Source organism: Zootoca vivipara, chromosome 4 (assembly GCF_965207765.1).
Source record: "Zootoca vivipara chromosome 4, rZooViv2.hap1.1, whole genome shotgun sequence".
NCBI classification, from domain to species: Eukaryota; Metazoa; Chordata; class Lepidosauria; order Squamata; family Lacertidae; genus Zootoca; species Zootoca vivipara.
In genome coordinates, this window is record NC_142587.1 from 20,653,760 (window position 1) to 20,908,648 (window position 254,889).

The 254,889-nt window shown below is 41.7% G+C and overlaps 2 protein-coding genes across 4 annotated transcripts; both read left to right on the forward strand.

Moving 5' to 3' along the window:
• The first annotated feature begins 11,256 nt into the window (after positions 1-11,256).
• TM9SF2 (transmembrane 9 superfamily member 2) lies at positions 11,257-39,090 on the forward strand. Its single transcript, XM_035115436.3, has 17 exons — positions 11,257-11,545; positions 17,986-18,053; positions 18,817-18,910; positions 23,977-24,104; positions 24,734-24,863; positions 25,922-26,046; positions 26,777-26,891; positions 28,397-28,476; positions 28,574-28,682; positions 30,124-30,256; positions 31,225-31,344; positions 31,965-32,022; positions 32,609-32,768; positions 33,157-33,308; positions 33,853-33,964; positions 34,577-34,748; positions 37,799-39,090. The coding sequence occupies exons 1-17, from the start codon at positions 11,417-11,419 to the stop codon at positions 37,864-37,866; spliced, it is 1,953 nt and encodes a 650-aa protein (XP_034971327.1). The 5' UTR covers positions 11,257-11,416; the 3' UTR covers positions 37,867-39,090.
• Positions 39,091-44,433: 5,343 nt separating this feature from the next.
• Positions 44,434-237,518, forward strand: CLYBL (citramalyl-CoA lyase). 3 transcript variants are annotated; one of them, XM_088667547.1, is made up of 9 exons: positions 44,434-44,521; positions 147,580-147,736; positions 161,357-161,543; positions 208,727-208,915; positions 212,961-213,062; positions 215,022-215,115; positions 217,427-217,594; positions 226,293-226,417; positions 237,135-237,518. In XM_088667547.1, exons 2-9 carry the CDS (start codon positions 147,699-147,701, stop codon positions 237,228-237,230), a joined length of 999 nt encoding a protein of 332 aa, XP_088523673.1. In that variant the 5' UTR covers positions 44,434-44,521; positions 147,580-147,698; the 3' UTR covers positions 237,231-237,518. The 3 variants fall into 3 exon arrangements, with proteins under 3 accessions (XP_088523673.1, XP_034970360.3, XP_088523674.1); XM_035114469.3 differs by lacking the exon at positions 147,580-147,736; XM_088667548.1 differs by lacking the exons at positions 44,434-44,521; positions 147,580-147,736 and adding an exon at positions 134,754-134,927.
• The last annotated feature ends 17,371 nt before the right edge of the window (positions 237,519-254,889 follow it).

The window sequence follows — 254,889 nt, forward strand, 5'->3', positions numbered from 1 at the left end:
TCAGGACACAACTGGGCAAGTTTGAATCCTATGAACCACCTGGGAAACTCTTGTGTTAGAAGGTGGTAGATGAATGCAGTAAATGAATGAAAATATTGGGCCACAGGACATTACCAGTAGGATTTCATGTGTTTTTCAAATTGTCATTAATGGGTCCAGTAAACATTTAGCAATTTTCTTTCTTTGTCTTGAGTTTCAAAACTGGGTCCGATGAAGAAGTTTTTATTTGCCTTTTTTCCACGAGGCAGAAATCCCTAGGGTTGTCTTTTCCTTTGCTAATTTATAGGGCCATGAGTAAAAATGGACAATGCCAAAGTGGCAGAAGAAGAATCTAGACCTGCAGTGGCACACATCCAAATCGCAAAGCTACTGTTGCTGTCTGAACGTTGCCTACAATTCAGTATAAATCCAGAGACCAACACATCAAATTTCCTTCAATGCCACTAGAGGTCATCATTTCACAAATTCCTACAGCAGCACAAGAGAAGCTTGCTACCTTTTCATTTACCTTGAGGACAACTACGGATAACTTAAGGACCTGTGGAGAGCATGGCATTTGATTCTTTGCATGCATTAAAGTAGTTATAACTTCATAGATCCTAGGTGTTGTTTTCTTTTAATGCATGCCAACGATTTTTTATAGAGGCCCCCAAAGGGTGGCTGGGAGAGGAATACTGTAGTCAAATGTGAGTACCTATTGAAAAGTCGAGATTGATAGATTGATTTGCATTTTTATCCCAAAGAGCTCAGGATAGTGTATAGTTCCATATGCGCACACAGCATTTTTCTTCTTCACAACTCTGGCGTATGACATCAGGTGCCTTTGAGCTAGTGACCGCCCCAAGGTTACCCAGAGAGCTCCATGGTCTGGACATAAACAGAAGAAATCACATGAAGCTCATTGCAGGCTTGTGTACAAACGACACCTTGGATACAGAAAGCCCTTATATCAGCACAAGCCCAGTGTGGTGTGACTCTGCCCTGCCTTAGAAGAAATAAAGAGAGGAACTAAATATAGCTTCTGATCCTTAGACAACTCGTGACTTCTTTCCCCCTTGGTTGGTGGAGTATGGCTCCAGTCTTTCAGTAAGCAGTCTTCTGAATTTAATGGCTAAATCATAGAATTGTAGAGTTGGAAGGGACTGCGAGGATCATCTAGTCATCATCTAGCAACACAGGGATCCTGCCCATAGCTGTCCCTAGGTGGGCTTGAACCAACAGCCCTCTAGTTATTAACAGCCAGGTGCACTGACTCATTTGCGCCATATGTCTACAGACACAATTGCAGGGATAATTTGTAGAAGGAAAAAGTGGTGCTGGGGTTTCAATCTGCCTTGGAAATCTTATCCTCCACTCCCAGATATTCAGAGGCTGCTGGTGAGAACGGTGCTGTGTATTTTACAGATACAGTACTGTATTGTGGTGAAGTGGTGGAGGAATTCGCTGTACAGAATTTGGCTTGCAGGCAGAGGACAAGCCCAAGGAAGGGGGAGTGAGCCTCACTGAAATCGACCTACTTCAGGGCCCCCTCTCCTACGTTCCCTTGGCACAGGGCTGGATTTTAAAGCTCTGTGTCCAAGCGGTTTCTTTTGTTTTCTTCCCCTGATGCTTTCTGTGGGAAACACCACATTTTACCACTGAACTGGAGCAAATAGCAATGGACTGCAAGTTACCCTGGTAGACTGGGGCACTGCATCATATGGCAAGCAGGAGACCAATGTGAAGGTGGAGCTGCTCTAGGGTTCGTTTTTATTTTCCTTCTGCATTGCATCCCCCACTTTGTATTAAATGGTGAGCCTGTGGGCAGGGGGCAGCAGGGGCTGTCTTGTCTTTTAATGTCTGGGTGAGCTCCTGTTGCTCGGTCCCTGCTCCTGCCCACCTAGCAGTTCGAAAGCACATCAAAGTGCAAGTAGATAAATAGGTACTGCTCTGGCGGGAAGGTAAACGGCGTTTCCGTGTGCTGCTCTGGTTTGCCAGAAGCAGCTGTCATGCTGGCCACATGACCCGGAAGCTGTACGCCGGCTCCCTCGGCCAGTAAAGCGAGATGAGTGCCACAACCCCAGAGTCGTCCGCAACTGGACCAAAAGGTCAGGGGTCCCTTTACCTTTAAGTGTTTTAAAGCCACATGTCTACCGAGACAGTATCTAGTGGTGCTCACAGAAAGCAACAAATACAGCTTTCCCCAATGAGGAAAAGTATAGTCTTATTGATTGTTGCCTATTAATGTTTTTGTTAAAGGGCTAGCCTCTGTGGATGCATTTTTTTAAAAAAAGCATCTTTTATCTCTTTCCCTTTCCCTCCCTCTCTTCCAGGGACATTCACACACAGACATTACTTTGCTCCCTCTCACTCTCTTAAAACATTCTCCCCCAAAGACCCAACGTTCCCTGGCATAGCATCGTTTTCCTCAAAGGCTATAGAGAGCAATTCTTAAAGGGGCTAAGTGTCCTCGTCTCTTGTGCTGGCATCATGCATCCTCTCTGTTGTGCTGTCTCACTGCTGCGGCTGACCATGCTCACGAGAAACTGCTCTGTGGGAATAGCCCTCCTGCCATACTGCTTTGGTGGAAAGCCCCTCTGAGGCACGCAGCCTTGTGTACTTTCCCTTGCTGATGAGGCTTGAGGCTGAGACTGGTGCAACCAATAAGAGAAAATGAACTAGGAAAACCCAAAAGTCATTTATGCATGGAGGTACTGTGTGACCTTTAGGCAAAAAGAAGTTTATCTATAGTAACAGTACTCTTTTTCTAGAAAAAGAGGTGCTGGAACTCACCATGAATGCCTCCTTTATTCTCTAATAATGGCAATGGCGCCCACCAGAGATGTGCCGGAACTTAATTACAGCTGAAAAAAGCCCATTATTATTATTATTATTATTATTATTACTTGGGGCACGGGTGGCACTGTGGGTTAAACCACTGAGCCTAGGGCTTGCCGATCAGAAGGTCGGCAGTTCGAATCCCTTCAACGGGGTGAGCTCCCGTTGCTCGGTTCCAGCTCCTGCCCACCTAGCAGTTCGAAAGCACGTCAAAGTGGAAGTAGATAAATAGGTACCACTACAGAGGGAAGGTAAACGGCGTTTCCGTGCTCTGCTCTGGTTTGCCAGAAGCAGCTTAGTAATGCTGGCCACATGACCTGGAAGCTGTACGCCGGCTCCCTCGGCCAATAATGCGAGATGAGTGCCGCAACCCCAGAGTCGTCCGCGACTGGACCTAATGGTCAGGGGTTCAGAGTGGGGTGCTAACTGTTCCCTGTATTGTTTTCCTCATATGCACTGTTATCCTGTCATTCCCACAGCTGCTATTAACTCAAAATGGTAACAACGTACAGGTACACATTATGTATGGCATTTTTAAAAGGCACCTCTGCTATTTCTGCAAAATAGGCACATTATTTTACTAGGGGCTAGTACCAGAAAAAGGGGGGTGTCTCTAGCAAAGAGATGGAGTATATGTGATCTGTTGGGCATAAATTCAATACAGTCAATAGCAGTGGTGCATAGACTAATGTCGGTTGCTCAATAATATGAGTCTATACATGTCTACTTGGAAGAAAGTCCCTACAAACTGAGCTAAACATACTCCCAGGCAACTCTGTAAAGGATTGTATTATAAACTGCATTGAAATAAATAGGATATGAGAAGTTTTAACTGCATGCAGGGCTGTTTTTTTTTGTGTTTCAGTCTGAAGTTCTCCAAAATGCACTTTTTATGTGCTGATTTCCTTAAAATAAAGCGCTTAGTGTACATCACTGGCTGATACCATGGGCAAGACATGCCAGGGCAGAATTATTGCTTCTCTTGCATAGCAGGTTTTAAATGTTTTAAGAGTTCAGCTTTACTTAGGCGATAAACTTTTATAATGAGTCTGGAACGCACCTTACGAAAAAAAAGTAGTGGCTTTATTTTTAATCTCTCTGCCTGTTTATTAGAAATGTGTTTTGGTTTATCAGAGCAGTGCAGGAGGGAGAGCAAGGAGCTATTCCACCTTAAGAATCATAAAATGGTCTCATGTGCAGTCAGAGTCTATAAATGTTAAGTATACTTAATTTACAAACTGAAAACATAATGCACATCAGAGCTTTCCTGATCAGCGCTCATGGCAGGAGGCTCCGTCATACTTTCATAAATCCATTTCTTTCTTTGTCTCTAATGGCAGGCATTTATGATTTCCCCTGCATGATGCTTAGCCAGGTTTCATGAAATAAGGGAGCAGGGGAAATGGCTTTATATTTTGATTTTTTTTCTCTTCAAGATGGAGAGTGGGTGTGTGCAGAAGTCACGCTTTTAAGAGGATCACTTTCTAACAGCAAATAATTTATAAATCTGTATTGGAATTAAATGGGAAACCAGTCCAGAACAATTAATTAATTACAAGAGGACAAAATCTCAGGGCAGCTGTTCAGTGAACCACAGAAATGGCCATCAAAATAAGAAGGGCGATTCATTCTTTCTCCCATCACAGTAATTTACAATGAAGGTAGATGACTTGCTCTTTTTTTTCCATATTGCCAGGTGTGCAGTGTTGAATGGCTAGTTACATCTACTGGAAAGGGAAAGATAGGATTATTAAGAAGCAGATTAATTATTAGGGTCTGCCTTAGGGCTGGATGAGCTGAAGAAGGCACCAAGCTGATGCTTGATGGCTCAGTGTTTGTGAACCAGGGCAGACAGAAAGACAGAAAAAAAGCAGAAAGCAGTAAATGAATTTAATCTTTTTTCAAAGTTCTACAGGTCGGATACTAATTTACAAATATGAACTTCTGTCAATTAATCTGAATGTTTTATTAAAATAAGTGCTTCTGCATTTGATAAGTATCCCACAGCCCTCTAATCCTTACATCCAGGCAGGCTGGGGGGGGGATAGGCTTCTTATTGATATTCCTATTCATTTATTATTGCATTTATATCCCACCTTTCCTCCAAGGTACTCAAGGTGGCATTCATAGTTCTCCTCTTCCCCATGTTATCCTCACAACAATCCTGTGAGCAGGGCTGGCCCAGGACGTTTTGTTGCTTGAGGCAAAATAGAAAATACGTCGCCGTCCCCCCTTCCTTATGCCGCCGCCACCACCTAAGTCAGGGGTGTCAAACTCAAATTCATTGGGGGCCGCATCAGCAGTTTGGTCACCCTCAAAGGGCCGGTTGTATCTGTAGGACTATGTGTCCACTCTTTATTATCATAAATTATTGTCACTGCATTCAATTATTACTGTTTTTTGTAATAATGTAAGTAATAACTAACATAGTCAGAATAATGGCAAGTAGATATTCAAATGTACAATTATTGTACAATTTATTGAAAAATGATTTTTCGTAACTGCACTGGGTGGTGGAGGCTCGCTAGGTTTTCATGCAGGAGCTTTCATGCAGGCTCGCTAGGTTTTCATGCAGGTTTTCATGCAGAGCTACTGGTACCTGGAGATGCTGGGGTCCTTCTGCATGCAGGACAGATGTTTTGCCAGTGAGCCACCACCCTTCACCAAAGGGACTGGCTGAGGTTGACTCACTGGAGCTGTTCTCCTGGTTCCAGGGTTTAAGGGCCAGAAGTATAAAGCAGCATCCTATGTTTCTGAGGAGAGGGAGGGGAGGGGAGGGAGGGAGGAAGGAAGAAAAGAGGGAGTGGGAGGGAGAGAGGAAGGAAGGAAAGAGGGGAGAGAAAGAAGAGTAGGAAATAAGGAAGGGAATAAAGAAGGAAAGAAAAAGAAAGAGGGAGAGAAGACAGAGATAAAGAAGGAAGGAGAGGGAAAGAAAGAATAAGAATGAGGGAGAGGAAGAAAGATGGGAAGGACGGAAGGAAGAAAGGAAGGAAGTAAGGAAGGAAGTAAGGAAGAAAAGAGGGAGCAGGAGGGAGAGAGGAAGGAAAGAGGGGAGAGAAAGAAGAGTAGGAAAGAAGGAAGGGAATAAAGAAGGAAAGCAAAAGAAAGAGAAGACAGAGATAAAGAAGGAAGGAGGAGAGGGAAAGAAAGAATAAGAACGAGAGAGAAGAAGAAAGAAAGGGAAGGGGGGTCGCCGCCTTGATTCAGCGCCAGAAAAGAGCGCGAAGGGACCCAGGGGCAAAAAGCATTTCCCGTGCAGTGTGAGGCAGCGGGTGTCCGTTTTAGGAGGCGTGCATAAAGCCTCAGAGTTGCACATTCGTGAGGCTGAGCCGCTGCTGAGCTCACGTTCAAGAGGCTGAGCCGCGGCAGGAGGAGGAGGAGGTGAGGCAAGAGGAGGAGAAGGCGGCGGCTTGCCGGGTTGGTGCCCGGCAGCACCGTATGGAGAGTCCCGAGCCTCTGGGATGCAGCAGTGCTCTGTAGCACTTTGAATCCTCCTCCTCCTCCTCCACGCGGCGCTGCTGGGTGCTTTGTCTTTGCTTCAGCAGCAGCAGCCGTTTCCAGGCGCCGAGCCGTGGCAGGAGGAGGAGGATTCAAAGTGCTACAGAGCACTGCTGCGTCGCAGAGGCTCGGGACTCTCCATGCGGTGCTGCTGGGCGCTGACCTGGCAAGCTGCCTCCTCCTTCTGCTGTGGCTCGGGGTGCTCCACGCAGCGCTGCTCCAGCCGCCTTTCTACACCCCCCCAGGCCCCAGCTGTTTGTCGGCGCTTTGTCGGCGGGCCACATGACGAGGTCTGGCGGGCCGGATTTGGCCCCTGGGCCTTGTGTTTGACACCCGTGACCTAAGTTGACTGGAAGTGGCCTGGAGATGCCCCAGGGGCAGGTGGAGGTGTGTGTCTGTGGTGGAGGTGGAGGAGGGATAGGGGACAAGGGCAGGAGGCAGCAGGTGGCAAATTCCTTGGGGGCCTAGATCTGCTGCTCCTCCCAGCAGCCCCCAGCAGACTGCCTGAGGCGACTGCCTCCCTCACCAAGTTTCGTGGGGGACTTGAAGCCTTGTCTCCCATGTCTTCCACCTTCTGCCTTACACCTTGCTGATCAAGTTCTACCACTGACTGGAATGCACCGTCAGACGCAAAATTCAAGAGGCTTACCTGGACATGTCAAAACACGGCAGGGTGAGGGAGTTGTGTGTTAATCTGATCGGATAGTCTTTAAATTTCCATAGATATCTTTTTTTTATACTTGGTTGCAATCAATGCACAGAAATTAAGACTGTATTTCTAATTGGAGGGGAAGGGATAAAACATTTTCTGGTGTTTTACTTTTGATATATGCTTTTTCTGCTCAATGGGACTAACTCCCAAGTAAGTGTGCATATAGCATAATGTGCGAGTAAGTTTTGGCCCTCAACTACAACTCCTATCATCCATTGCCATTTGCTATGCTTGTTGGAGCTGTTGGGAATTGTAGCTGTTTTTGTTTTTATTAGGTGTTTTATGGTTTTTGTTGTGTAGTGGGTCTTCAGTGATTTCAGCTCAGTGCAAATAAGAATCAGGAGGCGAGGATCTGGTACAACATCTTTTTACTTCAAAGAACAAGTAAGAGCCAGAACACAGGGAATGGGGAAAACTGGGACTTATATAGTAACAGAGAACTAGCAGGAAAAAGATACATTTTGGCGGGAACCAATGGCAAGGATTCCCTCCAGCGTAAACCAATCCAGCAGTGGATCCAAATCCTGCACTCTGAACCAGCAAATGATATACGTTCCCGCTGGAACTTATGCATTCAAATAAACTTTGCAATACAATACAATAAACTCTATACTATATATTATATTACAATACATACTTGGCTGTGCTATTACTTTAATACACAACAGTTTTATATCTTGATTTTATTCTGTGAACCACCTTGAGACCCCTGTGTATAGGGCAGAATATAAATTCTATTAACAACAACAATAACAATGGGGTTAAATGTTTCCCACCCTTCGCATATATAATATAGACTATATTACCTCTAGAAGTACACACTGTTGACAAATAAAATACTGCTGGGGGCAAAGATACAACCGCAATGTTTAAGGGCCTACTATTTTTGCGCAAGTTGAGGATGATGATGAAGACCCATCTCATCCAAGGATTGCTAGCCACCACTGCTAGCTGGAGTGCCATTCAGGAAAAAAAACTCCCAAGGAAAGGAAATAGAGTCTGGTCCTCAGATCAATTATTCACCACCAACAGTACTATCCTGTAGCCTACTTGCAATCCTGCCAGTATAATGTGAGACAAGTACTTGCAGAAGATGCAGTAGCAACTTCTGCAAGCAGGGATATTTCACAGAAGTTGCTGCCATGTAAATTTCACCAATATTACACGGCTCAAATGAGGCTCCATGTCAGCAGGAGCCATCCTCAGGCAGCTGCCAGGGCCCAGTACAACAGCCTCTTAACCTTGTTTGATTTAACAAGAGTAATTATTTTAAAAACCACTTAAGGATCCAAGTAAATCATTTTTTTATAATCTCAGAAGGCTATGGTGAGACTATAGAAAATTAAAATCAACCACTGTTTTAGATATGGAAAATCTTTAGGGCATATTTGGTACACAGTTATTGTACTGAATGGAGACAAGTACAATAATTTAAAATGAAGACACTTTCCAGCCTTCTGGGATAGCGTTTGTATCATTCTTAACATCTAGATTCAGGATGCAGTTAGGAAATTGTGCTTATTCCATCGTCGATAATAATTTGGTCAAAATGGCCACACATTTTCAAAGCCAGGGAGAAGCGGGGGTGGGGGGGTGATGACTGGAACAATTTATCAGAAAATATATTAGAAAAATCAATAGGAAGGCCATCTGTTCCTGGTACCTTTCCACCTCTCAATTATCTAATTGCTCCCGATACAATACTTTTGAGAGCTCAATCAAAGCACCCAGCCAGCTGCTTAAGTGGTTGGGAAACTGAGGACAAATTAATCTGTTCTAGCTCATTTTAAAAACATTTGTTGCAGCCCATTTTATTGCACCCCTTCTTAGCATCTATTGCAAAAAAGCACCTCTCTTGTTAGGCTAAATGCCTTGGAAACTCATGTTCTTGTTGTCTAGTGCACAAACAGCACATTATCTCAGTAAAGGTGTGTTTCCAAACATGAGATCGGGGAGCATTATTATGAAAGACAGATACCATGTATACTTTTGTGCAACCTCTTCCTCCACCCACCCAGTCTGGACTTATTTCTAGGCTAAGAGGTGATTGTGTGCATGGGGCTATTAAAAAGAAAGCAAGTCAGAGGTTTATGGGGGAGAATCGCAGATAGGCTAGTTAGAATGCCAAAATATATGTAAGCCCGGCCCTACCATTGGGCAGCAGATGCTGAGGGATAGGGAGAGGCTGCAAGGTTTTGGATGAGCTGTGTGAAATACTATAAAACAGAAGTAAGAAACGGCATCTGCAGTGATGCTCACAGTGGATATGGAAACCAATATCCAATGTCCAGAATCTGCCTCCCTTTTCTACAAGTAAAAATACAGTTTACTGTAAAGCTACTGGTCTTTTGCTATTTTATGTGAAGTACTTGTATGCTGTGCAAAGCAAAAGCATCAAAACCATGCTGAAAATGTATTTCAACACCTGGCTTATTGTGTTTTTATAACTTCCGGCTGTAAAAATATATGAAATGTATTGACACATAAAAATTGTTTGACCCATATGTACTTTGTAATTTCAGTTTATTGTCTTAAAAAATTCCCTTCCTCCTGCATTTTCTGGATGGTATTGTAATAGGCAGACCTAATTTGACTAATTAGTTGGCTAATTTCTGGTAGAAACTGAGTGCCTGTTTGTTAGATTCTTGCAAATAATGCTAGACAATGTGGACCTTGGCCTGATTCAGTAAAGCAGTTATTAAGCAAGAATGAGATGTAGGAAGTTACCTTAATAATTTAGATCATTGGTCCATCTAGCATGAAGTCCAGCATGTGTATATAGACTGGTCTTTGCAATTGCACAAATATTCTAATTGCAGAATTATTAGTATATGTAGCCTACCGAGTAGAATTCTAAGCATATGTACTCAGAAGTGAGTAGAGAAAGGCTATAGCTCAGTGGTAGAGCACCTGCTTTGCATGCAAAAAGCCCTAACTTCTATCCTTGACTTATCCAGGTAGGGCTGGAAATGTCTGCTGCTTGAAACCCTGAAGTCCCACTGCTACCGTAGTCTGTGAAAAGAATACTATGCTAGATAGATGAATGGTCTGACTATAATGGTCTTTCCTATGTTCCTAGTAAGCGACCTAATGATTACAGCTTTGTTTGCTGCGATCCTTAGAGGTCGGAACACAGAAAATTGTGTTTTGTTTCTTTGAAGAAGTACGGTATTGAGGCAAGTGTATAAGGTTATAGGCAGCTTTTCAATCTAGATGAACTGTTGGTACTGACTCAGTATAAATTAACTTTCTGTGTTCCTAAGTGGTTTTGAAGTGCTTTAAATTAACAAAAGCAAAACAAAATCTCATATGGCTTAGGACCAGTGTGCCTCAAGGACTTGTAACCAAATAAATTGATCTAGTCCTCAGGGTAGTTTTTTTGCATGCCACTACTACCCAAGGCAATACGGGGCCTTTTCAATAGTGGCCTCCTGTCTTTGAAATTTCATCACCAGACAAGCTTGCCTAATGGAAACTCTATGATCTCAGTGCCAGATTAAAGATGATGATGGGGATGATCATACATACTGCACCCATTACTATTTATACCCCAGACACTCTGGGCGGCTCCCAACAGAATATTAAAAACACAATTAAACATCAAACATTAAAAACTTCCCTAAACAGGGCTGCCTTCGGCTATCTTCTTCTTCTGATTATGATGATCTTGCCCAGGACTCTCAGATGTTCCGTTACTGTTTTAGCTTTTAACTGCTGCTCATCTTCTGTAATGGTCCATTGCTTAAAATGTCAGTTAATCTGGGAGCACTTTCAGGAATATGCATACAGTATAAGATACCTGCGAATATTGTTTTCATGTACGAACTGTATTTACATCCCACCAAGGAGTAAAGCCAATGAACATAGTTTCCCCCTGCGCAACTTTATTCTCACAACAACCCTGCGAGGCGGGCTAGGCTGGGCTGAGAGAGCAGCTGGCCCAAAGTCACCCAAGTACTCTTCATGGGGACTGGAGCCGGGGTCTCTTCCCCAGTAACGTCAAACATGTCCTGCCGTCTGAATGTTGTACAGTATTTTGAAAAGGACGCGGCGGCGACCTCAGGCCGCGCTAGGCCCAAAAGGCCTGCCCTGGGGGGAGCCGCCTTATCCTGCCGTTTCTATGGCAACCGGGGCAGAAGGGCGAGAAAGAGGGCGGAAGCGATTCGGCCGCGCGCGCGCACGCACGCACTTCGTGCCTCGCAGTTCCGTGTGCGCGAGCTGACGTGTCTGAGGAAGCCGGAAGTAGCGGCTGAGGAGGCTCGGCTCGGTTTCGTGCTTGGACGCGGGGGAGGGTACCGTCTTTCCAAAAAAGAAACCGCCCCCATATCCGTTCTCTCTGTCACCCCCACCCCCACCACCCTCCTACACCCCACCCGCCTTCCCTTCGCCATGACTGTCGCGCAGCTGCTGTTGGCCGTCGCGCTCCTGGTGGCAAATTCGCCCTCCGGCTCGGCCTTCTACCTGCCCGGCCTGGCGCCCGTCAACTTCTGCGACGAACCGGACAAATACGACTGCAAGGTCTGTAGGGGCGGGTTGGGAAGGGCGGTTGAGTCCGGAGAGCGAGGCCTGGCCGCCCTCAAATGCCGGAGGGGTGTGTGACAGAGTATGAGTAATGTCGGTTAGTGGGGTGTGTGTGGTGTCATGTCATAATAGCCCCCCTCCATACATACATACTAATCAGCTGTGCGGTGACAGGGATCCCCCCCTTCAGATCGAAAGTCTTTCCTGCCTGCTTAGGCTTTCTTGCGTTTGGGATGGAGGAGTGGATTGGCTGGGAGGAAGTCTTCCAGAATGCCCTAAACTGCATCTTTTAATCTCTGCTTTTGTCAGTGCCTGCATACCCTGCAACATTTGTCCAATGAAAATAGGGACATCCTATTCCATTTCCTCCCAACATTTCTCCCATGAAAACAAGGATATCAATACAGTACCCTCCAACATTTCTCCCAGGAAAATAGGGACATCCTGTTCCATATCCTCCAACATTTCTCCCGGGAAAATAGGGACATCCTGTTCCATACCCTCCCAACATTTCTCCGATGAAAATAGGGACACCTTATTCCATACCCTCCAATATTTCTCCCAGGAAAATAGGGACATCCTATTCCATACCCTCCCAACAATACAGATGTCCTGAGGAAAAGTGTGACCTTCCAGGATCAAATAAGAAACCAGGCAGTAAATCCAGGATTGTCCCTGAAAAATAGGACATTTGTAGGGGTCTGCGCCCAGGCATGTGTAAGGTGATGGTGCCAACAAGCTGGTCAGGCCGCTGCGGCTTGCTCATTGCCTTAGACCTTTATGTTAGGATTCAGCAGCTCCTACGATGGGCGCTCAGAAGTTGGAGAAAAAGAAAGTAAACTAAAATAAGGATCTAAAGCTGAGCTCTATGTAGCTGAGAAAACAGAAACCCCAACTGTCTGGGGCTGTCCAGGGAAAGCAGGCTGGCCTCTCCCACAAGGAGGATCTTCAAGAACCTTGCCTGCCCCATCAGAATGGGAGCAGAATGCTCTGCATTTACCTCTGGGGAATTTTAGAGTTGGAATGGACTCCAACGGTCTTCTAGTTCACCTTCCTGCTATACAGGAATCTCAACTAGATCATACAGGACATGTGGCCATCCAAACTCTCTCTCTCTCTCTCTCTCTCTCTCTCTCTCTCTCTCTCTCTCTCTCTCTCTCTCTCTGTGTGTGTGTGTGTGTGTGTGTAAAAAATGTGGTGGGATTGGCAGCAGCCTAACTTGTCTTATCCTTCTCTTTGGTATTCCTTCAAACCCTTCCTTTTCTTCCTTTCTTTTTTACTGTTAATGCTGCTTCGTAAGTAAGCCACGTTTCATTGAATAGTTGTGTAGGGGTACATGATTGGGTAGGTCTGTGTTAGGTAACTTATTATGTTCTAGTGACTGGGGTCTTTTAGAGGAATATTTTATTTTATTAATGAATTGCTTAAAGAGATTGCATATCCCCAAGATTAGCTCCTCTTCTCTCCATCCTGAAGAACCGTTATCCTACCTTCTCCTTCTCTGGAGTCATAAATTGATGAAGGACATGCCTGAGGTTGAAATAATAATATTTGGCAATGGAGTATGATTACCACTTGTGCTGCACATGTGGTTTAGGAATAGTAACTTTGGAACTGAAACATGAGCTTGCATTTTCCCTCTTCCTTACCCATCCCTCTTTCCTTATGTGACATGTCTCTTATATAGTACCTGCTCCTCAGTCTTAAACTGATTTTTGTAAGCTCCTCTAGGAATACTTTTGTCTAAAGAGGGGTAAACATGCTTTAAGTAAGATGGTGATGGTGATAAATAAGTTCATGGTATTATGGTCCTTGCAGTTTAAGCTGCCCTTAAATTTCATACAGCTCCACAGAATTTAAATTAGAAATTATACTGTATGTTTAAACTGGTGGTTTAAACTGGTGATAGCCTATGTATAATTACATGCAACACCTTCAGTGTATATGGAGCAAGGGGCTTCTTCGGCAAGGGGAAAACAATACTGCCACCTGTAACCTAAAGCAGAGCACTCTATTTATCACCTGAGGATTTTGCCATCAAATCGTGATGCTTGCATTGATCATGCCATAGTCTGCGCATATGGAGTGTTATGCGGAAGTTTTTAATGTTTGTAGAAAGTTAAAACAACAATAATTTCAATGTGATGAATACTATGTTTGGATAACTTGATTAATCCATTCATGCCTCCTTAAAGTTCCTGGTTCTGTGAAGGGCAGACTACAGTAAGGGCAAGAATAGGGTTTCTCTCCAGTATGAAGGCACTGCAGTGAACCTAGGCATGTAAAGGTGCTACCACATTGTTCTCAGTAGAAAAGGTGTTCTCCATGTGTCTTTTCAACCTGGTCTATTGGCTAAAGGCCATACCACGTTCTTTGCATTTGTATGTCTTTTCCTTCCAGTGGATCACTTTGTGTTTGAAAATCAAGTTAAGATTCCTGAAAGCTTTGCTGCATATTGGGCAGAGTTAGCATAGAGTATAAAGTGTATAAATTCAAGTATTATTATTACTACTACTACTACTACTACTACTAAGTATAAAACAGCAGAAGTTGTGGGAAAAGAGATGTAAGAGTAGCAAAGCAAATGAATGTTGCAAGTGCACTTAAACGTACTGTCGTTGTTGTTGTTGTTGTTGTTGTTGTTGTATACTGCTTAATTGCCAAAGTTATTTACAATTATAAAACATCTGGGGGATGTTCCACTGCTTTGTTTTTCACAGAAAATGTTACAGGTAGGTAGCCGTGTTGGTCTGGATCGAAGTAAAATAAAAAAATTCCTTCAGTAGCACCTTAAAGACCAACTAAGTATCTGAAGAAGTGTGCATGCACACGAAAGCTCATACCAAAATAAAAACTTAGTTGGTCTTTAAGGTGCTACTGAAGGAATTTTTTTATTTTACAGAAAATGTTCTATTTCATAAGTACATGAAATAAGAATAACAACAACAACAGGACAACTGCAAAAAATATTAGTTTTGTTGCAGATCAGATTTATTCATAAAGTCATTTACCATTGTAAAATACAACTGGAGTACCAGACCCCAAACATCATGGATATTTACATACATAATGTAATATAATCGAAAAAGATATAGAGCTTTACATCCATTTCAAACTCACTCTGAGATCATCTGAGCCCTTATCTTGATCACCAAAGTTTAAAAATGGCTACAGTTCTTATAACATACCGTACTCACCTTTTTCCTTCATATGGAGTTCTGACATCAGTTAATATTTAATGCTTTAAATATGGGAGGATCGGATGCTTCCTAGCTCTGTTATGTTTGCAGTGAAACAGAACATGACTAATAAATTTCTGACAACCCTCATTGCAATGGTGTACTCTTTCTTCTAATCAAGTTCAGTTAAATCTACTTTCCATTAATGCTCCTGGCAAAGAATTACAGCGAACCAGCATAAAAGCTCTTTGAGCTTTAGGAGGGTTATGAGGGCTGAAAATACTTGTACTGTATATCTAATAACATTTCCAGTTATCCAAACCCAAATAAATTGGGGAACAAGTTTGACAGAAAAGGCCTTCAGCTCCTTAATTCTATGCACACCTTAGCTTCCTAATGAAAAAAAGTGGGGATATCCACGCAAAAAATTCCAAAAGGTGTATTTTATGCAGATTCCACCCCAGAAGCTCATGAAAGAATCTGTGACTATCAAACCAATCAACTGTGTAAATTTCCTAAAATGGATATGAAGCCAATAATTGCAAACAGTGTTCCATGCTACTGCTTGGAGGAACCTAAAACCCACCTCAATATGCTCTCCTTACACATTTAAGAGTTCCAAAAAATTTTCAAAAAATTCCCTTGTACCTTCTCTCTAGGGTGCCATCAATGTTCCTTGCCCCAAAAACAACTCCAAACAATTGTTGGGCTGCAGTCTTGACCCTAGAGAGACCAGAGCTTGCTTTCTTGCTTGCTTAATTAATATACTGCCCTATACCCGCAGGTCTCAGCTTTCCAAACTCTGTGTTGCGGCATGTTAGCGTGTCAACTGCAGTGTGTAGGTGTGTCGTGCAAATACTCCCTGCGCTCCTCCCGGGGCTGGAAAGGGGTTAGTTTAACCTCTAGTTTCTTTGTAAAACTGAATTACTGTGTCATGAAATGATGCATGTCTAAAAAGTTTGTCACCAACATGAAAAGTTTGGAAAGCTCTCCTATAGACCTGGAAGATGGCTGGAACAAACTATCCACCTTTAGAATAACGAACTGTCCACCTTTAGAACTGTTCACCTTTAGAAACGAAAGCCTGAGAGGTACATAGCTGCCAAGTTTTCCCTTTTCTCGCGAGGAAGCCTATTCAGCATAAGGGAAAATCCCTTTAAAAAAGGGATAACTTGGCAGCTATGGAGGTAGGAGATTCCATTGCTATAGCCTGCTTTATGTGGGTCTTCCATATCAATGGAAAACAAAAAAAGAATACCAAGTACCAAGAGGCTCTCAGTTACTCCAACAAATAGTCATCCATATACCACTTAGAAATCAATCCCCTTCTAGAAAACCAATGACAGCAAGATCTTAGTTCTAATCACAACCATATTTTCACTGTTTCTCTATGAAGAAAATTGCTTTAAAGCCCTTCTAAAACTTTTTGTTAAAGATAGCAATACAGCACCATCTGCTTACAGTAATATACAGTACTAATGGAGGTGCTTTCCAATTTGAGGGCAAGCACCTCAAGTGAATTGAACTTGAATCATACAAGGACAGATCAAGCAGAAAGGGAGCCAAAGTACATATCTGACTCTCCTCCTTTGATGCAACAATATTATTGAGAGCTGACCTCTTGTACTATAGCTGGCTTGTGGGGATGTCTTCCAGTAAAACACCTAATCAGAAATAATAGACTTTTGTCCGCTGAAGACTTCTCCAGGTTTTTCCATAAATGATCATGTTGGACTAAGTCAACAAAAGCTGGATAAAGTTCATCCCTGGGTGTCTTGAAATATTCCTCTGCCAAATGAGATAAAACAAGGTAGTAATCCAAAAGACAGTATCCTCTAAAAATAATCTGTTTCAAACCTGGAAAAAATTATAATTCATTCCCTCCGGGAAAACACAACACAATGCAGTTTGGTGGAAAGAGGCGTTGGCTTCATGCTATTTTTCTAAGTTTTGTGGAGGTCCGTGATGTGGGTTTCCCAGAAAATTTTGAATGGGAAAACTTTTCTATACAAATTAGGGCAATTTGCCTTGAAAAGTTGGTGTCCTAGGTAAAGGTACTGTAAAGGGACCCCTGACTCTGGGATTGCGGCGCTCATCTCGCATTATCGGTCGAGGGAGCTGGCGTACAGCTTCCAGGTCATGTGGCCAGCATGACAAAGCCGCTTCTGGCGAACCAGAGCAGCACCCGGTAACGCCGTTTACCTTCCCACTGTAGCGGTACCTATTTATCTACTTGCACTTTGAGGTGCTTTCGAACTGCTAGGTTGGCAGGGACCGAGCAACGGGAGCTCACCCCATTGCAGGGATTTGAACCGCCGACCTTCAGCGCCACCCGCTAATTTGGCATGTTTAGTTTCTTTGTATTCAGTAAACAAAGCATAATACTTTAAATTGCCACGCTTTCCTGGTACATTTGCTATTGGCATCCTTTTACCTTTTGAAATAGCAAGTTTCAATGGAAGCTTTAGCCTAGGGCTGGTATAGCAAAGTGGAAGAAGACCTGCCCCCTACCACCACCTTTTGCCCTGGCATGTGCCTTCAGGACTTGGGGTATGGTGGTTGATCAGCCTCTCCGCTCTTCCTGGCCCCAAGTCAGGATTGTAAGTGTAACATAATTTTTCCTATTGGGAAGGCTGTTTTGCACTATTAGCCAAATTTTCATTTCCGATATACTGTAGTTTTCCTACAGTGTATTTGTATTACATACTCTTGTTCCCTCATTGACTTTCTGTCACTTTAGTCTAAGTAGTTTAGTTGCATGTAGTCTTCTGTCTATTGTTTATTAAATCTTCCCTATCTCAATTCTTTTTTACTACTTGTACTGTTTTATTTTATTGTTTGATTGAGCAACTATGCAGATGGCAACTATGCAGAGAGCTGATATACAGTGGTTTTAAATCAAAATAAGTATTCTTTATAGCTACTTGTAGAAGTCACATAGGCAAGCTTGATTATATAATGCTAATTGCATAATGTAATTCAACTTTTGTAAGGAAGGGCAGAGCATACACATTTAGAATAATGGTCAAAATACTCTAATTGCAGTGTGTATAACTTTGATGACAGATACATTATGTATATATCTTAATTCAGTGTAACCTACAGTACTAACATTCTGAAAGTTTTAAACACTTGTTCTTACCTGTTATTTACTGATAAGCGGTTTACAAAAAGAATTAAAAAAAGAATTTAAGGTTTTATTACAATGACGTGTATACATGTTAAATATATAAATAATGTCTTGTTGTGTTTTTGCAGCCTGTGATAGAGCTATTTGTGAATAGACTAGACTCTGTGGAATCAGTCCTTCCATATGAATATACTGCGTAAGTATATGAAATATTATTCTTTGATTTGTAATGTATAAAAACTTTGTTGAAAAAAGGATAGGATAGATTTCATAGACAAGGTTATGATTGTCCAAGCTGCAGTGTCAGTGGTACTTGGTATTTGGTTTAGTTGCTTTGTACCAAGGTTTAGCTTGTTAAATCCTGCTCCTGATATTTGCCAAGAGGCTAGAATTCCCTTACTCTGTTTTAGAAGTTGGTTTTTTGATTCAATTATATATTATATATTTTAAACAAATCGACTTGGGAAGAATTTTGAACTAATGGTTTTTGCTGGCTATAGAAGTTTCAAAACGTAGAATCCCAAATTTTGCAATTTGCACTACTAAGCCAATCTAAAAATTTTGGATCCTTGTAAAGAATGAAAAATCTTAGTAAATCATCTTTAAATGGCATGCAGAAGTAACTTAATTAGATGTTGCTTTGGGGGTGATTAATATAGACCAGTATTGTTGAACTCCAACTCTCATCTGTTGCAGAAGGCACGGCTAATAATCAGGAATGAAGGGAATGAACAAGCAAATAATTTGTGTGGAGCATTATCTCAAATATATTGCTCAGTGATGCAGACATAAGCGCAACTTAGTGAAAGTCAACTTAGTGAACATAATTGTCAACAGGGAGGTTTGTTCAAATAAGGGAACTTAAATAAGATTCAAAAGTTTCTTGTGAAATTATGTAGGTATGCATTTTAGATATAGAATATAAAACAGAGTTCAAGTTTTGCTTAATTTGATTTTAGGTTTGATTTTTGCGAAGCATCTGAAGGGAAACGTCCATCTGAAAATCTTGGTCAGGTGTTGTTTGGAGAGCGGATTGAGCCCTCGCCATATAAGGTATTTTAATTGCTTTAAAAATCAAAGAATTTGCATAATCTAAGCAGTGAATCCCAGTTGTTGGCATGTTTTGATTTGTACAAATGGATTGAAGGTTTTTAAAACTTTGTTAGGCTTTTGGTTAAGCCTGCCCTAGCACATGACATTCTTGAGGAAATATTAGGATCAGGAAAGGACCCACTGGGTGTTGCTTCCCCTGCTTTACCTTTTCTTCACAGGGGTCTCAGCCCTAGGTGGGTAAATTACAGTAGATCATTTACATTTTCCCACACTGCAGTTCCTGCAACATCAGCATTACATTGTTGATATTGTTGAGTCCTGCTGCAGAGGCCCATTGCTGCTGAGCTGCCTACTGGACAGTTTGCCTGGCAACAAGGAGACAGCCTGCTTCATCTCTAACAGGAGCACCAGCCCCACACTGCTTGACTTATTAATAATAATAATAGTAACAATAATAATAACAATACCTCGCCCATCTGGCTGGGTTTCCCCAGTTACTCTGGGCGGCTCCCAACAGAACACTAAAAACACAATAAAACATCAAACATTAAAATCTTCCCTAAACAGGGCTACCTTCAGATGTCTTCTAAAAGTCAGTTGTTTATTTATTTGACATCTGATGGGAGGGTGTTCCACAAGGCAGGTGCCACTACAGAGAAGGCCCTCTGCCTGGTTCCATGTAACCTTCCTTCTCACAGTGAGGGAACCGCCAGAAGGCCCTCGATGTTGGATCTTAGTGTTGGGGCTGAACGATGGGGGTGGAGACGCTCCTTCAGGTATACAGGCCGAGGCCATTTAGGGCTTTAAAGGTCAACACCAACACTTTGAATTGTGCTCGGAAACGTATTGGGAGCCAATGTAGGTCTTTCAGGACTGGTGTTATGTGGTCTTGGTGGCCACTCCCAGTCACCAGTCTAGCTGCTGCATTCTGGATTAGTTGTATTTTCCGGGTCACCTTCAAAGGTAGCCCCACGTAGAGCGCATTGCAGGAGTCCAAGCGGGAGATAACTAGAGCATGGACCACTCTGACGAGACAGTCTGCGGGGAGGTAGGGTGTCAGCCTGCGTACCAGATGGAGCTGGTAGACACATGCCCTGGACACAGAATTGACCTGTGCCTCCATGGATAACTGTGAGTCCAAAATAACTCAGGGGCACAGTTGTCCCATTCAGGAACAGGGAGGATCCCACACCCACCCGCCCCCTGTCCCCCCAAAACAGCACTTCTGTCTTGTCAGGATTCAACCACAATCTGTTAGCCACCATCCATTCTCCAACTGCTTCCAGACACTCACACAGGACCTTTACCGGTTCTGATTTAAAAGAGAGGTAGAGCTGGGTGTCATCTGCATACTGATGAATACTCAGCCCAAACCCCCTGGTGATCTCTCTCAGCAGCTTCATATGGATGTTAAAAGGCATGGGGGAGAGGATGGAACCCCCAGGTACCCCACAAGTGAGAGCCCAGGGGTCTGAACACTCATCCCCCAACACCACTTTCTGGACACGGCCCAGGAGGAAGGAGCGGAGCCACTGTATAATAGTGCTCCCAGCTCCTCTAGATGGTCCAGAAGGATGTCATGTTCGACGGTATCATAGGCCGCTGAGAGATCCAGCAGCAGAACTAGGAAACAGCTCTCACCTTTGTTCCTAGCCCACCATAGATCATCGACCAGCGCAATCAAGGCAGTTTCAGTCCCATGATGAGGCCTAAATCCTGATTGGAAGGGATCCAAATGGTCTGCATCCTCCAGGCATGCTTTGAGTTGTTCAGCAACCACCTCCTCAATCACCTGCTAAATGGAAGATTTGAGACTGGGCAATATCGCAGGCGTTGCATTATGGGGAAATTAAAATAATAGCTGGGCTGGTGATTCCAGTTGCATAGCTCTGGCAGTGCTGACAAGAGTGACACTCGCTCCCCCAGCCCCCGCCTACCATCTGGTTGGGATTCAGAAGCTTGGTCAGCTTAGCCATCTTAGAAACATGTCTGGCTATGCTGCTCATAGGCATGCCCTATGTCTGGCCAGACCTCCCTAGAAGCACGCAGCCTTAGTCTGTTCCCAGGCTATTCAAAGGAAGGGTCCCAAGCTATAGAAGAAAAGGGCTTGCCTGGATAATATATCTGCCTTAGAAACAGTTGTGCTGGCTTCCGGTCTGTCGCGGCGGAGAGAAGGACGCAGGGACTTTGCGTGCCGAAGTCCCTGGCCTCGCGGAGGGGGGGGGGAAGTCCGCAGAGCGAGCGGACTCCCCGTAAAAGCACCGGGTAGAGAGTCCCGGTGACTCACGCGCCCAGCGGCTGCTCCGTTTTGCGGATCCCCCGCTGCCCGAGAGCTCAGTAGAGCGATCGAGAGCCGGCGGGGTGGAACCGCGGGAGCCATTTTGGGCTATATCTTACCTCCGAGAAGCGAAGCTCCGAGTCCTGACCCGGCAAGCGGCGGATTCTTCCGAATAAAATTAAAGGTTTCCATGAAGTAAGTGGAATTTTGATTTGGACTTTAAATTTATTAATTGGAAAAATAGGAGAGACTTTAAAGAAACGGAAGTCGGTCTCTTCCTAATGGAAAACTGGGAGGCGCTTTAAATAAACCTAAGCCGAACGACGAAAAAGTATTTGGGACTGTGGACCCGAGAGGAAAAAAAAGATCTTTTCGAACCATCTCAGCTCCCGAGTCCGGCACCCCTTGAGGCACAGCATTATTAAGGGGAAGAGCGCTTTGACAGCTGTCAAAAGCTGTCAAACTGTTAAAAGACCGGGTGGATTTATTGCATTGCTGTGAACAGTAAAAATTGATTGAAAACGTGGTAGAACTATTTAAATTGGAATTAAGAATGGATTTGTGATTGAGTTAAAGAACAAAGGGAAAGAACAGCCAAAATGGAGTCGATCGTCTGAGGAAGGAATTTTCCAGCACCCTTTGTTCCCTACCTCCTGTTTGTCTGCGGTTAAGAGAAGTATGAAAACAAAGTACTCTCGAGCCTTCCAGGAGGCTGTGCTGAACTATCTACAAACATGGGAGGACATTTACAAGGAACGGCAACATCCCAATTTACCATCAGTTGAGGTTGAAGTCCAAGTTCAGGACTTAGAGGATAATTTGGATTTGGAGACTGCTGAGTCTGAGACTGTGTGTGAGGAGAAACAACTTGATGAAAGTATTAAAGAGGACTTGGACTATAACAAATATGTTTGGGATGAAGCAAAGCATGGATTTCAAAAGGAAGAAAAACAAGCAGAGCAAGAAATTGAGAAGCAAAGGAATTTAAAGATCAATGGAATTGAAGATCCTGGAGGGGTTAAAATGTGGGGTGGTGTTTTTGTGGGATGGGAAGGACAGGGACGGGGGGGGGGCAAAGGCCTGGAGATGGATTTGGGAAAGAATGGGTGTGGGGTGAAAATTTTAGTTAAAAGGTTTTGTCTTGGCTTTTGAAAGACGGTTTTCGAAATCTTGGCTTGTTAACGGAAATGCTGATCCAATTGGGGGAAAAGACTTAGGGAGAGGAGATGGAGTGTAAAAAAGAAAGAAAGAAAAAAAAGCTGTGTTTTCTTGAGGGAGTTATAAGAATGGCCTAGGAAAGAATTTTTAGGTTGATGCAAATTTTTGTAAGTTAAGATAGGTGTTTAGGCAGAAAGCTGCCTACTCTCCTCTCCTTACTCTGAGATACTCAGTGGCAGGGGGTACTCAGAGGGGTGAGGAGGGGATTTAATGGAACCTTGGAAATGCTGTGCCCTACAGGTTCCTCTTGTGGCAGGAGGGGGCCTGTGGGAGGGCAGCATGGAAAAGGAGGAGGATTGAGTTAATATTATAAGAAAAGGATTTTAATTTGGAATAGAAAACCCGCCATAAGCAATTAGAGTTTGTTAGGAAAACCAGGAGGAAGAGTATTGAGGAAGTCACAATTACAATGTTAAGATAATAAGAATTGGGGAGTTAAAACTCTTCCCTATTGTTGTTATGTTTATATTTGTTTATGCATGTTTATGAAAGAGCTGGGGGAAACCAATCCTCAGAGCTCCTCCATTCCTGTCCTTTCAGTGGCAGGGGGGGATGTGGGGGGAGGAGGGAGGGGGGAGGCCAAACCCAACTTACAAAGGACCCCTTTGATTCTTAAAGCTCACGGGTACCACTGGTGGCAGAGGTGGACCGGTGGGTGGAGGGAAAACGAAGGGACAGTTTTATATTGTATGTTTGTTTTGTTTGTTTTGTTTGTATAAAATCAATAAAAATTATTATTAAAAAAAATAGAAACAGTTGTGCTGCATTGGAATTGCGAACATGTTGGCTGCCAGTTGATGAGATTAGGAATGTTTTTTTAAAAAACAAACAAACAAACTGGGAACATCTCACTTTGGTGTCCTATATTTTTCATTTGCACCAACACACATTCATTCATTTGCACCAAATGTAATGCTTTGTTTGCAGCTACAGTATTGCTAGAATCGCTCACTAAACTAAGATGGGTCCTGCTTCTTTTTACCCTCATCTTGCTATATAGTTTTCAATTACGTCATGCAACCATATTTGGCAGTCTCTTAAAGCATCTTAGGACAGAGAAGCCTAGTATAAGATCAGTATGTATAAAAATTCACTCAGGTAATATTTTAAATGTGCTTGTGGTATTACTGCCATGTAGAAAATTCTGTTGTTTAGAAGAGGCAACCTAGCCTATTCTACCCATAAACTTTAATTTATTAAATCCTTCTGAATTAGCCACCTGAAATGTTTTCTCAGTTCAGGTTGTTAAAAGACTTGGATCAAAATTTCCTTTGGTTTAAGGTAAAAGAGAGAATAGCTTGAAATAGTTTTCAGTTCCGGTATAGTTGGACTTCTTAACACAATAAAAATTGCATTGAGAGTTTGGGTTTGCTGTTGCGGAGAAAAAAGATGCTATTAGGCACATGGTAAAATCGTAAGTTAACTGAATTACTGTATGTAATAATTTGAGAACTTGTGCATGTGTGCATTTTGATGTTCTGCTGTTGTCTTACATTGAATCTTTAAGCAATTTGAGTGAACAATGTGTAAAAAGGAGACTTGTTTCTAAATTCTTTCTCATTTTTTTTAGTTTACCTTTAACAAAAAAGAGACGTGCAAGCATGTTTGTACAAAAGAATATGATTTGAAAAACCCAGATCACAAGCAAAAGCTAGATTTTCTGAAAAAGAGTATGCTACTGAACTATCAGCATCATTGGTAGGTTCATGTTTAACTTTTAACTACCGTAATTGCGTACTTTTAGTAGAAAATACAGAATTGTGGTAGCTTATGATGAGAAATGTGGGACATTCATGGAAAGAAATGTAATGTTTTCTTCCATTTAATACAACATAGTTCTAATTTCTTATTTCTTTTTAAAAAATAAAAGTATGGATCTGCTGGAACAGCAATTCTATATCCTTTTGTGTATTAAAAACTATAGAGGCAAATGGTGGTGATAGTGCGAATCATCTGGAGCAGATTTGGGGAGGCATGCAGGAGAAACAGAGAATCTGTTCCCCAATTAGATATCACCTAAACATTACTATTACTAACATTACAGGTAGGTAGCTGCGTTGGTCTGACGTAGTCGAAACAAAAAATAAAAAAAAATCCTTCCAGTAGCACCTTAGAGACCAACTGAATATCTGAAGAAGTGTGCATGCACACGAAAGCTCATACCAATGACAAACTTAGTTGGTCTCTAAGGTGCTACTGGAAGGATTTTTTAAAAAAAATTTGTTTCTATTACTAATGATAAAGTTCTTCTCAAAATTTATAGCTGTGGTACATCTTTAATGATACAGGCTTCATCTGAAAATACTGTATTACTATTCATTTTATAGGATTGTGGATAATATGCCAGTAACTTGGTGTTATGATGTGGAAGATAACCAAAGGTTCTGCAATCCTGGATTTCCCATTGGTTGTTACCTAACAGAAGATGGACACCCCAAAGATGCCTGTGTTATCAATGTATGTATAAATAAATTTTAAATAATGCATGCAAGATTACCATGCTGCTTGATTTCCCCCCCCCCTAAATTTTTGCTGTTATCAGTCTAAGTATGCTATTTTTAGGAGCCTGCTTTGACACCATTGCAATGACTGAGTCATCATGGAAAAGTAGAAGGAGGAATAGATGGACAAAGGCTATTTCTAATAACAATAGGCAGCTAATCTGCTTAATATTGTTCTTCTCAGCCTGACATCTTCCTCCCATATGCTAAGTATGCTCCATGAAACCATTAATTTCCACACCTTATGCCTTCCCCTTTTATTAAAGCAGTTGGTGTTAGAACAGCATAAAAAGAACATAGAAATGAATTGTTGCATGAAAGAAAAATTGGATGACAGGTAATGTTATCCGTTAGTGATTCTGGTGAACTGGTTTGAATTTTCAAACTAATCTGCAGTCTCTGCATGGAGGAGAATTTGTTTCTGAAAGACAGAATATATTTCTTTGGAGTTGGATTTCAGCTCCCATAAAATTTTATATTGTTGTTCATGAAAGTTTGGCTGTTGGGATATTCGCAGCATCCATGATTCTATATACAAAGTAAGCTTAGTTCATAAATTAACATTAATGGTTAATTGTAATGCTGTTCCTTGTACTGCAAGGTTTTAGACTTAATTTCTTAAACCTGAGAAATGGGATCAATTTTTAAAGCTTGGACTGTGTAAAAATGGGATCTTATGAAATGGCTTTTCACAGTTACCTCGTTTTTATGTATGGTATGAGAATGCAGGAAGCAAACAGTGGACTGATGTGTTCCCCGTTCTGTGGAACTATAAAAGGAGTTTGGAAGTTTTTGCTTGCATTTTAAATGAAGTGCAGCTTGTTGTGATTTTCAAACCAAAATAAAATGTGGTTAATCTTATCTATGGTTTGTTGAAACAAGCGGCATATAAATTTTAATAATAACGATGATGATGATGATGATGATGATGGGGAGGGGAGTTATTTTATAGCCAGTTGTGCGCTGCTCCATCCACCTATTTGATTAAGTTTTTCCAAAATATTTTTTCTGTAGTCTGAGTTCCATGAACACGACACCTTCTACATATTCAATCATGTGGACATCAAAATAGTCTACCACGTTGTAGAAAATGAAGCTCCCAGCGCAAGACTAGTAGCTGCTAAACTTGAACCAAAAAGGTGAGCATTTAGTTTTATTACTAGATCTGCGTGACATCTTGGCAATGTTATAACTTTGTTTGAAAGATATAAGGGAATTTAACATACTCCTCACAGTGGACTTCACGTTGAGTGGAAAGTATAGGAGTGGGAGGGAGGGAACACCTAAGATTTTTCATTCTTAATAGGAAAAATAATAATGGACAAGTATATACGATACTAGTTAGTAAACATTGCTGCCATTGTGATCCCATTTATATATAGGCCCAGTTCACACATAACACAAACTGCACATAGTTACAATTTAATCATGGTTTTGCTGCCCCAAAGTTCACGAGTCACTCCTCCGCTGCTTATTCCTGGTAGAAGAGATACCATGCCATTATGTGCAAACCAGCACTTGAGGTTTGTTTTTCACCTAAAAAACATGAACAGACCTTGCCTTGTCAAGAACAGACCTTGTCTTGCCAACATGGTTTGTTAGGGGGGAAAGCCCAACCACAAGTGCTGGTTCACACATAACAGCAAGTCATTCTCTGGTTTGGTACAGCCCTTATTTGTTAAATGAAGCAGTGGGGAAATTGAGCAATGTGCACTTTAAGCCATTTCTTATTTAAACTATGATTTAAAGCAGGGGGGCTAGTCTCTTTCAGGCCACCAAATACCCTCCTCCTAGTTTTATTATTTAAAATCTGTTGCCAGAACGACTGCATTTTGCACTCAAATCTATTGTCTTTGGTTTTTTAAACAGTTACAAGCACACTAATCCTGACAGCCCAGACTGCACGGGACCACCTATGGATTTAAGTAACAAGCTTGCTTCTGGAAATGTCAAAATTCCCTACACATATTCAGTTACTTTTGAGGTTGGTATGCTTGCCGGCTTTTCCCATTTCTTTTCCTGGAGAAGGTGTGATTTGGAAAGTACTTTCTGAGGTTTTAAAATAACACCCTGTTGGTGATTCTTGTACCAGAAATTCATAGCAGAGTTGGAAGGGACCATGAGAGGCATCCTGTCCAACTCCCTGCCATGCAAGAATCTTTTTGCCAACATTGGGCTGAGATTAAGAGTCTTACGCTCTACTGACTGAGCTGTCTTAGGTGAATTTTAAAAAGTATCATTATTAAATATTAATGAAAACCTAATAAATGTCTTAAGAAAGGCGATTCATCTAAACTTTTTTATTGCATTCTTCTAGGCTAACTAGGGAAATAACTTTTGTAGAAAATTTCATAGATGTTACTCAGTTAAAATTCTTTGGAATCCTAATAAAGGAAGACAGCCAATGATGGCCACTTGCCTGAGCGACAGAAATCTGCTTGCTTTCCGGAGCATATTTTGTAAGTGTGCCAGAGAGCCATAGTGGTAGGAGAGGAAGAAGTCCCACTGGGTGAGCAGACCCCTTGTTGCTCTATACTGTATTGGATCTACACTAAAATGGTATTTGTGTACAAGTCTTAAAGTTCAATGCTATGCATGTTTACTCAAGAATGAGTTCCACTGTGGTCAGTGAAACTTACTTCTAGGCAAGCACATAGCTCAGATGGTTAGAACACACTGCTGATAATGCCAAGGTCGCAGGTTCCAATCCTGTATGGGACAGCTACATATTCCTGCATTGCAGGGGGTTGGACTAGATGATCCTTAGGGTCACTTCCATCTCTACAATTCTATGATTCTACATAGAGGATTGCAGCTTCAGTGAGAAGTCTCTATGCAGAATATAGCCTTCAAGAAGTATAGAGGCAATGGTAGCTGCTTGACACCTTTTATTTGTTCATTATCATGTCTGATATTATTTTAGTGAAGCAATTCCTTGCTCAATAAGAATATGTTTAGCTGACATTTTTGACATTTGATGTTGAACGTGAGAGAGGTGTAGCATGGTGAGTTAGAAATCCCCAATTCAAATATTGTGTCTGTCATGAACTCACTAGATAAACTTTTAAGTAAGGCACTCATAGCCTTAGTTGTCCTTCCTCACCATTATGGTGGGTCATAATACTGATTTCACTCTCAGGGCTTGCTGTAAGGATTATAACAAGATAATGAGCATATTGTGAGCATCTTAGAAGACCTGAAAGTATTATATAAATATTTAATTTAATGACGAAAATCATAATGATGTTGGTTGCCAGGAATCTTGGTGATTTCTCGGTTCCACTGAAAATTGTGATAATATTCTCATTATTATCTATGTAACTAAGATCAGAAGAAAATAAGTTGTTCATTATCCCCAAGAATTATTTATGCTACACACACACACACACACCATAGTTATGTTGCCATTCCCAGTATAAAAACTTGGCAAGTCTGTTATAATTTTATTTTAGTTGTATGACATCTAATAATTAACCATTTTCTCTTCAGAAAAATGATGAAATCAGGTGGGCCTCCAGGTGGGATTACATTTTAGAATCCATGCCTCACACACATATACAATGGTTTAGGTAAGGGAAATGTTTTCATTTTGTAATTCAACATATTGGAGCACTTTTTTGGTAAAAAAATAGTGGTTTGACAACTGGCCATTATGTTTCCTTTTAGCATTATGAATTCTCTTGTGATTGTCCTTTTCCTGTCTGGGATGGTTGCTATGATCATGCTAAGAACTTTACATAAAGACATTGCAAGATATAATCAGATGGATTCTACTGTAAGTATAAGTTTTTTAAAAAAACAAGTTGGAGAAGAAATGTTTTAAATTTTTCAGGTCGCTAATACAACATTGTGATACCTTCTAAATATTCATGTTTAGAAATGTTGTGAATTTCTTTGCCTCAGTCATGTTCTGATAAGCACATTGGCAACCTAACTCTTTATCTGTATTATGCCCAAATAGCTTTTATGTATATTTATTTTATTAAAACATTTATATGCTACCCTTCAAGTATAAATACACCACTCATTGTGGCTTACAGCAAATAAGAACCAGCTGATCTCGCAACTGTATTAACTGATATAAACATACTCCTTTTGCAACAATAGTTACTGACAGAATTTTGTGTTAGGACATCGAAGCATATAATATTGTCTAAAGGAAAGGTGAAATACAGTCTGTTCAATTTCTGTGAAAATAATACATATTAATAAGGATGCTATTAATCTTAAGTCATACTCAAGAGTAGATCCATTGAACTCAATGGGCATAAATAACAAGTCCGTTGGTTTCATTAGATCTAGTCTGAGTATGATTAATCTTGGATATCATAGGCATCTTGAACACCTGAAGGAATTACCATTGAGACAGTTAACTAATAAGAGGCCTTCCCAGTTGCAATAACTGCAGCCCACAGGGGATCTGAATTGCGAGCCTTGTCCGTACAGAGCCATCTTAATATGTTTTCCGTAAGGTAATGCTGGGCACAGATGCAATCCCTGCAAAGGTTACCCAAACAGACCAAGAGGAGCTGGGTGATTACCATGATTTTGCTTACTTCTTTTGATGAATGATGTATCCCAGGCTTCCTCAACCTCGGCCCTTCAGATGTTTTTTTGGCCTACAACTCCCATGATCCCTAGCTAGCAGGACCAGTGGTCAGGGATGATGGGAATTGTAGTCTCAAAACATCTGGAGGGCTGAGGTTGAGGAAGCATGATGTATCCCATGAATTACCCTGCCAAGACTAGTGATATTTTCAGATTGTCATCCCAGCACACACTGGATTTCTTCCTGCTGGGGAGTGACTTTGTTTACAAATGATTGCATGACTCAGGGAATTCTACCTTCACCTTGGCCAGGGACAGAACTGGGGAGGAGCTTCGTAGACCTAAGACAGCATATAAAGAGTTCTCACACTTCCTTGCCTTCCGGGGCAGCAGTAGGGCTTGCCCATTCCTTTCTAAATGCTCAGTTCACCCCCAAGAATATTCACACTAAGTGTCTAACTTGACTATCTCCCAAAAGGTTGAAAGAGATCTCATTTGTATGTTACTCATTGGTTTCTGAGTTATAAAGATTGAATGTTTGGTGTCGTTTGATATTTCAGTATTTTATATAAACAATACGCAGAGTTTTTGTATCTGGAGGGATGAAGTTAGATATATATATATATAATTGTGTGTATAAACCCCTCAACTGGCTCATTAATTTTCAGGAAGATGCTCAGGAAGAATTTGGTTGGAAACTGGTTCATGGTGACATATTTAGGCCCCCAAGAAAAGGAATGCTACTCTCAGTGTTTCTGGGCTCTGGAACACAGATTTTAATTATGACTTTTGTTACTCTATGTAAGTATAACATAATGGGATGCCCCTTAATTCTATAAGCTCTTCTGCCTAACCTTGGTTAGATGATCAACAATGCACAATGTGCTTGATGTGCTTGTTCTCTCCTCGTCCTTCCCTTGCATGTATCTAACCCCCCCCCCCACCGCCTTCCTGGTTTGAGGCATGTTTGCTGGTGCTGGATGTTCACAAGGTCCTGAAAAGATACATAAACACACATGGGAGATTTGACTCTCAAACCACTTTGATGCTGAGAGCTAGAGTGGTGAACTGATCAGGACCCAGAAGACCAGGGTTCATGCAAATACCCACTCAGCCATGAAGCTCTTTGGCCGACCATCAGTCAAGTCACATGCTTTCGACCTAATACACATCACAGAATTGTCATGAGAATAAAATGTGGAGGAAACCATGTGTACCACCTTAAGCTCTTTATCGGAAACATGGAATCTAAATGTAAAAATAAAATAATAAGAATTCTGGTTGGTAACTACTACTGCTATTATTATTATTATTATTATTATTAAATTTGAATGCCGCCATATACCCGCAGGCCTCAGGGCAGTTCACGACATAAAATCGCAATAGCGGTATCAAAACACAAAACACATGATAAAAACCAAAACAACCCAATATTCCCCCCTCCCTAACACATTTTAACACATTTTATGCCAGTGAAAATGGATGTTGTAGGAGCCTGCAGGAAGTTCACATAGGTGATTTGCAGTATTCTTCAGGCTACTTGTACTGTAGATAGATGAAGAGATCAGGGACCATTATGTCTGCACAAATCCTAAATATATTGAACTTCACAAAGTAAAAAATCCAAAATCTCTGGGGGGAAAGGGGGAAAGATAGTATTGTGCCACCACTCCTAGGTACTGTGCACAACAGATGTGAATAAGGTAGTCCACATGTGAAGCACACACATCTTTAAGAGGCCTCTAAATATTATATATTTCCTTTTCCAGTTTTTGCTTGCCTTGGGTTTTTGTCACCTGCAAATCGGGGGGCATTAATGACCTGTGCTGTGGTCTTGTGGGTGCTGCTTGGAACCCCAGCAGGTTATGTTGCTGCCAGATTCTACAAATGTAAGTACAAAAGTTCATTTAACGTGACAGCACTTAAGTTCATTAGTCTAAATTATCATCACAGCAATGATTTCCCCTCTGATCCTGTTTGCCCTCTGGGCAAGATGGAAAAATGTTTTAAGACTGAAGAGAGACTACATGCAGGTTTAGATTGTTCTCAAGCTAGCAAACTTTCAAGTTGGATATTCTTTTATTGTATTAACTCTAACGTCAATTGTTCTTACTTGGATCTACTTGCAGGGGAAGAGGTAACTGACATATTGTTATGGAAATCAGACTGTCAGTGGCTTTTGAAATTGCATTTTGTTTGACATATGAAGTTTGATCCAGCTTTTGTCTGCTTTGGTCTATATGTATTTGAAAGGGAGAGAAAATGAAAGTTAAACCTATAACTGCTTTACGGAGCTTCTCAATCAGTGTGCACTTTTAGTATTATGCAGTACAGTATGTTGAATCAGTCTAATTTTTTTAAAATTTTGTTTTAATAAAGGTGCAGAAACAAATAACAAAACTGAACTTTAAGTTCAAGTGCATGTCTAAACTGTTCTAATAAATAGGGAATTATGTTTGTATAGTACCTGTCATTTAATTGGTGCTGGTTTGGGTTTCTTTTCATACAGCATTTGGGGGTGAAAAATGGAAGACAAATGTTCTGCTGACAGCCTTCCTTTGCCCTGGGTAAGTCAATTTCTATTATTACCGTTAAAATAGGTATATGAAAAGGTTGGCTAAAACTTGTGAGTCTTCAGCAACATAAGTAAAACACAGCAACATCATTGCATCTCAGAGCTATGCACAGTTTGTGCCCTTTTTTGGTTTTTGTAAACCTTGTTTCCTTCTGCCACATGAAAAAAAGTTGATTAAGCAGTACCAGCATGACAGAAGTACTTTTTAAAAAGACAGAGGTGCTCTTCATTGATTCTTGCTTTTACTCCTTAGGCTGCTTCTCAGACCACGCTGCATCTGTGGTGTCATATACTGTACAATGCCTATGTCAAATCTTTCTGCTTAATCACAGCAAGCAGTCATCCCCTGAAGTGGAGCTAAGACAGACATATATTTGGAGCTATTTAACTGAAACGTCAACTCCTGCTGGAGCTCAGTCCTGTTAGATTAAGGAAGAAAGGCTTGCTTGACCTCTTTGCCTGATATTTTCTACATGTCACCTGGGCTTAACGTTAAGCTAGACATATAGTGATATGATTTCAATAACATTGAAAATAATCAAGTGTGAGTTAATTGTTAAATCTCGTTTCTCTTTTAGCATTGTGTTTGCCGATTTCTTCATCATGAATCTGATTCTCTGGGGAGAACATTCCTCTGCAGCCATTCCATTTGGTACTTTGGTTGCTGTTCTAGCCCTCTGGTTTTGCATATCTGTACCACTGACGTTCATTGGGGCCTACTTTGGTTTCAAGAAGAATGTAAGTTCTTTGTCTTTCTGATCTTACATATTTTACTCACCTCTGCACACATATCTCGTACCTTTTGAACTGCCTGAAAACAAATGGTGGGTCAAGTCCTTTAGAAGGCTGTGGATATTGGGGTCCTGCCTGACTTCAGTGATTGAGTTGTGTATATATAAAGCATGGTCAAACAATAGGATTCAAAGCTAAGAAAACCATTCTGAATGTGGTAGACCTCGTTAGATGAGATTTAGCTTCTAGGTGTAGTTTGGATTTCCTTTATTGTGCTAGAAAGCCATAGGATTGTAAATTCTTTTGTGCAGGTACTTCCTTCTGTTTGTGGTGTTTAGTATAATTTAGATTATTTAGTAATTCTCTCCTGCACCTTTGTTTATATCTTTTAAAGGCCATAGAACATCCAGTTCGTACTAATCAGATTCCTCGTCAGATTCCTGAACAGTCATTTTACACGCAGCCATTACCTGGTATCATTATGGGAGGCATTCTGCCCTTTGGATGCATCTTCATACAACTTTTCTTCATTCTTAATAGCATATGGTAAGCCAGTATGCTTCTTGAAAAACGTTTGATGCCTTCTAAAGTACTTTTTCAACTTGCTGGGTTTTTTTTTAAGAGCTTGTATTTGTTTTTCTGCACTTCTCTCCACTTTCTTCCATTATCAAAGCTTTTGACTGTTCTGCTTTAATGTCATATAAAGCCTGTGTTAGCCTTGCAAGTATGTAGCTGTCTGGCCATAGGCTTTTGAAACCATCCAACCAAAAGTTGCCTGATGCAGGTCTTGAGTGTCATGACACCTCTGTCTGACATTGGTTTTAGTGTTCTGATGTCACAGAAGGTCTTACCAGTCTTATGTGAAACAGTTTGTTGGTGGGGAATCTTTGCCTATGTCCCTAAAGTCCATGGGCAACTTTGACATGAATTAAACATGGGAGTAGTTTTATGCCATAAACTTTAATGGATAGAATTTGGTTGAGCAGTCTTCAGATGCTGGAGTTCAACAATATTTGCTACTTGTACGGTAGAATAGCCAGGTAAACTTCACCAAGACTACTTTTGTTGTGCTTAAACTTCTGTTTTCTAGGTCTCATCAGATGTATTACATGTTTGGCTTCTTGTTTCTGGTGTTCATTATTCTGGTTATCACGTGTTCTGAGGCTACTATTCTACTTTGCTATTTCCACTTGTGTGCAGAGGTAAGCCTACAGAATTCTTTCTTGCAAGAGTCCTGTCTTGGGGGGATTTAATTTATTAGCAAAAAGGATCCGATCAATGACTTGGCTCCTAAGTTACTATTCCTTTTACACAATGATGGAGGGAGATTTCATAAAGTGCCTCTGCCTGGTTATGTTTGCATTGAGGACCAGGATAGACTTTGGTATTATGGTGCCCAGAGTGAGGCCAACCCCCCCCCCCCAAAAAAAAGAACTTTGAGTAGGTACCCATATAAATACAGTGGTTCCTCGGAAGTTGAATGGAATCCGTTCCGGAAGTCCATTTGATTTCCAAAATGTTCGGAAACCAAGGCGCAGCTTCCGTTTGGCTCCAGGAAGCTCCTGCAGCCAATCAGAAGCTGGGTCAGCCACGTTGGATGTTTGCGTTCCAAAGAACATTTGCAAACTGAAATACTCACTTCTGGGTTTGCGGCATTGTCAACCCTGTAAATGCTTATCATTATTAGATAGAAATATATAGTCTATGTTGCTTTGGTTTGTAAATATTCTCCTGCATGTAAGTTGATTGATTGTAGCCCAGAAGGTCTACGAGTACTTAGCAGGTTTTTCAACCATTTCTCTCTTTTGTTCTAGGATTATCACTGGCAGTGGCGCTCATTTCTCACCAGTGGCTTTACCGCTGTTTATTTTCTAATATACGCAGTACATTACTTCTTTTCCAAACTTCAAATTACGGGTACAGCAAGCACCATTTTATATTTTGGATACACTATGATAATGGTACTGATCTTCTTCCTTTTCACAGGTAAATATAAATATATTTTTTGGTACTGAGACTTTATGTTAGAGTGCTTCACACAATACAGTTTAAGAGTTCTAGAGCCATGTGCAAACTTTTTTCATGCTAATGTTTGACTGACATCCCTACGGTTGCTTGTTTAAAAAACAAACAAACTTGTGTGCCTATTTTAATGTGGACTATGGACCTCAAGTTGTTGTGACATAAAGCTGGGATGTTTAACTGTAGTCAGGACATTTTTCTGTTCATTTCCCTTCTCCTGCTTTCTACCTGCAGCTTTAGCTGCTGAATGTTGGCAGTCATCTGTATAATTCCTAACACAGTTAGGGGCCATTTCAGAATTTGATTTAAAATGTAAAATACAAACCCTTCCGCTTTTTTATCTGTATTCTTGCATGTTTCCATTTGTTTACCTATTAAGGACTGTTAGAAGTTTTATACAGAGAGAGCTGTACCATTTGGAGGACATCCTTTTCTACTTGTAAGGGTTGAGAGAGAAGGTGTCAAAACCTTGATGGCTATAAAATATAAGAAGTTAATTTGATTTCATTTTAGTATTTAATTTTTTTTTTTTTGCACAGGTTACTGTTGCTTTCGGGAATAGTTTTTGTAATGTTTTCCAGTTTTATATGCTGATAACTCTTTATATGCATTGGGATTCTTCTCCCTCCCCCCAGAAATGTAGCTGTTTACAAGAAAAAAGAGGCTGTGTATTAAGGGATACGTACATAGTAAATTTCATTAAGCTTGGATGAGATCATTCTAGCAAGTGACCAAAATTACACACACAAGCCCCGAAGGCATCTAGCTTCCTGTGTCAAGATGATATAAAAGCTAAAAAGAGAAACTCATAATTGTTGCATCAAAACTATTATATTGCTGCTTACTCATCTGTTAAAAATGGTCAGCCTCAAGAAGGGTTCTGACGGTGCCCTGCTGCTGTGACGGTGTAGCACATGCTTGGGGCACTTGCTTCTCACACTGCATTCCGGGTCATTGATCAGACGCAGCAGGCAAAATACTGGGAGCTATGTGACAAATCTGACTTACAGCTGGGCCCACAATACTGTATCGGAGTAAATGAGTCAGTTAAACATCAGTGGCTTAGCTACTACGGAAAAAAACAATACGATGTCATTCACAGTTCTTGCTGAATTTTTTCATCATGAATGAACCATTGCTAAATCTTCATTCTTCACTACAAATGCACACATATGCATAACTTTGAATTAGAACCTGATGCATAAACATAGAAAAGTTTTGCAACATGTAACGGAACAATACCTATCTTCAGTCATCTAAAGTTACAAAAAGTTAACTCCACACTCGTTAATTCTCAGTTACATGAAATACAGACTTCAAGTGACATTTTTTAAAAAGTCCATTTGTACATACTTTTTGCGAACACTCAGGTGCATAAAATCAATGTGCCATTGTCAAGCAGGTTTAGACTGCTCAGGAATTTATATATTCAAAGGGCTGTAAAAGCAGTATTCTCTGTTGGTTTATTGGAGCACATGGTTATCTTCCAGCCATGAACACGACTTATCAAATGTTCCACTCTCCAATATCCTTCAGATACCCTGGATTCTAAATCAGCCAAAAAAAATTGAAGTCAAATAGTCTGGTTGGTTGTGCTTTGCAGCATCAAAACTATGTATATATTTACCAAAATAACAAAATATGCTCAGACTGCATTGTACCACCCTGCATACATTACTTTGGAAATGTTCTTGTTTGAATTTAGTGGGGCTTAATTCTGAGTCCCACTAAATCATTTAGAAGGAGGCTTTACAGTGTGCCTTCACACTGTGTGAAAACATAAAGAGGAATGTACTCTCCCTCAGAACTGGTCAAGCTATTTCTTCATAATTTGTGAGTAGGTACAGACTGTCTTAATACACTCTACATATAGACTCAAATATGCGCTAATTGAGGGAGATAACTAACACTAATCTCCTGGCAATTTAGGATGTTGTTACCCGGAGATTTAAAAAAATTAAATCTGACTGGTACAGACTTCCCTTTAAAATAAGTCAGGACACTCCAGCTTCTACAGCTACCGAACCCATTAAGCCATTGAAACAAGAAGCTTCTGTGCCTGAAAGAGAAGGTATTGTGTATTGCAAAATAGGGTTGTGTTGATGCACAACACTTTTTTTTTTAAGCGCCGGGTTCTTTTGTGGGTGCCACTGAGTGGTGGGATCCTTTGCGGCCCTCAGCATCCTGTCTTGGTGTTTTTAGCGGTGGGGTTTTTTTTTGTGGGCGCTGCGTGCTCCGAACGCTGGTATCCGGTCCTGTCCCAAGAGGTAACCTTCCTTAAAAGGGCAAGCTTCTGTAAAAAGGTCAATAACTTTGGGGTTTCCTCCCTAAAAAAAGGTCAACAACTTTGGGCAACTATAGTCCGGTCCCCAACAGTGCCTGAGGCACAGTGAACTGGCCCCGTTTATAAAGTTTGAGGACTCGTGTTACAGTATCTAACCAAAATATAAACTCATCCTTGGTATATGTGGTTTCCACACTTTCTTCAGGCCACATGGATCCTTTGCTCATTTGCATCCTTGTGCTTCAACAGCTGTGTTGCATCAACACAATCCTATTTTGCAATACACAATACCTTCTCTTTCAGGCACAGAAGCTTCTTGTTTCAATGTCTTAATGGCAAGGAGCCTGTGCTGCCCACCATTTTGTCACCCCGCCCCCCAGGCTGGCACTGCTTCCCACGCACGCACCCACCTTCCTATGTCGCGCCAGGTTTACCTCAGCATGCTTCAAGCTGCGGCGGCTCTGCCTCAAGCTCCTCCACGCTCCTTTCCCCTTTTTGGAGACTCAGGAAAAGGAGCATGGAGGAGCTTGAGGCAGATCCTCTGCCGCTTGTGGCGCTGAATGGGAACAATGGGAACAGCCGCCCAAAGACCTCGCCGCCGGCTTGCAGGCTGGATTCAGGAGCCTGGTGGGCCGGATCTGGCCCACGTACCATAGTTTGAGGACCCCCTGCTGTAATAGATCCATTGATGTTTATTCTGCCGGTTTAAAATTCATGTTCTGTTTTGTAGGAACAATTGGATTCTTCGCATGCTTCTGGTTTGTGACCAAAATATACAGCGTTGTGAAAGTGGATTGAAGAAATTGTAAAACACAGGAGCCACCATCCTAATATAATGATATGCTCCTGAAGAAGAATTTAAGCTTTATCTGAAGTACCTTGTGAATGATACTGAATATACATTTTGCCCACCCAAAACATTTGTATTATAACTTTGCAATTTGTTTTCACTTGGGTGTTCTTACTGAAGGTTGAAGTTAAATATTGTATGCGTTTGTAAATGTTGCTTATAGTAGGACTTTTAAATTCTAAATGACTGGCTAGAAGTGAGTACATTACAGAATTTTTAATGATACTTCTAAATAAATAACGGGTGTAAATACAGTTTTCTAGGCTTGTTGAGTGGGGTTAATTATTCCCCCCCCCCATGAAATAACTTCTTTCCATCATGACTTGGAAAGTTGACTCATGTGTTGCTTTTGATTTTTTTCCTGATTTTTTTTATACTGGAGTTATGGCCATAAATCCACCTCACTTTTTCTGTGACTTCATTAGGTTCCAGTGTTGTTGGCCTTTGGAACCTTGTGTCTCTTGAGTCTTGGGAATCTATCCATTCATAATTGTAATAATTACTATCAGCATTTTCAGTGGATCATCACATATTATAAATAAATCCATGAAATTTTGTAAATACAGATATATTGATATGTTTTAAAAATATGTAGATTATATTTGTTAAATTCTAGGTTGGTTTAACTTTTTGTTTTTTGTTAATCTGCTCTACCCTATATAGATGTAACTGTTCATAACTGTACTACACTGTCAGTTCTAATCCGCTAGCATAACTAGATTAAGAGACTGGATAATATGTTGAGAAGATCTGCATACAGACAAAGAAGATGCACTCTCAAGTGTGCTCACAACAGATTTTAATGATTCATATTATGTAGAATGGATTGTGTGTGGGCGGGGGGAGTGTTTGGACATACACAAGCAAAAATGCTGTTTGTCTTGTATTAATAGAATGGTTCAATTTGCTAGATGTGGAATTGACATTAACCCATATGCATCCTTGGAAAAAAGCAATGGAAACATGTTTATCATGTTGAGTTGGTTTGAGTTTACGTTAATGCCTGCATGTCTCCCACAAGAGCATATCTGCAACCAAGTTAAACTGCATGTTTTGGGCTCAGACATTCTGATTGGAGAAAAGAACCTATGTTTTTTCTAATACGTTCTTTCTAAAGATCATAAACTAATGCTTGAATATTAAAATCCAATAAAAGTATCTTTTGTTAATAACTTTTGAATTTGGTCTTGTAATCTGGCATTACAACTGTATAATTAAACTTGGTATGTTACAAAAAGCAAAAAGAAAACATGCAGCAAATGTATATTCTGGTTTAGTGAACAGCCAATCTCATACTTTGCTCTATAGTGTAGGGCTGCTGTGGAGAGTTCCCTCCCTTCCTTTAAGTCTTAATTGATGGGGAAAGTGTGAACCACTCTCTGCTTCTTACTGGAGCTGTTTCCCTTTGCATTTATGTGGCAGTTTGTTTTTACCATATTTTTATCTTGCTTTTTGGTTTCGACCAAACTGGTAAAATAACTTCTGATAAAAATAGCACACAAGTTAAACTCAAACCACCAAAAAAGCCCACTGGCCAAGCAGTTTCAAACTTCGGTCAAATACCAAAAGTCTGTCCTAGGTCCTAACCAAACATAATTTGACCATGTTCATGAATGCAATGAGAAGACCTGGTAAGCTACCCTAGAGAAGGTATTGTAAAAGAATACCTGGCTTCTCTGGCATTGCCCCCAACTGATTGTTCTGTTCTATCAGTATCTTGCTATGCTTAAAATTCTATCCATTTCATACCCGCATCCTTTCCCCATTTCTGTCCTTCTGCTGCTTCCGTTTGTATTGTTCCAGCCATCATTTTCATTTCAGGTCTCTGTCCTGTCTTGTTTTAAGAAACCTCCTGACCCCTGGGCTCCCTTTGCCTCTTGTGTCTTCCTTGGAAACCTTTGAAACATGTTTTTCTCATATGCATTAGAGTCATGTAAAGTCAGCATTACCATGAAGTTGCCAGTTTTCTAAGTTGGAGCTGTGTGACAAGTGAGAAACTAAGCTTTACGTACTTCACAAATCAGGTTTTCTGAGGTAAATTCTTTTCCAGAATATGACTTGGGTGCGCTCTGGGAGGTGAGTTACATCTCCTTTAAAAGGTATAACCTGAGTTTGTAGGAGAGATGGAAATGAGGGGAGACCTTTGAAAATTCTGCGGATCATTTTGAGATCTTTTCAGCCACAGAAGTTCTGTTGTAAGAACCCAGCTATATTTATCAGAGGCCTGAACAAAAATATTTGATGAAAAAGCTTTTAAGAATTAAAGAAAAGTTTTCACCCTGCCAACTGTCACCAGGGACAGACATTTTAGAAGTGTTTCTGAAACTTAAAGTGTGACGTTACTCTTTCCCTCCTCTTCTAAAAGCCTTTTAATTTAATTCTATTTGCATCAAATACAATGTGAAATACTGACTTTGTAACAAGGGGGAAATGAAAGAAACGTTTGAAGGAGTCTTAAATGCATTAAATCTAAAACAGCTATGTTCCTTGTTGTCGTTTAGTCGTTTAGTCGTGTCCGACTCTTCGTGACCCCATGGACCATAGCACGCCAGGCACTCCTGTCTTGCACTGCCTCCCGCAGTTTGGTCAAACTCATGTTCGTAGCTTCGAGAACACTGTCCAACCATCTCGTCCTCTGTCGTCCCCTTCTCCTAGTGCCCTCCATCTTTCCCAACATCAGGGTCTTTTCCAAGGATTCTTCTCTTCTCATGAGGTGGCCAAAGTATTGGAGCCTCAGCTTCACGATCTGTCCTTCCAGGGAGCACTCAGGGCTGATTTCCTTAAGAATGGATAGGTTTGATCTTCTAGCAGTCCATGGGACTCTCAAGAGTCTCCTCCAGCACCATAATTCAAAAGCATCAATTCTTCGACGATCAGCCTTCTTTATGGTCCAGCTCTCACTTCCATACATCACTACTGGGAAAACCATAGCTTTAACTATACGGACCTTTGTCGGCAAAGTGATGTCTCTGCTTTTTAAGATGCTGTCTAGGTTTGTCATTGCTTTTCTCCCAAGAAGCAGGCGTCTTTTAATTTCGTGACTGCTGTCACCATCTGCAGTGATCAAGGAGCCCAAGAAAGTAAAATCTCTCACTGCCTCCATTTCTTCCCCTTCTATTTCTCCATGGACAAAGACAACAGGCTATGTTCCTAGCATACATTAAACATTTTCAGGAACTTCAGAAATGTGCATATAAAAAGAATATCATGGGGGGAATAGGCACAATTACTTCTGGGTGTTCAGCCTGTTGATTTGACAGGATATATAAAAGGTGAAAACAAAACATTTGATACCAAAATTGTGCTTATCCTTAGTCTGCTGGGGAAAAGTATTTCATGTGAAAATGACACACAAATCCTTTCTTATCAGGCAATCACTTTCCTGCTAAGCCATCAGGCTGATCTGTGGTATGTATATGTGAACAGTGAGCCTGATTCTGATTTTGGTTACAGATCAACATCAAAATAGAGATTGCATCAGTCACATTTACCAGTCTCGGTTTTTTGCATCCTGCAGTTCCCACCAGAACAAGTATGAAAATCAAAAGGCAAAAAGGTCATGTTATATTTTAATAAGACGTTATTTCCTTTGGGTTTTTAGGAGAAAAATAAGTTCTTTATAATAAGGCATTCTAAGATTACAGATTTCCATAATTATTTTCAAGTGTGGGGCTGCATCCGTTTACATCCAGTGCGTTCCCACAAGTTTGGGAAGTGGTGTATGCATTAACAGCCATTCTCTGTACCTGTCTGGTCATCCTATATAATAAAGTCCCTGTGTCTCTGCGTCCAGTCCCTGTGTCCCTGGGTTTGCGCTACTGCGCATGTGCCCCACGGACACAGGGATTGGATGCAGAGACTAGACGCACACACTGCGCACTCTCCCCACCGATGAAGAGAACCAGAACCCAGTAAACGAGCCACTGGCAGCTTCTCCTCCCGCTTCCCGTTCAAGAGCGGCTGCTGCTGCTGCAGGACAGTGAGATGCTCAACGAAGCCGCCGGCCTTGCCGGCGCCATCTTCCCGCACCCCATTCTCCCGCCTGCTCAGCGCTCGGCCTTTCAGCTGCTTGGTGGTCCGTCGGGGGAGCCTGGGGCCCTCGGTGTACATCCTCCTCCTCCTCCTCCCAAGCCTCCCTGGCCCGTGAGAGGAGCGACGGGGCCGCGGCCTTCCCTCCCTCTCTGCGCTCGGCCGCGGGGCACGGCAGAAGAGCGAGTTTGTTTACTTGCGTTCCTGGCGCGCCCCGCCGCTCCTCTCACATATGTTCTAGCGCCCGTTTATTTAACAGCCTCAATGACACTAGTGTTCCTATATTACATCAACATGGTCCCAAAGGGAAGCACTGCTTACAACCCTGGTGGCCACATTCTGCTGTCAGATTATCTTCACAAGTAGATTATCTTCACAAAGTGCAATTTATTTCGCAGTAAACATGCTAAGGATCAGACTGCAACTATGTATCCCAGGCAAACTTTTCATAAAGGCTGTTCTGCCTTCCTTGTGCAGATATCAATAGGTGGTCAATATCTCCATGGTGTGAAAAGTTTCTCTTGCTGATTTCTGTGTATCAATCTGTTCTGACGGAACAAGAAGCGCCAGGCTGCTAATACGACTTTATGTTTGTAACACAGCTAATTCACTGTTGAAAAAGGAGATGAGCGCAGAAGCACTTTGCTTTGCCATTCCATTATTTTTAATGCTTTCTAAGTTTTGAGGTAATATTACTGGTGCTTCTGTGTACTACCAATGCACAAGGTAAAGCTTACAAGAACAGGAAAATGTTTCTCCTTTGAAGGATCTGTATTGGAGCTGTTTCGAAAGTGACTTTTCAACTCAAAATGTCAAAAATATTTTCAAGATTGACCTTGGCAGCTGTTTGTTTCCTGATTTTGAAGAGAGAGAAAAAACACCCGCCAAAGAAAATATCCACTTACAGATGGTCAGGTGTACATCACTCTTTGACTGCCAAGATGCTCATTTCTCTTTCATGATTCATAATTAATAAACATCAAAGAAATGTTAATATGAAGCTGTCTTAACCCAACCTGAGGCAGAACAGGAGGTCATTTCTTATTATATTCAAAGCCCAATGTTATGATTTGTGTTAATCTTTACCTTCGAGGGTCATTAATAAATTCCCTATTAATGTTTTTTTCTCAGTGCCGTGCACTCTTCTGTTCTTTTTGCAAGACTAACTGCATCTGTTTGCAATTTTGCAATATTTTATTCATTTCTTAAAATATGAATATATATGAATCCTATGCTCACTTCCTGATAATCTCATTTGAATAATGGGGAAATAAGATTATTTTCTTGCTGAACCCGATTGTTCTTACAAACATGTAAACCATTCCTTTTAGCTTAAAATGGTGTTGGCATTATAAACCATGAAGGATCCAATCCGCTATTCACTTATGATCAGCTCCCTTATTGTTTGTTTGGATGGATCTAAATGGGTTTTTTTCTTTCAGATTTCTTGTAACTGAGGGGGTAGATTAGGTGACATTTTTTGTGGAGAGGCTGACAGGAATAGAACTCTGTTATTTTATTGTTGCATTTGAGTGGTGTAGATATTTTAAATTGATTTTTAATTCGCTATTCATTGTATGCCACATTAAGAAAATACTGCAGGTTGAAAGGTGGCTAACAAGTCTATTATATTAATCAAATAAGTCCCATTGGGCTAAGTGGAAGTTAATTTTATGAACTGATATCCTTTGGGCACATGAAAGTATGGACCTTAAATTATTTGTATCCCACATGCTCTAAAACAACTTAAACTTGATGTGTTTATTCATGTTATGTTAGAAATCAAGACTTTACAATATTCTAGGGGTGTTTCCAGATGGAGGTTTATTGCTCCTCATCATGTGCACAAGTTTTTATGCACATTAAAAAAATGGCAGCCTACACTGCCCCCCCCCATTTAAAAATGGATTTCCTCATACAGCGAAAAAACCCCACTGAATATGTTTTTAAAAATCCATTACACATCTGCAGTCAGTAGTATTGTAGTGTGGAAGCTTGATATTAAACTTTACGGAGTGGGTAGTTTGCCACATCTGTAGTTAATGTTTCAGTAGATGACCTCAAACACACCTGTATTTCAATTTGCTCCCCACCTGAACGCAGTCTAGTCATTTGTTTGCAGAAGCCCAAATGATACGCATTGCCTCTTTTTACCAATTGCTACATGCTGAAGGCACTTTCAAATTTCAATAAGCGCAAGACATCCCTGCACTCGGGGCATAGCAGATGACCTACGAACTGAGCTACACCTTTCCTGCCCCAGAAGACCTTTCCGACGACTAGGCGTCCCAGGCCCCACCCCTTTAGAATGCCGGGACGGGCCCTCACGCGCCTGTAACACGTGAGTAGAGCTTTCCGACGACCCGGCGTTCCAGGCCCCGCCCCTTTAGAACACGGGTAACTTATCCAACGCGAGGCGACAGAGAAGCGGCTTCCCTCCGCTCAACTCCTCCACCAATGGGAGCCGGGCGTGGGCGGAGCCCGGAAGAGGCGAAGTGTGGCGACGATGGCGGCGGCGGCGTTCGGACTGCGGCGTCTCCTGGCGGCTGGTCAGAGCCTGAGCAGGCGGGGAATGTGAGTGACGGCGACGTAAGGAGGCGGGAACGCGCGCGGGGGGGAGGCATTGCTCCCCCCTTCCCTGAAGATGGGGGGGGGAATTGGCGGGGTTGTGAAGAAGTTCGCAGAGTGGTTGCTCTCCTCCCCGCTTTTTACTGCCACCCTTGCAATAAAACACTTTCACACGTGCACCCACACGCGCGTCTCTTGTGCTGCTAAGTTCCGAATAGCTACATGGTCTGGTAAGCGTTCGAAAGGTAGAGCTGCCCCTTAGAGAGGGAAACAGACAAACAAAACAAAAACCCCACAGCCCACTCTTCAACCTTCATTAAGGGCACTGAAGGGGAAAGGGACGCCGTGAGCTCCAGCCCCAGCCAGGGGTGGTGGGAGCTTGGAGTCCAGAAACATCTGCAAGCGCCACAGCCTCCGCATCCCTGCTTTAAAAGAAGGACCGTCAACCCCTGCAAGGAATAACAGCAGCCTGATCTTACTAAGTAAATCCACCAGAGTTCAAAACATTACAGTCTTCTTCAATGTGGGGCTGTTGGGATTATTTCCTAGCCACTAAAGTGGGATTTATCCCAAAGCACTAAATTAACAGGATTTGTTTGTATGTACTGTATGTTTTGAGCACTTCTACACCACTCTTTTGAGTATGTAACCTCCTAAAGCAGTTTACGAAATGTTGAGGTGGTAACAGTAGTGATAAAGGTAAGTATAATGTCCAGAAAAACTCATCTGTCAAATTAAAAGTCCAGGACCAAGGTCATTAGTGAGCATTGAAAAGGCCAACTTCCTTAGGAAGTGAGTTCCGAAGGCTAGCACAAGTCACCCTTGGCCTCAAGGTGTGGGGACATGCAGAATGCCTCTGGTTAGGATCTTGATATATGGGCAAGTTTTTTTTGGGGGGGGTGAGGGGTGATAGTGGGCTGAATGTCACTTTGTTTCACTCTCACTTAGTTGCGTTGCCCCCACCTCTCTGAACAACCCCTTTACCCTAAGGTTTAAAACTAATACGAACTATTCCAGAGAATCTGTGGGGGACCTTTATGAGGGGATAACCAATAAGTTGGAGTCTCAAACAGGTGTACTACTTTAAATAAATAACAAAAAATATTTTTAAAACCAAGGTAGCAAATAACATAAGGGGTGTGTGTGTGTGTGTGTGTGTGTGTGTATTCCTTCTGAAAATTTGTCAGCATTTTAGTAAAAAGTTTTGCAAGTAAACATTTTTATATGTCACGTACACATTTGTTGTAAAGCAGTTTCTCCTAATTTAATGCACTTTCGTATATAATGCACTTTTGTATGTTGTTTTCACTAATATGCACATTTCCATCCACACTTTAATATATGCAATTTAGCGCACAATTGCTGTATTTCAGTTTGCATCTTGATTCAGTAAGTGTGGAATTGGTAAGTTTGCCTTTAAAATGAACTTTTTATTGAATCTCTCTCCCATCCCTACTTAGATCATATCATAAATTGACAAAAAATAAAGTTTCTGGTTCCCCCGCCTTCCACGGGGGTTGTTGGAGGAGGGGGAGATTTCCCAAAATCAGGTTGAGATCCACCCAGTTTTGGTCGCTCCCCCAGGAGCACCTGGTTCAGGATGACCCCCTGACCCTGCAGCATGAATTTTTGGGGGGTGGGGTGGAAACATTCCTCCCCTGACTTTCTCCAAGTTGATGTGTGATTGGAAGAGGGAAGATCGGGGACATAATGGGGTGGGGTGTAACAGGGTGGGGCACACTTAATCACACTCCGCCGACTTATTCGGAGGGCGGGAACAGAATCCTTGTGCAAAATGGCTATCACCTGTACAGTGAGCCTTATTTCTTCTGAGTAAGAATGCTTAGATTTGCATTGCAGAAGTTAAGACAGATTCATAGCATCCTTTCAATTACATTGAGCATCATGGTTTGGTTACCTGAACACCCAAAGCCCTTTTACAGAGCTGCTTTTAGCAGAAATTCTGTCCACATTGGATGGTGGGTTGGACTTGGCAGCTGGAATTAGGACAGTTTGTTAACACGCTCAACCTTTTCGTTGTATAATGTAGTAGCACTGTGGGCAGAACAGAACAGAACTTGGCTTTAATTGGGTGGCCTTTTCTTATCATTGTCCCTAGTGGAGGCATATGCCAATGAATTGATAAGTCAGGGTAAATATTTCAACCTCCATAGTCTGTTACCTTCTTCTGTTTGACTAGGAAGTCACAGTTAGAGCCCCTTTAAGCTGTTACCAGGGACGCAGGTGGCACTGTGGGTTAAACCACAGCGCCTAGGGCTTGCCGATCAGAAGGTCGGCGGTTCGAATCCCCGCGACAGAGTGAGCTCCCGTTGCTCGGTCCCAGCTCCTGCCAACCTAGCAGTTCGAAAGCACGTCAAAGTGCAAGTAGATAAATAGGAACCGCTCCAGCGGGAAGGTAAACGGCGTTTCTGTGTGCTGGCATGGTTCGCCAGAAGCGGCTTTGACATGCTGGCAACATGACCTGGAAGCTGAACGTCGGCTCCCTCGGCCAATAACGCGAGATGAGCGCCGCAACCCCAGAGTCGGTCACAACTGGACCTAATGGCCAGGGGTCCCTTTACCTTTAGTAAGCTGTTACCAGTGTTGTGTTTTCCTAAATTGGACACTGGAGGGTGCTAATGCAACAAAAGCTGAAATATAGCCAAACACATTCTCTTTGTTAATCAGAAAAGTTTCTCCCTGTCTTGCAACATTTTAGAAGACACAAGTCTTGAACAGATACAAGATTTCCGTTGACGGGAAAATAAAATAAAAAATATCTGTGAAGATGAGGTATCTCTTTTTTACCTGGAATTATTATTATTTTGTTTCTTTAACAATTGAAACATTGCTTTATACAATTGTTAAAAGTTGTTCTTTAAGAATGAAATCTCTCTCTCTCTCTCTCTCTCTGGTGCATTTTGAGGATTTTGGCTTCAAAGACTGGTCCCCCCATGCCTTTGTAAAATCCCTTGGGTGTCTTTGCTGTACTGTTTCATTTTAAATTAATCTTAAATTTATTTTATTACTATGCAGCAGAAAGAGATGAAAATGAAATTGTGTTGAGTTTGTTGTTTATAACCTTGTTGGGAAAATGTTCATTTGAAACCACCACCTCATTTTTCAGGTTTTGAACAAGTTTGTTTGTCAGTGATTTATGTCACTGATGTTCTTGAGAATCAGGACTGGCTATTAAGGTAAAGGGACCCCTGACCATTAGGTCCAGTCGTGGCCGACTCTGGGGTTGCACGCTCATCTCGCATTATTGGCCGAGGGAGCCGGCGTATAGCTTCCAGGTCATGTGGCCAGCATGACAAAGCCGCTTCTAGCAAACCAGAGCAGCACATGGAAACTCCGTTTACCTTCCCGCTGTAGCGGTCCCTATTTATCTATTTGCATTTTGACGTGCTTTCGAACTGCTAGGTTGGCAGGAGCAGGGACCGAGCAACGGGAGCTCACCCCGTTACAGGGATTCGAACCGCCGACCTTCTGATCAGCAAGCCCTAGGCTCAGTGGTTTAACCACAGCGCCACCTGGGTCCTGGGTTGAAATGTGTTAAATTTGACAGTTTTTGCAAGCTTTTTGTGTGATGTGGGACTTAACAGGAAGCGCGTGTGTGTCACTGCACTCGTGGTGGATAAAGTATTTCATAAAGTATTATTAAAGAAGAAGGATGAAATATAATTGGCAAAGTAGCTTAGGAGCAGCAGTTGTTCTTTGGGGCTGTGCCATGCACTCTGATTCTGCTAGTCTCAGATAAGTGCAGTTCCCATATTCAGCTTGTATTGTTGTCAGGTGTAGCTCACGCTCAAGCTGTAGGACTGGAGTTTAAGGTCGCTCGGCCAGAAAAGATTTACTGGGTCTAAAGTATTATCAATCAAGGCAGTCTTTGCTTGCTACATATCTGTTCCACAGACTTAAAAACAGATTTAATAGCCCTTAGTCTCTAGGAACCCTTAGATGTGTAGTTCAAGGGTGGAAAGCTAGAGATCAAGATTTGTAACAGAGAATTTCCAGCATCCCTCACCAAAGTTCCCATGGTATTTGTTTTGGTTGTGGTGGTGAAGACATAACTAAACTGGCATAAAACAAATAAACTTAGTAGAATTGATGTGCTCAAACTTCAGGAAAATATATTTAGCATTTCCCCTGAATAGCTAGGAAGCTTCCCTAACATCTAAATCCCTGAAATCTGTTCCGTTGCAAGTAATACCAGTGTTTTTGGTCCTGAAATTACTCAAATAGAAGAATCCTATGAATGCTAGGTACTGATATTCTTTTCCCAGACAGAGTTGGCACAGTATAATAGAATCTAGGGGAACTTAAGAAATATATAATGACAAGACTACATCTACTTGAACTCAGGTGTAAATTTGAATTACTTGTTATCATGGTATTAAGGACTTCTTTTCTTCCTGTTTCTATAGTACAATGAAAGAACATCTCAGCTGGTGATTATACAACTAATTGCCTTTCCTTTCATATTTTTTATTGTAATGACATGACACAATGGCTGGCCATTGTGAAGTCTCTTCCACAGTGAAAAGGAAGTGATGAAACTCTGAAGAATTTGGGACACGCCGAGTCGATTTTCTAAAATTTAATGTACTCATTGTAGTTAAACAGTTAACAGAGACATTTTATATTGAGCTTTCAGGTGACCTAATTTCCCCTAGTACTGTACATTTAGCTTTATACATCTGCACCTAATTTGTAAAATGGACTTAATGAGAAACTTCAAACAGTTTAAACATCAATTACAAAGAGGGCAAGGTTTTAAAGTTCCAGTAATCTGTCCATATTGGTCATTGAAACATGATCCCAGCTGGATATAATTCAAGGCAGATGCCATTCCAAAGCCTTGAAACTAAGGACACTAACAAGCTGTTATTGTAGGTTGAAGCTCTACTTGGTTTGTTTCACGAGAGCACAATTATTGCTTTCGTCCACTGTAGATTTAATAGTACTAAAAGTGTTTTTAAATATTCTCTACTCCTCAAAATTTCAGCCTTAAAAAACCACCAATACCTGTACGTAGTACGTGATGTGATGGGCATGTCATAAGAATGGCTTACAAGGTTGTGTCATGGCTTTCCCTGAGGACTCTGATGAGGACAACTAGGGGGAGGCCACGGGTGAGAACCTGCCCCTGACTTGGGCCTAGGCCTTCCTGTTGAGACTTTCCTCTGGAAGTCTCACACGCCCACTTCCTTGGCTCAGGAGGAGGTGGGCCCTTCCAGTGCCAGGGAGGCCCCTCCTCTGCTAGGGGAAGAGGAAAGGCCACGAGCCCACAAGGAGTGCCCTGCTTCAGACAAGGAGTTCTCAGTAGGACAGGTGAGCAGTTGGACTTTCCCCGTCTCTTTGCATGGTGGGTAGGCTTTGAATTGTTGGAGCATATTCCCATCCCTGTACAGTCTCAGATCACAGCTTCTGATCCTGGGCCCCTGTCTTTGTCCCTGAACTGTGTTTAGGGAACCCTGAAGCTCCTCTCCAGAGTTGCCTTGATCCTTGCCTCATTGTTGGTGCCTCGGGGCTTCTGGACTAATTTCTGCTTATACACTATCTATTTCTGATTATACACTATCAGTCTGTCAGAATAAAACTTGACTACTTTATTTACACTGAAAGTAAAAGTGTCGCCATACTTGGGTAGGAGCCAGGAGATATTTATGTTGTTAATTCCCAATGTTGACATCTAATTTTATGACCTGATCCTGTGGGTTGTTGTAGCAGCAAATAACATGACTAGAATAGAGAGTAGTAGTAGCAGTAATGATAACAACAACATCAACAATTATTTATTTATTTATTTCCCACCCATCTGGCAGAGTTTTTCCAGCCACTCTGGGCGACTTCCAACAAATACAAAAATACATTAAAATATTACAGATTAAAAACTTCCCTAAACAGGGCTGCCTTTAGGTGTTTTCTAAATGTCAGGTAGTTATTCATCTCCCTGACCTCCGATGGAAGGGCGTTCCACAGGGCGGGCGCCACTACTGAGAAGGCCCTCTTTCTGGTTCCCTGTAACTTGCAAGTAGATAAATAGGTACCACTACAGCAGGAAGGTAAACGGCGTTTCCGTGTGCTGCTCTGGTTCGCCAGAAGTGTCTTAGTCATGCTGGCCACATGACCTGGATGCTGTACGCCAGCTCCCTCGGCCAATAATGCGAGATGAGTGCCGCAACCCCAGAGTCGGTCACGACTGGACTTAATGGTCAGGGGTCCCTTTACCTTCTAATTGAATTGCAGAGAAAGGGTGGAATCTCATGTTTTGTGAGTGAACTTGCGCAATGCAACATCAGTTTCCTCTGCTCATCCCCTGCAGCCTCCCTTCACCATGCCCAATATCAGCCCTGGAGAGCCTTCCAACCCTATGAAGATTGAGGTTGTGCAGAGTGTTGCAGGGCAGAGGAGAGGTAAATCTTGTTATACGTGGGGGGTCTGTTCCACTCATGCGCAGTGTTGGATACAACTTTGTAGGGGTCTACATTGCAACTGAAGAATAAAACACTTCAGAGCTTGGCTTTTCCTTCACTCATCCCTCATGTAGGGATGTCTGAAATGGGAGTGGAAATTGCCAAATTTCACTTATTTATCTCATGTCCAGAACAGAAATCAATCCAGTGAATATGATAGGTGTATACTGTTGTTGTTTTCAATCTGCAAACAATATGTAATTGATTATGCATTACATATCCTTGTTTGTAAAGGAGAAACTATTCATGATCCTGGGTTTGGATACAATACTAAGCTACCCCTTTCCTGGTTTTCTTACCTGCGTGCCCAAAGGGAAGAGCAAAGTGGGGACAATTGGGCTGCATGCAGTAGTACATACCGGTAGCTTCTGTAAGTATGGTTTAAGTAGTGTTTCTTGGCTTATCATTAGGTGTGAACACAGCCAATATGCCTCGTGAGTCTCAGATACCAGCGATTCACAACGGGGGTGGACATTTGCAGCATGCTCTGCTTCTGAACCTTTGCAAGACACTTGGCTTGCCTAGTTTTGGAAGGCAGAAAGCGGAAGTAGATAGATCACTGATTGCCAGTGCAATTCGCCAATCCTGGAGCTGTAGGATGCGTGTGCATGGTCTCATTGAGGAACCAGTAATCAAGGTTATAGTGTATAGGATTAACACAACAAACTCTGTAGGTATCGGACTCATTTTAGCTAGAGACCACCAAAATACAAACCAAAAATACCCAAAGAGGTCAAAGAACACTTGCCGCAAGCAAGCTAGCACCTCTCACCACCTGCTACCACACAGCTAATATATCTAGAACTCCTCCTCCTCCTCCTTTTCTTCTTCTTCTGCTTCTCCGTAAACGGTTTTAACAATGAGTCCGCAAGTGACTGTGGAGGCCAATTCTGGATCCGCACGCCCTTCCACACTGGGGACATTGGTTTCTGGGCGGGAGTTGATCACGGTGTGGATTTGCCAAGCATGCCTTCCTCTTAGCACGTTTCTCCCTTGCGTCCTGAGATCGAGTGCCTTCAAAGCCCATGACACCTTTGGTAAAGGCTGTTCTCTAACTGGAGTGCTCACAGGCCAGTGTTTCCCAGTTGTCGGTGTATATACTACATTTTTAAAGATTTGCCTTGACAGTCTTTAAACCTCTTTTGTTGGCCACCAGCATTACACTTCCAATTTTTAAGTTCGGAATAGAGTAGTTGCTTTGGAAGACGATCATCAGGCATCCGTACAACATGACCAGTTCAACGAAGTTGATGTTGAAGAATCATTGCTTCAACACTGGTGATCTTTGCTTCTTCCAGTACACTGATATTAGTTCGCCTGTCTTCCCAAGTGATGGAATCTTTTGAGCAGTTGGAGATGGCGTTTATAAGTGGTCCATGTTTCACAAGCATATAGTAAGGTTGGTAGTTCAATAGCTTTGTAAACAAGCATTTTGGTTTCCCTGCGAATGTCCTCAAACACTCTGCACTTCAATCGGGAGAAAGCTGCACTCACAGAGCTCAGGCGATGCTGGATTTCGGCATCAATGTTGGCCCTTGTGGAAAGGTAACTGCCTAGGTAGGAGAAGTGATCAACATTTTCCAACGTCACACCACTGAGTTGGATTTGTGGTGCTACAGAGGGGTTATTTTGTACTTGTTGGTGCAACACTTTGGTTTTTTTGATGTTGAGTGATAGGCCAAGCTTTTCATAAGCTTCTGCAAAGATATTTAGGATGGTTTGTAGGTCATCCTCTGAGCGTGCGCACACTACGTTGTCATCAGCATTCTGAAGCTCTATGACGGAAGTTACGGTAACCTTTTTGCTTTCAGCCTGCTCAGATTGAAGAGCTTTCCATCTGTTCGATATATGATTTCTACTCCGGTGGGGAGGTTCCCTTCAACAAAGTGTAGGATCATGGCAATGAAAATAATGAACTCATACGTTCCAAGTGTCCCTATTTTCCAGGGACTGTCCTAGATTTACAGAAGCCGGCTGAGTTTCTGATTTGATTCCGGAATGTCCTGCTTTTCCTTAGGACGTCCCTATTTTTATTGGAGAGATGTTGGAGGGTATGCAGAACTCACAATCAGGGAGTGGTCTCTTAAAAATACAGCCACTCTCTTATTATAGCATATCCCCCGCTAGCCCATGGGCAGAGAAGATACACACAAAAATCGTGTCCTATGGACTGTCTCCATCGGACCTATTGGAACTAGACCTCGCCTCGGCCAAGAGAATACTTATGCAAAAACTAGATGAGTTTGACCTCCAACAAAATGTCATAATGGGAAGTGGTACATGTTCACCGCTGAATCTTGGTATACGGCTCACACCGCAGATTCCATCTTATTTGTCATCTTTATCCGTTGCGGCTCACATATTTGCTTTTACTAAAGCAAGATTTAACGTTTTTCCATCCAACGTTATGGGCAATAGGTTTACTAAAGGACAAATTTCAGCATTATGTGCATGTGACAACAAAACTGTAGAATCTCTCCACCATATATTATTTTGTTGTCCTTTGCACACAAACTCCCGGACCAGATTTCTATTTCCCTTAATAACAGAAAGTTTGACTGAGAACTTGGAGTCTCAGTTAACATATCTGCTACAAGACAGCGACTCTAGCAGAACACTGCTAGTAGCAAGATATTTGGTTACAGTTCTCTCATACAAAAGGAAAAATGGTTTACTTCATGATTATTGAAAATCTGTTTTATTACCCGATTTATAGTGGAAATTGTCGAAACAAATGTACTGTTCCATCTATTTTAGCCAAGGAATTCTTGCAAATTATATCTGCCTATATGTATTGATTTTTTAAAACTTTATTTACTCTTGCTTTATTTTATCCTGTCTTGCCCAGTGTTTTTGTACATTGTGTTGCATAAGATTATATTGTGGGCCTTTGGCCGAAATAACAATAAAGTTCAAAGTACTAGCATGTCCCCCAATTCACCACAAAGACATGCTTTTTTTTAGAACACCCACAACTGCTGGACAGTCATAGGGTCCATAGTATGCCTACAGGAAGATGCAGTAAGAGTTCATACTTTTAGTACACATACATAAGTGCAGCTGCCACTTTCTCTGAATATTAAGTGAGTAATATATATTGTGTAGGTATGTAAGGACAGTGATACAAACCAGTGTCAAAGTTCTAGAATGTCAAAGAAATAAACAACTATCTGACCTTTAGAAGACATCTGAAGGCAGCCCTGTTTAGGGAAGTTTTTAAATGATTGATGTTTTAATGTATTTTTAATCTTTTGCTGGAAGCTGCCCAGCTGGTGGCTGGGTTTCCCCAGCCAGATGGGCGGGGTAGAAATATTATTATTATTATTATTATTATTATTATTACTACTACTACTGCTTACTACTACTACTGCTAGAATTGCAGCATCCAAGGTAGAAATGTTTGTGCAGTTTGTGAAGTCCTGAGAATGGATTGTCTTGCGTTTTCCGCAAGCAAGGTGGCACCAATATTCTACTACTGCCTTTTAAGCTTGGGTGCATTTTTGGTTCCTTGGGAAAGCATTGAAAACATATGTGTGAAGATGTGTGTGGCACAACCAGCTAATGAGACTGACTGGAGAACACACATTTCCTGTTAATTCCAATGTCTCATACCTAAAAATGTAGAGGATCAGTGAAAGGCACTAATTTAACTGAAGTGCCTTGAATCAGTGGGATTTTGTTTTGCCCTCTAATTGAAAGAAAATCGAGCTCTGCAGTAAAATGTTTTTAAAACATTTAATCCCATTTCCTGATTGGGGAAGATGCAAGTGGTGTTGGCACACCCACAGCCAAGCTGTAACTGTGCATGAATCAAATTAGCAATTTTACTTGCATTTTACTGGTTTCTCCTTTCATTTGCTGGCCTCTACTTGGATTTTATTTTTATTTTTTTTTAAAAAAAGCAAAAAACCTAAAGCTCATTAGCACTGTTTTTGGCAAGTCACGAGTCATTAAATTTGGAAGCAATTTGTAGCATTTCAAGACTACTGTCCACAAAGTCCTTACTCCAGAAAAGTCTTTTAGATTAATCTTGTAGATTGAACTATGTTGTTGTTTGTAGATTGAAGCCCAAATGGTTATATTTCTGTCCTCATCAAAGCTCTGAATATCACTTCCTGTGCACAATGGCTCTATACTTACTAGTTTAAAAACAACAATAACATGCAATTCCTGTGGTTATTGAGAGTTTGTTTATTTTGTCGGGGTTTGTGCATGCAGACTCAGAAAGAAAAAGTGACTCATGGGACAAATCCTACCCATATATTCACAAGTAAGTCCAGTTGCGTTCATTGAGGGTTACTTCCAGGTAAGTGGATATAGAGTGTCAGCCTTGTTTATTCATTTTTGTGCAAAAAAGTTTTATTCACTTTGGAGGTCAACACATATTGATCTCTATTCTCCCTCTCCCCCTTTTTCTTCCCGGAGGAATTTCTCCATCTGATTTACTTCTCACTGCTGTAACTTTCAGGCTACAGACTTTACATTGAGAGTTCTATTAATCGTTCAAGCAACGGGTGGGAAAAATTTGCTGCACCTGGAAAGCTCAGAGGGACAAAGCTCAAGACATCCTTTCCCTAGTGGTTCTTCACCTGTGAGTTTGCCCTGAGATGGCCATAAAAATTCTGTGGACCTCGTTTTATGTGAGACCATTAGGCAACACGAGAAATTGGGACTAGCTGCCCTTCCTTCTTTGGGACACTGAAAGGTGCCATTTACAAGCTCTAAGCGCCTGCAGGAAAGCAAAACAGGCTTGTAAACTTAAATTCTACACCCTGGAAGGTCCCCGGTTTGTAATGGAGGCTACAGGCCTAGATTACTAACACTGCAAATGTGATTTACGTTTTTTTAAAGAAAGCTAGGAAACATCTGCCTGCAGAAAGTGGACAGGATAGCCTATCCTTCCATAGTTCTTTTATTTGGGGGGGGTATGATATTGATAATGTATTTTTGTGAGAAGAAAGTAAATGAATATAATCCAATGCTGTGGTCCCCTACCCAATATTGAGTTTTCAGTTTGTTTCAGTGGATTTAAATACTTACATTTATACCACATTTCTTCTCTGTTAATGACCATCCCAGACTAATCTGCTCAGAAGTAAGGCCAATTTAATGAGTTTTACTCCCGAGGGAGTGTATATATATAGGAGGGTAGCCTTTGTTTACAGGCTTGAATGTTTTGTTTTGTTTTAAATCGAAGAGGAATCTTTTTTTCCTAAAGCACTTTTCCAGTATACAAAGTGATTTACGTTTCTCTCATTTGTCATCCCAAGAAGGCAAGTTAGGCTGAGAAATGGCAACTTGCCTACAATGACAGATTCATGATTCAACAGGGTTCTGAACTTGGGAACCAGCACTCTGGCTGTAGTTCATCTGCGGGTGGTTTTTCTTGAACTATTGACACCCACGAGCAGTAGTGGAATTATTGGTGTGAGTAAAATTACTTGAGCCATATCTTCTGCTAAATTCCAACGTCACGTTGTTCTGCTTGCTCCCAAACGCTGCGTAAAACTTTGTCAAGTATGTTGGGGTTCACTGTGAGTCCTAGGGGTAGGGTGTGACCTGCACAGTTTGCATTCTACTGTCGCAGCAAAAGGACTGAATGAATGGTTGTGGTGAAAGTACCCGAGGAAAATTAAGGTGCGGAAATAGGTAACATACGGCCTCTGTATTGCCCGAGGCTGTTTTGTACGGCCCAGGGGATTCATTTATAATCTTGAGACTCTCCTCTGGCTGTAGACCTAGGCAAGACAACATGATGGCAATGTGCAGTAAGCCAGAAGTATAATCAGTTAAAACTGGATTCCGAAATATTGCTCTCCGGTCCTCTTGTTTCATAAAATGCACATGTTGATTTTGGATGGCTTGGCTCCAGGGCTCTTCACATCTGGAGCTAACAATCCCAGAATTAAGAATTTAACAGAATACATGAAGCATGTTACTTGGTATTTGTAACATTCATCCAAATGATATGCAGATTTTGGAAGCAGCATGGAATTGGAAGGTACAAATTAGATGCAGCTCTCTGGTTTTTAATGTTTCCGAACCCGTTCTTTGTGGTGGACAAATTGCATTCTTTTGGGTAAGGGCACATGCAAAAACTTCCTTTAGCATCCTCTGCCTGTATTTTTAAGATATAGTGGAAATAACATGTTACTGCAGGCCTCCCCAAACTTCGGCCCTCCAGATGTTTTGGACTACAATTCCCATCTTCCCCGACCATTGGTCCTGTTAGCTAGGGATCATGGGAGTTGTAGGCAAAAACATCTGGAGGGCCACAGTTTGGGGATGCCTGTACTAGTCCAACAATATCTAGAGGGCACATATTGCCTATATTTGTGGTAGGTCAGAACACAAAGACTGCACCTATGTCAGTTTATTCTCCAGAAAGTGATTATCTATTTTACTAACGTATATCCCACCCTTCAATATATATATACACATATAAAAAGAGCATGCTGTATTAATATTGCACACATACACTCAAAATTAAAAGGTCTGAGAAAATAAGATTGTTGCGTGGTGCCAGAAAGATTTCACAGCATGCATGAGTCAAACGTTCCTAGGACGAGCACTCCAAAACAAGGGCACCACAACAAAAAAGGCTCTGCCCCCATTACATGCCACATCTCAGCCAGTGGGGGAAAGTCTAAAGAGGAATTATGATAACAGGCAATGTATAGGAGAAAACGATCCTACTCCCAGCCTATGCTTGCACGTGTACTTGCTATTAGATTTTAGAATTAAGAGGTTAATTAATAATACTACGAAAAACAAGAAACTTCATCATTAATGCTTATAACAATGTACCATCCATTTACATTTAGCTATGCTTCCACCTAAAAAGAAGTGAAGGCTAAATTTATACAGATAGCTTAAGACCATCAGCTTGGAGGGAAAGGACCCAACACTCACAGATGTTTGAGAGGGCTTGAGTGGGAAGAGAACAACCAAAGTGCTTTAAAAAGAGCTCACTTCTCAGGGGTACAGGCAGAGTTTATCACTTAATGCTATCTCAGTGTTTCCAGTAATTATTTCTGCTGCAAGGCATCCAATAACACAGGCACCCCCAAACTGTGGCCCTCCATATGTTTTGGCCTACAACTCCCATGATCCCTAGAAGATGGGAACTGTAGTCCAAAACATCTGGAGGGCCGAAGTGTGGGGGGTGCCTGGACTAGTATTACCATCATCCAAGACCACATTCTGTGGAGGCTGCAAAAAGAATTTTAAAAATTCTCCATCTCTTCTGCTTATGAGCCCAATGACATTCCAAGTGTTAGTGTGGAGAACCTCCACGTAGTGTCCAAGATACAGGTATTAATCAGTAGACATTGTGTTGAGCCACTGTCATCGCATGTTTCGGTGTCCTCCAGTCAGAGAAGTGATGCATACTTTTAACTCTTGTCCAAGTTTAAGGCCGGTCAAGACAAACAGGGATAAAGACAAAAGTGGATTAAGGACAGCCCCAAACCAGACTATCCACCTGCTCCTTTCAGGGCAACCAATCTGGAACGGACAAATTTCCCAGTTCCAGGACCCAGGGAACTACCTATGCACAACTTCCATCTTGTTATGACACAGCTTCAGTTTTATTCATGGAAAAAGCTTGACTGCAGCTGAAGAACTATTTTCATGCTCTTCCAAGCTGCTGAGAGATGTGAAAGATTCAGCCCTCCCCTCACCCCACCCTGGGGCCATCTTTCTCTTCTACCCTGCCCCTTTCTATATGCGAGCGTCAGAGGAAAATATTCCTATATGCTGCAATATGTCCCGAAACACCATCGAGCTACTGAGGTACCGTCACCTTTAAGGAAAAATTGAGTGTGGGTTTGAAGTCGACAAGTGATGAAAGTAGCCCTGAGGTTGTCAATTAGGGAAGCCAAGGCCTGGAATTGATAAGTTATGGGGCAGTTCCCCTTCGCTCCCTCCCTCCCTCCTCTTTCTAAGGTTTTGTCAGATCTTTATTGCTCAGGATATTAAAGAAAAAAGAAAGAAAGAAAAAGTCACGTCGACCTGTTTTCTAAAACGTATCCCACAAGCAGTATTTGCTCAAATCCCTTTTGTCCTCACTTGACTTACAACTTTCTTAATGTAAAAGGCTAAAAGTACAGTAGTGGCAACCTCCCCCCCCCCACAAAAAAAACCTCCCTGAAAGCACAACCAATCTCTCCACTTTTTTTGTAAAACGTGAAGACTTTTGGAAGCAGATTTCTCTCCTCAGTGATAAGACTCGGCTGGTTTTTATGCATCATTTTCATGCATATGGAAATGGAATGGATTATTCACTGGGAGTTCTGGAATGGCTTTGTGTTTCTAGAATCTTCTCTTGAAATAGGCTTGGGTTGCTTGGGTTGAAGTCAACGTACGGTTCTTCATCAAAGACGCCAGCCTCCCATCTTCCGCTGCTCTATGCTTGCAGCATAAAAGTGGGTTGAAGAGGGGAAATCCATGCTTCAAAGTACCTTTCCAATACATATAATTAGATTATAACTTGAACTCTTCCCCACAACACTTCAGTATTGCCCTAGCTGCCTTTCTCCATTGAACCCAACTCTGCCTGTAAATGAATTGAATATAAGTATTTGCTTGGCTTTGGAGGGTCCTACGGCAAAGGTTTACGGAAGGTTGGATTTACAGTGTGAGACAACTATATTTTTTTAATATAACGACTGTACAGTCTTTACACTGCATTGAGAGCCTCTTCCCCTTGACTCTGTTTCCCCCTGTCTAAAATAAGATTCTATTTTCTTTTCTCTGTATCCTTGATGGGTTTAATTGCATTTCTATCTCATCTTTTTCTCAAAGGTGCTCAAGGTGGCTCACATGATTCTCCTTCTCATCATTTAATCCCCACAACAACCTTGTGAGGTAGTTTTAGGCCAGGCACCCCCAACCTGCGGCCCTCCAGATGTTTTGGGACTACAACTCCCATCATCCCTAGCTAACAGGACCAGTAGTCAGGGATGATGGGAATTGTAGTCCAAAACACCTGGAGGGCCGAAGGTTGGGGGTGCCTGTTTTAGGCTGAAAGGTAAGCTTTGTGGATGAGTGAGGATTTGAATCGTGGTCTCCCAGGTCCTAGTATGGCTGCTGTTCCTAGACTACAACTCCCATCATCTCTTACCCATTGGCCAGACACTTGGGCTGATGGGAGTTGGGGCCAACAAAGACTTGGAGAGCCACATGTTCCCCATCTCTTCTGCAGAGCCCAAGTGGTTCCCTCAGTTGACAGTTGTAGTTTGGCGTGTGGTGTCCTCAGTTCCAAAATGTTGGGTGCACTCTGCACCCAGTTAAAATCAATGCAAAAGTCCAATTTGGTCCAGGAAGTCAGGGTTTATAGCTCTTGCTTGCCCATGCATACACTGGGAAGTTTGGGCAAGTCACTCTGTCACAGCTGGTTCAGATGTTCCTGCAGCTGCCAAACCTGTAGAGCAGCGACCCTGCTGCCCTCCAGATGTTACTGAACTCCAGATACTGTCAGCCTCAGTCAACATGGTGAGGTTGTAATATATGTAGGGCCACAGGTTCTCCGCACCTGTCCTTCACCTCTGTCTGGGTCAGGCTTGGATTGTCAGGCCCAATATAGGAAAGGAAGGAAAAAGAAACCAAGGGGTGAAGGCAGATTGGTGGGAACTGGGGCTGGAGGAGAGGAGCTTTCCCACCTGTGCCTCAACTTGAGCCACCTTAGAAGGGACAACAGGGATTTGAGCTCCAACCTCCCGGCAGAGTAGAGGGTCTCTCTGGCAGTGAGGAAGGGCTGGGGGCACCTGAGGGGAGAGGCAACTCAGGAGGCAGTGGCATTACTCAAAGCATGAAGAGGGAGGGTGGAGCATTGTTGCCTAGAACTGGGCCGGCCTCCGCAGAGGGAGCCCACCCCAAAGTAGTGCTCATTTGCAATCCCAATATTCACATATAGTGAACAAATCTTGCCTCATCTTTAAAAGCTTGGTGGATGTGGAAACTCTTCACAGAATTGCAGAGTGGGAAGGGATTAAGTCTCATGCTGTACCAACTGAGCATCTTAGTTGCTTCTGTCCAGCCCTGAACATCTTGCCTGTTTTCCTGAACTTCTGAATCTTGACTCCTGAACTCTTGTGTCGGCTTCCAAGCCTGTGTTGAGATTTACCTGAATAAAGATCTCTTTATTACTTCTACCTAAGAGCCCTTGTCTGTGTTTGTTCGGCATAGAGTGTTGTTCAAGCGTGTGGTGTATGCTCTTGAGCAGTGTAATATCTGAACTGAGGAGTGACAGCAAACCTCAGCAGGTACTTAATTCTGCGGTTAGGGAAAACAGGGCAAAATTCTTGGGGGGGGGGGTTTCCGCAAAAGTAGCTGCCGTGACTATTCTCTTCCATGATTCCCCACTTCAGTGTTAATTGAAACTCAACAACAAATAAACAAATGGAATATATTCAGAAAACAACGTCTGCACTGGCTTCCAGCATGAGTTCCCTTATTATCTTCACTAGTCTCATAGGGCAGAAGACATAAATATTGTAAAGCATTTTGAGATGGTGTTTCTAATGATATGTTGTGCGCTTATTTGCAATGCATTCATTCACATAAAGAAAACAATTCTAGTATCTTCATTTAAGCTTCCTACAAGCATTTAAGAATCTGCTTGTATTCTAGTCCTGTTCTCAGTAATTATCCTTTTTTGAGATAAGTAAGCTAGCATTGTACAATTATGCCACACGAGAACCTAAAAAACCCCCATAGAATCTTAGAGTTGGAAGGGACCCAAGGGTCATCTAGTCCAACCCCCTGCAATTCTCATCTTTTTACTAAAGCTGCTCCAGGATCACAATATTTCCTTCCTGCCCGTTTCAGTTTCCCCTCAGAACCATACCTTCCCTTTCCCTCCCTCCCGAGTTTCCTCCTCCAGGACTTGGCCACAGTACTTTGTGCTCTGGTAACTTCCAGATTGGATTACTGCAATGCGCTCTACATGGGGCTTATCTTGAAGATGACTCGGAAACTTTTAATTAGGCCAAAATTACTGGCTGATCTTCCTTTTAGAACTCATATCACCCCTGTTTTCAAACAGTTTGCTGGTTCATTTCTTAGCCCAATTTAAGGTATAAACACATTGGTGTTTTAAGCCCTATATGACTCAGGTCCCAAATATCTTTAAGACCACCTCCTTCACTACAGATACTCTTGGGTTTTAAGATAGCAGAGGAGGCCTTCTCAGTAGTACTTCTGCACTCAGAGGTGTGGGGTGGGGTGACCTAGGAGAGGGCATTTTCTGTGGCAGCCCCTAAGTTGGGGAATTCCTTCCCCACCAGGCACTTTCATTGTACAGCTTTCATTGTATGCTGAAGATGCAGCTTTTTGCTCCTGCTTTTGACCCTTCGGATATATTTATATATTAGGACACTGTCTAGTTGTGATTGTAATTTGTTCTAAACTGCTTTAAATGCTGTAGTACTAATAATAGTACTTTGTGGGCACACTTTCAAACAAGCAATTCCTTCATGTTCATTCTAAATTAGTAAAGCCCCGTATGAGGACTGTACCATCTCAGGAACAGCAAATTTGAATATGGTATTGGCGTTAACTCTCATTAAGTGTTATACCCATGGGGAGGACCAATGGGTGGCAGGGAAAGTGGCTGAACCAATTAGAGCCACACCCCCACGTTGCATGTGCCAACTAACTCCGCCCTTGCCATCCACGCATACAGCTGTACATGTGAAGTTTATGCTGTACATGTGGCTATCAGGTGGGCGGGGCCATAGCTGCCAAGTCTCCCGTTTTCCCCGGGAAAACCCCTTTTTTACTTACTTTTTCCCGGTGGTCCCCCGTATCACTTCGTCTCCAGTTTTTCTCCGTTATTTTCTCCTGCCGGCGGCCATTTTTTTTATTTCCGATTTGCCCTTCTATGGTCACCCAAAATGGCCGCCGCCAGCTTCAAAAGTAACATCTACGCATGTCCGGAAGTGCATAGACGTGACTTCCGGTGTTGACGGCGGCCATTTTGCTGCCCATAGATGGGCGGAGCTACACCGGAAGTTGCGTCGCACACTTCCTGACATGCGTACAAGTGACTTTTGAAGCCGGCGGTGGCCATTTTGGGTGCCCATAGAAGGGCAAAGCGACACCGGAAGTTACATCGACGCAACTTCCGGTGTCAAATGGCTGCCGGTCCCGGATTCTGCAGTCCGGAACTTGGAAGGTAAGGGCGGGGCTAGGCAGCAAACATGATGGCAGCATTGGGTGGTTGGCATGGCCTTTCTCATAGGTTGACCTCAGCTGTGAGTAAAATGCCTGAATAGAGCTATTGTGTGTTTAATATCTGATCTTAAGCATACTTCGTTATGAGTAAAATCAAAGAACTTCACTTCCAAGCAGTAGTATCTAGGAGTAGAGTGTCTGATTCCCCCACCTGCCCTATTTTTCATTCGTCTTACAGTTCATGAACCCCAGCTTTCCCTGATCTTGTTTATGTGCTATGTTGTAGCCTCATTTTTCCTGTTTTGTTGTCGATTATTACATTGATTACCTCACAGTAAGTCTTCAATCTGTTGTTAGGATTGCCACATTTTGAAGAGCAAAAAAGAGGACACATTTGCCAACTTCGACTTTTAACAATGGATCACTATGGCTCTCATTTCACATACCCGTGAAAAAGATGACATGTCCTGGGAAAAGAGGACATATGGCAACCCTACCTTTGGTCATTCCTGTTGATGTTCTTTCATTATGGACCCTTTTGGATAGCTAGCATCTACTTAATATTTCATATGTTGTTGTTTAGTCGTTTAGTCGTGTCCGACTCTTCGTGACCCCATGGACCATAGCACGCCAGGCACTCCTGTCTTCCACTGCCTCCCGCAGTTTGGTCAAACTCATGTTCGTAGCTTCGAGAACACTGTCCAACCATCTCGTCCTCTGTCGTCCCCTTCTCCTAGTGCCCCCCCTCTTTCCCAACATCAAGGTCTTTTCCAAAGATTCTTCTCTTCTCATGAGGTGGCCAAATATTTCATATAGGGTTATTAAATTAGCATCAGAATAAGTTCTAGGAAGCCATCACAGTTTAGGGCAGGACAGACTATCCGAAGAATTGTGTTAATAGGCTTCCATATATAGTTGACAGCATTAGAGATTAAATCAATTTTCTGCTCTGGCATATTAGTTGCCATCTTCCAAGAGTCTGAAGAGAAATGATCCAATGCTGTGGACTGTTGTCCACTGCTTGTATTCACAGTGGAGTCTTTTCTGTCCGTAACAAGCAAGACAACAAGTTCAGTCTATCTTTAGACAGCTGGACAATGATTACACATTTGTCTGCAAAAATCCCACTCCATTTAAAACTCAGTGGGAATTGTGCTGTTAGGTAGAGTTAGGTACAGACAAAGCTTGTCTGTACAATTTGAGTTTATTTTTATATTTAATTGAAATCGCAACTTCTGTCCCAACTGTATTATAATCCCCTGTCTAGAATTTAGCACAGGCACCTTTATAGGCAGGACACCCTGTTTTTAAAAGCGCTCCCCCCATTTGCTTTTCAACAAAGAGGGATGCAAAAGTAAAAAAGCCACCTTTTAATATATAGTTTTATATGCCTGTTGTCTTTGTCCATGGAGTTTTCTTGGCAGGGATACTGGAGTGGCTTGACAGTTCCTTCTCCAGGTGGATCACGTTTACTCAAAACTCTTCCCTATGACCTGTCCATCTTGGGTGGCCCTGCATGGCATAGCTCATAGCTTCTCTGAGTTACTCAAGCCCCTTTGCCACGACAAGGCATTGATCCATGAAGGATCCATGACAGTGTTCTCGAAGCTACAAACATGAGTTTGACCAAACTGCGGGAGGCAGTGCAAGACAGGAGTGCCTGGCGTGCTATGGTCCATGGGGTCACGAAGAGTCGGACACGACTAAACGACTAAACAACAACAACAATATATAGTTTGCTTACAGAACGCTGGGCTCCCTGAGTTGTCTAGCTCTTCTAAGTACCTTGAAAGTTCTGAGAAAAATATATTTGAAAAACATTTCTAAACTGAGAAAACAGCACTGCAAGGGTTGTTACTAGAGGCTGATTTCCACAAAGAAGTCAATCTGGAGGATTTCATCTCTGTTAGGATTTCTAAAATCTACCTCGAAATTCTGCATCAAGATGAAGGCGAGAGAGATGATAACAGGAAGTCTAAGACCTGGAGATGTAATCTGTTTCTGCACATTTTGAAGACATAGGATTCCCCCCCCCCCCGTGGGGTTGGGAGAAAATGGAAATTCAGTAGTGTTTGATTATAATACATCTTGCCTATACATCCTTTAGGCTCAGAAACAACACATAAAATCGACCCACTGTGACATTTTTTTCTATAGCTACACTGTAGAGCAGGCACCCCCAAACTTCAGCCCTCCAGATGTTTTGGACTACAATTCCCATCATCCCTGACCACTGGTCCTGTTAGCTAGGGATCATGGGAGCTGTAGGCCAAAACATCTGGAGGCCCGCAGTTTGGGGATGCCTGCTGTAGAGCAAACCTAGATGCCCCTAAATGTATTATTTATTCTAGCTATAGTTTATCAATGTCTCTGATCAGGGATTTTTTTTCAGCCGGAACTTGCTGGAACTCAGTTTTGACCCCCTTTTCAGGTGGTTGCCATCGTTTCGGCACCTCTTTTTCTAGAAAAATAATACTGCCTCCGCTAATGGAGGTAGAACATAGCCATCATGACTAGTAGCCATTGGTAGCCTTGTGTCCTTCATGAATTGGCCTCGTTCTCTTTTAAAGCCTTCCAAGTTGGTGCCTCCTGTTAGAGGGAGTTCCATAGTTTAACTGAGCTGCAGTTCTGAACCCACTTCCTTGGAAGTAAGCTTCATTGAGCTCACTATGGGACTTACATAGGATGCACTGTAAGATACCCATACTGCAGAATATTTTTGAAGCTTAAAGCTACGGTATATGGGAGAGGGGAAATGCTACCAAACCCACTTCCATTACAAATGGCTTTTCCCTTTCCTTTTTGCTTCATATCCTCCTTTCCTGGTGAGCAGCTTGCTTTTTATCTTCTTTTGCATGCTGTAGAGTATGTAAATTTTATCCAGCATAATAACATATAGATACTATATGTAAGACTGAAATCTGTGATCCTGGCATGTGGGGGATTTCTTTCTGTGCGCACACACTCCATAATTAACATAGTTTACGGCTTTTTCGAGGCTAGTTTCCTGGACAGTTGTGATCACAATTGTTCACTGTGTCAGTTTTGGAAAGCACATATAATTTCTCTTGTCCTTTTGCCTAACAATAAATAACAATAATAATCATTAAAAATAACAATAAAAATAGTTTTAAAAGAGGGCTTTAAAAAGTCTGCTTGTGACTGCATAGAGTGCCAGATTTTAATTACAGTTGGCATTTCTGAGTGTATTGCTGGCAGTGGAGACAATCTTACTGAAAAAAGGCATAAATTTTGACACTGGCAATATGGGATCTCAGCGTAAGAGACTGTAAGCCGAGTAATGTTCTGCTTTAATGTACTGATTAAAATATTCAGTGTTAAGTGCAAAACTGTGCTAATCTCAGGCTTGAATTGTGTAATGATTTGGATTGTTACAAAGCAGCATATGTAATAGCTTCAAATAAGCATTTTTAAGGGGAGGAAAAATAGGATGCGGCATTGCAAGAAATATGGTTGGCATCTACCAGGTTTTCCATTAAGTTCCAGGTCACAGACAAATAAAGGAAGCATGTTAGGGGAGGAGGGGGAAAACCCTTTTAAAAAATAATTAGGGAGATGTCTGTTTTGTTCACCAGATGGAAAATCAGTACTTGTGGGTGGTCTGTGCTGGATGGGGCATCTCGCAATTGGCAGAACTATGCCTTTAACTTTTAAAGTCCTGGGACAAAATGGAAAAGTAATTGACTGTTGAAAATGCTCCCTTTCTGGATACATATCAACCCTATTACATGTGAAGTTTTGGTGAGTTTCTGCCATTTCTTATACGAACACACTGGCTTTTAAAACTTATTTTATTCACGCCTGGCTTTTCGTTTTTGGTAGTGATTATGAGGCACTTTGGTCGTAGAGTTTGGGGTGCATGTTTTTTATAAATGGAACACACACACCAGCCATACCTGAAGCCGCTCCGCTGTTCGTTTTACTTGTGGCTTTCATATTTTCAGCCTTCTCAGTGTCGAGAGCATTTTGTAACTCATTGGTTAACATTTCTCAAAGGTATTTCCACGAAAACCAACTTAATTTGCATTTCAGAGGACACAGCTTGTCTTTTATTTGTATGATCAGTGAAACAATAAAGGCATTGCAATAGAAGAGTAAAAGCGATTGAACTTTTAAAAGTTCATGCTATTTTTGTGTGTTGATGATTATTTTTAGAATACATGTAGAGATTTTTAATAGATTTCAAATTGTGTTTTTTATTAGATGTATTCAGTTAACAGTTTTTATTTCGCATGCAGTTGTAGTTTTTCAGTAAACATTACAAAGTTTCTTCCAATTAAATGGTTGATGCGCAAGCAGTACGCTTCATCCCACTGATAAGAGTCTACCATCGTTAAATGTCTTAAGAGTGGAACCCCAAGTATACTTATCTACAAGTAAGTCCCAATGCACATGGTGGCACTTGCATCTTGGTAGACATGCAAAAAATGGATTGTTCTGCAAAGTTGCATGTTTGCACATGACTTAACTCCTGTCAAAATCAGGGATATTTAAGCAGCCTTCAGCCAGAATTGCTGTCTGAACAAATAAATAAATCAATAAATAGTGAAAGGGTGCAGGGACGACCAGTTTCTTATATACATGGAAATGTTAATTGGAGGCATAGCATAAGAAAATCAGCAGAATCGAAGGAATCCTCATAGTTCAGATTTTAGATCAAGGGTAACATTAACCAGTATAGGGAAATCACTCACCCCAGTGACTGTTTCCGAGTGCAATGGAGGCAGGCTAAAGAAAGTGCAGTTGGCTCCATTGTAGTGGATGGGTTAGGGTATCTTTGCCTCTGAGCTCAAGTCCCTCTGCCCCCTGTGCTTGCTTTGGAGAAGAAAGGATGGCTCAGCATCTTTGCTGACGAAGAAAGAGCTTATAAGGCCACAGACAACATAGTGTGTGTTAGTTTCTGAGCCGATGCCCCCCTCCGGGGGTGGGGGCAGAATGGGCTCACCCAAAGCTACCACAGAGTACATGAATTATCACTCTTTGCGTGTTGGCTAAGGGAAGGGCTTTGCTTGCCAACCCCTTCACCCCTGCTCAAGGCTAGAACCTATGCAGAAACACTGTGTCCAGGGATATTCCAGACACTTCCACCAGCATAACTGGAGCCCACTTTTTTCAGCGGAGAGGGGAATATTGGGCCATTTCACTTGGTTCCCCCAGTGTTTTCCTGATGCAGTGGGGTATCTTTGATATTGGAATAAACCCTCTCCTCCTCCTCTGCCTCTCCCACACTTCCCAGTTTGACTCCTGCAAGTCCATGTGTGGAGAACCTGCTTTTAAAAACAGCTGGTAACACTTGCCTGAAAGCTGGAAGCGAGTTTTGAAAGCTGTACTGAATCTTGCATATTTGGGGCTCAGTTCCTGATCTCCTGATCTGTAAGTTGTGAAGCTCCATGGTCGAATTTTGTATCAGCTGTGAACTCACTTCATGTAGGCAAGATGCTAACTCTCAGCCACAGTCTCTCTCTCTCTCTCTCTCTCTCTCTCTCTCTCTCTCTCTCTCTCTTAAAATATGGTGATAATAAGACTGCTCTGCCTTTCGAGATCCTTGTAGGAATTCCTGAGGGAGTTGTAGAAAGCTTTTTGAATTACGTTTTTTTAATTACTTAGAGTAAAATAAAAAATAAGGGGAGAAGGGAAATTGCCTCAGAGAAGTGTTTATGGTTTTTGAGTTATATGTTACCAGACGGTATATCTGTACATCATACATTTTCTGAAAGCTCTGGCATTAAAAACACTTGCAATTCTTCCTTCTTCATGCCTAGATTTTGTTCTTAAAATGCAACATAACAGGGCTAATCTTTTGGAGGTAGTGGTTAACAAGGCTTAACACGGTGTAGTGGGAAGTTCATATGTCTAAAATTGTTTTGAAAACTGAGGAAGCTATGCAGCTCTCTGGTAGCCTCTCTTTATTCTACCTTCCTGAAGAGAAAAGAATAAAATGAACATTGTATTTGTGTGCCCTGCCATTGTTTTTAAAGAAAACATATAGCCCAGGAAGGGGGGGGTGTCACAAGATTACGGCTCATTTTGGGATTTCCACTCTCATGTTTTGGTCCTAAAGGCTTCTTGTATTATCACGTAAAAGCAAAAAAGTAATTTTATTTTTACCCAATTTTCCCGCCCCAAATATCCCAGTGTTTATTATATTTTGTAAAATGAAGCATTTAAGCTTTTGCTAAGGCAGAGCCTTCAAAATGAAAGGGGCCGCAATAATAGCACCCAGATCAGATAGCAATATACCCAGTTCTTTCCAGCTACAAAACAAGCTAAGCTGTACTTTGCTCAGTAAAAGCAGCAATTACTTAATGCTTCCATAGTCTCCCACTCTTTTCCTCTGCCCCCCTCCATTCCCCCTCCCAGTGCCACAGATGCTTCACAGTCTGTCCTCTTTTCTTCTGGGCACAGCATACGGATTTTTTCAAAATACAACTCAAATTTTTGATGTGTGTGTTGTACTATTAAAAGCATAATTTAGACATTCATGACGGTTTACTACCAGCACAAAACAATGGTGTGCTGGAAGCAACCAAGACTGTGAAAATGTTGTTTAACAGCTTCTATAATGCAATGTACAAAAAAACATTTGGGTGCTTTCTTTTTTTCTTTTTGGAGCTGGGGGGTGGGAGTAAGCAGCTACTCTACCCTTACAAATCATGCCAACAGTAGCCAAAGCAGTATATGGTGAAATTAAGGTTGAAATAAGGTTTTACTGGAAGAACTAAGCCCCTCTGCTCTTTTTCAGAGGGTGGTTGGAACAGGGTGATCTTTATCCCCTAATCAGGGGATAAAAATCAGAAACATATATTTTAATCCTGTTATAAGGGAAGGGGTAAGTAACATTCTCACCTTTTTTGCAACACTTATCTTTTTATTTAGAGGTGTCAAGTATGGTCATGTGGTTTACAGCAAAGCAAGTCGATATAAAACAAGATATAAAATAAGCAAGAACATTAAAATAATTCTCAACAATAACTAAACGATTAGCAATATCATGATTTAAAAATGGCTTGGGGAAACAGAAGGAAATGTAGCCATGGTAAACACTTAATGCCCTTAGCATTGTAATCTAAGAAATGCACAAACCTTTTCTGCCCACAAACCATCTTTGCAATGCCATTTCCCTCTATTATAGGAAGCCTTCAATTAACCATAGTTTCTTTTTTCTTCTGAACCAAGAAACTATAGTTACTAAGTTAGGAACAAGCCAGCGTCTTAAACCATTTTAAGGGAGACTCACCTGGCACCTTCGTGACATATCTTTAGAAGCCAGGCAAAAACATTCCTCTTTTCCCAGGTCTTTGGCTAATTTGACAATCTGTGGCCTTTTAAACCGTGTGAGGGAGTTTTATTGTTTTTGTTTGTTACTGCATTGTATATTTTTGTATTGTAAACCACCCTGTGGTGTTTGGATGAAGGGCAATATAGAAAGAAAGAAAGTAAAAATAAATAATAATAATAATAATAATAATAATAATAATAATAATAATAATAATTTATTTATACCCCACCCATCTGGCTGGGTTTCCCCAGCCACTCTGGGCGGCTTCCAACAGAAAAATACAATACAATAATGGATTAAACATTAATAGCCTCCCTAAACAGGACTGCCTTCAGATGTCTTCTAAAAGTATGGTAGTTGTTTTTCTCTTTGACATTTGATGGGAGGGCATTCCACAGGGCGGGCGCCACTACCGAGAAGGCCCTCTGCCTAGTTCCCTGCAACTTGGCTTCTCGCAGCAAGGGAACCGCCAGAAGGCCCTCAGTGCTGGACCTCAGTGTCCGGGCAAAACGATGGGGGTGGGGACGCTCCTTCAGGTATACTGGACTGAGGCCGTTTAGGGCTTTAAAGGTCGGCACCAACACTTTGAACTGTGCTCGGAAATGTACTGGGAGCCAATGTAGATCTTTCAAACCCGGTGTTATGTGGTCTCGGTGGCCGCTCCCAGTCACCACTCTAGCTGCCGCATTCTGGATTAATTGTAGTTTCCGGGTCACCTTCAAAGGTAGCCCCACGTAGAGCGCATTGCAGTAGTCCAAGTGGGAGATAACCAGAGCATGGACCACTCTGGCGAGGCAGTCTGCAAGCAGGTAGGGTCTCAGCCTGCGTACCAGATGGAGCTGATAGACAGCTGCCCTGGACACAGAATTGACCTGCGCCTCCATGGACAGCTGTGAGTTCAGAATGACTCCCAGGCTGCGCACCTGGTCCTTCAGGGGCACAGTTACCACATTCAGGACCAGGGAGTCCTCCACACCTGCCCGCCTCCTGTCCCCCACAAACAGTACTTCTGTCTTGTCAGGATTCAACCTCAATCTGTTAGCCGCCATCCATCCTCCAACCGCCTCCAGGCACTCACACAGGACCTTCACCGCCTTCACTGGCTCTGATTTGAAAGAGAGGTAGAGCTGGGTGTCATCCGCATACTGATGAACACCCAGTCCAAACCCCCTGATGATCTCTCCCAGCGGCTGCATGTAGATGTTAAAAAGCATGGGGGATAGGACAGAGCCCTGAGGCACCCCACAAGTGAGAGCCCAGGGGTCCGAACACTCATCCCCCACCACCACTTTCTGAACACGGCCCAGGAGGAAGGAGCGGAACCACTGTATGACAGTGCCCCCAGCTCCTAACCCCTCTAGACGGTCCAGAAGGATGTTATGGTCGATGGTGTCAAAAGCTGCTGAGAGATCCAGCAGAACTAGGAAACAGCTCTCACCTTTGTCCCTAGCCCGTCGGAGATCATCAACCAGTGCGACCAAGGCAGTTTCAGTCCCATGATGAGGCCTGAATCCCGACTGGAAGGGATCCAAATGGTCCACTTCTTCCAGGCATGCCTGGAATTGTTCAGCAACCACCCGCTCAATCACCTTGCCCAAGAATGGAAGATTTGAGACTGGGCAATAGTTGGCCATATTGGCCGCATCTAAAGATGGTTTTTTAAGAAGCGGTTTAATAACAGCCTCTTTCAGCGGGTCTGGAAAGGCTCCCTCACGGAGAGAAGCATTCACCAACCCGCGAAGCCTGTCACCCAGCCCTTCCCGGCTCGCTTTTATGAGCCAGGATGGGCAAGGATCAAGGAGACAGGTGGTTGGTTTCACTCGTCCAAGCAGCCTGTCCACAGCCTTGGAGGTAACAGATTGGAATTGATCCCACGCAACTGGACTAGACAGAGCTCTAGCACTCTCCTGCCCCGGCCCTGCTCCCATGGTGGAGTATACCTCTTCCCAAATCTGAGCAACTTTATCTGCAAAAAACTTTGCAAAATCGTTGCAGGAGATCATGCTGGGCCCCGATGGAGCAGGTGGTTCCACTAAACTGCGAACCACCTGAAAAAGTTTCCTGCTGCTGTTTTCTGCAGATGCAATAGAGGCGGTGAAGAAAGTCTTCTTCGCCATCGCTACCGGCACTTGGTAGGTTCGACGTTGAGCTCTAACCCGTGTCCGGTCAGATTCAGAATGAGTTCTCTGGCACCGGCGCTCTAGCCGTCTCAACGATTGTTTCATTGCCCTCAGATCCGTGGAAAACCACGGGGCTGTCCGGGCTCCATGCAATCGAAGAGGGTGCTTCGGAGCCAAACAGTCAATAGCCCTGGTTAACTCCACATTCCAGCGGGCCACCAGGGAATCGGCTGAAAGGCCATCAACATGGGATAAAACATCCCCTACCACTCTCTGGAAACCAATTGGATCCATTAAGTGGCGGGGGCGGACCATCCGAATAGGCCCCACCTCCCTGCAGAGGGGAAGGGTTGCGGAGAAGTCCAGTTGCACCAGGTCCAAGGTATGTCCGTGGCTATGAGTTGGGCCCAACTTATTCAGGGACAGCCCCATGGAGGCCATGCTTTCCACGAAGTCCCGAGCAGCCCCTTGTAAGGTCGTGTCGGCATGGATATTAAAATCCCCTAGGACAACCAAACTAGGTGTCTCCAGGAGAACGTCTGCCACGACCTGAAGCAGCTCGGACAGGGAATCCTTGGTGCAGCGGGGAGGTCGGTACACCAGAAGGAATCCTGTACTGCCCCTATTGCCCAACTTCCAGAACATACACTCAGAGAACTGGGTCTTCCCAATAGGACGCCTGGTGCAGACTAATGACTTCCTAAAAACCACTGCAACCCCCCCTCCCCGCCCACAAGGCCTGGGTTGCTGTACGTAAGAGAAACCTGGTGGACAAGCAGCAGCTAAAACAGGCCCATCTGCTTCATCCAACCAAGTCTCTGTTACACATGCCAGGTCAAGTCCTCCATCCACGATCAAGTCATGGATGGCAGTTGTCTTGTGAATCATTGACCTGGCTTTGCACAGCAGCACCTTCAGGTCATGTGGGTATCCCTTGCTGATTCCAGTATCCATCCGGTCAGGACCAGACCCGGAGGCAGGGATAGTCTTCAAACAACGACTAAGCCTGCCTCCTCGGTAATGACATGGTCTGGTCTTAGCATAACTCCTCCTCCTACCCATGATCACTGAGATCGGTTGTCCCAGTGCATCCCCCCCGTGGAACCTGCCCCAGCCATTTTGTTGGCTGGGACCCACTCCCAGGCAGCCCTGACCCCTCCCCTTAAAATCATATTAAAACATATACAAAAAACAAACAAAACAATAAAACAATAAAAACCAAAAACAGTAAAAGTTACAAACACATCAAAATTAAACGACTAAGCAGCAGCAGCAATGTCCTGAGGCCTCCTCGGAGCCTTATGAGCTGTGGTGGAGTATGGGGCCCGCCCCCAGGCCCAAGATAGAGAATGGGCTTCAGGGGGAGCTGTCCTCCCCAGTACTCACAGGCAGAGCAATGTTGTTGTTATTATTATTGTTGTTGTTGTTTAAATATATGAATAAATCAACATAAGTAGGAGGAAATTAACACTTTTTTATCGCCAATTTTCAGTAAAATATTCAATTGTAAGGTAAAGAATATAATCTGGATCAAGAGGACAGTTGTCGTACTTTAGTCCCAAATAAGTCAGTGGAACAAGTTAGTCATGACTAACTTTGGCCCCATTGATTTAAATTGGATTAAAGCATGACAGGCTTTCTCTGGATCCAGTCTATTGTCTGCATTGTGGAATGATGGACATTGAATTATGGCTAAACTTTGTACATGACGGTTTTTCATTAAGAATGAATGTGCCTGTGCAGTATCTTAGCTTTTGTGTTGTTGCTTTTGTTGCATTATGGCGTGGTGCTGACTTCCATGTGTGAAGAAGCCACTGCAAAAGAGAACATTTATCTAATTTAATGTTTTTCAAGGGCAAGGGTTCCAACAACTGGGTGAGAGTCTTAAAGGGATGGAAAATCTGTTGTTGTAAATGAATGTGAATTGGCCCCAAATCCATTGACATTTAGATTAAGTCCAATCCCATTGCTTTGAGTCAGATTGAAGCCCAATCCTATGCATGTTTCCTCAGAAGAGACATTGCATTCCAAACATACATAAAGTAAAATTAATAGGACTTTCATAATAATAAAAATAATTAATAATAATTGTTTATAATTTTGGACTGCTAGAGTTTTTCCACACTCATTAATTGTGCAGCTGCACCAGTATAAATGGGATATACATATCTCTCAACACCGGGCGTATGCCTTAAATACAGGCAGAGAAAACATCAAGGTTTTTTGAGCTGCACAACACTGCATTTTTAAAGGGAGTACGGTTGTGCTTCAAATGTTTGTGAAGCGCACTTCATCTGACTTCGAATCCCAGATGTGATGGGGGGGGGCTCGTTATTTTTTAGTGTTGGTGAGAAAAGGCACTCTGCACAAATTTGGTCTTGGCTACTCTTTCATGTATACGTAGTTGAACTATGAATGCTGCACCCCTCTCTAGCAGGAGGTGGGTCAAGTGAGTGTGTGCTGTCCAGTGCTGCAAATACAGTTTTGATATCTCTGCTGCCATTTGGCCAACACTTTCCTTTATTGGAATCCTTTATTGTGTGTTCCTTTAGGAGGAAGAAACTGACGGGTGCTCAGATAGATGGGGAAATGCCTTGGGTTCACCCTAAGTGCTTTTATCTGAGTCTAAATGATATAGAACTGATTAGGAATCCACACAGGGTCTCTTTAACTCAGGAATTTTCAGATTATGCCATCCTCTAAATCAAGAAAACAGCCATCAAGAATGCCATCACTTCTGCCTACGATTCAAAGGAAAGCAGGCAAGAGAAGGACTAGGGATGATTTAATCTGCCTTTCAAAGAAATCCAGGAAAGCACAAACCATTCCGCTTGCTGAGGATGACAGTGAAGGGTGTGGCAGCCAGCCAGCTATCTATTTTACATGGAAAAGGATGCATTGAGCTGGCACTGTTGTTTCTCTAGCTGAAACGATAGAGAGGTGTTAAAAAAATAGGGATGCTCGAGGAATTCAGTATCTGTGAATTCTGATGCAAACCAGCCTGATCTGTGCTTCCCAGACTAATGTGCAGATCAGAATGTAATTATACTTCGGATTTCACACCTCTCTGAATTTTGTAACCTAGTTCTCGGCTCAAAAAAATAGCAAAATGCATTTTAGAATGTGTATTTTCCGATAAAATATGTTCATAAAGATATGCATTGAGATTAAAAATGCATATTTAAATAAGTACTTCAGCATGAATATTTGCGCAGATTTTTCTTAAAAATCAAATCACGGAATAAAGGGGATGGAGTAGACTTTTGAATGACCACATGCAAAACTGACATAGACTGTAAACAGACTGACCTGTGATGGCAATAGTCTCTTCTTCCATAATGTGGCTTGCCTTACACAGCATCACCCGCGTCCCTGAAGCACTGAGCTTCTTGGGCTTGCCGTTTGGAAGGTCGGCGGTTCGAATCCACGCTATGGGATGAGCTCCCGTTGCTGTCCTAGCAGTTTTAAAGCGGTTTAGTCATGCTGGGCACATGACCTAGAAAGCTGTCTGTGGACAAACACCGGCTCCCTCGGCCTGAAAAGTGAGATGAGCACCACACTCCATAGTTGCCTATGACTGGACTTAACCATCCAGGGGCCCTTTACCTTTTACACTACTACAAATGTATCATATCAGTAAGCCCTAAGATTGACTTCTACTTATCATTCAAACCCGTGGAAAATTATGGCCTGATCTTAAATAAAAAAAGGACACATCGGTGAGACAGGCCACAAAGGATGCTGGACTAATTCCACACAAGGAATGAGATGGAGGCCCAGTGAGCCTAATAGCGGATTCCACCATGGTCAAAATTCCATTTTGTGAATAAAACCGTTATTAAATATTTGGAATCCAGAACCCTGAACAATTGCTGAATTCAAATAATAATTGTGACCTAGATGCAATATTGCATGATTTGGTGGGAAGCATGAAATGTTTAAGCACTACACATGTAACAAAAATGTTGAAATGTGTAAGTACTATTAGGAATTATTCGTTTTCAAACCGACTTAACGTTCTTGCAGTCAGGAAATGCCTAAAAGGAGCTCACTGATGTTACTCGGCGTTAAAGGTATAAATCTGTAAAAATACGTGGGAATATTTTAGAATGATATTAGAAAATATATATATATATATATATATATATATATATATATATATATATATATATAAAATCAAAAATTATGGTTTATAGCTATCCACTAGATGGCAGTCACACCTTTCCTTTAAAACCAGGGTTGTACCATAGACAGCAAGAGACTGCTAGAGATTTTCTGGTGAAAGCCTTGATGCTTTGATCACTATTGATCATGCTGATTTTTTAAAAAAAAATATTTTCTGCTCTCAAAGCAGCTGAAGATAAAAATAACAAAACATCTTTGCATCCTTTCATCCCATTGGCATAAAATGTATTAGTTTGACATATGAAGAGGACGTTGTGCTTTTATAAGAAAGGTGGCTAACCTGTAACCCGCCAAATGTTACTGAACTCAAGTTCCCATCATCCCTGACCGTTGCCTGTTCTGACTGGAGCTTATGGGAGATGCAGTTCACCCACAGGTTAATGGGCCCTATTTCATGGACAAAAGAGCATCTGCTTCTTTTCTTGACTTTCTTTTTCTTGACTAGAAGCCATTTTGGCAAGTTATCAGTATATAAATCAATAATGATGATAATGATGATGATGATGATGATGATGATGATGCTATTCTGGGTGGCAAGATAATTAGCAATAAGGGGTGACAATAAAGGTTAAAGCTGCTTTTCTCCATTTAAATGATGTATGTATGTTTACAATGATTCCCAAAATGAATAAATACTCAGGAATCATGACTGAATGTTCACAATCAGGTGCATTTTTTGTGAGCGTCATATATTAATTATATTGTTACACTATTGAATGTACAGTGGTACCTCTACTTACAAATAACTCTACTTACAAATTTTTCTACTTACAAATGGAGCTCCGTCCGCCATCTTGGATGCGGTTTAGATAGGATTTTTTACGAATTTTTAGATAGGGTTGCTTCGACTTACGAATTTTTTCTCCCAATGCATTCCTATGGGATTTGACTTACAATTTTTTTCGACTTACAAATGTGTGTTCGGAACGCATTAAATTCGTAAGTAGAGGTACCACTGTAGTGACTTTTAGTAGAGCTGTTCATATTCTCTTCCAGATGTGTAAAGGATTAGTAGAGCTCTTCATATTCTCTTCCAGATGTGTAAAGGATGGCTAAAAACCCTTGTGTGATTGTTGAATAGTGTGCTTCCCTAAAGTATCCTAGAGACCCTTGGTTCTTATTTGAAGAGCATCACAATGAGATAACACTTGGAAAGCCTCATGGTGCTTATTCTGAAAGCAGCCCCCCCCCCCAATAATATGTCTGATTTTTCACCATCAAGGGAGGTGTAGTTTGTGATATCCAAATTCTTTGTTGCATAAACTGATGATGAGAAACTGTGGCTGCCATGCCTCACATAAGCCTTTATGTTTGCCATGGGAAAAACATATCTCTGTGCAGGCTCCAAACAATGTGATGGTTTTTCTTTCTGTTGCAAGTAGTCCAATTGCTATTTGTTATCCTATGAATTGAGCTCCCCCAGTCCTATGCACCACCATGTTAATAACTCTATAAAAGAACCAACCACCTCCCAGAGTCTATGCTGTAGAAAACCTAAACCTACTGGCTTTAAATTAGACATTGTTATTTACTAAGGAAGCCTAATAACAAGTTTCCAGCCTCCAGCTCTCAGAGGATTCAAATTTTGTCTATTAGTTTTGATTATGCTGTTTGGTGAAACGCTCAGAGCGCGCACGTGAACCCAATTCAGCTTTGTGTTTCCGAGCTGTGATAACTGCCTTGCAAACCCTATTGCAAAGGTTAACCTGTGCACTGCATAAGGATAACAGATGGAGAGTTTGGTGTTCTGCCACTGCATGTATACACACACGCACACACACTCATTCCAAAGGGAAAAGGATCTTGTATTTCTGTATTTAAACCTTTGATCTTTTTTCACATCTGAGGGGAAGAGTAGCCCTTTTCACTGGAGACACATGGCTCTGCATCTGTAAAAACACAGCTGTCTATAGCAAAACAACAAACCTGGCTCTTAAAAGAAAAGACAATGGCTTTGCTGTGTCGGTTTAGCTACCCATGTTAAAATTCTTCATAAATATTGTTTTAGATGGATACTTCTAGAATCTCTGTGGATTTACACCAGCATTTGCTGAACTCTTCCCCCCCCCCCCATCATATTCTCTGCTCCCACAACACGTTTTGAAGTTGATGGAAATGATTGACGTTCTGAGCACCTGATATCTAGGTGGTTTTAAAGAAGTTGCTAGTTAATAGGGTAAACCTTGCTTAAATGAATGCATGCAAAGTATGATGAGAAAGAAAGGAGCCCAACCCATTATTGTTTTCAATATTTCTTTCTATATTCAGGTTTCCCCCCCATAATTTACTTGTGATTACCTTATGCCTATAGACAAGCGCATTCTTGTCCCTTTCCTTTAGAGTTATCTCCTTTTACTTCATTGTTACCCTGTTTATTTCAGGTTTGGGTTCATCATTTGTTCTTTGGCATCATTACCCCTTTGTAGATGATTATCATTTCGTGTACGGCTTCAGAGCATGTTTGAATGGGCCCATAACTCAGCCGCAGAACACATGCTTTTCATGAAGACGTTCCCAGCATCAGTTTCTGGCATCTCCAGTTGAAAGAATCTCAAGCAGTGGGGCTGCCTGAGAGTCACAATTAATCAGAGTAGATGAATGGACCAGTGGGCCAACTCTGCAAAAGGCAGCTTCATCTATCTGAGACTGTATGATAATGTTTGCCTTCTCTCTTTCCCCTTACAAACAGCCTGTGCATTTGCACCAGTTCACTGCACAATTAACTTCATTTCTGAGTGATGCTGCCAATGTCACCTTCCTTAAAACCCTCAGACGTTCCTCAAATATCTTGCATTTCATCACCTTTGCTCATACCTGCTATTTTCTGCCATTCCACTGCCATCGTGTGAAGGGGTTGCGCAGTTCTGTGGTGCATTGTGCGATCTGGTTGATCCAGAAGAAACTGCTCAAAACAGGCTGAGATATGAGGCTGCAAAGAGTGCCAGCATTATCCACTGTTTCTTAGGCACAGAAAGCTACCCCTGTCGTTCAAAAAGTCATTATTTTCTCTTTCCCTTTATGGCCTTTATGCAAGCCTGGTGACAAGCATAACACAATATTTTTAAAGGTGATATGATGACTCTCACTTATTTTGATGTTGGTTTTACTTAAGTGTAAAATTTTAATTTTAATTTTCCATTTTATTGTATTTTTTTAATCTATTGGATGAAAGGGGTACAGATATATAAAATAAAGAAATAACTCGACAATGGGAACATGGCAGAGGGTAGGCTTGCCCCTGTGAGAAGGACCAGAATTCTTACGTATGGCTTTAGAAAAAATGGACAACTATGTCCTACTCAAATCCAATGCGAGATAAGTTATTCTGCAGCCATATTCCTGAATATTCTGTAGGGTTCTTGGTGAGTTACTCCCATCGCTATTCCTCCAATTATAAATCTTTAATATGAAGGAATTATTCCTTCACCTCATAGAGGTGCTGGGAATATACATGTTGCATTGAAATCTGCAGATGGGGAATTGGGGAAGTATTGTATTGAATAAAGCCAGCCAACATTTCATAATGTGCACAAACCACAGGGTGGGGAATGAAAATGGAGACAGCAGAAGGCTGCTCATTGTAATTTTCTGTGCCATAGATATTTTTTCCCCCGTTTTCTTCAGAGGGGAAACAAATTGGAAAGGGATTTGTTAGTGTGCGAACGCCTCCCCTGGCATGTACTGCCTCCTAGTTTTCCTCAGTAATAATGACAGCTTCATTAGCAAGCTGACAAGAAGAATGAGAAGATTTTAATAATGATGATGATAGTAATAATAAATAATAATGGCAACAGTAGGACAACACAGCCCTGCCTCTGCATCAAGCAGAAAGTTTCTCCTTTGAAGTGGCTGTTTTCTCTCCTCGCCCCTCCAGGACGGAAGGGGAAAAAACAACAACTGGAGAAAGATCTAAAGCAACTGAGGAATGCTGAGGTGATGTCTTTCCTGAGCTCCCTTCCCCCTTTGCAACGCTGAGATGAGAAGTCTTAAGGGGCTTTTGTGGCACACGGAGATTGCAGCCAAATGGCAATCTCTCATCCTGGCCGGTGGGTGGTGGTATTGACAAGGAAACAAGCAAGGAGAGAACTCCAAATTAGCTGGGGTGAATTTGGGGTAGGGAGAGAAAACTCGGAAGGAGAGACCCAGAAAGAACAAAGCGCCATTGCATTTTGTTCGGGGAACAGTGGGTGTCAGCCTCTGTTTATAATACTGTGCAAATATCGGCAGAGAATGGTTGTAAAGGCTGATTGGGCTGGGTGGGTGTTGGGTTTTTGGTTTTTTTGGTCCAGGTATAATGAATGACGCTTGTCATTTCAATATGGTGTCAGCCTACATTTCCATTCAAGGACAAAGAAATTATATTCACATTATTATTATTCTTTTCCTTGTCCATGTTTTTTTGGGGGTGTGCAGACTCAAGAAGGGATCTTCTTTCTTAATTCAAAGTAAGCCCCCCTCTCTCTTTTTTCTCATAGGAACTGCAGGCAGGTTTCAAGTGCTAGTTGAAATTAGTATGTGAGGTGTTATATTTGTTGTGTGCTTCTGTGTCTTAAAAGAACAATACTGCCGTTTTAAATCGTTTCAGAGAGAAACACACTTTCCTCACATTACCTGGCTGTGCCCTTAATAAGGGAGTGTTATGATTCATTTATCTATAACAGTTGATGTAGCCTCAGGCATGGTATGACCATAGTGAAGCACTGCACTGAAGTCTTTTACATTGCAATAAGAGAGCTTAGCTCTCCCACTTAAATCAATGAGACTTAAAAGTGCTTAACTTGAGGTGGATTGTGCCCTGTTGTTGTATCTGAGATATTTAGTTTTTAAGCTTAAAAACACAAGCTTGCACCAGTTTACTCAATTCCCACTGTGCTCAGCTTAGTGTGCATAGGATTGTAACTTACCTTTGTCTCTTTCTCTCACCCCCAGAAAACATATATCACTCTTCCTTCATTTTTGAAATAATCCCACTGGTGTTTCTTTAAAATAAAATAAAAAATCCTTCCAGTAGCACCTTAGAGACCAACTAAGTTTGTCATAGGTACCGAGCTTTCGTACTGGAAAGATTTTTTTTTTTATTATGTCAGACCAACACGGCTACCTACCTGTAACTGGTGTTTTTTGGCCATCCTTTCTCCCCCCCCCCAAAAGACCCTCATTGAGATGCACAAGCATGTTAAAAAACAAGAAAAGTCTTCAGTTTCACTGCATATGCTAAAAGCACAGCTTGACTTTTCCCCAGTGTTTGTTAGTCACATCCTGTCGTCCACTGTTTTGTTGTTTGGTGGTGAGGAATGTTAATTTATTTGAAAGGAAGTTGTGCTAGCTTTCCCACTTTTTTATAACAAAACACCACAAATAATATAACACACCTTTTAAAAAGCTACCTGGTCAGCCTATAACCCCTCATAACAAACAGTTACAGTTACCGCATGATAATGGAACTATAAACCCCTTTAAAGATGTAGCAGTGAGAGCTTTACTACATTTCATTTAGTAACTTTTATATAAACAGCATTTTTTTTCTCCTGCTCCACCCCACCCCACCCTGCTCCTATTTTGGAGAGGAAAAATAAGCGGGTGACGACAGGTAATAAGTAAATCACTTATTTCTTTATAAACCTGCGCTGAAGTGAATGCCAAAAAGATGGTTGAGTGTAATGTACTTCTTTTGAGCAATGGGAAATAGGAGGTGATTTCATTATTTTCAGAGTGGGGTTTGTTTGCTTTTTGAGAGAGAAACAGACTTCTGAAGAGCAACGCGAGAAATAAATTATTTCGGAAACCGCGCTGGCTGTCCTAGAATTGACAAAAAATAAATAATATTTTTTTTTAATGAAAGAATGGAGAACAAACTTACGAGGTTGTTATGGCAACTGAACTACTTAGGCTGGAATGTGTGTATCTTGAACATAAGATTGAAAGAAACCAGTAAAACAGTCACTGTACTGTAGTGCGTGTGAATGAATTGAAAAGTCGTAGCCTGCATTTTATGGACTTTCGTTCGTAGTTTGTATAGCAAACCCTGTTTTTTGCTTCTCAATAGGTTGATTTTCTTTTTCTTCTTTTTTAAATAATCAAACAACCTGCACAGAGCTGGTGTTCTGTGTCATCCTCCACCCCCAACACACACACATACACACTTTTTGAATTTTAGCATTGTAGTTTTCCGTCCTTCTTTACGGTACTGTCTTTTTGATGCAGAATCTTTGAAAACACAACACTATGTAGTTGCTTAACTTACTCTCATAATCACTCTCTCCCCTCATTGAAACATCAAAATGGATCACAGTGATGAAAGCAGATAGATAGATAGATAGATAAGTGAAAATAAGAGCTAATCTTTCATCTATCAAATGCAGGAAATGTAATTATGTAATGGAGCCATCTTAGACTTTAAACTTTTAATGGCACTTCCACACAATGTGGAATGCCACCACACATAAACCTTCTTGGAAATATGGAAGTAAATTGCACTGAAATTTAAAGGAACAACTATTTCCATAGACGTGTCTGGGTCTGAGGTACAGCTCCCCCCCCCCCAAATGGTGTGGCTGTTTAGCACAAATGCTAGTACAGTAGATCTGCAAAACTGCAGGGTTCTTTAGCAACAAATAACACACTGCCGCCTCCTCCTAGAAATACGGCAAGTACAAGCAGTGATGCAATTTTAGTGCATACTAAAAATCTACTTGTTCATCAAGCCTTTGCTGAATATTCATGCCAGCTAATAGTTTAAAAAATTAGTTCAATTTTCTACTAATTGCTAATTCAGCTAGATTTATTTTTTATTGTTGTTAACATGTTTTATTATAAACCACTTTGAAATATTTTCATAACAGGCAGTGTGTGTGCTTGAGCACTTCACTCCTGTATGCCTAATCTCCCCTGTAAGTATCTTTGTATTCGTGTGCGTGTGTGTGTAAAATAAATATCTAATATTCAGAAGAAGTTGATTTGCACAATGTAACTTTCCACATGCAATTCTAGTTGTAACATGCTCTTGTTATAATTGTTCTGAGTCTGTGCATGTGTTTGTGCAAACACGTATAATCTTGAATTTTTATATCACTGATTAAATGACATTACTTTAAATTAAAGATTGGTGAGATCATATTTATATGCTGTGGCAATGATCCCATACTTTTTTTCTCAATAAATGACTGAAATGGAGTTGTAATCCTGAATAAATACTTGACCCTCAGATCACATACTTTTAACAAAAACTAAATGAATTGCCCTACCTCCCTGCATAGCTTTAACAGAGAAAACAACTTTGACTTTCCGCAGGTAATGCAACTTTCTTTATATACTAGAAGAGTATAAAGATTTCTTGAAAAATATAGTTCATTTTAATCCAAAGAATGAATATTTTTGTTGTTAAAAATTGGTATCAATAACAATTATTTTAACACAGTGCAGATTATTTATGCAAGGTTTTGAGACTTTTCCTACTTTCCTACATGAAATTACTTGATGCTGTTTAATTGGACATGAGGGTGTAATGCAGGAATTTCCGTTACGTGATGGATTAATTGTTTTCCTAATACTTAAAAGGCTGTGATCCAAACATTTTCCCATTCTGTTGCAAAATTAACTGCAATAAATCTGTCAGACCCAATTTATTCATTTAAAGCATTCCACACTGATTAAATCTGCACATTTGTGTGCAACACACACACACACAGCGCAAGTATCTGGCTAGGGGATGGTGGAAGATGTAGGTAGGCAAAGCCAAAATATCTGATTTACATTGTGTGTGGTGTGTGTGTGTTGTTGCTTTTTGTGAAATAGAAGTTTAAAAGATGAGCAAAATATTGACCGAATAACATATATATTCCATGGGTCAGAGACCTGGATGACTAATTGTGCCTAGCATCCCATGCAGGTAAAAAAATAAAAGTTTGTGTCTTTTAATATTTAAGAACACTCGAGTGCAATTCTTTTCTGTTTCTACCCTTCATATTTTACTTCTGGAGGGTCTTTCCACTAGTTTGTTGATGTTTTCAAGGTCTCTAAACAAAGTCATATGTGTTAACAGTCTTATTAACAATGTTAAAATGGAATTAACAGCTTGTGGGTACCTCAAGAGTACAATAGCGTGTCAGCCTTCGCTGCCCCCTTATAAATTGTGTCCTGCTGTTTTTCTTTTGTTTCATGTCCGATCAGCAAACCAAACTTCTGTTGAGGCAGCCAGCAATTCAAGTGTTTTCTGCTCCATGTGAGGGGTGGAGCTAATGTGGAATTTATCATTAGGCGAATCTAGACACAGAAGTTAGAAGAATGACCCACACATTATGAGGGAGGGCTTTCTCTTGCCCTCCTTGGCTCTCTGACCTCTGACTTGCCATTTTGTCAGTTTTAAAAGGCCTTTCCTATGTTGTAGTTTACTTTTGTAGTTCTTTCAATGCAGGAACAAAAGCTTTTGTTTATTTAAGATGTATTTTAGTTTAAATTTCTATTAATCTTCGTGATTTTTTTTTTTTAAAAAGTCTGCTCCCCTGAAATGATATTGAATTGTTGCTGGGTAAAGCGTACTGATTAAAATGTAGAATTTGTTTTGAAAGGGGAAAGAATTCCTCCCCCTCCACCCATTTTCTTCCCTACGTTTAACAAGTTGTTAAATGGCATAATCTTCCCACAGATTTCAATGGGGAAGAACATGCTAGTGGATTGTGCCCAGATCGTGCTCTGTTACAGCATTCAGTCATGTGGAGGAAATCTACGTTGCCTTTCAAAATCCTTTTTCTCAAATTTATTGTTGATCCCCTAGAGAAACGGCATCTGTCAACACAACACAGTCTTGTTCCATCTACTTTAGCAGTAACCGGGATTGATAATCAAATTTTAAAATATTAAATTTGTAAAGCTTTATAAATTAAGATGAAGGTCCTTGTGTTGATTTTTTTGTTTTGTTTTGTAAAACAAACATTACTTTGCCTGGTTCCCTATAAAGGGAGCGGTAGGTAGGCTTATAAAGTCAACGCATACTGATATAATTTTCACTCTCGTAGCAGTTTTCATTCAATAATCTCAAAAGAAATTTGCTGTCATCAATAAAGCTATGCAGCATATAGAGAAATGGTATTTTCCAACCGTAAAACTGAGGAAGTTCTAAACAGAGTAAGCTCTAAAACGCAAAAGAAATGTTAATAAGGCTTTTACTCGGATGACAGAGTCTGCCATTGGGAGAGACACAAATGAAACATCGGATCGCTACCTTTGTGAATTCTGCTTTCTTGTCAGTCTCTCCATTCCAATAAATTCTGGAATATGACAGAAACATTATGAAAGTAACACCTTTGTCATCTCAAGGGTATTGTTAGGTTTTATGTATGCTGAAGGAAATAAAACATTAATGAACATGCTTAAATTGCTTGTCTGAACATTGCACTTACCTCACTATATGACACAGGAGCACCGTATTGCATGGATCTTTCTGGCATATGAACCGACATTTGTCTCCTGGTTTGTTTGTTTTAATTGATGTGTAAGGCTCTCTCCTTACTCTTTCCTTTTTTTAAAGGTTAAGGCTGAGTTTCTCTGTGTAGTGTCGCACTGCTGTCATGAAGCTAGCCTCATCATCACTTTATATTTTTGAAAGTCTTCTTAAAACTCAATTGTTTCAAACAGGCATGTTGATTTGTGGCTGCTTCTGCTGTTTCGAAATACATAATTTCAAGGCTGCAATCCTATGCCGCATGGGTATCAGTGAGTTAAGCCTACACTGTGATACGAAAACACAATTCTTTACGTTGTTAGATGCTTTGAGTACCGTCTGAGCAGAAGAGTGAACTAGGACTTTAAAAAATAAATTAGGCTAATTTCTTAAAAAATAAAGAAAATGATTTCACCCGTAAGATATAATATGCATATTGGTGTTTTGTAAAATGCAGTGGGTTAAATTGAGAGGAAGTTCAATTTAGTCTGGGACTTAACTTACTAATGTTGACTAACTTGTCCCACTGATTTATTTGGGTTAGATCCAGACTTGGTCATGTTTAGAATAGACCCATGTTTAACTTGATTTTAGTTGGGTCGCCTCTAAGCATGACTTGAGTCTGGATCCAAAATTATATTTAGCAATATGTAACAGTGGGACAGCTTTTGAATGCCAGTGTGCAGAGGCAAGATGCATGTTAACATAAACTTTTAAGATTATTGCTCTGATGTGTTCTTGAAAATGCACAAGCTGCCAGCCAAGATACAACGATATCTGCAGCCAAGACTCCTCCTGCAAAATGAGGACTGATCTCTGTTTGTACACATGCTTGTGTGTAATACCAATAGCACACATTGTGAAATCTGGAAATCATATATGGCCATTTTCCATTGCAAAAATATTTCTGTAGCTGTAGATCAGTGTGTTCCTGGGCTCACTACAGGGATACACACATTTCTGCTGGGCTTGGTAGCCAACTATTGTTCTAGCAACCAGCATGGCTTAATTTTCTTGCTTCTGGCTTCACAGATGCAAAGTGCATCTCTTTTGAATTTGCCTAGGGAGGAATATATGTGGCTGGGTGCTTGCTTGAAGCAACCCTTACCACCCTAGCAAGTAGCATGAGGCTCTACCTGACAAAACTTCCAAAAAGGCACCATTTGCATGCTGTGTAGCTGGAGGTTTGTTTGTTTGTTTAATTGCCCTATGGCAAAGTGTTCTGGAGGCATTCCTTGCTGGCCAATTAAATTAAATTTCTGGTTGTCACTATCAGCTATTTTGATTTTGTGGCTCTTGTCATTTGCAGAAAGCCTGTTTGGTATGAATCGCTGATCTTCATGGCAAAAAACATTGAAGTGTGTGATGTGAGAGGTCATTAATTTCAGTGGGTCTCCTATTACTTAATTGGATACCATCCACTGCTTGCTTTAAGTGAAATAACAGGGAACCAGGTAGAGGAGCCTTCTTGGCAGTGGCACCCTCCCTGTGAAATGCCCTCCCATCAGATGTCAAGGAGATAAAGAGCTACACAACTTTTACATGACATCTGAAGGCAACCCTGTATCGGGAAGTTTTTAATGTTTGATGTTTTATTATTTATATTTTGCTGGAAGCTGCCCAGAGTGGCTGGTATAACAACAACAACAACAACTTATTATTATTATTTATTATTATTATTTATTATTAACAATTTAATTTTGAATTTATCCAGGCATGGCCACTTGAAACCTGGTGGTTGTAAATCTTATATCTCTTATGTTCCTTCCCTTCAACCAGAAATACCAGACACCAAATCTAGAATTATCAGTTTAAGTTCAGTGGATGAAAGACAACTCACAAATCTGGAGTTATTTACATAGGTTTGAGTTGGCATTTTGGAAGAGCAGAGCTGGTGTGTCTTTACCAGCTGTTTGGCAGACAGAGATTCAATAGATTCAGCCTTAAATTGTATTGGAAATGTAATTATGGGGAAAGAGCCACCTGTTGATATTCTGTCTGTCTGCCATCTTCAAACTCAATCTGAAAACAGTGTACTATGCCTAATAAAATGTGTTGGCACCCTTGATTATTGCCCTAAGCAATATATTGGATGGTGGTTTGTCACGGCTAAAAATTGGCCGCTGTTTCTTTAATGCTGGGGAGCTGGGTCAGCATGAGTCAGCAGCCTGCAGTGACTCATGCAACCTTTCACCTAATTGTATTGTACCTGTATATATGTTGGTCGGGTCTGGCTGGTTGTTACTTGGTTGGTTGGTTGGAGAAAGCTGGTGGTGTTGATGTCTGTCGTTCTGCAGTTAAAAGGCTTTTAAGAATAAAAGCAGAATATACTCTGCAAGGACACTCTTCGTGGAGTCTTTTGTGCCAGGCAAAGCAGGTCAGAAGCTTTGGCATATTTTTTCAAAACACTGACAGGTTATGGGCCCAGTGTTTCTGAGCATGTGCAGAGTGCAAAACGACTAACAGCATCTCAGCAGGGAGCTGGTGAGTCCTGGTGGTGCATTGAGCCAGTGGCTGTGCGTTGGAACAGTTGTGACAAGCTGTAACTGTCTGCAGCGACGCTGGAGCGGCAAGAAGGCACCCAGCATTGGCTACTGGAGCAGCTTGACTCACTACAGGACCGCAGCAGGCGACTCACAGAGCGGCTACATTGGTTGCAGAGCCGGGTGGAACCTGAGGGTCAACAGAGGCAGCAGCTAGAAGCCGGTGAGTGCCAGCCAGGATCATCCAGTCGGACTCTAAAGAGAGAGTCTGGAGAGATTGCTGGAGGCCCTTCTGAAGGGGCTCAGCAAGCACCAGCAGAGATGGCAGGTTTCCAGTCTTCCCAAGTTGTAAATATTGGGGGAGGCATTCTTTTTGAACTTCTCTCAGAAAGCAACTGGCTGAGTTGGTCAATAAGAATGGAGTTGTTGCTAAGGAGAGATGGACTATGGGACTGTGTTGAGACTGAGGTTTCAAGATGGGACTCTGCTGATAAAAAACGACTGGATGAAAGGGCTCGTACCCAAATTATGCTGTGTTTGAGCAACTCCCAGTTACTGCATGTTGCGAATGCCAGCACAGCGTTTGAGTGCTGGAATTTATTAAAGGCAGTGCATGTCAGAGAAACTGCTGGAACCATCATTTCTCTGACCAGAAGGCTGTTCAGGACTGTTATGAAAGAAGGTGAGAGTTTGACAACTCATCTTCAAACGCTGAAATCTCTGTTTCTACAACTACAGCAGAGAGGTAAGCGTTATGATGAAACTGATCAAACATACATTATTCTTTCGAGTTTGCCTGATAGCTGGATGCCCGTGATTAACAGCATGGAGAGTATGCGTCCCAGAGATCTGACCCTTGAGTATGTGGTTGGAAGATTGACCGAGGAAGCAGAGAGAAGGTCAGATAGACAGGCTGAACTCCAAGAGAGGAGGAGTTACAGCCGAGGGGGCCAGCAGCAGAATCTGCCAAAGGAGCAAAGTCAAGATTTGGACTTGGCCATGGCAGTGAGGAGGTGCTTTAGATGCAACCAACCAGGGCATCTCCAGCGTCAATGCAGGGCAAGACTTCCAGGAGACGACGTGGAGCAGAGACAGCAATCGACACAGAAACGTAAGCAGAAGGGGCTCTCTTCAGGGAAGAGGAACACGCGTTCTGCTCAGTTTGTTTCTGCATTTTCTCGAGAGGAGAGGAAGATACCTCGAGGAACGTGGTTGCTGGACTCTGGCAGCAGCAGCATAATCTGCAACAAACGGAAGGACTTTAAGACCCTGGGGAAGCCAGTCGATGGAAAAGACTCTATCTATCTTGCTGATGGTCATAAAAGCAAGATTAATGGCCAGGGAACATGTTTCCTGCAGTGTTTGAACACTACTCTGCCAGAGACTCTGTATGTAAGCAGTTTGGACTATTGTTTACTGTCTGTAAGTTGTTTGATTAAAGCAGGGTATAGTGTTGAGTTCACGCAGGATGGTTGTCTGATAAAGAATGGAACTCAGGTATGTGGCCATGCAAAGACAGAAAATGGGTTGTATGTAATGCAAGACAAGCCTGTTAAAGCAGCCCAGGTGGTTCAAGAGAATTTGCCAGTTCATAAGGGGTGTATACATGAACTACATAGGAAACTGGGTCATGCAAATTTTCGTGTGCTTTCAGAGATGCAAAAGGTGTGCAAGAACCTAAAAGTAAAAAGCTGTAACTGTTTTTTAGACTGCAATGTATGCAAAATGGCCAAATCTAAGAGGATGCCTGTGGCTTCTAAAAGTGACAGAGTATCTAAAGAGGTTTTAGAACTTGTCCATTGTGATGTGATAGGCCCTTTTCCACAGAAGACTGAAGGGGGCGCCAGATACGCTTTTCTGGTGATAGATGATAAATCACGTTTTAGTTGGCTGTTTTTGCTAAAACAGAAGTCAGAGTGTTTCCCCACATTCAGAGAATGGGTTGCCCAAGCTGAAAGGCTCTTCAATCGCCCTGTTGTGCAGTTGCAAACAGATAGGGGCGGGGAGTTTTTGAACAAACAGTTTGGGGCATGGTTGAGACGTAAGGGGATCACTCATCGTTTAACTAACCCTTATAGTCCTGCAGAAAATGGTCTGTGTGAAAGACGTGGGGCTGTAATACAATCAGTAAAGGACTGTCTGCTAGTGGATGCAGGATTAGGTCACAACCATAGGCTGTGGGGTGAAGCTTTTCTCACAGCGAACTTCCTGATAAATAGAACCTGGTCTAGCTCTATAAAGGATATTCCTTATCGTGTATTGTTTGGGAAAGAACCAGAGTGGACGATGCTCCATAATTGGGGTTCTTGGGCACATGTAAATATCCCCAAAGCTCAGCGCCAAAAAGGGGGTGCTAGAGCACAGAGACTGCGTTTTGTGGGATATCAGTCCTATGGCAAAGGGTGGCGTTTCAATTTACGCCCAGGACGCGTGGTTTTGTCACGAAGCGCAGACTTCACTGACCAGGACAGGTGGACCATGATCCACGCGAATCCAGATTGCCTACTGCCCCTGCAAGTAAGAGAGGAGGTTTCTTCTCAGCCATTGGCAACACAGGAGCAGGATGAGGAGGAGTCACAGATTTCCCCAAAAGATGTGGCAATAGATGATACTTCTTCTCCAGAGGTAGAGGAAGAAGAGCCAGAGATAAGTGAGCAGGAAGAAGTAATTTTGCCTAGACGTTCTCAGCGTTCAAACAAGGGTGTACCTCCTCAGCGTTTGACCCTAGGAGTGAGAGCATGTAATATGAATTGTATAGAGCCACAAAGTTATGATGAAGTCTTAAACTTACCCGCTGGGGAACGTGCTTTGTGGCAACAAGCTATGAAAGAAGAAATGGACTCTTTTAAACGAAACAAAGTGTTTGAGGTCATAGTGCCGCCACCTGGTGGCAGAGTGGTGTCATGCAAGTGGGTCTACAAAAGAAAAACCCTTGCATCGGGGGAGCCACGTTTCAGAGCCAGATTAGTAGCCAGAGGGTTCACTCAGATTAAAGGGGAGAGCTATGACGAAGTGTTTTCTCCCACTTTAAGGAGTGAAACTTTTCGTTTAATGCTTTCCATTGCTGCTGTAAGAAAACTAGCAGTCCACCATTTTGATGTTGATGCTGCATATTTGCATGCAAATTTAGACCATGAAGTGTTAATGAGACAACCCCCAGGTTTTGAAGAGAGAAATGGTGCAGTCTGGCGTTTGAAAAAGGCTGTTTATGGACTCAAACAAAGTGGAAGATGTTGGAACCAATGTTTAAATCAAGCCCTTGTAAAACTAGGTTTTAAAAAGAGTGTGGCTGATCCATGCCTGTACACCAAGGGGACAGGCGACAAATATCTAATGCTCTTAGTCTTTGTAGATGATTTGCTTGTAGCAGGGAGTTCCACAGATGAAATCCAGAAGCTCACAAGTCAGCTGGAAAAGAGGTTTAAGCTTAAAGCCTTGGGGCCTGTAAGCAATTACTTGGGAGTAGAAGTAAGGCGAGAAGCTGATGGAAGCTTTCTATTGAGCCAGAAAGAGAAAATTAATCATCTGATAGAGCAGTTTGGTATGGAAAACTGCAAACCAGTTCAAACTCCCATGATACCAGATTTCACAAAGATAGTGTGTGATGATGAATTTGATCAGCCTGAGTTGTATCACTCAAAAATAGGATCACTGCTGTATTTAAGCCAGTGGTCAAGGCCAGACATTGCATGTGCTACAAATGTTCTGAGCCAACGTGTATCTAAACCCAGTACTGTTGATTGGTGTGGTTTGAAAAGGCTTATCCGATATCTAAAGGGGACAGCAAGTGTATGTTTAAAGATATCTAGTACACAAGATGAGAGGCTAGAGGTATTTGTTGATGCAGACTGGGGGAGCTGCGTAACTACCAGAAAATCTACAAGTGGAATGGTTGTGATGTTTGCCAATTCCATAATTGGATGGCGGTCCAAGAAACAAGGATTTGTAGCAGCTTCATCCTGTGACGCAGAATATGGGAGCCTGTCGCTAGCATGCAATGAAATTGTGTGGTTTATACAGATTCTAAAAGATCTAGATTGTAAAGTAGATTTGCCTATCCAAGTGTATGAAGATAGTCAATCATGCATTGCATTAGCGGGCTCAGAAATGATGAAATCCACATCAAAACATATTGCCATCCGTTATGCAAATGTTAGAGATTGTGTACAGAATGGGTTAATCAAACTGGAGTATTGTCAATCACAAGATAATATTGCTGATTTGTTTACCAAGCCTTTGCCAGCAACATGTCATAAGGAATTGATGACAAAACTGGGTTTATGTATATAGTATATGTATGTTTTGTTTTCTGTTGGAGTTTTTGCATTTAAAGAAACAGAAGGGGTGTCACGGCTAAAAATTGGCCGCTGTTTCTTTAATGCTGGGGAGCTGGGTCAGCATGAGTCAGCAGCCTGCAGTGACTCATGCAACCTTTCACCTAATTGTATTGTACCTGTATATATGTTGGTCGGGTCTGGCTGGTTGTTACTTGGTTGGTTGGTTGGAGAAAGCTGGTGGTGTTGATGTCTGTCGTTCTGCAGTTAAAAGGCTTTTAAGAATAAAAGCAGAATATACTCTGCAAGGACACTCTTCGTGGAGTCTTTTGTGCCAGGCAAAGCAGGTCAGAAGCTTTGGCATATTTTTTCAAAACACTGACATGGTTGTGGTTGGGATGTTGCTAATGCCAAGAGGGCTTCATCTTTTTTCGCCATGCACAGAATCATAAAATTGTAGAGTTGGAAGAGACTTCTCCAAACCCCTGCAATGCAAGAATCACAGCTAAGGAATCTCTGGTATGTGGTAGCCCAACATCTACTTTAAAATTTCCAATGAAGAAAAGTCTGCCATCTCTCGAAACACAGTTCCAAACAGAAGATGTTTCATCATTTGGTTGCAACATCTAGGTGGACAGTTGTGAGATGTGGCAAGACACCTCCCCAGTTTAGCCCTTGGCACTTCCTAGTGCTAGTTTATGCATCTCCTGATGCATAGGAATAAATGGCTCTCCCTGGTGCTGATTGCCTTCCAAGACCACGTTCAGAAGATATAGACTTATGAACAAACAAGACTACAGCTGTAATCCTATGAACACTTACCTGGGAGTAAGTCCACTGAACACAGTGAGACTTGCTTCAGCGTAAGTATGTGCAGGGTTGTATTGTAAATTCCATTTTGAGAGTTTGCATTGTTTTGTTTCGCTTTAATGTGCTCATTGGCCATTAGGAGCACTTATTCAGCAGTAGCTGAAAAGGGATAAAGGTTTGAAAAGCTTTTCTTTGCACCATTTCAGTACCATTTAGTTCAGCATATCTTTACACTTTCCATTTAGGCCACGTAGAGAGCATGGTTTTTCTTTCCCAGAAGATTGTGTCTGATAAATGTAATAAATAGTCATAATAGTAATTAGGAATTGGTTAAATAGCCGCAAGCAGAGAGTAGGAATAAACAGACACTTCTCCAAATAGAGAGACGTAGAAAGTGGGGTCCCCCAAGGATTGGTGTTGGGCCCTGTGCTTTTTAACATGTTTATACATGATCTAGATTTGGGTGAGCCGGGAGAGGTCCAACTTTGCTGATGATACAGGCTCTTTTAGGTGCATGTGTGTGACTGCGCAAAACCTAGTAGTAACCCAAAAAAGCCACAGGGCGGGACAGCCTTACATGGGCTCCGCCAACGTGCACAAGTGTCCAGAACATCATCCCTGTGCAAATTGGTAGCTACCTGTGTTAAATTGTTCAAGTTTACTAAAAAAAAAAAATAGATTGCAAAGACGCTCCAAAAGGACCTCTCCAAACTGAGTGAATGGGTGGTTTTTAAATGGCAGGTGCAATTCGATGTAAGCAAGTGTGAACTGATATTGTAGAGTTGGAAAATGTTCAGAGAAGGGCAACAAAGATCATTAAGGGGTTGGAGTGGCTTTTGGGAAGAAAGTTTGTAGTGTTTGGGACTTTTTGGTTTTTAGAGAAAAGAGGTGACTTGATACAAGCTTATAAAATAACTCTGTGGCGTGGATAGCTATAAGTTTTTCTCCCTCTCTTATTGCACCAGAACTCCTGGAGATTGAATGAAGCTGAATGGTTGAAAGATCCAGCACAGATAAAAGAAAGTACATCTTCATACAGCTTATTTTTATTTTGAAGAATTTTTATTAAAGATTTCTTAGTTTATATGTGCATTGTCTCTTTTTGCAAGTTGTGTTTTTTTGCAGATCAGTTACATTTGTTGTGAGACATAAATGTTGCATGCAGTATTAGGGTGGGGGGGTAAGGGGGAGGGTGGGGGTGGCAATGCTTCTATTTTTCTACTTAGTGTGTGTGTTGGGGGGGGGGTTGTGTCAGCGTCACTTGTGTGGGTTCTCTTTTTATTCGCTTGTTATATTTCCTTGGTGGTGAGAGAGGTTGGAGGTGGCCTAGGGTGTGGTTGGTTGTCTTTGGTTGGCTGTAGTGAGATTTGTAGATTTGTAGCGGATTCTTATTGTTGTCTTATTGGACTATGTATGTGATAAAGGGGAACCATACTGGGGTGAAGGCATCGTCTTCTATTTGTCCTCCTGTCAGTTTCAGTTGCTGCTTAGTTTTTCTGGTAAGGCTGTTTCCCATACTATTTGATACCATTGGTCCATGTTTCCTCCTGACAGGTCTCTCCAGTGTCTGGCTATGATGCTTCTGGCTGCTGAATGGGCATTATTATCTTGGAAGATGTTCAGTAGGGCCAGTTCTGGGATGATCTCTAATACCTACTTAGGTTTTTTGTTTTTTTGCATATTTCTTGTATGACTGATTCCAGAAGAGTTGGATTTTGGGACATTTCCACCACATGTGTAGGTATGTACCTGTGGAGGTGCATTCTCTCCAGCATTTTGATGAGGCTCCTGGATGTATCAGCGCTAGTTTCTGTAGTGTTATGTACCATCTGTAAGTGAGTTTCAGAGTGAGTTCTTTTCTTTTAGCTGAGATGGATTTAAAGGGAGGTTTAGACCACATTTTAGTCCATTGGGTGGGGTCACTTTCATAGCCTATTTTGTCCTCCCATTGTTTTTTGCTTATGCCAAGGGGGTTTGTGGGATTTTGGAGCAGTATTTCGTATATTGTGGATACCATCCCCTTGCCTTGTCCTGTTGTTGTTAGGAGGAGGTTTTCAAAAGTTGTCCAGAACCTAGTTGCTGCTGATTTTACTAGTGGATTGTTTAAGAATTCATGTCATTGGTGGTGTGTTAGTCAGGGCATTTTAGTGTCCGCTAGTTTGTCTTGTATTTCTTGTGTTGATGTGGGTTTGTTATTTTTGTAGAAGTCTGCTAGGCGATATAAGCCTTTGGCTTGCCAGGTTTCTATCTGGAAGTTTTGTGCTGCATGATGGAATAGTGGGTAGGGTTGCCAGACTCAATAGAGGACAGGACTTCTGTGCCTTTAATTGCCCTGCTCTCTTTTGAGTCTGGAAACCTTAAAGAGGTAGCAGTACTGAGGTAGGTGGACCAAGGGACTGACTTGTATGCTTTTGCTGCTGCTGCTGCTGCTGCTGCTGCCGCCTCCTTCTCTTCAAGGCATATAGGGTCTTGGTTGCTCCAGTGCACCATGCTACCGGTAAGGTTGTACAGACATCAATGTTTGACTGATAGCTGAAATGCAATGGCCAGGTTGCTGGTAGGAATGAGGCAGTTGGTTCATATACATCCATCTAAGATCAATTACATTGGTTACCAGTTCACATCTGGGATAAGTTAAAGGTACTGGTAGTAACCTTTAAAGCTGTAAATGACTTACGACCCAAATGCCATAGGGACTGTCTTCACCCAAGCCTTATGTTCTGTCTCAGAGGTCCTGTTCTCTAGCTAATATTTTATTTTGCCTTATGAGAAGTTCATAAATTCATTTCTTCCCATTTTCATACTGCATTTTTATTCCAGAAGGTGTTTGATGACTAAATCTGCTGTTTTTATTTGTTTTTAAATTGGCTGTAATTCTGCTGTGTGTTTTTAATTTATTATATGATTTTATATTTAATTGTATTTTAAAGAAACGTAATTCATTGCACAAGTGGAGCAAAAACGGTTTCAATTAATAAATCCATGTAGGATGCTGTATGCATGATCTTCCCCACATTATGTGCCCCATAGACATAGATTCAGACTCAGAATTGGAAGGGATGCTAAGGATCATCTAGTCCAACCCCCTGCAATGCAGAAATATTGAACCTGCAACCTTGGCATTATCAGCACTGCACTCTAACCAACTGAGCTATCCACCTTACTAGCAAGTTCACAATGATTGAACCCATAACATAAGCACTTGAAGGGCAAGGTGGGTGCATGTGTGTTGGAAAGCAAAACTAAATTAAAATATAGTTACAGGTAGGTAGCCGTGTTGGTCTGGCGTAGTCGAAACAAAATAATTTTTTCTTTCTTTCAGTAGCTCCTTAGAGATGCGTGAAGAAGTGTGCATGCACATGAAAGCTCATACCAATGACAAACTTAGTTGGTCTTTAAGGTGCTACTGGAAAAAATAAATTAAAATATGAAAGTTAACCGCTGTAAGGTAACCTGGGAAAAGATACACAACTTCTGGGTCAAGAGAACTGAAAGCAACTTGGTAGCTGGGATGATTTTGTTTAGATCGTAACTTTATTCATATACTTTCTAGAAGAAGAAGCATTTTGGTAGGATTTCCCAGTTATTAGTCAAGCTGTTCTGCTATTCAAATGCCTTTTGTTGCAGTCTAAATTCTTCACCTGCTCTACCTAAGAGCCCCTTTTATTCAAAACAGCATGAAGCGAAATTTCAGGGTCATTAAGGTGGATTTCTGTCTGGAAAGAAGCAAGTGTTCATCTGGCCTAATAGAGCAGGTAGTGTGGTGGTAAGAGAAGCCTGATTTTAATAAGCAGTGTAAAGATAATTGTTCTTACTCCAGCCACTTATTCAGATATTTTAAATCATTCTAATGGTCTTGAACTAGATCCATCCGCTTTTTAAATTTTTTTTTCTTGAGGTTTATAGGAAAGGTTAGTGTTTCTAAAAAATAATAATATTGCCAATCTAGGCTCCTCTTTTCCCCCAAGCAGATCTAGATGTTACAAGAGAGCTGGGTTCGGTACTGCTCTGATATCTCTCTTCCTAGTCCTGCCTGTGCCATGTCGTCACTGTTGTGCATTTCACCTCTCCCCTGGCAACAGCCAAGGATGTGATGAGCAAGAGCGGAAACACACAATGCAGTGACATCACATGTTATCCTATGGAAAACTAGGAAGGGAGGAAGAATGAAAAATGAGTTGGCAATGTATTTTGTAGCATCTACTTTCTCAATGCTGGATGTAAAAAAAGAAAGAACTTAAAAAAAAATCAAAGTGAATTTATGGGAACCTGTCAATGAGAAGATGGGTTTTTCTCTTTCCATGTTACACAAAAATGACTAAAGTATGTCTGATTGATTCATTTTTAGATAAAACAGATGGGATTCTCAGATCATGCACTGTTAAGCCTTTCTTTGGAATTTGTGCCACTGTGACCAGAGAGCCCAGATGGTGCTTAAATCTGTTGTTTTTTAACAGCCCTACTTTTTTTGATTTTTATACCCAAACACATCGAGCAATTCTTAGTCATTAATTACTGATCTAGTTCTGCCTGTGTTGGGGGGGGGGGCGAGGCTGGGAAAGTGAACCAGAGCCAGTAAAACTATGCTTCCCTTAACTGAGCTTTCTCAGTCCCGTCTTAAAGGTGCAGACCATACTGAACAACAATGGTATTAGTTGTACCAGAATCTTAAAGCATGCAGATTATATTTCGTAAGGACCCGTTCCTTCATGCTTCTTTCATGCTTCCAAACTACTGTGCAAAGGAGGAGATCAAATCCTTCTCCAAATGTACGCTAGTACTGTAGGAAATTCTGCAAAACATTAAATAAATGGTTGTATTTGCTTGCATTTCTGTCTTCTTACCCCTGATTCCTCCATTTCTCTCCAGTGATGTGCAGCTAGTGGACTAGGGAACCAGGCAGAGGGCCTTCTTGGTACTGGCACCCACCCTGTGGAACACCAGGTGTCAAAGAGAACAACAACTACCAGATTTTTAGAAGACATCTGAAGGCAGCCCTGTTTAGGGAAGCTTTTAATGTTTGATGGACTATTGTGTTTTAATATGTTGTTGGAAGCTGCCCAGAGTGGCTGGGGAAACCCAGCCAGATGGGCGGGGTAAGAATTAATAATAATAAGGGGCAATAGACTAGTCCTCCTAGTTCTTTTAGTTTCAATGGGTGTACTCAGAATTGGACACTGCCCCTAATCTTTATATTTCCCCAAGTATTGAAATTTAATTCTTGAGGGAGGAACTTGCCTCTTCTGCGTATATATTACCCTGTAAAGCAGCATGCATATTATAGGCCCTGTAGAAATAAATTTTGTTAGAAATAATGTGCCACAGGCAGGGGTGGAGCAAGGGGGGTGCAGTAGGTGCGGGCCGCCCTAGGTGTCACCACTGAGGGAGGTGACAAAATGCTGGGCAGCACTCACCACCGGGCCTGCAGCACGCCCGAGCCACACATCTCTCCTGGGAAAGACGTGGTGGCTTGCGCATGTACAGGCTCTGCACTGCCCAAATGGTCCGCCCACTGCCTCCCCCCAGCTGTAGGGCAGCTGAGTGGGAGGAGGCAGGCAGACTCCAGAGGCCCTGTGGGGCGCCCCATGCCCCCTATGGGTGGTGCGCCCTGCCCCTGGGTGCATCACCCCAGGCAGCCGAGCAGCTTCCTTCACTGCTGGCCACGGGTCTTATCGTCTGTAGCATTAAGGCTTCTGACACCAGATGGTGATTTTAAATGCCCAAGGGTCATGTGCCTTTTTGACACCTGACACACTTGTAAGTATTTGTTAGATGATGATGATACCCAACGCTCCACTTAGCTGAATGTTGCATTATTATTATTATTATTATTATTATTATTATTATTATTAGGTTATATTTAGGTATTTTTATGCCACAGTAGTTATATGCTGTGTACAACATATTAAAACACATTTCTAAAACCAATACCAGCTGCTGGGAGTTGCAAGTGAGGAGGGTGTTGTAGTACGCATTGGTCATTCTTGTGGGATTCTGAGAGAACAGAATGCTGAACCTAATGGGCCCTTGCCCTGATTCAGTGGGGCTTTTCACGTGTTCTTAATTAAAACATGAATACAAAGTAGGCTTGGCATAAACTAAGATAGCAATGGTTGTATCTAGTGCAGGCTTTGCACTAGTGTAAGTGCTTTCCACTAGTGCAAAATGAGGTGCAATCACCAGTTCCCCATACGAATTGTAGCCCTTATCACACTGTTCCAGAGGCTTCTGCAACTGTTAGAAGAAGCTCTTGTAGGGTATGGAAGGAATTGGCAAATAACAGGTGCCCTGGTAGCAGAACTCCACCATTTTATACAACCCCATAGGAAGTATGGGAAGAGAAAGGGAATAAGGTGTGCAAAAAAAAAAACCCTACTGCTTAAGAGGAACTTGAACATTTGTCTAGCTCTGAGGTGATTGTGTAGTTGCTTAAGAAATCATATTTGTTGTTGTTGTTTAGTCGTTTAGTCGTGTCCGACTCTTCGTGACCCCATGGACCATAGCACGCCAGGCACTCCTGTCTTGCACTGCCTCCTGCAGTTTGGTCAAACTCATGTTCGTAGCTTTGAGAACACTGTCCAACCATCTCGTCCTCTGTCGTCCCCTTCTCCTAGTGCCCTCCATCTTTCCCAACATCAGGGTCTTTTCCAGGGAGTCTTCTCTTCTCATGAGGTAGCCAAAGTATTGGAGCCTCAGCTTCAGGATCTGTCCTTCCAGTGAGCACTCAGGGCTGATTTCCTTCAGAATGGATAGGTTTGATCTTCTAGCAGTCCATGGGACTCTCAAGAGTCTCCTCCGGCACCATAATTCAAAAGCATCAATTCTTCAGTGATCAGCCTTCTTTATGGTCCAGCTCTCACTTCCATACATCACTACTGGGAAAACCATAGCTTTAACTATACAAAATCATATAAAAAGCATAAACTGACAGAATGTGCTACATCAAATAGAGACAAACTTGGCCCTCCATATGTTTTGGGACTACAACTCCCATCATCCCTACCTAACAGAACCAGTGGTCAGGAATGATGGGAACTGTTGTCTCAAAACATCTGGAGGGCCGAGTTTGCCTATGCCTGGGCTACATTGTTGGAAAATCAACTGATACTTACATTCCTTTTCATACAGTCCTAGAACTACTGCCATGCCACAACCTGCCAACTGTGGAATGGTTGTTATTAATGCCCTTTTATTTTATGTCTGGTACTATTTTTTAAAAAAGCAGTCTGCAGTAGAAAATAGATGCAGCGCACAAGTCTATATAGATTAAACAAACTGAGGTTCTTGCTCCACTGCAAGTTATTACAGTTAGTTAGAAATGGAAATCAGTTGCTTTCGCTCTTGATAAATAATTCTGTTTGGGTAAAGCATCTGTTGGCATTTCCTAAGAAAAGCAGGTACCGGTATTTAAATGAGTCAGTTTGATGCTGTCAAGACTTCTTACTTTGTTGTACAGACTAGAAGGCTGCAATTCCATTCTTTTTCCAGTGTGAAGCTGTTTAAAGGTGCACTGAAATCTCTCGAATAGCGTTTTTCTTGTACTGGTCTGTCACTGAAATAACAACAACCCAAATAATCACAACAGCTGGCAGTGGCATGTAGTTTTACTTCTAATTTGTTTAATCTAAGGACTGATCTACACTATACAGGAGCCATGTGGAGGCTGCTGAAAGATGCTTTTGCGTAGCTCCGCAAGCAAGGGGCATATCGTGTAGTTCGGTGTTGCTATGGAGATCCTACAGAATATGGAGGATCCACCTGGTAAGCAGTGCCGTTATCGTCACTGCATGAATAAGCCTTCCATGTGGATGCCATTTGTGGTGTCTTCCAAACAGATTGTAAAGTAGTTATCAGCAACTGCAGAGCCTCCAAGTGTCCCTATTTTCCAGGGATAATTCTGGATTTACAGAAGCTGTCCTGGTTTCTGATTTGATCCCGGAACGTCCAGCTTTTCCTTAGGACATCTCTATGTTGGAGGATATGCAGAACTCACAATCAGGGAGTGGTGTCTTAAAAATACAGCCACTCTCTCAGGGTCTTTGTGGGCTCTTCCAACGATGTTTCAAATATACATATACAAATATACCCCTGCATATATTGTGAGTTGCCTGTACCTCGAGGACTGCCTCTCCCCATATGAACCAACCCAGACCCTGCTCTCATCATCAGAGGCCTTTCTTTGTGTGCCTCCTTTGCAAAAGCTCCGGAGGGTTGCAACACAAGGGTGGGGCTTTTCTGCAGCGGCTCTCTGTTTGTGGAATGCTCTCCCCAGAGAGGCTCACCTGGCACCTTTAGGCAACAGGCAAAAACATTCCTCTTATTCCTATGTTAGGTATGCTTGTGTTTTTATATTGTAAACCACCCTGTGATCCTTTGATGAAGGGCGGTATACACAGGCCTGGCTCTAGGGGTAGTCTCGGTGGCGCAGGGTGCCAGGGCGCTGGGCCGGTAGGAGAGCACTGCACGTGCAGAAGCGATGCTGCGCCTGCCCACCAGGGCGGGGGCGTTGGAGCGATCTCCGCGCCAGGGCGCCTGACCAGCTTGAGACGGCCCTGGGTATACAAATTTAATAAATGAATTAAAATAAATACATTTAATCATTTAATCATTGGGGCACAGAAGAAGAAGAAAGAAGAAGAAGAAGAAGAAGAAGAAGAAGAAGAAGAAGAAGAAGAAGAAGAAGAAGAAGAAGAAGAAGAAGAAGAAGAAGAAGAAGAAGAAGAATTTGGATTTGATATCCCGCTTTATCACTACCCGAAGGAGTCTCAAAGCGGCTAACAATCTCCTTTTCCCTAACCCTCCCCCACAACAGCCACCCTGTGAGGTGGGTGGGGCTGAGAGACTTCAGAGAAGTGTGACTAGCCCAAGGTCACCCAGCAGCTGCATGTGGAGGAGCGGAGACACGAACCCGGTTCCCCAGATTACGAGTCCACCGCTCTTAACCACTACACCACACTGGCTCTCCATGCCCCTGTAAAAATGACAGAGGTTTCCTGATATACATGTGCTATGTATATTCTCTGTTCCAGCTTGATGCTGCAGTGCAGTGCATGTCCCTTGGGTGGTTGAGCAGTGCAACCCGGAAGAAAAATGGGGATGCTGTGCCCCTCCTTCAATCACTCAAATCCATTATTACATTTTCCAGGGAACGTCTGGTGAGAGTTTTAGACCACACTGGAGTTTATTCTAGTGGTCTTCTTTTTCTTCCTCCTTTCTTTTTTTAAAATGCAACCCACACCTTCTTCCCTGATGTTTCTCTCTTCAGGATGCTGTGATAATCTGTGAAAGAAAACAATTTTATCATGAGTTGGCTTTTAAGCCTTTCCATAATGAGTTTCCAAGTGTTTTTTTGGCTATAGATATTAAAGCTTGTGTATTTGCAATTTCTTTGGCAAACTGCCTTTAGCAGAGAGGATATAGTGTTTTCTTGGTACTTTGCCCAAAGTAATTTTGCAAAAAGACTGTGACTGTATTTTAGTATCTGTCATTTGTTTGAGAGACTAGTCATTGTAATGGCATTTGATCACATTCACTTTATGGTAGTTTATCTTGTTTCCATGCTACATATCTACTCCAACATCAGAGCATAATTTTAATGGCTACTGTTTTACTTCTACATAAAACATTTTATGACCTTTTTTGTACAGTAGCCATCAGGTTTCAATCATTGTTGCTCCACAGAGAGGGGGGGATTGGATGAAGAACTATCAAAAATCTTTAACTACATAACTTTTTATTTCAGGTCAACTTCCCATAAAAGATATTAAACGTATTTTGTGGTTTATTCTACACATTAGCAATTTTAGAAGGTTACAGTGTTTTTGAAAAAGTTTATGAAACTGAGAACTTAATTCACATAAGATGTTTTACACTTTGCAGTACTTTTCCATTGTAAATGTGAATGTGCTGCTAGTACTTTACATGCTACATTGACAGCTATTTTTATCACTTCTATTCAGTAGCATAACATGCAATATACAGTAAAAAAAAAACTTCTTAAATGACAGGTTTGCTGGGCTGCTTTTATTTTTAATTAACAGAGTTGCTGGAGCCCTAATCTTGTACCTGTTGGATGAATATATTAATTACCAACACCACATGGCATCAGTTCACGACAACTTTGTCCCTATGCTTGGACACCAAGAATTTTCCCCATATTTCCTCACCACCATCTACTGAACTTTGTGGCTGAACAGGATTTGAATCTTCTGCACCGTGTTGCAAGGAGAGTTGGCGGTCCTCATCTGCAGTGCCAAGAAAGGGTATCAACAAAAGTATTTAATTTCTTTTTTCAATTATCCCCAGCAGTGACCAGACACAAGGAAGTGTTGGGTGTGTTTCAGTGTGCAGCAGACCTGTCCAGTTCCCCATGTCATTTGAATGTGTGGAATGACTACTACTGCTTGGGTTCTGTGACAGACATGCAGAACCTTCTTGGTTTCTGTTTTCAGGGACATTTGACACAGAACATTTGAAAACCACAACAAAACTTTTTGTCTTCAATATTCTTTTTCACCTGATATTCTCTCAGTTTTAGTTGGAGTTTTATGCCATCTAGAGAACATTCTTCTTTTCCAGTGGCTAAAAATCTGTGTGCCACAGCTCCAAATAATTATAATTTATACACACACAAACACACATATTTTGGTTTCTAAAGGGTGCCTGAAGTTCTTATTTGAAAAGTTTAATTAAGGGGAAAACTTTGACATCTTGTTGAGAAGATTAGATTGCATCCCCCAAAGGTGAGAGAAAAGACATTTTAATTCTAATCTAATTCACACCAATTAAAAGATGCAAAAGAATGTTGTACCAGTCAATTGTTAATTATGCATCACTTTACCTTCCCTGTGACCAAAAAGAGAGAAAAGCAAATAATGTTCCATTTTTGTTAGTAGTGTGTACAAGTAATTACCCACAAATAATTTTCAGAGGGAAGGAAGCACAACCTCCCCTTTTCTGAAAATACCCTTGGTAGGGGAATTGAGTTCAGGGGATGCACACGACAGGGTGTACATCCACCAAGACCCATTCACTCCCTCCTATCTCCAGTCCTTTACTGCTGGAAGGATTATTTGTAGGAGGAATTGGGCACAGAGGTTACGTGTCACAGGGCATGCACCCAGTTTCATTCGCCTGCTTTGGGCCCCACACTAAAGAGAAGCAAGCAGTAGACCCCTTACTTCCCTTCCAGCCTATCCAACTCCCAGTCTTCATTAGTTGAAGGCTGGCACTTGCAAATTATTCTCTGAGGTCGGGGATATTCCTTGACAACACATGGGTAATGCACATGCGTGGCCCTTAGCCTGGACGTTTGGCAAGCCATGTCAAAAGTGTAGATATTGGCAAATTCCCTTAAAAATAGCTCAACTTTTTGAAATATGGCAACTCTAGGGTGTTTTCAACCCCCTGTTATTTTTATGCAAGGGGAGAGAGTCTTTCTGCCCTGCCCTCTCCAAAATGGAGGCTTCAAGGATGTCGGCACATGTTGTCATTACTTACCGTACATAGTTTCAAAAGTCTATAGCTTCAGTAATTACCCATGTAGTTTCAAAGGGTGTGGTTTCTTGTCTCAGAAGGCCATGAAGTTGTGTGGGTTTGACAGGTCTAATTTATGTGAGTTTGGTAACGTGACAGCAGTTACTCTGTGTATTTAAATTGGTTTAGAGTGTGGGATCTTTATCAAGGAAGACATAGAAATGTAGAAATCTGTTGCTTTTGCTGCATGTATAGTCAGCTGAGGTGTCAGAATCGGCCTTCGTTTCAAGGTGGGCCTGCCACCTTTCTAAACAAATGAGTAGAAAAGCAATCATTTCCTCATAGCTGAGAGAATCCTCTATAACCCTCTTCCCAAGCCCAAGTGTGTGTGACTTGGTTTGCATGTTGGATAATGAGTCTCTGCTCCCCTGGCATGACCACAAGGAGGAAACTCTAAACCACAGTTTAGAGCAGGCATCCCCAAACTGCGGCCCTCCAGATGTTTTGGACTACAATTCCCATCATCCCTTACCACTGGTCCTGTTAGCTAGAGATCATGGGGGTTGTAGGCCAAAACATCTGGAGGGCCACAGTTTGGGGATGCCTAGTTTAGAGTTACATCTGCCTCTGGACCTGTGTTTAATTCTAGTTGTGGTTTGTTGACTCAATCAAGGTTTTAAACAATGGTTTGATGTCAACATGCTGGAGGGGACATAGGGAGGTGTGTATGCAAACCTGAGGCTCACCTGGATCATTTTCATAATGGCTGGTTTAGTTGGGCCTATTTACTTTGGTCTAGCGCTATAAAAGTGGTCTGGTCTCAGGTATTTTGTTTTTCACTAGAACCCTACACAGTCTGCCAAACAGGAGTATGTGCAAAAGATGTAGCATTAGAATTAAATAACCAGGTTGACATGAGTGGAGTCTGAGCTTAGAAATTGGTTTTCAGTACAATACCAGAACTGCACCAAACTCGGGTTTTGTTCTTGCTATTGTTAAACAATTGTGAGTCAGACACTTCTTGTTGATCTGCTGGAACTCACCCAGAGCTCTATCAGTAGAGGCTGATCTACCTGCTGCCCATACCTAGTTTAGCACATCTGATCCGAACCAGCCCAATGTGTATTTTAGCGTTCATAAATGGCTATTTTCAGAAACATGTAAGTTGAAGGACAGTTATTTTTGAGCTTAGAATGAGCACCTTGCAAAGAAAAAAAAGGGGGGGTACACACCTCATGGAGGAAAAAAATTATGGATAAGTTAATGCAGGCTGTATGAGAGATGAGCATAACAGAAAATTAATTAGAAAGACTGTGAACTAGATGACTGGTACTTTTTTTTTATTTTGTAAGAATTGAGGACGTTAATGGTAAACAGTGAACAAGGGGTACCAGAAGGTGTAAAATAAACAAATGGTTTATGCTAAATCTAGGAAATGGGGGGGGGGGATATCTGTAGCTTATTTTATCAAGAATTCACTGTTAATCTTATGTTGCACATCAATTAAGAATACAGATCAAGAAAAAAAGGCAGAGTGTTATTCCTCATTGTTTTCAATGAAAATGTGTGCTGAGCACATACTTTCTTGTTAAAAATCAATTTTTCTGCCTAACAACCTTGGAAAAGCCTTGTGCTGCTGTGACTATATTCCGCAAGGTAATTATACACACACACACACACACACACACACACACACACACAGTATATGTGTTTTCATATTGCTCTTTTTTCCCTTTTTCTTTTTAAAAGGTACTGATTTATCAAACATATGTACATATGTACATATGTACAAACTAACATAACCATACAAACAATAGCAGAACCATAAATGGAGCATATTCAGTGCGGAATGGGGGAAACCCCACTTGTGGGCATCTTGAAGCCCCTGCGTAACTGGGGATTCCCCTGTTGGTACACTGTGGAATCAGGGCTGGTTGCAACTAATGACTCCCACAGACTATGTTGGAGACTTGCAGCCTGAGAATGTATGAAACAGACCTAAGTTGTTTTGCTTGCTTGCTGTGGATACCTAAGACTTCTATCTACTAAGTGATTTGTTGTGGTATTATTTTTCTTCGACTTCATTTTTAAGAGAACTTCATCATTCACCAAGGAATTCTACAACTTTGTGCTTTCCAGTGATACTGATCTCTTAAAACAGTCTGTATGACTCACATTGTAGATTCTCAGATGAGTATGTTGCAAGCAGTCTATTCACCATGATGTGAAGCCTTGTACAGTACTTTATTATTTGTATTTAACAGTAAGGGTGGGGGAACTCTTTTGTACATGGCATGCTGTTTGATACTTTCTACACTTTCCAATCCTGATAAAATCTACTGCCAATCTTTTGCCTCTTACGCAGATGCTTGGACATTTAGGTTTTTTAATGTCCTGATAGTGTTGCAAATAAGGTCAGCTGTTGATTTGAAGATGTAAATTAAACTACTCAAGCTTCAAGTCTACAGCATTTCCAGCTCTTCTTGAAGAATAATGACAAAGCAGCCCAATAACTTTTTGAGCGCTGGTGCATTTTTATTTAATGGAAATGCTATGTGTAGGCCTAAGATGGGGGGAGGGGTCTGTTTTATTGCTTGCGCATCATTTTCGTGCAAGCATTTTAAAGTTGGAATGCTCAATTTGCATTTTTCTGTATTTGTGCCTAAACTGTTTCGCCTTTGCAGCTTCAGCTGAAAACAGCACTATTGTATTACAGCTTTTGCTGTCTGCTGTTTTCTTCGGCGATGCCAGTTTGAAACTGATTTGCCAGTGGAAGTTTGTTCAATATGGCAGTGCCCACAAAAACACCAAATGGAGATTCTGTCTGTTGATTTCCACCACCCCATGCCACCGCCATTTGCTTGTCTCTTCTTCTGAGGTGATCCTTTTCATTATTTTAAAATTAGCTGAACTATGACTGATGCAAGCCAAGGCTGAGCAAAGCTACTCTGGCTTGGAGGTTGTGTGGACTGCGAGTCAGCCACAGAGGTAAAGCCTTGGAAAAACAGAGAGCAGTCCTATAGACCAGGAGCTGATGTAAACTAAGCCCTGCATAAGTTTAGGAGGGCGGCTACCGCTGACCCTGCAGGCCTAAGCCTGGCAAAGGCTTTAAGGAAGCAGTCCTACAGCAAGATCCGTCAGTATGAGCAGGGTTAGGATCCAGCAGATCTCTGGATGAGCCTGGGTACTCCCATGTGTACTGGCTTAACATCCTTGGCACAACCAGAGATATACCAGCGTATCTCCCCATCCCAGGTCACACTGGCTTGACAGCTCTTTAGTCGACCCAAGCCCTGAAAAATGGGTGTTCTGGGGGCACAATAGAGGTAGAACTTAGGCTGGATCCTAAGCCCACTCAGCTCAGTCATGTAACCTGGCAACCCAATCTAAGCAGGGCTGGCCCACCCATGAGGCAAGGTGAGGTGACTGCCTTGGGTGGCAGGATTCATAGGGGCAGAAGATCCAACCTCCAAGGAATGCATCACCCGCTGCTGTAGCTGCTGCCATGGTAGCATTGTGCTCCATGGCAGCACCCCACATGCCGCTTCTGCAGTCATCTCTTGGCGAATAGGAGGTGCCGCCGATCTCCTGATGTAGATCTTCACTCACCCCTTCTTCCCTGGGGGCAACATTTTGTGGTTTGTCTCAGGTACCAAAATGGATTGGGCTGGTCATTAAGGATAGTGCAACTCAGATGCTATTTTTAAGGGCTTGGGTTTCTCCTCCCAGGCTTAGGGTGCCTCACTCCTGAACAGTTTGATTCTGGTATACTTAACGCAGCTTATCTTGTCCTGGGCTTGCTTTATGCAAACTTACTACCTATGTATATAGGATTTCTCCCTTAAATGGTGTGTGAATTACACTTCCCTTTTTTGCTGGTCTGCAAGTCAAATGGTCTTAGAATCCAGCCTAAGCCTCTCTTCTCTCTTTCCACCTCCATCACTTCCTTTTTCGGGAATCGGGAGATACACTGACATCTTTCTGGTTGAGCTAAGGATGGAGGAGTTAAGCTGTGTAGCCTGGCTACACCAGGGACTTCTCAGCTCAGCCAGACATCCGCTAAATCCTAACCCTGCTCATCCTGGCAGATGGAGCATTTGAGTGACATCACCAATACCAAATTTAACTGCACTCAGTACTACTCAATTTTAATTTATTTTATTTTTTTTGCAGTGTAATATTTGGAGGAAAGAAACTGTGTTCTTTATGCCATCTCATTTTTCATGCTACCTGTCAATTTTATGTTCTTATTGCTGCTTTTCAAAATGCCTCTCTGCTGCATTTAACCAAGGGGACTAGCTTAACAGTGTGTTCATTAGCATGCATCATATACATTTGGCCAATCATTTTTCAAAAGCAGATGCAATCCTGTACACATAATCTGCGCTCCTCGGCGAATTCTTTTAGTTCTTCAACCTTTCCTTGACCCTCTTATGGAAGCGAACAATTATTCTGAAGTGTCAAAGTGATGCATGGAGATTTAGCTGTGTGATGCCCATTAAAGTCAGTAGGAGCCATGTACGTAAAACCCAATACAACCCACAAAACATACTCCTGGTGTGGTGGTAAGTGGTGATGTAATTTTCCAGACAAGGTAGTGGAATTTGTAGTGCATTTCTTGGCTTTATATATAATATACCTGACTCTCTCCCCCCTTCCCTCCCAACCCCTATGTATTAATAAAGATAAATCACTGGCATCGGCTTGTTATGGAGTTAACAGCAATGCAACATTTTAAACTCTTGCTAGGTGTAGGTTAATGGAAAAAGCAACGTATTTTAAATTTCTGCAATCAAGTGTAACCACTTCAAATGGACGTGAGAATAGGAGACTTCTAGGCTGATTCTGAGGCCACAATTAGATGCTAGGTGGAATGTGTGGCTCCCAGAGAAAATGCTCGCCATCACCCTGGGAAGATCTAGTAATGAAAAAAAATGTGCACTGTGGATTTTGTTCCATCTCATTGTCAATCTTTCTCTTGTGCAGGTGAGGAAACTTGCTAGCAGTGTGAGGTCATGCCACATTACAGTGGTCCCTCGACTTACGAATTACTCGACATCCGATGTTTTCGACTTACGAACGGGACAAATGGGCGCACACTTACGAATTTTTCTACATCCGAACGGAAACCGCTGGCGGTTTTAAATGCGGTTTCTCGACTTACGAATTTTTTCGAATATTTTTTTTCCTATGGGAAACCGCTTTTCGACTTATGAACTTTTCGACCTACGAATGTGCATTCGGAACAGATTAAGTTCGTAAATCGAGGGACCACTGTACTTGTAATGTTATATAGGAGGGGCAATGGGGTTGTTACTGTTAGCAACAAATCCAAATTCCTTTGAACCATCTAGCTGAAGACTGATTTTTTTTTTTAGTTGCACTCTCTGGAATGAATGTCCAAAGGCAAAAGGTGTGAAATTCGGTGTTTGCTCTGAAAGCAGACCAGCTTGATCTTTCCTGGTCACTGTTTCTGAGTTAATTTAAAATTTTGATTTAAAAAAAAAAGATTAATTTTAAATCCCAAGGTTTACTTGGGAGAAAGTGCCCCATGCCCTTACTTTTCCAATTTGATGAGGGTCAAGTGTTCTTCAGCACAAAATGTAAAATGTCATTTGGCCTCTTTAGGTGTAGCTCACCTTATGCTAAAAAAAGTATATCCTACATTGTCATTGTACAGATAAAGGTGTGCTGTGCTACTTCCCCTTAATTCTCATCTTATTAAGACTTGGTCTTATTGCTTAAGCCAGGGGGTGCATGATGATATAAAATACTATGCACCAGTTGAAAATGTATTTTTTTCCTGACTCAGCTAATCATGGATTATGTCTTTGTAGCTACTAGGATAATTTGTGGTGGCTTTTCCATTTATACCAGAGGCCATTACAAAAATTCACTGTTGTATTGTGAAATGAAGGGTTAAATTAATTTCAATTAGACTTTAAAATACCACGGGGAGTGAATATGCTCTATTTAATTGGGAGAAAAATGTAAGATCTGCACAGAGTCAGATTTTCCCCATTTTCCCATGCTTGAAACTAGCCTAAATTGAAGCAGTTTTCAGAGCTAAAGACACCATGGATGACTTGTTAGTTGTATGCAAATATGTATTAAATGCTTATCTCTCCTGTGGGCATCTAGGTATCAGATACTTGATTTGCCATGCTATGTTTTAATGCATCTCCTCAAATTCCTAATGAACTTTTCCACCAGTTCCTAGTAACCTTATGAACAATGCAAATGGAATTGCCCCCTAATGGTGGGGAATGGGGCCCAGATGGCCTTTTAAAGGTGATAATTAGGAAATGCAGCATATGTGAGCAGCTAGAGATGGAGAAATTTGTTAAAGACAGTCAGATCCATCTATAGCAGTCTTCACTCTGTAACTGTATATGTAAGCTTTAATTTGCTTTAAAAGATACACTTTCTAAAGAAATATGTAAGTCTTAAACCCACTGAATTCTCTGCTCTCAGTCACATTCTTTAATTTCTTCCCTGTTATATTGTCTGGTATCATAATAAACATATATATATTTTGGGGCAATCTGCTTCACCATATTTACTCTTTTGCACTGCAAACCAGAGTATTATTAAGGCCAGAAAGTTTGGATTAAAACCAGTTTGGTTTCATAGCCATCAGTGGGGCTACGTTGGATGAAATCTCAGGAGTTGTTTACTGTAACTTGTTTCTGGGCCAAAAACTCCCAAGTGCGAAATGTTGGTGCAATGTACTTGTGGAATGTGTATGTTACATCTCAGTTTTAGGATGCAGCCTCTTCTTGTTAAGCAGCTGAAGAATAAGAAAATGATTATAGTTAATAACTTTTCTCCAGTATTTAGCTAGTGAACATGATACGCTCCAGATGCTATTAGACTTCAACTCCCATCAGCCCTAGCCAGTATGGTCAATGATCAAGGATGATGGGAGTCATAGTCCAACATCTGAAGGGCACCAAGTTGACTACCCCTGCTCTAGTACTTTTCTGGGTTTACCGACCTTTATAATGTGAGTACAGTTTAGAGTTTAAAAGTGGGTGAGAAGGGGAGACTGGGCACACTGTTGATTTCTGGAATTGGAGCCCACTGCCTGACTGCTCTATCACCTCCTCAGCTTCCTAAATCTGACATGATGGTGCAGCCATGATTGTAATGTGTCTCCTCTCCTCCACGGGTCACAACCTGGCCGTGTGGACTCACTGGTCCTGCACCACCATTTTGTGACAGGTGGGCCTCAATAACTTCCTGCCATCTCAAGTGTGTCCTGGCAGGGGTGAAACTAGCCTTTATTTCATCCAGGTCAATCCCACAGTTTGACACACTCACACCCCGTGCGTGCATTTGCGTACACACACACAGAGAGAGAGAGAGAGAGAGAGAGAGAGAGAGAGAGAGAGAAAGACGGGGGGGCGCGCTAGGAGCCAAGCTCAGGGGACACTGCAGGGCATGACAACTATGACATAGCAGATTGAGCAGACCGGAAGGTGAGAGGAGGGAGGCACTGGATTTCGGCCTTGCACAGGGCACCCCTTAAATTTGAAAGACCAAAGTCTGCCCCTTATGGTTCATGGCCTATATGACCAAACAAAGGTACGTGGCTTCAAAACACTGAATGCAGACACTGCATATAATATCACAACAATGTTTTCTGAAATATTTAGCTGTGCTGGCTGCATGTGTTTTTCACCATAGCAATGAACTACAAAGATGTAGATTCCCAAAACCTTGATATATTGAAGATGAAGGCTGTTTCACAGCCTTCACTTTTGTAGTAAAGTTTCAACATAGAGTGTATCCTTATGACAAAAATGAAGGTTGAGAATCATTGGGGCTTGGACAGTGCTGTACTGTTTCGGAGCATTTGACCATTTTTTTCTCTTAAACTACCAAAATCTACAGCAGCATAATATATATCACATGAATTTGCGTTTTGAGTTCTTCATTCACAAAGAGATGCCCTTTTCCAGCTATACACCAGCAAAGAAGACTTTGTAAGTCAAAATGCTTCTGGCATGCTTTCTGAAACACATCTGTTGTTAACAGTCTTAATATTGAGGATATCAAGGTTTTGGGCAACTGTATCTTTGTATTTATTTGCTGTGGTGCAGTCAGAATTTGAAAGATGTATCCAGGCATCACAGCTAGATGTTTCAGAATACATTGATGTGATACTGCATTTGAACGGACATATGTAGCTTGATAGTAAAAGATAGTGATAGTTGCCTAATATTAGACATCACGACAAATAATGTTCATTCATAACCAATAAATTAAATTGTAGTAAGGAGGTAATTGAGAAATGAGGAAGACTGTTCCAGCCTTCTGAGCTCCTGCATAGTAGCAAAAATACTCCATGTAATAGTTCTCTCAATGACTGCACATGTTCAAAGCATGATAAAGTTACCGTTTCTGTTAGGAATACTTTATCTCCTCTTCAGAACATGAGCAAGATAAATCAAGAGCTCCTGTCTTTGTTGCTACCTTTTGTTTTTGAGTTGATAAACTATTCCCGTTACCGCTACACTAAAATCCTGAATACCTGAACTGTTTTCTATGGAGCAGGGGGGAAATGCAGCAGAAAAGGTTTAACAACAAACCAAGAGTATAGAGAACGAGTGTGTCTCTCTAGTCTTATCCTGTTTTTTTAAAATGTCAGTCATTGCTATGACTTCATTGGCTGAAGTCACTGTTGGGTGTGAGCCAGCCAGCTAGTTTCCCTCAAAACAAACAAATAAATAAAAATGTGCCTGAACATTTTGTACCATACCTTAATCTAGAAATGTGGAGGGGGGGTGTTATTAAAAGGAATAGGGATTGTGGTTCATCTGGGGAGAGAAACTATCCCCCTTGCATGATATTCCCATACTTCTGACCACGAGTTCTTCTTGGGCTTGTTCTAACAATCAAAAAGCATGTAAAAAGCAGTGTTTCTAAAACAAGAGGCATAGATGCTGGGAATGCGAGCAGTGTATACATTGAGAGGAGGGCTTCTCTTTCTGGGATCTGATGTTTAAAGACTAGGGATTTCCCAAAATACAGGATCTTGTTAGAATTGCTGGAAGGAGTAGGTTTACAGCTACCTGACTGCTGCAGGCCCCATTTTCTTAGACTTGAGATATACATAGAGTGATGGGTGTGCTAGAATGTGACACCATCAGATTGGAGAAGCCAAGAAAGTGTTGTTGTTGTTGTTTAGTCGTTTAGTCGTGTCTGACTCCATGGACCAGAGCACACCAGGCACTCCTGTCTTTCACTGCCTCCCGCAGTTTAGTTAAGCTCATGTTGGTAGCTTCGAGAACACTGTCCAACCATCTTGTCCTCTGCCGTCCCCTTCTCCTTGTGCACTCAGTATTTTCCAACATCAGGGTCTTTTCCAGGGAGTCTTCTCTTCTCATGAAGTGGCCAAAGTATTAGAGCCTCAGCTTCACAATCTGTCCTTCCAGTGAGCACTCAGGGCTGATTTCCTTCCAAATTGATAGTTTTTATCTTCTTGCAATCCATGGGACTCTCAAGAGTCTCTTCCAGCACCATAATTCAAAAGCATCAATTCTTCAGCGATCAGCCTTCTTTATGGCCCAGCTCTCACTTCCATACTGGGAAAACCATAGCTTTAACTATACGGACCTTTGTCGGCAAGGTGGTGTCTATGCTTTTTAAGATGCTGTCTAGGTTTGTCATTGCTTTTCTCCCAAGAAGAAGGCTTCTTTTAATTTTGTGACTGCTGTCACCATATGCAGTGATCATGGAACCCAAGAAAGCAAAATCTCTCACTGCCTCCATTTCTTTCCCTTCTATTTGCCAGGAGGTGATGGGACAGGTGGCCATGATCTTAGTTTTTTGATGTTGAGCTTCAGACCATATTTTGCACTCTCCTCCTTCACCCGCATTAAAAGGTTCTTTAATTCCTCCTCACTTTCTGCCATCAGGGTTGTGTCATCTGCCTATCTGAGGTTGTTGATATTTCTTCCGGCAATCTTAATTCTGGCTTCTCTCTGAGATTTTCAGAGTAAAAGAGCAGGCAGCAAGCAGAACTTAAAATAACAAACGCAATACTCTATCTGTTGTGAAACACTTAAGTAATGGTGATTTACACATCCACTTACAAAAAAGGGGGGCATGGGAAGTTCCATGTACACTGACCTTTTTGTAATTTTTGGAACTTTAGCTGCCAAAATCTTAAGGTTCTACAGGTGAGACGGGCAAAGGGGGAGACTTTTAAGTCCCATGGCTAAGGAAGGATTCCAACATGAGGTCCACGAAAGCTTACTTTGTATTCAACACCCTGCTTAAGACTCCTTGAACATTCACAGTATTTGGGAGCATTTAGCCATTTTATAGCCTCCTTTCAGAAACATGTGTTCAGAAGCTTTCTCTCAATTTCCTTTCTGGAGAGAAGGGTTTTCTTTGATCCTGCCACCTACTTAGCTTCTAGAAGGGCATTTCTTGGGTGTTAGATATGTGCTCTTTTTGTTATTCTAACCAGTCAAATAAGCAAACATCTTCTTGGAGGGGAGGCACTCAACTTCTCTGTTGAAGCCCCTTCCATGTTTTCTCCTGTATTTTGAATTCATTTCCTGTTCTATGGTGGTTATTTTTATTTATTTCATTTCCTCCTACAAAAAAAACCCCCAAAACCTGTCTTCTCAAATCATAGCTTTCTATTAAGATATTAAGAGTGGGTTGTTGTTGTTTTAAAAAAGTATTGTAGTCTCAGTTTTAAATTTTTTACAAGTAACTTAGCAGCAGTTTAGTTTTGCACAGCTTGTAGGACAAGACAGAATTGGATGGCGACTTCTTTGTGGGTTGATGGGGTTATTGCCCTGGGCCCGCTATGTTTATTATAATGGTTTAGGAATGCTTAGACTATCTAGCAGCTGCATGCAATTTTGTGCTGATATTTATTTGGTGTATTTTAGACTCTGTCTGAAACTATAAGCACAAAGGGCTTCTAAAGAATTAATATAAACTTTGCTTGTAAAATTGCAAGGTTTATAGTGCAATTTCTTCAGAGCAGATCCTTTTTGCTTTAGTAGAGTAGATGCTACTTAAAACCAAATCACATGTTTCTGATATATTCCTTCTGTGTTTAGGGCAGGGCAGAGTGGTGGGAACAAAAATCTATTCTTCCACTTGCATTTGGCCTGTTGCTGTTGCTTTTAGTTAGCGCGACCATCTTCTGAATCTGTCTTCCTGATCTAGGTGGTGTAGTCCATGCAGCGTCTGAAGAGCAGCGTGTACATCATTACTGTAGCATACTTATTTGGCTCTGATGAATTATTTTGGTATGCTGGAGCTTGTGACGTAAGACTTGGCCTGTGCCTTTTGTTTAATGCTAGAACCCTGCATGTAGCAAATTGGGCGGTTATTCAGATAAAAATGTGGAATTTTGGACTCCATTGCTCGCTTAGAATTTCCAGGTCACGGTTTTTAAGAGACAGTAGACCTCATATGCAGCCCCTCCTGATTTTTGACTCTGTGCAGTTCGTTCCTTTCTTATTAGCCTCAGTTCCCTTGCATCCATTCACTGTCTCCTCCGCCTATCTTTTCTTTCATCATCAATCTTTCCCTCAGAGCCTCCATCTTCCTTTTCCTCTGGCTTCCCTTGTCTCTTAGCTTCCTTATTTCCTGGGATTTTCTTCTTACTGTTCTACCTGGGAAACGCTACTTCTGTCAGTATGTGAGGTTTTAATTCCAGCATTTTCCCTTTTGCCCGCGGCAGTTGAATACATATTTTCTTTTGAGCAGTTGGAATGTTAAGATTTTGTTCTGGGATGTCACAGCAGCTCAGCCAGTCAGTGACCAGTGAGGTCACTGCCACAATCACTGCGCAAAATAGATACAAACGAATAATTAGGCTGCTTCTTTTCAAGGAAATTGGGCTGCTTGCATGATGTTTTAAAGCTATGCATGGATCTGGGAAATATTGTTGTACATCATTCAATATATTTTTGTTATCATCGTGCTTTCCCTCTGTACTTCTGGCAGTTTACCATAAGTTGTGCCTCCTTTTATCTCTTCATTTGTGTTTGACCTGAAATTGTAGGGCTTTTACAGGGTCTCCGGGGGGGAGGAGTCAAATTGGAAGGCCAGTGAGCATGCTAGTTTCTTCCTGGCTTGAATGTTTTTGCTATTGCACTCCACCATAAGCCCTATACAGCAGGGGTGGCCAACTCCCAAGAGACTGTGATCTACTCACAGAGTTAAAAACTGGAGGTGATCTGCCCCCTTTTTGGAGGTTCAGGTCAAAATTGTTGAGCTTTTTTTTAGGAAGGAGAAAGGCCCATTTTTTAGGGGTTCAGGTCAAAGTTGTAGGGCTTTTTTAGGGAGAAGGAAAGCCCCGTTTCTTTGGGGTGAAGGGCAAAAATGTTGAGGGTTTTTTTTTAGGGGAGTCAAAGTTTTTGAGCTTCTTTAGGGGGAGCCAGTGGTCTACCAGTGATCTACCACAGACGTCCAGTGATCTACAGGTAGATCTCGATCTACCTGTTGGACATGCCTGCTATACAGTACTTGAGCCAGCACCCACACCCATTCCCTGCTCAAGACCCATCATGTGCATTTGTTCTCCCCTATGTTTGTAGGTTCCTTTCTGATCCTATGAGACGCCTCCTCAATTCCAGAGTTACACCTCCTGAACAGGCACTCCTCCTTTTCACTTCCCCTCACATGTCAGCCATTTTTCCTGGTCTAGACATGCTAGGAAGAAGTTGGGCCATGCATTTAGGTTGCTGGCTGCGTATTTCTGCCCCCTTCCTACAGCCCACACAAGGCAAAGAGCCAGCCCCTTGAGTAAATGCTGCCATTTGTCTAGTGTGTGTCCCATCCCAAACCATTCTCTGTTGTGCAGAGATAATTGCTGCAAGTTGGAGGTTGAATATTTGAATGCAGTCTCATAAAAATCAATAAATACCTGGATACAGCAAACTAGCATGCCCAGGATAATGGTTCAGTCTAGTTTTCTTTTTGAAATGCCAGTGTTATGACCAGGGATTTTTTTTCCTCCCAGAGGGGAGCAATGCAACCCTTCAACCTTCCTCCTGTAGCCTGAAATGGTACAGTCTCTGGGATAAGCTTTATCACTTGATTCCATTCATTGTAGAAACCGGCTCTGAGGCTCTGGATTTTCCCGCTTTTATTATATTTTTGTGAAATATTATGAACGACCATGCCTTGACTAATGCTGAAGCTTTAAAGAAGATTATTTTCAGAACCCAAGAAACCCAAAGCTGCATTTTCCCGATAATAGCTCTGGTTGGCCTTTGACATACTGTGGTAACGATTTCTAACATCTATTTAAGTTTGGATTTAGAGGGAGACAGCCACCTTATACTGGAGTCTATTACTGTGATCTCACTTGTGAGTATTGTGTGGGAGGTTTAAAACCGATTATTTTAAGAACTTTACAAGCCTGAAACAGCAATTTTTTTAATTATTGCTTTTTTGAAGAAAAAAAAATCCTTTACACAGACAACAGTGGTGAATTCTAACATCTTTTCTTTCTTTCTTTTTTTAGTTTGGATTTTAGAGCTGCAGCCAGCCAATACTGAATCAGCTTCCTTTGATGCTATAGTATTGACTGAGGGGAGGGACTGATGGAACAAAAGTCCTAATTGCCCAAATTTACAATAGGTTCTCAGCGGAGGCTGCCACAAAAGAAATGTTAATGGAGGTGTGTGTGTGTGTGTGTGTGTTTAAGGTAACTGGTAGGAAGCTAAACCCAATTTAGGGAAAATGTTTTAAACCTCTTCCTGCGCATTGTGAATACTTCATTTGTCATCCCAGGGCTTTCTTCCCCCCCTGGCATTAGTCACCTCTCTTCATATCCTACAGTATTCTTGAATTAAAATTGGAATGTGTAGGCAAGCAGAAGAACACAAGCACCCACACACACCCACACACACCCATTGATTTGGTTCCCCTTCCTTGAAAATGCCTAATCCAAACAATCAGTTTCTTGTAGCTTCCACAGGAGCGGCATTGATATTAATTTCCTGGTGATAAAGGATGGGGATATCTGCAAATATAACAACAGATGGCCGTCATTTTTCCATGCTTCCGCCATGAAGCAAGGGGCAAAATGTCATCCACTGAGCATCCAGCCAACCAGCCATCGAACAGCATCGCTGTGGAAGTGTTCACTTAGCACATTTGTGTTTGCCCAAGATTTCCACTCACACCCCCCATCACCACCACCACACACACACAGTTCCATGTACAAACATAATTTCTCTTCTGAGTACAGCCATCTCTTCCATGTCTCTTTTTCTAACTGCAACTCCCAAGCTTGATGTTGTAATTAGTTAAGAGCATGCTATAAAATTAAAATTGCTTTTCCAGGAACACGTGGCCCCATTTCATGCTGTGAGGATCTCCCTTTAATTAAACACATTTTAAGAGTTTGGGATTTTTTTGTTTTTTTTGTTTTGTTTCAATGCCCCACATACACACCAAACATTATTACCTTTTATGATAATCAGTGCAACTGGGGATTGCTGCTTCTGATCTTCAGCCCGATTTGTATGTGATTCTTTGATTTCATGTTTATCGGCTTATTGGAAGGGGGATATGTCACAAGATTGTTACATTCCATAAAAGTTGTGGTTGTTCCGTAAGAGTAAAAGTATGTTGAATTAGAGACAGAACAGTCATCTCGTAACCACAGGGAAAACCTAGTTTGTTGTAGGGAAATCTAGTTTGTCATGGAAATTAGAATGCTACCTGGATAGCCAAACTAGTGCCAGCAGAGGCCGAGCAGCTCCTTGACCAGAGGCAACCCAGAGGTAAATAGCTAATTATGTTTTTTCATCACGCGTGCATGCAGCAAAACTGACTCGTGTGCCTTTTTTCACACGCCTTGTTTTCATTATTACTATTAATATTATTAGGCCAGGTACAAAAGTCTTGGGATCTAATTTTAGACAGTGGGATTATGGTCTCTGTATGTATAGACCAGGCATCCCCAAACTTTGGCCCTCCAGATGTTTTGGACTACAATTCCCATCATCCCTGACCACTGGTCCTGTTAGCTAGGGATCATGGGAGTTGTAGGCCAAAACATCTGGAGGGCCGCAGTTTGGGGATGCCTGGTATAGACATTGTACACATCTTTTCCTGCATGGAAGTGAAATCTGTGTAAGGGGGGTGGGAACACCACATAATGTGAGCATAGTAACTGAGATCATGTTTTGCAATCGGTTGTTTCTGCCTTGACATGCGGGGAGCATAGTAACTGCTGGTCTTTCCGCAACTGTAATTTCAGCACTGGTTTTGACTTGGTTTCAGTTAATTACAGTGGTACCTCTACTTACGAATTTAATGCGTTCCGAACGCACATTTGTAAGTCGAAAAAAATTGTAAGTCGAATCCCATAGGAATGCATTGGGAGAAAAAATTCGTAAGTCGAAGCAACCCTATCTAAAAATTCGTAATTAGAAAAAATCCTATCTAAACCGCATCCAAGATGGCGGACGGAGCTCTATTCATAAGTAGAAACATTTGTAAGTAGAGTTATTCATAAGTAGAGGTACCACTGTAATTGAAAGATGCCTATGCATGCAGCAGGGAAAGATCTTGGGCAGCATTCAGCTAAACCAGGCATCCCCAAACTGCAGCCCTCCAGATGTTTTGGCCTACAACTGCCATGATCCCTAGCTAACAGGACCAGTGGTCGGGGAAGATGGGAATTGTAGTCCAAAACATCTGGAGGGCCAAAGTTTGGGGGTGCCTGAGCTAAACAGTTCTGCTAGCGTTAGCACTTTGGCCTGCACAACGTAACTTCCCCTCACTCTCCTCTCCCCGTGTGCCCCCTATAATCTGCTCCAGAGGGCTGGGGGGGGGACTTGCAAGAGCTTTTGGAGAGGTGTGCAGGAAGAGGAGAGAGAGGAGGACTTCCATTACGCAGCCCAAGGTGTTTGCGCTAGTGGAGCTGTTCAGTTGGATTCTGCCCTTGTTCTTGGCCTGCATGCAGGGATGCTAAGAGAAGATACTGTAGGATATATGCAAAATATGCACCTGTTCTGGCTCACAGGATCACATAATACAGTAGTTTATAACCTTACCATGTGCTCTCACCCCCATGAGCCCATCTCTTACATCATAGCATTCAGGTATAATGGGGGAAAGCTCCCACTGGCAATAATGGTTGCTTTGTTCCCTAAGCTGAATTGCTGAATTGGGGTGAAAGGGAAAATATGGAAAGAAGGGGTGTGTGTGGTTGAAGTGTGAGGATGGATTGATGGATGAATTTAAGAAAGATCTGTTAAGATCATTGTGGCACCCACACTTTCTTGCTCTCAAGCTTCTTAAGAGATAAAGGCTGGGGGGCAGGGGCACCAGTATATTACAGACGCTCCAAGTGTCCCTATTTAAAGAAGCCATCCCGGTTTCTGATTTGATCCCAGAATGTCCCTTTTTTTCTCAGGACGTCTCTATTTTCATGTTGGAGGGTATGACACAAGCCCCCACTGGCCTTAACTTCTCCGGTCATGTTGACTGCTCTTCAGATCTTCATGCAGTTAGTGCAAAGGTGTGGAGGGGTTTTCCCAAACATGTTCAAATGAGCATGCTTCAAAATCTCCCTGGAACAGGAACCCTGGTTTATCAGGGGGTTTCAATCAAAGGGACAGTTTCTAAACACATTGAAAAAACAGCCTTTACAAATTCATTGTAAATTATGCAAGGATTTAAGGAGATTTTGCATGCTGCCCTGGCTCCATCTAGCTCTTCCACTGTTCAGGTGAATGCCTGAATACAGCTAAAGAGACTATGGATTTAGGCAGGACATTTTTTTCAGCCAGAACTAAATGGAACTCAGTTCCGCCCCCCCCCCACTCAGGTGTGCACCATGGCCATTCTAAGAGCATGAAGGAGATGTTCATGGTGAGTTCCAGCACCTCTTTTTCTAGAAAAATAGCACTGGATTTAGGGATGATGAAAAGTGTGTGCTTGTAACTCTGGCCTGTCCCACAGGCAGAATGTGCCCCCCGAAGAGTTTCTCTTGAGGAAATAAGGGCTCAAGGTTCCCATTTAAAGTATTGGATCTTTCCCAAAGTGATTCATTTCAGAGCATACCTCCTGCAACTACTCAACAGGAAAAAGGGAAAATTAATTTATAGTTCCACTCATAGGAGCTAACTCCTAGGGGCTGAGGTTCCATTTCATCTCCCCAAATAAAATATTTGAGGGGGCCAGCCCCCCCAAAAAAGTTGACCAGCATTGCCATTGAAATGGTGTGTGCGCACTGCATCATGTGATTGATTATGTAGGGTGGGGCTTGCCTGCCCCTTCCCTCAATATTTTATTCAAGTTGGCACCCCTAGTTCCACTTCAGTTCAAGCAACCACTGTTTTCCTCACCAAAGTCCATTGCTTTATCTAAATTGCTATGTTAACACAATCTAGTTTGGTGGGCTTGCCGAGGGGAGCTGGAAACAGACCAGAGACATAATCCCCGACATTGTGAGGTAAAACACTTGCTTCATTTGTTCACTTCTCCCAAAAATGGTGGAAGGTGGGGAGAATACGAAGCCCTGTGGCCCAGTCAGGAGAGAATGCAGGAAGTGAAGAATTCACAACTGACCAGTTGAATATCCAGTAAAAAAAAAACCTGAAAGATTTGCCATTTATTAGAACTGTTGTGGCCAAAACAGCAATAGAAAAATTAATTTCAAGAAAAACAAACTGGGTGACTGTAGAGCCTTGCATAGGTAGTATCAGTCCATTGTATCACAATGAAGATGTATGTTTGAAAGAAGACACTGACCAAGGATTAAATTTGGTGACCACACACAGTAAACGGACATAGGAAGAGCAAGGAATACTGTCGTTCAAATCCCAGGGAAAGGAACTGGGCAAACAGTGGGCTGTATCTATGATGGCTCTGTGTCTTGGCAGAAAGTAGTTCTGATTGAAAAAGTCTGGGCAGCCAGTTTTTGCTGATTTCCCAGCTACTTGCTTAAGCCCCTTGTCTCTGCCCTCCCAAACCTCCCCCTGAAGCTTGAGGAACCCTCAAAACAGGATAATAATACAGAGGGCTATAGGGCCAAATCGACCCAGGTGGCGCTGTGGGTTAAACCACTGAGCCTAGGGCTTGCTGATCAGAAGGTCGGCGGTTCGAATCCCTGTGACGGGGTGAGCTCCTGTTGCTTGGTCCCAGCTCCTGCCAACCTAGCAGTTTGAAAGCACGTCAAAGTGCAAGTAGATAATTAGGAACCACTACAGCGGGAAGGTAAACGCCGTTTCCATGTGCTGCTCTGGTTTGCCAGAAGCAGCTTTGTCATGCTGGCCAAATGACGTGGAAGCGTGCAACCCCAGAGTCGGTCCTGTTGTCCTGTTTTATAACCATAATCATAATAATTTCATTATTTATACCCCGCCCTTCTGACTGGGTTGCCACAGCCACTCTGGGTGGCTTCTAACATATATAAAAACATAATAAAACTATACAGAACTTACCTTCTTGGCCCAGAGGTTGCATAACTCCATACCCTCCAACATTTCTCCAGTGAAAATAGGGACGTCCTAAGGAAAAGCAAGACGTTCCAAGATGAAATCAGAAACAAGGACGTCGTCTATAAATCCAGGACTGTCCCTGGAAGATAGGTACACTTGGAGGGCCTGCTTTTGGATACAAAGAAGTGTCAAAGTGGGCGGGGAAAGAGATTGACAAAGCAACCTGACTAATTGGTTCAGGGCATTTTATGTGTGTTCTGCCGAGGGAAATCAATCAGTGATGTCTGAAATAGTCACATGATACAGAGGTGGATTTAGTGGTTAGGTTGCACTGGACGCGGAGCTTTAGGGGGTGCTGCAACTATTACAGTAGCACCTCGGCTTATGTTACCTTCGGGTAATGTAAAATTTGGGTTACAAAAGCGGCAAACCTGGAAGTGTTTTGCTGCGCTTGCATGCACTGAAGCGGTCCCTCCGGTTGCGGAAACCTCAGGATCCAACTGGAGCTCTGGAATGGATGCTGTCCACAACCAGAGGTACCACTGTATTTAAAATGAAGTGAGACAGGCCGGAGGGAACCTGAATTTTGGCACCGCTGAAATTAGAGACCCCAAAGTGAATGATGTTGTATTTTCCTAGCTGATTGGGTTGATACATCTTTTGCGTTTTTAGTAGTTAAATAAGTGGTGCTGACCAATGAATGCGGATGATTTTTGCATCGTTGTTGTGTTGTGTTTTACATATTTATTTTACCCTTGTTAAAACAGAACAAGAATTATTTAGTATTTATATAGGGTTTATCCATGTCTATGGCACTTCACCGAGTAAGATAAGCAAAATGAAATTTAAGAAAGACAAGCCCCTGCCCAAAAACATTGACTATAACACAGGGAGAAGATGAAAGAAAGGGAGCGGTGTAACAGTAATGGGACAACAAACATGTGCAAATATAATTTGTGCATATTTTAGGGTTCCTATAAGCTGATTCTACAAGGAAATTTCAATAATCCATTGTGGGATGTAAAACACTTTCCTTAAAAAATAATTAAAAACTAAGTTCCAGCCATCAGGTCTTCATCATCAACTTGCGTGGGGAGGGGGAGAGAAAGTTGTTAATATCACATACATGACAGGACTGTTCTGCCACCTTTGAGTCATGTCACTAAATCACAGTTCAGGGGCTGAATGTCTAGTTATGAAAAGTCAGAGGTTAAATGATTTGGGAATAAAATGCCATTTCATGGAAGCGAAATTAATCCTCTGAGGCTTGCAGTGCTCCCAGGATTTCTTTTCACTTAGAGGTTTAGAGTTAAGTAATTTTATTAACTGAGGAAAGGGGAAATAAATATTGATAGCTCACATTTTTCTCCTAATTGCAAAATTTATTGCGTGCTGCATTTTAAGAATTTTTAAATCAGCAGGGCCAGAAAGGCAATGCAAGTAAGATTAAATAGCACTTTGGGTGTGTTTTTGCTTCTGTAGGTGTTATTTAAAACACTGTATTGATGACTGAAAAGATTAATTGTTGCTTATAGCGAAACAGATGATATTTTTTTCAAAAAAAATATGTTACGGTGTGTCAGCACAAAAACTCTGTGTCCCAAGTGTGTCACCAATTTTTTTGCTTTTTTTTGCTTTTTGCTGTTGACACGTTTTATAGCACTCCAGCAGAATGTGTTGACATATATTCAAATCAGTGATTAACTGTTTAGAAACGTGCCACTCAGAAAATAACCCTGATGGTCTCTGAAACTGGCATTTTAGAAGCCTCTGTGTTTCTGCGTTGATGAAGGCATGCTGCAGAAGAGCAATATGTGACTTTAATTAACACGGCACCTTTGTGCGGTGACAAAATATTCAAATTCACCCAGTTTTTAAATTGCTCTTACCTTGCTCAGCTATGAGATGATTAGATACTGTGTAAAAGATATTGATATGTATCGTTTATTATTTTGTGCTTTCATGTTCCGTATGTTAATCCCTACAACTCTTATAGGATCGGTCAGTAGGTTGAGGAAGGTTGAGTGATAACGGGTTGTTTAAGACTACCTAATAAATTCACGGCCTTGGTGAAATATGTTTCAAGGACTTCCAGGTTCCCATCTCAGACTCTTAGGGCCAAGTGCTGTGATGTTTCTCCCCTGCCAGTACAAAGGGCAGCATTGAGAAGTGCATTTTTTTGTTACGGTAATGGCAGGGAAGAAAGGGTTAAACAGCCCCATCTCAGTCCTGATTGGGGCTCCTGCAGCTGCTGTTTGAGTTTCTCAAAAGAATCACACAAACACATTTAGCATTACACTGTAGTTTGCTTTGCTACACTGATGATACAATCCAATGCATGTTTTCTGGAAAGAATTCTGTGGGATTTTCTCCAAAACTGTCGTGTATAATATGATTGCAATTTATTGTATTAATGTTGGGGGAAAGGAGGTGCTTAAAGGCCGTATTTTTCCATGTATAAGACGACCCCTATTTTTTGAGCCCCAAATTAATAAATATTTTAAACACCAAACTGAACAACTTTAATAGTGTATTTTATTAAATATTCAGAACACCATTATAGTTAGTACCATATATTTAAACATCAAACAGAACAACATTACTGATATACTTAGTATCGTAATTACAGTAGGTATTTTTTTTATTTTGGGGGGCTAGTCAACATTATTATAACGTGCAGTATAAGAACTGGAGCAGCGGCAGCACTGGGGCGGAGCCGGGCAGCTGAGCCAAAATCAAAATTGGCCGAAATCAAAATTGCATTTTTTCTGCTCCACTCTCAAACATCCAGGGGAGCGAACTGCACTCTGCCCCTTGGGCCCAAACAGTCCGCCTGCTGCCTCCCTACCCCCCAGCTGTACGGAGACTGAGTGGGAGGAGGGAGGCAGACTCCAGAGGGCCCCAGGCGCTAGAGCGGATTCCTCCACTGCTGCAAGGAACTGTGACTTCCAGAGCTGCCTGAGTGAGTGCACTTGGGGAATGGGGGTCTGGGTAGCTAGGGGGTGGCTGAGGGAACCAGGTGTCTGGAGTGGGGGCTGCTGGGGGGGGGAGTACCAGACCAGGGTTTGCCATGAGGCCAATAGTGAGGGGAGGCTGGGGGTAAGGAATATGGATGCTGGCATGTATTTATTTATATATTTAATTGCAACATTCCGTGTACAGTGGACCCTCAGGTTACGTTACCTTCAGGTAACGTAATCTTTGGGTTGCAAACATGGCAAATCCAGAAGTGGGTTTGCCGCTCGCACATGCGCAGAAGCAGTCCTCCGGTTACGAACTCTTCGGGATAAAGCTGGGCCTTCGGAACAGATCCCGTTTGTAACCGCAGGTACCACTGTATAAGTCGACCCCCAATTTTAAACTTAAAAAATATTGGGGGGGGGAATATTGTCTTATACATGAAAAAATTCAGTAATAGAATGGGGTGAGACAATATGGCAACCTAGCCTAAATTCTTCTATCACTTCTCCTGTATCTGATTTTCCTACTGCGAATGACAGTCCTACAGGTGAAACTCGGAAAATTAGAATATCGTCGAAAAGTGCTGTTATTTCAGTAATGCAACTTATTATTTTTTCTTTTTCTTTTAATTTTTACAAATGCTTTCTTTTGGAAATTCCACAATAATAAAACAGTTACAATAATACAAAAATAAACAAAAATAAACATTGCTATTACATTTCATTAATTACATTCAATTTATAATTGACCCGCCTAATGTCAAATAATTACAATTAGAACAAATAAAGGCTTGACATATCTTGCTTTGCATGTCATGCATCTATCTCATATATTGGTTTCACCTTTTAAGTTGCATAACTGAAATAAATGCACTTTTTGACAATATTCTAATTTTCCGAGTTTCACCTGTATTGTTGTCAAAATGCCATGCACAAGGATATCAGGAGGCTTGGGGAACTTTTGAGGTTTCCAGAAGTAAAGGAAATATTTCAGAGGAAAATTTCAAAAAACAAACAAACAACCCCCAGCATGTTTAGTGGGCTCGGAATTTTTGTGTGTGTGTGTGGGGGGGGACAAGAAACAGAGGAGGATGGGAATGAACAAAAGCAACTGGGATCCAATCCAAATCATGGTGTTCTCCATACTGGAACTTTTTTTTAAACAAGTTCCAATTGTAATATATGAAAGAAATTTGAATAGTTTTCAACTACAGTACCAGTTGAGAAGCTTCTCCATCAGCTTCTGTAAAGGAACCTGCTGGTTTCCTCTTCATTTAAAGGGGACATAATGAAACTAACTTTACCGGAATTGGGGTCTTTATGTGCAAATCTGTATTTATGGGGAAAATGCATCTTAGTGGGGTGAATGAGTGATAAAGCAACCGCCCCAATTCCTAGCATAGGAATAAGGGGACACTGACATCATTATATTCTTTTTTTCCATACACCATGCACCTATCAACTTCACTTATTTAGTCTTGAAGTGCTCAGACATTTTCCAAAATAAATTACTAAAGCAGAAAAAATTGTTCATGAAAGCAAAATTCCATGCTGTTCAATTTGAGTATTTATTTTTTTATTGGTTTTAAGATCATCTTATCAGAAACCCCCATCTTAGCTTCCATCTTCATCCATTATGTCAACAGAGCTTCCCAGTTTTGAGTCCAGTTAGAGATGAATCATCTGATTATAGCAAGTACGAGGAATCTGTGACCCTGCAAAATTTGGACTACAACACCCATCATTATCTCTGATGACTGGCTCACTAACCGGGGCTGATAGGTGTTGGGAGTCCCAACATCTGGAGGACCACAAGTTCCTCATGTCTGGTTTCAAAGGTTACCATGAAGATTTATGCGTGTTATCTATCGTGAAAATATATACATGGAATCTAAAGCTTTTTAAAAATAGAATTATAAATCTCAAACTTGGGGTTTGTTTTTGCATTTTGAACTTTAATGTTGTGAACCACCCTGTGATCTTTGGAGGAAGGGTTCTATACAAATTTAATAAATAAAATAAATAATTCAAACCTATCAAAATATAATATGATTGCTATGTTGACTGATTTTGCAGAAATGTTTATGGAACTCAGGTTTTATTGACTTTGCTTGCATTTGGAAGATGTCTTCCGCCAGGTTTTCCTCCCTTGCAGATTTCACAACATCTTTCACAATGGTGTTGGCTGATAATCAGAAATGGTTCATATTTAATAGCAGAAAGGGATCTCGACATGCCCATCTGGAAGCTGTATCCAGACTGCACAGTTGTGCTACATAATTGCTGGAGCAAAGCAGGTCACTTTGAAACATCTGCATAGGTAACACTTGGGAATAAGATAGCACTTGCCTATGGCTTGGCAGACTCCAAATACTCCAAAGCAACCGAGACTGACCCATCTTGTTATGTCTTAAACTCTGCTTATCTTGGGAAAAGTGAGGAAATTGGCAGGGATGCATTTTAAATAGCCAAGGGTGGGTTTTTCCTTGGGGGGGGGGGAGTTATATATCATGCTGCAGAACAAGATAACGGATGCAAGATTAGATATAGAGGATTTCAATCCTAAGCGTGTTTACTGGATGTTACATTATCAGAACCGCAAGTGCAGCTTGCTTCCAAGTTAATAAAAGAAGAATTTGAGGTATGAGATGTAGTTTTTGATAGCATTCAAACTAAAAATAAGAAATAACTAGTAATCACTTAATTATAATAAATTGTTGTGATAGCTTCTAACCTTTTTTAAAAAAATTGAAACAAGTGAAACTGCTGAAAGGTTTGTTTAATTTTTTAAAAAATGTATATATATAACCAAAGGCAAGCAGTTTTTTCTACCCTTCTGGTTTTGGGAATGTATATCAGATCATTGATCAGATTACATGTTATGATTCAAAGACATGGATATTGTAACCCACAAAACCCCCACAAAAAATGAAACCAATCCTTCGCATGACCACATTACATGCTGCTCTATACAACAATTATGTCAAGGGGCCATGGAATGCTATAAATACATTTTATTATTCCTTATATGTGACTGTCATTAAAGCTTTCTACTTATCTGGAAGAAAAGAAATCAAATGTGGTTCTGCCATGTTTTGGCAAGCTAATTGATTCCTTATGTGTGTATATTGGAGGAAGTTTTCGTTCTCAAGCCAATGGTGTTCAGTTTAGGAACAGGGAGAAGAGAAAGCAGATAACAAAAGTCTGGGTATAATATTTCCATGCTAGGAAGATTAGATTTATCACCAGTTGAGGCAAACCCTAGGATCTAGGTTTTTTTAAAGTGCATCGTAAAAATTAAAACAAGGCATTTTATCAATTTATGTGCCATTCTTCAACTGGAAAGTGGGAGGCAGTGGCTGGGAGTCACATAGGTGGGGTGACTGGGTACAAAGGAAGACAGAGCTCTTGTGACAGTCATAAAATTATTGACTTGGTGCAGCATTATCCAAATCCGTTTGATGAAGGAAATCTAGAACTTGGCATCCCCAACTGATGACTGTTCAACCTCTACTTGATTCCTTCCATCCCATTGTGCAGAAGAAGGGATGGCAGCGAGTACAGCAGCTTTCCCCAGCCTTTCGGAATAAGCAGCACATCCGATAAGCCCCATTAGATCCTTGGGGATCCATGAGCAGAACATCCCAAAATTATTTGGTGCATGTTTTTTGTGGGTTGAACTGAAAAGCAGCGGTGGAAGCTCTGCTTTTCACTGAAGCAATGGTGCTGTGGGAGGGTGTGGTTATCCCGTTTTCCCAATCAAAACTGCACCTCCCACCCTGAAGCTACTAATACACTAATGTAGGGAGATACCATACAAGTGTACTGTGAACGGAGGGGGAAAGGGTTAATTCACCTGTCCTCCGGTCAAAACCATGATTGTCCCATGATTGCATTTAAATTAAAAGAAAAATTGGGAGGGCCAATCACATATGCCCAGGTTTGACCATGAAATAGTCTGTTTTGTGAACCGCCCTGAGACCCCCGGATATAGGGCAGTATAAAAATTCAAATAATAATAATTTTGCATAGCTGTAAAGGAATAATGCCTTCTTTTGCACCTGGTCACCCTATTAACAAGCATCTTCAACATGCTTTCCTATTTCTGCTCAATAGACATAGGATGTGCCTTCACCAAAGTCAGTGCCCTGTCTAACCTCAGACCCTCCAAGTGTCCTTATTTTCCAGGGACAATCCCAAGCCGTCCTGGTTTCTGATCTGATCCCAGAATATCCTGTTTTTCCTTAGGATGTCCCTGTTTTCATTGGAGAAATGTTGGAGGGTATGGAGCTATGTGACCCCAGAGCCAATGAGATAAGTAATAACTATACAACCTTTAGAAGATACCTGAAGGCAGCCATGCATAGGGAAGTTTGTTAATATTTTATTATGGCTTTATATATACTGGAAGCCGTCCAGAGTGGCTGGGGCAACGCAGTCAGATGGGTGGGGTATAAACAGATAAAAATGATGATGGTGGTGGTGGTGGAATAGGACATCCCTGTTTTCACTGGAGAAACGTGGAGGTTATGTAACCTACAATGTTTGAGGCCTCTTATCAAGTTGAACTTCTTTTTCAGCTACCTGTTGAGCTGAGTCTCATACGATTTGCAATAAGTAGCTTCATACATCACACATTGCCAAAAAACCTGGCTCAGCACCCATGACCCACCATTAGGGAATCATTGCTCTGACACTACACTAGAAAGTTCGACTAAATTGCCTGTTGAATTCCTTCACTGTTGGGTGACTGGATAAATCCATGCTTCCTTTGTTCCTTTAACACTAGTTCTTTGGAATTCAAATGCAAATTCCAGTAGACTCTCACAGGGTCCATTGGGATGAAGGAAGGAGAAAGAGACACACACACACACACCCCAGTGCAAAATGGAAATGGGGATGTTATGTGGCTGGGGAGGGAGTGGGTGGTGCTGTGGTCTAAACCACTGAGCCTCTTGGGCTTGCTGATTGGAAGGTTGGTGGTTTGAATCCCCGCGATGGAGTGAGCTTCCATTGCTCTGTCCCAGCTCCTGCCAACCTAGCAGTTCGAAGGCACACCAATGCAAGTAGATAAATAGGTACGGCTCTGGAGGGAAGGTAAATGGTGCTTCCTTGCACTCTGGCTTCCGTCACAGTGTTCTGTTGTGCCAGATGTGGCTTAGTCATGCTGGGCACATGACCCGGAAAGCTGTCTGCGGACAAACGCCGGCTCCCTTGGCCTGAAAAGCATGATGAGCACCACAACCCCATAGTCCCCTATGAGTGGATTTAACTGTCCTTTACATTTTATGAGGTTGGGTAGACTTGCTACCTTCTCTACCAATTTTTACCAATGTCTGTGGATTCTTTGCTTCTTGAGGTGAGTCACGACATTAGACTAGATCATGAAATTCTTAAGGACTGAGAAGCTTCCTTCTGGGGGCCTTAGCCTGAGAGTCAGGAGCATCATTTAGTCATGTCAGGTTGAGTTAGCCACCGCCGTTTCCTTGTATTTCGTTTTGGCCAAAATTACGATTTCCCCAGACATTTTAGTGATTTCCGCTCGGACACTACTTCTGACTGCAGTATTCCAGATATCTCCAGGAAATTCCGGACATATGGCAACCCACTTGTATTTTAGACACCAGGAAAACATGTACCAGTGAGACAGGGATAGCCAGTGTGGTACCCTGCAGTTTTTGCTAGACAACTCCCACCTTCCCTGACCTTGGGCCATGCTTGCTGGGGCCGATAGGAGTTGGGAATCTGACATCTGAAGGACACCATATTGGCTATCCCTCTTCTGGTACACTGTTCCCAATCTGAATAAATACATCAGTCTGCAAGTCAGAGGGAAAATATTTCACTTTTGGTATGAGAAATTACAAGTTAATGAACCAGAGAGCTCAGGCAAAGGTTGTGGGTCAGACCCACCTGCTGCTGAAGAATTTTACCTTCAGGAGTGTCCCTGGTCAAAGTAATTTGTTCTTGTCTGGCAGTAAATGTCTGGATTTTAACCAGGGATATAATCGGCTATGAAGAAAGGTAAAGGGTAGAAAGAACCCTTGTGAAAGTTGCCTTGACCCAAGAAAGCAAAACCCTGCAGGAGTTATGAATGTCTTTTTGATCCAAGTTCAGCTGCCAAAAAGACTGTGCTTAATTCCTGCTTCTATCTGTAACAATGGCTAAGAGAGAATATTCTTTAAAATTATTCTGCTGATCATGCTGAACTCTCAGTCAGCAGCGAAAAATAATACAGAATAGTTTAAACAGGCCTTTTCTTGAATCCATTGAAACTTTGAGAAATTAACACAATTTTTTTAAAACATGATGATTTAATTTTAAGCAGCTGCTTTTGGGATTCCTTCACTTCCCTGCTTTATACTATACAGAAGTCATACTTTATACCACATGTATGGTTTTATTTTATAATGTATTATTCCATTTTTCTGGAAAGTGTGAAGAGAATAAGAGAGGAAGAGCAAAAGTAGGGTTATGTGGAGGGGGGAAACATGTTTAGCACAAGAACAGTTCCATCCACATCAGCTATGTTTAGATTTGAAGCTCTAAGGATTGTACCCCTTTTCCAAACCCTTCTCTAAATCCCTCTGGTTTTCCTGTCATCCTAGTTTCCTACTTCCTTTACTTTCCAAAATATTGGATGACCTGACTTGCAGCTTTGTCTTTTTACCTTTGATTCAACTCATACTTTTTTCTTGGCACTTCCTCGCTTATGACTTCTCACTTTGTCAAGCTAAGAAACTCTGGTTTCTCTTCAGATCGTATAAATATTTCGCCTTTTACAAGCTAAGTGAATTGAATCCAGTGTTACCTGGCAAACCCACTGAAACAAATGGACTTAAGTCCTTTAATTTCAAAGTGTCTATTCTCAGGTAGAGGAAAGTCAGTGGAAATCTTGGAGCACCTTGAATGGGTGGAAGTTACTGGAAAGCTTTGGATCCAAGCCTATATATAAATGCGTCGCTGCTGCTCTTGTTAAGTTTTAGTATTGCTGGTTTTCTTACACACAAATTGATCTGCATATCATTAGTGAAACATGCCATCATGTAAAAAAATGGGGCTCAGCTGAAAAGGGTCAGAAATTGGTTATATCATTGGATAGCATTGAATCTTGTGGTGGATTGTACAATGGCACTTCAAATGCAGACACTACATGTCTGTAATTCTATAGGTCTGCAGGCATTCCTTTGTCATTTGTGCCATGCAGGTTCTTCGTATCATGGCAACTAGCAAATAGCATATCTGCATTGCCACAAGATGGTTGCCCTGGTTTTCCTGTGTATAGATTTAAACTGAATGGTTGTGCCAGAAATTGTGGGGTTTTTTGGATACACATTGCCATGTAGCCGTTACATATTTAATAATCATACAAACTGATGTGAAACCTTTTGCTAAAGTATTCATTTGCTAAAACCTTTAGGTAAGCTAAATACAGAAAATTATCTTATTAAACTACTACATTTCACTGTATTTTATTTACAGTGACATTTGAAAACATTGTGCAACTGTTTATCCTATCTTGTATATTACTTTGTTTATAAAAGTATTTCTCTTCCACCATATCATACCAGGGCAGTGTACAACATTAAAACATAAAAAACTATTAAAATAAGAGAGATAATAATTAAAGTGACTGGTTATTAAAACAAAAACAAAAACCAATCTACAAAGGCCTGTCAGCATATAAAAGGAATGATTGTTGTTGTCCGTTATTATTGTTGATGTTGTTGTTTTAAACTTGCACTTACAGTGCTTTTTGTTAATTTTAACTACTGTCTCAAGCGGACCTGACAATATTTCATACTGAGAATTAAAAGCATTTATTGCAATGGACATCTTGTTGCAGATTAGAATGGTTAAAAGATGTATGCATTTGTAGGGTAGATCTGAATACACATGGTTTTAAATATTTGATAACCTTAATGAAGTGTGTTAAGCATGTTCCATACAGTAATACTGTATGCATGGTTCTATGTTTCGCAAAATTATAACCGCTAAAAGCAAGTTAATAAAACTATTCTCTTGCATTGAATACCCCCACATATGAGCTTCTGAAATGTGCTTAGTGCCAGTTACCTTTTCTGTCCTTTCAGACATGGTTAGGGAAGGTGAAGTTCGTTCTTTAGCTGAACGGCTTGAAGAACCACAGGAAATGTCACCTCCTTGATCATCTTCCTTAACAGGTTGTGCTTTTGGACTGTTTCACCCCTACTGCAACCGGAACGCAAGATGTTACAGAGTTCTTATGCCAGTATGTTACAATCAAGGTGAATAGCCAAAAATTATCGCATCCTTTGACACAAATGTTGGGCTTAAATATTTTATTAACAAAATTTATGTACAAAACAAAACACGCCTCCAAGCAATTTTTTAATAAGGTGCTATGCATTTTATAAACGAATGGCTCTGTGCACGCCACCTAGCTGTCAGTGTCATCCTCCTTAGTCTCCATGTTGTCTCTTCAACTTAGCAGAGAGAATGATGGGAAGAAAACTAGAATTTTTGGGTTCTGCCTGTCATTGTCTCTGACTCCCTTTACTGTTGGTCTCCCTGCTTCTGCCCTACCGTAGCAGTTCCAGTGGGCAGCAGCCACCACTGATCATATCCTGCCATAGCTGCCAAGTCCGGGTCGTAAAGATCCGGGATCGGCAGTGCGCGCATGACCGGAAGTTGCGTGACGCAACTTCCGGTGGCGCTTCGCCCTTCTATGGGCATCAGAAAATGGCGGCGCCGGCGCCAGAAGTCGCTTCCGCGCATGACCAGAAACACGTAAAAGCGACTTCCGGCGCCGCCGGCGCCATTTTCTGATGCCCATAGAAGGGCAAAGCGCCACCGGAAGTCGCGTCACGCAACTTCCGGTCATGCGCGGAAGTGACTTCCGGCGCCGCCATTTTCTGGTGCCCATAGAAGGGCAAGCGGCACCAGAAAAATGGCCGGGTAATTCTCCTCCATTCATAGCTGCCAAGTGTCCCGATTTAAGGGACAATACCGGGATTTTCCGCTAAACGGGAGACCGCCGGGAAACGGTAAGAAAAAAGGGGTTTTCCCGGCAGATACGGGATACTTGGCAGCTATGTATCCTGCTCACATATTTCTTCCTGAATATGATTGGTCGACAGCACAGTCCTTTACATGTCAACCTAGAATCGAGTTCCTATTGAATTCAGTGGGATTTCCTCAACAACACACACGTTCTATTTTTATCTTGGGTCACAGCTGGTAATTCTTAAGAGCTGAGCTAAAAAAACACCAGCAGAATTTCTTGCTTAGAGTTACAATGTTTGCTTATTGTTACAATTTTTTATTTCCGTCGAAAACTTAATTTTCTCTTAAACTTTTCCAAACGATCCCAGGATATTTCTGAAACTTTACTTCTTCTGCAGTTTTACTTCTTGCTTGTTTGTATATGTTTTAAATGTTGTTTATGATCTGTATTACATTTTTAAATTCTTTATCTGTACTTCACTTTTTATGCTGGTTTATTGTTTTGGTTGTACTGTATTACCGTATTTTTCCGTGTATGTCTAGGTTTTCTCCCTTTAAAATAATGTCAAAAATTAGGGGGCATCATATACTCTGGGCCATTTCCCCCCATTTTCTTAAATCTGAGTCCCCCAAAATAGGGGGCGTCTTATCGACGGAAAAATACGGTATGTACTTTTACATTTTGTCATTGGGTGGGGTTGTTTTTTATTGGAGAGTGTAGGGTGCTTTGTGGAGGAAGCTGCTCAAAAGGTGGGGTATACATTTATGAAATGCATTGAAGAGTGAGTAATCTAAACACATGCTCCTTGCTAGCTGCTTAACAACCCACTTTCATTCGTTTTATTTGCTTTATTTGTTTATTTTGTTTGTTAAGGAGCCCAGGTCATCACCTTGTCTCCTTAGGCCAAATCTTATTTTCACAACAGATTAGGTGTCTAGAGAGTAGCTTGGGAGCGGCCAATGTCGCCCAGCCTCCTTAGTGGTTGAGTGGGGATTTAAACCTGGATAACCTCGGTCCAAGGTCCAACCGCAGTTGCAAAATCAGGGAACTGTTGGGTTCCAGGCGGGCCATGTGCACATATATATTGCTGCTGACTTGCTTTTGGCTCAGTGTGTCACAAAAGTTGGGCAGGCCTGTTCCCTACAGCAGTGGCATAGCTGCCAAGTTATCCCTTATTTTAAGGGATTTTCCCTTATGCTGAATAGGCTTCCTCGCGAGAAAAGGGAAAACTTGGCAGCTATGAGCAGTGGCTGCAACAACCTGTAGAGCAGGGTGCTTGGGTGCATGCAGAATTTAAGGTTCTCAGCCAACATAATATAGCAGGGAATTCAGGGTGAACAAATGAAGGAAGTCTGGGGTATCTTTGAAGGGATAAAAAGTGAGGATAATGGAGTCATTTAACTGCCTCACATAGCTTGAAGTATGAAGGTGGATTGATGAGTCGTTCCCATAACATTTTGCTGGTGGTTTAACACGCAGCATCATTACCAAGAGAAAAGACTAAAGAACAGCAGAGGATAGGACCCTGGGCTAAATTTCCCCCCTCCTTCTTCTGTTTTTAAGAAAAAGTGTGTCTTTGATGAGATATAGCTGCAGGCAATCGTTTTACATTTTATGTCAGCTCTCTTTTGTCAGAGATTCATTATGGATGCTGTACTCTCCATTTTAATTCACACTTCTCCGCTAATCAATTACAGCGTTTATCCATTAATCAGGTATCCTGACAGGGTCAATAACTGCTCTTCAGTTTAGTTGGCCGCTGCATGTTCTCAAGCAAGTAGCAACAGTCAGTAGATGAGTTTAGAGCATCATTGTTTTCGCAGGCTGGTGGACATCTGGAGGGGTAAACAAAGTCTAATGAGTTTTTGGGGTGATTATCCTGTTCTTGAGCTCTCTGTTGAAAACCTTAACTATTTGGCAGAGAAGCAACTTGTGTGCTTGGAGCTTGGCTGTTTTGTTCCTTGCCTGTCCTTCTATCCAGTCTCTCTCTCTGTGTGTGTATATGTACCTTCTAGAATGTGCCTGTTCAAGTATATAATTTATAACAGATTCAGACATGGCAAATTATCAGAGGAATCAAAGCTTTTCATTTTAGCAAGTGGTTTAGATAACAGAGGGGGCAACATTTAATTGGACAGTTACAGTTTTGGTAGTTAAGTTGCTGTCCATAATGACGGTAACAGGTTTCAATTATCCTTTTTATGACAGATGTACCAACATTTAATTGTTTCTCCTCAAGTGTGGAGAGAAAAGGCACTTCTGTAGATTTTTCAATTCTTCTACATGTCACTTAGCTGTCTACACTATTGTTTGAGCTCTTTTCTCTCATCCTTTTTGTGGCAATGAGTTGTGTCATTCCCTCATGATCAGCACTTTTGTTGCCTTTGTTTTTTGCTGCACCTCAGAAGTCCATCTTTTCTTTCATCTCCTTCCCATTCATGCATGAGGGAACAGTTGTGCTCTGTTGTGGGGATGTTCCGCTGGATTTCAAACAGTAGGGTTTCCTTTTATTCCCTTCTAAGTAGTACAATGGAGCTGAATGTCTGTTGCAGAATGCACACACTAATATGCCAGGTTATTTGGTTTTTAAGAAGTCAATAAAAGTGGTGGGCTTAGTTGCAGTGCTTAGCTCGCCTTTTCTTTTTCTTTTTTTCTTTTGCTGTTTGCCTTTCCATCTTTGGTTATAAATCTGTTTGTTTGTTTCTGGTTATAAAATACAATCCTCCAAATTAAATCCAAGCATGGAATCAACAAACACTTAGGGAGAGGGGAAGGGGAGGGGGGAAACCACATTACTGGCAATGGAATATTTTCACACTAGCTGATTTGGCAGCCTCTGCATCATTCCTGATAAGGAAGTGAAAACCTGCAGCCAGCTCTAATTAATGGGGACTATTAACAGGAAGGGAGATGGAGAGAAAGATGGACTCATGAGTTGGTTTTGGCAAAAACCCTAGCCTCTTTAAAAGGCTCTCCATTTAGGGAAAGAAATGTAACTTTGAGGGATTTGTTTTTGCATGGTAGATTATTTCTCCAGAAGTGTGTGTGTGTGTGCTTCCCCAAACATTCCATTCAAAAAGCCACCGCTAGAGGAAAACAAAACAAAACGAAAAAAAAACACATACACAAGAGACGTAAGAATCCTAGAGAGGTAGTGTTGAGACACTTTGTTCTAATATTCAGCAGCAATCTTCAAAATCCTTCCTAATGAGGTCATAAAAGGAAAAAAATTGAACAAGTGGTACTTGTGTACCTCTCTGGGATGTTTCGTCGAGGTCACTTGCCACTTGGTTATCCCATTTGAAAAGGGATTGGGATAGTTCAATCAAGCATTGCATTAAGAGAGAGACTTTGATTAATTCCTTCTCTTCTCCATTGTGTTGCAGATAATTTTGGTAAATTTGGGAGACTTTCTTCTTAGTCGGTGTTAGGGGCTTAAAGTTCTTGATGTGCCATGCTGAGAGTTAGCATTTATTAGTCCTTTTGGGCTCATGTGTGGTTTAAAAAAAAAAAAAGAGTAGGCTGCGGACAGCCCTAGGATTATCTCTGACAAGCCAGGCCATTCTTTCAACATTGCTGTTATCTCAGGTTATATGGAGAGATGAAGTTCTTCTGCAGTTTTCCGTTGGAATAAATACTGCGTTAAAAAGGGGAAGGCCCAGAATAAACAGTAAGTAGGAGAATGATTCACGGTGGGTTTCACTTGGAACATTGCACTTGGCCTTTTAAGTTAGATGTTTATAGGAGTGTTATTCTCTGGTTTGTGAGGCGATGCAACAAAAGCAATGAGAGGGAAAGTTAACCATGTAGACCTGACTTCTCTTGTAGCTAGAGTAGTGAAATATGGAGTTTAGTTGCAACGAAGCCTGGTATTCAAATTTGGAGTTTTATTGGTATGACCTCCATTATATTTAAATATGTGACTTACGTTGCAGTTTTAAACAACTTTGCTTTCACTGTATTGATGGCAGAAATGTATTTGCAAAATTGTACACAGGAGGCCAGAAGTTTATTTAAAACCCATATTTTAAATTTGTTTCACTCTGCACCTATTTGAACCAGAAACATACTTTTAAGGCATTTAAATTGTGGGTGATTTACCTTACTTTCTCCCCGCAAACCGCCACCATCCCATAACTCCTCTCTATTCTTGTTTTTGAAAATCTGTGTGCTTGTTACTCTGGAGACCTGAGGCCTTTTGGTTACACACATATTTAGGTGCTCTTTAAAAAGTGGATTTTTGACCTGATGGACCGTAACGGCTCCTAGGGTGCCACTGTGGTCATTGTATAAATCTGCCTTAGTGGGTTTTTTTTGTTTACTCACTTGATATACCGTAACGGCTCTTAAATCTGTAATGGTCTATTGCGTTAATCCAGAAGCTGCGCATGCGTCTGCAACCTTTGTACCTAAAGAAGAAGAAGAAAAAGGAAAAGCTCAAAGGAATTTTGGTTGTTGTTGGGGGGAAAAGAGGATACATGCTCAGAATTCCTCTTCCCCACCCCCCAACTGAATTAAGCAGTCGCTTTCCCCCTTTCACAGTAATTCAAAACACTGTGGATAACTGGCTTTCATGTTTTCTAAAAAACACACCAAAAAACCCAATCGATTTTTAACATATCAATTGTTCAGATCATTAATGGAAAGTGCCAAGTAACTTGTCAAGAGAGGTGCATCTACCAGAGGTTTTTAATCAGGATTTGGGCTGGGCAAGGATGGCTTGTTTATGTGGGAAACTGGGCCTAGTGTCAAATCAGGAAGGTGTTGTTGTTGTTAATATTAATATTATTTAGATTTCCTGTATATACCAGTGTTCATCATAAGATCTCAGGGCGGTTCACAGAATAAAATACAGGATAAAAAAAAAGTAATGAGGGAATCAAATGCCAGAGCAACTGCTTGAGTAGTCCAGTCAGAAAGGAAATATAAGAAGTTCCAGTAGTAGTGCTTCCCCCCCTTTAAAAAAATGTTTAGGGGTACTGTCATTTTCCTACTCATATTGAAATACTGCCCCTCAATGAGGCCAAACTTAGATTCACAAAATGTTGAAGGGTATGCGTAACCCCATAAAAAAGCCCTGCCAAGTAGTATTGGAAATTTAAACTCAAGTCTCTGACTTGCAGGTCTAAGGGGTGAAGCTAAGTGCTTGCTGAGGAACAGCAAACATCGGGAATTTGGGCCAGGGGCAAGATGGACCATGATAAAGTCTAGGTAGAGCACATAGCAGAGTCTGATAGTAAGGCAGGTTGAGGCACAGGTTGACTCCTAGATGTGGATCAAAGCAGTACAGTATATGGTATTTAGAGAAGAACGTAGAAATTTAGCAGAGTAATTACTCTGGTTGAATGTTAACCTACAAAGTCAATTACTGAAAGTTGGATTATGTGGATGTCTCAGGTGGTGAGCAGTTTGAGATATTGTATTTGTCAGATTTTTTTTTTTTACTTGGGTGAAGATGCAAAGGATGCAGAATCTATTAGGAAATATGCACTCTCTGCACTCTATGTTGCTGGTTTATAATCTGTGACCAGTTTATACATACTTTAAAAAAAACCCATAGGATTACTGATAACTCTAAGAGAATAAAGCTTCCCACTCCCTATACTTTTTCTACAGTCTTGTCAAACAGGCAAAACAATAGTGCATGGATAATAATAATAATAATAATAATAATAATAATAATAATAATAATAATTTGTTATTTAAACCCCGTTATTTATTTCCCCAGCCACTCTGGGTAGCTCCCAACAGAATTGAGGATGATGATGATGATAAACCGATAAGACATCAGTCATTAAAAACTTCCCTGAACATCTTCAGATGTCTTCTTAAAAGTCAGATAGTTGTTTATTTCCTGGACATCTGATGGGAGGGCGTTCCACAGGACGGGCGCCACTACCAAGAAGAAACTATTTCAAAATAAAAATAAGCAAACTGGTACTATAAAATGGAACCGAGTTTGTGCAGATACCAAATGTGTATGTACTTGTTAAAGAAAAAAAATGCCTTTTTTTTAAATAGAAAAGCCTGGTGTGTGCTGGATAGGGCAGTTCAACCTTGAGTGAAAGGATGTTGTGATTTTAAACTTCTGAAATTAATCTCATTGGAACAGCAAAGAGGGGAAAGTCAAGATTCCATGCTATTATTATTGTTGTTGTTGTTGTTGCTATTATTATTATTATTATTAGCAACAGACGTTCATCTTAGTCCATAAGAAAGGGCACTCTACTATTTTGTGACATTTTTGTTGGTCCAGTAAAGGTGTTGCCCAACTGTGGATTTTGACCTTCCTGCAAGTCATGGATTGGATATTGTGGTGGCAATAGTTGGTGTGATGTGTACAGGGCCGCCTTAAGCATATCTGGCGCCGTGGTGCGAACTATCCCTCCGGAAACCCCCCCCCATTTCCGAGCGCGGATGTCTGGCGGGCACACCGCGCAGCACGGCTTTTGCGGGTGCTGCAGCGCGGTGCCCTGGCGGCGGCGCGGCGCCCTGGCGCATTGCACCACCCAGCCTTGCCTTAGGGCCAGCCCTGGATGTGTACATGGATTATTTTAAAAAAGAAGTAGGGAAGCTATTCTCTCTTAAGAGGTCATACTTGTAATTCAGTAATTTTTGCCTTTGCAGTACTCTGGACCATTATTCCATTAGCTTGATTTTCGTGGACCATATTCCCTATAGACCAGGGATGTCCAACTGGTTGATTGCGATCTACTGGTTGATTGTGGGGTGTCCCTGGTCAATCCAATGGGTAGATCACTGCCAGTTTTTTTAATATTGGGAGTAGATTGCAGTCTCTTGGAAGTTGGACGTGCCTGCTATAGACCATATTTTCTATGGCCATTCAAAAGACTTTCTAATTAGTGCAATAACTTCTACACTTGGGTGTAAATTTCCTGGCCCTGAGCAACAGACATAGAATGAATTAAATTTTGATTTTGTGTTAATCACACTAAATTCAGCTGGGTGATTTAGTGAATTTAGGTTTCTGTAATTTAAGTTTCCCCCCACTGTCACATTTGTACCTGGTTCTTCATTCTTCAGCAGTCCTTTAAGGGTGACTCCTTGGGCTCGTCCTGTTTTGCACAGGAATTTATATGAGGTTCTCCTATATTTACCTTGTAAGGTGTAAGTTTGCAAATTGGTGACTTACTGAAGGCCACCAAGTTAGCTTCATGGCTAAATGGAGATTTGAACTCGAGTCTCACCAGTTTGGGTCCAACAGTCGTGACTATTCAATACCCTGGCTCTAGTCCTAACATCGCTTCAGTTGACTGTGATATGATCTCACCGATTGGATTGTTTCCTTTGTGAGTCACAGTTTAGGCAGGAGTTGTTTGAAATCATGACATTTGCATATGCATTTCAAAGGGATTTTTGATTGACTTCAGTGGGACTTATAGGTAAGAGGAAGTAGGATCACATCCTTCAATCTCTGCTCTGTGATACTTTGCTGTGACTTCTATTTTCCCATCATTTCCAGTGCCCCTCAAACACAAAAATGTCTGCTTTATGTAGTTGTCTTACTATTTCTACTCAAAAAATCCATGGTTTGGCTTCCTTGAGCAGTTTTTTTAAATAAAAAAAATGTTTTGTTTTTGTTTTTTCTCAGCCATCTGTTCCACTTTTTAATTGTGCTGTTTGTCTACACAACCGAAAGTATTATTGAAAGGATTATCTGTAGTGAAACAGCATAAAATTTTAGTGTGAGTTTAAGTTGGGGAGATAACAGAAGTGAGAATGCAGCTACCAGTAAATATATGCTTGCATATTTGGTGGATGGGGCTATTTGTCTCTCTTGTATTTCAGTATTCTACATCTGCTAGTTGGTTAAATTTAAACTTTATATATTTTATCTAATTATTACTAGCACTGCTCTGAAATGTAGAATTTTTACTGTGTTTTTTGAAAATGTCTTTCATTTGTGATATTTTTTAGTATGTCGTCACTTAGGGACATTTTTCTTTGAAATATCAATACCCTCACAGGGTTGGGTTGTTGAAAAATTGGAAACATGCTATTACGTTACCAACGTTTTCCTGGGAAGGGCAAATCCAAATTAAATGCAGCTTGATGACAATGACATTGTGGGGACACTACAAAAAACTTGCACAACGGAAGAGCACCAATACTACAATAAATCCCTGCTTTTAAGCACCCACAGACGACCTCATATGTCCTTGCCGCCATTACTGTAGATATTTCATAAGCAGAAGCAGCAGAGATAACGGCAGATATGGGCCCAAGGACTGTGCCGCTCACCACTGCTGCACCAACCTGCTGGGCCTATGGCAGTGCATGGCAGTGGGGAAGGTGTGTTGCAATGGGTGCAGCAGCAGCGTGGCATTTGCAGAGAGAGTGCAGTGGCGCAGGCTCAGATCTGTGGGGTGGAGAGCATTTTGCCTCAAGCAGCAAAATGTCCTGGGCTAGCCCTGACCTCAACTCTACCTATTTAGCACATAACACTGCTGACATTTTGTCATGGTGGGTATTAGTTGCTACCACACAACTGAATTCATACCTAGTATTGGAACTTTGCATACTTATATGCAGGGCTTTTTTTTTTCAGCCGAAACTCACCGGAACTGAGTTGCATTACGGCACCTCTGTAGTGTTGTGTTCAGGGCTGCGCAGCAGAGGCGGCAAGTTTATAATTTTTTTTCCCCAACAGTGGGGTGAATGGGCAAAGAAGAGAAATCCTTCCCCTAAATATATATTAAAAAACCTCAAGTTCCGGCAGCTCTTTTTCCAGAAAACCCCCCACATATATAGATACCAACTGTTTTGCTTCCGAATTTGTACCATTGCTAGTGCATTCGGAACATTTGAAGTGCGATAGATGTATAATACCTATATATGATGAAAATGTATTTTCTGAGCCGTCAGGAAATTTAGTTAGGCTTTGTTTTTATGTAGGGCAGAAGTATGGTATCAGATCTCATAAAAATGCTTGTTTGTTTGTTTGCATGTTTGTTTGCTATTGGAAATACCCATGACCCTAAAATTTATCTAGCATTTTTCAACAAACACAGGTGCAAATAAGCTGACATACATTAGTCCAGGTAGTTTTCCTGGCTTAAAATTATTCATGGTAAATACAAATAAAAGTTATTATAAACAAGGCATTTGTACCATCCAAACATCATGGGAAGCCATAGTCTGAAATGAACTATGGTTTATGGTGAAGAAACAATGCACAGGTGCATTCTGCTCAAGTTGCACCCACCCTGCTCCACCCTTTGCCAAGCCTAGAGGAAACAAACCACTGTACTGTCTTACCGTAGCAAACCAGCCCTCAAGGTTTGTTTCTCTCCCAGCAAACTGATTTTTTTTTAAATCGCTACACTTACTGGTGAAGGGTAAATGCAGCTCTCAGTCTTCTTAGTCTTCTTTCTCCTCTCCCTCGCTGGATGCTGCTGCAGATGATATGAGGACTAGGGGGTTGACCAGTAGCCAGAAGTGCTTGGCTGTGGTTCAGATCCAGAGGTGGGTTGTCTGGGCACATCTACTGCTGCTGGTTTCTTTGTGAGGAACATGGTGATTGGCAGCTGCTCATCAAACATTTCCTTGTACAGTCTCAGAGTGCCTGTAATGCCACAGATCGTCTTAAGGCTGCTCTCCATGGTCAAACTGTGCAAACAGATCATTTGCATGATTTATGACCTGGAAGAGTTGGAAAATTTTATGCAGGTTCTAGCTTGCTGGATCATGCTCACCATCCTCATCCTTAACTTTGTATTCTGAGCTTGATCTGGCAAGTTCTTGCAGCTCTTCAACAGTCAATACCTGTTGGGTCTCCATTAGCTCTTCCACTTCTTACTGAATGATGTCAACAAAGCCACCAGCAGCAACGTGCCTGGCCATCTGCACAATGTTCTCCACCACGGTGGCAATGCTTGGAAATCCCTTGAATTCGTGCACCCATTCCAGCCACAAGTTCCACCAGCATGCACTCACTGTTTCAGGCTTTATTGCATCCACTGCCTGCTTGATGAAGGTGATGCAATGGACGATCCAGATCGGCGTCCATCACATTGATCATTCAGGAGAAGGTGAGCTTCATGTAAGCAGCCTTGAAGCAGCAAATCACAACTTGATCCAGCGGCTGGATGAGGGAGGTTGTATTGGGGGATACGAGGAGGGAGACAACCTCTCCCTTACTGTGTGCAAAGTGGAGTCCCTCAGGATGCCCAAGAGCATTGTCCACTGGCAGCATCGCTTTAATCTGCAGGTGCTTCTCCTCAAGGTAATGCCTCTGGAGTGATATAGTGGAACCAGTCCAGAAATGATGTTGTATTGCCAAAACCCAGGAAGCAGATTCTTGTTCTTGCCTTTTAGGGCACAGGGTGGTTTGAGACCTGTATAGCAAGCCTGGCTTTAAGTGACCAGACACATTGCCAGAGAGCAGCACAGTCACTCAATCCTCTGCAGCAATGAAGCCAAGGGCTTGCTTTTCAGCTTCGGCGATGTAAGTCCACTCAGGAAGACTTGCTCTAGAAACAGGTAGGTAGCCGTGTTGGTCTGAGTCGAAGCAAAATAAAAAAATTCCTTCAGTAGCACCTTAAAGACCAACTAAGTTTATATTTTGGTATGAGCTTTCGTGTGCACGCACACTTCTGAAGAAGTGTCTGAAGAAGTATCTGAAGAAGTGTGCATGCACACGAAAGCTCATACCAAAATATAAACTTAGTTGGTCTTTAAGGTGCTACTGAAGGAATTTTTTTATTTTGCTCTAGAAAGTATGCCTTCTCATCCAGCAGCCACATTAGTGGTGCATTGCACATTTTTGCAGCTTCTCTGTCTGCGGATGCAACCACCCTTGTCGTTTGGATGTTCTTCAGGTTGAAATGGGTCTTAAAGCCATTAAGCCAACCTGGGCTGGCTTTCAATTCCTTGGCAGGCTGGTCCCCATCTGTGGGTGGAAGGTTTGAAGTGCTCATAGAGGTTTCTGGTTCCGGTTCATGTCTTCCGGCCACAAGTTCAGTGCCTTCTCCGTGTTCACCAAAGCCTTGTCCTGCACCTGGCTGGTCACCTTTGCACTTGCTGCCACAGCCCCACAGATCTCCTCATAAAGCCGAACCTGCATGCCACAACACACACATATTTGCCATCCCTCAAGTAGTCCAGCACAGCCAACTTCTCTTCCTCTTTGGTTTCTCAGCAGCTGATGACAATGATTATGCCTTGTCTTTTGAGGCCATTCTGCAGTCTGAAGCTCTGCCAACCACCTTCTCTGCACTGCAACCCCCTCCATTGTCTTTCCAAACCCCTCCACAAGTCTTTCTTGCCTCCTCAAATCACTGTCTCTAGCAACCTGTCCTACACCCAAAGACTCTCACGAGGGCTGCTGGGCTCCCCCCCCCCCCCGCTCTCCTACCCCTTCATGCCATTTTATTATTATTCCCCTGTGTGTGCCTTTTTCTGGTAGTCTAGAAAAGCATGAACTAACTGAGAAGTTGTAGTGTCCTTAAATCAGCAAGGGGGAAATACATGAGGGATTGCTTCGCAGAGATTGGCAATCCGTTCATGGAAACTGGTCAAGACCTTGATGTTATTGGCATCTAGGTCATTGCAGACAAAGAAATTCTTGAGAGTACAGCTTCCGCAGAGAGAACTGGTAAAATAAAATAACATCAAAAAAATCTGTACAGTCCCTTTGTTGAGGAACAACTTGCTAACTGGAGCTAAAACCCAGGAAAATGACTTGTTTCAGTGCACCAAACAAGAAGTAATAAGAAAACTACCTGAAGAATCTTTTTCAAGGCTTTTCCTGGTGAATCTGTGGTATGATATTAATATTGAGAAGTTTTTAAACATGAGAATCATCTATTTCCTCCTGTGCTCGCCAGCTACTGTGATATATGTGCAGGCAACAAGTCAGAATTGGTACACCTTTTAGAGGTGACGTGATCAGAATCTGCATAATTTTTCAGGTTTCTGCAATGCCGTAGAGCAACACACCAAACATCGTGAAGCCACATAAACTGTTGCTTCCAGCTGTCATCTGCAATGATACTGTGAAAATGTCTGCAGTGGATTAACTTTGGGCTAGATGCGCCATCTGCTAAGGGACAGGCAAAGGACAAAAAGGTATGGACCCTAAGAGACAGGTCCTTCCAGATTGGGTTATTCCAAAGAATTGATAGCACGTTGTGAGAAATTTCACAAACAGAGCTGCTTGGGACCTTTTCTGTAGGTTGTCTAGCACATTTTCAGGTAGCAACTGTTGTGGATTGCATTCAAGGTAATAAGAATGTATTGGCGTCAATAATTGGATCAACTTGAACAAGCCATGAAGAAGTAGATACTTTCAGTCACCTTATGCTGAATCAGACCATTAACCAGAGCTAAATTTAGGTTTGATGAGGCCCTAAGCTACTGAAGGTAATGGGGCCCTTTATATGTCCAGCTGTCCTTAAGGGACCCCTGACCATTAGGTCCTGTCGTGACCGACTCTGGGGTTGCGCGCTCATCTCGCATTATTGGCCGAGGGAGCCGGCGTATAGCTTCCAGGTCATGTGGCCAGCATGACAAAGCTGCTTCTGGCAAACCAGAGCAGCACATGGAAACACCGTTTACCTTCCCGCTATAGCGGTTCCTATTTATCTATTTGCATTTTGATGTGCTTTCGAACTGCTAGGTTGGCAGGAGCTGGGACCAAGCAACGGGAGCTTACCCCGTCACAGGGATTTGAACCGCCGACCTTCTGATCAGCAAGCCCTAGGCTCAGTGGTTTAGCCCACAGCGCCACCTGTCGCTGTTTTGTCTGTTGAATATATGCTATATGGTAATTTATGGACCTAATAGGTATCTAAAGCCATTTGCACATAACAAAATATGTATTTTATCAAAGTAATTGTTGAACTAAAATACAATTAAGAAGAAGTATATTGTTGTTGTTTAGTCGTTTAGTCGTGTCTGACTAAAATAATTATAATTATTTTAATTATTAAGCTCTAAATTAAAATGATTTTTTTACTCATAACAAACTTAATAATGCAAACACATTGGCATTTGGCAATAACAAAAGTTCCGTTGCAAGCACAATTTACAAAGACGCATAATTTTTGGGGAGGCCCCAAGAGAGTGGGCCCCTAAGCTATAGCTTGTTTAGCTTATACGTAAATCCGGCACTGCCATTAACCCATCTAGCAGCGGCTCTCCAATACAGTACCTCAAAATCCTGCTACCCACATTCCTTTTTGTAACTGGAGATGCCAAGTGCCTTCTGTATGCAGATGAACTTTGAGCCTTCTGTATGCAAATCACGTTCTTTGCCATTAAACAACAGACACAGTGCAAGTTTGCACCTGAAGAAGGTGGCCATTTTGAGATTCCTCAGCCTTCTCTCTACATCTCTCAACCTGCCCTTTTTAGGATCCTATGACTTGTTTGTCTCCTTGGTGGATTACTGAAAGAGTTTAATCCTTGTCCTGGCTCTCATCTTTCTGTTCTTTATGCCTCATTGTTAATGGACACCCTCCAATGGACACACCTGCTTCCCCCATCCTCAGCTTGTGCCTCTGGGTCAAGGTGGGGGGAGGAGGAGGAAGTGGTGTGGTCAGGTTGGTTCATGTTAAAGAAAATAACATGTAACAATGCAGTGTTGTGTGTTTACTATCAGATTCCTGTGAATAGGACACTAGTAACCTTGAGCCATGAGCGTTAATAGCCTGGGATATTCCAATGGCCACATCCATTGGATGTATTTCCATAAGAATTGTTAGATGATCTTCCTTAAGTCTTGCAAATGGTTAGGAAATACCTGGAACTTGGCATACCTCTAGTGAGCTCCTTCCAAGGAAAACCAAACCTAGTGTTTTGCCCCATCGCTACTTGGAGAAGTGATCTGAGTACAGCAGTATGATTCCAATATATCTTACCAACCACCTATCCCAGTTGTTCCCAACATTGCATCACAGGCTGGCATCATGAAGAACCCAGGATATACACATACACATGCAGGAGGAAGTGTATCAAGGTTTATCAGAGGCAAGGAACAGCCTAAGCCCCTTAACACAGTGATGTCCCTGTGTTCACCTTTTGCCTTTCCTCCATGAAAGTAAAGTCTTGCTATTCATTCCTACTAGCTTAAATACTATGGGCAGAACCCAAAGTGCTGACCATTGTATTTAGGTGGGCTCATAGCTCAGTGCAGATGCTTTGCTTGTAGAAGGTCCCTGTCATCTCCAGTTGAAAGGGTCAGATCACATGAGATAAAAGACCCCTGTCTGAGACCATAGTGGACAATGCTGAGCTGGGGTAACAAATAGTCTGATCTGGTACAAGAAAGCTCTATATGGTTCTGTGCTTCAAGCACAGCCAAGACTTTTGACAAGCCCTTTGTCCTTTCCCCTCTTCGAACTGCAGTTCTCTAAGCCTTCCCGGAACTGCTTTTGCAGTGTGGGCTGCAGTTTGATAGCCCTGAGTTCGAAAGCACCCTTGGGTGATCTGAACTAGTGGCTGCATTCTTTGAATCCTAGATCCTCAGTAGTCAGTAGTCTAAATCATCGGATTTATGTTCCAACCCATAATGTTAAACACTTCGAAAGAAGTTTGTGAGCCAGCATTGTGGGTGTGTAGCCAGAAACAAAAATCACATTGTGTTCTTCTTCAGCCAGTTTCTTATCCCGGGGTCTTTTGTGTCCTCAGTTGTTACTGGGCCCCATCCTTTGCACTTTAAATTAATGACAGTGAGTGCCCAAAATGCCTTTACTCCCTAGAGAGGCTGGATTACTTTTTAACACTTTTCATGGGCAAATTAGGCATGTCTTTGGTGCAATGGTCTTTCTCCGTCTCCTTCACTCTCTGTCACCGAGAACGATCTAGAAGAAGAGGAGGCTGGCTTTGCAGATCTGTTTTTAAGGAAGAAAAAAGGAAATGGGACTAGCAAAGATGCAGTGTTGGAAGGTGCTGATGATGGAATTCTGCCTATAGGTTTGTGGGTTGTTGGTTTTGTTTGTTTGTTTGTTTTAATTAAAAAAAAGAGGAGAGAAGATCCAGGAAACTGGGACCTGCTGGGAACAGAACAACTTTGGATTCTTAAGATTTAGGGCAAGTTTCAATTGGTTTTTATTGTGTTCCACTGTCACCCAAATGGATGTGGATAGTAGCAATCATAGCCACATAAGTTAATGGCACATGTGAAAGACAGATAAGAAACTCCCCCTGTGTACATAATAGGGGCATATGTACTTAGTAAGTTGACACACAAAAATGTCTATGGTGAGCAAGTTGGCCTTTAGAGCTGTTTAGTTTTGGTTTTTTTTTTAAAAAAAACACCTTACACACAAGTGTTTGTTTATTCTTTTATTGCAAATGACCCTTGGGACTGAAGGGGGGTGTTTTTTAAAAATTTTCTAATTGCTAATTTACTTGTTTTAATCAAGCCATGTCTACTTTTATTATTGTAGATTATATTGATCCTTGGCCACATCTGCGTTTGTGCTTACTTTGTGTCTTGGTTTTGGTTGTAATTCCCTGAAACAATTATAGTTTAAAAGGGTTAAAAACAGTTATAAGTCTGATGGATTCAGTTCTAGCTTTGCTACTGATTGACTATCTAAGGAACTAAATCATCAACTTGGAGGGCCTTAGGGAGCAATCCTGTACCAAGACCTTCTGGGTTTATGGACAATTGAGGTTCGATAGCTACAGTCATTCTTGGACCAGGAGAGCCTGGCCAAAGTAGTTCATGCACTGATTACATCTAGGGTGGATTACTGCTTCCCTTGCGCTTTATCCAGAAGCTGCAGTTAGTGCAGAATGCTGCAGCGCGATTTCTGACAGGAATGAGGTCTTGTAAGCATATAACACCTCTGCTCAGAAGTTGGCACTAGTTGCCAATCTGCTACTGGGCCAAGTTTATTTTATGGAATAGAATTAACGAGCAAGGCTAGGATTCAACGGCCCTCTGGCTGAACCTGGAGATTCCTGGTCCAGCCCAGGCTACACTGGCTTAATTCCCTCATCCTCAGCTCATCTGGAGATACGCTGGCATATTTCCCCCATCTAGGTGCAGCCAATACTCACTTGAGAGAGCAGAATCTGATGGATCTTAAGCTGCTCTAACCCCCCCCCCAAAAAAAAGGGTTGTGGTGGGACCAGAGGGACTTAGGCTGAATCCTGTGCCTGTTCAGCACAGTCTTGTGACTTGGCAACCAGGAGTACGGTAAGTTAAGCCAGAGGGGGGAAAAAGGCTGGTGTAACTTAAACGCTATTTTAAAGTCTTGTTTTCCTTCTGGCAGGCTCATACCAGTTTAGCCAGCAATACTGAATGGACTTTGGATCTGGTGTTACTTTATGCTAAATTAATTTACACCAGGCTTGCTTTATGCCAGCTTCTTGTGTATGGGGTTGCTCCCTTCGTACAACTTGCAAGTCATTACTCTCTCACCCTCATCTTTGAACTGCTAAATGGGAATACAATAAGCACACAATTTACAGTACGTGCATTTTACTTATGCACATTCAGCTTTACACGTTTTTCCAAAAAGAAGAAGTTTTAACTAAAAGGGGCTGGGAAGGGGGTGGACATCAGAGGGGGGAAGACTTTGGCAATCCCACCCACCATTGCACCCAATGTTTTTCTGACCATACATGATTTTGGCATTAGGTATAATCCCCAGAACGTTACCCCCCTCGTAAGATACCAGGGGCGTACCCAGGATTAAAACTAGGGGGGGCAATCAGGAGCGGGAGGGTGGCGAGCACGCTGGGGCTGCTGCTGGCGTCGGAGCAAGAGCCGAGCCCTTTCCCTTCTAGGCTGTGTCGCCAGCGGGATGCCTGCCTTCCTCGCTTGGCTGCTGCCTGTTTCATCACTTTATAACCATTTAATTTTTTGCTTCTGGGAGGGCAGCTGCCCCCCGCTGCCCCATGCTGGGTACGCCCATGTAAGATACTGTAATACTACCTTACAGGATTGTTGTAAGAATTACTGAGATGAGCATTATGCTGTTTGAGCCAGGATTGTGTTTTCAGGACTTTGCTGTGCACTCTTGAGACTAGGTTCTTTTTTCAGACAAATAACTGGAACTATGCATTCTTAATTCTGCACTGTTTTGTTACCTTGGCATTACGTGTGGTGCAGTTATTTCAGAGCAGGTGCCACCTCAGTATTCTTATAAAATGATCCAGAATATCCATCTTCATAACATACTACAGTATTGGGGCTCAGTAATGGAGCCTAATATGGTAGTTATCTTGCTTATTATGCCTGTAATTATTATTAAAAGGTTTCTGTAAAGAGTGAATTGCGAAGTATGTGGTAAACTCATGGGATATCGTATCATTCTTTTCTAGTTAATATGACTTGAGTATGATTTTCCATTTCTATAATTAAAACCCCTGAAAAATTAATTACAATGAGAGACTGACTCTTGGGATAGATAGAAAGAAAGGGGAAGGATCCTTTTGATTGAGAATTGCTAATTGAGAATTTAGCAGCCTCGGGGATTTGATAAGCTATTGTTATATTGTACTTGAGAGTCGTTGTGCAATAGATAAAATAATATTTTATTAAATATGTGAGGATATTGCTTTATAATTGTTTCAGTTCTTGGATATTGGGGGGGGTGTTAAATGAATTTAAGTCGTTTCAATACATTCTTTTTCTCAAAATTATATTTTCCATTTATTCAGTTGTGAAGTATGGTAATGCATTGCTATTACGGTTATCAAAACATGCTTTGCTTGGATCACACCAGGGACAGTCTAGCTCAATATTGCAATAGCTTCCAAATAGTTTTCCCATAGTTTTCCAATAGCATCCAGCCCTTGGAAATCCACAATCAGGCTATGGAGATGATACATAGCTGCCAAGTTTTCCCTTTTCTCGCGAGGAAGCCTATTCAGCATGAGGGAAAATCCCTTAAAAAAAGGGATAACTTGGCAGCTATGAGATGATAGCCATCTCAAATTTATTCCAACCCTCTGGTTATCAGAGGCACATTAAATCGGAATAAAGAGGTTGCCCTTAGCCAACCGGGCTTGTAGACATTGATAGATCTAACCTACGTGGATTTAGCCAATGCAAATTACTTCAAAATGCAGGTGGTGAATAAAAATACAGAATGACTTTTGTTTATAACTATTGCATGTTGGTATTATTGTGTACTCTACATATGCAGTGGAAGCCATAGTCTAACATCATCAGCATGTTCACAAACCTTTCTGTCAGTTAACTTAATTTTTATGTCAAGTTTATAACATTTTGGTGGATAGCTCTGTGTCGCAAAATCGGTCGTGTCCATTCATATCAGATATAACTGTTGTGAATTAAACTGATGTGAACAAGGACTGCATGGCATTTGAATAGACTGGGCTATGTAGAATACAAACAGAATTGCAGCTTTTGGGAGAATTGAAACAACAGTACCATATATTCTGGATACTCAGTTGTATCAGATTCATGGCCATTATTAGGTATTTTATTTGAAAATAGCATGGTCATAAAAATGCATGTTTTCTTCATTTCTTCTAGTTTAATCAGATAGAAGCTAATGAAAATGGTGAAATTGTTAAAAATGGGTGAAATTGTGGCACTTATCAGCTAACAATATCTATGTGTATATCTGTTGAATTAAATAGGACTTTCTCCTGAGTATGTGGGTATAGGATTGATGCCTAAATGGTATTTTTGTTATGTCTTTCTATGCAAGGCTTATATCAGGGGTTGCCAACCTGACATTTGTGGGCACTGTGGTGCCCGTGAAAGATTTAATTGGTGTCCCGGGGTAGTTCCCCGGTTTTGAAGAAGAAACAGTTCTCTTAAAAATAAATTTGTGGGGCAAAATGTGGAGGTACCTTCTAAGCATTTTCTGTGAAATTAGAGTGAGTGTGATATGCCATTTTCCATGGAACTGAGAAACGCTCCCCCTTGTTAGGCAGAAACACCATCGGTGTGTGTGCAATCACTATTGTTTGATGTCCAGTCAGGACATTGCTTACTTCCTGTGATAAGTATAAGGTTGTCAGGGTAGTTGTCTCTCCAATTTTGAGTTATGCCAGCCTCCCCCATGGTAGCCATTTTGTGACTGGCACCCCCAACACTTGCCCCAAAATTGAAATGTGTCCCTGGTCCAGAAAGGTTGGTGACTCCTGAGTTATAAGAATCATATCAATCTATATCAAAGTATTTGTACCTGGAAGTAATTATATTTTTAAATATATATATATTTAAATCACCAACAACCAAACACAAACAGTGAAACCCCCCCCCCCAGGTGGCCGATACATTAGGTATACATAAACAATTACATATATACATATATATATATATATATATATATATGTATGTATGTATATCAACCATATGTACAATTCTATATATATTAAGCTCCACATTCCAGAAGGTTTATTTCACTTTTAACATTTTAATTACCCCAGATTGTTCAAACCTACACAAATAATTCAATATCTTTTCAAACCAATCCTCCTCTTTCTCACTGACCTTAAACCCTTTCATTTTACGCATCTTCACAGTTAGGTATTCTAAAATTATAATATTATTCAATTTTTCCCTCCATTTGTTCACCCCTAGCTCTTCTGCATTTTTCCAATTACTTGCTATAACCTTTCTAGCTGCAATTACCATCAATTTTACCCATTTACGTTCCTCTTTTGTTTTTAATCCGGTGCTACCCAGGCTAATAAGAACCGTTAATTTAGATATTTCCACACTTCTACCCACAATTCTCAATATTTCTATACCAATCTGTTTCCAAAACTTATTAACTAACGGACAATCCCACCACATATGACTGTACGTTCCCATCACTCCACATTTCCTCCAGCAATTCTTACTTCCGGATTTTGTGATATGATACAACCTTACTGGTTACAGGTAGGTAGCCGTGTTGGTCTGGATCGAAGTAAAATAAAAAAATTCCTTCAGTAGCACCTTAAAGACCAACTAAGTTTTTATTTTGGTATGAGCTTTCGTGTGCATGCACACTTCTTCAGATACAGTGAAATGGAAGTTTCCAGGCACTTATGTAGAGAAGGGGTGGGGAGGGGTGGGGATGGGGAGGGGGGATCACTCAGAAGGGTGGTGGAAATGGGTGATTGACTGACTGATAGCTGTTGATGACCGCAAACGACTGCAAATGGTTTTGCATGAAAAAGCAAGGGTGGAGATGGCTGAAGATCGCTTATCATGTATAATGAGATAAGAACCCGATATCTCTGTTCAAACCAGGTCCCTCCATGGTTTTGAGCTTGGTGATAAGTTGCAATTCAGCAACTTCTCTTTCCAGTCTATTTCTGAAATTCTTTTGTAGTAAGACAGCTAGCTGTCTTACTACAAAAGAATTTCAGAAATAGACTGGAAAGAGAAGTTGCTGAATTGCAACTTATCACCAAGCTCAAAACCATGGAGGGACCTGGTTTGAACAGAGATATCGGGTTCTTATCTCATTATACATGATAAGCGATCTTCAGCCATCTCCACCCTTGCTTTTTCATGCAAAACCATTTGCAGTCGTTTGCGGTCATCAACAGCTATCAGTCAGTCAATCACCCATTTCCACCACCCTTCTGAGTGATCCCCCCTCCCCATCCCCACCCCTCCCCACCCCTTCTCTACATAAGTGCCTGGAAACTTCCATTTCACTGTATCTGAAGAAGTGTGCATGCACACGAAAGCTCATACCAAAATAAAAACTTAGTTGGTCTTTAAGGTGCTACTGAAGGAATTTTTTTATTAACCTTACTGGTGTATAATACCATTTTTGTATCAGCTTCAACCCCTGTTCCTGGATTATCCTAGAGGTTGCAACAAAGGGTGGTTGCTGAAAAATTCTTTCCCAATCTTCATCTAAAATCTGTTCCTGGATATCTAACTTCCAATATTATTTCAAACTTTCTTTTGGTGATTTCCCCATATTTAATAATACCTTAAATAATTTTGAAACTATTTTGGCCCTATCTATCCTATAACCTTTCACTAATTCTTCGAAGGGTGTAATAATTCTTTTACCATGTTTTTAAACTTCTTCTTCCTTCAACAGGGAAAAAAATGGGTTTTTCTTTAACCAAAGAACTTCCTTCTTCCATCGTACCTTCTGTTTCCCAACTTTTCTCCATATCATGAATTGAAATCTCCTTTAATTTATCCCCTACCTCTTTTGGGATGAGCTCCCGTAACGGGGCCATTTTATCATAATGCCACATTTTGGTAAGAGGAGAAAGGTCAGGAAAAAGCTTACTTCTCCACTTCTCCCATACCCAAATGGACCCCATAAATGTTGACATTTTGTCTACTTCCTTTTTCCTTTTCCTCCTATCGAATATTCTTATTTTCCCTCCTACTGCTTCCAAGTTCTCTCACTCTATACTACCCAAACCTTCCCCCTTTTCTCCCTCCAACCAAATCATAAGATGTCTTAGTTGGTAAGCTTCATAACATAAAGCCAGATTGGGAATCTGCCATCCTCCATCTTGGATTCTGTGATACCTATATCTGCCAGCCATCCTTTGTTTCTTGGATGCAAAAACAAACCTATCGATTTCCCCTTGTCACCCCTTCAAAATCCGTTCCGGTAAATGCCAGAGTAATACATAAAAAAGATACGTTAATCTGGGTAACAAAAACATTTTAACTAATGCAATTCTTGTACTAATTGATTCCTTCCTTTTCTCCCATATTCTCAACTTCGACTGAATACCACTCCAAATTTCTTTATAATGGAAGTAATTACAGTATAATTGATCTCAACTTACTTTCCTAGAGGGCTAAAGAGAACTGCCTTACTTAAATTCCATTGAAACCCAGGACTCTTACTCCCAAGTGTTAGTTTTCCTTTTTTAAATTTCTCAATAAATTACTTGCCTCAGTCTCCTGTGTGAGAGCGCTTAGCTTTCTTTAAAACAATTAAATAAAAGCAGCTTTAATGAAATTGCTCTGCTTCCAGATTGTGTCCTTCTCTGCTTTAAATGAAAAGATGTTTGCTCTATATAGAAGAGCCCTTGATATTTGCAAACCGCAATGTCAGTATCATGGAGATTATTTACTTGATGAGTTAAAGGAAAGGTCATAGGGGTTAGACCTAGTGGGAGGGGAGTGGTCTTGGTTAACTATTTAACCTATGGTACTACCGGTACTTCATCATTTTATGGTTGAGATCAATTATTCTAGGCCTTTGTCAGTTCTCTTTCACTTTGTCCTATCATTCCTTGAAAGGATTCCACCACCCTTTTTTCTATATACACCATTTTAAAATTGGTTATATTGTGACATCATGGGGGAGAAAATAGTTGAAGACTACAGTTATAAGCAGACTTAGGTTCCATTTGAAATCAGGAAACTTAGCGTCCAAGTAAATGTACGGAGGATGTTGTTAAAGTGTCACAAAAAAAAATGAACAAAGACTTTAGATTAAAACATTTGGTTTGTATTTTTGTTTCAGCGCTGCCTTGTTGTGCATCCTTTAAAACAACAGCAAGGTAACCAGTGATGTTTCATGTACCACTTATTTATATGCCTATATCTCCAGCAAGAAGAAACCTACCTATTTTAGCAGTTTATTTGCAGAGGGTCACTTGGAAGCCTCCCTTTTTCTCTCTTGCTACCGGTTTGATTTTCCAGCAGGCAACTGCTCTGTGGTGTCACCGATCCCAATCTGTTCCTTTGAGATCCAGAGCTTGTCATTGCTGGGGTTGATTTTTAAAAATAGCATTACTAACCCTTTCCCCCTGTAATTTTCTGTTGCTTGCACTGGTACTTTCTCGGGCTTTTGTAAAAGCTATTTTAATCATTGTAGGCAGTTTCAACTGGAGACACTGTCCTTAGTGCTGATTTCACTTACCGTTGGCTTGAACCTGTTTGTGCACATCTGTTTTAGCAGAGTCAATCTCTTATTTGCAGCAGAATATGAGGCTTATTATGGAGGCCATATTATGAACTGAATTGTGTTTCTAAGGTTGTGTTTTTTAAAAGCTCAAGTTCCCCAAACCCTCAGAACCCAGCATCTAATCTTCCACTGAAACAATCTGATTGGTATTTCTAGATGGAAAAAAGAGAGGCTGTGGCATTGTTTTGAACAAAAACAAAACTTCCAAGCATTTGTTTATTATAAGGGGGAAAAGCAGGAATACCATATATATAAGGTGTGTGTTTGATATGTTGGTTGGCATGGTTTTGGTTTCTGTATCAACATAATTAGAGAATGTTGCTAAATCCACACCATTTGGAGTTGCTAGATCAACTGCTGTGAAACATCTGGATATCAAACATGTTGCTTCCTTAATTGGCCACCAGTTCCTTGAAATTAACTTTAGACTAGTGATGCTAAACTTTCTAGTAAATCTCTTTAAGATCAGCGCTTTACAGGCAGCTATCAAATGCTATGCTAGGCTCCTCTGCAATAGTGAAGGAAATATGTATTTTGAACATTGGATAACCTGAACAAAAGCATTAAAGATGATTCAATTTTTGTTATATTACATCGTCTTTAACGATTACAATTGGAACTGGGGCCTTCTGTAATAAGTCTGTTTGTTTCTCTTCCTCTTGATATTTTTATTTCCCTTTTCAGATGGGCTTCTGTAGGTTCTTGCCACTTCAAAGGTCAGAAAGTCCCTCCTCCTTCCTCTTGCTTCACAATGCACACTAGGAGAGAGGCGTTCTCCCTTTCTGCATATTCCTCCTCTTGATCTGTGCGATATTGTGGTTGACCAGATTTAAAACACTACAGTATTTAGGATCCCTGCAGTGCCATTTTACGTATTTGGACCTGGAAAGTGCCCCTGGCAATAACTACCTGAATTTCTTTTAATTACATAATATAGCTGCATTTACTTCGGATTCTTTTTGACTGACGCTGTAAGGCAATTGTAACCATGGATGATGGGATTAAGTGCCTCTTGAAGTGACTTTAGCTTCTTGTGGGAACAAAGGGATAGAAGGGAACACTTAGCCCCTTTTTGAGTAAGCAGCTTTCTCCCCCCCTCCACCACCAGCATATAAAAGAAATACAATTAACAAACATTATCCCCAGAGTTAAATTGAAATGTACATGCAGACAAGAGCTGCTCTTGACTGCAATTAGACATATATGATCTGAGGTATTTTAGCCATTCATTGTTGCTAATTCTGTGAGAAACAAGCCATTGGAACAAAATGATTAAAATGTTAGGCCAATAGCTGGGATTATTAGTCTGCAAAAATCGGCCTTTTCTGCAGCTTTGAATAGTCTGTTAAAACCAAGTAAAAAGTAATTAAAAGCAAACATCAGTTGACCATTGTTGGGGATGTATTCTGAACTGCCTGCAGAGGCATGGCAGACTAGAAAGATTTTCAGCAGACGCCTGCAGAATTTCTTTTGGCAGGATGTTCCACAGGACTGGACTGATGACAGTAAAGGAACATTCCCCATTGTTGTCAAACAAACATCACGCACCTCAGCCCAGGACTAATTGCAGCCATCAGCAGCCATTAACAGCCATCTACAGGTTTACCACTCCCATCAGCCCATCACCCATTCCCACCCACCCCCACCACCCTCTGTATATATATAGGGTCTGACACTTCTGTTTCTAGTGTATCTGAAGAAGTGTGCACGCACACGAAAGCTCATACCAAAATATAAACTTAGTTGGTCTTTAAGGTGCTACTGAAGGAATTTTTTTCATTTTGCTCACCAACTCAGGCAACCTCTGAAGGTGCTCCTGCAGAGGAGCTCAGTGATTGAACTGAATGGTAAGAGTTCAGGTTGTCCTTGAGATATCCTGGACCCAAGTTGCTCTGGGCTTTGTAAATGGGCAGGTGGGCAGCAGTGGCATCACATGTCCTTGGCCAGTGTTAGCTGTCACATTTACAGGTCAATCCTATGCATGTCTACTGGAAGTCAGCTCCATATAATTCAGTGATGCTCACTTGCAGGTAGATGTGTGTGCAGTCTCAATTAGTCATCAGCTTGAACTCAAAGAATGATGCCTTATACTGGGTGAGAGCATTGGTCCCGCCAGCTCAGTGTTGCCTACACTGAGCTAGCAGCAGTTCTCCAGCGCTGGCCTTAACTGGAGGTGTCAAGAGTTGAACCAGGGACCTTCTCATAGCTGCCAAGTTATCCCTTTTTTTAAGGGAAATTCCCTTATGCTGAATAGGCTTCCTCATGAGAAAAGGGAAAACTTGGCAGCTATGGACCTTCTGTATGCAAGGTAGGCCATCTGCCACTGAGATATAAGCCTTCCATGACACAGTGACATCAACTTCATGAGAGCTACTCAATTTTTTCTTACACTAGCCATCAAAGTTGGTGGTCATCACTGCTTTCTCTGTAGGCCACTTCCATAACTTAACTATGTGCTGTTTGAAGAGGTGCTGTATGCTTAGCATGATACGATTCTGAATCCAGGACTTTGTTTTGATTACCAGAACTGAACTGAGCACACAGTCCTTCCACACACACAAATTATTCATTGCCATCCCTGCCTCCAACCCCGCTTTCTTCATTTCAACAAGGTGATATGAAGTGCATGTATTTTGTTGTTCCCATTCTTAAACATCTGGGAGGCGGAAATGTTTGCTGATCTACATCACATCACCTGGGATTTACCCTTTGGCTACCCCTACCCTTGGAGTTAAGGCGGCATGCAGATGTTAACAAAGTAAGCCGTTCTTGTCAGTAGTTAAAGTAGCAGTGGAACTTCTTGAAAGCGTTTAAGAAGTACAGCCTGAGATTAATAGAGATCTCATCTTTTTTTTTACAGGAATCCTTTTCTGCCTTTTCCTGCTCCTAAGCTTTGCTATCGCTTGACACCGTCTCGTAGCTACATACCCCGAAGGGCTGTTCTCTACGTGCCAGCTGATGACGAGAGGAAGATACGGAAAATCTCATCTGTCGATGTGGATTGTGCTGTGCTAGATTGTGAAGATGGGGTTGCTATAAATAGGAAGGTAAGCAATAGATTCTCCATCATGTTACATGGGATTATTACACAATATAGCTGTGCATAGAAATCAAGCCATTTCACACAAATTTATGTCCTGGTGCTGTCAACTCTGTTTCCAGTTGCAAGCAGTACTTGGAAGGCTGTTGTACAGGAGCGTATCAATGTGCAGATCTCGCAAATCAGTTGCACGTTGGCATGTGCTCATATCGCTGCTGATCTTCAGAAATGCTGGAATGCAGGCAAAGGCTCATTATGACGCCCTCTCTTTTCTGGTGTTTTTTTTTTTGTGTGTGATCTTGACCCTGGTTCAGACTATCAGAGAATGCCCACATGAGCAGTGACAGCAAAGTCAAGCCTGGGGTTTGCCTAAGACACATGCACCAACTGGGATAGCAGCAAATTGTTGTCGTTTTTAAATAGCCATCATACTGATACAACGCTAATTTTGAATCAGTGGTTTCTTTTGCTGCAGGAATATAACCCAGATATGTGGAGCAGTGGATTTTTAGTATGCTTATTTCTCTCCCAACGCTCTCTTTTCCCGAGTGAAAATAGTTTTTTTCTCCTGTTGCAGAGTGTGTCCATTTCCGTGTGTCATCCTTTCTTTCTTCTTCCAGAGTGGATTGAATAGAGGCTTCATTGTTCGTTCCTTTAGGGATCAAACTGTTGCTCTTATTAGAATGCTTTCTAGGGCAGTATCGTCTTCTATTGTTAACACTTTAAAGCAGCAGAAAGGATTCTTTACAGCTCCTAGATAAGGTCAACACGGCAATATCTCTGCCCGAGTCCTTACTTTGGTGCTAAATGAATTGCTGGTTGCTTCTCATTGGGCCTAGGGAGTAAAAACTCAGCACTGTGGCATTATGGTCCTGAGATGGATGAGCCCAGCAAGCTCCAAGTACAGAGTTATCACATTTCATAAAGCAAATTACCTTTTAAATAGTTATTATCTCTGGGAGTGTATCTCCCCATAGGAACTGACCTAGACCCTGCACTCACCATCTGAGGCCCTTTTTTGTGTGCCTCCAGAGGGTGACAACATCAGAATAGGCCTTTTCTGAGGTGACTCGCCATTTGTGGAACGCTCTCCCCAGGGAGGCTTGCCTGGCGTTTTCATTACATACCTTTAGGCGCCAGGCGGAAACATTTCTCTCTGACCAGGCCTTTGGTTGATAAACATTATATGACCTTTTAAATTTGTTTGTGGGAGGGGGGGGTTATTGGTTTGTTTCTGTTTTATGATGTATTTTGTGTCCTCATTTTGAATTTTTATGTTGTGACCCGCACTGTGATCCTCAGATGAAGGGGTGTATACAAATTTAATTAATAATAACATGTACAATCAGGTGTGTGGTCTATAGGGAAGGGCAGATGGCAGCCCACTAAGCAAGGACAAGTTTTTTAGAACCACACCTGTCAACCTGTTAGGAAACCCAACCAGCCAGCCGAATTTTGCCCACACTTGGGGCTTGTTTTCTACTTCCAGATAATGGGTGGCATTCAGCTAAGTATGCTTTGCTGTCTTTCTCTTGCAAGTTATTATTATTATTATTATTATTATTATTTTATTACAAGAAAATAAATAACAACCGTTGCAAAAACCAAAGTAATATCGCTCTTCCCCCTTGACTCCCAAATAAAAAATGCAAGAAGATTTTGTCACAGACAAATGAGTACCAAATCTCAATATGTTCTTGTCCATTTAAACTCCCATCAACCCTAGCTGGCAGGACCAGTGGTCAAGGATGAACTGTAGTCCCAAAACAGTCCCAAGCAAGACCCAAGTTTGGGAAACCCTGATTTAAAGCCTTTACTTGTTTGTAGGTTTTATTCATAGTAGTCCCATTGAAATTAATACAAATAAGGAAGTTAGCACCATTCATTTCAAAAGGCCTACTCTGAGTAAAATCTAGCTGACTATTACCCTCTGTTCCAGAAATGAAAAACTGGCTCTGTTCTTCCAGTGCATGTTAAAGGTAAAGGTAAAGGGACCCCTGACCATTAGGTCCAGTCGTGACCGACTCTGGGGTTGCGCGCTCATCTCGCATTATTGGCCGAGGGAGCCGGCGTATAGCTTCCAAGTCATGTGGCCAGCATGACAAAGCCGCTTCTGGCAAACCAGAGCAGCACATGGAAATGCCGTTTACCTTCCCGCTGTAGCGGTTCCTATTTATCTACTTGCATTTTGACGTGCTTTCGAACTGCTAGGTTGGCAGGAGCTAGGACCAAGAAACGGGAGCTCACCCCATCACAGGGATTCGAACCGCCAACCTTCTGATCAGCAAGCCCTAGGCTCTGTGGTTTAACCACAGCGCCACCTGGGTCCCTTTCCAGTGCATGTTACTGACATGCTAAACCACTAGCGCAGGGGAAGCCAATATGGTGCCTTCTAGATGTTGCTGAACAACCACTTCCATCAGCCCCAGCCAGCAGGGACAATAGTCCTGGATGATGGGAATTGTAGTCCAGCAACATCTGCAAGGGACCATGTTGACTACCCCTGCCCTGCTAGAGCCAGTAGGGGGCTGTAAGTAGAGCCACACCCAGGATGGGGGACCTGATGCCCTCCAGAGACTGCAACTCCTATTATCCCAGACCATTGGCCTTGTTGGGTAAGGCTGATTGAAGTTAGAACGCAGCAACTTATGGAGGTCCAAAGGCTCCCCATCTCTGCCTTACACCACCCGCTATCTTAATGTGGAGCCCTCCAATGTCTCATTTCTTATCCCTGGCTCATGAAGGGGAATGTGTATAGTAGGCATGAGATAAAATCATAAACTGTGTCAGTTGTGATATATGTAAGAGAAAATGCAGGCAAGCTCATTCTGAGCTTTATCAGCATCAATAGAAGAAGAAAAAAAGCTGTGGTGGGCTTTGTAAATCTCTGGCTACCTCAATTAAAGCCAACCGTTTTCCTGTATGATGCGATGATAATCTGTTTATAACAAAGCGAAATGGTTGGGATTTGTCAATGCATCAGGTATTTCTATGGGCCCATAGGGAGAATTTCAACGAGCACTTCACAACGAGAGTCACTGATAACTGGAGGGGTTTTTTTTTAAAAAAAACAATATCTTTGTTTTATTTATTATAAATTAGTGCAGCAGCTAATTGTACCTTTCTACAGGAAGAAAGCTAGCTGAGCAGAAGATAGAGAATGATTAAACCTACACAGACGCATGGTGTGGTAACATTGCTCTGAACGATATAGAAAATTGGAATGGGAGCAGCACTTTCCCAGGTCTCTTGCTATTATTAAAAGCAGCTTGGGGAAATTTCTTCAATCAGATTTGGGGAATCGAAGTCTCAGCAAAGTGAACTATATCGGCAAACTCTGCAACGCTTTTTTTGTTCAGTGAAGAGTTCTGTTGAATATATGTTTTCATATAGGTTGTAAAGTGTTTTCATGACCTAATTAATCCCTGTATGGCCTTAGAAAGCCCGCCACTCCTGAGTGGTAATGCTGACAATAAATGTTTGGTGGGTTTTTTGTTCCCATTGTTTTACTCAGCATCTTCCTCTTGAAAGAATTAGGGGAGTTTCTGAGAAGTTCAGAATAGCAGCATTTTTTTAACGAGCTAAATTGGGGGGGGGGCTTGATTATGTTTAAAAAAACAAAAAACTTTATTTCTGTTACAGACATATTTTTTTTAGTTTGCACTTTCCTGAAGGTTCAGAAATATCCAAATTGACTTTCACTGAGACACAATGGATATAATTTCTAGAATGCAGCGGAGGAGAAAGGGCTTGGTACAAATTTACAAAAAAAATTGTATGGTTATACAAATAAATGGAAGGCATTCTTATATTATCGTGTGTTAAAGCAATGCTTAGACCTTTCCATTGAAACATAGACTAGGTAGCTCGTGACCCTACACAACAAATTGGGCCCACCAGACATTTATTGTGCCTAACAACTTTGCACACATGCTTCTCATACAAATGGTCTTGCGTTCAATTCCTGGCATTTCCAGATAGACCTACGGTAGGAAAGATGCTTAGCTGAACATCTGGACAGCTGCTGCCAATCAGTGCAGACAGTGGTTGAAGGGAAGGGAAACACTTTTTAAAACAAAAAGTAATGTAAAGCAGCACAATTAAAAATGTCTAAATTACATCCTTGTTACTACTACTATTATTATTAGTAAGAAATATGTATTCATAACATTTATTTTTTTAATCTCCATGATTTAAAATAACACCCACAGTTAAATATAACCATATTTTCATCATGCATTCTTTATATACTGTATGCTTAGTACTGTTACTACTAGGGTTAGATTAATCTGTCTATTTCTGGCTTTTGCACATATCGTTTCAGTGCTTTCTGATTCTGCATTAAGCTACTTTAAAAAGAAGATGGAGAAGTCTCGATTTATATTGAGATATACATTTCCTCTCAAAGTTTATATTTAAAATACATGGTTTGATACGGTAAAACTGCCAAAAATTGCATTGCAGCAGAAGTACAAAATCTGTTGGATACCTAAGTTCCAACCTGCACATTGGTCCAAGAGGATGTTTTATGCAGGGATCCGGGGGGGGGGGGGGAGAGAGAGAGAGATGCACTTATCAAGCATCTCTAGATACCATTAAAAACAAGCACAATTATTTTTAGCCCACCTTACTCTCTGCATAAGAGGATGGCAAAGTTCATGCATGCCTTCCATCAGTCCTTGTTGTTGTCAGTGTTGCTGTATCTCTGAAATATATGAAGGCTGCCAACCATTTCTTTTGTCTCCAAATGCTATTTGGGGAAATTGCTCAAATTACTCAACTGTCTTCCTGTTTACTGCAAACAAAGTGGCCAGCCATGGAATCTGAATAGTACGGTACTTTTCACCCTTTGTGAAAGGATAAGCAGAACCCTACTGTTTTCTGTGTTTGCACCTAAAAAGAGGCTTGACTGCATCAAGATCTATTTTTGACTTCTTGGAGGCTGGATATGCTTTGTGACAATGCAGTCATATAATTAATTACTCAAGATCCCCACTGTAGTACATTACTTTTAATACTAATTTATATTAACACTGTTTTTGTGTTGCCACCTTCAGAAAGCGTGGAACACCCATCAGTAAAACAGTTAATTGTAATGATTTCTGCTGCAACAAAACTCTTGTCTTTGAACTAGATGCAATACTTGAGTTTAGGATATCCCTTAAAAATTGTGTTCTGTTAGTTCCCTAGATAGATATTTGAAGTGACATGTTGGGTTCAGCAGGGGTGCTACCCAACCCAGATCTGCCTGCCTGCTGTTTCTTAGCATTATACCAGTGGCCTTTCCGCTATTGCACAAACAGGAAGAATACTGTAGTCAGGTAGTGTTGGTCTTGGTCTTCAGAGCTCTGGGAGATAGAGGCTGTGGTTTGTCCAAAATTTCCCACTGATTTTGACAACTGAACTAACATTGCGATCTTCTATAACTTCCCTTTCTCGGTTGTAGCTTTCCATCTGCAGGGTGGAAGCAGGAAATAATGAGGATTCTCCACCAGCTATTTTAACTGGGAATAGTCTAAGGGCTATTAGTTTGGAATAAAGCAGGGGTATGCTGCCGATGAGCTTTGTCTGGAATCCGTTGCAGAGATTGAGGATCGAGGCCAAAGTCAGCAGCTTTGTAAGAACAGGCGAAACCCTATTGGTTCCAAATGTTACTTGGCACTGCTTCCAGAGCTGGTTTTGGCATTCCTCTGTGCCATCCATGGTGGATGTGCTGAAAAACAGCAATGTACAGACGCCACCCTCTAGCAACCCGCAGTTTCTTGTGGTGCTGAGAATGAGCTGCTGATTCCTGATTTGCAATCCCTGGTACTTTATGCTTTAACCTGTGTAGTTCCTTTGAACTGTTGAGGCAGTTTGAATTATTTTGTAACACATAATCTAAGGTCCAATGAAGGTATGTGTGAGTCACTGTCACTACTTCTATTATTATTTGTGGTTCCTGTTGCACTTTCTAATATACAAAAGTGCTCTACAGTTCTGATTTATTTTTATTTTTTTGCTGTGATCAAGCTAGTCCTCTAACAATGATTGTTTTTTTGGAAGCCATCATGAAGTAAAGGGAGACTGGGATCTTCAGACCAGAGAAAGTAGCACTTACTCACGTAAAAATAGTATCGTTATGTGCTCATCAGTGCCTTAGCTAGGAAAACTGTTTATACTTAAAGTACGGTATTTTCCAAGCATAATTTTGAACTAACTAACCATTTGGAGGATCAAATGCATACCGCCAACATTTCTCCAATGAAAGTAGGGACATCCTACTCCATAATAATTGTTATTTTATTATTTATGCCCCAGCCATCTGACTGGGTTGCCCCAGCCAGTCTGGGCGGCTTCCAATAAAAGCATAATAAAATATTAAACATTTTTTAAAACTGTTTTTCCCTATACAGGGCTGCCTTCAGATTTCTTCTAAAGGTTGAATAGTTTACTCCTTGGCTCGGGGATCTCATAACTCCATAATGCCAACATTTCTTCGGTGAGAATAGGGAGGTAAAGTGGGAGTGCATCCAGGAAAGGTCTTTGCACAGGAGTGGGGCCTACTGAGCTGCTGGGGCCCTGGCAACCTGTCTAGGCTGTTGCGTGCTGACATTGGGCCACGTTAGGAGCCCTGGAGGGTCTATTTAATGAACAAGGTTGATGCAAAAAACCAAGCATGGTGCACCCTTTGGTTTCCAAATGTAGAGGGCTAGTTGCAGACCCCTTTGCATGCTCAAATGGACACCAAGCATTGGCCAGGGGCCAGCATGCACCCGGAGCCTCTGTCACAACTTGCCCAGAGCATACAAATGAAGCAGACTTTATGACGATGGCAGTGACAGCCACCTCCCAAGTTAGGAAATGCTATTGCAGCTTAAAGTTAAAGGGACCCCTGACCATTAGGTCCAGTCACGGACGATTCTGGGGTTGCGGCGCTCATCTCACTTTACTGGTCGAGGGAGCTGGCGTACAGCTTCCAGGTCATGTGGCCAGCATGACTAAGCTGCTTCTGGCGAACCAGAGCAGTGCATGAAATGCCGTTTACCTTCCTGTCAGAGCGGTACCTATTTATCTACTTGCACTTTGACTTGTTTTCGAACTGCTAGGTGGGGAGGAGCTGGGACCGAACAATGGGAGCTCTCCCCGTCACGGGGATTTGAACCGCCGGCCTTCTGATCGGCAAGCCCTAGGCTCTGTGGTTTAACGCACAGGGCCACTTAAGAGTCAAGGCTGACTCAAGACATTTTGCTGCCTGAAGCGAAAGTCGAGGTGGCACCTCGTCCCGTTCCAGGTACAAAGTTTGACCAGACTGGCAACCAAATCTGATGATAGGCCACTGAGAGCAGTACTCTGACTTACAGGGATATAGGGCAGGCCATGTGGCACGCACAACACTATCCCCCAACATTTTGCTGCTTCCTCCCCAAAATGTCTGCTGCCTGAGGCAGCTGCATCATTGTGCTTAATGGTAGGACCTGGCATGTCCCAGCCATGACTGGGGATTTGAGTCGTATCAAGTCAATAAGACTGTTCAGAAATCCCATTGTTCTCCCTGGGGGACTAGGCTGTGTTTCCAGGGCTGGGGAGGAACAGGCATGTGCTAGACAATCTGGCAGGATGCGATCTTTCTGAATCCTGTGATCAGGAGCTGATTATGGGATCTGGAAAGCCCCTTATTTTAACTGGATCATCCAACTTAATGCAGTTCATTCCTCTAGGGGAAAGAAAACATAAAACCATTTGTTACATCCTGAAATACAGCTCAATTAAATTTACATTTTTATAATATAAAAGGGTAAATTAATGCATGTAAACATGGCTTAATCTGTTTATTTAAACTTGAAACATAATCCTTGAAATATGTAAACAACATTTGTTAGGCCCCAGAGATGTTACAGTGATTGGACTCTGGAGATCCCATTTATCCTACTGAACCTTTATCACTTCAAAGGGAATTTTATATATTTACAACAGTAACAAGATGTTCAGCATAGCTAAATAGAAATTTGCTTCAGCTCTTTAGCTAATGCCAGAAGGGTTTAAATTAGATTTTATAGTTGTTAGCAGAAATCTGTTTTATGGCTAACAAGTGAGATTTTTAAATCCTTGGAAACAATATTATTATAAAAATGACAGCTAGCTTAATATTTAGGGAGTCTATATGGATTAATAGGTTGGGCTGTTTTTTTTTAATGTGAACAAAAAACCTTGAATGGCTATGAAATTTTTAGTTGTTTTCCCCAAAAGCTGTGGGGAAAGGACATACAATCAGGTAAATAACAAAAATGTACAGCTTGGAAATACCCAGAAAAAATAGCAGTGAATACTGAGTCTTTGATAAGGCAGGGCATAACATACTGACTATAAAGAAAAATAGACTGCCATTACTAATTAGCATGCAAAATTTGAACGCTAATTTTGCAATTAATGTGTAACTTCCTGAGGTTACTATGGTGTAATAATTTAGGGCATAAAATTATGAGATGTTAAGAGCATCTGATCTCCCTACAGGGAAAACTTGCTGCCTTTTAGGAACATGCCCAAACCTTTATTAAGATCTTGTGATTTAGCTTGAGGGACACGGCTACTAAATGCTCCCTTGAGGTCCCTAGTAGACATTATCAGGCTGTCAGTGGTTTGCTGTCATTTGGAAATAACTCATTCCTCCCAGTAATAATGGAGAAACATTAGCTTAGAAAACAGATAGGGAACATCTCTCTCGGCAGGTTCACAAATTAGCCTCTTAATGAGGCACTGCATGTAGAAAGGCTTCCTTGGGCCTGTAGTGGTCACTGGTTTTGATAACCAACCAAGGCTCTGGGGGGCTTCTTTCAGCATTCCATTGCCCTCTGCTCCTGGCCAAGAAGCCGCCACCATGGCAAGCTTGCTTTTTCTACCTAGCAGGAACAAGAAATTATTGTTTCTAAAGCACCCAATATTGCTAGGCACTTGGGTATCAGTTGTTGTTGATGTTGATGATGTTTTCTTCTCTCTGCCTCACTTTCCCTTCCAATGACTTCTTTTTATATATATATTTCAGCAAGCATTTTAAGTGAGGTTTTCTATTTTTATATCTTATTTTAACTGACTTACAAGTTGTAAGCTGTATCCTTATGGTACACAGCTTAGAGAAATATGGTAGCGATTAAGTGGTATATAAACTATTGAAATAAACGAATATTCTTTAAAATATTATAATGCAAGAAAAGTGAAGAATTAATTTAATTTAGATTTACAACCAACACCCACCGTTCTAATTCTGATTGTTCCAACTCCCAGTTTTATTGAATTTCATGTGTATTTTGTATTTAAATATTGAAAAAATCACTTTGGGTGCCTCTGGATGTTTGAAGCAACATATTAATATAATATAATTAGCCTACTTTTGTCAGTTTAGTTTGAGGGAGGGGAGGGAAATGTTTGCTTCAGGGCAAGGAGGAACAAGCCAATAAAAGCTACCTGGAAAACTTAGTAGTCATGCACTGAACCAGGGCCGGTGCTAGGGTTTTTGGCGCCCTAGGCGAGGTCACCTTCTGGCGCCCCCCCCCCCAGTGTGAATGGCTAGCCCGCCCCTCGCCCGGCAACGTCGGGGGAAGAAAAAAAAAAGAAACGAAGCCACAGGCGAGGGCGGCGGTGGCGGGCGGTGGCTGGGGGGTTTGGGGAGCAGGCTGGGCAGCGCCCCCTCCATTTTGGCGCCCTAGGCGATGGCCTAGTTCGCCTAAATGGACGCGCCAGCCCTGCACTGAACATCAGATACACTGCAAGAAATACCACAGTATGCCCTCCCTCTCATACAGAACGCTTGGGAATTCATGAGTAGCCAAATAAGAGCCTGAATAGCTATGGGAAAGGTTTTTTTGGGGGGGGGGGCTGACATTGAAAATATATTGGTTTCAAATCTGAAATGTAGCTTCACTTCAGAACCACAACATACAAAATGGAAGACAGGCATCTTGCAAGGGGGGGAAAAGGAATGTATCGATATAATTGTACTGCTTTTTAGATTTTCAAAATGAAAAATGAACCTCGTGAAAATTCAATCTTCTCTTAGTATTTACTTTATTTTTATTGGGATTCATATCATGTTCTTTACCTTAAGGTTGCAGGGTGTGGGTTAACATCATTGGAGATAAGAGCAACTGATAAACAGAATGTGAAATGCACACATAGCATATCTAAAGAATAACCCAGCACAAAAACAGATAAAAGACATAGTTCTTCTTCTGCTATTACCCAAAAGCTCAATGATATTCCAGTCATGAGGGCCTTATCTAGAAAGGCTTTAGTAAATCAAGCTGTGTTAGCAAAAAGCATCACACTACAGCACTGGTGATGCAGGCTTGTGCAAATTATAGAAATTTGGGTGGAGGGTTTTTTAACCTCCTACGCATAATTCCTACTTACCTTTCCCATAGCCACTTTTGCTTTTTCCTTCTGTCTCCCGCCTCCGAAGTTGACTTTATATTATAATTTTATTTCTTCCTTTTTGCTACTTATTCTGTGGGGCATTCAGTTCTGAAGGTAATGAATGGGGGCATTTGCTGGGAAGAACAATCTTGGGTTCTAAGCTCCTGTCTAGTTTGAAATAGTTTATATAATAAAATCAGTACAATTTGCAAATTAAAAGAAAATGTTCTCTTGAAGGGGGATTATTTCGTTCTGAAGATATGGTTCCACTTCATTAGAGGAAAATGGGTCTGTGCTATAATCTTAGTCATTCCACCCACTTAACCACTTTGCCAGTTAAGTTTCTAAGGCCCTGTGCCACAGTATTGAAGTGTATTTAATAAGGTTTACATTTTATCATAATAAACCATGTAATTTATCCCACAGAATCCCCTTCCTTGGCAAAGGAATTTTAAAGAGAGATAAGAGTTGAGATCTTAATCCCACTTAATCTGCCTTCTGTAGTCTCAGGTTCATTTCTTAATCTGGAATATTTTTCCAACGCTCAGATTCAGTAATCTCAGCCTTTGTGAATGTGGCAGGGCGAACGTGGCAAAGATTTTGGCAAAAATGGATTGATCAATAATAATAATAGTAATAATAATTCACGAAGAGTCGGACACGAAGAGTCGGACACGACTAAATGACTAAACAACAACAACAACAACAAAATAATAATTTCGGCAGTGTTAGAAAATGGATTCCAAAACTGTTACTTCGGAAAGCAAGAATCACTTCTGTGATGGTAATCAGTAGTCCTGAAGAGGAGAATCCAGAACCAATTAAAGTTCAGTAATTTGTCTAAGTGACAAATATGCTTAATAACTCTAGATAATGCTTTAAATTGCTTTAACTCTAGTTAATGCTTTAAATTGCAACTCATAATCCATTGCTACCTAATACAGCTGTATAATTCTGGTTGATACTGGCAAAGAGTATGTTTGAAAAAAGTATTTTTGCCACAGCCGTGACTTTAGAAGAGCCTCAGAGAGGTGGTGTGCTGCAAAAAGTGACCAAACAAGTTGCTGAGGATTTCATGATGGAAGAAAACTGGGGATTTATAAGATTATAAATAAGCATTGGCTCTTAATAGCACTCACTGGGGCACAGCAGGGAAGGGCTGTTGCTCTCATGTTGTGCTTGTGAGTTTCGCATAGGTTGGCCATTGAATGCTGGAATAGATAGGCCTTTGGAAGTAGCGGTCAGTGGGATGCAGCCACAGAAACACCAGGCGGTCAGGTGTGGCCCCACTTATTGCTACTGGCCTTTAGTTTGACCCTGCCGGACTCTTCTATGGTCTTCTTATGTTCTAATGCTCAAGACGATGCAAAATTGCATTTTTCAATGACAAAAAGCTATAACTGAATGATCATTAACAGCCAAGATATCTGTTGAACACCCCACTCATAGGCATGTTTACTCAGAAGTATGCCCCACTGAATCCAAATGAACTTACTCCCAAGTAAGTGTGGGAGGATGTTTTTACTGAAATCAGTTATTCATATCCCTGTGTCACGTCATCTGTGGAAACACTAGCACAAAAGCAACCTCATAAACCATGACAAAAATATAAAACAATAGCACAGAAGATCAAATGTGCCAGAGTACACTCAGTTGGGTTTAAACATATCTCAAAATCTTTATTTCTCCACGTCTAGATATATAATTTTGCCATTTATGATATAATTTTTTTTTACCATTTTCATATGCTTTCTCTTCCCCCACACCAACTTCTTTAAGCTTCTGCCTTATATTTGAAGCTATCAAAACAAATATGGACACTGCCTTTGCAACTTTGGTGTCATCTAACAAGAAATCATCAAAGGCAAAGGGTGTGAAACTAAGCTTTTTCTTAGAATTGACTCTAAAAATGTTGTTTCTTTATAAAGAGAGCAATATGATAGGCAATGTGGCACTGAAACCAATAGATTTCTGTGTAAATGTGTCTGGTTAGCTTTACAAGCGGTTGAATTATATAAGATTTCCCCCTATTTGTTTTGGTATCTTTTCTATGCACACCGGTGATACTTTTAAGTTTTCATTTGGTTTTTTCCCTTTGCTGCTCTGCACTTGCCCTTCATGCTGTGCTTTAAGGTGTAGATATGAAGGAATACTCATTTGCTTATATAAGACTATGTAGTCATTAATTGTAGGTAGAGGGAACTATATTTTAATCAGAACTGATAATTTTCTCTTGGCAAGTAAAAACTGTTAATAGTTGGAAAGTTATGTTTCTAGTGTGGACGGTTAATAAAGCACGCCTCTTCCTGCCAAAACCATACCATCCAATTATCAACATTTCCCCCCAGTTTTTCTCTCTCTTTCGCACTCACTCGGCATGAGCTTTTCTCACAGAACTGGAGTCACTTCTGGCTGTTTTGTTCATAGACTCTTGTCAAAAAATATTTTCTGCATCTCTAATTTCATTAAGGTATGCTTGACTGAAATTGTCAACATCACTAGGAAAAGTAGGGTTTATTTTGAAATTTGCTTCGTTGCTTGTTGTGGCGGTTGAGCAACCCAAAAGAAAGGCATCTAAGAATTATGTCACTCTGGTTATGATGTATATGCAAGAAAGGAAAAAAAGGTTCTCATGAACATGTTTGTTCTTGGGAATAATTGGTTAGCAGACAAGAATTTGTGAATTTCAGGGTGTTGGGATTTGGCTCGTTCTCCCAGGCTACGGTTTTGAGGCTGCCAACTTTCAGCCTCCTAGGGTTTTCCTCCTTAGAAAAGTTCAGACGGAGACTTCAGGTTGTTAGCAGATGAAATATGGCAAGTTTACTTTGAATTCTAAGTGACCACTCTGGAAAATGAAGGGAGGGCAACTCCATGCTTGTTGCCCACACTTTGATATCTTTAGAATCACAACAAGGAGTTTTCACAAGTTACAGAGTTTGTCAGTTCTGAATCAGTAGAATCTGCTCACCTGGGGCAGAAGTGATGATTCTCTGATTTGAATTAAACAATTTTTTTTTGTTCAACTGAAGTCAAGTGCAAGTGGATACCCATCAGTCCCATCCAGCATGGAAACATCTGAAGATAGGTTGAGTTACATTTGCTTACTCAGTTTTTGAGAGAATAACACTGGTCTTTGGTCTGCTGCAGTATCTATGGAGCACCACCATTAACCATACTAACTTGAGTTCCACAATCAAAGAGTTTCTGGAGGTTCTTCAGAAATATATTAATGGAGAGCATATTACAGCTGCCCAATCCATATTGCCTTGGTAGATGGGTGGGCAAAGCTAATAATGTGAGCAGGGGGTTGGGGAAGAGCCAATTTGCCACCTACTGCCTGAGACAGTGATTTCATTCTGATTCATTATTAGGCTAACAGAAATAGCTGGATGGAAAATTCCACACCACATAATGTATTTGTGTTGCACTGGTGAAAAAGTTTTTTAAAAACTTGAGTCCTTGCTTCTTTTCTTTTTTTTCTTTTTTATTGATACACCAAAAAAGAAAAAAAAACAAGACAAGACAAGAAATACAAACCAAACCATGATAAGGACAATACAGTGGTGCCTCACTAGACGAATTTAATTCGTTCCATGGGTCTTTTCTTATAACGAAAAATCCATCTAGCGAATCCCATAGGAATGCATTGAAAAATTTTTGAATTTCTTTTTTGCCCATAGGAACACATTAATTGAATTTCAATGCATTCCTATGGGAAACCGTGATTCGCTAGATGAATTTTTCATAAAACAAATTCGTCTAGCGAGGCAACCTCCGCTCGAAAAATCCTTTCATTAAGCAGAAATTTCGTTAAGCAGGGCATTCGTTAAGCAAGGCACCATTGTATTAATTACAAATCAATAAAATGAAAAACGGTCCTTGGACTATAGACCCGCCCTCCCGCCCATTCCCATTCCTTATTTCAATTATCTATTATTTGTTGCCCATACATGTTTTTGTCTTAAATTAACTGATTAACTAATTATTGATTCATCTAAGGTTTCAGATCTTTCTTAAATCTACTACTAAAGTTATTCAAACGCTGCGACAGAGTTTAAACTACTTTAATTGTTTGTCAAATAAACTTTAAAGACTTCCCATTTTGAGATGAATTCCTGTTTTGGTTTGTTCTTTATTTTTTTCTGATAGACCATCTAACTCCGCATAATCTTTTAACTTTTGGGATCCATTCATGAATAGAAGGGATTTCATCACTCTTCCACTTTGTAGCGATTAGGACTCTTGCTGCCACTGTGGCATATAAAAATATACTCTTCATTTTTTGCGGGATCTCCAAATCCTTGTTTCTAGACAACATTGTTTCTCTGGTATAGCAGATTGTGAAATATGTAAAACATGGATAAAGTAATTCTAGTCAAACTCAAAATGCTGCAAGCTATCTGCCAAACTGGACTATTCATTAAATGCACATCCATTTATGACAGTCACTCTGTAACAATGGGTGGGTGGGTGATTGGGTGGATGGAATATTTAAGGAAGTAAGACATTTTGGCTGACTTCAGTCCTTGCAACAAAGCAAGCTGACTCCAACTGGGACACAGGTTGGGGTGTCGATGTGCCCCCTGCCATGAAACTGTGCGGCCTGATCATTGCTGACAAGCACCAGGGCCGTCTTAAGCATATCTGGTGCCCTGGCACCGTGGAGCGAAGATCCCTCCGGCACCCGCCCCCCCCGGGTTGAGAAGAGAGAAGCTGCCCCTTCCCCCGCTCCTCCTCCTCCTCTTCCTCCCCACCCCTCCGATTCTTGTCTCCTGCTGCTGCCGCCTGCGACAAGGGACACCATCCAGGGGAGCGCTCGACTTGGTAGCCACAGGTGCGTGTGTGTGTTTCTTTTGGGTGGTGTAATTCCTCCTCCGCCATCCCTCGAATTTCTCGTGCACAGCCGGCTTGGCTCAAAGGAGAGAAGGTGGCGCGATTGGCTGCACACACGCCGGAGACAAAACTCAGCCCAGGGCTTCGTCTGCTCCACTCGAGGCAGCGGAGAAGGAACCTGCGGGATCTGCGGAGGTACGCGTGACGGACAGATTTGTGGTGTGTGTGTGTGTATGTGTGTGTACATATGCATAGGAGAATATGAGGAGGCAGACCAACTGCTGGTATGCTGTCCCTGGAGTTGAGCCAAGGGTAAGTTCTCCTTTGAGCCATAAAAGGTTAGCCACCCCTCATAAAGAGCAAGGAAGGCTAATCTATGGCCTTCAAGATATTGCTGGACTAAAAGTCCCATCACCCCTCTGAATGGAACTGGTGTGAGATGTAGTCCAACAAGTTCTGGGAAGGCTGCTGATTCCCCATCTGTAGAGAAATGAGAAATCTAGAGAAATGTGGTTTTGCAATAGCTATGTTTTCAACCAGTATTACAGGGGAAAATAATTATTACAAATTCTGAGCCACCTCTGCTGCAGCAAAAGTGCCTGTTTGCGTGACATGATTTAAAGACTTGAACTTGAAGTTTCGAAGTTGTCATTTGTCACCAGGAAGACAAAAACAAAATGAATTGCTGGCTTATGAGGATTTCCTTCCCAAGTTTGTGTTTTTCACCCCAATCGAGAAGTGGCCTTCCATTGTCCCTGGTCTTGGTGTTTGGGAGTTGGGCAGTGCCGTGTGTGAGGCTCGGAGGCTCTCTGTCGGGGGTCTGGCCATCTCCAGGCTCCTGTGGGAGCCCCAACTGGTCCTTGATGGGGAAAAGTTGTTGTGACAGTGACAACGGAGCCTTGAGAACAGGGCTTAGAAAGCTGGGGAAAGCCTCCCCTCCTGTGACTTAGGGGCTGTCTGTGCCAGGACCATCAACCTCCCAGCCAACAAGAACCGGACACAGCTCCCTTAAGAGCCTGTCAGTCCTTTTCAGTCCTTTTCACTAATCAGCCAGAGGGCTAGCTGTTGAATGAGATGGGGCACTTTCCTCCCCCAAGGACTGGCTCAGTGTGCTGCTTCCATAGTTCTCACAAGCCCTGCTGGCCCAGGGAACAAGAGGCTCGGATTGGAAATCAAACTGTGGTTTTCTGCATGACTGTGCAGTGTGTACGAACAGCAGGCCATTTTATAAATATTATATATATTTGGTTTTCCCCGACACTGGGTGGGTTTGTTTTCATCTCCTGCTACTGCTATTTCCCCCTACTCCCTCCCCTTTTCTCTTTTGCCAGAGGCATGGGTACACAAGGAGTTCTATTAGAAGCCTAGATGTGGGTTTTGAGGTTTTGTCCATCTCATTACAGTGAACGCATCACCTGCATGACTCAGTCATTCTTTGGGCTGCCTGGGGAGCGAGACTCCAAGAGCAGGCACAACGATAATCCTTTCTCATTATGGGGCTCACTGTTTGCTGCTGTGAGAGTAGGCAAGCTTCTTCTCAACACAGCATTAAAAAAAAATCGTTAATACATTTTGTGCATAAAATTGCCTTTACTTTCTTTTTTAATCAACCCTTTTCTTTATGCCAAAGTTAGGCAGTGAGCGAGAGAGAGGATGTACGATCTTGCTGTTTTAGTCAGAAGCAAGGTTTGCATGGAGGTTATTCCATGCAACAATAAACATCACACATAACAAAATTAAACAAATCCAAGGTAGACTGCACCATGCAGAAAGATTTATTTGGGGGGGGGGGAGCTGGTATAATGACTGCACTCTAAATTTGCTTTTGTGGAGCTAAGCATTGGCCATGTTCACACATCACTTGTGAGCAAGAAACCATGGTTTATTGTACACAAGTGAATCACTCCCACTTCCTTCCTTCCCGCTCCTCCCATCTCACGCTGGAGGAACTTTAGCACATATTATGCTTAGTGTTTTGTCTGAACCAGTGATTGTGATTTCTTTCACTCTTAACAAACCATGGCCAGCGAGCCAAGAATCAACCTTGCCTACAAGGTTTATGCAGGGGAGGCTGGTGCCCATTGGTACCGATAGGGTAGAAGGCAGGGAGGCCAACAGTAGGGGGAGCCAGAACAAATGGCTGTGGAGCTAGAGCCCACAAATCATTGTTTTGCCCTCCTCCTCCTTGCTGCTGAGTTATATAAGGGCAGCACAAACTAAGGAGGAGGAGGAGGCTGGCCACCAATAGAACTCCCTGAACCAGTTGTAAGTAAAGAAGTAGGCAGGTGGGGGCTGGTTGAGGAGAGTCTGGCCTTAGCAGGGTAGTGCCCCACTTTGGTTTGATTTTTATTTTATTTTTTTACCACTTAATGTACTAAATATATATATATGTAAGTGGTATACCAGGGTTTTCCAAACTTGGGTCTCCAGCTGTTTTTGGATTACAACTCCTATCATCCCTAGCTAGCAGGACCAATGGTCAGGGGTGATAGGAATTGTAGTCCAAAAACAGCAGGAGAGAGTACTCAAGCTTGGGAAATCCTGCAGTATACAAAAAAACAGAAGCAACAACAGATAAACAAAATATTGCAAAAATACACAGTTGCATATGAATATGTTGCATTAATACAAAGTTACTAATATTTATAAATCAGTATCAGTTCATTTTCCGTCTGACACTTCCTTCCTTGCAGCCTTCAGGTTCTCACCCAGGGTCTAAACAAACTCTCTCTTGCCCTAAAGGACAAGTGAGAGATCCATGACATGAATATGCCACAATTATAGGTCTGCAACAATGGATTTGCTGAGCAGCAGGTGGGCAGCATGTGAGGGCAGAGGAGGGTATTTTCACCAGTGAAGCTGCAGTAAGGAAAGGCAACTCCAATTCTTTCCCCTCTCATCCAGTTTCTCCCTGAAAATGCCCCCTCTGTCCAAATTCACCTCAGACAGCAATCACAAAATTTGGACCCCATGTTCTTTGACATTTTGGCCCTGAGATCCTCAAAATGAGGTAACACAGTGCTGAGGACTGTACCACTTCGTGTCTGCAGGTTTGATCTCTGCTGCAAAAAAATAAAAATCAATGCAAATAGAAAATCAGCACAACAAAAGACTGGGTTAAATCCCCACTCTTTAATGTATTGATTTTCTCTTTGCAGGGAGGGTTGATTGGTTAGTTGTTTTTGTTTTTTGTTTTACATGCAAATGTGAAATTCTCTACCTGAAATCTGAAGTGGTACAATCTATTCTGCCACTTTATTCCCACCTCATTCAGCTGCATGTAGAGATCGAGCCATAGTCCATAATCATTTATCCATTGCCTTGTTCACACTCCTACTATAAATTCTGGAGCCCGCAAGAAGAAAGGAATGTGTGGAATGTCTATCTGGTGTCTTTGTAAGCCTATACAGTGGTACCTCTACTTACAAATAACTCTACTTACAAATTTTTCTACTTACAAATGGAGCTCCGTCCGCCATCTTGGATGCGGTTTAGATAGGATTTTTTCTACTTATGAATTTTTAGATAGGGTTGCTTCGACTTACGAATTTTTTCTCCCAATGCATTCCTATGGGATTCGACTTACAATTTTTTTCGACTTACAAATGTGTGTTCGGAATGCATTAAATTTGTAAGTAGAGGTACCACTGTATATAGAAAAGAAGCAGATGCATTTTAATTGGACAGTAGAGCCAGTGGTAAAATTCTGTACATTCTAGAGAATCCCTTGCAGGACCCTCTTTGTGAGTCACAAATACTCCTGTTGTTAGAAGGCTGGAGTGAATGGTGGAGATTCAAAAAATTCTGTTTTGTATATGAAAATATATGTCCTTTTTACCTCTTAAAATTCTTTTTAGAAAACCAGCATACTTATTTCTTACCTGGAACTCTAGAGTTTGAATAAAAATATAAAGAAACTTGCTATACTTTTCGGAGGGAAGCATTTTCACATTTCAGTTCCAAGACGTTCTCAGTAGGGAGTTGGGAGTCTTCCATTGTCTGTGCTGGCTCATACTCCAGGCAACACAGACTGGGAATGTGATAGGCTGAACTATAGAGTAGAGAGTGATAAGAAAAAGGCGATTTAAGACGTGGCACCCATTCGTTTAGACCATATCTATATGGTGAAACGAAAAGCACCTCCCTGTATCTGTCTGTCTATCCATCTATCTATCAATCTATCGTATATCTGGTTCAGTTGCGACGCAAACACAATAACCTGGTTGACGCCTGCAGGGATGCCAAGCTTTGGTATCTGGTCCAAAAATTAGCTTTGTACATATGCTAAATTAAAGATTGGCAGCAGCAACGGCACAGATCCCATATTGGCAGCCGTTTGCAAATCCCATATTGGCAGACTTCTCAACATAAAAGAAAGAAGGGAAGCCATACAAAGGGCAGAAAGCCCAAAAGAGACCCCCCTCCCTCTCTTAACATCAGCGAGTGGAACATTCTGAACTCCACTTAAGAAAAATCCAAGCACTGCTTAAAACAGAAAGGTCCTTACCTGCCGCCAGCACAAGGCAGGTACAGAGCTGACCTGCCTATTCATCCTCCTTTGGAGGGGGTGGAGAAAGCCTTTCCACTTGTTCTTAGTAAGCTAAATATAGCTCAAGCGGAAGCTACAGTAGTTTAAGCTTATTCCCATAACTAGTGCTGTGTCTGGCTGCTTTTCTTTTCACTCTTGTAAATCAAGGGTCATCTCTCGGAAATCACGGGAAGCCTAGTTCTGCACAACCTGCACATGTAAAAAGAGAAGCACATTCTAGTGGACTGTGTGAATGGGGCACCTGAGCCTGCCCTGCCTTCTCACTTAAAGCCAGTAGACAGCACTGGATGTCAGCTTCCTCTTCCTTGGACTTAGTGTTGCCATTGTAGAATTAACTGAATCTGCCTGCTATTGGCTCTGGTGCCACCTACTGTTAGCCTCCATACCTTCAGCCTTACCAGTGCAGCCACCAGTGTCACACTCCTGGTTTCTGAATAATGAGTAGGATTCTGTGTTGTGCTAAGGTGACCACCACACCAGTGCAAGCATTGCAGCTTGCCAGATGGAACAAACTGGAAATTCTACTAACACACACCCACACACCCACAGCAATTGGGGGGGAGGCATTGAGGGGCACAGGAGGAGGAGAGGGGGTAAATCTTTGTTGTGCAAATGGAAGCTCTTGCTTGCACTAATGCGACTTACTGGGGGAATCCCACCCAAAGTGTTCCAGTGATTTCTTTCGGTTAAACTTGTTTATCTTGGTGTTCCACTCCCATACTGAAACATCTTACATCTTCAACATTAGGCATGGCGGAAATCTGAGATTGCTGTTGAGAAGAAATATGAAGCCTGTGGTTTGTGGTGATCTTGGCAAAAAAAATTCATTTCCTCCATCACCACTACTCAGCTGAAAGGAAAAGAGACCATAATTGAAAAATTGTAGGAGAGAAACAGACATTGCTGCTTCCATCCCTGCTCCTAATAGATTGAAATGGAAATAACTCCATTTCGAAGGTATCGTGCAGACGCTGACCAACAGCTTGATGGAATGTTAGTCAAAAAAAAATTTTTTTAATACCCAATAATTCTCTGCAACTGGGGGAGAATTTAACCAAGATTTCCTCTTTTAAATTACACAGGCATACAACACACACATTTAATTATCGAGTTGCACAGTTGTATTAGAAAACAAGTGTATGAGCTCACCCGTGTATCCTTCAAGCCAAACTCGTGACATCGGGAGACCCATGATTGGACCTCCCACCATTTGTGTACTTAAAGAGATCCCTGCACCCTCCCTTGTCCATTATTAGGTATTCAAGGCAGCTTACAAGCATGTTCGTAAAACAATGTTTTCAATCTCAGACTTTCACCTGTTGTCTGCTGCATGTAGATCATCAGTCGTGTAACAAAGGAACAGACTTTCTCACTCTACATTGATGTGAACTCACATTCTACCGTAGCTGTCTTGGCATTGGAAGTAGGGCAGAAAGCATCCACAATGCCTGGAAGCGTCCATCCTCCCCAGACCAAATCTCATTGCTGTTTTTGGATAAGAAGATCCATTCCATACCCTCCAATGTTTCTCCAAATGTTGAAAATAGGGAAATCCTAAATTGTTGTTGTTGTTGTTGTTGTTGTTGTTGTTGTTGTTGTTGTTGTTGTTGTTGTTGTTGTTCCCATCTGACTGGGTTACCCCAACAACTCTGGACAGCTTCCAAGATATATAAAAACACCATTAAACATTAAACATTTTTTAAACAAATTCCTATACAGGGCTCCCTTCAGATGTCTTCTAAAGATTGTATAGTTACTTACCTCTTGGCACAGGGATCACATAACTCCATACCTTCCAACACTTCTTTGATGAAAATAGGGACATCCTAAGGAAAAACATGACATTCTGGGATCAGATCAGAAACCAGGACAGCTTCTGTAAATTCAGGACTGTACCTGTAAAATAGAGATACTTGGAGGGTCTGCCATTCAAGGCTACTCCTGCCACAAATTCTTCTTCCCTCAGATAGCCGACTGGATTGCTGAGAGGGAGCATAAATTTGATCAGGACTGCAGTGCTTGGGAAGAGTAATTTAACTTTTTTCCTCCATGTTGTTTCCTAGATGAAAATCCCTCCCTTACCCAAGCTGCTGTTTGCCTCATGAGCAAAGCATACAGGTTACTGTGTCAATTGGAGATTTGCATCCTAGAATTACATTCCCAGCATTGCAAATTAGAAGAGGCAAGAAAAAGAACAACAAATGGTTCTGTTCAAAGGCCCATTCTCTACCATGCAAAGATGATCTTTGGCCTGATGAGTGTGTGAGCTGTCTCACTGTTGTATGCTACTTGAGAAAGCACTGTTCTGCAATAGGTTGGCTCTTTTTGTGTGGCCTTTTCTTGCTAATTATTAGGTGTGTAAAATGGTATTTAAGACTCTGTTGGCAATGACTAATGTTTGCTCTGATTTGACCTCCTTGCGCTGGCGCTGCTGCTTCTGTTACGGTAGCTGAGATGTCTCATGTCTACTCCACAGCATCTGCAAACGCCCCCAGCCCCCCAAGAGTCATCCTACACTCAACTGCAGGATATCATCTTCAGAGAAAAGCTGTTGCAGTTCGGTACAGTGGCTTCATTGTCTAAATTACACAGCAGCAAAAGCAGTAGTAGTTTCTTCTATCTATCTGTCTAGCTATCTAGCTATCTATCTTCTGCTTTGTGACAAATAGAAATGCAGAGAAATGAGTGAAATCCGCCTGCAAACAGTCCAAATTAGAATAATATCACCCCCCACACAAGACCATAACAGTGGCAGATGGACAGAAGAAGAAAGTGTATATAGTCTTTATTTCCTGCCATTATAGCATAGACCCTTTCAGATTGCAGTAAGCATCTTGCCATCTGCAAATCCAAGTCTTTCGATTTCTGTTGAGGCAATCATTCAAAATTCATGTTTTATGCCTTTTCTCCCAAAATCCTAAATGTTGCATTTTTACTTTTTAATAAACGAATGACAAATGAATCCTTGCTCCTGTCCCATCTTCAGATTTTCTTCTGCAAATCTCCCTAGAGAATCTGGTCACGGGCAAAAGGGGAGCCAGTCAAATCACTGCAACTTGTTAGCCTGTGCACTTTTTGTGATTGTATAAATAATAATCATTTGCTTTTCTACTCTTGTTTCATTTGCAACCTTTGTCTAGGGCACTGGAAACTTTGGGGGAAGTGGGGTGGGCAGAACTGTTTTCCTGACACATTTGAGGAAAGGTGGAAAGAACCTTTCTTGGCATTTCTAGGAGGAGCTTCTTTAGGACGAAGAGTGGGAAATGATGATGATGATAATGATGATGGTGATAGCTGTTACAGTAATCAAAAGTTTTTCCCCAAATAATTATTACATTTATTTCCTTAATCATTTTGTTCTGTTTATATCCCATCCCATCCCATCCCAAGATGAAATGACTTGCATGCATATTTAGAACTTTTTTAAATGAATGAAATCTAGATAAATGGTCTTTTCATTTATAGTGTCTTGCCAGGAGGGAGGATAGACCCTTTTCTTCTTCTGACCATAGACTGGGAACAAACTGTCTTCTTTGTTCCGTCTGCAGTCATAGGGTGTATAAGCATTTTGAGATAGTATTTGTTATGTATTCAGTGGCCTGTGTTTGCCTGAGCTTGAGTCTGGACTAAGGATTCTGAGCTCCTGTGTTCTGATTTGATACATGATGTTCAATCACAGAACATTTCAGGATTTGGGCCTCTGCCATTGACCCTTGAACTCTGAGTCATGATTCACAGCTTGGAAGTTTAGACAGCCAATCACGTTGGGAGCGGGAGTGGCCCAGGCTTTCAGGAATGTATATAAGCAGTTGCTTTGCCCCTGTTTCCCAGTTATGTAGTTCAATAAAGGTTCTTGCTGTTATCACTGTGTCTTGGCTTGTAGGAACCCACCTACACTTCACTGGCGACAAGGATGGGATGCTAGGCTAGGTATGCAGCCCTGGCTAGCTTCCACAAGCTGAAATCACTGCTGGGGAACTGTTGCCTCAGCTGAGCTGAAATCACTGACCACAAGGTATATCACACAGAGCAGACGTTATGGTCACCCAGGGCCACATCAAGGAATTTGACACCACGGATCCAGGGAAATGGGACTCCTATGCCAGGTTCACAGTTGCCATTGGTTCCCCTTTCCCTGGTCATGCAAGCAGGGAGTGGATGGTGACGTCCCACATCAAGATTTGTTTTTCCTGTGGCCAATGTCATCCTCCTTGGCTTTGTAGCCGTAACTCATTCTTGTTAATGCTTGTAGGGTTGTGGGGGGAGATATCCTTGTGTTAATTTGCTGTTCAATGGATTTAAATGGTGTGTGTCATTGGGGGGGGGAACCCAATCACTTTCAGTTAAGCAATCAAATCAGTACAGGTGCAAATGAAAAGGGGCAGTTCTCTGGCCACGTCAGTGGAAATGAAACCTAAGATAAGATATGAGAATACAGAAAATTTACATCATGTTATCATGTTATCTGTCCATCTAATTCAGCACTGTCCACTTTTTGTAAGTCGTCATGGGACTTTTTTTGTGTACGGTGTCTGCTAAATTCAACTAACTAATTAAATGATACACTTGGCTTGCAATGGCTCCCCAGGGTCTTGAGCAAAGTGTTTCTCTTTCCTTGTTTCCTAATTATTTTAACTGAATATATCAAGAGTTGATCCTGGGACTTTCTGCATCCAACGCATGTGTTCTGCTGTTCAGTGACTAGCCTGAAGTTGCCCAGTGTTCCATAGCTGACTAAAGTAGGGTTTTAAAGTAGGTCTCCTCATCTGAACGGCAACACTATCCCAATGGTGGTCAAACTTCAGGCTTGAGAAATCTACTTGGCTATTTGCTGAGAACAGTGGCATAGGGAGTCATGAGATTCAAAGCACATGCTCATCCCAGAAATTTATTTATAGTAGCACCGAATTCACTGTCCTTTCAAACAAACAAAAAACTCATTCCCCTTTTACTTTCAAGCTATCTTCATTGCAGCAGACTAATTTATGGTTTTAATAAATATTTCTTTTTTTAAACTATTGTTAAACAATGATGAGTTGGAAACTCTTGCGTATCTAATGCAATTCATCCAGCGATGTATCAGTAGATCTTAATCTACCTGCTATTCAGTGCCACACCACACTGTCCCTCCTTCCTGGCTGAGCAGAAATTTGAGTCCAGTTGTCTCCTGTCTGAGTCTGACACTCTGCCAACTCTGCCACTGAGCTATTCAAATAAGACTGCTGCTCTCATAGCCTGCTATCTCAGACATTCATGGCATTATTCAGTACAGATGCACAGGTGTCAAGGTTTTGGAGGCAATAAAGTGCACTCCTTAAGAACAGCAAATAGAAATGTTGTTCCTTCTACCTGAAAACAAGAAAGGCAGTATGCATAAACAGGAAGATAGTAGGGCCCTCAAGTTTAGTACTGGGTGAAATAAACAATGTGATACTGGGCACTGCCAGAGCTCCATTGAGAAATATCATGTCCCCTTGGGGCAGAGGAACAGTCATTGGGCTTCACCTCTCCTAAAATGATGAGGCCATTGCCATAATATATGTTATGGAACTGATCAGTATACAAAAAGCAGAGCAGGATGGCTCAGAAAACAGATCTGGTCAAGCAGGTTGAAGCCAAAGTTTGTCAGACTGAGGTGAATCCAAGTAAGACAAATCAGATTAAGGCAACTTGGTCTACATCTGACTTACTCTGCGGGTGAGCCTTACTGAATTCATTAAGAGTTGCTTCTTAGTAGATATGATTCGGATGGTGCTGCTAGATGCCACTGAAAAGCAATCAGGACCATGGATAGTTTCAAGTGTAGTTTTACTAGCTGAGCTGTGGAAAGATGTTGTCTCAGCGAGAACTAGAGTCAATGGAAGCCTCAGAAAGGCTGTCAGGGCCAAACTTCCCAGAGCCAACCAACTGGAGAACTGTTACTAACCCTTAAAAAACCCACGGCTGATTCTACAGTCACATGCTCCTGCATGGCTATGGAATAGGAGAAGCTACAGGAGACTCACCTCCAGGATTTGAAGATCTAATGATCACGTCTCAAGTCAGGAGGGTATATAGAAGGGGGCAGTTAGCTTTCCTGTGACCTGTGATATTTCCCAGTCTGAATCCTCTGGATTCCAGATGCAGGGAGCATAACATACACTGTATGTATGCATAACAAAGCTAGAAACAGAAGAAGGGAACTGCTACAAGTAGCAAGCCTATAAATATATATAATCAATTGGTTTCAAATTACCACAAGGAAACAGGAAGTCTCAGGACATTCATTGCAGTTTTATGGATTGTTTAAGCTATGCCTGTGAATTGACTCTTGATAAAGATCTCAAGAAATTGCCTGTCTACACACCAAGCCCCTATAAACCTTAGAATTGTCTTTCCATAATGTTTAGGTGTTGATCCTCATCCATAGATGCTGAACTGTATTTTATGAATAATCTTCTGATTATTTGAAGTTTTATATTTGCATTATTCAAAGCTTATTTATACATTATATCTCTCTCTTCCTTGTTATCCGTAGTTATTCACACCTTCTGTTTCTTGGTTTGTTTAGCACGACCTCATTGTGATTGTGCATGCATAATGAAATAGGCCAGCTGAATTCTCGCAGCCTGGATGGTTTAGTGGCTCTAGTGTTTGGTCTGCATATGGGGAAATCCACATTGCAATTTTTAGCTGCTATAAAGCTCCCCATCTCTTAACCCCACCATCTTTATTTACAGGGTTACTGTATGTATAAAGTTTGATTGACCAAAATTACTTATAAAACTTGTTGGTTATTTCTCTATAAAATGGCCAAAGCAATGTGCAATAATTCATCATATCTGTTGGAAACAAAACGTAACAACTTTTTAAACCTGTAAGCTACCCATTGAAAATCAAACTACATTCAGCCATGCAGCAAGGCAAGAGACCTTCCTGAAGGCAGGGGGAACCTGCTTCAGCTAAAAAACAGTACAGTGCTGGAACGTGATGGACTCCTTGGGAAGTCAAGATCTGTGAGCTTGTATTTATTACTACAGCAAAGGAGGGCACAATGCTTGAACATACAGTTGCTAATCATATGAACAAATGAATTTTAGGATATGGCAGTGGTGGTTGCTATGTCATGCAGAACCACAGTCCCTAGAACGAATTGAAGAACTACAGATGCTGAAAAAAACATGCTTGCTGCATGATTATGTTGTTGTTGCTGGTTTATTTATATCCTGCCCATCTGGCTGGGTTAAACTGGTATGAAACATTCTTAAGCTACTAGTTTAAATTCCACTGGAATTTTTCTCCAAAAAAGAATACAATGCCCGACCTGAAGAATATGGAGCAGATGATTCAGCAGGGGAAACACAGCCCAGAACAAGGAGGTAGTACAAGAATACTTGGCTAGTTTAGATATATTCAAGTCTCCAGGGCCAGATGAACTACATCCAAGAGTATTTAAAGAACTGGCAGAGGTGATTTCAGAACCACTGGCAGTAATCTTTGAGAATTCCTGGAGAACAGGCGAAGTCCCAGCAGACTGGAGGAGGGCAAATGTTGTCCCCATTTTCAAAAAGGGGGAAAGAGAGGACCCAAACAATTACTGCCCAGTCAGCCTGACATCAATACCAGGAAAGATTCTAGAGCAGATCATTAAGCAAACAGTCTGTGAGCACCTAGAAAGGAACGCTGCAATCACTAAAAGTCAGCATGGGTTTCTGAAACATAGGTCATGTCAGACTAATCTGATCTCATTTTTTGACAGAATTACAAGCCTGGTAGATGAAGGGAATGCTGTGGATATAGCCTATCTTGATTTCAGCAAGGCCTTTGACAAGGTGCCCCATGATATTCTTGTAAAACAGCTGGTAAAATGCGGGCTAGACAATGCTACCATTCAGTGGATTTGTAACTGGCTGACTGACCGAACCCAAAGGCATAGCTGCCAAGTTTTCCCTTTTCTCGCGAGGAAGCCCATTCAGCATAAGGGAAAATCCCTTTAAAAAAGGGATAACTTGGCAGCTATGCCCAAAGGGTGCTCATCAACGGCTCCTCTTCATCCTGGAGAGAAGTGACTAGTGGGGTGCCTTCATCCTGGAGAGAAGTGACTAGTGGGGTGCCACAGGGTTCTGTCTTGGGCCCAGTCTTATTCAACATCTTTATCAATGACTTGGATGATGGGCTTGAGGGCATCCTGAGCAAGTTTTCAGATGACACCAAATTGGGAGGGGTGGCTAATACCCCAGAGGACAGGATCACACTTCAAAATGACCTTAACAGATTAGACAACTGGGCCAAAGCAAACAATATGAATTTTAACAGGGAGAAATGTAAAGTACTACACTTGGGCAAAAAAAAATGAAAGGCACAAATACAGGATGGGTGACACCTGCCTTGAGAACAGTACATGTGAAAAGGATCTAGGAGTCTTGGTAGACCACAAACTTGACATGAGTCAACAGTGCAATGCAGCAGCTAAAAAAGCCAATGCAATTCTGGGCTGCATCAATAGAAGTATAGCATCTAGATCAAGGGAAGTAATAGTACCACTGTATTCTGCTCTGGTCAGACCTCACCTGGAGTACTGTGTCCATTTCTGGGCACCACAGTTCAAGAAGGATACTGACAAACTGGAACGTGTCCAGAGGAGGGCAACCAATATGGTCAAAGGCCTGGAAACAATGCCTCATGAGGAACGGCTTAGGGAGCTGGGTATGTTTAGCCTGGAGAAGAGAAGGTTTAGGGGTGATATGACAGCCATGTTCAAATATATAAAAGGATGTCATATAGAAGAGGGTGAAAGGTTGTTTTCTGCTGCTCCAGAAAAGCGGACACGGAGCAATGGATTCAAGCTACAAGAAAGAATATTCCACCTAAACATTAGGAAGAACTTCCTGACAGTAAGAGCTGTTCGACAGTGGGATTTGCTGCCAATGAGTGTGGTGGAGTCTCCTTCTTTGGAGGTCTTTAAGCGGAGGCTTGACAGCCATCTGGCAGGAAAGATTTGATGGTGTTTCCTGCTTGGCAGGGGGTTGGACTGGATGGCCCTTGTGGTCTCTTCCAACTCTATGATTCTATGATAGCCCACACCACATGGTGTAAAGTTCAAAAAGTCTCGACCAACCTTTGCCAACCTGGTGCCATCCAGACAGTTTAGACCAGGGGTCCCCAGACTTACCGCGCAGCGGGCCGGAGGGCAGGGGAGGGCGCGCGCAGCGGGCCGGAGGGCGGGGGAGGGCGCGCCCATGCGCATGCGCACACGCACACGGTCGGGAAAAAATCGCCGATAATCGGCCTCCCCCGACCCAGAAGTGCATCGGAAATGACCTCTTCTGGGTCGGGAGAGGCACATACGCATGCGCACAAAGGATTTTCGGCGATTTTTTGCCGATTTTTAAGATCGTCGCCGCGCCGCGCGCTGTAAGAGCGGGCGGCGGCAGCGGGCGGCGGGGGTCGTCGCGGGCCGGATTGGGAGGCCGATTGGGCCGCATCCGGCCCGGGGGCCATAGTTTGGGGACCCCTGGTTTAGACCACAACTCCCATCAGCCTCAGGCAGCCTTCCAAAATAAAGCTGTGGCTAATATGGCGCACAGTTCTGTACTGCTGGGCTTGTTTTAAGACTTTGATTTGAGATAGCTTAATGTGAAAGTATCTGTATTTTTACATGTGGATTTATGTGCTAACCAAGGGAAGTTCCATATGGTGTTTACAGTAGGAATAGCTCCTAAATTTATGGCTCATTTCACTTGAGAGAGGAGGGAGAGGAGAGAATTTAACTCCCAAGTGCTATGACAGTAAGATGTGGGGCAGTTGGGGGCGGTGGAGACAAGTGAATGGGAATCGGTCTGGAGAAGCTGTTTTTAGGCTCGTTGGGACCAAGATTGAGGAAAGAGAGTAGGAAACCATGAGCTTGGGAAGGCTTGCTTCTCTATCTCAAAACGTGTCTGGTATTCTCACGTGTTGGGAGATGTATAATCAGCAGGGATAATTGCATTGGCGTCAAGTATTTTGCTATCCCACAACAGCAAAGTAGAATTCCTTCTATCAAGGTGCATGGAACAATAGAAATACTTGTTCAATGAAGAAGCTGGATCTTAGAAACCAATAAAAAGAGACCATAAAAAGTGGCCACAAGTTGGGATGGTTTTCTGCACTCAGTGTTGTAGGATATTTTAAAACCTGATTCTCTAGTGACAAAGTGGGATATGGATTTCATTTTGGAGCATCCCTTTTTTCAAACTGTTTAATGTTCATGTGTCACTATCATGGATGTGCCAGCTTGCACCTGGCATCAGTATAAACAAAGCTTTGGCAAGAATTCTTTCCTTTGGGATGGAGACATCTGATTTTCAAGCTGAAAACATGTCAGTGTTGCGAGACACTCCAAATAGCCTGGGTTTTTTTGTGTGTTTTTTTTACCAGTACAGTAAATTAACCCGCCTAGTGTAGTGTTAAATGCTTTGCAAACACCGACTGGAGGCAAGGGGGGAAATGGCAAAAACAAACAAAAACACTTCAATAAATTGTTTGCCTAGCTTCACTGAAAGCAAAATAGCAGAAGCTAAATAAGGAAGGGAAGCTGCCTGGGAATACAAAAGACAGAATGGCAGGATGGAAACGAGACGTTTTTGGGTCTCTGCCTGCTTTCCTGGAATGTGAAAGTGCCCAGGAAATGCAGTGGGGCAATGCTGAATGAAAGAAACCCCTACAGTAAAATGAAATGGGAGATCTTCTGACAAGGACTTTCAGCTTTAGTGAACCGCTGAAAATTAAATTGATTGAACAAGCAGACTCAACGGCTGCTGCACCAGAAAATAATTAAAAGTGTGGATCTTGCAAACATTGTCAACCTGTGAGACCAGCAGCACAGAAAGCATCAAATAAACGGAGCTGAACTGAGCTTTTAGGTCACATGTGTAGCGGCTGAAAAATGCAGACAGAATAGATTGCAACTCTGCAGGGTAGGAGGTGTTTTTCCTCTGTTCTGTCAATATTCTGTTCTACAGTGATATAAAGATGCTGTAAAGGAAGGAGACGAGGATGATACACTAAAACCTAGGCTGCTTGTGCTTCACAATGCCGGGATCCCTTTGCACAAATGCAGATATTGGTGTTAGGTTTAGAATTATACAGGGTCCCAAGGATCTCAGGTTGGGTTTTTTGTTTTTTATTTTTTAAAAAATCTGGTTTCTGGCCTTTATCTCTGCAAAGATATGTTTGAAAGGGGTGCAGAAAAATGCCTGATAAAAATCTCAGAGTGAAGATTGGCATCATGTTAAAGAAACAGTCACAATGGCTTTTCAGCTGTGGTGTAATGAGTCCGGACTTTCAATTCGCAGGATAGGCAATGGATACCAGCAAGCTGAATGCTGATTTAGAGGTTTGATTTGTTCCCTTTCCCTCGTGCTTGAGGCAGGCTTCTTCCTGTTTAAAACTGCAATTTTTAAAAAAGCAAAGTATTTATTTATTTATTTATTTATTTATGCATCCTTCAGTTTACTTTTAAAAAAATGAGACATGGTTGGGAATGTGCTATAGTGACATCACGGGTATTATTAGCCAGTTACCAGTAGTGATGAATGAGATAATCTCCTATGGGCAGCCCAGAACTTCCATATACACTTTCCAGGCTTGCACTGCACCCTATAGAAGTCACTATGCGGTATGAATTCATCCATTTTCTCTTGAGACAGACAGATGCCAACAATTACCCAGCTCAGGGTTGTATGTCCCTCCACAAATGGAAGGCTCTTTGATCCAAGGAAGCTCCATCAGTGGAGCAGGGGGGATTTTTTTTATAAAAAACAAACAAACTTTTTTTTGCCAATTTAGCCACTCCCCTCTCCCATATCACTATTGGTGGGGTTGATGGGTGCTGATGCTGGCAGGGTTAATCTGTGAAAAGCTCATTCCTTTCCTGTTCAGCTTCCTTAACAGAAAAAGCTTGGTGTTTTCATAAGAGTTCACCCTCAGCTTGCAGCGTTGGTGTAACTGCACTGAGGTGCTCTGTGCCTGCACATTTTCATATTGCTCTCTCATACTTCCAACATTTCTCCAATGAAAATAGGAATGTCTATTGCTATTTTTCCAGAAAAAGAGATGCCAAAACTCACAATGAACACTTCCCTCGTTCTCTTAGAATGGCAATGCTACCCACCTGAGAGGGGCCGGAACTGAGTTCCGGTGAGTTCCAGCTGATAAAAAGCCTTGGGGAACGTCCTCTTCCATACCCTCCAACATTTCTCCAATGAAATTAGGGATGTCCTAAGGAAAAATGGGACAATCTGGGCTCAAATCAGAAGCCGGCATGGCTTCTGTAAATCGGGGACTGTCACTGGAAAATAGGGACACTTGGAGGGTCTGTACTCTGAGAATTATGGTTTGGTTTAAGTGCACTGAACCCACCCCGCTGCTTGGAAGTTCAACTATAGCCCGCAAAACAAACACCCTGGAAAGCATTTTCGATTTGGATAGGGAAAAGGACCGACCACATGAAATGTTTGCAAAAAACAATCTAGAGAATTCACCCAAATAGGGAAGTTCTTCAGCAGACCAAAACGCTGGTCTGGTCAAAACAGTTCACACCAATTGATGAGAGTTTTACTGAATGAAGAGAGCTAGCAATAAATAGCTCTTGTGTGCATGCATTTAGAAGACTTTGGACACTCGGTATGTTTTTCTTTTTAATTAGTTTTTATTTTAAAAAAAAATCTTGCAGAACAAAAAAAGTTCATACATCGTTCAATTCATAGTGTCATTTTCACAGTTCATTTACATTTGGTGTGAGACACTTTTTGTCACAGACACTTAGACAAGAGCTTCTGGAGGAAGTGATGATGCCTCTTCCTGATGTCTCTTCATAATTGATATGAGCCATTTGAAATTTTTGCACATCTGCATAAGAGAATTGCAAGTTTTGATGTCAGCACTGACTGGTGTCCTTCAAAGACCATTCCGCCCTATTTCAAACTGGACCTTACTGAAAACGTGCAGAACTGTTTTCTTCTTTCTGGGGGTCCCGGGGTCAGAAATGGTATGAAGCATTTATTTGTGGGGGAAGATTACATTGTCCACCTGATTTTTAAAGGTTATCCAAGATTTGCAGACCTCTTTGAAAGTTAACAGCTCAAGCAAGAAACTGGGAAAGGCAGGGTGAGAAAGAGCGACATTGTATATTTTGCTGACTCTAGTTTCTTCTTCTGTTACACATTACTGTCAAACTTCAGAGCACACAGCAGTGCTCAAGAGCGGGAAGATCTTTGCTTGAGTGTCCCAGAAGCACACTTCCCTTTTGAAAGGAACATTTCCTAGGAAGCATATTTATCATGTCGTCACTGCAATGCGAAAATGAATAAGGGTGAAAAGGTACAGGGTTGGGTTCTTCGCTGATAGCAGATTAACTCATATGGTTCTGCTGCAGGTTTTTTACCCACAGAACAGAAACTGAGCTCTCCAGGGTTGGGCTACAGCCACACCATGCCTTTAAAACCACATGTCCTATCTCCAAAGAATCGTGGGAACTTTTTTTGTTGTTTTTTTTAAGGGTGCTGTAGCTCTTTGATGGATAGACTACAGTTCTCAGCATTCTTTGGGAAAAGTCATGACTGTTAAAGTGCTATAAATGTGCTTTAAATATATTTAGTGAGAGGCCTTTATAAGTTGCTCCTAGGTTCGTTGGGTTGCCCCAAGTCCAGCTAAGATCAAGTAGAAACGGGATGGAAGTCATGATATTTTTCTGTTATTAGGTGGGCTTTTGTAGATGAACACATTCAGTATCACCTTAAAGACCAACTAAGTTTTTATTTTGGTATGAGCTTTCGTGTGCATGCACACTTCTTCAGATACAGTGAAATGGAAGTTTCCAGGCACTTATGTGGAGAAGGGGTGGGGAGGGGTGGGGAGGGGGAGGGGGGATCACTCAGAAGGGTGGTGGAAATGGGTGATTGACTGACTGATAGCTGTTGATGACCGCAAACGACTGCAAATGGTTTTACATGAAAAAGCAAGGGTTGAGATGGCTGAAGATCGCTTATCATGTATAATGAGATAAGAATCCGATATCTCTGTTCAAACCAGGTCCCTCCATGGTTTTGAGCTTGGTGATAAGTTGCAATTCAGCAACTTCTCTTTCCAGTCTATTTCTGAAATTCTTTTGTAGTAAGACAGCTACTTTGAGATCTTGTATAGAATGTCCTGGGAGATTGAAGTGTTCTCCTACTGGTTTTTCTGTCTTCTGGTTCCTGATGTCAGATTTATGTCCATTTATCCTTTGGCGTAGGGTTTGGCCTGTTTGTCCAATATAGAGAGCTGAAGGGCACTGTTGGCATTTGATGGCATACACAATGTTAGAAGATGAGCAATTAAATAGTCCTGAGATGGTATGTTGGATGTTGTTGGGGCCAGTAATGGTGTTGTCTGGGTGTATGTGGCAGCAAAGTTGGCATCTGGGTTTATTGCAGGCTCTGGTACCAGTGTCCATGTTAAGTCTGGTGGTTGTATTTTTATTTTTATTTTTATTTTTATTTTTTATTTTACTTCGATCCAGACCAACACGGCTACCTACCTGTAACCACATTCAGTATGTTTGGGCTTCCTAGGAATTTTTACTATGTATATATTATTACATGCCACCCCAATCTCCACGAGCGGGTTTGAATTGAATTATTTATTTATTCTCGGCACCGTGCATGTACACGGTCATGTGCAAGTCGGTCACACGTAAAGGGGGGGATGCCTGTACATGAGAAAAATGTCTCTTAGCCTCAGAGGTTAAGAGGTTAGTGAAGGGTTCCATCTAATGCTTCCATTCTGGTTTACCACCTTTGTGTCCCTGGAGACCAGAGGAGATGAGGGGTGAGTAGCACATGGGAATATGGCAAGGAGTCGCATGTCTGAGTTCCTGGAATTAACTGTGTTCCTGGGGTGGTGTGTTCTTTATAGAGGCTGTCCTGGAGTCCCCACTAGAGGGAGCTAACTCCTGCTAGTCCCCTTCATGTCCTGGGAACCTGTGTAGGAGATACCCTTCCCATCAAGGCCCCATCAAGTTCATGCTTTTGAGAGCTGGCAGTGCCCTGAACACTGTGGCCATGGCATTCCTGCTTGAAGTTCAAACAAGAGTAGCCTGCAGTGGAGGTGGATGGAGGCTCAGGCTGCCAAAGGCACCAGGAACTAATTAAAGTAGCACATCTTGTGGGGCCATTATAAAGGCAATGAAGAATCTGCTAAATGAGAACTTAAGCTTTTTGAAATACTGCTGAAGGTACTCTAGGATTCTTGATTCTGACAATAGTCCATTTTCCATGCAAAATTGGTCAAACACGGGAAAGGCAGGGGCTACAGACATAGGAAAGTATGAAGATACAATACAAAAAAGGGATATCTCTGTAAGAGGTACCAAAGTGCTAATGTAACAGAGCATTTGTAAAACTGAGAATTAGCTTGCATGCTATCAGAGAGAAAACTACCAGTTCCAACTTCCAAAATTAATTTCTGGAACAACATGTTGCAAAAATACATACTGTATGCAGAACTGCCATTGAAAGCAATGAAATATGGTTAATAAAACCATATGGAAGATTGATTTAGTCTCGTGATGATTTTGGAAGAGCCACCTATTAACCTACCTCTGAACAAAATTCAGGACTCAAAGTTGAAAGAGCTTTCACTAGAAAAAGCAACCAAATGGAAGAATTTCCTGAGGCGTAGGCATGGTAGTGTGAATGGTACAGCAAAAGCAATAGGTATTGTGGCACCTTGAATCAGTAACAAATGTATTATAGCATAAGGTTCTGTGGACTACAGTCCACATCATCTACTGCATGAAGTATTATCCTGATTTGCACGGGGAACACATGGGGGAGGCAGCGGCGGAGGAAGCTGTTCGGGTGCCTGGGGCGGGGCGAGCCGCCCATAGGGGCAGGGTGAGGGTGGGGTGAGCCACCCATAGGGGTGGGGTGCACTGCGGGGCCTCCAGAGTCTGCCTGCCTCCTCTCACTCAGCCGCCCTACAGCTGGGGGGGGGGAGGAAGCAGACGGACCGTTTGGGCAGCGCAGAGCCTGTGTGTGCCCAAGCCACCGTGTTTCTACCAAGAGAGACACGTGGCTTGGCACAGCGGTGAGTGCCGCCCGGCATTTTGTCACCCCCTCAGTGGTGACACCTGGGGCGGCCCGCACCCACCACACACCCCTTCCTCCGCCCGGGGGGGGGGGGGCTTGTAAACAGTGATGTTAGAATGAAAGGGAATGCAGAAAAGCACAGACAAGTATAATTATGTTATTAACAATGCCATTCATAAAAGAGCAAGTTGTTTATAACACAGACATCCTGTCATTGATAAGCCAATTAACACATGTAGTGTGATTTTTTTTAAAAAAAATCCTTTGTCCCAATTCAAGCCACAAGTGATAATATTGAATCCCTTAATTAATTGTAATTCGATTGTTTGCAGGAATAATGAGTGTGTGTGTGTGTGTGTGTGTGTGTGTGTGTGTACCATTGGGGCAAGGTCTCCAGTTTGGAATAACAGGGACGATAGGAAATAACCATCACAAACTCTGTTCCGCTACATTTTTCTAGAAGAAATTTATAGACAAATTGTTCCTCATTGATTCTCCCCTCCATTTAGCATCTTTTGACAGTAATAGCGATATCTGTCCTGGTTGAATTCTCAGCTGAAAACCTGAAACAAAATGGCCCAGCCTAGCCTGTTTCGACACTGGCTTTTCTGGGGAAGGGGAACAGCTTGTAAAAGAACTTCCAAATTCTCTCCCTTTGGCACAAACTAATCCTACCAGAGTAATGACCCTCCTTAGGAAATATGTAGGCTGACTTTGACAAAGGAAAGCTGAAGCCTAGGGTATGGTGGCACCCGGTACAGACAAGAGACAAAGGCATCAGCAATGTCAGGCTGCATAAACAAACCACTACAGGGGACTAACATTAAATCATAATTGCATGTTTTATCATGTCAGTACTGTCACAAAACAGCTAACTCTGGCTGCGACTACAGTAATTAATTTTCTACTGCCATGTGAAATATATGGAGTTACCCTTAACTATCAGGCAGAAGCTACAATCTGCTTGCCACAGTACTAGATCAGATTTTTAACATTGCATGAATTGAAAGGTACTGTAATTAACCAGTCTTGGGGTGGTGCTTTGTACAGCAATTGGTGCTTAAGTACCCCAACAAAATTAGATTTTAAATCCATGTTGCTTTATTATTTTTAGCACTTTTAATTTGTCCAGGGCTTTATGGTGCTTATTGCGTTCAGCCTTGCAAAAGCCACATGGTGCAGACCAACATTGTTCTTCATTCATTTGCACATGCGTGTCTTCTCTCATTTTCACTACACAGCAATAGAAGAATAGAATGGTCTTTTGGATTCCCCCCTGCAACTTAATACATATAGTCAAAAAAACAGACTCTAGTTGAGAGGGGAAAGCACCTGTGTAAAGACAACTCAAATACATAAAGGTATATTTATAAAGGCACTTTTTTGTTGTAGCATCTGTGAGGAGGGGCAAATCATAAGTATCGGGGTGATATATCCAAGAGCAGAAAACGAGACTATACTGTTTTATTCCAAGTCCAGAAAAACAATTCTCAATAAAGACATCTTTATCAAGTCATTTCTAGTCATTTCTTGAAGGTTATGGTTTGTATTTCCCTTTACAGTTCTATATCCGTCCTCTCATTTCATTGGGGAAGGTTTCACAAACATAACTACGTTGCTGTTTTGTTTTATTTTTACCCAATGCTAATTCAGACATTTGGAGTTTGTAATAATGCATTTGTGCATTGCCGGCATTTGTTTAGGGTTGTTTATGCTTGATAATTTTATAAATGAGTCTAAGGGGCTCCATCTTAGTTGTCACTTACTTCCCCCCAATCTTGCATTCTGTCTTATCCTATCCGACAGTAGAATTGAGACTACTCTAATCCCTAGAAGTTTGGAACTAATGAACTAACTGCTGAGCTGCTGCCACGGAGCTTGGTCCCAAGCTATACTGTACTTCACACTCGATTTATTCTCCAGATGGCGAGTCTCTGCTGCCCCGCTGCGAGGGACCACCTCTTCCACTGGAGTGTAAAAGTGGACGGATGTTGTTTTCTTTGCAGATTTGATAATTCAGAGCTGGTAACTTGCGAAGATGATTAGTTATTAACTTTAATGGATGCCAGTTGAACCAACTGCATGCATATTCTCTTTTTTAATTTCAGTGTCTGTTCGTTGTAGCGATGCTTGATTTATCAGCAGTGCCGATGTGGCTGAAATCACAGCGTTCCCCCCCCCCCCATTTAGTAACAGGCCTCACAGGGCACCCAAGCTTCTCATCAATTCAGAGTTAGGTATTAAAATGAGGAAATTAATATGATTATTGGTATAAATTTGCATTTTCAGGATCCCCTCGAACAGATTATAAGTAAACATTGTGTTGATGAATGTGAATACTTCACGTTTTCTTTGCCATCAATCTCCACATTTATAGAGTATGGAACCAGGATGATGATTTTCATAGGCTCATCCCAATTAATTAAACTTGCAGTCATCTCACCTGCTGGATGAAGCACTTTGGTTATGTAGCTGTTTGGGGAATTTACAGTTCTTCTAAATATAAAATATATTTAAACTGTCCTGGTAGGAGTTCTTAATTGACTATAGAATGGGAGGCAGGCAACGTTTTTGAGAGTAAGCTCTGAGTAAAAAAAACATTCGTGTGATCTGTGGGGGGACGGGACTGTAGACTGGTTTCATTGATTCTGGTTTAAACTTGAAACTTGTGTGTGGATAAGATAATGCTAATAGTGTCTTATTGCAGTAAGAGGTCTCTGCCTATACAACATGCTTTTCTCTATTTGGCCGGTTTTGTGTGGAGGCAAGCCACTGGCAAAATCAGAATCTCCTGAGTAACTTTAGCAAAAGCTGAAGCTCTCATTTAGCAGTTCCTTCGTTGCGTTTGTAATAATGGTCCGACAAGATGCGCTACTATAATCTCCTGTTACTTCTTAAGTGTTTTAAAGGGGAAATATCATTGTTCTTTTCTATAAAGGGATTCATTTAAGTACAGTATAGGCATATTTTAAATTGCTTCATTGCATAGCGCTTAGTCTGAAGTTTAATAGAATGGTCTTAAGTAGCGCGGTAAGGCCTCTTTGCCAAAGCTAAGCAGATCTGGGTCTGGACTGTTGTGTGCCTGGATGGAAGACCATAAACTCCATGTTGACTGTGATGGGTTTCATCAGTAAATAAGAGAGGGGTAGAAATGGAATACTGTAAATAAAATAAGTGGAAAATAAATGACACAAAAGTTGACACAAAAGCTTGCCAACTGTCAAAATTAGAGGAAAATGGATTTATTTATTTTTGATCATTTACATCTGTGTCTCACCCTTTGTGCAAAGAACCCAGGGTTATTTTCTTGCTGCGCTGAGAAGCCTGTTCTTCCAGTTGTATGCTTGTGAGCAAACTCAAAAAGCCTTTGTGTTAAGAACTTCTCTTGGTTTTCTAGCAGTTCATTCCTGGCGTCCTAATCCTAAGCACATTTACTGGGAAATAAGCCCCACGACTTTGCATTGTAAATGTGCTCAGAATCAAGGCCTACATATTTAGGATCCAACCCCATGCAAAACACTGCAGCTGTTCCAATTATCATCAGTTACAATGCATACTGCAAAGAAGCTGCCCCCAGCACTGGATTGGATGAGGAGGAGCTGGGGAGTGGTGGAAGAAGAAGCAACACATGTATAAGGCAGCTACAAGTGTCTTCTAAGCCAGAGTATCAATAGGCTTAGATCAGTGGTTCTCAAGGGTGTGGCGAGACATACTGGTGTAGCAGCAAAAGATTGCAAATGCAGACTCTCCAAGCATCCCCATTTCCCAGGGACAGTCCCGGATTTACAGAAGCAGTCCCAGTTTCTGATTTGATCCCAGATTCTGCTTTTTCTCAGGGTGTCCTATTTTCATTGGAGAAATGTTGGAGAGTATGGAGTTATGTGACCCCCAAGCCAAGGAGATAAATAACTATACAACCTTTAGACCAGGCATCCCCAAACTGCGGCCCTCCAGATGTTTTGGGCTACAATTCCCATCACTCCTGACCACTGGTCCTGTTAAGCTAGGGATCATGGGAGTTGTAGGCCAAAACATCTGGAGGGCCGCAGTTTGGGGATGCCTGCTTTAGACATTTGAAGGCAGCCATGCATAGGGAATTTTTCTAATGTTTCTTTTTAAAAAATGTTTTTTTTATATGTTGGAAGCCTGCTCACAGTGGCTGTGGCAGCCCAGTCACATGGGTGGGATATTATTTTTATTTATTTTATTACTGACATCCCTATTTTCACCAGAGACATGTTGGAGGGTATGCAAGTGTGGAAGAAAGATTGAAGGACAAGGAAAGAAGCATTTAAACATTTCAGTGTAGTAGAGTAATAGCCTAGCCTAGTCTTTTTTATTTTAAAAAAATATAGAACCAGAAACAGTTTCCATGCCTCTCTTCAAGAGCATTGGCTATTCTTCTACAGTTCTTCACGACATATTTTCTCAGCTTAGACCAGAAGACATCTGAAGGCAGCCCTGTTTAGGGAAGCTTAATAGAATATTTTATTTTAATATTTTGTTGGAAGCCACCCACAGTGGCTGGGGAAACCCAGCCAGATGGGCGGGGTATAAACAATAAATTATTATTATTATTATTATTATTATTATTATTATTATTATTATTAATGAGATTACCCGACAAATGCAAGCTCACACCTCTTATTCAGCTTATATGCATACCAAAGGTACATATGTAAGAGGCTCACTTATATTTTGGGAAGGATTAATGTTATCATGTAGCTGCATGGTTTTATACTTTCTTAATATCCCATGATCATATATTATAAAGTAGTTGTGTTCTATGTTATTTATCGAGCACTGCTAGTTGTTGTTTATTTTTGTTTTCCAGTGTATCCCTTTTAACTTATTTATTGATACGTATTCATAGCTATACAAACCCATTACAAAGTATCTTTTATTTAATATACAGTAGTACCTCTGGTTACGGACGGGATCTGTTCCAGAGCTTCGGTTGGATCCCAAGGTTTTCACAACCGAAGGTGCCTGTTCTGCATATGCACGGGGCACGGTAGAGCGCTTCTGCGCATGCGCACATGGCGAAACCCAGAAAAATACTTCCGGGTTTGCCGTGTGCGTATCCTAAAGGATACGTAACCAGAGGTGCGCGTAAGTAGAGGTACCACTGTACTAAGATAAAAGAGCTACTTATCCTAAAAAAGAACAAAGTCAGAAAGAAGATACAGCAATAAAAGGAGAGGGAGAGAGAAGGGGAAAGAAAGAAAGGAGAAAGTGTAGAAAATTTGAAAAGGGTAAAAAAAAAAGTAAAATGACTTCCGGCTCTCTGTTCTGCAGAGGCATGTAATTTTCATCCCTTAAAATCCAACCATTCTATGTTCAGTCTTCAAATCCTGATATTGCCTGTTCATTTTCTCTCTCATGCAAAAAGTCCGTAATAAATTTCCAATCCTTGACAAATGTCAGTAATGATTTTTCTCTAAACATGTTAACTTTGCCATCTCAGCCAGATTCAATAATTTTATCAGCCATTCTTCTATAGTGGGTAGGGCTGTATCTTTCCATTTTTGTGCATGTAGCAGTGTCGGCACTGTAGTCATATGCTGGAGTAATGTTCCACAGTCCTTTTCTAACTAGTATGTCCATTAACCCTGGCTTTAATTGAATACAGTGGTACCTTGATGGTTGAACGCCTTAGTCAGAGGTCGGCAATTTTTTCCGTTGGCAGGCCAGATCGCCCACACGCCCGCCACTCTTTCCCCACTGGCTTTCAGAGGCATGGCGGGGGAGGGGTGGCATCTGCGGCTTCCTATTGGCTGCAGGAGCTTCCTACAGCCAATAGGAAGCTGTGACTGCGTCCCGGAAGTCAGTCCCCATGCAGAGCAACCAGCGTGGTGAATCAGTTTAGTTCCGCGTGGGGACTGACCAAGCAGGCGGCAAGGGTCGGGGGCCCTTGGGCCGTATCTGGCCCGCGGTCCGTAGTTTGCGAACCCCTGGCCTTAGTTGTCAAACAAATTGGCTCCTGAATGTCGTAACCCCAGAAGTTGAATGTTCCGATCTGCAAACGTTTTTTGGAAGCCAAATGTCCGACAGGGCTTCTGCGGTTTCTAATTGGCCTTGGTTTTCGAACCGTTTTGGGAGTCGAACGGACTCCCAGAACGGATTAAATTTGAGAACCAAAGCACGACTGTATTAACCTTTAAAATCTGCTGAATCAATTATGTATTTGTATCCAATATTTTTTAGACTTTTTTACATGTCGACCAGGCATGATAAAAAGTCCCTTCATGTTCTTGGCGTTTCCAGCAAACATTTCCAGCAAATTCATGAATAGTTTCTCAGGACTTAAAGACCGGTACACCATTTTATAAAAAATATCTTTAAGATTGTAACACAATTTAAATTTTAGCCCTTACTCCACATATGTTCCCACTGTTCTATCTGTATTGTATAACCAAAAAATAAAAAATAAACGCCCATTTAATCATGCATTGTTTAATCTTTCCTTCTTCCATTTAAATTTTCCCGCAAGATTTATACATTTTTGCAAAATGTATCAAAAATAGGTGTGGCGTGTGCAATTTTTTATTCTGAAAGTGTGGCCCAGAGAAGAAAGTTTGAGAATCCCTGCCGTAGAGTATATTCTTCATTTTCCCCTTACTGGAAAAATAAACTGTAGCTATACAATACAGGCATTGGAGTATTTTCCTCTGGTGTCCTTTCTGATTGAGGGGTTGGGACAGATGCCGTCCTCACTATTAACTTTCTATGAAGGATGCTTCAGTTATACTCCCTACAGCACGGGTAGGCAACCTAAGGCCCGGGGGCTGGATTCGGCCCAATCGCCTTCTCAATCCGGCCTGCGGACGGTCCGTGTGTTTTTACATGAAAAGAATGTGTCCTTTTATTTAAAATGCATCTCTGGGTTATTTGTGTGGCACAGGAATTTGTTCATTATTTCCCCCAAAAAATATAGTCTGGCTCCCCACAAGGTCTGAGGGACAGTGGACTGGCCCCCTGCTGAAAAAGTTTGCTGACCCCTGCCATACAGTGAAAGATGATGAAGACTACTCTACTCTAAGCAATGTTCTGACAATGAAGCAGTTGATGAGCATATTTTCTTATCCAGATTAGTGAACGTGGTGCCCTCTAGACTGTAACTCCCATCATCCATGACCATCGGGTTTGATAGGAATTGAAGTGCAACAACATCTAGGTTCGCTACTCCTGTTCTCTTTTTAGCTGAGAGTTTCAAATATCTTTATATTATATATGCATCCATAGTGAGTGTTTAGTATGGAATTTATTATTACTACTGCTACTAATACTATTACTGTTATTCATTTTTGAGCCTCTAAGTGGCTTGCAAAATTTTAAAAGCATAAACAATAAACGTAACATAAGATCAGGGAAAAAATACATTGCAACAAAAACTATACAATAATCCAGAAAATATACCCAATAAAGCAGTACCGGCAGCATAAAAACTTTGGCAGAAGAATTGTGTCATCAATAAATGCAGAACCATCATTCTTTTGTTAACTCTCTTTTTATATGAGACAGCTGTGTGTGTCTTGAGTTTCCACGTGGTTCTTCCAACTTTTTTCAGAATGCCGAAACTCCCATCTTTTTTAAGAATGAAAGGGCAGCACAATGTCTGCAGGTATAGATGCCTTTTGCACTGATCTGCCATATTTTTTTAAAGAGCAATTTGATGCAGGTGTGACCTGCCAAGAAAATGACCCTATTAAAACACAGCACCCTATTCCAGTGGGTTTCTCATTATGAACTTGTTCATTATTTTTTAATCAATCATTTAAATAGCACTAAAATGGTTTTCTGCCGAGAGAGAGAGAGAGAGAGAGAGAGAGAGAGGGAGGTATAACTATTACACCCAGTGGCGGAACAAGCCACTTGGGCACCTGGAGCGGCACCCGGGGGTGTGCACCCGGGGGGGCGTCGCTACGTGTTTATGAAAGTTTTTAATGTTTGATGTTTTATCGTGTTTTTAATATTCTATTGGGAGCTGCCCAGAGTGGCTGGGGAAACCCAGCCAGATGGGCAGGGTATTATTATTAATAATAATAATGACAGTGATCAGAAATTTTCCCTAATTGTTGTTATTGTTGTTGTTTTATAGCATGCTTATGACTGGGATACCCAGCCAGATGGGCAGCTTAGAAATAAATTACTATTATTATTGGGCACTGTAACACCATAATACAAAAAACCAGCATTATCGTGTTATAGTGGTATACCTCTTTTTCACTTAAATAAAAAGAAGAAGCAGAGATAATTTTTTTTAGCAGGACCATGAAAAGATGTTCACCACATTGGTAGATCATGCACAGAGCTTCAAATCACCATCGTCCACAGCAGCTAAACCTCAACACTTGTATGGACAAAACACAGAAGAATGTACACATGGGGATTCAAAACTCCTGATTGTAGTTTACAATGGAAGACCAATGACCAAGTAGTGTTTGGAGCCATGACACATGGAAAAATCTAGCCTCAAGCCTACCCCTATGGATTTTCTCAAGTTCATTTCATATGGGTTGCTCCACACAGAGCGATCTACGGGGGGGGGGGGATAACAAAAAGGAATATACTGAACATACCTGGAGCTTTTGGAATCCTCAAATTTGTGAAGCTGTGTAATCTATGGTTAGAGCTTAAAAACATTTTGTAAATCACATAAAGTTGCATCTGATAAAGTGATAGCGGGACTTGTTGCTAAGGAATAATAATTTTCTTTAAATGGACAGAGCTAAAATATAATGTTTCTATGAAAATCTATTATCCACCCAACAGATGGCAAGAGCGTATCTCTCACAGTAACACATTTTTCTTCTGAAATATGGAGTAGGAGCGTAACTTGATTGCTGGCTGGTTATTTTGAGGTATGTAGCAGAGGATGTACATATTTGGTTTATGAAAAATACTCACAACAGCAGACTGAGGACGTAGTTTTTACTAAGGCAGCAAACCTGTGTCTGAGCTGTATTCTTCTGACTGCTGGTGGGGGCCCAAAATAATGATCATCAAATGTTTCCCAATATAAAACTATTCTTTCTGCATAGCAGATTGGTAGGGCTGCAGTGTATAGTTGTTAAATTGTTTCCATTAATCTTTGATTAAACTTTGAATTGCCCTCAGTTAATTGGGCAACATGTTTTTAATTAAAATTAAAAATATTTTAAATAGATTGGATCCAAAGTGGAAAGATGACTAGGTCCAGCTCTACCATTGGACAGAGTGAGGCGAATGCCTCAGGCGGCAGCCCTCTGACTGTTGCTTTTAAGCCCTCTTGCCTCTCTCCTCAGTTTGAGAACAGAGTTGTGCATGCCTCATGGCCTAGCCTACTCCCACTTTTCTTTTGACTCAAGCAGCAAAATATCTTGCTTTTCCCCCTGCACGTCTCTAGGAAAAGCCTTTCTAGAGGGCCAGGACACTCCTAAAGAGTGTGGGCTATGTCCCAGGGGACTGCAGTGGCAGAAACACTTTGCAGAGGTACCACTAGCAAGACTTTATATCCACCTGTAAAAATATCATTTGGGGACTCAGCGCCACTTGTGATCACATCACATTGGCTTCTTGTTTTGTTTTGCTTTTTTTTGCAAAGTAGAATAGGGCATGCCTTATCCTTCGGAGCATACTTTGTCTCAGGAGGAGGATATGTGGCTAATCTTATGCCAAATAAGATGTCACGTAATGTTCGGTGCAAACGAGAAGCAATCTCACAATAAGATTTGGGGGGGGGTGTATTTGAGTGTTAAATCACAATGTGCTGCTTTTTCTTATTGGAAGAAACCCCGCTGCTGGATTTTTTAAAGCAAAAGAAGCCATCTCCCAGGCATAGTATGCCGTAATGAGCTGCACTCCTAATTCTACGTACAAGCACTACCATTCTTTATCCATCTGATAGGCATATATTAAAGCTACTGTTTGGGGATATAGGAGTGGTAGCTCCAAGCTGATGATTGTTTGGAGTGTCATTAACTTTCTCCCTGTGTCACACTAACCGGGTGAGGGGCCATTGGTTTATTCTGTCTAAACTTATCCTAATTATTGGTCTCGTAAATCAGTGCACGATAGAGCTGTCTTAAACTGGTCTTGGAGACCTTATCCTGATCAGTCCTGACAACTGTAAGCTACTGTTTCCTCACACTGTTTAACTCGGACCACATTTTGCAGCCTCTTCTGCCTCTACTCCCAAGGTCGGATTGGTATCCGTCTGGTTTAAATCTAATGTTTTCTGTTGTCTCGCTGACTGGCTTTGCTCGGGATACTAACTTTGATGATTTCCCTCCCTCCTCCCTTTCGTTTGCCTGTTTCCTTGATAAGTATTTTGGGGGGCAAATGGCTGCATATTGTTAACACCATTATCCATTCTCTTCCCCCCCCACCCCCTTTCTTTAAAACATTCATCAGTCAGAAGCTTTAAAGTTTTATTAGTACTATAAAAAACTCTTCACAAATGAAATTGCTTTTGATAAGTCTTCATTTTGACAATGAGAATTTGCTAAGGGCTGTTGCCAAGTTGAAGGAATTTGTGTTTTGAAACTGAAATTGGCAGGAAGTCGAGAGTCCAAGCACTTTCTTGCTTTCAGTCTGTCTGAATTTCTGTCTCTGACCCAATAAAAATGTTTTATTTCAGCAACTGCTCAATTATTCAGAAGGAAAACATGGTTCAGATACGCTTACTTTTTCTTCAACTTTTTCTTCTGTGTGTGTCAGTTTGAGCATATATGTTTGGATTTATTTATTTTAAATTGCTTCAGTAAAAGCAGAATGCAGAATGCCCTTTGTGAGAGATTTTTTATTCCTGCAATTATCCTACTCTTCCTACAATGTTTCTGTTATAAGTTAATGAAAAGAAGTCCATGTATGGGCAGTTTAGGAGAGTGTATACAACAAAATGCATAAATAAATACAAATAGTGATATTACTAGTATTTACAAGAAAGTACACTGGAGGAAATATTCTCTTAATGTTGACATTTCAATTTTCCATCTTGGACACAACTCAGACCACAATCCTGTGCACGCTTACCTGGAAGTAAGTCCCACTGAGCTCAATATGACCACTTCCGAGAAGAAATGCAAAGGATGGTGCTGTTAGCAGAGTATATACTGGATTCTTTCCAGTCATGTAATTGTATATATTTCCCCACAAAATTAGTAATGATGACTTAGAAATGGAATAGTAATGACATTGGGTCCATTAAAATCATAACACGCTGCATCAGTTTAATGGCTTTTCATTATTATTTAAAAGATGCTCAAGATTCAGAAAACTGCAATATGTGTACAGTAGAATGTGAAATTAAGGGTTCTTTTTACTTTTTTTATCCCCTCTCAACTCCAGGCAGAAGCAAGAATGACTAGTGTGAAAGCACTTGAAGAATTTGAGTTTGGTCGGACCGAGAAGTGTGTTAGGATCAATTCGGTATCCAGTGGTCTCGCTGAAGAAGATATAAAGATCATTTTGGAATCCAAGGTTCTCCCTACAAGCCTGATGCTTCCAAAAACTGAAAGTGTCGAAGAAATAAGATGGGTGAGTAAATTGGGATTGATCACTATCTCAGCATTAGATTAAGATATTTGCTACTTCGTTTATAAAGAGACTTGTGGATTTAGCTCATGAGGCAAGTAAGAAATATCTCTAGTCACAGTACTAGTTGAAGTCATCCTTACCATCATCTGCTTATTAGTAAACATTAATTAATTAATTAACCAATCAATCCTAGAAGCCTCTTGGATATAGTAAGCAAATTTGGTCCATATTTCAAAGAGCAACCATTGTAGGATATGAGGTGTAGATTGAAATTACATGCAGAACGTGTGTGAAGAGTTTGAATTTTTCAGTAGAATTAACTGGCTTGCATACTGCTTTAATAAGCTGTGCTGCCATTAAGGCAAAGTGAAAATGTTTTAAAATTAGAACAGTTTTTTTCATTGTAGTAAAAACCCCCCTAACTGTCATGTAAATGTATATAGCGTACATGCCCTGGAAGTTGGAAACCATAAGTAGATGGAGGAAACATTTTAGCAACATATGAAAAAATTATGGTGGAGACAAAAAGTAAAGGTCACTCCTTAGGGCAACCAGAAGAACAAACAGGAAGCTTTTAACTAGTGTTTTTAATTAGCACAGATATTATTTCCTGTCCAGTTCTCTATTTCTTCCTTTTTAATTGCTGACAGGTGTGTTTGCGTTTCATGACTGACTTTTCAGCCTATAAAAACCTGAAATGTAAATGGTTGGCATGTCAAATTACTTAAGAAAACTTTGAAATGGGCCTAATTATGCTATAATTGTTCAAATTGTTAAGGTGGGATAAGTTTTATTTAGTGATACCATTATTTCTGAAAAATACCACTAAAGTCGTAATGCTTCATTATCCTGTTTTCATAGTTTGAGGAACACTGAGTGCATGGCAAGGGAGAGATCCATAGAAGGTCTATAAAGAAAAACAAAACTAGACAAATCTGGTAGTTTCTATCCTAACTAGTTCCACATCTAACCCTAAACTTATCTTTTTAGCCTTTAAGGTGCCATAAGGCTCTTGGCTGTTTTTGCATACCCAAGACGTTGAACTATCATCAATGACTGTATCTGAAGAAGTGTGCATGCACACGAAAGCTCATACCAAAATATAAACTTAGTTGGTCTTTAAGGTGCTACTGAAGGAATTTTTTTATTTTGCTTCGACTCAGACCAACACGGCTACCTACCTGTAACTAAATTCATTACATGTTAGTGGGGGCAGGAAACACAACCTTTTTCAGATGCTGGGAAAATGGAAGTCCAGCTACGTAGAAATATCCAAAAAGAATAGTTCTGTTATGTTTTCAGTAACGCTGTCTCCAAAGTGGCACAATCTTTTACTAAGGAAGATCCACAAGGCCTCTTTGTTGATTTTATACAGTGGACTCACACAGTTCTGTAACCAGTTTGGTGGTTATGAATATTCATCTTGCCATTCCAGCGAAGGCCTTTGGTGTTACCCAATATGTTTTACCTTGATGTGAGAACTTCAGGCTTTCTTTCTAATTCATGCTAAGAGGAACATGCTCCACATTTCCTCATCTCTGATTTTTTTTAATTTCCAACCGTTTTCCCTTCTGGAAATAAACCAGCATCAACCTTTTGACACTTCCCTACCTCTGTTAAAGTCTTCTGTCTAGGGAGACTGATCAAGTTCACTGATATTTCTGGCCTTGTTTTAAGTGGCTAGTGAAATGGAAAGTTCTCTCTCTCTCTTTTTGCTGTTTATTTTTTCCCCTTCATTTTTATTTATGTGAAGCATAAAACCTGGAGGCTGATGCACAACTAAAAGATGGGCTTACTTGTTTTCTTTTGTGTGAGAATCTCCTGCTTTCCTTTTGTCCCTAGTATGGGTACTTGTTTGACTGGCATGGCTTATTGGACTATAACAAGCGTAACTCTCGCTCCTTTGTCATGGGACAATTCTCCCACAAATCCTGAACAGTGGGCATTCTTCCCCACACACTATTGGGTGTGCACTGGAATTGAAAGCATTGCTAAGGCCTGCTACTTCATCCCCTCCCCAAGCTTTGTTTCCCCCCTCCCCCTTTTTTTCTCTACCCCCTCTCACTGAAATGAACACTTTACCAGGCCGGAAACATTTAATCGTCTCCTTTTGAAAAAAATTAATTGAAACTTCTCAACTAGTTGCCTTTTGTATTTGGTGCTTAAAAAAAATAATTAAAAAATTAAAGGAAGAGGAGGAAATTCGGGACAAGCATTGCTTGATTAAAAACTCTCCCTTGCAAGTTGCAAAATAAAATGCATTAAAAAGAAAGATCTAAATAAACAAACAAGCAGATGGGGTGGTTTTTTATTTTTAAATGGCTCAGCACGCAAAAGGGTTGCCAACTTAAAATTAACCATACCTGCTAAATTGTTTTGTTTTGTTTTTTAATTATCAAGGCCAGACAAAGGCATATGTTGGCTTTGTTTTATTATTATCATGATGTGATTTTGTGCACCTTTCCCTGGGAGTAAGCCCAGCTGAACACAATGGGGCTTCCTGCCACGTAAACATGGGTAGGACCAGGCTGCAAGTGTCTCCCCCCCCCCCCCCCCCGCAATTCCTTTGCATTACACGCCATACATTTGAATGGCAGGCTCTCTCTTAATTCCTTATATATATTCTGTTGCACACCAGCCTGTGGAAAGGTTTGACAGCCAACTGTGACGACACCACAGGCACGCACACGCACACACACACACACAGTGAGGATTCACCCTCCCAAAAAAACCAGCATTACAGCAAGGTATGATTTATTTTGGGCTTAATGTAAAGTTACTGCAAATTGGTTGGAAGCTTTTTAAAGATTTCGGTGATTAGATTTCCCTTTCTTTTGGGGAGGGGTGAAGTTGGAGGGGGAGCTAAAAGAGGAAATAACACCTCTAATCCAGCTTCTGGTAAATAGGCTGCCAGCTTTTAAAATGAGTTTCCTTTCTATTAGTCAGAATATTATGCTAAGCCTTAAGCATTAGTTTTTTATGTTGCCATAGCAGCCTTATTCCTGCAGGGTTGTGACCTGCGATGATTACAGTACAAAGCTTATAGGGTCTTGAAACCCCCTTTGAAGATGAAAAGTCTTTGATGGTTTATATTTATGCAAATCTCTTAGATATGATTTACCCAACTGAGACTGAATGGAGAGATGATTAAAATTCCCTTTTCCTTTGATATCCATTAATGGTTAAATATTCCTTAAATATAAAATTGATGCATTTCCCCCCCCCCTGTCTTTATTGACTAAAATTTCTTTAGCATACCTGTGATATGTTTATCTCCCAACACATTACTAGATCTAGACAGACATAATAGATTTACAATATACAGAGGTAGCTTTTCCTCCCCCTCCCTTCTCTTTTGAAAGGGAGAGAGAGGGAGAAGGGGGGGGGGGAATCTGTACAAGAGCTTTTGTAATGTTTCCAGATGATAGATTTTGGAATTTGGGCTACCCCACCGGCAGCTCAGAGCTAGCTGTGAACTGGTCTCATGGAAAAAATTGGAGAGCTTTGGTCTTCAAAGAATTAAACTTCCTTTTTAAAGGCCCTTCCTAGGTAAGCTAAAAAAAAAATGAAGAAAAGACCTCTGGAACAAAGGGTAACGGTGCCATAATGAATAATGTGGGTCCCACTTTGGAAGGCTGGGGAACATTCACAGCCGTTGTCAGTGTCAGACATGAAACAAAACAGAATGTCAGGTATATCAATACTACTTTGTTTTTAAGAGCCTGGTGATTTGCATTTAACTAAGTCAGGGTGATAGGTGTTAGGCAAATATTTTTGCAACTAAAACTTCACACATCAAAATATACAGTACTGTAATGCGGACATTCTAAAGAAGATAGGCCTAAGAGAATAGACCTTTTTGAAAGCTCGGCAGTTTTCTTTTTTATTTACCCCCACCCCACCCCCACCCCCACCTCAGTACCCCAGGCTTTGTTTTCTCTGTTTATTTGTATTTCACTTCAATGGAAAGTTTAGATAGTCATACCATTTTATAGATTTTATTTTATTTTAAATGAAACTGATCATTTCCCTCTACAATGCTTAGTTTACAGAGAAATTTGAACACCACTTAAAAGGTCGGGTACTTGTAGAAGCTATGAATTTCCTCCCTTTTGTGGAAACAGCAATGGGCTTACTCAATTTTAAGGTAAGAAACATCGATATAATTTAGTTGGCTTTTCTGCTTAAAGCCATATATCCATTGAATAAGTCACATAACTAGAAAAAGGTGGGTTAAAATGCCATAGCATTTGTTAAATCCATTTTGTATTTTATATGAATGCATTCATCACCCAAAATATTTGCTGAAATTCCAGCACCACATAAAACAGTCGCATCCTACATAATAAAATAAAAAAATTCCTTCAGTAGCACCTTAAAGACCAACTAAGTTTTTATTTTGGTATGAGCTTTCGTGTGCATGCACACTTCTTCTTTCGTGCATGCACACGAAAGCTCATACCAAAATAAAAACTTAGTTGGTCTTTAAGGTGCTACTGAAGGAATTTTTTTATTTTACTTCGATCCAGACCAACACGGCTACCTACCTGTAATCCTACATAATAGTTCTCTCCTGTCCTATTTTGGCATTTCTTTTTTATTTCCTTTAAATCCAATAAACATGTGTGAAAAGATATAGCGGCTGTCAAATTTTTATTATTATTTAGGAGTTTTATTCTAATATCTTAAGAGCACCTCTTCTATGAAGTTCTGAGAGCTGATAACATTTACAACCACACACACAGAGCCCTTTGCAGTCAATGGTAAAAAAAAATGTACCTTCTGTTTTCTACAGCCCAATACTGTATATGCACAAAAAATGGCATTAAGGATTGTGGAGTTCTTCATCTGCCCTCCAAAAATGTTATTTCTTTTCTCTTCCCTCATCTTTTGCAATGTGAACTTGATGTTTGACCAAATACATGCAAATGGCCTCCTATTCTTGGCATCCAGCCTGTGTGTTTCTGTGGAGGAAAGATATTAACAATGATGAAATTGAAACTAGAGTGCGCCACAGCCATGCCAAGGTTTCCTGGAAAAGTTTTGTGTTATTAGAAGGAGCTGCTGGGAGGCCCTTGTGGCTACCACGTTGATAGGCACCGCATTTTTAACAGCACGTTTGAAAGATAGTTTTTGGCTTAAATTTAAAGGATTTCTAAATATACAAGTTCATATCTAGCCAAGATTTTACTTAATGGTTTGGGTTTTTTTACTGGTTTTTATTTTCAAATTCACACACACACACACACACACACACACACACACAAAAGGGTTAGTAAAGTCAGCGCCGAAAAATACCAGCTAGCATCCAACATCCTGGTGATAGGATTTGTATGAACCACAGCATATAAAAACAGGTATATTAGCAACAGTAATCATAATAAAATAAACTGTAGCTCTCTGCTTTTGCAGGCAAATTCTAGCTAGCTATGAAGCATTTCAGTTTGCAACATTATTATTTTTTAAAAAAAGAACAACAATTACACGAACATTACAAAGATTAATGCATTTAGCAAATCCCAAGGTGTTGCTTTTCAAATTATGTTCTATGCTACTTGTTGCACCTTATATATCCTAGAATCGTATTAGTTTCATTGTGTAGTTTTTACCATTGGTTAGCAGCCCCACCCTATGCTGCCCATTAAATAGCGATTAGAAGATTGCTGATGGACTGTCATGGCAGATGCAATGTATTAAACCAAAGATACTCCAGTCATGGTTCTATGCAGGTATTATTCATGGGGTGGGGGAAGGATTCTTAAGCTATATGCAGTGTCCACTTTCGTAAATATAATACACTGCTTACAGTTATCATTCAAAGGTTGTTGCCACAGGACAAAGCTTTGTCCTAAATGCAAGGACAAAATTGTATATATGTATTCTGTGCTTTAAGTTATAATGGATAGATCTGCATTTAAAGTATACTTTTTGTGCAGATGTGTAATTTATTATTATTATTTATTTCTCGCCCATTATGCAAGAAGAGTCTTGACAGCAGCCCCTGTTCCCAAGGAATTAATGTAACTGACGATTAGTATCTTTCTGGTGGTGAAAATTATTTTAAACAGCCTGCTGCTTACGTTTAACATTTTTGTTCCATTTAAAGGAAGTTTGCGAAGAAACTCTGAGGACAGGACCCCGAATTGGCCTTCGTTTGGATGGAGTTGTCTTTGGAGGCGAGGATTTCCGTGCCAGCATAGGTGCTTCCATCCCCCCCCCCCATTAAATCAACAGTACAGTATTACAATAACAGAATGTCCACAATACTAACAACAATTATATTTTCTGCCACAGACCTATAGGTACTGTCTCATTTAGCCCACTAAAATCAGTGGGATTAAATACATCTAACTCTTTGCTGGAGTGTGGCCATTATTTAAAAAAATGGAGCCCACTGCTTGCATATACCTCTGCCTTTACTAACTTAGCAGGTATACATTTATTTGTGTTGTCTCCTGTACATCTTCCTAATTCTAAAACCTATTACAGCCGTGCTTTTACATAAACATATTATGCTTATTGCTCTCCAGCTAAAAAATAAAATGCAGTGACTGTTGAAATCATGAGACTAATTTTGTAATGTTGGTGCATAAAGAAGCCTATTGTTAATACTCTAGATAGTTTTAACAATCTCTTGCATGCTTAGTTCTGTTTTAGTGCATGCATCTAAACACTTCCTCCAGGAAAGCAGCCACACCTCAGTGCCTTTCTGCCTTGTGATGTCACAATTTCTACAAAAACGACGTCAGTGTCAGAATCTCATTTCTGTATTACGTTGCTACGGTATGACAGACATATCTGCTAAATATGCACCCTCTGATCTGGTTCATCTAATCACAACTTTCTGAGTGCAATTCACATAAAAGGAAGCAATATTTTAAATAATGAGGCATAACAAAGCCTTCATTTATTCCTGATAAGGTGGCAAGCAAGGTCAAAACAGTGATGCTCAAGACAAGAGAACAGATTATTATTTTTTCACACAAGTGTACATGTGAGAATAGATGCATTAAGAGGTATCAGATACTCTTTGGGTTCAGCAGGTTTTGTAGATGGTTTTTTTTAAAAACAAACAAACAACAACACTCAGAAGTCAATCATAGTTATCGGCTGTTTCAACCAAGGGTTTGGGCATGAACATTTATCTTAGGCTAAAATTTTAACTCAATGGACTTCTTTCAAAGTAATGTGTGTAAGATCAAAGTACTGAGACAGAAATTTTTTATTTTTAAAGCTAAAGCTGTATTTCTACCACTTATTTCAGCCCCACTGAAATAAATGGGACTATTCTAGATTAAATGGTTGGAACATCTCAGTGACCATCAAATTGGTGCTTTTTGGTGCAATAAATATAGATATCAGCAAATTACTACAAATATGCAAAGCAAATTAAGGGTGTTATTATTAGTACCAGAACTATAAAGTGGTTAACAGCTTGGAACCAATTTATCTGAAGGATTGCCTTACCTCTATATATGTCCACTCAACTCCTTCAATCTGCTGAATCAGTGCCACGTAACGTTCAATCCACATGCTCAATGATGGTTTGGTGTGGCAGCACCCATCCACTGGAACTCCCTGCCCATTGATATTAGACAGGTGCCTTTGCTGTCTTGTTTTTGAAACTTGCTAAAAGCTTCATTTAGGCAAGTCTATAAATTTGACAATTATTTTAATATGTATTTTATTACGCGTATTTTTATACTGCTGATTACATCTATACGTTAAGAATTTCTAGGTCAACTCATCGGATTTTCTTAAAGATATATTTTATGCCCACTTAGAGACTTTGCTGATTAAGCAGTATAGAAATAAGTGTTCAGTAAAATAAAAATAAAAACCTAATTCAAGATCCAGAAGGAAGAGCATCTTCAGATGCAGTTTATCTCCAACTCAACTTGCTTATTTCTGGCTCAGTTGGGCTCAGCCATCTTTAGGTTCCCCCAAACCAGCTCGGCTGAAGACATTCCTGTCCTGTGTGACTTGCTCAGCCAGCCGAGCCAAGGCCTGTGCAAGTCCCCCCAAAAGGGCGTTCTGGGGCATGGCAGGGGCAGGACAAGAGAGAAGGAATTTAGGCTGGATCCTAAAGCCATTCAGGTCAGTCACATGCCTTGGCAATACAGCATTTTAATGGTTTGTTTTCCCTCTTTCTGGCTTAGGGAATGGGATTTGGATCTGGTGAAACTTTGCACCAGCTTCTTGTGCATAGGATTGCTCCCTACACAAAGCTTAATGCTCTGGCACTAAGGCTTGATTTTTTAAAAAACGACCAATGTTTCATTTCACTCAGAAACAGAAAGAAAAGGGTTTTTTGCAGAAGCAGCTTTAATATTTTGTCTCCAGCAACAAAATATCTTTGCAGCTGCTGCACAGAAATTTGGAGAACAAAGCTCTTCAATATTTTCCTGTCTGTCTTTCGGAAAAAGGACGACAAAGGTAACGTTAAGTAAATTTCTGCTGCGAATATTTTTAAAAAACCTGTTTTCTCAACTGTCCACTATTTCTTTTCAGGTTCAACAAGTAGTAAAGAAACCCACGATATTCTATATGCCAGGCAAAAAATTGTTGTCACAGCAAAGGCTTTTGGCTTGCAGGCCATTGACCTTGTATTTATCAACTTTCATGATGAAGAGGGACTCCGTAAGCAGTCAAGAGAGGGTGCCTTAATGGGTTTTACCGGTATGGCTTTTACATATATATTTATATATATAGTATATATGTATAATAATTGCTAGCAGGTCCAAAATACTGAAACGTAGCAGAAACAACCAGCCCCACCCAAACAATATTCAAGAATATATTTATAGAGAGCTGCAGCATTCTCACTTCGGCATCTACGTTCTCAAATTTAAACTTGCACTAAAAGATGGGAGGAGGTGTGGTTTATACATATCTTCCCTTAAAGCATCCTGCTTTCACAAGAGAGCACCCACAAGCATCCCTCCCCCCCCATCACCACCCATAAAGATTTAAAAAGTAGGCTCCCTTCACCCTTGGTTTAAAATGTATTATCTCTTCTCCTTAATCATAAAACAGCCGTGTTCTGCAGCACAGACCCCCTGTTTGTCTCCTTACGCTGACTGGTGGAGGAGCAGAGAAGTCCAAACGCTATAAAACGTTTTCACAATTACTTTTGCCTGTAAAACGCCAGGTGGAAAATTCCAAGTGCAAAACGAGGCCCTTAAAGAGTCTTTCAACAAGTCACACCCAAGTGCGTTACTCATTTTATGATTTAGGGAAAGTAAAGTATAAATGAAGACTGCGGTATAAACATAAAAGCCTCCTGCTCTCGCAGGTTAGAGGAAACACAATATTGGCTGAAAACCTTGCACACCACTCGGTTTCCAATTCACGTATGCCTGTGGGTGTACATTTATGCAAAAAATAAAATTAAAAAATGCTGCCGTTGCATTTCGGGAATCACTTTTTTAAAAAGCGTTTTTAACAAATTTGAATAAAACGTCCTCTACTTCTGACATCTGCTAATCACAGCTATACATTCATTTCAATAAATGGACAAAAATCCCGATAGTCCACATTTTTATTATGAAGTGCTAGAGCTTAAACCCCCCCCACACACACACAACAACCCAATATGCTAATTAGGCTATGATAGTTATTTTCTTGTCAGTCTTTCCTTTGAGTTGCTTTCCCCAATTCTGGCTTGCTTCCCAGTAATTGCCTGTTCACCTGATGGTACTGGCAAGGCAGTGTGATCAGCAGGCTTCTTGCAGCCAATCCCTGTAACACAGACATTTCACCAGTGATTGGTGCGCTAGATCATGCAGGCGCCCCTATGAGATGCGATACATAACAAAGATTGCAGCTTTATGATAGGAATCAGCTACTTGGCTTGCATACAAAGATTACAGCGTTCTTTAACCGCAGCAGTACCAATGTTTCAGTAATACCTTTCAATCAAGATGGGCATGTGACATTTTTACAGATAGGTAGGTCTGTAAGACTGGGGAGCAGGGACCTCTCTGAAGCTCTTAATCTAGTAAGAAGTGCATTCTTAAAATAAAAAGTTCAAAATCCCTCTTGGTTCCTGGAGGAAATGCAACTTGAAGAACCATTTAAAGCACCAACCTAGCTATCAATAATGACCAAGGAGAAGGAGACTTGTGGCACCTTAATGGTGTTATTGCATTTCAGCTTCTGTCCCTGAAAGCTTGTGTTATAATAAACATGTTAAGTTTTTTTAAGTGCCTCAAGACTCTTCCTTGTTTTTGCTGCCAGAGAGATCTGCTTGCCAGAAATATTATCAAGAACAACAGGCTAATACTCTTCCATCCCAAATACTACTACAAGAATTACTTGGGGCACTTTCCAGACAAAGGCATGCATCAAAGTGCCTACTGTTTCCTTTAACCAACCAACCTTCAAGGCTTTGTCACACTCATGTTAAAGTCAATGACTGAAATCCAAAACAGTACACATGCACAAAAGCTTATTTGCTCTCAACTGTCTGCGGCAGATTAGAATACCACTTGAAGACTCCCTCCAAAAGCTGGAGGCCTTCTAGAGCAGAGCAACACAGGAATCTGTCTTCTATCAGGCCAGAGTGTTGGTTTGTCAAGACCAGTATGGACTGTGTACTGATAGGTGTCTTTGCCATCACCTATTTGTTTGTTTTTAACTGGAAATACCAGGGGTTGAAGCTGGAACCTTTAGCAAACGACTGAGCTATGGTTCCTTCCCATGAGACAAGGGAATGCTACTGAAAGCTTTAAAAAAAATATTCATCATCATCTCCTCTTCTGAGCACAGAAATGCTTTGTATGTTTGCACAGGCCCCTTTAGAGCCTGAATACTGAAAATGTACTAATAGGCACTCGACCCATCACCTGCTCTTGATGAACCAAGTGCTGACAAGCCCAAACTCTTTTATTCCAGACTAAGTAATGTGTATCCTGGTTATGTTTCTCAAATTCACTAACATCAATATTCCACATGATTTGGAGTGAATACAATAATTTATGATAACTTTCTACTTGTGAAAATGAAGCAGGCAATCTGTCTCCAAAGTACACACTTTTGGAGGTATGTAGCTGCCTATATAATACCAAGATCGCTAGACCCAGGTTAAGTGGAGAAGGTGAATTTTAGTTCACCTCGTGCTCACACAATGAAAGCAATTTAAAATGTGATAGAAGGCTGGATTCCCTTACCCCAGAGCCTTCCACTTAATGTTTTTGGGAGCATATAATCCTTTATGTAATACATTTTTATTCTAATTAATATGGCACATATTCCTAATCACCAAAGTAGATCAAATTAGCAAATTCAGCACCATTTTGAAGGGTGGTGTTTTTGAGGGATTTTGAAAAGAAGAAATTCTCCCTTTTCACCTCCCTCAAATCATCTTGACTAAAGTGTGTCAAGCCGAATTTTCTACTATGAACATATTGGCATTTTCATCTATTGGAATTAAAAATAGCTTATGTTGCTAAAAGGCATGATGAATACTTTCTGATGAAGTTACTAGGATTTCTATGTGATAAGCATTGCTCCACGTAGCAGCTGCTATCATGTGAGGAGCTGTTCCAGTGTGGATTAAATGCATTTCACTATGCCACTGCAAACTTTTCTTTACCCTCATTTGCCATGGCATGGAAAAACTAACACCATCTGTGGGGTAAACCGCTTTACACAAATGGCTCATCATATGATAACAGCCACCACCTACAGTGATTTGAAGTGGAGTCCATGTGGCAGCTGCTCTGAGAGATCTGCTTATAGGGCGAGATAGAATTTTTTATAATAATAAAAAATAAACCAGTAAATAAATGTTGACAAGCTTCAAGGCAAGATATCTAAAGCAAAAACAGATGAGTGTTGTTGCTGCTCTTTACTCAGTGAATCCCCATTCATCTCGGTGGCACCTGTGTATGAATAATAAAGGGCACAGAAGATCACTAAATTGTGCCCTTAGCTGTTATCTGTGGGATAAAGGTAAAGGTAAAGGGACCCCTGACCATAAGGTCCAGTCGTGACCGACTCTGGGGTTGCGCGCTCATCTCGCATTATTGGCCGAGGGAGCCGGCATACAGCTTCCAGGTCATGTGGCCAGCATGACAAAGCCGCTTCTGGTGAACCAGAGCAGCACATGGAAATGCCATTTACCTTCCCGCTGTAGCGGTTCCTATTTATCTACTTGCATTTTGACGTGCTTTCTAACTGCTAGGTTGGCAGGAGCTGGGACCAAGCAACGGGAGCTCACCCCGTCACAGGGATTCGAACCGCCGACCTTCTGATCAGCAAGCCCTAGGCTCAGTGGTTTAACCACAGCGCCACATTCACAGGCAAAAACACATATGGGGCTCGAGAGGATTAAATATAATTAATATAATTAATATAATATATAATATATCCTCCTACCAATCCCTATCATTATCAACATTTTTGTCATGCAGAACTGAATGAGCAAAGCATTTCATCTGTCTAATTCAAGATGGCAGGGATAGTGTCTGTCCAAAAAGTTGCTGAACATCAACCCCAGCTGGCATGGCCAATGTTCAGGAGTTTTTGAACCTGTGGTCCTAAACATTTGGAAGGCCTGAGGTTGGGGAAGAGTCTCCTGTAATGTAATAATCAGGTTAGCCATTTGACCGCCCCCCCTCCCCACCGCCAAGAGTTATCTTACCTCTAGCAGTTCAGGATTAGCAAACCAGTCATCCCTAAATCAAAATTTAAAATGTACTCACAAAGGAGAACTCTTTATTATACACCTCCTCTACCTGCTCTCTACTTCACTTGCTCTCTCGTTTGGTTATGTTCATAGCTTTTAAATATGGCTTTAATCCTATGTTAGGCCTCTCTGACTCTATTTAAAAGGTAAAGGGACCCCTGACCATTAGGTCCAGCCACGGACAACTCTGGGATTGCGGCGCTCATCACGCTTTGCTGGCCGAGGGAGCCGCTGTTTGTCCGCAGACAGGTTTCGGGTCATGTGGCCAGCATGACTAACCGCTTCTGGCGAACCGTTTACCTTCCCACTGAAGCGGTACCTATTTATCTACTTGCACTTTGACGTGCTTTCAAACTGCTAGGTTGGCAGGAGCAGGGACCGAGCAACGGGAGCTCACCCCATCACGGGGATTCAAACAGCTGACCTTCTGATCGACAAGCCCTAGGATCTGTGGCTTAGACGACAGCGCCACCTGTTCCCCTGACTCTATTTAGGATTAAGCTAAATGTTAGTTCGCTGTATTAGTCAATGATATATCCAGACAGGTGTAGAGTTGTTGCCAGAGTGCTCACTGCTTCCCATGCCCTCTGGTAATGTGTGGATGACGATGATATTTGTGTAGGAAAGAACTTAATCATTGACATGACTACCACATTAGCATTGGCCACAAAAGCCACAGAATTATGGCTCCAACATCTCATTGAAGAAATATATGAATTTGTCTCCCAGGTTTTCACCCAAAAGGTTATAGAAATGTGTTTTCCAAACGTTACAAGCAAAACATTCAACAGTGCCTAAATCCAGTCTCTCACAATGCTTAGTCCACACATCAACGGTTCGAAAGGGATCACTTCTCAAAAGTGAGAAGTGCCTTAGTAAAACATTTACAATGGGACTATGGTAGACTTCATGCAACATGACCATGAAGTTTCATTTGGCATTCCCTAAACGATAAACGCTGCATTTCTTGTATATGGAGTAATCCTATGCATGAGAAGCTGGGCTAAACCAAGCCGGTCTAAGTTAAGCCAGCGTAAATTTATGTGATGGGGTCATGAAGAGTCAGACACGACTAAACGACTAAACAACAACAAATTTACACCAGATCCAAAACCTGTTCAGCAGGGGGGCTGCTGCAGCTCTGCCTGAGCCTCACTGGGGGGAAACAAGCCTTTAAAATAGTGCTATATACCAGGTCATGTGACAAAGCTGAACAGCCTTAAACAGAGGCAAAACTTGGCTTTATTTCACTTTCCAGTATTTCAAAGACCGTTTGGCACACACACCCCTGCGCATTTGGGTACACACACACACAGGCTGGGAGCCTCAGTGGCACCCCTCTGGAGGCTTCACCCAGGGCAAAAAACCTGGCCAGCCCCCCCCCCCCAAGCTACAGCTCTGCCTTAGGAGCCAACCAGTGGTGGCTGGTGCCCACCAACCCCTGAAATATTTCTTTTGGGGGAACCTACACCAGTCTTAGCCAAGCTTCAACTGAGCTGGGATAAGCTTGTTACTCCAGCATCCTTGCCCAGCTGAGCCAGAGGTACGCTACATCCTAAGCTACTCACCCCAGCGGATCTTGCCATAGGATTGCACCCATGTTTTCAGCCATAATTATGAAGAGCAGTTGTTGTTTTTAACGGGTCTGTTTTCTGGTAGCTTACCACTTACAAGTCTGTGTAACCCACAAGTTTTATTTCAGGATGCTCTCTGTATAAATGTCTTATCGGCTGTAATCATGTTTACATACATAAAAATTGTAAACCCTGGAATGACACTTTAACAGCTGACTTAGTCATTATAGCTACTCCACTGCAACATGCTGGGAAGCCAAATATAAATATGAAGCACTATAGGGTCCCCACCCCCATTTTTACAATCTTTTGTAGAAGACAAAAAATGACACCATCACAGAATTACATAAAAGACTTGACAGGTATTGATTTAAAGCATGATATATCAAATGGTACTGCAAAAAGGATTTCGTGGCCATAAATTTTAATGCCTTCCAGCTCTGCAACCTCTCTCTAACTTGTCAATAACAACTGTTTGGTTTATAATATTTCCCTTGTTTCACCATGACACTAAAGTCCATTATACACTTGTTTGGGTACACAAGGTGTAACAAAAGGCAACCGAGGCCATAAATCAAAGGTTTTAATTTTTTTTACTGAGGTCACACATTTAAACAGGTTAAAGCCCTTACATTATATATCATCAGTGCAAAATACCTTTTTTAAAAACCTAATTGAGCAGTATTTTGGGCCTTCTTTCTCATAGTGCTGAACTTTGTCTTTAAATATATATTTTCTATATTTTGTAATGAACTACTTATACGAATTCAGTTTCTAAATTTACATTTTGTCTATTACAAGTAAAGCAGAATAAAAACTAAAAACTATGGTATATTCACCATAGTAGTATAATTTGAAATTTCTCTCAATTTTAGAAAATGACACTTCTTTCTGCAGATAGAACAGATTATTGAATTACACTAATTTATTCAATGTAATTCCTTTTTTAAAATTAGGATTTTTAAAGATGTGAAACTTATGAGAGCATCTCAATCTCACGTTATGAATATTCAGGTTGCAAAACGCGAAAATGTAATTAAAAATGAAATATGATGAAGCATCTTATGGTATAACTTTCTAAACTATGTGCTGCAGCTAAATAAAGTACCTTATTTGCATAGAATTTATTTCAGTTTTATTTTTATTATCAAGAATAAAACTGTAAAACATCAAAATTCTTTGAACAACGAATTGTAGAAATGAAGGCACACATTCTTGCAATTCTTTTTCTTTCACTTTCTTATTCATAGTAACTTCCAGTTTTCATTTGAACTTCTAATTTTGTGTTGCTTAAATGTGCCTCTACCTGCTCCGCCCTGAGCTGCAGAATTTTTAAATGAAGTAACAGATTATGACTTTTTGCTAATTGCTTCCCTGGTTTTGAACCAGCTGAAAATGAGCACATTTCAAAACAGTTTTGGGGCTTGCACATTACTGTAAAGTACTTCTGCAAAACACACAACTCATTTATGGCAACCGGAAATATTGTTTGTGCCCAAAAATAAGAGTTTGAGTTTAATGCTCAATATAATGAGCCATGTCGTTATATTTTTAATGAGGGCAAATCTATTGACAGTTCTTTGCAAAACCTTCCTAAGAGTCTCTTGAAAAAGATTCAGGTGGGTGTAAGAACCCATTTTAATGTAACCCAATAAAATATTAGGATGCTCATAATATGCAAACGGGTAAGCAGAAAAGAAAAGCTCAACCTGAGCTCTGATTTTGTTGCTATTTTTCTTATTTTGATTTATTTTTTTTGAAGCCAAGTCCCTTTCTTTCACATGAAGAGGTGTAGCATTTTTTTAAAAAGTTACTGTATGATTTCCCCTCTGCAATTATTCACTGTTAGAAGAATAAAAATGTTGTAAGGATCTACTGGAATTTCATTTATTAAAGAAATCTATATTTTTCTCATTGAACATCAAATCATATTTCTTGTAACAGGTACTGTCTATTAAGGCTTTCTTAAACTTCAGCACAGCATAGATCGGTTTAATGTAGTTCTAAAAGATTTTTGTTTCTTCTTTTTAGCCTCACTTCCACAAGAAAAAATTACAGTAGCACAGTACTTATTACTCAGTTTAAAAGATAAACACATGGCCAGGAGAGAACAGAATATCTTACATAAACAAATAAAATTGTCAAATGAAAAATTCAAATAATTGTGGATTCCTTTTGATTTACTTTTATTTAAGTTTTCTGAGCCAGTAGGGTGGGACTGGAATGGGAGTCACATTTTAAAAGGCACAAGCCCACAGGGAAACTTCCTCTGTGCAAACCCCATTGGGTGACATGCAACTTCATACAAAAAGACTTCCAGTTGATCTCATCACCTTGTTCGCCCAGACCTGTTCTAGAGGATCCATTAGATTTTAGGCTAGGGCAGGGATTTCACAAGGAATCTGTTCCATCACCAATGTCAATTTCACTGGTGGACAACAAAGTTGGATTTCACTCACTGATGATAGCCAAATTCTTGAGCACCTCCCATTCATTTTAATGGGGCTTATGAAGGAGGACGTTTTGGTGGATTATAGCCCATATTTGTGAAGGTGAATTTGACTTGCAGATGAGGCAATCTATAAATTTAATAAATAATAAGTTGGTGCAGAATATTACTAAAACGTAAATCCTAACACGAGGACAATTTAGGCTGCAATCCTATAAACATGAACCTGGGAATATGCCCCACTGGGAATAATGGAACTTAGTCCTGTATTAAGATTGCACTGTTAGAGAATAATTATTTGGAAATAGAAAAACCTGCAAACCGCATAAAAGCTTTATGCTTTGGTGATAGCTCTTATTTCCATCATTTCCCTTTTTAATATGAATAAGGATCTTCTAAAGTCTGGCTATATCTTTTATACTATGTTTGAATAGATGTGGGGGGGGGCTGAAATGCTAGTCACATCTATTTTAAAAAAAACGGAGTTGTTATGTCTATTTTTAGCTCATTTAGGGTAAGGAGAAGCATAATTTAACAATGAATGTTAAAAACCATCGAAAAATGAGAGTCCGTGCAGTATTTGAAAGCCTCAAGTGATTGGAACATTTTGCTAAGCATCTGTTAGTAAATGCTTAACTCTGGGGTTATTAATCATCTTTGTAGGTAAGCAGGTGATTCACCCTAATCAAGTTGCCGTTGTCCAGGAACAGTTCTCACCAAGCCCTGAAAAAATTATGTGGGCAGAAGAACTCATCACAGCTTTCGAAGAGCATCAGCGCATAGGGAAGGTAAACCCCTTTTTTCACACTATGTTTCCTTTATATATAATGCCTGAAGTGGAAGAAAATGTGAAAGTATTCAGTGTGGGTTTTCAGTTATCATAAAGGATACAGTAACATGTATTATATAGAATATACACTAGCATATATTTACTCGAAAAAATAAGTAACTTGCATTTTGTTGAGAGAAATCAGTTTTATATTAAAACCTATGACTTGTTCATTTTAAATGGCAGTTTTAGTCATGTGTCCTGAGTTTTGCTTCTTGTCTTTCGTCCTTTAAATGATATATCTTAAATTCAGGTGCATTCTAAGAACATGCCTTTTTCTCCGTGATTTCCCTGATGCAGAAGATTTGTTGGAATTAGCTGGGTTCTTGTTTTCATTTGTTTCCTCTGCTTTTTATACTACTGTTCAGTATAACAGTCGTATTGTGTTGAATTTTTGTTTTAATGATTTTGTTTTTTGTTTTTATCTTTTATACCACTTAAAGAGATTCTTCTAACAAACATTAAGCGGTTGATAAATGCTTTTAAATAAATAAACAATGTAGATAGTGCACCTAGGGATCTAGTTAAGTTTAATCAACTCAAATATAAAGAAAAAAGGAAGAAAAAAACCCCTCTTATTCTGTGCCGCTGTATTATTTATTAATTCCTCAGACGGCTTTCATTTCCATGTAACTCCAAGAAAACAATCATGTTCGGGTTTTCTTTGTCTTCTTCACACCCATCTCCTAAATAGTAGAGACCAATTATTGTTTTTTACACTTTGAGAAACTTCTGGGTAAAGCTCATTTGTGAGTAAAGTTCTCCATGCTATGAGGCTCCTTACAGAATTGGTCGTCAGCTGATTGCAAAGTACAGGTGGAAATTTGGAATTATTATTTTTCAGAACTTATTTTTGGACTGGAGGGGTTTTTTTGGATAGAAAAGAGAGCAAATTACTTCTCGAATATGATTGTTCCTAATTTAGTGCATCATTGAGTCTCCTGTTTCCTGCTCTGTGGGTTTCTGATATGTAAACATTGCGGTGGTGAAGCACAATCTGTCTTCACTTTGTGCCAGTAACACTTAAATTAGGGGTCGCCTGAAGGAAAATTTTATGCTCGTTGCAGCATTGTCGGCTAATTATCTTAAAGGTTATTTGCTATAATGTTGTTTGCCACTTTGGGGGGGGGCAGGGGAAAGTTGCAATTAAATGTGATTCTTCTAGCAAGAGCCAAAATCTGAAATGGTTATCAAGCCAGTGAAGTTTCAGTGTCCAGAAGTGCAGCAGAGAACGTGTGATTCTTTCAGTGCAATTTACACAATATTTAATTGCCAAGGAAACATCTTTAGCAAATCTGAACGCACAAAAGAGATATTTGTGTGTGTATATGCATATGCACTTCTTCTTGTTCCCTACAAATCCCACTAATGCATAGATTGCATTGCGAAAATATATGGCGATAGTTTCACATGTTTCTATCCTGCTAGTGTGTGCCAAATGACCCATTCACAGAATATGACTTTGTTTCAGAAATAATATTTCCATATTTCCATTTTATCATCAAACCTACTCCTTAGGATAAACTGATTGCCATATACCCATAAGGAAGCTTCCCTTCTGTCTTAAGCCATAGTTTATCACATAACTATAACTCTGTCAAACCCAGATGCTATATTAATAAGGTTTACTCTAATAGGAATATCAATTTGCATATCTTTTGTTTTGATCACCTTATTTCATATGTTTAAATCCTCTAATGAATGAAACATATTTTTTTTATAAAAAATATATGCTAACAGCATTTTAATTTTATTTTATTTTTGCATTTCCTCTGTACACCTGTTAGCAGCCATCTCTCTATACCCATCTGTGTGTGTACAGTGCCAATAGGGTGTACATATGGCAGCTAACATTTTCCAGGGAGTTATGAAGACTACAGAGAAAGACAATGTGGGGAGTACTCAAGGGGCCAAAATATTTATATTTATTGCTTTTGCGCTGGGGAGCCATAAATATTTTCCATATGAAAAGGCTTGCTGGGCTATCATTTTATACCACTACACACCTGGCATAGAAGAAACTTGCATTGTTTTTCCTAAGTTCTTCCAAAGACTTTTGTACTCGCCACCCTAATTGCTTCTTAGATGAAGCAACTGATTTGCAACAATCTTAGAATCAATTGAGGAACGTGGCACGTAATTAGGGTAGACTGATAGTTCAGAAACACTTTTGCACTGTACACAACCTGTATTGCCTGCTGATTATTGAATGCAATCTGTGGAAATATGCACGTTCTTTGCGACCCCACCGTTAACTCCCAGTATTTATAAATATGACACTGACCATTCACTATAGGATTAAATGTTGACCTCATCAAAGCGAGTGAGAGCTCCGCCATTGACTTCAGCAAAGGCCTGTTCTCACCCTGTAAGGAAATACAGGATGTTGTTTGATCAACATTTCCTTAAAACATCATATCAGTGTGTGTATTGCTATATTGAAAAATCTGACACTTAAGAAATCTGGTTATGTGTGATTGTTTAACTTTCCAAAAGAACTACTTCTCACATCAGGAGACATGTGTGGCATGTCCAAAAAAGGCATTAAAATTTTCATCATGATTTGAGCCTCCTGGTTCTGAAAGGTTCTAGTTACTGGTATGTATTGCTAATATACTGTACTCTCTTTTCTTTACAAGAAAACCACATTGCCAGCAATTCTGCAGTCTCCACCTTATTCTTTCCTATTCCTTTCACGAAACCAAATCTTTAATTTCAGCAGAGCTAAAATACTATTCTGGTTTGACACTGTTAAGCTTTCCACGGTGTGTCTGTGTGTTATTAATCAAAACTGAAAGCCTGGAAAAGAAAACCTGAAATGCAAAGGATTAGAGTGACTAGTTTGCTCACAGATAAATTGCTGGTCCTGAGCCTCTGGGATCAGTTTGTTGTTAATTGGAAGTTCTTAGTGAACAAAGTTCGATGCCCTCAGTCAACAATAGTTTATATTAACATACAGCAATCGGATAACACAATTTATCAGAGTTTGGAGAGTATAGAGCAGCCGTTGTTGAAAGAATCCAAGCTACCCTCCTGCCTCTTAGGTGACTAAAAGATTTGCTGTAGTAATAAGTACTAACGGAAATCAGAAAGAAATTGAGTAAAAAATAAATGGCTATTACAGTAACAGAAGAAGACTTACATTATGTTCAAGTAGCAACTTCAAATTTGCTGTAAATGGGATTTTAAAAATTGTTTTTGTTTCTTTGAATGTTTGAAAAATTCAACCCATAATTCAGCCAAACCAGTCAGTTACTTTTAACAAAATACCGAAATGTTTATACACCAATGTATCATTTATGTCTGTGTTTCATTTATATCTCATATGTTTCATTATATACCATATTCACATAGCTCCCCCCAATATCGACAGAGAGCAATAAACAAACACTATATTTCACCTGTATTTTAGTACTAATTTTGCTTGGTTCTCTCTTTTCCTTTGTTTTTTTTTTTTTTTGAAGCTCATAAAAACATCACAGTATAAATTCTGTTAAGCTGTAAACAATACAGTGATAAATATATTCAGAGGTAATATTACTAAGCATTTTAAAGAATTCTATTTATAATAATTTGTACTGCCTTTCACTATACCAATGCACAATAGAAGTGCAAGAATAATTTTTTATAAGAATATGCAATCATGCTTTTTTAAAAAAATTAAAAACTTTGTGTTATTTATGATATTCTATTATGTTTTTATCTTTAATAGCCTTTATAACTACACATACTCACACAATTACCTTTTGAAATAAAATTTTTAAATCTATTTTTGAATCAATTGTCACTCATTTTCAACAGAGAACAGCAATGCGCTCGGGTTGACCAAAAGTTATCATTTGCCTAGTCCAGGTAAGAAGGTTTTCATGCAGAAACAGGTTTATATTTTGGCAGCCCTAGATATAAATCGGAGGAACAATCACATTTATTTTTAATTTATTTCATTAAATTTATCAAAGCTGTTTACAAAGAGAGGATGAACATTCTGATGTTAATTTGAATTTGTACTCCCTTACCTGCTGCTGCATAATATACTAGCAACTTATTTACACCTGAATAAGGATGGATCAATGCCATTCTGAGGAAGGAAGTCTTAGCTATATGAATGCAGAACAGGATCCTAAGACTCTTTTACAATCTAAAGTAAAAGTTGGAAAATACATGGTGACAGAAAAAGTTTAGAACCAAGGTGGTGTAACTACCATTTGACAAGTAGATTCTGCTCACTTAAACCAAAGTACCTCCAGTAAAATAAAAACCTACAATGGAAAAATGTAGGTAACTTTATGACAAATGTTACCATGTAAGTCATGTAATACACATTTGTTCCTACAGAGAGCGGGACACCGAGATATGGGGCATTGGGGCATGTTCTTGAATACCTAAAGAGTGGCCAAGTAAGATTTTGTGTGATCACTAAGCGAGGTTTCAGTGCTTCACACAGATCCTTGTCCTTCCCCAAGATTAAAGTTCTCAAACTAAATTATGTAACTGAGTAAAAACAATAGAATATATTATGCAAAATTATTCAGATGCAGTAAATGAACTTAAACTGTATAATATATGTTGGTTACAGAATCCATCCATTTTAGCTCAAAAACTTGCTTTTTGTTTGGGGTGCACACAGCCTTGGGGCAACTCAGCCACAGAGAAACTGGGTAGCAATGGGCAACAAGCAATCTCATAATCTTAGTTTCCCATCTGTAAAATGGAAATAATTGCCACACTGGCGAGCTATGGAAATTATAAATAAGGGAAATCATAGTTATGAACCACTCTGATCCTTACGGATGGAGTTGGATCTACAGCTGCACAAATAAAATAATACATACGAGAGTCACTGTGGTGTGGGAAGATATATAAAGGATAATCACTTTATCAGCTACTAATTAGAGGGTTGTGCCGTACTTCTGGGGGTACATGGAAAGCCAGCCCCATTATTGCTTTCTGTTAAAGCTGGTAGAGACAATTGAATACTGGATCCTATTATTACTTGTGGAGTCATACCCTGACTTGCCAGTTTATCATACCTTCCTGCCTTCTTTAGCATGTTCTATATACATCCACATTACCTCTTCTTGACAGAAGACGAGAAAGTAGTTTTTACACAAACACATCCACAGTGAAAGCTGTTTCACACCCATATCTCCTGGGAAAAGCATGTGGTCCAGCAATTATATTCATTCATGCAGGCTCCCAGAGGACTTGTGGTTGGTGAGGAGAGAGCTTAACCCTGAGTCCCAGTTCAGATGATACAATGAGCCAAACCTTGGCTTAGCTCAGGACAGCAAAAAGGACCAGGTAGGAGCAAAGTGTTTGTGAGCTTCTCTCCAGTGTAGTCTATCCAAGTCAAGATTCGTTTGGCTTAGCATATTGTGTGAAACTGGTTGCAGTAGCCAGTGTCTTTCCACATAAGTTGGAATAGGGCAGAGAAGGGAAAATACTAGGCTCCAGACATAGCTGCCAAGTTTTCGCTTTTCTCACGAGGAAGCCTATTCAGCATAAGGGAAAATCCCTGTAAAAAAGGGATAACTTGGCAGCTATGGCTTCAGAGGCTCACAGAAGAATGGAGGAAACTGGTGTGGTGGTGGTGGGACTGAACAAGCCAAAATACAGTCTTTGCTTGAAACCAACAACCACTTCCATCATACCTGGATGGCTGAATCCAAAATACATGGTTTTCATTGATTTGGAAAACCTTGTTTCTAAGCTAAAACCATGCCCAGGGTACCAGTGATCTACTCTTTAATCCCAGGATGGCCACTGCTCTCATCTCATAATGGACCAGCCACTACTTTCTGATACACTGATCAACAAAGAGAAACACACACATCCTCCAGGGACCTGCTTGGTGCCCTATTCTGTACAGTAGGGTAATGGGTTAACTGGCCTCAGGTAGCAAAGATTACCATGTGAAACTGCTTTATGCCAGTGACCCCATTGATCCATCTATCTCAGCATTGCTGGCAACAAGCCTCCAAGTTCTCAGCATTTCACAGCCCTGGCTATCTGGCCATTTTAATCGTGATTGAACCCGAGACCTTCTGCATGCAAACCCACTGAGCCTAAATATGGGGGAACCATGCAAAACGTATTCACCCTGACATTGTTTCCCTCTCTTGCCTCCAAACCTGGATCCCTGTAGGACTGGAGAAATATCAAGGGGGTGGGGGGGATGGAAATGTGTATTTCACACTCTGCTCATGGTGGCAGGCTGAGCTGCTGAGCATGATAGGATATAGATTTGGCTTGCAGCAAGAGCGCTGGAAAAGCATACCTTCCAAACCTTAAATATCTGGTGTGTGTCCCCCCCCCCCAGTGCTCACAGGTACAATGGTGCTCAGCTGCCTTCTTTCTTTCTTTCTCCAATGCAGGGTGTAACAAAAGAACTAATGTTCTGGCCAGATGGCCTTCTTCGGGGCATACTGAGAGCACTCAAAGGAAAGCAATACAGCCTAAATATCATTTCAGCTAATTTAAGTGGCAGCAATCCTGTGTGTGTGTGTGTGTGTGTGTTTCATTTCACTGTATTTGGCATGGGTTTCACTAGAATTAAGCGCCCGCGCCTGCCACAAGGCTTTATTGGCTGAAAATTGCAACGTTTTGTTCACATTCGGTTTTGTGGTTCAAAAAATGACTCTGAAGCTACAGGAAACTCAGAATAGCTTACAAAGACATTTGTCCTCCCTGTCACTGCGGTACTTTAGCCTTATTTCCTTGAACCCCATCCCTATCTCAGCCCCCCCTGGAATAACACTGCCAATAGTTTAAATTTTGGAGACTGGGATCCTTAAGCTGTATACCTATTTCCTATATAATTATACCACCTTGAGAAGATAAAAACCATCTCAATGAGGTTTACAAAATAAAACAGTAGCTGAGATCCAGAAGTATACATGAGAGGCAGTGTTACAAAACCATTGGCGATCTGCATTGAGCTCGAGTCCCACCCTCAACTGCTAACTTCCTACACCTGTTACATTCATAATTTAGGTGCACACGTGTGAATAAAAACAATCCAGTTATGAGAAACTAATATTGATGTTCAGATTCTGTCCACTGCCTATACTGGCACCTCTTCAAAAAGAGCATGCCATATATGCTTTCATAGGGTCTCTGGCCTGGATTGGGGATGGGGGCGCTGAACCCCTCCAGGTGGCCTCCCTTGTCCCTGGCCGTTGACCATGCTGGCTGGAGTTGATGCCCAACAACGACTGAAGGACCAGTTCCCACACCTAAAGCCAGTTGACTTTAAGATAGGATTATGTCAATAAGCAGTAATATTTAGAATCTCAACTTTCAAAACCTTGAGTCATTCATAGATCAATTTCTTTTAAACGGAAGTTCAGGGTGAAGTTCCTAGAAGCAGTTTAATCACTTATAGGAGATCCCTAATGAACACAAATTACAATCCGTGTATTTTGCTAGTTTCTCTTATGGAATTTGTAGAAACTCCCTGAGTTCAGTTCCTAGAAGCATTATTTCCACCTAATTCCCTTCTCCGTGCTAACCTTATGCTTTTTGCCCTGAAATGCGTATCATGCACCACCATTGTTACTCCTTTTATGCCAATGTAAAAATATAAAATCTTCTTGATTTTGTACAATACTGATCCCTTTATCGAAATCTGGCTTTTTGTAGGAACCTTTTCCCCATTCGATGTGTCCCAGATGTAGTCTTGGTTCAGCCATGAACAGTGGAATCTGACTAGAACCCTTTGGGCAGCCTGCAGTTACAATTAAATACATTTGTGCTTAGAACCCAGCAGCAGCAGCCATGATCCCAGTCTTTTATCTCAAATGGTAGCATTTCAATTTTGGTGGAATCTACCAAGGAAAGTGCCCCAAAGGCCCAAGCGGTCAATGTCACTGGCACTTAGTTTACACTCGTACTGTACCTCCGTTTACATAACCCTCTGGTTACGTAAACTTTGGGATGTCCATGCAGCAAACCCAGAAGTATTTTACCAGAACTTGCGGAAACCTCAGGATCCGACCGGACCTCCAGAACGGATCCCGTCCGCAACCAGAGGTACCACTGTACTTACAAATGTCTATCCCACTTCTCAAAATGTAGGTCTCAAAAGCGGTTTGCAACATTAAAATATATAGCTAAATCCATACAGAATGAAACTCTTAATCTCAGGGTCGTGGGTTTGAGCCTCACGTTGGGCCAAAAGATTCCTGCATTGCAGAGTTGGACTAGATGACCCTCGTGGTCCCTTCCAACTCTACAATTATATGATTCTTATTATATTTAATAGGACTTACTTCTGAGCAGATAGTCATAGGCTTGCACTGTAAATAAATTTAATTGAGTTCGCTGCAGAAAACAAAACTTAAAACATTTCTGACCCAACCTTCTCGATGCTAAATATCAATGCTAGGAAAATATATTTCCCACTCTCATTAGGATTTTTAGTGATCTCCCCTCCCAGCAAATTTATCTAAACCCATCAGAAAACCGAACATGTATGCACTTTAACCCTCATTTGATTTCCTTGACATTTTCTACACTACAGTTAGATTTCCAACCTATTATTTTAGTAATATGGTTCCAGGAGTGCAGTTTGCTTAAATTGTTGCTTTCTAAAATGGCAGATACTACTGGGAGCAAGTTTTCACTGTTAAATTGCATGTGAATTCTTGCAACATTCCCCACTACCACCCCACAAAAAAGAAAAACAACACAGTCTCAGATACTGAAGTGAGGATTTACAGCATAATTTCCAGTTGTACTTATGAGGGCAAGTATGCAGTGAAGATTTAGCCTAGAAAGGCAGGGATTAATAATAAGGATTGTTCTGCCTATCATCTGTGCGTTGTTCTGAAGGTGTGTGCAACTAAAAAGCTATTTTATAATATTTTGTTTCAGGCTAACTTTTTGTTGTAGTTATCCAGCTAGACTTAAGGATTTATTTGTATTTCTTTGTATTCAAACAATAATGTTAAAAAATGATAAAAATCCAGGAAGAAAGAGGGAAGGAAAGAAGGGATAGATATGATGATCCTCATGGTCCCTTTCCAACTCTACAGTTCTATGATTTTATGTCTTAATAGCAGTAATAAATGATTATTGCGTACTAAATGATAATTGTGAGCTACAAAAAATGTGCACTTGGGGGAAATAAAATAAACTTCAAAACATCTTGCATTAAATAGTCATTTGGATGAAGTGAATTACTTTTTTTTTTATTGTGCACCCATTTTAGGAAATTGTAGGTTATCCATCTGCATGAGCCACTTGGCTTTTCTAAGCAGTTTGGAAATCCATGCTATGCCACTAGTGCGCCTTAGCTCTATGCCTTTTCAAAACAGTGGGGTATTGCAGGGGGTTGCGTTGGATTAGATCAGTTTGGCCATCACTGGATTAGATGATCCTTGTAGTCCCTTCCAACTCTACAATTCTATGATTCACAATTCTATGCTTTTCCAACTGTGGCAAAACTTTTTCTCTTGCATTGAGAAAGAGATCAGCATTATCAATGAACCACACTCATAGCTATTTATAGAAAGAAGCCGACTGAAATCCAACCAGAGTTTCGTATGCTTGAACTCATTTGGGAGCCCACAATCTAAATTTAGCCATTCACAAGGCCAGGTATGTACAATGGCAACATATTGGGCAATTTCACCAGGTTCATAAATATTAGACAAACCCCAAACACTCCTCTAAAACAGAAACAGGGAACCCAAGACGCTTCAGATGTTGTTGGACAGCTCCAGCCAACATGGTCAATGGCCAAGGATGATGGGAGTTGTAATCCAGTAACACCTCAAGAGCAACACATTCCCCACGCCCGCCCTGTAATTGCTGAGTTACAGGTAGCCAGTAATGATGATACAACAGGTAGCCCGAAAACCAGTTTGAAAATCGCAAATTGGCAGCAACAACACTGCGCCTTGGGACAGAGTACCAAGTCCCCTTATTCTTGCCGGTTCCAATCCCGCGGCAGATTTTTGCATGGTAACACAGCTTTGCCAGCCTTGTAACTAGTTCAAAGTTCTGTTGCTGGAGAAAATGCTCCCTGTGGGTAGCAGTAGTATATTATTAAACGTCACTTTCTCAATTGGTAAAGGCAGGTGCTCTGCCGCAGGAGGGAGGGAATTGCCAGGACACCTTAACGCTGGCGTGGGGTAGACATCATCTGTGACAATTGCGAGCTACTGTTCTCGTTCACCCATCTCAGCTCAGTTTTTCCTGGGGAGTATGAAGGGAGAGCTCCCTGACCCAGGGGTCCAGGCCAGCAGTGTGCTCTTTGCTTCCCCCTCTTCAAGAAAGGTACAGGATCAATCATATGGGTCCTCCAACCTCCAGTTTCACCACCCCATCCCAAAAGCCAATGTATTTCATCCTGTGGGTCATTTCTGACTCTGGCTCGGAGGTAAATATATGTCTTTTTCTACACACAGTGGTTTTTTGTTTTGGTCTTTCACACGCTCACATCTTTTGTTTGTTTTTTGTACATTTCCCTGTAGTCAGTGCCTCTCGGCTTTTTTCTAAAGCCAGCAGAAGACAACGTGGTTTGATTCATGTGGGATCTAATGATTCTTGTCTTGCGGCAATGTATGAAAAGCTAACCCAAGCCTGCAATTTTCCTTTCCCAAGGTCTCTTTTAAGATGCTGATGGTCTGGCATTTGGTATTTCATTCTGTTATTCTTTTTCCTTTTTCCAGGGTGCCTTCACTTTCCGCAGCAGCATGATAGACATGCCATTACTGAAGCAAGCCCAGAACATTGTTAGTCTTGCCACAGCCATTCAGAAAAAATGATCTGCTAAATGAAGCTTCCCCCTAGAGAGACTCCAGGAGCGATTTAAAGGAGGTTAATATGATAACTGGGAGAAAGAAAAATGCAACCGTTCACACTTCGACAAAACACTGTTTACCTGCCCTTGAACATGGCCATATATTTTTCTTCCTTGTCATGGACCATGTATTGAAAAGATCAGAGCCCTGCTCCCATTGTACTCACTTGTTAAGACTCGGCTGAAAGCAGAGATCAACTTGTGTGGGGAACGGATCCATTAAAAACCACCACCAATGAAATTGGTGCAGAAACCCAAGTCTGATTAATTTTTTACTGTAAGATTTTCAGGCGAAGGGGAATGATAAGCAGCAAAAAAAGGGGGGGCAGAATCCTCATACCCTTGTACCTTGGATTCCGAACGCCTTGCAACTTGAATGTTTCGGCTCCTGAACGCCACAAACCCGGAAGTGAGTGTTCCGGTTTGCAAACGTTCTTTGGAAGCCAAACGTCTGACGTGGCTTCTGATTGAGTGCAGGAAGCTCCTGTAGCCAATCAGAAGCCGCATCCTGGTTGTCAAACGTTTTCAGAAGTTGAACGGACTTCTGGAACGGATTCCGTTCGACAACCGATGTACGACTGTATAGGCATAGAAGGGGGAGGTAGGGTTTGTCATACAAAAGAGAAAACCCTCCAAAAAGTCCTTCTTCTGTACAACAGTGGCAGCAATCCTAAATACCAGGGGTAGGGAACCTGTGGCCCTCCAGATGATGTGGAACTACAGTTCCCATCATCCCATGCTGGGTAGGGATGAGAGTTAGTTGGAGTCCCAACAACATCTGGGAGAGTCACAGGTTCTCTACCTCATTCTCCACTCAGTTATCTGGGGGTGAGTTTATTATTTGTACCCCACCCATCTGACTGGTTTGCTCCAGCCAATCTGGGCAGCTTCCAACAAATAGAGAGCATAAGAAAAACATTAAACATTAAGAACTTCTCTATATACCGCTGCCTTCTAAAAGTTGTATATTTATCTCCTTGACATCGGATGGCAGGGTGTTCCACAGGGTGGGCACCACGAACGAGAAGACCCTCTACCTGCTTCCCTGTAACTTCACTTCTTGCAGTGAGGGAACCGCCACTAGACATGTACTGTATAGGATTGCATGTACTGTATGAAAAGTACAAGAGCTCTGTCTTGCTTTGCAGTAAGTCACTCCAGTGGAAGACAGCAATACATTTGGCCACAGCAGCGCTTATCAGAAGGGAACCAGGACCTAGATACATAGTAATAGTGATCTGAGTTCTCAGGGTGCAATCAAAATGGCCCCATCCACATATAAGAGGGAGGCATCAGCAAGTTTGCAGTAGTAGTTTTAAGAAAACACTTTGGGGGGGAAAGCAGCCGGGGGTGGTGGGGAGAAACCAAATGAAAATTGAGCATGCTCAGTGGGTCACGGAATGCTGAGGGTTTGTTGCAGCGGGGAGGACAGAAAACAGGATGCTAGGGGACTGCAGAATGGAGTGGAGTATCCTGGGGAAAGGAATGGCTCGCTGGAACCCTGAAGAGGAGTACTCCACGCTGCAACACTTTGCACTTTCCTTCATAGATGCCACCTTGGAATCCATGGTAAGCCGTTTCCCAACTCCAGCCCAAGTGGACTCCTGTAATCTCTTTAAAAGTTGCAAAGGGGGGAATTCAGAGAGGGAGGCCATATTTATGGAAGTTCCTCGCTGCAACTTTTGAAGGTAGAGGAATCCACTAGGTTTCTGCCCTCCATAATTCTTCCCAATTTAAGTCACTTAAATCTGAAGGCCCGTTGCCTGTTGGATTAATCCAAAATAAACCACTTGGTTCTGTAATGATCACCACTAATGGATTTGATTCACCATCCATGCAATTAAGACCAAGAGTGCAAACTCAAATCCACTTAATATGGATTAGCTAACCCCTTCAGAAGCCTGCAACCAACCCCTTTGCCTCTAATCCTTCCCAATGATGGGTGCGTCATGAATGTTGCTTTACAGGAGATGTGTCACAAGGGAGCTAGAGTGGAATTCGCCTTTCCCACAACAGTGCTTTTGAGTCAAGACTGCTCAGATATGTAAGTTAGGCACCAAATGGCTCTTTAAACAAAGGTTACAGTCACCAAAACGGAATGTCTAGGTGCCATTTGGGGGATAAGACAGCTCTAAAGTCTTATTATTTTTCAAAAGATGGATTGACTTTGATTGATTCTCAGTTAAACCTTCAGAGGGCTACCTTGAGCTAGGTTAAGAACTTTGAGAACTTAAAGAAAAGTCACTTTGTCCAGGCACAGTCCACAAATATATTGGCTTATTCCTACCAATCTTCCATAATGATGAAAAGGATCATTCATAACATAAGAATACAGTGGTACCTCGGTTTACGAACACCTCGGGTTACGAACTTTCGGTTTACGAACCATCGAAACCCGGAAGTAAGTAACCCGAGGTTTCCGAGGCCTATGGAGGCCTCCACGGAGGCATCGGAGCGTCCGCGACTGGGACGCAGCCACAGAAGCGCTCCGATGCCTTCACGGAGGCTAACTGTGTGGAAAGGAGCCCTGCGGCTGCGGCCGCGTCTCTTTCAAAGCGGGTGGGGGGGGTCCCTTTGGAAGCGCTTACCTTGCGCATAGAAAACAGCGGTGAGAGGCTTGGCTGCGCGGCGGTGGCGCTCGCAGCTCTCCTTCCCTCTCTACGTGGTGCCAGCCGGGCGACCTTTCTCCTCCTCAGAGCAGCCACCACCACCACCAGGCGCCAGGACTGGCTGGGGTGGCTCGAGGTGCGCCTGGCTGTGCTTGGAGCGGCGGCGGCGGTAGCAGCGGCGGCTTCTCTCAAGCCCGAGCCTCTCCACACTGCAGGGGCGCAACGGTGAAGGCCCGGCCTCGCTTCTCTTGACCCCTCCGCGAGGCCGGGCCTTCACCGTCGCGCTCCTGCGATGCCTCTCCACATTAGCGCGACGGCGAAGGTGGAGAGACGTCGCAGGAGCGCGACGCTGAAGGCCCGCTTCTCTTGAGCCCTCCGCGAGGCCGGCTCAAGAGAAGCGGACCTTCGCCGTCGCGCTCCTGCGATGCCTCTCCACATTAGCGCGACGGCGAAGGTGGAGAGACGTCGCAGGAGCGCGACGCTGAAGGCCCGCTTCTCTTGAGCCCTCCGCGAGGCCGGCTCAAGAGAAGCGGACCTTCGCCGTCGCGCTCCTGCGATGCCTCTCCACATTAGCGCGACGGCGAAGGTGGAGAGACGTCGGAGGAGCGCGACGCTGAAGGCCCGCTTCTCTTGAGCCCTCCGCGAGGCCGGCTCAAGAGAAGCGGACCTTCGCCGTCGCGCTCCTGCGACGCCTCTCCACATTAGCGCGACGGCGAAGGTGGAGAGACGTCGCAGGAGCGCGATGGTGAAGGCCCGGCCTCGCGGAGGGGTCAAGAGAAGCGAGGCCGGGCCTTCACCGTTGCGCCCCTGCAGAGTGGAGAGGCTCGGGCTTGAGAGAAGCCGCCGCTGCTGCCGCCGCCGCCACTCCAACCAGAGCCAGGCGCACTGCGAGCCACCCCAGCCAGTCCTGGCGCCCTGTGGTGGTGGTGGCTGCTCTGAGGAGGAGAAAGGTCGCCCGGCTGGCACCACGTAGAGAGGGAAGGAGAGCTGCGAGCGCCACCGCCGCGCAGCCAAGCCTCTCACCGCTGTTTTCTATGCGCAAGGTAAGCGCTTCCAAAGGGACCCCCCCACCCGCTTTGAAAGAGACGCAGTTAGCCTCTGTGAAGGCATCGGAGCGCTTCTGTGGCTGCGTCCCAGTCGCGGACGCTCCGATGCCTCCGTGGAGGCCTCCATAGGCCTCGGAAACCTCTTGGCAGACAGTGAAATTCATGTTAAATTGAAGCTTTAGGGGGTGTTTTTCATCGTCTGGAACGGATTAATCCACTTTCCATTATTTTTAATGGGAATGTTTGCTTCGGTTTATGAACACTTCGGTTTATGAACAGACTTCTGGAACCAATTGTGTTCATAAACCGAGGTACCACTGTATTCTTCATATCTGTGAGCAGGGCAGTGGGGTGGGGTAAGTGAAGACAAGCTACAACTACTAACTATCTCTCTCTTTGGCGATCACTCGTAGCCGAGTAAGATTGTCTTCCATAAACACAGTTTTAACAATGAATCCATAAGTGACTGTGTAGGCCAATTCTGGATCCACACATCCTTCCACAGTGGGGACATTGGTTTCCAGGCAGGAGTTGATCACGGTGTGGATTTGCCAAGCATGCCTTCCTCCTATACAGTACAGTATAAGGTTTTCACTGTTCCTGCTCAGGCGGCACAGAAAAGGCATTTTGGTTCCAGAAATTCATTCCAGTCATGAATATAACACAGAGAATTCCACAGGATGGAGCATTAGTGTGTGAAAATCCAAAGCCAATGATTCCCAGGCATGCACCTCCAGCTGATGGAGGTATCAGGTGCTATCCTGGCGCCCAGACATCTTCACTTGGTCTCAAGTGGCCAATAGCCAGGTTCAAAAATGCATCTGGTGCCTGGCTAATTTTGAACACTGAGCAGGAACTGCCCCATATTTGCCTCTTATCAGACCTGGAAGCAGCACATTTTCACCATTCTGCCGCGACAGACACACATTGAGCAATTTGGGTCATTGCATGATCTGTACATGGCAAGCAATTTGCTCTCTAATAATGTACATGGGAAAAGGTTTTTAAAATCAGCCTTTAAAGATAACTTCTGCCCGTTAAGTCAAACCATCAGGTTTCCCTCAACGTCTCCTGCTTTGCTTTCACAATTCCTGCAGAAGAAGTAAAGAGCAGCGGAATCTCAAAAGTTCTGGTGGTTGGTAGGTTCTTTTTCCTAGCTTTCTGAAAACTAGGGCTCAGTGGTATTTTCCAAACATTCATGCCACTTAAGCCCCTTCAGATAGCCAGATTGCAGTACCTCCCAAACCTTGTGGGGAAACAGTTCTTTGGTCTGCTTTTCCATTCCTTCCATTAAAGTTTATTGGCAAGGGCAGATTCCGAAATGCATAAACAATTGGGAGTAGAGAACTATGGGTGGTAATTGCTCGATATTGATTAATCCATGGTAGCAGTGTGTGACCTTGTGTATGTACTCAGAAACATTTTGTGGAAAGAGAGATTAAAGATCCAGAAGCATAACATAATGAGACTGCCTGACTAGTATCAGATCTTTGGTCCACCTTGGCTTGGAGTAGAAAACCTGTGGCCTGCAGGTATTGTGGTGCTCCAGCTCCCATCACCCCCAACATGGTCAGGGACAATGTGTGTTACAGGCCAGCAACATTTGGAGTGCCAGGTGTTTCCTATCCTGAATCTAGCCCAGTATTATGTGCTCTCACAGGCAGTACCTTTAACCTGGGGCAGAACTCAATCCCAGCCCTGCTACCAGATTTAACAGAGCTGAAACTGAGGAGCATTTCAAACAATGGACTGGCTGTGAGAGATTCACGGTTAAGCATCTGGCTAGTTCAGAGGACAACCTTGAGCTAGGGTCATGGGCAGCTGTCCCCCTCCAAATCAAGTACCGGTAAATAAAAATACTTAACCAAACACATTGCAGATACCATAGCTTGGTTCTGCCCCACCCCCCAACATAAATCCTGTCTATGCCCATGAGCTAGGTTAAGATCTTTGCGAACTTAAAGGAGAAAAGTAACTTGATCCAGGGACAGTCCACATACATATTGGCCTATTCCAACCTCTTTCTTAATGGTGATTGTTCCTGCTCAGGCTGCACAGAAAAAAGCAATTTGGTACCAGAACATCATTCAGATTATGCAGATAAAATATAACAGATAGAATTCTACAGGATGGAGTATTAGTGTGTGAACACAGTCCAGATCCAAGGATCCCCAGATGGTGAAGATGTCAGGCACCATCCTGGTACCCAGGCATCTTCACTTGGTTGCAAGTGGTCGAAAGCCAGGTGCAAACACATCTGGCTAATTTTGAACACTGAACGCGACACAAAGGCTGGCAACATCAACCCTGCCATGTGGAAATCCCTTGCAGACAACTGCAGTGCCTGGAAACTGGAGGAGGAATGACCACTGGGAGGAGTGCAGGGAGAAGGCAGGCCATGGTGCATCTGCAGCAGCATAACTAGATGCCTTCATCTGCCCCAGCTGCGATAAAACAAGTCTCTCCCATGTCCGTCTCTACCGTCCAACAGCCTGATTCCACCTGCACTCCTCCATTTACTCCCGGGACAGATCACCACCACCACCACCAGAGCTACATACGGCCCTCCCCTCCAATGCCAGATAGAACCAGGCCAAGATTTCAGGGCCATCCCAAGGCATTTTGTTGCCGCAATCAGAGCCCAAACAAACCTTTGCTAGGACCAACACTTTTAAACAGACTCGCTAGGCCATTCATGCACCAGTTACTGCCTTCACCTATCCCCACACTGATGGCCTTGCCTGAAGCATGTCACATTGTCTTGCTGCTTGGCCAGACAACCCACCCATGCAAGAGCCCAACTATGATGCCGGGGCAGGGAACCTTCTCCAACCTGCGGCCACTTTCCCTTGTAGGAACCTTCCAGAGACCACAGGGCATTGGTTGGCAGAGAAAGTAAAAGTGGGTGGAGCCACAAATGCTAATTTACTCACACCTTCCTCTCTAGCCTCCATCCAAGCTATCTTTAATGCAGTTAATAATCCTCTTTTAAGAGCATTTGAGCTGGAGAGGTTGACAGACCTTTGCTTCTCTAAGCATCATCTAAATAAAAAGAGGCAAGTTCAAAATGTTTTAAGGGCAGACCTATTTAAAGCCGGAAGCTTAAACACGCTCATTAAGAAGGAAACCGCACTGTCTTTAGTAGTAATGATTAATGAGTAAACAAGATTGCATGGGGTTGGACTAGATGGCCCTAGGGGATCCCTTTTCAATTCTACAATTTTAGGCTTAAAATAGTGCTGTGGCTGGGACCCTGAACATACTTCAGTACTCAGATTATCTCTTATATGCTTCCCAGAGTTGTAGGTGGCTGGGTTTGGAGATGCTGGGTTTTGAACCTGGGAACTTTTGGGTGTAAAAGCAAATGGCCCACCGCTGACCTAAGACTTTCCCCTAAAACAGTAGAAACTTGGGAAGCAGGCTTCCATTGTATCCACTAACTGGCTGCAACTGCCTCCAGGTTTTCAGTCTTTCCCACCTGGGGATGAACCCTGGGACCTGCCACACCTTCTCTCCAATAAAGCAACCATCTTTTCTTCCCCCATAGATGCAGTGTGATTTCTCTCAAGTACCTGGGAAAGGGCTGTTGACTTACCCCCGAGGCATCCTCGCTGTCCCACCCCTGGGTGCCCCGCCTCCAGCTTACTTGGGGGGAGAGGGGGGAGCTGGTGGATCTTCTCGTCGGGCCCGAGGAGGCTCGTTTGCATGACAGTGGCGATTCTGCAGCGGGTCATCTGGGCTGTGCGGCTAACGGGCTTAGCCTGGGCTGTTTGGGAGAGGTTAACCCAGCTTGTAGGGAGGGTAAATAAACAGAACAAGCCGCCTTTGTCCTCTATTCAGGCCGGCCTCTCCTCCCGAAGGCGAGCCGCATTGAAGGCGCAGAGATCAGCTTGTGGCTGCCAGGGGGACTCCCGAGGAAGTTGCGAGCGCCAACAATCAGCCAGTTTGTTTCTCCTCCTCATTAAATCATCGCCTTTTGTGCGGGGGCCCCGCAAAGAGTGTTCCTTAAGAAATTAGCAGAATGCGGAGTTGCAAACCGGGCCCCAACCTTTTCATGACCTACAAGCTGCGCTTAAGACGGGCGCTCCGGGAAAGCTGCTCTGTTTGCTTAAATGGGTAAATAGAAAACACTTGCGGGGGGAGGAGTCATTGAGCCTGTCGACTGATTAAATTTAAAGTGGATCCCCCGCCCTAAAACACACACACACACACACACACACACACACACACACACACACACACACACGTGTACACATGTTAGGAAAACAAAGCTGAATGTGAGCACCATGAACCTGTTCTTAGTGATCTGCAGTTGAATGTTCCTGGGCATGCACAGAGTGCTTTCAGCTCTGAGTGACCAATTCCTAGAGACATTTAGCTTAAGAGGTGGGGCTTTAACGAAGGGGGATGTAGCCTTCCAAAGGACGTCGGCCACATCGCCTCCCTTCCTCCCCCCGCCTTAAAAACCGGCTGTTTTTTAAACGTCTTGATCTTATGAACACTTAGGGGTAAGTCCCACTGAAGTGGAAGGGGCGTTTTTTCGAGTAACCTCTTGTAGAATAAGCTGCACCAGCGTTGGCCTACTAGCAAGGAGGAAACGTTTCTGAGAGCAGAGGAGGGCCAGGCAGCCCCGGCGCCAGAAAAAAAGAAGGCTAGGGAAAGGAAAATGAGGATCTGATCTGGATAATCCTAACGAACGATTTTCCAAAAGAAAAAAAAAGGCACCGACTAGGCATGGTTTCCCAAATTTGGGTCTCCACCGGCTTTTGGACTACAACTCCCATCATCCCTAGCTAGCAAGACCAATGGTCAGGGATGATGGGAATTGTAGTCCGAAAGCAGCTGGAGAACCAAGTTTGGGAACCAGGGCAATGTCTCCCACTAGTTCTGAGGCCGCTCCAAACCCTTGTTTTGGTTTTTGCCTCCAACAGGCAGCAAAACCAAAAGGCCCGCGCACACACAAACCTGCACTCTCGTGAAGTCAAGCTCCGGTTAGCAAGCCGAGGAGCCAAGCAGTCTCTCCAACTCCGGAGCAAGATTAAGAACTAACGGGACGAAGCTGAGCTCGAGGAATCAGTAGGTCTTGCTTTCTGAGCAGACGCGATCAAGATGGCGCTGCAAGCCCTTGCCAGGGTTTAACTGGCCTCATTAAAGTGCCCGAGATGCGATTCCACCTTTCCTTCTTTTTTTCTCTCACACACGCATGAGGAAACACCATGTTTTTTGTATGTTGCTTCTTAAAAAAAATGTTTTCATTGAAAGATTTTCATTATGGATAACAAAGGTGCATATGACTCTTGTTTTCAATTCATAGTGTCTTTTCTACATTGGTGGTGGTTGGGAGAGAGAAGTAGAGAGTGGGGGGGAGAGAGAGAATGATATCTCATTCTTTTGCTTAGTGTATGCATAGTTTTTGCATCAGCATCACATGGATGTGTTATTTTTGTTTGCAGTGGTTTGTAAGTTTCTTTGAGTTCTTTTTTTAATAACAATAATAATACTTTGTTCATAGTACCAATCTTATAGACCTACAATTCCCAGCACCTTTAGTAAATGAACAATCATGGAGACTCTTGGGCATTGAAAAGTGGTAAAAGAGCAAATTGTAGATCTGAAAGGGACCCCAGGGGTCATCCAGTCCAACCCCCTGCAATGCATGAATCTCAGCTAAAGTATCCTTGTGCTTCAAATGTTTGATGTGGATGTGACCTGAGATAAGATTGCAGAAAAGTAACAAAAACAGCATTTAAAACAGCAGCAGCAACTATTTCAACTGATAAAAAAATAACACAGCAGATTAAACAGGTATTAAATCATCCAGAAACCAACTGGGCTGGAGGTGTCTGGAGTTCCTTCAGAAATGCAGGGCCCCTGCAGAAAAGGCCCTGTCCCTGATAGTCACTGGCTCTCGGTGTTGGACCAGAGGGCAAGGCATCTGGTTCTGGGGCAATCACACATTAATGCAGGCAGTCCTTCAGATTGCCTGGTCCCAAATCTTAGGGTTTTGATTGTTAACATCATCACCTTAAATTAGTTTTACAGCACTTCGGGGGTTATATATATATATGAGAGGTTTGGTATCAAAACCCAGGCCCATGAATGAAAAGGGCCTTGGAGTCCAGGATTCTGTTAATATGGAAATAAGATGATGTCTGGTGAAATATGGTTTGGATGTCACTGTGCCACAAAAACACTACCTGCTTACCCTCCGTAATCATTGAGCCTGCCAAATTCAAAATCACTTGGACATATTACTGCAGCAGACGTGTAACCACTTTTCGGATCCTCCCTGGACTGTTTCCCCCCCCCCCTGTCCTGCCTTAATCCTTTAGTATTGACTCAAGTGAGGGGGTAAATTATTCTAGGACGGCGATTCTGTACCTGTTTAGTTTCTTAGAATTAACTGCCATCGAATTATCAATGCAGATTACTTCTAAGATAGGTCAGCCTTCGCCAACCTAGCACCCTCCATATGTTTTGGACTGTAACTCCCAACAGTCCCTCCTCCCCACCAGTATGTGCTGATGGGAGGTGTAGTCCAAAACATGTGGAGGGCACCAGGTTGGCAAAGGCTGATATAGGTGATCCGCTTTGCAGCCTTTCTCAGCTTCCCCCTCATTGCAGACTGCGAGGTTAGGCACCCCCCAGGGAACAGGAAATGAAAATGGATTTTTTTCCTCCTCTCCCCTCCTTGTCTTCCTTTCTCTTCTTCATTATTCTCAATTGTACCCTGGAGATACTGATTGTGGTATTCTCCTAATCCCTTGCCTGGTGGGGTTATTTCCTCCCCCTCCCCCGCAAAAAAACAAAACACCACATCATGTCTTCATTGTTTTTTGGAGAACTTAATGACAACGGGGGCATCCCTCGTTTAACTGCGGGAGCAAAATGCGGGAGCAAAATGGCATATGAGCAATGATGGAATTTTTGCAAGGGAGGGCGGTGGACGACTGTCCTGGGACATTCCTTTTTCACTTCAACAGCGAGCAATGGGTGCATTTCTAGGGGGCAGGAAGGCGTGAAACCCTGCTATGGAAGGAACCCGCATATGGAAGGAATGCTCTTCCCAAAAGGCTAAACATGGGACAGGGACCGTGGAGTTAAAATATAGTCTTTTATGTGGAATGGTTAGAATTTCTGGTTGCGGAGAAGGTTTCTAAAACCTGCATTCCCTACCAGGTTTTGGTTTTGGTTTGCAAAAAAATATAATGGGATATTAAAAAAAAGAACTCCAGAGAATCATTAAAGGCGAAGAAAGCGGAGGTTCTAGCCAAATTTATGTTGTCTCTGATTTCGCACATAAGGTGCACTGAAGGTGCTGAGAACTTTACTGTCCTGTTGAAATTAACAGGAACGGAACGTGCATAAATTCGGCTGAATCGCGCCCTCAACCTTCCGAGTGTATTTGGCTGGAGTTGTGCGTTGTTCATACTTTTCAGGTTTTCTTTACTATGCCCCCCAACTTCCTTTTCAGCCGCTTCCGATTTTTCCCCGCACAGAAAGAAGGTTTCAAAGACTTTAGTTTGTCTGTTTTAAATAGCTTGCCCCCCCTCCCTTTTCAATTCTACTTATTGCTACGAATCCAATTGGTGAAACAAAACAGATTATAGGATTAAGCAGCAGGATTTATCATTAAAATGCAAATAAATAAATAAATAACGGGTGACCACTAATGAGCATGGAGAGTTCGGTTAGGAGCGAGACGCGCGCGTCTCGTTGAAACTGGGAGGGGGGGAAACCTACAGTCGCTGCTGTTTCTTTTCTTTTTCGCAAGATGCCAAAGCGGACAACGCGTTTCTCACGTCACATAGTTTGTCGAGAGAGCCGCTTTTAAACCAATGAAAAGCTGGGTAAATTTTTAGAAGATCTGAAATGGCATGGGGGCCCCAGGGAAGCGTTGTTCCAAAAAGTTTTGCTTTCCCCAACTGCGCTTGGACTCTCAGGTCCTATCCATTTTAATGGGAATTCTCTCTCTCTCTTCAGGGTCGTTCAGAGTAAGTTGGAAATGGGGAGAGGGGGGGGGCATGAGGGTTACAGCCTTTCTCTAGTAGAAGAATTCAGTAGGTTACGTTTTCCCCATCTCTTCCTCAACCTGTGCCTTGCTGTTGAGCTCCTGATCAGGCTCAGTCAGCACAGATAATGGTCAGGAATGATGCGAGTTGTGGTCCTCAACTCCCAGAGTCCAGGAAAGCAGATGAGCCTCAGCTTCTGTTTGCATGCAGACAGTTGCATGATGCTTAAAGCGACAGAAGACCGTGCACGCACTTGTGTAGAAGCTAGTAATTGCCCTTGAAAGTAAGGATGCTTACGCAAACACGGGTATAGGAGTTTTGCACAGGGGAATATCCCGAGACTGAATTTCGGCTAATATTTTCATATTAAAAGCTGTTCAAACGTCAGTGAGGCGGGTTGTTTTGTTCTATTTTATCATATCCCCATCCCCAACCATTTTTAGCCCAGTCCTCAGCAGAGGCCTCCTGAGCAGCTAATAAATATCAGTCATAAAACAGTTCTCCCTTTTCATAGAATCTAAATGACACAGCACAAAAGGAAAAAGGGACTGGGAGAGAGGAGGGGGGTGGAAGCAAACTTGTCTCGGGCTCTAATTCTTAATTATAGAGTTTTCGAAACGACCAGCTTTTTAGAGGGAAACAACAAAGGGGATTGGAAAGGTCAGGGATCACAATGCATTGTGTTCGTGTTTGAAATGTTTCTAAGGTTTATTTAATAGAAAACAAACCTATTCCCCAGTTTCTTCTGTTGCTTGCTCTGGTTCCTTCCCATCACCTTAATCTCTCTCCTCTTACATCAAAGGACGTGCACACAAAATCAAGAAAGCGTGAGCTGAACTCGGCTGTCCATTTTAATAATAATAAATAATATTTTTCTTATTTATACCCCACCCATCTGGCTGGGTTTCCCCAGCCGCTCTGGGCGGCTTCAGACAAGGGCCACCAAGCCTTGCCACTCCCCACTGAGCCATCCTTCAGGATTTGAACTTTTCTGCTTTCCTCAATTTGGCAAGCCGAGGTTTGAAAAATGTGCAAGGCTTTGTCTCCCCCCCCCCCATTGCAACTCACTCAAAAGAAGCCGGACAACCCAGCAGATGGCTGCGGGCAGGATTCCTGCATCGCATGGGGTTGGGCTAGATGACCCTCGTGGTCCCTTCCCACTCAGAATCCTAGGATTCTGATTTCTGGAAAACGCTTCCAACCTCAAGCTGCGATCTCCAAAGCCCCACTGTTTTTCGAGGCAGGCCCTTGCAAGTAAGTGAGTTTAAGGATGGAGCCAGATTTTAATTTCCAGTTCAGGACTCCGTTATAATTTGCAAGCCAAAATGCCCTCCCCAGCACGCAGCCACACCATCACCCCAGGGCACCTATGCTCAGAAGCTGTGAAACAATAATAAAATAAAATAAAATAAAGCAGCAGAACTCACACACACCGACACCGTCCTCATATATCCACACATCTCATATAATTCTTATCAAGTCCTGTGTGTGCTCTTTAGTTTGCAAATCAATCTGAGAATTTAGGCAGGGTTGGGGGAGCCTTTGCATTTGGAAACCTTTCTTGCTTCCTCTCGCAGCAATGGGCTGCCCATTGCTGGGCACTATCCAGCAAAGGCACACGCCGTCGATTTCACTGGGAGGTACCCTTGTACAGTACAGAATTCAGACTCCGATTCAACTCGGTGATATTTTGAAACTGCTTCAAGCCGGATCAGTCGCGCCTGGTGTGTGCCTCCTTCGTTCAGCCCAAGCGGCGTTCCTTGGCTAATATCAGCAAATGGCCGATTAAATGGCAGGAAAAGACCGAATAATTTGCGACGGATGAGGCTGGAACCGGCGGAAGGCTGATTTGTTGGGCATCGAGACGCTTCTGCTATCCTTTCTTAAAGAAGCAGAGACCAAACAGGAAAGTTAAACTGTTCTCAAAAGCATCGTTCTGGCACACTTAATTCTGGGGGCAAATGTGTTCCATTGTGGTTAGTGTGCTAGGGTACTACCAATCTCAACTCTCCAACACATGGGCATAGCCGGAGGCGGGGGGGGGGGCAGCTGTCCCCCTCCAGATCAAGTAAATCAATAAAAAATACTTAACTAACTGAGGTTCTGTCTCCCCCACAACATAAATCCTGGCTACGCCCAAGCACCAACACCTGGATAAATTAGCAAGAACCAATAAATTTGTTTTATTTACACAGTAAGAAAAATTACATTTTTTGTTGCATTGCCAGCAGAGAAATAAAACGGGAAGGTTGTTAGCTGTTTCAAGGTTATACAAATTCACACAAGCTTCTCAAACTGTACCTATTAAAAAGATGGAGCAAGGAGGAGGGGGAAGTTTGCCTTATAAGGAGCATAGGTGGGTGCTACCAAACAGTGGTCGAAATTTGCCTGGCCAGTTGCAACCAGGTGAAGATGCCCAGGTGCCAGGATTGTAGCGCCTGACACCTCCACCATCTGTCAAACCTGTGGGAGCCACTTCCCCCTGGGTGTGGCCAGGTAGATGGGCATGACTCAAATAAAAGGCTGGTCATGTAGCCACGTCCCTTCCCTTGCTCCTCCTGCCTCTGCGTCTTGCTCTCCTACTCTCCGTCATGTACTGCATCTCTACAAAGATATTGGCCCATGTTCTAAGTCTGAGACTTAACACAAACCTCACTTTAATCTACACCTGCCTGGGTAACTGCAACCTAAGCCTGCCTTCAGATTGCTACTGAATGTGAACTGTGAGTTAACTCTATACAGTATTTTTATTCTAAGAAGCCTGTTTTTGAGTGGTTATTGTTTCAAGGGGGAATAAAAGGAGAAAACACCAGGAAGAATCCAAGCTGCACCAAGGCTTCCTGGATTGTTTCATCAAAAGGCTGAAAGTAGCTAAAGAACAGTTTCCTATTTTGCTGCAAAAGGATGTGCTCTGCTCTACTCACAAACATGAGTAAGGAAGGATAATATCTTAATATATCCTTTACTACCTTCCATTCACATTCCTACAGTATCCAATGCAGCCTTAATTGCATGTAAACGTCCTTGGGAAGAAGGCAGGTTCCTCTCTGCGGGAGGAAGAAACCCTGTTCTCTTTCATGCTGCGTCAGATAGGCTGCAGTTGCTCAGCAGGAAGTTAAAGCCACTTGGACACATGCTCAGAGATTCGTTGCATGATACTGCTCCCACTCCGTTTTTAGAAAAGGGCATGGCCAGAGGTGTGGAACACTTATAAACACCATCTCCAACTCCTCGAAAGATTCCATCAACGGTGTATCTGAAAATCTTTACACATCACTTGGGAAGACAGGTGAACTAATACCAGTGTACTGGAAGAAGCAAAGATCACCAGTGTTGAAGCAACAATTCTTCAACATCAACTTTGTTGGACTGGTCATGTTGTGCAGGTGCCTGATTATCGTCTTCCAAAGCAACTGTTTGTTTGTTTGTTTGTTTGTTTGTTTAGTCGTTTAGTCATGTCCGACTCTTCGTGTCCCCATGGACCAGAGCACACCAGCCACTCCTGTCTTCCACTGCCTCCCGCAGTTTGGTCAGACTCATGTTTGTAGCTTCGAGAACACTGTCCAACCATCTTGTCCTCTGTCGTCCCCTTCTTGTGCCCTCAATCTTACCCAACATCAGGGTCTTTTCCATGGAGTCTTCTCTTCTCATGAGGTGGCCAAAGTACTGGAGCCTCAGCTTCAGGATCTGCCCTTCCAGTGATCACTCAGGGCTGATTTCCTTCAGAATGGATAGGTTTGATCTTCTTGCAGTCCATGGGACTCTCAAGAGTCTCCTCCAGCACCAAAGCAACTACTCTATTCTAAACTTAAAAATGGAAAGAGGTTTAAAGACTGTATCAAGGCAAATTTTAAAAAATGTAGTATAAACACCAACAGTTGGGAAACACTTGCCTGCAAGTGCTCCAATTGGAGAAGAGCCTTTACTCGAACTCAGGATGTAACGGAGAAACGTGCTAAGAGGAAGGCACGCTTGGCAAACCCACACCGTGATCAACTCCCACCCAGAAACCAATGTCCCCACTGTGGAAGGATGTGTGGATCCAGAATTGGCCTCCACAGTCACTTACGGACTCATTGTTAAAACCGTGTTTATGGAAGACAATCTTACTCGGCTATGAGTAATCGCCAAAGAAGAAGAAGTAAAAGAGGTGGTGAGGCTCCAAGAAGAAAGCACATGCAAGAGGTGTCCACTACCTCAATTACATCAGAGGGTAGAGCGGAGAGTTTGCTAGCTCACACCTAGCCAGGCCACGGCTGTGTTTTCTGGGGATTATTCCAGTGATCAACCAGATACTGATGGATTGCCTCTCTCTTTCTGGCTGATGTGCCAGCAGCCTCTGTGTCTATCTGCGTGTATCTGTCTTGAGTGTAATGGTGGCAGATCAAAGGATCGCCCCGTGTCCCTGCAGAGCCAGAGAACAATCCCGCCGCTTTTGTGTGCTGTTGCTAGGAGCCCAGAAAACTAAAGGAAAGTGTGGGGAGCATGTTAATCAGACTCGTTACAGTACAACAATAATGTCTCTCTCCAGCGACAAGTCTCCTAGAGTGGAGTGCTGGGCACTTGGGCAGGTCAGTAGATAGACAGTCTCCAGCCCAGCAGCACCAGGAGCTAAGCGCGTGCACGCGTGCACGCACACACACACAGTGTGTACAACTAGGTAAGATATATATGCTCACTCATCATATTACCAAACAACAACAAAAAAGATGCACTGTATGCTGTATCGACCATCCACTGCACCGTAACACAAACATGGTAATTTCTTTCTGGAACTGGCATCTACTGGGAAGAGAAGTAAACGATCTAAATCCTCTATACAACCATTTCTATTTCAGTTTTTATAGGGATATGTCAATGCCTGCTATCCAAATATCTGTTGGTTGGCATCTGCTAGAATCTAAATTATGTAAAGGCTTTCTTCATTTCCTTGTGCAATTCCTCTCGGTTGAAAACAAACAAACCCCGGTCAACAGGGCACCTGTTGATGATCTTAATACTCATATGTTCTAAATTTACCCCCACCCCCACCCCATTTCTAAACCGAGATTTCCTTCATGTCCCATTTGTCAGGCTTGTTCTCTTTTGACTTAATATGTTGAACAACCAAGTTGTAATTTTCCTTACTTAAGTTTAGGCAAAAATGCTTGTAGCACATGACAAAGCAAAGATAAATTAACCAAGTTAAGGTTCTTTACAGGACAGGCCCTGTCCTAATCTAATCATCTGGAAATCCTCAGTGCAAAATGTGAGCCAGTGCAGTGTGGTTGATTGTGTGGGATGTTTGATGCAGTCAAATCAACAATTCATGTTTTGCCAGATGGGCGCATGAAGGGACTGGGGCTCACAGAGCTTTCCTGTAATCCTACTAGACAGAATTCTGTGAGATCACTTCCGTTTTTGCCCTGACAGGAAGAGAGTATAGCTATGTATGCTCCTCCCTGCCTAGGCACACTCTCGCCTCTTTCCCACCATGTCTGCAATGTGAGAACTCTGAGCTGAAGCTCAGACACCATTCTTAAGCTAGACTTAGTATGTTTTAGTAACTCAAATAGCATTTTAAGCCTGCCTGCGTCAAGCTACTGTACCTGTTATTCTTCAAGACATATACTGTGTGTTATTTTCAACTTTTATAATTCTGTAAAAAGCTCCCAGCAGAGTATTAAAATCACAGAATTATGCAGCACAGTGAAGCATGAGGAATATAGCTTGCTAGACCCTTTAAATATCTCCTTTAATCAGCTTACAGTGTTTCCCCTCTCTACCCCTCTCACAATGAACAGACCACACTGTTAGTATGTTTAAATGCTATACTTACAAACACTGAAGGCAAGATTCGTGTGTTATTCCATGCAGCAGCAAGAACACACGTAGAAAATCATTGGATTATAAAATACAGAAAAACATTTCTGAGCACGCAGTCCGGGCTTGAATCGGCCAAGCCCAGATTTGTTGTC

Coding starts and splice junctions, on each gene's coding strand:
- CLYBL (XM_035114469.3), top strand. CDS start 44,454: ATGGCGGCGGCGGCGTTCGGACTGCGGCGTCTCCTGGCGGCTGGTCAG. Junction 44,522..161,356: donor AGCCTGAGCAGGCGGGGAAT/GTGAGTGACGGC, acceptor TTTTTTTTACAG/GAATCCTTTTCTGCCTTTTC. Junction 217,595..226,292: donor TGCCTTAATGGGTTTTACCG/GTATGGCTTTTA, acceptor TCATCTTTGTAG/GTAAGCAGGTGATTCACCCT.
- TM9SF2 (XM_035115436.3), top strand. CDS start 11,417: ATGACTGTCGCGCAGCTGCTGTTGGCCGTCGCGCTCCTGGTGGCAAAT. Junction 18,054..18,816: donor CTTCCATATGAATATACTGC/GTAAGTATATGA, acceptor ATTTGATTTTAG/GTTTGATTTTTGCGAAGCAT. Junction 33,965..34,576: donor ATTTCCACTTGTGTGCAGAG/GTAAGCCTACAG, acceptor CTTTTGTTCTAG/GATTATCACTGGCAGTGGCG.